Genomic DNA, 259,220 nt, shown 5'->3' on the forward strand with positions numbered 1-259,220 from the left:
GTTGTCTGTGCGCTTTCTTATCTGTCCCCGGGTGCTGCGCAGTTATTTGTTCTGTCAACATCACATTATTAAATGTATAGTTCACTCAAAAATACTCACCCGTCACCCTCATGTCGTTCCAAACCCATAAGACCTTCGTTCATCTTCAGAACACAATGAAGATCTTTTTGATGAAATCTGAGAGCTTTCTGTCCCCCCATACAGCTACGCAACAACTTTGGCGCTTCAAAAAGTTGATAAAGAGATCCTAAAACGAATCCATATGAATTGAGCTGTTAAGTCAAAATTTTCTGAAGAGACATGATCACTTTATATGATGAACAGATTTAATTAAGGCTTTTATTCACATATAAACATTGATCAGTTAACAGTAAACAGTTCTAAGCTCAACGGAGCCTGCTTGACGCGGGAAATCAAACCTCATTGGTTCTGGCAGAAGCTCAAACGTGCTGCATAACACAAGACTTAACCTCACTGGTTATTGCGAAAGCTCAAACATGCTGTGTAACACTAGAATGAACATCATTGGTTCTTGCGGAAGCTCAAATATGCTATGTAACACAAGAATTAACCTCATTGGTTCTTGCAGAAGCTCAAACATACTGCGTAACACAAGACTTAACCTCATTGGTTCTTGCGGAAGCTCAAACATGCTGTGTAACACGAGAATGAACCTCATTGGTTCTTGCGGAAGCTCAAACGTGCAACGTAACACAAGAATGAACTTCTCGGTTACGTATGTAACCCTCGTTCCCTGAAGGAAGGGAACGGAGACGTTACGTCAGTTACTGATGGAATGGGGGTTTTGCTTAAAAGCCAATCGCCTTTGAGATCTACAAAACAAGCCACTGGCATGAATATGCCATGGCTCTGCGGAATTTGCATATCGCAACTCCGACCCACTGCGTGGGTATATAAGGGGGTTACATGCATAACCGAGACGTTCCCTTTCAGTCAGTACACTGCGAGTTACTTATCGTAACAATAGAATTAACCTCATTGGTTCTTGTGGAAGCTCAAACGTGCTGCATAACACGAGAATGAACCTCATTGGTTCTTGTGGAAGCTCAAACATGCTGCGTAACACACAAGAATGAACCTCACTGGTTCTTGCGCAAGCTCAAACATGCTGCGTAACACGAGAATGAACCTCATTGGTTCTTGCGGAAGCTCGAACGTGCTGCATAACATGAGAATGAACCTCACTGGTTCTTGCGGAAGCTCAAACGTGCTGCATAACACGAGAATGAACCTCACTGGTCCTTGCGGAAGCTCAAACGTGCTGCGTAACGTGAGACTGAACATCACTGGTTCTTGCGGAAGCTCAAACGTGCTGCGTAACACAAGAATTAACCTCATTGGTTCTTGCGGAAGCTCAAACGTGTTGCATAACGCGAGAATGAACCTCATTGGTTCTTGCGGAAGCTCAAACGTGCTGCATAACGCGAGAATGAACCTCACTGGTTCTTGCGGAAGCTCAAAAGTGCTGCGTAACACAAGAATTAACCTCATTGGTTCTTGCGGAAGCTCAAACGTGCTGCGTAACACGAGAATTAACCTCATTGGTTCTTGTGGAAGCTCAAACGCGCTGCGTAACACGAGAATGAACCTCATTGGTTCTTGCGGAAGCTCAAACGTGCTACGTAAGACACAAGAATGAACATCACTGGTTCTTGCGGAAGCTCAAACATGCTGCGTAACACGAGAATGAACCTCATTGGTTCTTGCGGAAGCTCAAACGTGCTGCATAACACGAGAATGAACCTCACTGGTTCTTGCGGAAGCTCAAACGTGCTGCATAACACGAGAATGAACCTCACTGGTTCTTGCGGAAGCTCAAACGTGCTGCATAACACGAGAATGAACCTCACTGGTTCTTGCGGAAGCTCAAACGTGCTGCATAACACGAGAATGAACCTCACTGGTTCTTGCGGAAGCTCAAACGTGCTGCATAACACAAGAATTAACCTCATTGGTTCTTCCTGAAGCTCAAACGTGCTGCGTAACACATGAATTAACCTCATTGGTTCTTGCGGAAGCTCAAACGTGCTGCGTAACACGAGAATTAACCTCATTGGTTCTTGCGGAAGCTCAAACGTGCTGCGTAACACGAGAATTAACCTCATTGGTTCTTGCGGAAGCTCAAACGTGCTGCCTAACACGAGAATGAACCTCACTGGTCCTTGCGGAAGCTCAAACGTGCTGCGTAACACGAGAATTAACCTCATTGGTTCTAGCGAAAGCTCAAATGTGCTGCATAACATGCGAATGAACCTCACTGGTTCTTGCGGAAGCTCAAACGTGCTGCGTAACACAAGAAAGAACCTCATTGGTTCTTGCGGAAGCTCAAACGTGCTGCATAACACAAGAATGAACCTCATTGGTTCTTGCTGAAGCTCAAATGTGCTGCATAACACGAGAATGAACCTCACTGGTTCTTGCTGAAGCTCAAACGTGCTGCATAACACGAGAATGAACCTCACTGGTTCTTGCGGAAGCTCAAATGTGCTGCATAACACGAGAATGAACCTCACTGGTTCTTGCGGAAGCTCAAATGTGCTGCATAACACGAGAATGAACCTCATTGGTTCTTGCGGAAGCTCAAATGTGCTGCATAACACGAGAATGAACCTCATTGGTTCTTGCGGAAGCTCAAAAGTGCTGCGTAACACAAGAATTAACCTCATTGGTTCTTGCGGAAGCTCAAATGTGCTGCGTAACACACGAGAAAGAACCTCATTGGTTCTTGCGGAAGCTCAAACGTGCTGCGTAACACAAGAAAGAACCTCATTGGTTCTTGCGGAAGCTCAAATGTGCTGCGTAACACACGAGAAATAACCTCACTGGTTCTTGCGGAAGCTCAAATGTGCAGCGTAACAAGAGAATGAACCCTTTATTGGTTCTCACACGTCAAGCGAATATGCTTGAGCTTCCATTTACCATAACGGATGTGTTGATGAATGTTAAAATGTGAATAAAAGCCTAAATTAAATCTGTTCATCATATAAAGAAAAATTTTCTCTTCAGGAAATTTGGACTAAACAGCTTCATTCATATGTATTAGTTTTACGATCTCTTTATGAACCTTTGAAAGCATCAAAGTTGTAGTTGTGTAGTTGTCAATGGAGGGACAGAAAGCTCTCAGATTTCCTCAAAAAGATCTTCATTTGTGTTCTGAAGATGAATGAAAGTCTTATGGGTTTGGAACAACGTGAGAATGAATAATGACAGAATTTTCATTTTTGGGGTGAATAACCCTTTAGCAGAGGTTTAGAATATTAACCTTAATTTTTGAAATATATAAATCGATTCGAAACGTTAGAGGATAGAATCGCAATTCATATGTGCATAATTTTTTTTGTCCTACTCCTAATTACTATATATATATATATATATATATATATATATATATATATATATATATATATATATATATATATATATATATATATATATATATATATATATATATATATATATATATATATATATATATATAGTCATCTCTTTTACACTTATAAAAAATGTAAGTGTAAATAAATTATGAAATTATGAATAACCTTTTATCATTTGAGACCATATATTCTGGTCATTTGTTGAATTATGTCACGCTGACATCATTGATCATTGTCAAACTAAGATTATCTACCACAATGCCTTCAAACTATTTTTAGAAATACTAATGCCTTTCTTAAGGATTGCTTAAATATGAATTGTATCTCTGGCTTATGGTGTCACAATAGAAGAAGACAATAGAAAAAACTGGAAAAGCAGGGCTGGGAATTAAAAAAGGTCCTGATCAAGCAGTCAAGTTCACATAAAAGAATTTGTACGTTCATTTACTTTACTTAATATGTAATATTTATAAAATATATATATATATATATTTACCTGTCTTTGAGGCGCTTAGTCCAATGTACAGTAATATCCATTGAAGCATCCATATCCTTTTTCTGGTACATCTCTCCATGCTTGCCCTGTGGATTTGTGGATCATCCACAGGTGTTTGAGAATGGAAAGCGCTTGTGTTTTCCATTTTATACCACCCGCTTTTGTGTGAAGGTCTAGGAGGGGCTGAACATAGTTATGTGTCAAAATGTCAATAACCCTCAGAATAAAGGAATGTATGATATGACATTTTAAAGAAAAAGTGTGCTCTTGTGCTCAATTACATATTGTAACAATTTGAAATCAAACTGTACAGTTTAAAACAACAAAGTAGGTTAGTTGGTTATATCATAAAGTAATATTATTGGGATGTGATAGTGGAATATTAATCTCTTGCTAGTAAATATCACAAACAATTGCAAAAAAATGTCAAGTAACGCATTGAATTAGAGTAATAAAAAAAAACTGAAATAGTATTTTCTAGTAAAACATCATCTAAAAATATAGTAATGATTTAAAACTTCTAAAAAACACAATTTACCGGTTTTTTAATGTGTAGTTGAAGTACAATGTAATATAATCAAACTGACATTTGTCTGATTATGATTTTTATGATTTTAATACTTGAAAGTTTTGACATTTTCACGCAGTGTCCTTGATAATTAGGCTCCTTTGAAATGTTTAGGTGTGTTAACTTGATGCGTTTACCTCATTTTGATGGGACATTCTTGAAAATCTCTGCAGATGTGTATTAATAAAAAAAGATAGATTGCCAATAATGCTCCTCGGCTAAACACTTCTGCTTCAATTTTCTATTGCCTTTCTTTCTTATCAACAGCAACCAGTTTAGATCAATTAGAATAGCATTAGAAGTTTGTTAATTACTAAACATGTAACCTAAAATAAATAAATCATACTGAACATAATGGAGGCATAATGGAATAGTTTGGCCAAAAATGAAAATTCTATAATAATTTATCCACCCTCATGTCATTTCAAACCTGCCAAACACAGATGGAGATATGTTGAAGAATGTTTCAGCTGTTTTTTGTTTTGTATTATGAAAGTCAAGTTTTATTATGAGAGTTGAAAGGGGCATGAAGTTAGTGTGAAATGAATCCAAGATATATTTAAATTCTTTTGAAGAAACAAAATATAGATTTGTATTACGCTCTAAAAAATGCTGGGTTGTTTCAACTCAAATTTAGGTAAAAAATGGACAAACCCAGACACTGGGTTAAAATGTTTAATTACATTTTAACCCAATGGGTTTGTCCATATTTTACCTCAATTTGGGTTTGACCATATTTAAATTTATGTTTGAGGGTGACACTGATCCACCCAATCAAAGCTGACTGCCAGAATATAGTGAACGTTTGGAAATAAAACAAACCTGCAAAATAATCATAGCTCATAAACATCATATATGTTATATATGCAGTCTAAAAATGTTGGGTTGTTTCAACCAATTGTTGAGTCAGATATGGACCAACCCAACTGTTAGTTAACATCTTTTAATTACATTTTAAACCCAACTGTTGGAACATGGAAACAACCCAGCATTTTTTAGAGTTTATTGAATCTGAGAGAATATTGATCTGCTTATAAACGGATCTGCTGAGCTAAATAGAGTCACAACAGCTATTCTGTTGTTGCCATCAATGCCATGTGTTGCACCATCCAATGATCAGTACAGATAATTGGTCCACATTGTTTCTTTGTCACATTAATTGAAGATATGAGAAATGGATTTTACCATGGAAAGGTGGTGGGTTTGTCAGCTGTCTGTTCTGTTTTTAATTAACGTTATTCCTTCAAGCTGTGGTTAAAGCGTGTTCCATCATACCCAAAAAGACTTGAGGCCGTAATTGCTGCCAAACTTGCTTCAATTTTATTCAGGGGCCCAAACTGAGCAAAAATATGTAATTTGGTGCAGTTGCTTATATTTATACGCCCAAAAGTAAGATGAAATTCTGATAACTTTATATAAATCAGTGAGATCTTTATGACAGTATTTCAGACTACTTGCATAATGCATATACATATCAGTTGACATTCTGTATCTGCCAATAATATGTCTTGGTAAGATTATATTTAAATGCTTAGTTTTATGATCAAAGCTCTGTAGTTTTAAAACATATAATGCAATGCAATACAATGATGATTGAGAGATGAACAAATTAACGTTCCTCAAAAGCCGGATGGATTATATTTGATACTCATATTTCAAAAAGATTTTTGTAAAAAAAAAAAAAATGATGCATGGATAATCAAGTAAACCTCAAGTACTGTAAAGTTGCTTCAGGTTAGTAAGTGTCCATCTTGAAATATTACTAACAATATAAAAGTTATTCTCACGTTTACACAGTAAAAAGACACGTGAATCACAAGCTGAATGTGGACATTTTTACAATTATACTAAAAGGCCTGAAATAAAAAATGTATGAATTATCAATCAGGCGACGGAAGGCATGTAGTAGATTGTGTGCAACATGTTATTCAAGCAAAATTGCGATAATGTTGATAATTTAGAGGCCTTAAAGGGTTAGTTCACCCAAAAATTAAAATTCTGTGATTACTTACCCTCATGTCGTTCGACACCTGTAAGACCTCCGTTCATCTTCGGAACACAAAAAAAACCTAAATAACGACTATGAATCAGTGAGCTGATTCAGCAGTTTGGATTGCCAAAGTCCCGTGATTTCAGCAGTTTGGCGGTTTGACACGCGATCCGAATCATGATTCGACTCGCTGATTCTTAACGCTTTGAAGCTTCATGATGCAGTGTTTTGAAATCGTCATCACTATGTAAGTCGTTATTTAGGTTTTTTTTGCGCACAAAAACTATTCTCGTCGCTTCATAAAGTTATTGTAGAACCACTGTAGTGAGACTTTGTAACGACGTCTTTAGTACCTTTTGTGGGTCTTGAGAGTGTAAAGTGCATTGTGCCAAAGATGAACGGAGGTCTTACGGGTGTCGAACGGCATGAGGGTAAGTAATTAATGACAGAATTTTCATTTTTGGGTGAACTAACCCTTTAAATATGTGTATCAAATATGATACAGTAAGCTTTATAGAGTTGAAGCATAAACAAGAAAATGGATACATTGTCAAAGATGCAGATAAAAGGGTGATTAAAATGTGTGCAACTTGAACACTCTCTACCACTGGCCAGCCTCTTCTGGTTGTCTGGTTACTGCTGCCACTTTATTAATAAATGTCCTTTCATAAATCACCTTAAATATAGGCTTACAAATAAGCAGAGAAGGTTGGATTGACAGTTGAGATAAATGCACTCAGAATACAGAAGTCTCGGTCCTTCCTAAGGTCTCTTCTTCATCTCTCTCTCACACACACACACACACACACACACACACACACACACACACACACACACACACACACACACACACACACACACACACACACACACACACATATACATACACATGTAATATTATTTGATGTGTTATAGTAACTCCATCAAATATCCCTCGTGGGCCTAAAAAATTATACTAATAGATTAACTATTTCAGAAGCAATTTTCTAGAGTTGTTTTTTTTTTCATTATTTGGTGGTTATTTTTAAATATGAAAATTTAAACACCATACTCAAATCAATAAGAATACAACAATTTAAACACTATACTCAAATCAACAAAATAGTGGCACTATAGTATTATTTACATTGTAAAATTAGGAAGGTACGGCAAATCTGACAGTGGCTATATATATATATATATATATATATATATATATATATATATATATATATATATATATATATATATATATATATATATATATATATATATATATATATATATATATATATATATATATATATATATATATATATATATATATATTGTTAAGTGATCTTACTTTTAGTGACTCTTGTTACTCACTAGACCACAATCTGCTGATTGTTCATTTGAAACATTGTCATTACCATTAGAGATTGTTTTTTTAATATTTTTACTATTTTATGCCCCGATAAATAAACCAATAAGCCTACTAAATGTAAAGATAAATGGATGAATGAAAAAGATAGACAAAATGGTTAAATATCCTTACCTTTTTCATATATACATTTTTAAAATCTTATGTAATTTGATTGTGATTAGTGACATTTTAAATACATAAACACATAAAGGGTAGCTGAACACAATTGAATTTGGAATTAAAATTAATTCACTACATTTTACGGGATATGGGTGGACTCATAGTATTGTAAAACTGACAATGAATTGTCTAGCATGTGCCCTAAAATATTTGCCAACGCAATTAGACGTCAGTATGTCAATATTTATGCAGCCTTTTCTTTAGCAAATATTTGACACGTTGAAAACTCCTAAATGAATTGAGAAGAAACAAAACAGATCTGGTTTTCTCATACTATGTTTTCCTCAGTTTTGGGTTTAAGCCATTTCATATGCTAACATAATCAGAGTTGTTAAAGGAGGATCTACAAGTTATTGAAGTTTTTTTTCTTCAATAAAAAATAAATTACAGTTATTTTTGTGTTATTAACCAGACTGTGTCTATATGTGTGCGTTAAACTGAGATCAATCCACATTTTATGTGCACTCAAAGCAGAAATACAGATATTTTCAAAGGTTTCACAAACTTATTCTTACCAAGGGGACTCCAAATGGGACTGATATAAAATATTATTTTTTGTATTCGTTCATTAATTCAAATATGTAGACATTTCATGGTGATAGAAGCAAAACAATACTTAAGCTTTCCTAATATTCTTTGAAGTGTATTAAAATGAAAGAAGTACACATAAATGAAGTAAACAAATGACTGCAGTTTATTTTGACTTTTATTGGCCTCTGTGTTTTGAACTCCAAGTAAAATCTTTACATGCAAAGTTCAGACATACAGTAAACACTTCCCTGCTGTGCAAGTACATGCACTATATATATTTATATATATACAATTGCATCATGATTGAAAGAAGAAATTTATACCGATAATCATTCACAAACGAAACTGGCAAATGTGGTTTTAAGTATTAGACTGGTGTGCTATATTTTGTTTGTTTTTTGAAAATGTCATTGATACAATCATAGATAGCTCTGTATGTAAAGGTGTCATGAAAAATACAGCATCACTTTCTTTTTTTAAATCTAATTGACTTACTGGATTAAAAAAGGTTCATGTTCAACCCGATCTCACGGAAAAACAACTATTTTACAAGGTGGCAATTTCGTATGAGTTTGTATGAAGTGCATCTTATGAATGAGATCGTATGAAAGCATACGAATGAGATTGTACAAATTTGCCATAAATTCGACAAAATGTAAAATAGTTACAAATTGCCATGAGATTGTGTTGGTCATGTCATGCTTTTTTTTTCTTTCTTTTTTTCTGATATTCCTTGAGGTTCACTTATAATACTTGGTCTAAATGTATTAATATGTGAACATTTTTCGACCAGTCTCTGACCCTACAATCGCTCCATTTTGCGGACCCTTATAAATGACCACTGTTATACTTAAATAATAATCCTAATTTCACAAAGTGGTGATTTTACTTTTTTTGCTGAGTAGTAACAATACATGCTCTTTTTGGAGGATGTTTTGAGTTCTGAAACTTTGAGTTTTTTTTAATAGTACCTTTTATATATCAAAATATCAAGGAAAACATGATTCCACATGACATGACTCTTTCAAATTTTCTGTGATGTCAAACAACAAGCAACCACACTTCTGGGTTCTTCACACGAGCAGCTTTTAGTGATTGACATGAGCAGTGCTGCGGTTCTAATGATCTGTTTTGGCATTACATATTTGGAGCTGTGGCCCATATATAAACAGATGCCATGCTCATGGGGACCTGGGTTTGAGTCTGGCTCAAATCATTTCCTAGTCCCTTTCCTGTATTCTCTCCCTAAAATTGCTTCAACTTGATTCAATATTTCATTTGTTGGATATATAACAGGATGTTCTAAAGCCTGAGGTATGACAAAAAAGTAAGATAAGCAGATAAGCAATGTGTCTTTATTGCTTAAATACACATTTGAAAACTCTCTGGAGCTTAAGTTCAGTATGTGGACATTAGAGGTGTGCGATATACCGGTAGACACGATTATACATTTGTCAGTAGATTTTGGTACTATCGTCTCTAACGTCTGCTGCATCGCCACGAAAGCTTTGCAGAAAGTTTGCATGGATTTTTGAGCATTTCGTTTTAAAAACAAGTGATTTAAAACCCTTGAAATGCAATAAGCAGCCAAAGATAACTCATTTTGCTATAGAGAACATGTGAGTACTAAAATAAGTTATTTTTGCTGCCTAATTGGGAGATTAAATACACACACTTATGTGTCAAAATGGACGTCTTAGCAAGTATCCTCGTAAACACAGTCATATGTCTTAAGTGAATGTAAACAGTTGAGAAAAATATGAAACAGTATATTGGATCAGTGAATTCTGTCTTAAAGTGACAGCAGCCCAATAAGTCTGCTGTCATCTGTGTCATTGATGTTAATCAAACAACAAAAAAGATCAAATCTCTTAATGCTCTTGGCTGAATCACTTTTGTCTCACTTTAATATTAGAATAAATGTATATTTAATTTTCTAGTCCTTGAAGTTTTTCAGGTAGGTCTATTTCTTTGTTCTATTGTAGTTTGTTGTCCTTTTTCTTGTAATTAGTTTCTTTGTTCTTATTTTATCACTGACTGTTTACTTGTCTTCAGCAAGCTTGAGTTTTTTATATTGATTTGATATTGATTTGTCCAGGATCAGTGAATTCTCATAATTTGTGTATAAAACCTGAATTTGTCTTGATCCAGCAATCTTGAAGAAAAACTTCAAAGCTCCAAATTTTTTTTAGTAACACAGTGTTTTAGGTCATCAATTTAGCTTTTTTTAAGATCAAATTGAAACGCAACAGCTCTGTTTCTGGGTTCCTGAACAACCTTGAAGTGTCGCTGCCAAGCGTTTGTTGGTAAACAGTAATTTAATCTACGGGGAGTAAATCAAACAAAGAAAATGAATTGCATTCACTATGATCACAGACACTCTCATGCAGCTGGCTATAATAGCAAAAAAATGGAAATGTTGAGGTCATTCCATTGTAAATGTGCTTTCCTGATGCAATCCTGTGATTAGACTGCAGTCACAAGACAAACAGGCTGCAGGTGACTAATTAATGTGCCTTCACAGCCATTAGACTATTTTTGTCTATTCTTTTATAAAGTAATTTCATTTGTCCGTGGAAGTTACTGTCTTCACACAAGGCATTTGTATTTTCAGCTCATTATAGACCACAAATAAGATGCATGTTTGAAAGGGTTTCGTGGAATAGTGTGCTTACATAGAGGTGTTGTTATAAACCAGACATACCAAGCAATGTGTTACAAAATTGCATTCATTAGAAGATTACCTAACCTAAAGTCTAAATGTATCCTTGTCAAACAGATCGCACAAAATTATTTGTAATGGTTTAAAATTCTTAAACATTCTTTGGATTTAGTCATATCTGTGCTGTGTAAACATCCCTACATGTTGTTTGCCTATCTGTTCGAAATAATTATTTTGATATTTTTGAACAAATTGTGATGTTGAAGGTGTATAAATAAGTCAATAAAGTGTTAGTTTTGTTAAAGTGTTAATGTTAAAGGAAGTAATTTGACCTGACATTCTATATGGCCTGTAAACATTCTTAGACTGGGTAAAACTGTTTAAAATAGGGCTTATATATTCTTTATCTGCCTCTTTTTTTTTTAAGGAGAAAGACATTCATAATTCTTTTTAATAAGAGGTTGCTAAGAGACATGATATTAACGCATTCCCACATCAAGGTAAATATTTGGAGTTTTTCTTTCTACAGTTGTTCTTAGACAATAACTTAAAAAACACAATGCTACTTTGGCCAGATAAGGGAACATGACATGACATAACTGTGCAGTTATTTTACTTTTCAATGCTAACCGATAGTCGTTTGTGTGTAGGTCACAGTGAACAGTAGAGCTCCAGACATCACATTTTGTTCTTTGAAAGCATATCATGTGTCAGCCGGACAAGAACAAGATCAGTTTAGCCCAAGATATGCATTAGTGGAGGGGAATGGAGTTGGCAAATGAGCCAAGTACAACTTAAGGAAGTTAAACCGACAAATGCATGCACAAAGCTTAAAGAGCCTAATCACTTGAGATGTGATTCTCGTTGAAAAGAGTATGCCAACGCTCAATCTTCTTGTCTTTGTTCTTTAGGCATTCATACCAGTGCTTCAAACGCTCACCTTTGGCAGTGATTCCCAGCTGGCAGCCTCCTGATCATGAAATATTAGTGGTATCAAAACATTCAGTGTGCATTACCAAAATGTGATTTTTATTTTCAATAGAAGAATGAAATGAAAGTCAGTGAAGAATTGTCCATATTTGAAGTATAATGACAACCGTTTACACCTAGTATCAACATGTTTTCTGGTTGATCCGATCACAAGTAGACTAAATATTATGTGTAAATGGAATCAAGCCGCTCCTCCATGAACTACCACCTTAACGTGGTGGAGGGGTTTGAGTACCCGAATGACCCTAGGAGCTACGTTGTCCGGGGCTATATGCCCCTGGTAGGGTCTCCCAAGGCAAACAGGTCCTAGGTGACGGGTCAGACTAAGAGCAGTTCAAAAACCCTTATGATGACCAATAAAAGGAGGACCACACTCCTCGAGAGGGGATGGACTCTTCACCACTCTGGAGTTGCCCATGGGGAGAGGCGGCGGGCTGGTGTGGGTTTGCTTATAGCCCCCCAGCTCTGCCGCCATGTGTTGGAGTTTACCTCGGTGAACGAGAGGGTCGTTTCCCTGCGGCTTCGGCTCGGGGATAGGTCTCTCACTGTTGTGTGTGCCTACGGGCCAAACAGCAGTGCAGAGTCCATAAGCTTCTTGGTTTCCCTGGGAGGGGTGCTGGAGAGTGCTCCGACTGGGGACTCCGTCGTTCTACTGGGGGACTTCAACGCCCACGTGGGCAATGACAGTGAAACCTGGAGGGGCGTGATTGGGAGGAACGGCCCCCTGGATCTGAACCCGAGTGGTGTTCAGTTATTCACTTCTGTGCTAGTTACAGTTTGTCCATAACGAACACCATGTTCAAGCATAAGGGTGTCCATCAGTGCACATGGCACCAGGACACCCTAGGTCGTAGGTCAATGATCGACTTTGTGGTCGTTTCATCTGACCTGCGGCCGTATGTCTTGGACACTCGGGTGAAGAGAGGGGCGGAGCTGTCAACTGATCACCACCTGGTGGTGAGTTGGATCCGATGGCGGGGGAGGAAGCTGGATAGACTCGGTTGACCCAAACGTACTGTGAGGGTTTGCTGGGAACGTTTGGCCGAGTCTCCTGTCAGAGAGATCTTCAACTCCTGCCTCCGGCAGAGCTTCGACCAGATCCCGAGGGAGGCTGGAGATATTGAGTCCGAGTGGACCATGTTCTCCACCTCCATTGTCAAAGCGGCTGCTCGGAGCTGTGGACGCAAGGTCTCCGGTGCCTGTCGAGGCGGCAATCCCCGAACCCGGTGGTGGACACCGGAAGTAAGGGATGCCGTCAAGCTGAAGAAGGAGTCCTATCGGGCCTGGCTGGCTTGTGGGACTCCCGAGGCAGCCGACGGGTACCGGCAGGCTAAACGGACTGCAGCCCGGGTGGTTGTGGAGGCAAAAACTCGGGCCTGGGAGGAGTTCGGTGAGGCCATGGAAAAGGACTATCAGCTGGCCTCGAAGAGATTCTGGCAAACCGTCCGGCGCCTCAGGAGGGGGAAGCAGTGCCCTACCAACGCTGTTTACAGTGGCGATGGGCAGCTGTTGACCTCGACTGGGGATGTTGTCGGACGGTGGAAGGAATACTTTGAGGATCTCCTCAATCCCGCCGTCACGTCTTCCATCGAGGAAGCAGAGGCCGGGGGCTCAGAGGAGGACTCGTCCATCACCCAAGCTGAAGTCACCGAGGTGGTCAAGAAACTCCTCGGTGGCAAGGCACCGGGGGTGGATGAGATCCGCCCTGAGTACCTCAAGTCTCTGGATGTTGTGGGGCTGTCTTGGCTGACACGCCTCTGCAGCATCGCGTGGCGGTCGGGGACAGTGCCTCTGGGATGGCAGACCGGGGTGGTGGTCCCTCTTTTTAAGAAGGGGGACCGGAGGGTGTGTTCCAACTATAGGGGGATCACACTTCTCAGCCTCCCCGGGAAAGTCTATGCCAGGGTACTGGAGAGGAGAATTCGGCCGATAGTGGAACCTCGGATTCAGGAGGAACAGTGTGGTTTTCGTCCTGGTCGTGGAACACTGGACCAGCTCTATACCCTCTACAGGGTGCTGGAGGGTTCATGGGAGTTTGCCCAACCAGTCCACATTTGTTTTGTGGATTTGGAGAAGGCATTCGACTGTGTCCCTCGCGGCGTCCTGTGGAGGGTGCTGGGGGAATATGGGGTCCGGGGTCCTTTGCTGAGGGCTGTCCGGTCCCTGTGTGACCGAAGCAGGAGTTTGGTCCGCATTGCCGGCAGTAAGTCAGACTTGTTCCCGGTGCATGTTGGACTCCGGCAGGGCTGCCCTTTGTCGCCGGTTCTGTTCATAATTTTTATGGACAGAATTTCTAGGCGCAGCCAAGGGCCGGAGGGTGTCAGGTTTGGGGACCACACGGTTTCGTCTCTGCTCTTTGCGGATGACGTTGTCATGTTGGCCCCTTCTAACCAGGACCTTCAGCATGCACTGGGATGGTTTGCAGCCGAGTGTGAAGCGGTTGGGATGGGGATCAGCACCTCCAAATCCGAGGCCATGGTCCTCAGTCGGAAAAGGGTGGCTTGCCCACTTCAGGTTGGTGGAGAGTTCCTGCCCCAAGTGGAGGAGTTCAAGTATCTAGGGGTCTTGTTCACGAGTGAGGGGAGGATGGAACGGGAGATTGACAGACGGATCGGTGCAGCTTCTGCAGTAATGCGGTCGATGTACCGGTCTGTTGTGGTGAAGAAAGAGCTAAGCCGTAAGGCGAAGCTCTCGATTTACCGGTCAATCTACGTTCCTACTCTCACCTATGGTCATGAGCTTTGGGTCATGACCGAAAGGACAAGATCCCGGATACAGGTGGCCGAAATGAGCTTTCTCCGTAGGGTGGCTGGGCGCTCCCTTAGAGATAGGGTGAGAAGCTCAGTCACTCGGGGAGGAACTCGGAGTAGAGCCGCTGCTTCTCCACATCGAGAGGGTACAGCTGAGGTGGCTCGGGCATCTGTTCCGGATGCCTCCTGAACGCCTTCCCGGGAAGGTGTTTCGGGCATGTCCAACCGGGAGGAGGCCCCGGGGAAGACCAAGGACACGCTGGAGGGACTATGTCTCCCGGCTGGCCTTGGAACGCCTCGGTGTCCCCCCGGAAGAGCTAGAGGAAGTGTCTAGGGAGAGGGAAGTCTGGGCATCTCTGCTTAGACTGCTGCCCCCGCGACCCGGCCCCGGATAAGCGGAAGAAGATGGATGGATGGATGGATGGAATCAAGATGACGTAGACCAAAACCCGAAAAACGGTTCAGTTTCATTGCCCTGGTAAACACAAGCTCAATATATTTTCATGTTTTATTCTATGATATAAAATACATCAGTAATACCCTATTGTGGTTTTCTAAAAGATTTATTGGTCTTGAAAAAGGTGGTTTCTAACAGGTGTCTAAATGGGACAACAGAGGTTGCCAGGGACATTAAACGTCATCACATCAAACTCAAACTTTCAAATGTTTTTTTTTTTTTAAATAAAGACTGAAAGAGTTAATAGAAACTTAATGTTGGAGATGTTGAAGTTGTATGACCCCGGTGTAGCTTGTTTATAGCCTACGTTAAGCGTTTTACTTCTGATTGTATTTAGGCTTCAAAATACGTAAATTGTGTTAGTTTGTGAAGATTACCATGATGAACAAAATCTTTAAGAACCTTTTGTTGGTAACAGAGTTTCTTTTCTACAGTCATCCAAAAAAAATTTTGTTGAGGGAACCTGAGTGATGCTAACTTCCAGTTTGGCCTTCAAAAATACACTATATTGCAAAAAGTATTGGGACACCCCTCCAAATCATTGAATTCAGGTGTTCCAATCACTTCCATGGCCACAGGTGTATAAAATCAAGCACCTATGCATGCAGACTGCTTCCACAAACATTTGTGAAAGAATGGGTCGCGAAGAGTGGGGTCAGTGCATGCTGAGGCGCACAATGCGCAGAAGTCTCAGACTTTCCGCAGAGTCAATAGCTACAGACCTCCAAACTTTGTGTGGCCTTCAGATTAGCTCAAGAACAGTGCGTAGAGAGCTTCATCGAATGGGTTTCCATGGCCAATCAGTTGCATCCAAGCCTTACATCACCAAGAGCAATGCAAAGTGTCGGATGCAGTGGTGTAAAGCACGCTGCCACTGAACTGAGACATGTTCTCTGGAGTGACGATTCATGCTTTTCTCGCAATCCAATGAATGAGTTTGGGTTTGGTGGTTGCCTAAACCCAGTTGCCCCTTCCTGTTCCAACAGGACTGCGTACCAGTGCACAAAGCAAGGTCCATAAAGACATGGATGAGCGAGTTTGGTATGGAGGAACTTGACTTGCCTGCACAGTGTCCTGACCTCAATCCGATAGAACACCTTTGGGATGAATAAGAGCAGAGACTGCGAGCCAGGCCTACTCGTCCAACATCAGTGCCTGACCTCACAAATCCGCTTCTAGAAGAATGTTAAAAAATTCCCATAAACAAACTCCTGAACCTTGTGGAAAGCCTTCCCAGAAGAGTTGAAGCTGTTATAGCTGCAAAGGGTGGGCCAACTCCATATTAAACCCCTACGGATTAAGAATGGGATTGTCATTAAAGTTCATGTGCATGTAAAGGCAGGCGTCCCAAAGCTTTTGGCAATATAGTGTACATCATCACTGCAGTGCTCTATATCCAATCACCACTGACCACTATAAGGTTAATGACATATGGCTTTAAAAGAAAAAAACATTAGACAGATAATTGGAAAAGTTCACATATAGTGGCCAAAAGTGATGTCTGGCTTTGAAAAATTGTCATCTTCATCCTCTCAAATATTATTAAAGATTTGTTAATAGTTATGTCGACTGACAAATAGGGTCTCACCTGGGAGCCCCAATCACCTCTGAATTTTAGAAAAATGGCCAATGGGCTTGGCGAGTGGAATTTTCATGCAGAGCCACTCCCCCGTACATACAGGTCTATAAGATGGTGGCATGCATCCACTCATTCAAATTTTTGCTTCAGAGCCGAGTGGTTGTAGACAGCGATCACTATTTTCAGTCACCAAGCAAAGATAACAGTGTGCAACGGAGGAGATCTCTCTCGCTGGTGGAGAGGGTGCATTCAGCAGGTTTCGCCATTCATAAAGAGAGCGGTGCACAGTTAAGTGCAGCGAAATTCCCCATGGGGCAACCCAGCATGTTATTCGTTGCTCCTGGTGAGGATCAGATGTTGATAGCTGCATCAGAGAGTGGGATATTGTCCTCTGTAGAGAAAGATGAGGCTGACCTTCCCTGCTTGGGCGTAGTCACTCATGCAGTGTTCAGAGAGATGCAGAGCTGCTTGCCTGTGGGCATCAGACTCGAGTGAAACCTTGTCCTGAGCGATCATGGTTGGATGATTGGATCCTTGGTTCAAAGCCACATTCCTGTGCATGAGGAGGTTCAGAAGTCATGAAAGGCACCTTTTATTGCCTGAACCCTCCGGGCGATGAAAGTTACAGTTTGAAATATGTCATTGTTGAGGACTTTGCCAGCAGTTCTCGGCAGTCCAGAAGTAGACTGAGGCAATAAATCACACCCTACCCCAGCGTGATATCTCTGCTACCAGGCCACCGCGGGCTGCCCCAAAGTCTGCTTGTTACCGAGGGCATCCCCCTTCGGCTTCTACCAGTGGTGGTAGACACTAACACTCAAGCCAGAGCTCCCTCTTCCCGTCAGGAAGACCTCTCGAGATGCCTGATCGGCTCCTGCAATAAGGGTTGGAGCGGAGGCTGGCCCCACTCAACCATTGCGGCACATTACATTGCAGTTGTCGGCAAGTCGCTAGGAAAGCACAGGTTCTTGAGAGGCAAAAGAGGTCAAATCCCCCCAGACTGCAACTCATCTCCTCCTGTGATCTCTCTGTGGTCCTTTCTGGTCTGCAGAGAGCTCCATTTGAGCCACTCGAGCCAGTTGAGCTTAATATCCTGTTCCTAAAGATAACGTTCCTGACTGCGCTCACTTCCATAAAGAGGGTTGGGGGACCTGCAGGCATTTTTGGTCAGCGAATCATGCCTTTTCACTCTTTTCACCTGATCCTGAGACCCCAGCCTGGAAACGTGCCCAATTGTGCGGAAATAATTTTTGGCCAGGCTGTCATACAAAGAAATTATGAACACATGCAAAAACAGGAGAGAACCTTTTTTTGGCCACGACTGTGCATGCAGAAGACATGTTAATACCAGGTGTAAACAGCAGTTTGTCTCACCTGACCAGATCAACCAAGACAAATGTTAACACCAGGTGTAAATATGGATTCGGAAAAACTGGGTACAATGACATATTATAATGTAGATTATAAAATAACAGTAAATACCTATATAATCATTGGATTTGCCAATGTCGTAGTCCCATACTGAGATATCAAGAGTCTTTTTAGCCAGCTCTGCATGCTTAATATCATAGCTGAATTCCTGCAAAAGAACAGTGCACATGACAAAGCAAGGGGAATCTTAGAAACACGGTAAAAAGATCAAAACAGCAGGGAAATATCAGAATTGGAACAGAACACTAACAAGGATTCACATTGCTACAATGTTGAACCAGATTATTTAAACACAACAACTGGAAAGAGATTACAAATGGAAGTAATGGTCAGCATTGCAGTTGTGTTGCAGGCTCATTTACAGCCAAATGCACATTTCAATTAGGGTCATAATATTAATTATAAACATGTATAATTATAATGTTGGTAGATTAAAATATTTAATCATGATTAATCACAATTTAGACTTAAATCGCAGATTTTGAAAATGCTGACTATAAATACTTAATTTTCTGTTAAAATACAATATGTAATTAACATTTTGCATATAAAGACAAAGAAGCATTAAAATAGGCCATTTTTTTTTCTTTTTTCTTTTTTTTCAAATCAAGTAACAAAGTTTTCCAAAGTCAGTGTTTCCAAAAACATTTTTTGTCAGTTGAAACCCTTTGACATAAAATATTAACTAATATTAACTTAAAATATTAAGTAAATATGAATTAGTAATTTTAATTCATATTTATCCTCTTTTTTTTTTGAATGAAAGAGCAATTTCAAATAGGGTCACCATGTTTAACGTGAACATGCTTAAATACTAGGGCAGTCAGTAGATTAAAATATTTAATCATGAGTATTTACACGATTTGTAATCACAATTAATAATAATTTTGCTATGAAGTGCTGAAATTTGTCTATATATACTTATTTTCCTGACAAAATGCATTTAGTTAATTCTGAAGAAAAGAAAAGAAAACTATATGTAATTAACATTTTGCACACAAAGCCTTTCATTTAAAGATAGAAAAGGATTAAAATAGCCAAAATGAAAAAAAATCATAAATACATCATGTTGACATAAAATATTTAAGTACCCCTGTGTTAGCCTGGTCTTACCAGACTCTCGTACATTTCATTTGTACAGAGAGTCTGACCACTCTCCATTGAAAAAGCGTTTACTTCCTTGAAGGTGGGTACTCTGTTGAAGTTTAAAACTAATGGATCTGCCCAGAGCCGCTCTGGATCTGCCATAACCAATCGCTAATGTTTGGTCGTGACGTATGTCATGCGCCGTTCGCCTCTGTTTCTCACATGGAAGTCCGTAAAAATAACTTTTTGCAGATTGTGCACGCCACCTCAGTGATAAAACCTAAAACTTGTGCATTCGGATTGTGATTTATTCACAGTGGAGGGGAGAGTTTTGTGATTGGGAACGCGCTGCTCACGTGGTCCGTAACATGATTGTATGGTGTAAATAAAATGTCATATGCTTGGTATGATAAGAATAAATGATGCCGTAAATAACGGCCCAATTCAAATGTTTACGTGCTTTTCTTCTTTTTTTTTTGAGCAGTGATGAAATTGCTCTTGTAAATACTTGCCAGCATTTAAAGAAATACAAGTAAACAGTGAATTTTGAAGTGATATATTCTTGAAAAGTCAGAGATGTGGATTCGGACAGCAATTAAATGACCACACGACCTTGGTGTTTTTCTAAAACAGTAAGTAATTCGGCCGGGGATTTTTACGCGGGTGGTGGGAGACAGATGGCAATAAAATCACTCACTAGCCCATGTAAATGATGACAAGATCTTCTGACCCCTCCTTCACCACTAAAGGAGCGAGCTAGAAAATCAAACCCCGTGGGGAGGAGGGCCATAACATCATGGCCACCAACGGAACTCAGCAAAGATTGTTCTTGCTCCGGCTTTAACTTCTGGATATTCGGCAGCGGTGCCACAACGGAATGAATGGCTTCGCTCGCATCTTTCTCCGCCACCATTACTGAACTACAACTCAAACTAGCGCACGACATCAACGTCATCATTCTCAGCCACTCCCTCTGTTCGCTGATTGGACCGGTACAAATTTGTTCGGAGAAAACCTAAGAATATACCGCAGTCCCAGACGGAGTACTGAAGGAAAATGAAAATTGAGCGGAAGTACGTAGAAGGCTAACCCTGTGTTGTTTTTATTTTGAAATGTTTGAATATATTGAACATTGAATTTTAGCACAAGAATGCACAGTATTTTAGACAAACGCAATCCAGAGATTTAATCCAAACTGCAAATGCGCTTGAAGACCCAAATTAGCCAGAGATTAATGATCACAATTAGAAGATCTTGGCATATGTCATAATCGCAGATGTGTAATGTCCACATTACAAGTGGACAACATACCTCATTAAACTCTGGGTTGAGTGTCTTCTTCTTGGTCTGCGTCTTGTTTTTTGCTTTCTTCCCCATATCAGGTTTCAGACATCTATTCATAGAAATATGCACATTTTCAAGAATTTGGTTTCATTTTTAATAGTCTTGAGTAAGTGTTTTGTTTTTAAAAACAAAAATCTAATTCTATGAGAAATATACAATGCTTAGTAACTGTACAGTAACTAATTATACTGTACATTATGATTTATAAATGTTAATATTGTTTAATGCCTTAACTTATATGAGTGTTTCCTAAGCATAATAAATACTGTATCATGTATATTAACATTGAGTAGAGAGAGAGAGACACTCACATTTTGACAAAGGGATCAGAGTATCCATTTGCATCCATTGCTGCTAAGTGAACACAGCGTATAACACCTACAATGAGACGACCCAGCTGGGTGTTGTACATGAGGGATATCAGGATACGTCCTCTCTCTTCCAGCTCAGTGCCATCCTTCCCAGTCTACACAGGTACAAAAATAGTAGTGTGGTTAATGATAGCACAGGAGTGTTTATTGCAAATGTACTTATTGTAGAAACACCTCATCCTATGGATGCACATGGGTGTTAATTAATTCTGCTACTGCTGATATTTGCAGTTGATACATATAAGAATGAAGTACAAAATACACAGGATCCACAAAATAATGGAATCGGTACATAAAAAGCTCCAGTGTAAAAAGCCTGGGGTTGGGTTTGTGTGTCATCTGGTCTAATCTGCAAACCTCTGTTAATGATACCCTTGAGAAAAAGAACTGCACTTAATTGTATTGAATGTGTACTTGTGGTGTACTTTAAATTTCAAAAGCATGTTTTTAAAAAGCTGTGCTTGCAGATAATATAATATTAATGACTTAAAGGCAACTTAAAAAGAGTGCATTTTCATGGCAATGTTGCCAAACATAAGTCCACTTTTAAAAAGTATTTTTTAAATTTTAAATATTTTTTAGTACTATTTTGTCATGCTCTAAAGAAGTGCACTTATTTTGATTTGTTGACTAACATACTAAGGCACATGTAAAGTACTTTATCGTAATTCTAACTCTAGAATAGTATTACATATTACATTTAAAAATTAATAGATTTTAAATGTACTAAATTGCAAATTCATAATTACAAACATATGACACAAGTTTCAATAGAAATGCCATTAAGGTGTATTTTACCACACCATAAATGCTTGTCAGTACATTCAGCAGTAACTTATTTCAAAGATAATACTAATAATTATGAAACTACAAATAAAGATGTACTTAAGCCTATCATAATTGGGTCAAAAAAGCACTCTAAATTTCAGCTAATTGCATTTAATATAATTTGACACTATAATGTATTTTTATTTAATTGCAACTAACGTGCAATTAAGTGTCCTTACTTTCAGTTTGCACTTAAGTATATTGTTATAAAGTATTTGTGTAAGTTCCTCTTTTAAAAGGATGTTAAAGTGTGCTTCTTTATATAATTAGCCTGTATAGTAATAATATAACAAAAATTATAACGCATATATTGCAGACAGGTGCCATTCTGTAAGCAAAATGTGACCTTAATCTTAATGCAAATACATTGTTAGGTGTTTTCAGTAATTAAGTATACCTCTATAAATATGAGTATAAATATTTACCTCATCCTCATAGAGGGTGATTCCTCGTGCACCACCTGCAGTTGATGTTCTTTTTGTCTATGCAAAGAGAGGCAAAACATTTTTCATTATGTATTTAAAATGAATATATATTCAGCTAATTCATCAATGGTTGTCAATAATAAGCATGTCTGTGTGGGGTATATGAGTATGAAGCATAAAAGCACTCACTTGGACAACTCTCTCTAGACACACATTAAAGTTTTTCTTCTGATTGAACTTGAGTTTTTTCAGTGCAACTCTGGTTTCTCCGATAAACTCATTGTGGCCAAACTTGTCTTCGTCACAGACAGATATTCTGCACAGACATAAGTAAAATCCTTTAAATAGTTAAAAATATATCTGTGATTACTGGATGTCCAATACATAAAAAATATATCTAATTTTTAACACAAGAATGGTTAAATTTTTAGTCTCTGATAAGCTAATTAACTGTCTGTAACTGAAACTATTAAAAAACGAAACTATAATTTTCAGCAGTTGAAATATAGTTCAAATAAAATATAAATAGTAGATGAACAATTTAAAGTTAAAAAACACCAAAAATGTTGCAGTGGCAGCTAACTAAAATAAAATAAGATTAAGCTGAAGTATTAAAAAAAAAAAAGAAAAAAAAGAAAGCTAGATCGAAATATATAAAAATGACTATTTACTATTTGAGCTAAATCTTTCCACATCATCCACTCATTTAGAAAACATGCCAATTTATTTTGAGTGTGACTAATATAAGAAAGGAAAGAACTTATGGCAAATGTACTATAGCACTGTGTGTGACTGTACAAAAGTAGACTTAAACCTGAGGGTCTTGCGCTGCATATCCTCATCTGTCAGCCCGTGGTACACCAGCGTCTCATTCCAGTTTGGGTTGCGAGTGTTGCGTAGGGTCTTGGTACGTAATTTATTTGACTGTATTGACAAAAAAGATGCTCTGTTTAAACATCAGTGCTTGACCAGAATAAGTATAACTTTTGCATAATTGAGGCCTTTTTTCATAAAGCTAGTTGGTTTTGAGTTGACAAAACTGATAAGGATCAGTGATCTCAAAACGCCACTGTACATGCAATAAAGTTACTCAGAGCATGAATGTGACGTTGTGAATTTACAAGTGAATTTATTTAGTTTAGAATTAGTATACGGACTACAAAGAACATCCACAAAGATCTTAAGAGAAAACATATAAGCTCAGCCATTTTAAAGGGGTGGTAAACCATGATTTCACTATTCTAACTTTAGCTAGCGTGTAATGTTGCTGCTTGAGCATAAACAACATCTGCAAAGTTACATCGTTCAAAGTTTAAAGCAAAGGGAGATATTTGCTTTTAAAGAAATCAATTTCTAAGGACTACAGCAAACGGCCGGTAGGCGACTACAGACATTCCTCCAGGGTTGCTGACATCACCAGCCCCAATATTTACATAAACCCCTCCTCTGAGAATAAGGGGGGCGAGGCCATTTTGTATTGCTGCGTTGTTGTGGTTAGTAGGCTGGAGTGTTGGTGCCGCAATGCCGACGAAACGCTGTTATTTTCATCCGGATTGCGGGTCTGGGGTACTTGCTTTGTTCAGCCTTCCTAGGGACGGGGGTGCGTTGCAGAGCGTTTAACATACAGCATGTTATATGCATGTGTGTATAAGACAGCTAGAGGGGAACAGGTCGCATTTGCAACAGATATATGTTGCCCATCATAAATCAAAGCACGAGACAGACAGGGGTCGGAGGAGAAGACTGGAAAATGTGTCATAATGGACAATATTCGTCTGTATTTGCAATTCATGAGCCGCGGTTCAGCTGCGCGAGACAAACACTGCCAGTGTGTAATGCACAACGGGCGCACGCGGCTCCCGCTGCACATTTCACGGAGGAAAGCTTCCACAATCTTCGCGAGTTCAATTAAGGATTCGCACAACGGCTTGTCCTGAAAGATGGATTTAAAAACAGAAGCTGTTTACGGGCCACAACCTGTCCGCATGATTTATTTTTCGTCAATGTGTTTTCCTGTAATAGTTCGTATTGTTAATTGTACGTTGTAGCAAGGAAGTAAACAGATGACAACACTGTTCTGCAAACCAGTCTGTTAAATGCTCATTCATACTTAACGTTATCCGACAAACACCTAACGTTACAAACACTAACGTTAAAATCTCAACAGCGAACTTGGCATTAGTGTAAATGATTCTTTGATTAGAGCTTTTATGTATTGTTTATCTACAGGCATGCTAAACATGGTTCTGTGTGTGATTTGGCTACTAGTAAAGCCAATGTTTAGAGTCCGTTTTTGGTTAATAGTTCTTGCAACAGATATTTGGCTATAATCATTCTAAAAATACAAAAGTTATGGTGCCATTCAGTAGCGATTAATAGATCCGCAGTCTTTACTCTTGAGGAATGAACAGGTTCTGCTCGATCATCTTCACTAAAATGTTCTGGGTCTGATTCGGGCTCAGATTGGTGTGGTTTTATTGACGCCATCGTTTCTAATACTGACCAAAGCACAGTCTACCGGTAAAGGTAAGGGGCGTGACGTTTCCGACAAACGTGTACTAGGCGGTTAGCGAATCACAACACACTGGGTCAGCTAACCAATCTGTGCCCATTGCGTATTTTTGAGGGACTGGCTTCATACAACCCGGACACCATCAGACCGTTTTTACAAGGAGGGACAGAGCAGTGTAGAATAAAGGTCAAATATATAAAAAATAATGATTTTTTTTAAAAACGAAGCATGAACACACGTTACAGTGCACCCCAAAAACACAATCAAGCCTTCGAAAGAATGTGTTTTACCACCCCTTTAAATGCTAAAAAAGGAATGACGTCATCAAGTATATACTTTACATTTTAAATGTCTGTGGAGGAGCTACATTCTGGAGATATGCATCACTTTGGCATTTGTTTTACACAAAGTAACTTATTTACAATAAATGACTCTGGGACCATTTCCGCCTGGATTTGGCGTACCCAAATTGAAAAGCTTCCCATACAGTGGTCTAAATACACAATTTGGCGTCATTTTACAGGAAACCCTTTGAAGCTCCATAATACACTGCTAAAAGTGATAAACATTTAAGTATGTTGTATGAGCTGTAATACCTTTTTGATGTTTTGGTTATAAATTCATTGTTGAATTTTTGTTTATAATTTCATTTTTGAAAATGTATATCTCAGGCTCTGTGTGCTCTAACACCCTGCAGACACTGCATACATGATACAGACAAAATATTTTTTTCCAGTATTTGCTGCCATCTAGTGTATTGCTGTCTGCAGGGTGCTAAAGCACACAGGGCCTGTATTTATAACCCCCAAATCAATTTTATTACATATTATTAAATGTTTAACACTGTTTGCAGTGTTTTATGTAACGTCAAATGGTTTTCTGTGAAATGACACCAAAATTGTGTATTTAGACCACTATATGTTGGTATGGGAAGCTTTTCAATTTGGGTAGGCCAAACCCAGGCCGGAAATCCCCAAAAATGGTCCCAGAGCTAAGGAGGTTAATTGTACAGCCGTGGCTAAAAGAAGTGTTTCGCAAAGTTTGCTGCTTCAGTATTTGTAGATAATTTTTTGGTATACTGGCAAACAACATTAAGCATTTCAAAAGTTGGAATGGCTTTTATTGGCAAAAACAGCAAAGAGTCAATACAGTGTTGACCCTTCTTCTTCATAACCTCTGCAATTCGCTCTGGGATTCTGGAGCATTGACCACAGGTTCTCTATGGGATTGAGATCCGGGGAGTTGCCTGGCCACATATCCAAAATGTCAATGTCTCTGAGCCACTTCATTATCACTCTTGCCTTGTTACATGGATCATCACCAGATACCTCCTGGATCATTGGGAGAAGGCTCCGTATGATACCATTCTTTATTCCTGGCAGAATTTTGAGAGAGCCCACTCCCTTGGATGAAAAGCAACCCCACACATGGATAGTCTGAAGATGCTTCACTGTTGGCACAACACAGGACTCATGTAAGTGTTCACCTTTTCTTCTATGGGCAGAGACAATAACTTTGCACCAGTCTTCTGCTGTCCAATCCCTGTACTTCCTGCAGAATTTCAGTCTGTTCTTGATGTTTTGGAAAGAAGTGGCTTCTTTGCTGGCCTTCTTGAATCCAGGCTGTTGTCCAAAAGTCTTGGCCTCACTGTGCGTGCAGATGGACTCAAAACCACCTGCTGCCAATACTGAGCAAGCTATGCATTGGTAGTGACACAATTCTGTAGCTGAATCCTAAGGAGGAGACAGTCCTGGTGCTTGCTGGACACTCTGGGACATCCTGAAGCCGTCTTCGCTGCTGGTTAACCTCTCTCATTGAAGTTCTTAATGATCCGGTAAATGGTTCTTTCAGGTGCAATAATCTTTGTAGCAATTTCCTTGCATGTGAGGTAATTTTGATGCAAAGCGATGATGGCTGCATGTCTTTCTTTTGAGGTAACCATTGCTAACAGAAGAACACAATGATTGGAAGCATTTCATCCTTCCTTTTATAGCCACAGTCTGCTCTTATAATCAGAATGTTAGAGTGATTTCATCTGACTACTCGTTCACACTTCCCCATGTGCTGATGGTATGATTAGTGAGATGGTGTTAGCTCATCATTTTGTGCCAAGGCCAAAAACAGTGAAATCTGGGTTAATTGAGTTGGCCAATGAAGCTTTTTGCAATTATTTAAAAATGTATCTGATTCACAAACAATGTGAATCAACACCAAAACAACCGAAGCAGCAACCTTTGCAAAACTGCCAATACTTTTGTCCATGGTTGTAAAGCCTATTTAGGTTACACTTTATTATGATAGTCCACTTAAAGGAGCCATAGAATGCATTGATACAATATTTTAAATTGTTCTCTGATATCTACATACTGTAGAGGTATGTGGCTTAGGTAAAGGCAAAAATACTCCAGATACGGTTATACATGTCCATTGGGTTTGTCCCTTGAATTAAAAAGGGCTGTTATTACCTTATTTGGAAGGGTCATGAATAATAATGTTGAGCTCTGCTCCGATTGGCTGTTTCACAGCCAGGCTCATTTCAGTACTTCACACAAGTGCAGTTCAGCAAACACAATCGCAAATAGTCGAGAGATCCATGCTTGGATTTATTACAGTTCATCACTGAGAAGGTTTGATGGCAGATTTTGTCGCACAAACAGCACAAGCGGCTCGTGAGTCGTGACAGAACACAGACCACCCGAATGACACTAAGCAGAAAATCTTAAATGTAGATTGCTGAAATGCAGCTTATTTGTTTATTATTGGTGTTTTCAGATCATACGCACGCGCGATAGAGAGAGCTTGCATGCACATGGTTGCCAGATTGCAAAGTTTAAGTAGAACACCGGATAGATGTGTTCATTGAACAGAAAAGCTCTGATAGGGGGATTTAAATTGTTGAAATCTGACAACCGCAAGCACAAACGCTTGAACGCTCCAGTCACATGTCAACTAACATTAATTTGCAACTACATGTCAAATAAGTCATTAGTGTATCAGTAGACCGTTAGATTAGGGTTAGGGTTAGTAGAAGTTAACATGTACAGTACTTATAGTCGGAAGAATGTCTGTTGGGGGAGCATCAAAATAGCAGATATTACATAGACAGTCTACTAATAACAGGCTACTTATACTCTAATGACAGATAGTTGACATGTAGTTGCAAAGATACTTAAAGTTAATAGAATTTTGAATGTGGACTATATAAATAAAGTGTTACCCTTATTTTTATTATTCTTCATATTTATATTAATTTAGATATTAAGTTTAATATTATTGTCAAAATATGATTTCTCATGATTAATTCCTTATAGGTTTGTAGACTTAACATGTAACTTGAAAATGAACACAATAATAGACCAGCAATTATTAAAAAAAATTAACAAAAACGACTGGTCAAACTACAATCAAACTTAACCGGGTAGCCACTTAAACCTGATTTGTGAGACTGGCCTCTATAGTATTAGAATGTTTTCAATATAATTTTATTAAAGGGGTGGTAAAACACATTCTTTTGAAGGCTTGATTGTGTTTGTGGGGTGCACTGTAACATGTGTTCATGCTTCGTTTAAAAAAAAATTGCCTTATTTTTCATATATTTGACCTTTATTCTACACTGCTCTGTCCCTCCTTGTAAAACGGTCTGATGCTTTCCGGGTTGTATGAAGCCAGTCCCTCAAAAATACGCGATGGGCTCAGATTGGTTAGCTGGCCCAGTGTGTTGTGATTCGCTAACCGCAGTGCACGTCGGAAACGTCACGCCCCTTACCGGAGGCTGTTCAGTATTAGAAACAACGGCGTCAATAAAACCATATGAGCTCGAATCAGACCCAGAACATTTGAGAGAAGATGATCGAGCAGAACCTGTTCAGTCCTCGAGAGTAAAGACTGCGGATCTATAGTGATCGCTACTGAATGGCACTTTAACTTTTGTATTTTTAGAATGATTATAGCCAAATATCTGTCGCAAGAACTAACCCAAAACAAACACTAAGCACTGGCTTTAACTAGTAAGTTAGCCAAATCACACACAGAACCATGTTTAGCATGCCTGTAGATAAACAATACATAAAAGCTCTAATCAAAGAATCATTTACACTAATGCCAGGTTCACTGTTGAGATTTTAACGTTAGTGTTTGTAACAATAGGTGTTCGTCGGATAACGTTAAGTATGAATGAGCATTTAACAGACTGGTTTGCAGAACAGCGTTGTCATCTGTTTACTTCCTTGCTACAACCTATTACAGGAAAACACATCGATGAAAAATAAATCAGACTTACAGGTTGTGGCCCGTAAACAGCTTCTGTTTGTAAATCCAGCTTTCAGGACAAGCCGTTGTGCATATCCTGTATTGAACTCGCGAAGTTTGTGGAAGATTGTGTTGTCCTCCGTGAAATGTGCAGCGCGCGCGTCGTGCATCCACGCACCGGCAGTGTTTTTTCACGCAGCTGACGTTGTGCAAATCTGGTATTGAAATCGCGAAGACGGTGGATGCAGGGAGCCCTGCGCGCGCCTGATTCCCCGCTGACTCAAACACACGTGCATATAACATGCTGTATGTTAAACGCTCTGCAACGCACCCCCTTCCCAAGGAAGGCTGAACAGAGCAAGTACCCCAGACCTGCAATCCGGATGAAAATAACAGCGTTTCTTCGGCATTGCGGCAAAAACACAGCCTACTAACGCTTCCCCGCGGCGATACAAAATTGCCTCGCCCCCCTTATTTCATATTCCCCGGAGGAGGGGTTTATGTAAATATTGGGCCTGGTGATGTCAGCAAAACCTGGGTGAATGTGTAGTAGTCCCTAGCGGCCGTTTGCTGTAGTCCTTAGAAACCTTTTCTTTAAAAGCAAATATCTCCCTTTGCTTTAAACTTTGAACGTTGTAACTTTGCAGATGTTGTTTATGCTCAAGCAGCAACATTACACGTTAGCTAAAGTTAGAATAGTGAAATCGTGGTTTACCACCCCTTTAATGAATACCAGACAAATTATGTAATATAAGTACTGAAATATTACTTTAATAAACAATACAGACATGATTCAAAATTATTAATATTTGAGAATGGCAGGCATCACATTAAAAAGCACACTATCTCACCTTACTTGCACCTGGTAGTAGATGAAGCTTAATATATGGATCTGCCAGTCCATTTGAATCCATTGGCTTTAAACCCTACAAAAAAATATTAAAATAGCTTAAAATCAAATACATAATCAATACAGTGCAGTATTCCTGATATAACATTTCAAATTTTGACCATGATTGTCATTCTGGCCTATAATGTTTAGACTTGCAAATACAGAAGGGAAAAAAAACAGAGAAAACCCCAGTACAAGACTAAATACAAGCACAACACTGCTCAGGCAATCAGATTCAAGGTCTGGAATTACTGTTGCATGATGATAACTACATAATCACAATAATATTACAACATAATTAGCCCACAACAATAGACACAATTTTTTTGTGCAAGACTTTGACTTTTAATATAATAATGTGAAGGCTGAAGATACCTTTGCTTTAATAATGTTGCAATGGAGGCTGCTGTTCCCTTGGTCATATAGTAAAGTGAACTCCAGTGCTCCCAGAGTTGCTGAAACAAACAAAATATATTGCATTAGGCACAAGCATTTCATTAGGTTTGAATGCATGAGTAGGAAAATCTCACAGGTCTACATTTCAATGTATGCCATAAATAATTGTGTTCCTGTTTTCCTGTTGCATTTCATTTGATTGAAATGCCCGCAAACACACACATATACACACACAAACATGTTTGTTTCACCATATTATTGGGGACATTGCATAGACCTCTACTGAATTTATATCCGGGCAATGATATATGACACAATACAATACTAGATTTAAATAAAAAACATGTTTTGGCTGATTTCTAAGCCTTTTTAACTATAACATGTCCTCTCTAGTTTGTTGTCATATTATTTCACTATATAAGTGAGGACATTTGACCCTCACAAGTATAGCCAAACCTGTACACAGACAGACACACACACACACACGTCTGGTTCACTATTTTTGTGGGGACTCTCCATAGACGTAATGTTTTTTTTAATACTGTACAAACTGTATATTCTTTCCCCTTACATTAACCCAACCCCTAAACTACCCATCACAAAAAACTTTCTGCAGTTTTACTTGTTCAAAAAAACTAATTCTGTATGATTTATACGTTTGTTTCCTCATGGGGACCTCAATTTAGGTCCCCACGGGGACACAAGTTTTCCCAAGAAACATACTTAATGTTTAATGCAACAGTGGCATCTAATGGTGTTAAGACAAGATTTGGAAAATCAGATCCAACAGAAGTATTAGTAAAAAAAAAAATCCTTTCAAGCAAAGAAATGTCAAAACAAAAAACACATTTTCTCAAGTGACTTCCACAGAATTTTATGCCAACAACACAATTTAAAATTACAGTTAGACACAGATTGACGCAATCTGCATTAGTTATAAATGTAATTATTCACCAAGTCAGTAAAAATCTGCTTACTTGCTTCATCTGAGTCATAGCTGTTGGCCTCTTCCTCATCGTCCATTGATGGAGCAGCTTGATGCTGGCTGGGTCGAGGGATGACAGCAGACTTTTGCTCCTCCCTCTCTCCAGGATGAGCTCTTTCCTGCACATTAGATGCATTGCTAATGGATTGGTAGGCTCCTCTCTCGGTCTCCTGAGCAGCTGGTAGGGATAAAATTCCTTTTAGACTCTTTCAAGCATATTACAGTTTTTCTGAATTGCTAAAACACATTTCTCAAAACCATCCCCCCCTTTCTCAAAACCTTAAACACAAAACCAAATCAAACTACATTCCGAGAGCATGACCCTACTGGCAAAATCAAACACTGCCTCACATTTTTTTTTATCTGTGCTCAAAATCAAATAATGCTTTTAGATCTTCATGCAGCCAGTCAAAATATAAACACTACAGATAATTTATCAGACACTACATCAAAAAACAGAGAACACAGCATCCAAAGCATGCAGTTACAGAAATAAACCCAGATGGCGTGTTGACACACAAACCTGTCTCCCCTCACTCGTTTCATTTCCTATGGATGAATATAGTTGGTGTTACAGGGCTTGAATTTCGGTGTGGGATTGCACACATATTGTGCATAATTTTACTCAATCCCGCAGATTTTGTGCCCACATAGCCACCTCTAAGTACTATTGAGTTGTTTTACGCTGCTTATTGCACTTAAACAGTCAAATACACACAAAATAATGACAAGATGCCAGTCTTGGCAAGTATTCACATAAACACAGTCAGTTGTTTTAAGTAGGGCTGTCGATTTAACGCATTAATTAGATTAATTTGTTACGGTAAAAAATAATGCGTTAAAATTATTAAAGCATTTAATGCACTTGCCCCGCCTCAAACCTACTTAGGTCATCTAACATTTCATACAGTTGATTGATGAAGAGTACGATGCAGCAACAACTGACTGAGCGATGAAGCCTACTGAATGCAGTTAGAATGGCCTTAAAATTCAAGATATGGGGCAAAAAGGCCTGTTTTAGTCTCAGGGCGTTTTTACACTATTTGTTGTGGTCCACAGACAACAGAGCACAATTGTTCTCACCAGTGCTATGCGCGAATACACTGCAGGCTCACTCTCGCTCGTATACAAGGTAAATCATCAACACTATCATCCCTTACATGTGTTTCATTGAACTAAATATATCGTCATCTTATAAAACGCGTGCGCAGGTTAGGCTACTTTTCTTGCGCACCCGAGTCCGTGTTGCTTTCACATTCACGTGAATCACGGCACAGTTTGGATCTTAAGTTGCACAACCGAACCACCTCCTTCATGTAGTCTCGAATTCGGTACCCCTGAACTCAGCTCCTCCGGGTCCGCATGACAGCTTTCACATTACCAATTTATCATGTGATCCGTGTCCTGTTTCAAACAAAAATGCCAGTGTACTATATACTTTAGTAGGTAGTCTGTACCATAATGATATATGCCAATATCACATACGAGTTCTGTTTATCTGTCCAGAATAGCAAAAGACATTCTGTCCAGTGCAAAAGCGATACTGATCTTACACAACAGTTTAATAAAATAAATAACTAAGTTAACATTGTGTTGTTTTAGACACAATATTGTCTGTTTTGCCAACGAAAATATAAGGACAAAGCAGAACTGTTCATCTCCGACTCCGAGCAATATACAGTGGCGTTTCGTTTCTGAATCTGCGTTTTGAACGAAGCGGGTGAACCAATGATTCAATGGATCATAAAGAGAAGGAAGAGAAACATTTACTTCACTCCTGAACAGTATAATGGATTCAGGTGTCAGGTCTTAAGTGACATAGTAAAAATTATGAAATAGTATAAAAAAAAATATATAGGGCAGTTTTTCTGTCAAAATTGTCGACAATGAATGGCTAGTAACTTTGAAAAAACACTAGCCAAGCAAAAAAGTTAATGTCAAGCCCTGCTAATAAATGTTTAAACCACACCTGTTGTGCTTTATGCATGTTTGTTGTTACCTGGCTGGAATGTGCTGGATGAGTTTGGTCTGGCAGCATGGACATTCACAGTCTTTTTCATCATCCCTGGAGTATTCTGGGGGCTTCCAGTCTCTCCATCTGCCTCTGAGTAACTTTGAGTTTGAAAGTGAGCAGGTTTTGGAGCCACGGGTGGTTTTTGGGTGGTGGGTGGATCCATTTTTGGTTCTGGAGCATATACAACAAACATACACATTCAGCCGTATACATTTAAGAAGCACTGATGCAGATAAGGCTTATTTAATAGAGTAACATTTCAAAGTCAAATCACATTTCAGGGCTCTAAATTGCAACCATTTCAGTCTCACTGAAAATTACTGTGTGCGACTGTGAAAATATATTTAGGCACACAGATGCAAGTGACCTGATCGAGGCTCATGAATAGTAGCACAATACAATCGGCTGGATTTCATGCTTTCAGAGCAAGAGAGAGTCAACAGAGCAAGCGTGGAAAATGTTGTGTGCGACAGACAACTGTCAGGGTTCTGTTATGGGTTAGGGTTATGGTTTGGTTGTTCTGCTCATTGTGTTTTTTGCCAGTGTGCTTAGTTTCTTTGTGTTTAAAGAAATTGGTCTGTTGCACTTAAATCCACCATTTATTTCATCCTCATTTCTGCAACCCGACTGAGACAACACTTCAGAGATTGACAGAGACAGTTTTTTTGTAATTATGTTAGTGAAGCAGGTTAACATGAGCTTTTGTTGTTTCTTTGCTGATAAATTAACTGAAAATATTACATTTGGATTATCAGAAACGGGATCGGAAAATAAACGAGGGCTTGGGGCAAAAATGCCACCAAAATAATAAAAATGCCAACAAAATTCGAGATATGAAGGCAAAAATGCCCCTGAATGAGTTCCTGTTTTTAATATATATAAAATAGTTAAGCAAAATCACATGAGCAAGACTGCTATTTCCCCAAATATCAGAGCAATTGTTTTATACAAGAAGTTATTATAAATTGATGTACATTTTTTTTTTTTTTGACATTTTTGTCTATGTTTTACTTTATTTCACCAATGAAAATACACTCTCTGGACACACCTTCTAATTCATGAATTCAAGCATTTCAATCAGACCCATTCTCACAGGTGTACAAAATCAAGCACCTAGCCATGCAGTCTGCATTTACAAAAAAATTGTTCTGAAGACCTCAGTGAATTTAAGCATTGTATTGTGATAGGATGCCACCTTAGCAATAAGTCAGTTTATGAAATTGTATCCCTGCTAGATATTCCACGTCATCGGTAAGTGGTATAATTGGAAAGTGGAAACGTTTAGGAACAGCAGCAACTCAGCCCCGAAGCGGAAGACCACATAAAGTTGCAAGAGCAGGGTCACTGAGTGCTGAGGCGCATGGTGTGTAAAAGTTGCCAACTCTCTGCTGATTCTATAGCTAAAGAGTTCTGAACTTCCAAATTAATATCCGCACAAAAACTGTGCAGCAGGACCTTTATTGAATGGGTTCATTCCATGGCTGAGCAGCTGCATGCAAGGCTCACGTCCCATGTACAGTGGAAAGTGTCAGATGCAGTGGTGTACAGCACGCTGCCACTGGACTCAGTTGAAACATGTTCTGTGGAGTGACGAATCTGGGTTTGGAGGATGCCAGGAGAACAATATCTGCCTGAATGCATTGTGCCAACTGTAACATTTGATGGAGGAGGGGTTGGGCTAGACCCCTTGCTTCCAGTGAAGGGAAAGCATCAGCATACCAAGGCATTTTGGACAATGCTATGCTTCCAACTTTGTGGGAACAGTTTGGGGAAGGCCCTTTTCTATTCCAGCATGACTGTGCCCAGTGCACAAAGCAAGGTCCATAAAGACATGGTTGGATGGGTTTGGTGTGGAAGATTTTGACTGGCCCACACAGGGCCCTGGAATGGAGAACTGGAATGGAGATTGCGAGCCAGGCCTTCTTGTCCAACATCAGTACCTGATCTCTCAAATGCTCTACTGGATAAATAGGCAAAAATTCACACAGAAACATTCCAAAATCTTGTGGAAAGCCTTCCCAGAAGAGTGGAAGCTATTATAGCTGTTAAAGGGAGACCAACTCCATATTAATGTCTATGTTTTTAGAATGCAATGTCATTACAGTCCCTTTTGGTGTAACGGTCAAGTGTCCCAATACTTTTGTCCATACATACAAAGTCACCGTTGCACATCACAGAGCAAAAGCAGTGTTTTTTTACTGAATGAATCAGCATTTTTTTTTAAATGAATTGAGCGAGTCAGTGATTAAGTGACTAATTCACTTGCTTTGCTCCGAATTGACTGAATCAATGACTCACTCATTAAGACAGTGACTTGCCACCTGGATAATAATTTTCCCCATAATTTCATATTTTATTTATCCAAAATATTGAATTTAAAACATAAACCTCTTAAAACAAGTTATGCAATTGTAACTGCAGTGTAAATGTATTCAAGTCACCTCTCAGCTGCAATAAAAGTCAGTGTAAATAAATCTAAAGGCCACTTCAGATGCAGATTTTGTGCCACTTCAGCAGTACAAAGATTGATTTTGTTGATACTGAAATCACAGTTTGTCCACCTCACCTGCGGCCGGTGCTTGAGATTGCATAGCAACTTTAGGTGCCGCAGGGGTCTTCTGAGGACTGGGATCTTTGGGGCTGGAAACGGCCATAGGTGAGGGTAAGAACTGCTTAGGGAGACCTTTGAAGAACCAGGCTCCGGATCGTTTCCATACCTTTAATAGAAAAATATGCAAGCAACATTTACAGAAAGTTGCACTTTAGATTACTTTCTTATGGTATTGTTATTCCCCTCACCTCTCTTTGTTCACCGCAGATCTTGCAGAGCCATACAGACCGTGGCCGAGTGTTAGTCTGCACTCCACACTTGGTGCACATGTTCTGAGGGGAATAACAGGACATAGTTTTAGAAAAACAGACTAGAAGTGACATGCAGTTTATTAAAAAACAGTATAACAAACAGTGAACAGAATAGAAGAAAAGAAATAAACTTATACACTACTAACTATTCAAAATGTGATTTAATGTTTTATAATCCTCCTGTATGTAGACAAATTGCATTAAAGTTGACATGAAACAAATGTTTTGAAAGACTTTATATTGTTACATATATTGATTGAAACGTCTTCTCGAATTAGAAAAAATGTACGACAGGACTTGATTTTGTCCATGGGAAATTGATTGGATAGTTGGATGATTGTGGTTTGCTATTGGTCGATCTCATGTGAGTGACAGGTAGTCCCGCCCTTGCATTAGTAAACATCAGAAGAGAAGAGAAGAGAAGAGAAGAGAAGAGAAGAGAAGAGAAGAGAAGAGAAGAGAAGAGAAGAGAAGAGAGAAGAGAAGAGAAGAGAAGAGAAGAGAAGAGAAGAGAGAAGAGAAGAGAAGAGAAGAGAAGAGAAGAGAAGAGAAGAGAAGAGAAGAGAAGAGAAGAGAAGAGAAGAGAAGAGAAGAGAAGAGAAGAGAAGAGAAGAGAAGAGAAGAGAAGAGAAGAGAAGAGAAGAGAAGAGAATTTGCAAATGAGGGGGGAAGTTATTTTAATTAAAGAATGAATAATTTATAATAAATACTGCAATATTCTATTTTTAAAAATGTCCATTTTGATTTTGTGGTGACTTTACAGTAACAAAAATGTTCAAGTCAATTTAATTCATTCAAATGATCTTAATATGAGGATTTATTTAGATACATTTTTGATGAATTTCATTTAGATTAGTTTCTCACCTTTTTACAGTCCTCACAAACCACTGATCTATCAGCTCCACCACCCAGCTGCTCGCCACATAAAAGGCAGCGTGACACTCCATCCCCACAAACAGCTTTTTTCATATTGTCCAGACGATTCACCAGACGTCTATCATAAATAAAACACAGTATTCGCATGTATGTATAGATAGATAGATAGATAGATAGATAGATAGATAGATAGATAGATAGATAGATAGATAGATAGATAGATAGATAGATAGATAGATAGATAGATAGATAGATAGATAGATAGATAGATAGATAGATAGATAGATAGATAGATAGATAGATAGATAGATAGATAGATAGATAGATAGATAGATAGATAGATAGATAGATAGATAGATAGATAGATAGATAGATAGATAGATAGATAGATAGATAGATAGATAGATAGATAGATAGATAGATAGATAGATAGATAGATAGATAGATAGATAGATAGATAGATAGATAGATAGATAGATAGATAGATAGATAGATAGATAGATATTGTGCAACCTCAATTTGTCTTCTTTACACTTCTCTATACACGTCAAATAGTACTTCTAATAGAAAACATTGGTAGGGACCTCCATATTTAATCTCTTCAAGTTTACACAAATTAAAGGTTAGATTTTAGTGAATGAAAGACCAACAGGCTAAACTGTAAAGACAGTTTCACATAACTGTTTCACAGCCTGTTTTAATCATATTAAAGGTGCCAAAATCATTGTAGGGTGCTGCATGTAAACTCACTTATTAAATATATATCACACTTTTGATTTTTCTCAGGCCGTCCACACATGATGAACACTAAACTGTTCAAGTTGAAAATATTCAACTGAAGGCCTTATTGAACCTTAATGTATAAGACACTACAAGGTGGCAGTGACAACCAATGCATCAATGAACTCTTTCTTACCCAATCCTCTCTTGCTCCATTGCCTCCATTTTTTCGGCCCGGGCAATTACACTGTTGATGATCTCCTTCTCTTCATCAGTCAGCTCGGCGCCAAGAGGTCCAGACTGCACATGGACACCTTTCGTGCCCATCACAGCATCTGTCATGGTGAAATCACTGGAAACTGTGACAAAAAAACAAAAAAAAACGTGATAAAGATAATGAAATAATCAAAAAGTTCTGTAAAAAAAATTAATTGGCGACTCAGCAGTTTTAATTGGGAATTGTTGACAATTTAAAGCCGTGCTATGCAACTTTTTTAATTAAATACAACAACTTTTTAGTGTAGTACATTTTAGTAAGTTTTGATCTTTACAAGCACACTTTGATGAGCCAATAATAATGATTAATAATTTATATTTCAAAGCTGTTGGGACATTTTTTGCTGGAAATTGCACAGTGCATACGGCATTCACCATGCCTCACATTTATTTTCATAGTAACATAGTAACAAACACTACAAACACAAACACTTCAGTTTAGGGCCCTCAAATATGACACATTATAGGCTATCATTCAATTTATAATAAATATTTATATAAGGCACATGGATGTATTCTAGCTAGGATGCTTCACTCTTACACAAATGAACATAGTGTCCTGCACCCACTAGTAATAAATAAAATCTGGTGTCTGAATCATTTTTGGTTTGACTGTATATGTATGTAAATGAAAGTATGGTCATTTATGTATTTACATTAGTATATTATATAATCTTAACTCAAACTCCTCTAATATGCGTGCTTCAAGTTTCATCTGTGTGATGACATTGCAGGGTCTTTTGAATGAACACATTTTGTCAAGTGAAGAGAACTTCGCCAAATTTCCCCTGCGCAGTGAGTAGGGAGCAGTGAACACTGCGTACGGACCCTGTGAATCAGAATGCAGCTCAGGTTTTGCAAAGACTCGTCCAACACGACCAATAGAGGGCACTACAACAAAGTCGAATGCGTTTTGGGCTGTAACTTAAGGCCTAATTTATGTAACATACAATATGTAACATGATAGATAGATAGATAGATAGATAGATAGATAGATAGATAGATAGATAGATAGATAGATAGATAGATAGATAGATAGATAGATAGATAGATAGATAGATAGATAGATAGATAGATAGATAGATAGATAGATAGATAGATAGATAGATAGATAGATAGATAGATAGATAGATAGATAGATAGATAGATAGATAGATAGATAGATAGATGTGTGTGTGTGTGTGTGTGTGTGTGTGTGTGTGTGTGTGTGTGTGTGTGTGTGTGTGTGTGTGTGTGTGTGTGTGTGTGTGTGTGTGTGTGTGTGTGTGTGTGTGTGTGTGTGTGTGTGTGTGTGTGTGTGTGTGTGTGTGTGTGTGTGTGTGTGTGTGTGTGTGTGTGTGTGTGTGTGTGTGTGTGTGTGTGTGTTTTGGTCCTCATTGCTGTACCTGACTTTCAATGATATTTTAAATTCTATTCATTTTGCACATTGTTGTGTTTTTGTTTATATATATTTGGTTGCATTAAATAAAGATTTATATATTGGGTATAGGTGACATGAAATTCTATTTTATATTACATTAATCAGGAATAATCACATGTGCTTTTAACAATCAATTTGTCATTTTTTTAAATGCTAAAAGCTGCCAGAAAACATTTAAATAATAGTCACCAGTCATTTATTTACATTTTAACCTTAAAAAACGTAATGTTGAACAAAAAAGTTTAGGATTAAAAGAAGTATTTTTGTAACGGATGCTGAAAAATGTCATCGTGTTTACATGTCGCTAATAAGCCCAGTCCAGACTTTTCACATTTTCATTGTAAAAGAAAAAAAAGTCATTTAATTTTGACAAAATATAATATGACTATAGGAGAAATTAATCCTTGATTTATTACTCAGAGGGCTATATGAATAAGAAAACATGGGGTAATCTGCCTAATATAGTTATTATACATAATAACAGTGTTATTATATAGTATGTAGATTAATAAATCTAAACTTAGATCTCATTAAAACTCAACAAACAGTTTTTGTTCTTTAAAAAAAATCTTCAATTATAACACTATATTACACCTCTTATAATTTTATTTTATTATTATTATATTGCAATGAATCAATCAATCAATCAATCAAATCTGTCTACACATTTTAATAGCCTACTCTTTCTTCACATAGCCTACTCGGTCTTTCCACATCACTGCTCTATGCATCTTATAAATCATTTAACATGCTATTTCCTGATTATATTCCTGGAAATGTACAACATAAAGGTTATTTTGAGAATACGTGAGTACATTACTAAAGACCACTCACATGTATAATTAATAGCAGTCAGATTATGGGCATCTGATCAAACTACAGCACTATTATTAAAATATTTTTGCATAGTCATTTGACTGCAAGAATCCACGCCTTCATCAATGTCCTTCTGTGCACACTGAGTTTTACTGTAAGGAAAATACTTGAATTATCATTCTGAAACATAAAGCAGATTGATTCAGAGGCAATCATTTTAACCCTCCACCCGCAAACGAGCAGAATGACAAAATATATGCGATAAGTGTAACTAGGTCATATCTGCAAAAATCATCCAGAAAACACTTATTTTGAGACCCCTGAAAGCAAGTGACTGGTCATAGCCTACTCCCACTGTAGGGGGGAAAAACATGCTGGTAAAGTGAAGCAGCCTATTAATTTATTTCTCTAAAATGCACGAAGCAAGATTGACTGCTGCCTTGCTGCGCAATAAGAGTCGAACCGCCCGCCGATCATGTCTTTATTATCATTAGAGCGGCTTCGCGTGAAAGCACCTGCATCTCACAACGTAAAACACAAGCAAAACCGCATCGATGACACACCTTACGCTTATATTCTGCCAGAAAAAAGCATGTAGGTTTTGACAGTCATACAGGATAAGAATCCATCGATAGAAAGCTCGTTCCTCACATAAATTCATATTTTTACAGAAAACCATTGTTCAGCCGTCATGTCGATATAATTTCATATAGCCCTTACGGATGACTGTGGGCAGAATAAATTTGTCCAGACCGGCGGTAATAGCTCAATTACCATCTCATCCGTGTAAAATGAAAAGATAGCCTACCATTGCATTTTTTTTCATTCATGATTTTTCTGTATTAAATAAATCGCCAAAAAGTCATCAGGATTTATGTGAGACCCAAATGCACAGAACTCTTCGTGTTTTGTCGATTAGGAAATGCTGTCATTGCTTCATGCGTTTTGTTAATAAACATATCTGAAATAGAGCTAAGTGAGAAAATGTAATTTCGAAAATTTCTTGATATCCTTACCTGATAACAACCGCCCACTCTTGAAGGAAGTCGACTGCAAACAATGCGGACTATAGTGAGGTCAGTATTGAGCGGAATCAGCGGCTGCGCATAGAGAAGAGAGCGGGTCTAAACAGAGGCATTGTGCACATCAAAATCAAATACTCTTTTCCTGATTTTCTTTTTAGCAGACGCCTCTCAAGGTTTCCCATGTAACCCTCTTTACTTATTTCACGCCCGTGATACCTTGCGGTGGAAACCCCAGTACTGCCAAGTGTTAAGAAGAGAAAGATATGCTCCCAGCTAACCAAAAATATGCCCTACGAACGTTTCGTTAACGTTCCCATTAAGTTAAGAAGACATTATTTCTGAATGTTCTCTGAACGTTTTTTTTTCCTTCTTCTTGGTAATGCGAACGTTAGGGCGTAGGGGAGAGCGGGGCACAACATAACGCTTTTTTTACTTTCTCAGTTTGTGTAAATCCACTTGGTTCAGAGTATTTCTTTTCCCCCCACATTAATTGCACAAGTGTCTCGTACAATTATGTGGTTTTGTTTGTATACTTTTTTCTTGATTTACCCTGAAAGAATGGAAGTGAAATGTGACAACATGCCCCATAGGTGGGGTGCATTGTAACGAGGGGCACATTGTAACATGACCAAATGACAGCTTAAAAAGTGACCTGATATAATAAAATAAAAAAATCTAAGACAAGCTAAAATATTTTGTAAATAAAATACAATTATTAACTTTTCAAATAAAATAATGGCATATTTACTAGTTGCCATATCAACATTATTTAGGAAAACATTGTGTCTAAATTTTAACATCTTTGGAAGAGATCACTGAACATTTATTTAACCGTAGCAAAAGTACATTTCTTAAGTAGCCTACATTTTTCATCTGTTTTTTGTGTTTATTTAAAATAAGATAAAGCTGATATTATTTTAATCTTATCTGTCAGTTAACAGTTTATATAGTTCTTTAATGCTGATCTAACCAGCAGAAGACACAAGTAGGGTTTAAATCACAGTTGTGCAGGTGGGGCATGTTGTCACACTGCTACATTGAGCCCCTATTATTATATTCTATACTTTTATGAATTTCTCAAGAAACCATGAGAAAAAGGTGAATAAAGACTATGATTGAATGCTGTATAACTGGGTTTTGAGGTGTGTTTGTTGTCAAACTCAAAAATTAGTTTATGTGTAATGATTAAAAAACTAAAAGTTTCGTCATCCTGGCATGTGTGGAAAGCGTTAAACCGTGTTACAACTAACCCCGCGTTAGGTTGTGCCCTGCTCTCCCCATTCCAATTTTGCAAACATTATGGGAGTGTTTCTTTTGAATGTTCTCTGAGGGTAACACTTTAGTAGCCTACTGGGGAACACATATTCACTATTAACTGCGACTTTTGCCTCAATAAACTCCTAATTTACTGCTTAATAGTTAGCTGGGTAGTTTTTGTAGCGTTTAAGTTTAGATATTGGGTAGGATTAAGTGATGTAGAATAAGGTCATACAGAATAAGGCATTAATATGTGCTTTATACATATAAACAGCCAATGTATATGCATGCTAATAAGCAACTTGATAATAGTGAGAATTGGACACTAAAATAAAGAGTCACCAAAAATAGTAGCTAACATTTAAAAAAGGCTAGATGAATGTTCAACTAAAATGTTTTAGAGTGATAACGTTTTGAGAAATGTATTAAAGACCAGATAACTTTGAACAAATGTTCTATTAATATTACTGGAATAGAACCTTGCCAGAGCTTTAGGGTGGTTCTGGAGAACGTCCCCTGTTAGCTGGGGTTTCGCTTCAGAAGGCCTTTATTAACCCCCCGGGGCCATGTGGATTACTTTAATGAAGGATAGATGCACTTTTATGGACTTCACAACAGAAACAGCCATTCACTGCCATCATTAAGCTTGGAAGAGCCAGGACATTTTTAAATATAACTCAGATTGTATTCGTCTGAAAGAAGAATAAAAAGGGTGTCAAAATTGTACCTTTAGGGGTACAACAGCTTGTCGCTGGGGCAGTACCCTTAAAAGGACATATTTTTACCACAAAAAGGTTCATAGTAGTACCTTATTTATACTCTAAGGTACTAACATGCACATTTTAGGAGTAAAAAAGTTACACACATAAAAAAAAGGTTCTATATGGCACCAAAAATGGTTCTTGGCTCGTAATCATAGGGGAACCTTTTTAAGTGCTATATAGCACCAATTTTGGTGCTTCAGTGGTTCTTCAGCGGTTCTACACCGGTTCTTTGACTAAGGTGCTATATAGCACCTCTGAAGAACCGCTGAAGAACCACTGAAGAACCACTGAAGCACCAAAATTGGTGCTATATAGCACTTAAAAAGGTTCCCCTATGATTACGAGCCAAGAACCATTTTTGGTGCCATATAGAACCTTTTTTCTTTTAAGGGTACTGCCCCAGCGACAAGCTGTTGTACCCCTAAAGGTACAATTTTGACACCCTTTTTCTCTGTGACTTGAGGGTTAGTAAATCATGGGCTAATTTTCATTTTTGGGTGAATTAACCCTTTAAAACATGATACAATAAAAATTAACAATAAAAAAAAATCTACAATAAAAAATTTGCAAAATTCTGCAAGTCTGCCGAGTTGACAGCCAAAAGAGCAGACTGAGTCACTTCTCTCAGCATCTTGCACAATGATGGGGAGAATCTTCAGGCAGATCTTTTGAGTATAGCTTGAAGGCCTGTGGGGAAAAAGCTGTTCTCAGTATTTTCGTCCTTGGATGGATGCTTCTGAGAGCTCCATGTAAAACTAGGAATGGATGTTGTCCTTTACAATGCTTTTTTATTTATTTATTGCACTGGAGAAGATCAACATCATAGACAGTGGCATTTTTAGTTTAAGTGTGCTATAAATGAAATGAAAAGCATGACTTGACCAACATTCTTACACCAGTGAAAGAGTGTGTATGATCAGAAATGAGACCTCAAAAGTTTGTCCTTGACGGAAATTGGCATGAACATCAAATGTAGATGTTTGCTTAAGTCTCCTGCTTCTCAGAATTTTATCCTAAGAAAAATGTGAAAACCACTCTCACATTTGTCTCCTAAAGTTTAAGAGATCTCAACGCCTTTTGTTATAAGCTAAAGACTCTGATGCTCCCACATTTTTTTTCTTAAAGAATTTTCAAAAATGAAAATTCTGTCATCATTTACTCACCTTCATGTCGTTCGAAACCTATATGACTTTCTGGTGTGGAACATAAAAGATGATATTCTGAAAAATGTTGGTAACCAAAAGGTTTCGGTTCCAATTGACTACCATTGTATTTTCTGTCAATACAATGAAAGTCAATGGGACCCAAAACTGTTTGGTTATCAACTTATCTTCTTTTACAGTTTTTCTCCATTGGTTTGGCTCCATTGGTCTTGAAACAGAAATTACATTCTCAAAACAACATGGACAAATCTCCAAACCACTTGGCAATTGTTCACAACAGAATAGCTTTTCTCATTAATTTCATAAAATTGCAAATGTCTTAGTACATGTCTCAATGTCTCAGTACATCTTTGCAAATTATTAAGTACAGGTAGCCTACATTTAGCACAATTTCCAAGTGAATAGATCTTGTTGATCTATATTGATTGTTTGATTCTCAGTCTAATGGTTGTTCGTTTCAAAACGTATCAGCGTCATTTCATTGTATAAGTCATCACAAGCACAATAGTCTGTTCAATTGTCAAAATTAGTCAAGAACATAATACCATGAATACCATATATGAATCCCTTGGAAAATTTGATAAATGTATTACAGCAATTGACAGTCAGGTGAAACTAGAACTTGACTAATGAAGGAGGACTTTCACACATCTCAGATGACCAATCAAACGGTATGTTTAGTTACCTGACAGGTGCTGTCCATGACTGTGAATGCTGCCAAACATATATGTAAAGAGCTTGACCATGCAGGACCAGTACAATTTCTGAACATGGAGGCACCTGGCCAAGTATATGAACAAGGGCAACTGCCTGCTTGAGGAAGAGGAAGAGTGAGGATGAGAGGGGGAGCCTGTGGAGGAAGAGGGGAAGAGAGGGGAAGGGGGGATGAGAGGGGTAGAGAGGGGAAGAGAGGGGAAGGGAGGATGAGAAGGGTAGAGAGGGGAAGAGAGGGGAAGGGGAAGAGGTAGACCTGGAGTAGGATGTGGCCAAAGAAGACTGGGACCAAATTTATCAGATGCAATTCTACTGATTTCTCATGGGTTGACATTGAGAGAGGCTGGACAGAGACTTCAGCCCAACCTCAGCAGAAATAAAAAAAAAAACCTTTGAAAATGCATGAATGAATCGAATGATTTTACAAATGTGGAGAGAAATAAATATTTTAATCAATATGCAGTACTGGTCTTGTGTGTACTGTTTGGTCAATATATTCATATACTTTACTCTAACAATATCTCTGAAAAAAATAAAAACCCAGATTATATCATTAGAAAAGTAGAATTTTTTACAATATTACAAGTGTTTACAGTAAGATTGAGAATAGCAGCGTGTGGATGGCCAGGAGGGTGAGGACGGTAATTTTCATAGTTTTTTTGTTTGTGTGTTATATTACAGTAAATTATGCTGTATACATTTTCTTTTTACTCTGATTTATGGAAGTTACTTTATGTGTGTGAATAATAATGGTTACAATTTCCTTGGCAGTATGAGTGCAATGTGTGATGTCAAACCTTGGAGGCTACTCTTACCCTAAAATCCTATTTCTTTTTTTCAGTTTTATACACAATTGTATTCTGTTAGCTAGACAAAAATGAAGAACTGGGCTAAGACTGAAAGGTGGACATGAGGGATATTTCAATGGTCCTCTGCCATGGTGACAAACATCTAAACATTTTGACTTGCAGTACTTACACAATGCCAAAGGGACGAAGCATTTTGGGGGCACTGACTGTTTAAATGAGAAGGAAATTTAGTTTTGACACGAGTGAACTGTTTTGAGAGGGGTATGAGCGTTTGCAGGTGAACCATGGTGTGTTGCCGAACCATCCACGTTATTTTGGCAAAAGCACCAAGAGTGTTGAGAATGTGCGGTCTGTTTCAAGAAATGAGCCAAAGCAATTGAGAAGGATCTTTGCCATTTTCGTGCCATTTTACTATTTATATGGGAAAGGAATTTAGTTCTGAAGCATGAGTGAACAGTTTTGGGAGAGATGTTAGCTTTTGCAAGTGAGCTATAGTGTTGTGCTGAACTGTAAGACTGTTTTGCCAAATGATCTTTCAATTTTGAGAATGTAATTTCTGTTTCAAGAAATGAGCCAAACCAATGGAGAAAAACGTCTCGGTTACGTATGTAACCCTCGTTCCCTGAGGAGGGAACGGAGACGTACGTTAGTGACTAACGAATGGGGGTTTCGCTTAGAAGCCAATCATCTTCGAGTATTCAACAGCGCCCAATGGCAGTGCCAATGCCATGGGCATGCGGAATTTGCATGCGTAACTCCGCCCCACCTCGTGGGTAAATAAGGAAGTACGCTGGCAACATCGCATTATGTTACTGCTGCAGGAGCCAAGACTGAACTCCGCGTTCCAGGCAGCACAGCTGACGTGGCAAAGGAAACGTACGTCTCCGTTCCCTCCTCAGGGAACGAGGGTTACATACGTAACCGAGACGTTCCCTTTCGTTCAGTCACTACGACGTACGTTAGTGACTAACGAATGGGGGTTCCAATACAACAACGCCACTCAGCTGTCATCCAGTGCCCTGCGTAAGTGTGAGTACCCTGTCGTAAGACTAGTACGGACGAAGGACTCCCACTTATCACAGGATTACCAAGGTACACTGGGAAGCATATCCCAGTGAGGGAATGCCAAGATGCCTACCCGTAGGGAGGACTTAAGAACACACATATGACCCGCTAAGGGCTGCATATGGAAGATCTCTAGGGTACCAGCCGAAGGTGGATTTTTAACCCTAGGGGTGGCAGGGACTTGCCAAGGGAAAGACACCTGCTCGCTGAGGAGGCTTACGGTGGAAATACTCGTGTGGGGGTCGCCGGAGGGGAACCATGCACACGGAGCACCTGGCCGGACATGAGGGTCTGGGCTCGAAAGGGCAGACTGAACTGATGTCGGCGTGAGCAGTGCTGGAGGAGCTCGGGGCTCTCGGGGAGCTCACCTGAGGGAAAATATCGCACGTATCCAGTCCTTGGAGTGGAATGGCGAGCAAGCGAAGACACCTGAGCCTGGCCCATACCGGCCACCCGTAGGGGCGAGTACATAGTCGGACACTGGCTCCACTCTGAGATTGTAGAATCTGGCGAATGTGTTGGGTGTCGCCCAGCCTGCAGCTCTGCAGATGTCTGTTAGCGAGGCGCCATGCGCTAGAGCCCAAGAGGAGGCCACACTCCGGGTGGAGTGTGCCCTCACACCAAGGGGACATGGTCGACCTTGCTGCTGGTAAGCCAAAACAATGGTGTCCACTATCCAGTGAGACAACCTCTGCTTTGAGAGAGCACTTCCCTTCCGCTCTCCACCATAACAGACAAAGAGCTGGTCTGAGGTCCTGAAACATCGCGTACTGTCTACATAGGCGCGGAGAGCGCGTACTGGACAGAGCAATGCCAAGGCTGGGTCTGCCTCCTCCAAAGGCAGCGCTTGCAGGTTCACCACCTGATCTCGGAACGGAGTGGTGGGAACCTTGGGCACATATCCGGGCCGGGGTCTCAGGATCACGTGAGAGTTAGCCGGCCCGAACTCAAGGCACGCTTCGTCAACCGAAAATGCTTGCAGGTCCCCGACCCTCTTAAGCGAGGCCAATGCGGTCAGCAGAGCCGTCTTCATAGACAAGAACTTAATCTCAGCCGACCGCAAAGGCTCAAAGGGAGGCCTCTGCAGAGCACTTAAGACTACTGAGAGGTCCCAAGAGGGAACGAGAGGAAAGCGAGGAGGATTCAGTCTCCTCGCCCCCCTCAGGAACCTGATGATCAGGTCATGCTGCTTACTTACCTTTTTGTCTCCCAGGAGATCGTGGTAGGCAGATATTGCGGCCACATACACTTTAAGGGTGGAAGGAGACAGCCTTCGCTCCACCCCCTCCTGGAGAAACGATAGCACGGACCCGATCTGGCATTTCCAGGGGTCTTCTAGGCGGGAAGAACACCATGTGACGAAGAGGTTCCACTTCAACGCATAGAGACGTCGCGTAGACATAGCTCTAGCGGAAGTGATGGTAGCGACCACCGCAGGTGGAAGACTACTCAAACCTGCCGCGTCCCGTCCAGAAGCCACACGTGGAGCTTCCAGAACGCTGGACGCGGGTGCCAAAAGGTGCCCCGTCTCTGAGTGAGGAGGCTCAGAGGAATAGGCCAGGGAGGGGCTGTCGCAAGGAGGATAAGTTCTGAGAACCAGGCCTGGCCGTGCCAATACGGGGCGACCAACATGACCTGCTCCTTGTCCTCCCTGATCTTGCACAGTACCCGTGCAAGGAGGCTCACTGGGGGAAACGCATGCTTGCGTAGCCCTGGCGGCCAGCTGTGCACCAGTGCATCCGTGCCAAGGGTGCCCTTGGTCAGGGAATAATACAGGGAGCAATGGGAAGAGTCCTGGGAGGCAACAGATCTACCTGTGCGTCGCCGAACCGTTCCCATATCAGCTGGACCGTCTGGGGGTGGAGTCTCCACTCTCCGGGGAGAGGCTGAATCCGTGAGAGCTCGTAGGCTGCACGGTTCAGGTCTCCTGGGATGTGGACAGCACGAAGGGACCTCAGGCGCTTCTGACTCCACAAAACGAGATGGCGGGCGAGTTGAGACATACGGCGGGAGCGTAGACCGCCCTGGTGGTTGATGTACGCTACTACGGCCGTGTTGTCTGTCCTGACTAGTACATGTTGACCCCTCAGCAACGCTCGGAAGCGGTGCAGGGCGAACCGTACTGCCAGCAACTCGAGGCAATTGACATGCAGAAGGCGCTGGGGTCCTATCCAGAAGCCCGCGGCTGCTTGTCCATTGCACATGGCACCCCAGCCCGTGGATGATGCATCTGTTGATACAACAAGATGCCTGGAAACTCGTTCTAAGGACACTCCGGTCCGTAGAAAACTGAGGTTCGACCACGGGGTGAGAGTCTGTAAGCAGGCCCGAGTCACTTGTACCCGGAGCGTGCCAGACCGCCATGCCCATCTCGGGACTCGATCGCGTAGCCCGTGCTGAAGCGGTCTCATATGAAGCAATCCGAGCGGCGTCACCGCGGCTGCAGATGCCATACGCCCCAGGAGCCTCTGAATAGTTTCAGTGGAACCGCACTCTTGCCCTTGATTTGACGAAGGGAAGTCAGCAGAGACTGCGCACGCTCGCTCGAAAGCTGCGCGCACATGGCGACCGAGTCGATATCCATACCGAGAAAAGAGATCCTCTGCGCGGGGCAAAGTTTGCTCTTCTCCCAGTTGACCCGAAGGCCCAGACGGGCTAGGTGATGGAGCACCAAATCTCTGTGTCCGCAAACCTGCTCTCGAGAGTGACCCAGTATGAGCCAGTCGTCGAGGTAGATCAGGATGCGAACCCCGTGCTGCCGAAGGGGCGCAAGGGCTGCCTCGGCAATCTTCGTAAAGACACGAGGGGACAGAGATAGCCCGAATGGTAGAACTGCGTACTGATATGCCCGCCCCTCGAAAGCAAACCGTAGGAACGGTCTGTGTCGAGGTAGAATGGAGACATGGAAGTAGGCGTCCTTCAGGTCGATCGCTGCCAACCAATCGTCTGGACGAACGCATTCGAAAAGGCGTTTCGCTGTCAACATCTTGAACGGAAACCGGTGAAGGTAACGGTTCAAGACGCGCAGGTCCAGGATCGGTCAAAGCCCACCGGTCTTTAGGGGTACAATGAAGTACAGGCTGTAAACCCGGAATTCATCTCGGCTGGAGGGACAGGTTCGATCGCACCCTTCGCCAGTAGGGTGGCAACCTCCGCTCGCATGACGGGGGCATTGGCCCCGATCATAGTGGAACGTACTCCCCGGAAGCAGGGAGGAACCTGCGCGAACTGAATCGCGTAGCCGCAGCTGACTGTCTTCGCGACCCAGTGGGACAGCCCTGGAATCTGAAGCCAGGCTCCCAGGAACTGCACCAGCGGGGTCAATCGGACTACAGGTGTACCCGGTGTGGGGCAGCGATGCAGCGTTACCGACCCGGACAAGGGAGGCTGTTGGGCGTCCCGGTGTGGGGGTGCGGTTAACGGCTGCGTCCTGACAGAGGAGACCAGGGAAGGACGCGCGTTCCACTGGGGTCTGCTCTGCCAGGAGGCTGGCGACAGAGAGGGATGCGAGTGGCGGGACCCGTGGGTGGCGCGCACTGTCATCACCGGTCTCTGGGTCCTCAGAGACAGGGACATGAGTTCTTCCCAAGCGCTGCTAGCCCGGGGGCCAGCAGCGGAAGGATTTTTCCCCCGGCCCTCCACCGGGGGAAGGAGAGGTCCTGCTACCATCCCCTGGGAAGAACTGGAACCCATCTCTGAGTTGTCCACCTCCAGCCTGGCGTTTAACCAGGCTGGGGAGCGGACTGGGCGTCATCCTCAACCACCTCCACGGCGCGGCCCGGGTGAAGGCTGCTGCTGGGGCCGGGCGGGAGGAGGGAGGGCGCCCTCGGCTGCGAGCGGACTGAGGCGACTGAGCCGGCGGCTGGTGCAGCAGCTGGCCGCCGGGGCAGTACGTGTTACAGCCTCAGTCTGCTCTGGGGCGGCCGAGAACCGTTGGGCGCAGTTCTCAGCCGCGCCGCCGAAGAGGCCAGCCTGGGATATGGGTGAGTTGAGGAGGCGGGCCCGCTCAACGTCCTCCACATCACCAGGTAAGGCCAGGTGTTCTCCCGGACCACAGCTGTGGACATCTCCCGACCCAGGGAGCGTGTGGCCACCTTCACCGCCCGGGGGCGGGATCAGTTGCGGCACGCAGCTCAATGAAGAGCCCTGGGTCGGCTCCACCCTTGTGCATGTGCAAAGGGGCGGCGGCCTGCCCGTAGCTCTGCAGGACCACGCCACCGAAGTAGACGAGCCCACAGGCTTTGGGAGGGTGCTTAGGACAGCCACACCACGCCACGTCAAGCCCTCTGTGGACACCGTAGTGCGCAACAGAGAGTTCAACAGTGGGGGTGAGGGGGCCCCAGTGTACCCTAGGCCGCGGCCCCATCAAGGGCAGAGAAGGTGGAGGAGGCCACCAAACGATCGCGGGAAGCACGGGGACTTCCGGGACCGCGTGATCTCCTCATGCACCTCGGGAGCGAAAGGTATTGGGGGCGGGGCCCAACAGCTGTCGGGTGCCGTCCCCAAAAACCAATCGCGCAACCACGAGCACTCGCGACTGGGCGGAGTTCCACACCAGCGCGAGACTCGCGGCTGCCCAAGATAACATGGCTGTCAACTTTAGGTCGTATCAGGCAGCGCTGACACACCCGGAGGCGGAGCACAACTCCTAATCGTCATCCCCAAAGGACTCCAGCCCACCTTGGGATGCGGCGATCGACATCTCACTGCTATCTGGAGCGTGAACGAAACGAACGAGGCATCATAGATGGGGCCGCTGTTTCAGTCCAACACTCGCGGGTTTAAGCAATGTGCGAGAGGGGGCGTGGCCCGAGGAATGATCGTCGGGGTTCTTAATACCACGGCACCGCACTCAGGTCACCCTGGCCACCAGCCAAAGTACCACCTCTCTCGGAGACGGTAGATTGGGGTGTGGCAGAGGGGACTCTCTCTCCTCACGGAGATCACTGAGTCTCGACCGCAACATCGCGATGGTCACGTTCCCGCAGTGGGAACATGACGCATCCACAAACACTGCCCGAACGTGCTGAAGCCCAAACACATCGAGCAGTGAATGTGCCCATAGACAGCAACGGAGATCGATCGCACCCGGAAATGCACGGGCGAACCGTCTTGAAAAAGACGTGCCACGCGCAAGCTCTTTTTGTGAGAGGAAAGCTCTGCAGAGTGCCGAAGCGCCCAGGGAAACACACACACAGCTGTTGCAGATCACTGCACAGATCAGCAGGCAGGCAGCATGAGATCGCTGGAATGCGCTGTAACACCAACACCCTGGAGAACCGCTGGTCTCGAAGACTGAAGAGAAGACTTCAGAATTCAGGCTTGTAGGAGTGAAGAGATCCTCTTGGCTCCAAAGCAGAAACATAATGCGATGTTGCCAGCGTACTTCCTTATATACCCACGAGGTGGGGCGGAGTTACGCATGCAAATTCCGCATGCCCATGGCATTGGCACTGCCATTGGGTGCTGTTGAATACTCGAAGATGATTGGCTTCTAAGCGAAACCCCCATTCGTTAGTCACTAACGTACGTCGTAGTGACTGAACGAAAGGGAACTGTAAGTTCCACAGAAGAAAGAAAGTCATACAGGACATGAAGGTGAGTATATGATGCCAGAATGTTAATTTTTCTTCACTATCCCTTTAAGTATCATAAGGATTTCAACTTTACAAACATCAAGACAAATGTCTCAAGAACACAAACATCTCTTAATACTACCATATAATATTGATAAATAATACAATTATTCAAGGATTGAGTCATAAGTATCATCAGCAAAGAATCCTGGATGACTGAATAAAACTTCTAAAAGTCGCTATGAATAAGGGCACTGACTTCTTGCAAGAACAAATGATGTTCCCTATATGCACATAAACTGTGCAGCTCTATTCTCTTGAAAATGAACAATTAAACGTAATTCGGACAGTATTTCCTCCTCATTTCATTCTTAATATAAACTTAAACTTTGAATTTCATGATCAGTGTTTTTTACTGTACATTTCACATTATCTCATTTTCATTCATCCACTACATTTCATTCACACACATTCCATACATTGTCCTATTTGAAATTGCTCGTTCAGCATACAGTGATTATTTGTTAATGATTTAACAGAGGAAAACATGACTATTTATTTAAATAAAGAAAAAAAGGTTATGCTACTGGCACTGGTACACTAACATTTGTTAAATGAGAAAGTATTCTCATACACTTATTTAATCTCTTTGTAGTGTGTATAGAAAATGTGCTGTATATACAATCCAGAACTGCTTTATAGATAAAATGAACTAATTTAATAATTGATGATCTTTACAACAGAACTGAATCAACACTAAACTGACTTCAGCTGCTGCTGAACAATGACACTATTTTCTTTCAGAGCTGCTGTACAGCCAAAATGAACTCTGTTTGCATCATTGGATCCTTTATCTATTACTGTGAAGCTTGTCTGGTCTCGTGACTTGACTTGACAATACAGGGCTGGATTTCCCGAAACTAGTGCACTCTAAAAAATGCTGTGTTAAAAATAACCCAAGTTGGGTTGAAAATGGACTAACCCAGCAATTGGGTTTTTTAACCCAGCGATTGGGTTGTTTTAACCCAGCAATTGGGTTGTTTTAAGCAAACATTTAACCCAACCGCTGGGTTAAAACAAACCAGTTGCTTGGTTAGTCCATTTTCAACCCAACTTGGGTTATTTTTAACACATAATTTTTTAGAGTGTGGCCACCACTGTTCTTTACATCTATAAAGAATGGCCTTCTTCCTGCGTCTATAGGCCTACGAACATAATTCTGCTAATTGAAGTGTTTTCTTGCAAAGAATACAATTGTCATTACATTGATGGCTGTTAGCTTTTTAATTATATTATCCAAAGGTAGGCTACTACATCAGCTGGCAAACCATTATGGAGTCTATTTAAAGGGAATGATTGTAGAGGGGAGTTTGGTCAAACTATGGCAGCAATACAGCGAATAGTTGTGCTAAATCAAAGACAGTGCCGTCCGTGGAGCCATTTCTATGTGCACTTCATCCGTGAAAACTTTAGTCCCCTGGCTACCATGTCAGAAGCTGCAATTAAAAAAATAAATTCAAATTCAGCAGCTTTTAGATCTTGTTGGTCCGACTTTGTCAAGAGAAACTTGACGTAGCGCCCCGAAATTCAGCTGCTGACGCTCTCCTCTTTCTTTCTTTTTTCTCGGCTATGCTGTTGATTATAAGTTTTGCGTGTTGCGCCTTGATTGAGTAGGTCATCCAATAACAGAAATTAGTGATTTACACCAATAATGTAATGCGGGCAATTAACCCTGCTTGTGGAGTAAATGAAGACTATGGCAAAATATATTATGATATATATATATCGCCATTCTGCCAGTTAGTGTAGTGGGTTGATACATGATACGTTTGGGTATAAGAGGTTGCAGGTTCGCACAATCATTTCAAAATTATATTAAATATCCACGGTTTTGGATTTAGTTCGCAATTTGGATTACATTTATAAGATCTCAAGAGTCCTGATAAATGCAATTTTAACTATTTCTGAGGTGCTTCTATTCTAAAGAACACCGCTTTCTCACATAACCCAATTAAACAGCCCCTGATACACTCTTAAAAATAAAGGTTCTTTATTGGCATCTACAGTTTCATGAAGAACCATTAACATTCATGGAACCTTCCCATTGCACAAAAAGGGTTTTTATAGTTGATTCGTTAGATTATTTAAGTGCTTTTCACACCAACAAAAAATTTTTTTTAGGAGCTCTTCACTCAAAGATTCCTTTGGGACCCTAAAAGGGTTCTTCTATGGCATCACTGCAAAAGCCTCCTTTTGGAACCTTTATTTTTAAGAGTGTAGAGTGAATAATCTATTTTTTAGCAATTGATAAACTAATTCAGCACCGCCGCCACGGACAGCACCTGCTAACGTCGCACTTAGGAAGGTATACCTTAAGCAACCTCCTAAGATCTAGTTCGGGGAACACGCCTAGAAATGGGATACCTTTAGTTAAGTTATACCTTTAGAGTCTTCGTAGTGCGCTAAGAGACAACGTTATCAGGAAATGCAGCCCAGGACATTGAAGATAAATGTAACCCTTGATATTCAGATATGCATAATGAAATTTAAAGAATAGTTTCAGTATTTACAGTATTTCTGTAATTTTGTTATGTTACAGCCTTATTCTAAAATTGATTAAATTATTATTTTTTTCCCTCAATTATACAAACAATACCCCATAATGACAACGTAAAAGTAGTTTGTTTGAAATTTTTGCAAATTTATTAAAAAATAAAAATCATTCTTCTTTGCAAGACCTCTCAAGCTCCATCAGGTTGGATGGGGAGTGTCGGTGCACAGCCATTTTCAGATCTCTCCAGAGATGTTCAATCGGGGTCAAGTCTGGGCTCAAGCTGGGCCACTCATGGACATTCACAGAGTTGTCCCGTAGCCACTCCTTTGTTATCTTGTGTGCTTATGGTGGTTGTCCTTTTGGAAGATGAACCTTCGCCCCAGTCTGAGGTCCAGAGCGCTCTGGAGCAGGTTTTCATCAAGGATGTCTCTGTACATTGCTCCATTGATATTTCCCTTGATCCTGACTACTCTCCCAGTTCCTGTCGCTGAAAAACATCCCCACAGCATGATGCTGCCACCACCATGCTTCACTGTAGGGATGGTATTGGCCAGGTGATGAGCAGGGCCTGGTTTCCTCCAGACATGACGTCTGCCATTCAGGCCAAAGAGTTCAATTTTTGTTTCATCAGACCAGAGAATTTTGTTTCTCATTGTCTTAGAGTCCTTCAGGTGCCTTTTGGCAAACTCCATGAGGGCTGTCATGTGCCGTCTGGCCACCCTACCATACAGACCTGATTGGAGGAGTGCTGCTGAGATGGTTGTTCTTCTGGAAGGTTCTCCTCTCTCCACAGAGAAACACTGGAGCTCTGTCAGAGTGACCATCGGGTTCTTGGTCACCTCCCTGACTAAGGCCCTCTCCTGATCGCTCAGTTTGGCCGGGCGGCCAGCTCAAGGAAGGGTCCAGGCAGTGGCGCCTCCAGAAATTTTTCATAGGGGTGGCCAGATGGGGCCACTTAAAATCTTGGGGTGGCACACCAAAACTAGAAACCATAATTTCAGAATTGTATTCTACTGGTGTAGTAAACCGGCCTGTAGAAAACTATCAGAAAGACTTAAGGAAACTCCTACTGATATACTTTGGTTTATTGTGTTATATTTAATGTTACTAATTATATAATGTGCATAGACTAATAACAGTACAGTTAACATTTTGAGTTGCACAACAATTCTGTTTTATTTTGCAATTATATTTGGCATAAGGTGTACATTTATTGCAAACAAAACAGTTACTGGGGAAAAGCAGATACTGGCAGATACAAATAAAAGCATCCTCCTCCTCATCCTCACTATTAGGCCTACTAAGCCTCTCTTGCTCCCCTGCCATCTCTTTCGCTCCTCCTTCTGTACTTTTCTTCTTAAAATAAGAAGAGATGTCTGTGGACTTTCTCTTCATTGTCTGAAAATTGACATAACATGCACCAGCTAACGATGTTAGCTAGGTAACGTTAACTCTTGTCAAAACGTGTCAAAGACACATCAAAAAGCTGCTGTAACAGTATACTGTAACCATTTGGCACTTAAAAAGCACGTCACGACACATAATTCCCCGTCTTCTTTTACTAAAGAATATTTTTTTGACTTATTTACGGTAGTCTTCTTCGTCTTCTTACTTCTTTTGAAATTGTTGACTGACGGGCACGCGCTGACCTGTACTGTTGCTGTCTGAGCGCGCAACAGCGGCATCGGGGGAGGGGCGGGGCGGGCTGTGTGTGATCCATAGGGTGTGATCGAAGGTCTAGAGCGGCTTGCCTGCCTGGCTGTGCATTAGGGATGAAATGCATGACTGACGCTACTAAAATTTATACTGGCCATGGGGTGGCCAGTGGGGTGGCCAGGAGTCGGCCAGGGGTGGCCACGGCCACCCCTGGCCACCCCCTGGTGGCGCCACTGGGTCCAGGTGGTTCCAAACTTCTTCCATTTACGGATGATGGAGGCCACTGTGCTCATTGGGACCTTCAATGCTGCAGAATTTTTTCTGTGCCCTTCCTCAGATCTGTGCCTCAATACAATCCTGTCTCGGAGATCTACAGACACTTCCTCAGACTTCATGGTTTGGTTTGTGCTCTGACATGCACTGTTAAAGGGTTAGTTCACCCAAAAATGAAAATTCTGTCATTAATTACTCACCCTTATGTCGTTCGAGACCCGTAAGACCTCCGTTCATATTCGGAACACAAATGAAGATATTTTTGTTGAAAGCTGATGGCTGAGAAAGGCTTCAGTTAGGCCTCCATTGGCATTCAGTACACTTATACTCCCAAGACCGATAAAAGGCACTTAAAATGTCGTTACAAAGTCCATCTCACCACAGTGACTCTACAATAATCTTACGATGCGACGACAATAGTTTTTGTGCGCAAAAAACAATCTAAATAACACCTTTATCCAGCTTGTTATTGCCTTCCGCGTGTGCCTCCACACGAATATGACGTAGCGCCGGGGCTCGGGATTCCATGAAATGCACACTCTAACCCCATTTTGAGCACTACGCCGAGACCTAAAGCACGATCAATGTAGAATCCAACAGCTGAGATACGCGCGTCTTCCTCTGATTGTAAACAAATCACTTCTGGGTCATCTGTCCGAACGCCGGATCTGCGTCATATTCTCGCGCATGCGTCGTGGAGGCACACACGGAAGGCAGTAACAAGTTGGAAAAAGGTGTTATTTTGATTTTTTTTTGCGCACAAAAACTATTGTCGTCGCATCGTAAGATTATTGTAGAGTCACTGTGGTGAGATGGACTTTGTAACGATGTTTTAAGTGCCTTTTATCCGTCTTGGGAGTATAAGTGTACTGAATGCCAATGGAGGCCTATATGAAGCCTTTCTCAGCCATCAGCTTTCAACAAAAATATCTTCATTTGTGTTCCGAATATGAACGGAGGTCTTACGGGTCTCGAACGACGTGAGGGTGAGTAATTAATGACAGAATTTTCATTTTTGGGTGAACTAACCCTTTAACTGTGGGACCTAGCTTATATAGACAGGTGTGTGCCTTTCCAAATCATGTCCAAACAACTGAATTTACCCCAGGTGGACTCCAATCAAGCTGTAGAAACATCTCAAGGATGATCAGTGGAAACAGGATGAACCTGAGCTCAATTTTGAGTGTCATGGCAAATGCTGTGAATACTTATGTACGTGATTTTTTTCGTTTTTTATTTTTATTAAATTTGCAAATATTTCAAACAAACTTCTTTCACTTTGTCATTATGGGGTATTGTTTGTAGAATTGAGTTGAAAAAAATAATTTAATCAATTTTGGAATAAGGCTGTAACATAACAAAATGTGGAAAAAGTGATGAAATACTTCATGAAGCGTTGTGAATACTTTCCAGATGCACTCTACGTATAAGAGAATGACCACTTAGTATTTACAAACTAATCTCTGTCAGAGCCATAGTCTTGTGTGTCTTTCTTCAGTTGAAAATAAATTATGTTTTTTGTGGAAAACATTCAAGGATTTTTCTCCACATAATGGACTTTGATGGCAACCAATGGTTGAAGGTCCAAATCAATGCAGTTTCAAAGGGCTTGGGGCTTTAGAAGCTGAGGAATAGGGTCTTATCTAGCGAAAGATGGATTATTTTCAAAAAAAAAGAAACATTTATATACTTTTTATATACCTTTCCGACGTGATTACGTAATCTGTGGCGTGCCGCAGGCAGAGCAGCGCAAGATGAGCAATTTAGGTTCAAAAGTATATACATGTTTAGTTATTTTTGAAAATTACAGATTGTTTGGCTAGATAAGACCCTATTCCTCAGCTGGGATCGTGCAGAGCCTCTGAAGCCCTTGCAAGCCCTTTGAAACTGCATTGATATGGACCTTCAACCGGTTGTTGGTTGCCATCGAAATTGGAGAAAAATCCTGGAATGTTTTCTTCAAAAACAATTATTTTTCAAAATTTATTTTCGACTGAAGAAAGAAAGACATGAACATCTTGGATGAGATGGGGGTGAGTAAAATATCAGGAAATTTTCATCTTGAAGTGAACTAATCCTTTAAATAAACATTACATAAAAAACAGACCAAATACAAGAGAGACCGTCTTCAGCCAGATGGAAGTGGATAAATATTCTGAATGTTCCGATCCAATCTGACTTCTGACCTGCTGTCTGAATCACTCTTCGTTTGTTGGCCAGAGGAGAACTGGCCCCTGACTGAGCCTGATTTCTCCCAAGGTTTTTTTTCTCCATTCTGTCACCTGATGGAGTTTTGGTTCCTTGCCACTGTCACCTTTGGCTTTTGGCTTGCTTAGTTGGGGACACTTAATATTAATGTAGTAAACAGTGCTCCCAGGTTTTAAGTCAGAACGCCGGCTCATTATTGGCCGACGCTGTTCACGTGAGCACCACTACACATGTGTGTGATGCAGATGCAGGAGCTAGCCAATAGTGAGCCGGCGTTCTGATGTAGAATCAAGCGCTGCACTGTGTTTACTACGTGGACAGTGTAGGAAAATGATGTGAAAGAGAAGAGATTGTTGAATAAAGTTGTTGTTTTTTGTGTACAAAAAGTATTTTCATCAACTTTATAGCAGTGATGTTTCTGTGTTTGTTTTAATTTTAGTTAAGTTTTAGTAATTTTGTTTTGTATTTGCCATTTTTATTAGTTTCTTTTTAATATATATATATATATATATATATATATATATATATATATATATATATATATATATATATATATATATATATATATATGTGCGTGTGGTGTGCATGTGTGTGTGTGTGTGTGTATATATATATATATATATATATATATATATATATATATATATATATAGTTAAAGTTTATTTAAATACTGCAATATTACATTTAAAACTGAACTGTCCATTTTGATTACATGGTGAAGTTATTGTAGACAGAACAAGTTTTAATCAAAAAATCAGATTTCTGCAGCGCAATGTAACAGCCAATATGCCTCAATAAAATGTAGGAATATTGCACTTGTTCTGTCGCTTGGATTCAACTCGGCCATTGGACAGCAAATCCTCGGTAAACGAAGTGTGGAAGATTTCGAGTCATGTGACTCGTGTCATTTCAGCTCCACATTAGTTACAAGTTTTAACATGTTGATAACCCAAATTTTAGTTCGACATCTGTGAACACCGGTATAAATTCATTTTCATTTGACAGATCATTCACAGAGCAAATTCCTTCTTCATGCGGCGTCCTTGGACTGAATCAGATGGTGATTATCTGCGTTTATCAGATTTGCATTTTGCATTTTTTTCCTGGTATCAACATCAATTAAACCGGTGGATAAAGTCGGTAGCCTATTTCAGTTCGACTGTTTCTAGCCCTAAACAACGCGTAGAGCTATAGGCTAAATCTTTGCAATAATGTCGTTACATCTGCAAGATGCACGCATTGGAAGTCCATTTCTTGCTATTAAGCTTTTAGTACTGGTTTGCTGTTGCAGTGCTGTAACATTACAGACACGTTCACCATTTTGCCTCCTCGTCAAATCTGAAGACGGGAGTTACCAGGTTAGTTTTCTCACACACTCACTGGACGCTTCAGCATCTCCGCTCTTTTACTGGAGCAAGTGGACATCAGAGAAACGCGTTGAAGATTGTTTCATGAGTAGCGACGGGACGCTGGTTACGCGTTATTTGTCACTCTGCCGTGAAGAGCGCGCTTATGACAATGCCGAAAAATCACCTTTCCGCTTCAACTTAAGTGCGCTATTGGAAGATGCCAGTCTGTGTGAAACGAAGTCATATTTCAATTTCACTTTGCATAAAGAAGACGTAAACCAAGGCCAGCAGATGGATTCAAGAAGAAAGAGTCGCTATAAACGCGCATGGGTTTTCCCGGGAACACTTTGGTGTGGACGAGGCACAAGCGCCAATAACTATGAACAATTGGGTAGGTCTGCATCCATAAGTTGCTATTGTCTTCACCCTAATAAAGGTTAGCCTACTTATTGGCATTGATGGTTCCATTGAGAAAACGTCCATAACCTTTCCATATCCCAAAAGGTTCGTTATAGTGAATTATTAAAATATTATTCACACTAAGAAACTAAGAAAAAAAAGGTTCTTTTAAGAATGTTATACTTTAAGAGTGTTAATCAGTAATGTTTGTGTATTCTATTTAGAAGATGCACGTATATGAACCAGCATATTAGATCTCTCAAACTTTGATAGGCGGTAGCCACATTCTGCCTACAACAAATCACAGTTAATAGCAAATACAAAGAGTTCTGTTGTTACAACCTACCCCACTACTGGGTTGAGTTGTAACACTAGCTGGGGATAGATGTAACAATGACAGGTAATTTGCTGAATAGGATCCATACTATCCAATTCATTTATTGAAGAACAAAGAATAATAATCAGACAAAAACATTGTATTTATTTTAGGACTTTAAATTTAGAACCAAAACAATTGCTGTGCGTGTTTGAGTGTGTGCACTGTATTCCTGTCACATAAGGGTTCAGTAACTAGCTTGCCATCTATTTTTATGTGAATTTTGAAATATCACATAAAAAATGCAGAAATACCAATATACGCATAAATTACGTATGAGCTCAATTGAGGCAGATGATTTTTATTCGAAAAAAAGACATGCACATAAACGGAAACACATTTACCAAATAAATCTCTTGATGCGCAACAAAAAACTCACGTGACTTTGCCTCAACTGAGGACAGGATTGATAACTGGTTGTAACATTTTTAATGAACTGTCCCAATCCCAAGCAGCCATAAAATGTGTTTAACATGTGGATTTGAAGTTAGCATTACATTATACTAGAGAAATTGATACTTTACTTGTAGATGTAAATAAACAATGATAAAACATGTTACTTTCTTTCCTTAAAATCATAATTTGGTCATAAAATCTACAATGTTGCTCACAGTCACACACCACTTCTCCTGTGAGCTCAAAAAGGAGATGGGAGTGTATGATATTTATGACATCACCAGTGTACTGTACGAGGGTCTGTGGCTCTACCATTAATGTTGCAGTCTCATGCAAAAAATAATGAAACTCTTTTAAAATATTAAAAACATTATTTTTTTACAGATATCAACTTTATCGGCGTGGGAAAAAAGCAAGAACGATTAGAAAGAAACTACAAATATCAGGCTCTATTTTCTTTATTTGCTACGTATTAAGTGGTTTTCCTGAGAGCGATAAATCAAAGTGCAGTTTTCCTGGCAGGGTCATGGGTGGGTGTGGCGGACTAACTGTGAATGTATGGCATGTTCTCGAAAAGATGTGGGAGGTCCCGGCAACATAACCTGGTTATTACAGTTAATACTAGCTATGCCGTGTGTCAGTAAATCAATATAATTTCAGAGGGTGCCATAGAGTTATACATGACAGTTAAGAACGGAAGAGTTTACTGTGCAACAAATAACTAAAAACAGAAGTGCACCCTGCACATTACACTTTAGTGAAATGTGACAAGATGTATTACATTACAGATACAATTACAGATTTGTTATTTGATTATATATTGACTACATTTTGTTCTCTTATCTAGGTATGTTTGTGCATGCAGACAGATGCTGCCGAGAACATGATCACTGTGAGCATATCATACGCTCCTTCTCTGTGAACTTTGGTGTCTTCAATCCCACCCTCTTCACGGTCTCCCACTGTGACTGTGACCACAGGTGAGCACATAAGCTCTGGGGTCTTTCACATTCCACAGATGAGAGGCATTTTCAGGTCCTCAGGGGAGACTCTTTAGAGTCATAACTCATCCTTTCTGTCTCATCTTTCACCTCATGTATGCTATCCTTATATAACTTGTATGATATCTGACACTGAGTGTTTTAATAGATAAAGAATATATTTCTGACCACATTTCAGCTGTACAGCATGTCATTTATGTAGAAAGGCCTTTCTTTTGATGTGTAAAACTTTAAATCTTTTTGAGGCATGACAACTTCTAACCAACTACATAGCATAAATAAACATTTTAAGGTAAATACTCAAAATTTCAACATAATTGAGTGGTGACATGGGAACCAAATAATTTAATGCAGTTTAATTTAATAACAGCTTGCATAGCACATGCTTAAAGGGATAGTCCTTGGTGTGTATGACATTGTTCTTCCAGACGAATACTTTCGGAGTTATATTAAAATGTGTCCTGGCTCTTCCAAGCTTTATAATGGCAGTGAATGGAGGACGAAATATTGAAAACCAAAAAAGTGTATCCATGCATTATAAAAGTAATCCATATGGCTGCAGGGGGTTAATAAAGGCCTTCTGAAGCAAATCGATGGTGTTTTTGCAAGAAAAATATCCATATTTAACACGCTATAAAGTAAAACATCTAGCTTCCGGCAGACCGCCTTCCATATTCAACTTACGAAAAAAGCGTAACTGGCACGACGATGATGTTGGACGTAGCGTAGCGTTTTGAACTGCGAGAGGCGTTACACTTTCTTCATAAGTTGAATACGAATACTGTCTGGTGGAAGCCAGATATTTTACTTTATAACGTGTTAAATATGGACATTTTTCTTACAAAAACCCATTGATTCACTTCAGAAGGCCTTTATTAACCCCCCGGAGCTATGTGGATTACTTTTATAATGGATGGATGGACTTTTTTGGTCTTCAAATTTTGGGCAGCCATTCACTGCCACTATAAAGCTTGGCAGAGCCAGGGCATTTTTTAATATAACCGATTGTATTCGTCAAAAAGAAGAATGTCATATACACCTAGGACCATAAATACGGATCAAATTTATGCACTGAAAGTTGCTTTAAATAAAAGTAAAATCCTAAATGCATAAATGTAAATACACAGAGCATGTTTTTAATGAAAGGGTTAGCTGACACTGAGATGCAAAAGAGAGATTTTTGACACTATCATGCAAATCATATTTATTTCTGTCATGTATCTTACTGTCTCTGTTAGATTTAAGCAATGCCTTCTCAATGGGAATGACACCATCTCCAACATGGTGGGCTACAGTTTTTTCAACGTCCTAAAACTCCGCTGCTTTGAGCTGATTCAAAGGAAGCAATGCACACAGTACAACTGGTTTGGAATGTGAGTGCAAGGAATGAAATTATGCATTCCAGAAATTATGCTTAATGCTCCTGTTTATTATTATCCATTCTGCATTTTTGCTTGAACTGTAATTGTATATAATTATATAATTCACACAGCTGAGATTCACATATTTTGTAATTTTTGTGCTGTCTACATTGACATAACCAAATTACTCACATAGAATAATTTGCATGGCATCATTATAGCATGTTCATAGTCAGAGATATACTTATATTTGTTTGGACATTATGATTTTACAATCTAGGATGTGTTTCTCTGTAATAACATTGTGTCAGAGGTGGGAGAAAGTTGCCCACATTGAAGTCATAAGCAAATAAGTAGTTAAGTCATGTCTCAAGTTGCAGTGCACAAAATAAAACAAGACAAGTCAAGGCTATGGCTCACCTCAAGCGAGTCATGTTGAGTCCTGCGAAGAAAGTCACTCTCAAAGTACCATGCAGAGGTTACTTTTCCAAAGCACCTATGAACTCCTTGAATAATATAGCTCTGAGAAAAAATGACTGATGCTTTATTTGAAAAATACTTCTATTAAACAATTTTAGAGCAATTTGCCACGTTTAATGTGTGAAAGCAGCTATTTTGTCTATTATGCCTGCACTAATCGACTGCACTGCTTGAAACCCTGGTTGAAAATCCTGTTCTTGTTTCCTCAGCCATTTTCCATTTACTAACTTGTTAATTGTAATTTTTTTTGAAGTCAATCACTTTTTACAAAAATGTTGACAGCAGTATGTTAAGTTTTGTCTATTGGCCTCTAGCCCAGAGAAACATTATGCTGGTGTAACTGATTTATGAATCTCTCTCTCTGCAGGTGCACAATGGTTCAGCTCGCACATGTGGCGTTATTGAAAGATTCAACACCGTACAATTCCACCAATCTAAGTAATGAGAAAAGTGCCACAATTGACCTTTCATGCAATGAAGTGCCAATCAAATTGTCACATAGTGGCAAAAAAAGAACCTCTAAATCTAAACGAGTTAGACTGACAAAGGACCAAAAAAACTGCGCTCCAGTGGACTATACAAAAGAAGAAACATTTCAGCTAAGTCAAAAATTGGTGAACCCATTTGAAAAACGGAGGAAAACAAATGGACATGGAAAAGGAAGAAAAACTATGCAGCCAAACTCTTTGTTGACATTTACACTCTCTCCCCAAAGGAAGGCATTCAAAGAGAAGCAAATGATAACTCAAAAGTTCAAAATGGAAACTATTCTTCAAAGCATCCACAGGACATCAAAAGCAAGTGTCACTCACACACCTTCAACCTCATCTGAAACGAAATTACTTTTGGTTCAAAAGACAATGGTCACTCAGTCCAAACAAATATCAGCAACTAAATCAGGAGCAAGGAAACTTAAAAAAAAGAGAAAAAGAGGTAAAAACAAAACCCAGAAAAAAAAGAAAAGAGACGGAAGGAAAAACAAATTCAAACCCAAAAACAATGATGCTCAATCATCAGAAATGCAAGGATTCTTATCTTTTAAAAGATAAGAGATCTTCAAACAAAAGCATTAGATTAAATGATGTGTGACATGAGAAGGGCTTTTCACACTGAGATTAACCCTGGGTTGTATAGCGCCTCAGTTAAAGCTGCTCGTGAACCGATTATCTCTTCCTTGTAGTTCATTGATAAGCACGAAATAAACATGAATGAACACTAAAAGAAATGTTATTTCAACCGCGGAAAGACGCCATTACACCGTTTTTCCAAGTTCGAGTCCACCAACGTTAATCTACTAACTCTCCTGACTGCTTTGTCTGACAAAACGGCAGATTCGGCGATGTGATTGGTCAGATCGCCTGTCAACCAAACTTGCGGCGAAGGGTGAATTTCGTGCCTCCTGTTCGCAGTCTTTAGACAGTCATGGAAATCAAAGATATGTAAAGATGCCAGATTTGACTGCTCCAGAAACATTGATGCGTCTGCCATCTTGAAAAGAAAAAATCACTTGCACTAATAAATCAATGAATTTTCATTAAAAATGTCACAGCATTGTGCAGCCTATAACTGCAAAAACCGCTAAGCTACAATTAAAAAAATGCTGGGTTAAAAACAACCCAAGTTGGGTTGAAAATGGACTAACCCAGCAGTTGGGTTGTTTTAAGCAAACTTTAACCACTGGGTTAAAATGACCCATTCACTGGGTTTAAACAACCCAATCGCTGGGTTAAACCAACCCATTCACTGGGTTAGTCCATTTTCAACCCAACTTGAGTTGTTTTTAACTCAGCATTTTTTAGAGTGTATAAGTTCCATATGAAATGGGATAACCTTTCAGGGGTTAGAATGTGCTGATTTGTATTTTTATGTATAACTCAATATGCAATATCCATCTACAGAATTATCAATGATAAATAAAATTCTGTGAAAATCATCTGCTAATATTGCAGATATAGATATTCATACATGTGAATAACTAGGTTGCAGATGCACAGTTAACTTGCTTTTGAGCAGTCACAGACCGGTTTGACCATTCCAATATGGTGGACTTATGGCTTAAGTTTAGCACACCATAGAAACAGGGTTTAAGAATGTGCAGTGTGAAACGGCAGTTTATGAATACCCAGGGCTAATTGTTAACCCTGGGTAAATTATTAGCGATGTGAAACGATAACGTCTTAGGGTTACGTATGTAACCCAGTTCCCTGAGATGTGAACGAGATGTTGCGTCATTGCGTTGGCGCTATGTAAAGGTCTTCAGCGTGTGCCGGTGTCTGAATTACGTGTACACACGCACCATTACCATTGGCCATGGACAAAGTCAGGTGATGCTACATAGTACGTGACTACATCTATAAAATGGTGCCTGAACATTGCGTCACCAGATTAATTTGTCTGAAGAAGCCGAAAGTACTTGAGATCCTGGGGTTGAATTCACATCCACATTGTAAAATCTAATGAATGTGTGCAGAGGACCAGCCTGCCGCAGCACAGATATCTTGCAAAGGCGTGCCTTTTGCCAATGCCTTTGTGGCAGCCACACTCTGAGTAGAATGGGCTCTGACACCTAGAGGAGAAGCGATACTGCGCATCTCGTAGGTGAGAGAAACCGCATCTGAAACCCAATGTCAAATAGTCTGTTTTTTAGTGCCGGAATCTCTGTTGGACCCCCTAAAACAGATAAAGAGTTGATCGGTTTTAGGCCACTGATCTGAGCTATGGACATAAATCCTAAGATTCTTGGACTGGACATAATCTAGTCTCCTGCTCCAAAGAGTCAAACGGTGGAGGGGAGAAGGCTTGAAGAACAACTGGATAAAATGATGATGAAGGCACCCTCTTAAGAGAAGTTATAGCTATTATCAGAGCTAACTTAAGAGTCCTTCTCTGAGGCTGACTCCAAAGGTTCAAAGTGAGCATCTGACAACCCTTCTAATACAATAGAGAGATCCAATGAAATGCGGTCTGCAAATAGGCCTGAGCCATCTGGCACTGTGCAGAAAGCGGGACACCAGGACATGGTGCCCCATTATTTTGAATGTGACAAGCCAAAATAGTGGCCACATACATCTTCAGCAGGGGTTAGTCCTGCTGAGAGATGCTCTTGCAGAAACTCCAGTACTGAACCAACTGAGCTGGATTAAAATGACACTGTTCACACCATAATGAAAAGTGATGCCATTTAGTAAAGTCTCCTAGTAGAGGGAGCCCTAACATTAACCCCTACAGGTCTGCACAGTTTTGGGGGCCATTTAGAAGTTTTGACATGCTCTGACTTTTGTGCTTTTTTCAGTTGCTTATAAGCATATTAATGGCAAAAGTGTCATTACACTGTATTCAGCACAAACTATGCTACCAAAATATGTAAGCACCATATATGTACATGCTTGTATTTTTGAGAGAATACGTTTATGTGTGGTTTTTGAAAGAAAAAAAAAAAACTAAAATTTAAGACCCTGAAATAAGGCCACAAAACACAAAATAGATATGTGTCCACAAGACTTTTGACTAACGGATGTTGTTGCCTAGAGTTTTTGCTTCAAACTGATGTGAGAATCATTGTGCCTACTCATTCACATAAAACAATGTATTGATTTAAATGTTGTAAGACACTTTTCTTTACAAAGCCCATATGCGAAGAGGCGTGAACGATCATGAATAATGCTGTGATTTACACCTGAGAGAACAAAAGAACCACATAATGAGCCGCATAAAGAATGAGCCTTTAAGTCAGGTATGTGACTGAAAGGGGAACTCTTTAAAAAACAGCCTGGTCTCATTGCGAAAATGTACCTCTGGCAACGTTTTTGCAAACCCCAAAATACGTACCAATATGTACATATCACTGCAGTTTCAAAGTGATATGTCCACTGGGTGCCGCCAAAAGCGTCATTTTTTTCCCGGAACAGATGAGCGTCAATCTGACGTTTTGTGACATTGTTTTTTTAACGTACACCTACACTAAACCGATAGTGTTAACAAAAGCAAATGTGACAAAAATACAATAGTAACCATGTCTTGTTAGCAGCCTGGTCTCATTGCGAAAATGTACCTCTGGCAACGTTTTTGCAAACCCCAAAATACGTACCAATATGTACATATCACTGCAGTTTCAATGTACAAAATAAATAAATTTTTTGTAGTTTATTTATAATATAGTTATATATAACCATATAAAATGAGAGCCAAAGGCACATTACAAAGGCCTATAATAATTTAAATTGTCAAAAGATTTGACATTATTATTTCTAATGTTTTTGAAAGAAGTATCATGCTAAAAAAAACTGTAATATTGTAACACTCAACACAATTCAGTATTTAGTAAATTACAAATAACTGAATAATTGGCAATGATGAATGTTATAAGTAAAATATTTGGGGTTTAAAACAACATAATGCATTGTAACTTTGATTTCAAAGAATATATGGTGAATTCAGGTTGATTTCAATGGGAAAAAATTTATGAATCATTTGATTTTGTAAACTATACGATACACACAATACTCAAATATCATGTCTGTGAGGCAAGTAGCCTATACGCTGAGTTTCGGTTCATTTATGAGACACGCTCCAGTTCATGTGCAATGTATGATCGTGCCGGCACCTGTCATGATTATATTGTCTGCTATATTTGCTTCTCATTTATTAAATCCAGGCAATTGGCTGATGAAACATTGAATAAAATGAAGATACAATTCATACAAAATGAAATTCACTTTAAAGAAAGGTTTTTTTTACAAAACAAAACTTAATGAAGTGGTCAAAATCATGTCTGACCCACTCCATGTCTCCCCACATTTTGCTCATCTTATGATGTGTCCTATCTTACTCATGCTGTTCACTTTTCATAATCAAAATTAAATTAAAAAATAACATTAGGTTATAATATATAAACATAAATATGAAACAAAATACATTTTAATGGCTACAACAAGTATTGTACACAAAACGTTTGACTGGTAGGCTACTGTATTTATAGCATCTGAGCAGAAATTTGTGAACAAAAGATTTATTGATGTGACACAAGGCTATTTTACAGTAAACAGTAAATCTGTTTACTGTAATCTGCCAAAGAAATCTTGTCTAAACAGTCTTACTTCTAAGACATTTTATGTAGCCTATTTTTTATGTTATAGAGCCTATAAATGTTAATCTGCAGTTTAATACGTCACACAGACACATGCAGGATTCATATTTAAACAGTCTTTTTGCGGTTTAATATTCACAGACACTAACAGAATAAACTTACCTCACAATCCTCGGCTTGATCCGTTGGTCCTTGAAATTAAACAGCTTCTGAGGTAAATTATTCCAGGATTATTATAATTATTCCTCACCGTGTCTCAAAACAATTTAAAGTACATGCACTAAACTTGATGTGTTTATTCGAGTTGATGTGGGCGGGGATACTCGCATGGATCGCGTCAGTATTTTACTTTCAAAGAACACATCCTCCGTGGGCTTGACATACCCCATCCTGATGGACCCTTGCCAGAACTTCTGGGAAGAGAGTGTACAAACTCAGCCATGGCCACATCTATACACCATGGCATCCAGCCCCAAGATGAGCTGAAGGATTGAGGGCAATCAGAGGGGACAGTGGGTAGACTCCTTGGAGTGAAACAGATCAACTTCCACCCGGCAATTCCTCTTCCATACCAAACCCAATGGTATTACGTTGAAGGCTTCAGCCATTAGACCCAACAGTGCCTGGCATTGATGGACAGAAATCTCCTAGCCTCAAGCTGCCCACCATGGCGAGAATAGACCCTATCTGAGCGGAAGACATCTGTGCCTACATCATAGTCGAGTCCCAAATTATGCAGAGAAATGTGGCCCTCTGTCTCGGAGACAACACGCTTTTCTTGTGGTTTAGACAGAGCCAATATTATCCAGTCATCGATGTAATTGAGTACATGAATTCACAACAAAGTCAGAGCTGCATCCATGCACTTCGTGAAGGTGAGAGGAGACAAGGCTAGGCCAAAGGAAAGTACCATATATTGGTAAACTTTGCCCCTGAAAGCAAACCTCATGAAATACCTGTGCATTCCTGGCAATAGCTCTATATGAAAGTATGCTTCAAGTCTATTATGAAGGACATGGGTGGGGGAGCCTGAAACTTGGTGCCCTGAAACAGCTTGCTGGCAGGAGACAACCAAACTGACTGGGAGATATATGTGAGTGGAGAGTGACAGGGTTGGCAGAACAGTTCCAGGAAAACGTAGAGAGAGAGAGAGGAGGCATGGTCTTGTTTCACCAATCTCCCCCGAAAGGGGCTCGCTTTAATGGCCATAGCATCAGGACTTCTTTTTAGCCCCCTGTGCAGCAATGACAGTCCTGAGATCTGCTCTTGCCCCGGACGGCTGGGACTGTGTGTGGCACCCGGGCTTCAGTCTTTGCCAGGGGGACACAAGCCACCATACTGGCCTTATATTCCTCCCTCCTAGAGCTTGGGATGTGAGGACGAGGCCGTAGGCTGCTGGGCCTGCTTCAGATTGCTTCTTTGGGAGACAGGGGCAACCACCAGAAATGCTTTTTTCTTTCTTTTTGATCCCTGACAAATTTAGCCACAGGTTCCATAGCTACCATTGTCAAAGACAGGCTAATATCGTGGGACGTTTGTTTGGTAGCCAGAAGAGACAAGTCTGTGGCTCTGCAGAGTTCTTTCACAGCGTCACACCACCATGGTGTGCAAGGAACCACCAACCTGACACACTGCTTCATAGGCCTTAACAACTAAAGCAGATGTGATGCAACATGGCCTGGAAGGCAAGGCCGGCTTTTTCAATGAAAATGCAGAGGCGGGAGTGTGTTAGCCCGCGAGCGTCTCCTTAACAAATGGTATTGACTAATATCTATACTCACTCAACTCCACGATAGCCAAGTAATCTGACATTGCGTGGTTGTGAACGCAATACGATGATATCCACAACCTCATGACTGCATTAGGGTTGTCAGGAAAGAAGAGGCGGTTTCATTTCAATGGCGGGGCCTGGCCATTCAGCAATCATCCAGTTTACCACAAGGCACTTCCCTACTCTGATTGGGCCATTTGATGTTTAGTTTGGCCACCACTTGGGTAACAAACTCTAGCAGCTCCTCATACGATTTAGAATACGAGGGCTGCCCACCAGCTGTACCCGAATCAAAACCTCCCTCAACATCTAACTCCTCAAAGCTAGACCCCAGGGAAGGCAGGTCCTTGTCCAGACCGGAAGAAAAGTGGGCTTCCAAATCTGGAACGGGGCCTTCGGAGTCTGTGGAAAGAGTAAGAGAAAGGGCAGTGCCCGTCTCAGGCTCATCCAACAGCTCCATTTGCGAACCTCATGATTTCAATGGCCACGCTGCTTCAGCAGACTCAGGACCCAAACCACAGGGTGCAAAAGCTAAGCCAAGTCATTAAAGAGAGCGAGGTTCCTCGCTGTGAATCTCTCGCAGTGAGGGACAGTCAGCTCCCTCAAGAGCTGAACTAGCAGGCTCCACTCCCATACATACAACACAGAATTCATGCCTGTCATCCCCGGAAACATAGTGGGGACATGGTGGAACACATCTCCTGAACTTGTTTTTTTTTTTTTTTAAATCAAAACGATACAGAAAAGTGACTTCTGAAGACAAAGAAGCTGGTGACGCTGTGTTCAGGCACCATTTTATAGACGTAGTCACATACTAAGTAGCGTCACCAGACTTTGTCCGTGGCCAGTGGTATTGCCGTGTGTACATGTGATTCAGACACCGGCGCTCAATGAAGAACTTCCCATAACTTCGTAACTATTTCAAGTGTGAAAAGCCCTATTGTGAGAAATTAAAGAAGGCATGAAAAGATTGAAAAAAATCTTTAGAAAATTGTGCACAAAGTAATTTTTTTATTTTTTTCAGCTGCCAATTTTAGACATTGCAAAAATTATACTGTGCAATGATATAAACATTTCATTTGTTTTTGAATATATTATTCCGAAAAACTTCAGTATATGCACATACACCTATTTGAATGTTCTAATGCTGTGATTAATAAAAAGCAAATATGAAATTGTGGTAAAGCTATATTTTTACCAAATAAATATAATGTTACATTTAGATTTAAGTTGTATTGTATCTGTACAATTTAAATATTCCTAAAGCAAGAAGAAGTCTATATTGTGGTGGGCTAGATTTGAACCACAGCCTAGATTTGGGTGTCACTGACATTGAGTGTTTTTATATCAGGTGTTTAAGTTGTGCCCAGAAAATACAGTATAACGGGATAGTAATATTTCCGATATTCTTCTAATAATCTAACAGTTGCCACAGTAAAAGGCTTTCAGGTAAACTGTGAATTTACAGAAGACTTTTGAAAATATGAATGTAATGTACTGTACCTCTGTATTTGTGTTGTATATTTAATGAATACACAAACTTGGCATGTGTGATGTACTGTCACCACAGCTAAATTAAGCATTCTGCAATGGACTCAGCAAATGTTCTCTCAGAGTTTAAGATATTAACAATAAATAACACAGCAATTTACAGCTGAGAATACTAATTCGCATAAACTAAAAGCATAATCAGAATGAACTTGGTATACAGTTAATTTATCAGTAAAAAATGGTTTATTAAATGACATAAACTTACAAATAACATGAATACAATGAGGAATGTGAATGGTTTTTAAAAATCAATTAAAATCAACTATGCATTGTTTGTAATAATGAGGAAAACAGTAAAATAAATTAAACAAATGTGATTATATAATTAAATATATTATGTGCAGATGTGTTTAGACTGTGGGTCTGTTATGAACAGATATGGAAGTTTCTTGTAAATGACACAAAACCATATTATGCTATTTTTATGAGAAAAAAGAGGAAGGTCATTGTGCATCATGTCTGAGAACCAAATCTATTGTTGCCACAAAAAAAAGTCTGCATTGGCAGTTTGGGGATTCAACCAGCAGGTGCCAACAAAATACATGTAATTAATCTAGAGTTAAGGTGGAACATTAAAATAATGTTCATTACAATTGCATTTAACGCTGTCCATGATGATTTGCCAGTATCACTATAATTAAGGATTCATTCTACTTAAATTCTCTATAATTTAGCCTACATCCTGTTAGTCCTGAACCGCAGCATTTATATGCGTTATAAGGTTGGAGTTACATAATCGTGTTGTGTATATAGTTAAGTCTGAATTCCAATTCGACATATATGCTTGTTTTCTCAGTGGTTTTGTTTGTCGTTTTCAAACACAGAGGCACATAATCCTAATAATAATGATCCTTGTAAATTTTCAATATCATTATATTTTGTTATTCTTGGATAAATAAGGAAACACAATAAAAGAGTCAATTATATAATGAATGTGAACAGAAACCTTGAATTGTGTTCTTATAAAAAGGTAATTTTTCATAAATGTTAAAACGTGACACGTTTTCCAAAGTAATCCATTAACTACCATTTCTGCAACTAAAAACAATGAATTAGATTTTTGTTGTTAACGTGCCCTTTTTCTGTTTCTGCATGTTGACAATAGCATTAGAAATGTTTTCAGTAGTCTTGTGTGCTTTTCAATTAAATTATGATGCAAATATAAAGTCAAAATGTATACAAATTCTATTAATAGTACACAGGGACACCAATATGAAACATCAAAGACACTCATTTTTGCTATCACTTCTCTGAAAAGTTCTAGTCGAGGTAACATTTAACACCTGTGGAGATTTCCGTCTGCTCTATTTGATACTTTTGATATGCTGTCTGACAGAAACCTGGCCTAAACTAGAACACTATAAGCATAATCCTCGCCTGAAGTGTCAGGAAATAAGTGTTGCTGCAATTTACTGTGGTATGCTTGGTATTACTCATAGAGCAGGATAAACATTTTGTTCCTTTCAAGTGTTTGCCAGACGGATTTTCTCATTGACAGCAGATGATAGCACCACAGTATTAGATTCAATGGTCAGTTTCATTTCTTTACTGCTACTGTGGTGAAAATTCACCTATAATATTAAAGTCAAGGGTAAAAATTAAATAAAATGTATTAGTCTGAAATCACAATCCAGGGTAGTCTCTCTTACAACTGAAACATATCTCAGAGAGCTACAAAATGAGCTCTAAGCAAAACAGAGTATTTATTCAGTAAAATCATACATCCATATTTATAATTGAACAAAGACATTCTAAGTTGATTGGATAAGCAAATGAACAGATTATCATAAGGCCTCCTACTTCCTTTTATCTTATAGTTTCCGGTTCAACTTCATCCACATTGGTGTTCCTCAACATCAAATTTAAGTTCCTCTTTGTGCACTTACGTGACATTTACGTGTTAGTCACATGACCTCGCGCGAGCCCAACGCGTTTCACTGGGAGTAGCCGGACAATTAACGTGAGTATAAAGTGAGCGGTTCTCCGCGGCAGCGGAAGTGGCTGCCCTTGTGTGAAGCCCTCATCGTGTGAAGACCGAGGAGTGTAAAGACCATTCGACTCTACTCTGCGCGACTCCACTCGAGCAAGGACACAACAAGGCACTTGAGTATAGCTTTCCTTCTACTTTGTCCACTTTTGTGTTTTGCTTGTTGTTATCTGTTTTTTTCTCTGACCCGTATTCACTATGTGCTTCCAAATCGCTACTATTACCTCAAACACCCGTAAGTCACGCTCATCACGTTCTAGACACCGTAATCCTAATAATCTGCGTAGTGTACCTATTTCCTCTACTACATTAATGTCCATTCCAATTGGTCTGTGGAATTGCCAGTCTGCTGTAAACAAAGCAGACTTTATTTATTCTTTTTCCACTCATTCACATCTCAGTCTCATGGCTCTAACTGAAACCTGGATCAAACCAGAAGACACTGCCACTCCTGTAGCTCTCTCAAATAATTTCACTTTTTCACACACCCCTCGCCCGATTGGGAGGGGTGGAGGTACTGGTTTGCTCATCTCAAATGATTGGAAATTTGAGCCCATTACATCTCTATCTGGCAACCGCTCATTTGAATCACACTCAATCACTATCACTCATCCTGCTAAAATCCATGTTGTAGTTATTTATCGCCCTCCAGGTCAACTGGGTAACTTCTTAGAAGAATTGGACATTTTACTCTCTCACTTCCCTGAGGATGGCACTCCTCTGGTACTACTTGGTGACTTCAACATCCACCTTGATAAACCCCAGGCTGCAGACTTCACCACTCTTCTGACCTCATTTGACCTTAAGCGAGTATCTACTACAGCTACTCACAAATCAGGTAACCATCTTGACCTTATCTACACACGCTACTGCTCCACATACAACACTTTAGTTACTCCATTGCACACCTCAGATCACTTTCTCATCACTCTTAACCTCATACTGACTCCTGACACAACACACATTCCTCCACAGATCACCTGTCGGCGTAATCTACGCTCGCTCTCTCCCTCCCGTCTATCCACTATGGTTTCATCCTCACTCCCTCCACCTGCTCAGTTCTCAGCACTAGACACTAACAGTGCTACTGACACTCTTTGCTCCACTCTAACATCTTGCTTAGACAACCTCTGTCCCCTTACATCCAGGCCAGCCCGCACCACCCCCTCTGCCCCCTGGCTGTCTGATGTTCTCCGCGAACATTGCTCTGGACTCCGGGCGGCAGAGAGGAAGTGGCGCAAAACTAAAAACGCTACTGACCTAACCCTGTATCAGTCTCTTCTTGCTTCTTTCTCTACTAATGTCTCCACTGCTAACTACATACTACCACAACAAAATCAACAACTGCTCTGACTCTCGTGCACTTTTCAAAACATTCTCTTCGCTCCTTTGCCCCCCCCCCTCCTTCATCAACTCTTACTGCTGATGACTTTGCATCATTTTTCACAAACAAAACCTCCTCCATCAGCAGTCAATTCTCCACACCACAAACTGATACGCACATCTCAACAACCATCACACACACGCTCCCCTCCTTCTCTCTGCTCTCTGAAGCAGATGTCTCCAAACTCATCCTTTCCAATCAGCCCACTACTTGTCCGCTTGATCCTATCCCCACCCACCTCCTTTAGGCCATTTCTTCTTCTGTTACTCCTGCACTCACTCACATTGTCAACACCTCTCTTCACACCGGGACCTTCCCCACAGCATTTAAGCAGGCTCGGGTAACCCCACTGCTTAAGAAACCCTCTCTAAACCCAGCACTTTTAGAAAACTACAGACCGGTATCCCTTCTTCCTTTCATTGCAAAGACACGAGTGGGAGCGAGTGGTGGGAGCGAGTGGTGTTTAACCAGCTGTCTACGTTTCTTGAACAGAACAACCTCCTGGACATCAACCAATCCGGCTTCAAAAGCGGCCACTCAACTGAGACTGCTCTGCTCTCGGTTACGGAGGCACTCAGACAGGCAAGAGCGGCTTCCAAATCCACAGTACTTATCTTACTGGATTTGTCTGCTGTTTTTGACACAGTTAACCACCAGATCCTCCTGTCAACTCTCATGAAGATGGGCATCTCAGGAACTGCTCTCCAGTGGTTCAAGTCTTACCTCTCAGGTAGGTCCTTCAGGGTGTCATGGAGAGGTGAAGTGTCTAAGTCACATCAGCTAGCTACTGGAGTTCCCCAGGGCTCAGTGCTTGGACCACTTCTCTTCTCCATCTACATGTCATCACTGGGATCGGTCATTCAGAAACATGGCTTTTCCTATCACTGCTATGCCGACGACACTCAACTCTACTTCTCATTTTAACCAGATGATCCATCGGTTGGTGTTCGTATCGCTGCCTGCCTAACAGACATTTCTGCCTGGATGAAGGAACATCACCTTCAACTTAACCTTGCAAAGACAGAACTTCTTGTTGTCTCTGCCAACCCAGCACTTCACCACAATCTCTCCATTCAGCTAGGTTCATCAACCATAACTCCGTCCAGGACAGCCAGGAACCTTGGAGTTGTGATTGATGATCAGCTAAAATTCACTGACCACATCACTGCAACAACCCGATCCTGTAGATTTGCATTATACAACATTAGGAAGATTAGACCCTTCCTATCAGAGCACACCACACAACTACTGGTCCAAGCTCTTGTTCTCTCCAGACTGGACTACTGTAATGCTCTTCTAGCGGGCCTTCCGGCATGCACTATCAAACCCTTGCAACTGATCCAGAATGCAGCGGCGAGGGTGGTCTTTAATGAGCCGAAGAGAGCGCATGTCACGCCTCTCTTCATCAGTCTGCACTGGCTGCCAATAGCTGCTTGCATCAAATTCAAGGCACTGGTGCTCACCCTCCAGGAACTTACGTTCTGCTAGTGAACGACGCCTTGTGGTGCCATACCAAAGAGGCATGAAATCGCTCTCACTGACCTTTTCCTGGGCCGTTCCCACCTGGTGGAATGACCTGCCTATCTCAATTTGTGCGGCCGAGTCTGTAGCCATTTTCAAAAAACACCTAAAGACACATCTCTTCCAGCAGCACCTGTCCAATCAAGAATAGCACTTATCATTCTATTCATTTTCTGTCTGTCTAATTTATTTAAAAAAAAAAAAATTAAAAAAAAAAAAACTGTCCTGTGTATTCTGAGCTAGATTAACTGAGACTTGCATACTGTTGCCCTTGACTGCTCTAGTTGCTTCTTTTGCTCTCATTTGTAAGTCGCTTTGGATAAAAGCGTCTGCTAAATGACTAAATGTAAATGTAAAAATGCACTTCCAGTATTGTTTGTGTATTTGTGCTACATGCTGTTACGCTGCCTTCCTGCATTGGATTTACCTAAGTTTGTTTTATTGAAGAACCTTTTGTTTGTAGAAACCTGTTTGAACCTTTTCCCATTATCTTCATCTGAACCCAACCATGACAGAATACCGCACCAAAAAATGGATTTTGTTGAGGAGCAACTCAGATCAAGGAGACCCTGGAGCACTTTAAAACTGCACTTTTGGAGCGGGCAAAACGATGAACTGCCCAAGATCCTCCATTGGACCACTCGCAGTCCAACCCAGTGTTACAATACAGATGTGACATGGAGAACTGATGACAGGGGTAAACTGAGTTTATTAACAGAACCAGGATGTGAGCAGATGAGGTGAGTAACAGAAGAGTAAATCCAGCGGAATGGTCGGAAGTCAATGGTGATACTGTACATCTGGTTGCAGGTGACAAGGATAGCAGGATGATGGGGCGATGGAGACAAGGAGCCAGGAGACAGGATGAGGAGACACTCAGGAGACGACGAGGAGACACTCAGGAGACTGGGAGAACAGGTAGGTAACACAGGTGAGTCCGTAGAAACAAGCATTAGCGTGAGCATGAGCATGAGCAAACAAGACCGGACAGTGACTGAGTGAATGCGTGGGGCTTAAGTGCAGGTGGTGATTGTAGTGATAATGACGTGCAGGTGTGTGTGATCATTATTCGGGTGACAGTGAGCGTTGTGTCTGGGAGAGGGTGGAGCCTGGCGTGTTTGTGACATTACAACACCCCAAAGGTCAGCTGTCATCCTGCGTCTGCGAAGGGCCCGCTGAAGTTGATGATGAGCCGAGTCCCAGACCCTCTCACTCTCCCGGAACCAGTGATCAACCGCAGGGACATCGGAGGGTTCCCCTGACCACGGGAAGAGGGGAGGTTGATAGCCGAGTACGCACTGAAACGGGGTGAGGCCGGTGGTTGGCTGGTGGAGTGAGTTCTGTGCGTACTCGGCCCATCCTAGGAACTAGTTCCAGGAGTCCTGGTAGCCGTGACAGAAGGTACGGAGGAAACGGCCAATCTCCTGGATCTTGCGTTCCGTCTGCCCGTTCGTTTGGGGATGGTATCCAGACGAGAGACTGACGGTCACACCTAGGAGGGAGAAAAAGGTTTTCCATACCTTGGATATGAACTGGGGACCCCTGTCCGATACTAGTTAGATACTAGCAGTTTCCAGGGCAGTGGGTAATCCTCGTAGTGGGAGGAGGCGGCAGGACTTGGAGAAACGGTCTACCACTATGAGGACACAGGTACAATTATCAGAGACTGGGAGATCCGTGATGAAATCCACTCCTAGGTGTGACCAAGGGCGGTTGGGAATGGGCAGAGGATTAAGTTTTCCAGCAGGTAGATGATGTGGACTCTTGGACATGGCACATTCCCTACATCCCTGCACGTACCTTCTGACATCTGATGACATCTGGGGCCACCAGAAGCGTTGTCGTAGCAGTGAGAGGGTTTCATTGACCCCGGGATGACCAATTTCCCTGTGACGTGTGGGAGGAGTGGATGAGAGGAGTGCGTCATGCTCGGGAGATGAACTGCAAGCCTGGGGGACAACCCGGCGGCACGTTGGTGGAGGCATTGGCAGAGGGCAGGGTTTCCTCAGACCAGGAGATGGGACTGACAAATAACTGGGTTGGGATGATGGGCTCAGTCTCCTCTGACTTCTCTTCGGGGCTGTGGATGCGGGAAAGGGCGTCCGCCTTGATGTTCTTGGCGCCAGGTCGATAGGAGATGTTGAAGTGAAACCATGTGAAGAATAGAGCTCATCTAGCTTGGCGTGGCTTAAGACGTTTTGCCTCTCGGAGATAACCCAGGTTCTTGTGGTCGGTGAGTACAAGGAAGGGGTGTTTAGCGCCCTCTAGCCAGTGCCTCCACTCTTCCAGCGCGAGTTTTATGGCGAGGAGTTCGCGGTTCCCGATGTCATAGTTCACCTCCGCCGGGTTGAGCTTGCGGGAGAAGAAGGCACATGGATGGAGACGACTGGAGTTCCCCTGCTGCTGAGAAAGGACCGCTTCCACTCCGGTGGTGGAGGCGTCCACTTCCACGACGAAGGGAAGTTCAGGATCAAACGAGACGGGACAGTCACTGAGTGAATGCGTGGGGCTTATGCTGCGTCCCAGGCAGGTTTTTGAGCCCGTAAATTACAACTTCAAACCACGACTCACGACTTTGTAGTGTTCCAGGCAAAGTCACGCCAAACTGCCTGAGCGCAAGGAATTGTGTGGTAGTTAGATGTAAACAAAGCGTGGCGGACCGTACTGGGTGTATGCTCATTTACAATCATTTCTATCGCCAAAGGTGCTTACTCCTTGCTTGTTTGAGGGAAACGGAGGAGAAAACAAGCGCAGACGGCAAGAAAAGCTGTTATACCTTTTATTTTACGTTATTTGTATATTTGTTTCATAAACACCGCATCCGTAGGGGGCTGCCATTGTTGCTTCGCGGGCTATGTGACGTCAAAACTCGTAACTGGGAGTACATCGATCTAGTACGAGTTCACGGGTGGGAAGTCACGAGTTTGACTGCCGTTCCAGTGCACTTTCACGGGTAGAAGGTTGGAAAAACACGGGTTACGGGTTGCCTGGAACGCGGCATTAAGTGCAGGTGGTGATTGCAGTGATAATGACGTGCAGGTGTGTGTGATCAGTATTCGGGTGACAGTGAGCGTTGTGTCTGGGAGAGGGTGGAGCCTGGCGTGCTTGTGACACCCAGAGCTCAACCCACAACACTGTGTGTTTTGGACCCAGAATTGGTTTTCCGTCTCTTGTCTCTGACCCTGTCCCAAATGGCACCCTAAACACTTGCGGTCTCCACTTTTGTGATGTAATGCTGCTTTGAGTGTGGGGAAGAAGTCTGCTGACAAATGGGACACCCTACGGTGTCGTCCCTACATGGACGAAAGTGCATATGAAGTGTGCCATTTGGGACAGGGCGTCTGTCTCTCCTCGGTCCTGCTCTGCTTCATACTACACAGTAACGTTAATAATTGCTTCCATGAACATGTCCTATCCCGATTCTTTTCCACCGGCTGTGAGGTGAAGACCACATGTCCCAAGATTCTGCACTCAAACTTGGTGTCATCAAACTACGCCTTTGTTTTGAATAGGTGACATCTAGTGGACGGAAAAGTTACATAGTGCAGCTTTATCAAAGTATACTTCGTTTTTATTTAGCATACGTGCAGTCGAACACTGTATGCATACCCTTGCATATGCGTAAAAAACGAACTTTGGGACTCGCACACTGTATGTAAACTCTAGTGTACACAACCAATAGTCTATTCTCTAGGCTTCATGCTCACTGTACGCATCTTTTTTACATGTAAAAAATACAAAAAGTATTCTTTGTTCTTTGATCACTTTACACATACCCTAGACTAGTGTACGTGTAAATAACTATGTTTACTTTGTGCTTCATGCAAACTACGCATGTCTTGTGTGTACGAGTAAAATTATGCATACCCTAGTGTACATGAAAAATCAATGTATAGGCTACTCTGGGCTTCATACGCACTGTATGCAAAAAATTAAGATGTGCATGAATAAATCATTTATAATAAATCCTCAATTGTAACCAGTGGCTTGCGATGCCAAGCGCACCAGTTGTAAAACACTTTATTCTGCATTGTATAGCTTTGAGTTAGACAAGGGAGAGCAGGCGGCAGTTTCGCTGGATCTTTTATTCCCTGACACAAAACACAAATAAACAGCCTCTTTAGAGTCAATCGCCCTTGTTTTCTCTCCCATGCAGTTACAATGCCAAAGGGGAGAAAAGGAGCATGAAACATAAATTAAGTGAAGAAAAATCACATTAAAATCGCATTAAACAAGAAAACAATATTAAACAGAAAACATACCTGATATAAAACACAAATAAGGAGCCTATTCGAGTGAATTGCCTAATGTTCTCTATAAAATAAAGGATGCACACTTGTCATCATATGCTCTCATTTCCACATATTTAGGCAGAAGACAAAAATATAACTCAAAAAGTTATAAAGGCAAATAATCACACAGGTAAAACCCTATGGGTAAAACAACATTATACATGTAAATTGGAGTGAAAATATAGATATAAAACCAATAATTACAATTAAGATTAAATAAGATTATCAAGAAGTCAAAAGAAACCTACCTCTCCCATTCAGTTACATTGCAAAAGGGAAGAGGAGGAGGCAGAACAGGAATTTAAGTTGGCTTGTGACATCATAAACAATTAAAGGGAAAGCACTTATTTCGAACAGGCATACCTTCCTAATATTGTGTTGGTCCCCCTTCCCTTTTGCTGCCAAAACAGCCCTGACCCGTCGAGGCATGGACTCCACTAGATAGATCCCTGAAGGTGGGCTGTGGTATCTGGCACCAAGATGTTAGCAGCAGATCCTTTAAGTCTGTAAGTTGCGAGGTGGGGCATCCATGGATCAGACTTATTTGTTCAGCGTGTCCCACAGAGGCTCAATTGGATTGAGATCTGGGGAATTTGAGGCCAATTCAACACCTCAAACAGGTTGTTGTGCTCCTCAAACCATTCCTGAACCATTTTTGCTTTGTGGCAGGGTGCATTATCCAGCTGAAAAAGGCCACAGCCACCAGGGAATACCGTTTCCATGAAAGGGGGTACATGGCCTGCAACAATGCTTAGGTAGGTGGCACATGTCAAAGTAACATCCAGATGGATGGCAGGACCCAAGGTCTCCCAGCAGAACATTGCCTCTGCCAGCTTGCCTTCTTCCCATAGTGCATCCTGGTGCCATGTGTTCCCCAGGTAAGTGACGTGACTCATCAGACTAGGCCACCTTCTTCCATTGCTCCATGCTTCAGTTCTGATGCTCACGTGCCCACTGTTGGCGCTTTCAGCAGTGGACAGGGGTCAGCATGGACACCTTGACTGGTCTGCGGCTATGCAGCCCCATTTGCAACAAACTGCGATGCGCTGTGTATTCTGACACCTTTCTATTAGAACCAGCATTAACTTCTTGAGCAATTTGAGCTACAGTAGCTCAACTATTTGATTGGACCACATGGGCCAGCCTTCGCTCCCCACGTGCATCAATGAGCCTTGGCTGCCCATGACCCTGTCGCTGGTTCACCACTGTTCCTTCCTTGGACCACTTTTGATAGATACTGACCACTGCAGACCGGGAACACCACTCAAGAGCTGCAGTTTTGGAGATGCTCTGACTCAGTCGTCTAGCCATCACAATTTAGCCCTTGCAAACTCGCTCAAATTCTTACGCTTGCCTATTTTTCCTGCTTCTAACACATCAACTTTGCATGAGGACAAAATGTTCACTTGCTGCCTAATATATCCCACCTACTAACAGTGAGCCGTGATGAAGAGATAATCAGAGTTTTTCACTTCACCTGAATATGCCTGATCAGTGTATTTATATATATATAATTTTGTGTGAATTCTACTAAACAATATATATTTGACAGTAGCCTATACTTTATATACCTGCTACACAATATTCCATAAAAAATTGTCAATTTTGATTTTATGGTAACTTTAAGACGAGAGAGGAACACATTCAAACATCCATGGCAGATCCGGCGTGTTTTAAAAAAATATATATATTTACAATTGAAGGCAGTAAGGCACTAAATGAAATCCAATGTTTCGCTTATACTCAAACTGAACTGGTTTAGTATGGTGTGGTTTCTGACCAACAGCTGGAAAAGATTTATAAATGCGACTGAAGCGTCGTTAATTCAGCTGGAGAATTAGTTAAACGCGAATATCAATGCAGAAGTGTGTTTTTTTAATATATATATATAAACAGCGAAATTTGTGCCTGTGTCACGCCCACCTTTCCGATAACACAGGAGCCTATTGAGCTGGCGAATCGATCTGCAGCGTTCAAGCCAGGCCTCGCATGGGCGTCGTACACCGTGATCGCGCGCTCAGTGATGATGCAGGATATCTGTCGCCGGCTCAAGCTGAATCTGATCCCGTCGTACGTTGAATTTGATGTTTGACCACTTTGCATTTTGCCTCGGAGGAGAAAGAGATGGGATCAGGTGCTGTGGATTCTTCCCAGTGGCTGTCAGTGAAGGAAGAGACTATTTTCCTTCACGATGGACTAATTCGGGTCACGGACCTGGCAGAGCTGCCCAGTGAAATCGGAGTGTCTGAACAAGGGGAATCCGAGCAGGAGGTGTGCATTTATTATATTTGTTTCATTCAGAGGAACCTCTATATTGTTAGATGTCAACTTGATTAGCTTAACACTAAAGTTAACTAACTCGGCTGGGTAATGCTCGGCCAAAACAGGCTTGTCAGATAGCAGCATGCTAATAATAAGATTTTGTTGTTGCATTTCCTCAAGTAAATGAAGCACGCAATGGTTTTAACAAGTGTTAAATCATTTATCGTGGCATTCTATTGATGTTAGTTGGTGTAAACATGCACGGTCTGTTTTCAAGCCCGTTACGTGAGAAGTATCAGATATTATTGCTAAACATAGATGTTAGCGGACACTCGATGTACGTTGATGTTAATGAAGCTTGTTAACCCTGCCTTGAGGTTGTTATTGCACATTTCTGTGCCGTATATAATGACAGGTTCACAGTTCTTGCTTGTCTCCGATGTTTGACGCGTTAGCATAGCTTCGACAGGCTAGTAGGAGGAGTTGAATCTCTCACTGGCGTGTGGCAGGCAGCTATTGACCTGTCCGTAGGATTCATGTTACAATTCTAACGCAGGACGTCAAAATACTTGCAAAATACTTGCATAAAATGCAACCTATATGTATAATAGTAACATTTAGCGCTACGATAGGGCTTTTCCCCTAACATGTAATGTTGCTCACTGTTATAGTAACACAAGTGTTGTCCTGACCAATGTCATTTCCTCCATAAGTCATTTATTAAAGTAATACAACAACAATGCGAATAGCCGTGTTACATTGCGATTATAGGCATATAGTCACGGCTAAAGGGCGTTGTTTCCATTTCGCATACTATCCACCCTAAGTAGTATACGAGATTAGAATTAGTGCGTCCCAAATAGTATGCTGAAAAGGAGACCAGAATGGCTTACTATTTATTGTGGATTTGTGTGGGCAAAGATGATCTTATTAAAGAAAACCTCGGCGTCTGTATCATATCATGTAAATGTATGTATCATATATCGGAGAAGGTGTGTAATTTGAGTCACTAGTTGTGTCTCAAATGACGCACTGTACACTATGCACTTACACCATGCACTTATATGCACTTACACAATGCTCTGTACTGCAGGGGCTTTAAATCTTTTAGATGCCACAGACCCCCAAATATGATCATCCTCATGTGGGACCCTGTAATAATAGCAGCTTTACAGTTATTGGAAAAAGACCCAATTTATACTTTGACAAATTAAAATTGTAAATGTTTAAAATATTATTTGGAAAGTTACATTATTAAAATTTCCCGTAATCATAATCGTACTGTACTTTTAGATGTATTATTTATTCATTTATTTACTCATTAATATGAACTTTTTTTATTTTAAGCAAATCCAAATATTTATTTGTTTCTTAATTTTATTATTGATTTATACATTTTTACACTGTTTTTATCTAAATTCTTAAGAGATCAGAGAAAATGGGTGTAAAAATAAGTTATATAAAATTGCGGTTTTATTCTGATTTCTAATTTTATATATGAATTTTATTTTGTGCCAAATAAAAAAAGCTGCAACAGTTGAGTGCATGAAGTTATTATTATTTGCTTAATTAAGTACATCATTCGTGTATTTGAAGTGCACTTTTTCTTTTTGGAATTTTCATTATGAAGTGAGCACACTACTCACACTTTTTTATACTAGAAAATGGCATAGAATAGAACGCAAACTGGGACGCACCTAGTGTCAGTGTCCCAATACCACAATTTGCAGTCTTTGCAACACTTTGCAAGTGTTCAAGTGGTCCTTCTGATTACCTAATGCCATTCAGAGAACTCATTTTTCCATTCCACTGCGCTACTTTTCCAATGGCAGGGCTTGATGCTTACTTTTTTCCCAATGAGCACCTGTGTTAGGAGCGCATTTAGAAACTTTAGGGGCCCAACTAACTATTTCTGCATATATATATATATATATATATATATATATATATTAGGGCTGTCAATAGTTTACATTTTTTTAAATCGCGATTAATCGCACATTTGTTGTGCAATTAATCGCACACTTATCGTGAATTTAATCATACACCATTTATCTCATTCAACACATTCATTTTGTCATAATTTGCTATATCCAAAGTAAACAATAAGAATGAAGGGTCATTCTCACAATTTTATTTTATGCAAGCTTTAAGGATCATTGGAGACTCCAAAATGACACCAAATAACCAAATATAATGAGTCCATATAATTATATTATATAATAAATGTATACACACTTGAGCACCCATGAAAAAAAAAACATTACATAATAAACTTTACAGAATTTACAACAACAACAAGATTGTTTTCATTTTAGACGTCAAGCTGCAATATCGATCAGGACCACACGGAGATGGCAAAAACTCCTAAATCAACCTACGATTACTAATCACAACACCGTACACATGACAAATCAAACATTATCCTTCCCTGAGTGTGTGTGTGGAAACAACACAAATGTTTGTTGCATCAGACTCTCATGCGCTTACTGTATGACTCCGGTACATCATTAAAATTGCGCTCTTCAGAAACTATCGCAGAATACGTGACGTGGCTTGTGACGTGAAAGCTTGTGACGTGCTTTAAAGCAAAGCGCACACTTTCGATTACTAGGAGGATCACTGAACACTTTCCCAGAGTTTAACAGCTTTAAATGGCCTAATCACAAACAGAGAAGCAGAATCGGGTTAAAGAGTTAGGATGGAAATTTCCTCGTACCAGGGTTACTTGTGCTTATAGATGCTCAGTGTGATTGTGATAAACTCCCGACTTCTAACATCATCTAACTGCGTTACGAAAATAGCAATAGACAAGCCCCAGGGTCTTTTTTGTTACTCCAACAATTGGCATAAATTGCTATCAGATAGTAGGCCTCTCTGGAGGTGTGTTCCGAGTCGCAGTCACTTTGACAGTTAGCATATATATTGCTAGCAGGTAAGTAGGCCTCACCAGGCCTCCCTAGAAGACTTGCTATCAGATAGAAGGCTTCGCGAGGCCTCTTTGAAGGTGAGTTCCCGAGTCTGGGTGCTCGGGCAGCTAGCATGACTTGCTATTTTGCGTTAAATTTATTTTAATGCGTTAAGGGCTTTAAATTAATCGCATGCGTTAACGCTGACAGCACTAATATACATATGCAGTTGTTTAAGTATCATTGATAAATTGATAAAACATTTTTGTTAATATTTTGAATTAAATTTATTTCTGCTTTCATTTTAATTTGTTAAAAGGTTTAGTGATTCGGTTGTTTAAAAAAAAAAAATTTTTTTAGTTGTTTTTAAAAATGTCTTTTTTATTAATTTTTATTTGTTTTAGTTTGGTACATCAGGGGCCTGTACCATGATGGTAGTTTAACAAACTCAGGGTTACAGGATTAGTTTCGAGTTGACAAAACCAAACCAATCTATTCAGGCTTTGTTGGTCCCATGATGCTGATCATCAACTTTCTCTGTCAACTCAGGCTTTGATCCTGAGTTTAGGATTTTAGCTGTGACATCAGCAGTGAACAGCCAATCACATGCTGTGGATCAGTAAAACTGAGATTCACTTCTCACGAGAGAAGCAGTGTGATTCACTTCACTCTTCTGCAGAATATACATGATTGAAAAATATTAAGAATTTAAACAAATTTACACAGAAGAAAAGAGCTGTCGAGGACAACTTTAAGAAAAATCTTATACGTCAATGCAAGTAAAAGTTATGAAGTTAGTTTAGTTGATATATAGAGAGAATTGAACATTTATGCTCACATGTAATTCTTTATAGATTTAGTTATTGAATTTAAAGCTTATTTGTATGACCTTTATATAGGCTATTTAGTTTAATATTAACAAAATGCCTATTAATGATTGATTTACTCAAATTATACATGTGTAATTGATTAAGGGTATAATAATTAGATAAATTATATTTAAATAATTCAAAATTATTATTATTTTAAATAAGCATTGTTAAAAGCCAGAGGCTTAAGTCTTTAATAGCCATTAGCTAGTGACCTTTAATTTGGAGTAGAAACTGGGGAAGTGACTTAATTGCATCAGAGGTGTGTCACTTTGCTCACAGCTGATTGGTCCAATTTCAGTTTGAGATCTCTTATCCAGAACATAACCTGCCCTGGAGCAGGTTAGCTGTGGAGCGTAAGTTACTATGGAGATGAACACTGCTAAAAGCCAAACCACTTTAATGGTACCTAAAACCCAGGATTGGCACAAACTAAGCTTAAACATATCTGGCTAGCTAGCTAAACCGGCTTCATGGTATAGGCCCCAGGTTAATGAAACTAAATAAGTTAATTTCAACTAAATAAAAATAAAAAAAAGTTTAAGTTAAGTTCTACGTCAAGTTAACATTTATTTATTTTTAAGTAAATATTTTTTTATGGTTTTAGTTTTTGTTAACTATAATAACACTGATACTAGTCAAATCTATTAATTTAATAATTTGCATAATGCATCAAATCATATTTTTAGTCTTTACTTTCTGTAATGGGGCATACAGTTTGTGTACCAAATAATAACCCAGGTCGAAATTGGACAAATGACTTTAATGCTAGGCTGGATGCCAGCTGAATTTAGCCCCGCCCACAACATTTGAGTTCGGGAAATTTGGTCTGGACTTGATCCGTTGTGGAGCAACTATGCCCGAACAGGAGCTGTTCGAACCAATCAAATTGTCAGGGTGGGCTTTATACGATGATGGACAGATGATAAACAGTAACGTAAGCATTCACTCACCAAAGATCTAATCCTAAACGGAGAACTTGTTCATATATGCATTCAACTTTACTATTTCTCTAAAAAATGATGATCGTGTTGGTACGTTTTTTACAACACCGGCAAAGATCGTTTACACTCATCTTCTTCTACTTCCAGTGTGCGTGCAGTTGAGTTCTGTTGACAACAATGCGTTGCTGATTGGTTGAAGTAGGTCTATCCAATTGAGGTCTTTCCTGGTTCGGTTGAAACACGCCCCATAATCACAGCCCAATGGAGCAGTATCAGACTCATATTCTGACTTAGAATTGATTAAAGTAGCCACTTTAATGTAATAAACAAGCCCGAAATACACCGGGACTCTTATTTTGAAATGTATATGCTTTATTATTGCAGGATGCTCCTTCAAATTCAGATGAGGGGGATAAGATATGCATTCTTACAACTGTATACAACATATTATATAAACACTGTAAAGTAAACATTGTCATAATTGATCAGCATTAGTTCATAAGCAATCGCTTGGCATGAATGTGCGCTATTCATTGATTGTGAACTGATCTCAAGCAGTCTGAAGCGCTTTTGAACGAGCCTGTAGAACGCACAACATCACTCACATTTACCCTTTTGAAGCTTAATAATCACAATAGGCAGTATCACGATTTATGTTTTTCTATTGTATCCCCAAAATGTAAGACGCCTTAAATGATTATTAAGACACTTAAGACAATACCATTTAAGGTATTGAAGACTTTTTATGATCTTACATTTAAAGCAGCACTAGGTAACTTTTCAACCTTTATAATATATTTTCAAACCTCTTGTGATGATACATCGACTTACAATAGGTTGAATGACACGTCTGCCATAGCCTGACGGGGTCTGTATCGTTTTTAATCGTACTTTTAAACTTCGGGTTTTGGGTAGTAACCCGAGAACAAAAAGAACTACAAAATTCGACTGCTTTACGGCATATACGTCACTTCCACCACCACCCCCACTTTCGGACGTGAGAGCCAAACTATCATTTGTTTGCCGAATGTTATAGTCATGGCCGAAGCAGCACAGAAAAATAAGAAAGCAAAGGTTTTGTCTGAGGAAAGCAAAAAGAGGAAACGAGAAAGTGATCGGATTAAAGGCAGGACGAGGATCAACATTGGGCCAGCGTTTGCTCGTTGCCGTGAGCTGGAGGAGGAGGGGCTACATTCTTGCAAGTAAATACCTATGGTAAATGCATATGATAAGACGTACAAAATCATATTTTAGGATACCTAACATGTCTGTGATATTGGTTGTCTTGCCTCAATCTATAATGCAAATCGATTTTTCAAATTTGCAGATTCATCTAGGGTAGATTGATATTATAATATTGACGATATATGGTTATTACCTACCACTCAAGCATTGAATTGAAGTATTATATAGATTCTGTAAAACGGGAACCAATAGACTAGGCTACTATAATGACGCTGGCTTGTAAACGTGAGCATCGCAATCATTTGGCATTTGAAAAAAATAAAACCCATGAAATTATATTCATATGACATGCTGAAACATATGCCACTGTACCTGGGATGAAGACATTTCACACGCCACGCAAGCAGAACACCTGCATGTGAACTCCATAGACACGTGAACTCCTGCAGTGTTCAGGGCTATCATAGTTGTCATGTCAACAAATGCATGTGCGATGCATCCGCTGATGTAGGATGACAGTTTACGACAGTAGTAGAGGACAATACTGTTTCCCAACTGTAGGGGGACCCCGAGAGCAAAAACTACCTAGTGCTGCTTTAAGAAAACCGATCCGCTGGGATTTTTTTATTCGCACATGTGCTCCAATCTACATTTTGCAGTTCGCACACAACCATTTTTAGTTACAAATGTGAGTGAAATGGTCCAGCTCTATGAAAACATGCTTTAGTCGGATGTTTGACTGTTGGATTTGTGTCTTGTGTCTTTTGCAGCATCTCTAAAAATGCGGCGCTAAAGTTAAAAGTTAAATTCAACTTTTAAAAAACACATCTATAGACCTTGCTCTTTTTTTTTTTTTTTTACGCTAACCTGCGTCTTGCTTTTTTAACGGCAAAAATACTTACACTTTAAAAATAAACTTCTAGATTGCTGTCCAGTACTCCCTATATAACAGACAGCGTAACTTAATCGTTGTGCTTCTAATTAAGTAATAAACCAATACATTTTCATTTCAAAATATTCTTCTTTTTTTTTTACGTATTCAACCATGGTATCACAATGTAAAGCAAACTGTAAACGTTTAGTGATGAATACCATTTGCTACAGCTTTCTGCTCACTAATTATATATTATATGATATTATATAGATCAGTGTTTCTGCAATGTCAAAAATGCCCTTCCACCGTTACAACTCAGCAACTTATGTGTCAACATTTGTAATTTAAAAGGGGAATTTCTGCTTCCCAGGTTATTTTTTTTTATTTGTTTATTTGCTTATTGTGGCACTGAATACTGTAGCAAGACTACAAAGCACTCCAATACAGGCTGTGCCCTTCTGAGAAACATACAGAACCCCATCTATTCCTTTAGATCCATCTGGTTGTTTTGCCATTTGTTAGTTGCCATCTTGTTGTTTCAGTGTTTGCCATATAATTGCCATTGTGCACTTCCAGTCTGTTGTATGCCTTTATTTTGATCATGTCCAGCTTGCTGAATGGCAATTTTAAAGTGTTGGTTGATCAGCTTTTTTCGAAGGCTTGGTTGTGTTTATGGGGAGCACTGTAACATGGGTTTATGCTTCGTTTAAAAAAACATAATTTTTCACATATTTTACCTTATTCTACACCGCTGTGTAGGGCTTGGCGATATGGCCAAAAAGGATCTCGATCAAAATCTTTTCATATCAGTCGATATCGATAATTATCACGATAAATGTGAAATATTTCTTTCTTTCAAATTTAATGGAAGATTTTTGCTCCTAAGTGAAAGTTGTAGAAACCGGACTGTTAATTGTGGTTTTAAGTTACTTTTTAATGTCAGAATTAGGGCTGTGCAATATATATCGAAATTATAGAAATATCCCAAATGTACATATCGTGATATGCATATCGCAACAGCACGCAATATCTAAATGATTTTAATAGGCTACTTCAACATTGTGAAAATGTTTTCGGTCGATGCATATAGCCGAGAATAGACTGGGCATATGACTGTTACTTATGTGACTGGCTTGACATTAAAAAGAGTTACTAAACGCAATGACCTGCGAAAAAACAACTCCTTGCAGTCTCGCGCTGTCTGCTGTCTGACACACACACCGAAACGTGCGTACAAGCCGCCTCTCTGAAAGCGTGCGATCCTTTCATTTCTGTTTCATGCCTTGTTACACACTCGAACTGTCAAATACACACAGTTATGTCAAAATGGCTGTCTTGATGAGTATTCATGTAAATACAGGCGGTTATGCTTTAAGTGAACAATATCCAGTTGGGCTGGGCTCGACATTAACGCTTGTCCGGGACAAGTGGATTTTTTGAAGGGGCAAGTGAAAGAGAATTTTACTTGCCCGACGGACAAGTAGCCTGATAAAACGTCATTAACAAAAATAACTAGGGAATCACCCAAATGCAAGAATGATTCTGCATTCATTACTGTAAGTGGCGATTGACAGTGAATGATAATAATGTATAATGAACTGACGGTAACTAACACACTGTTTACGCTCACGCAGCGCCTCGAGGAGAAATCGAAAATGTGCACCGCTCACACAGAGAAACTCCGTTAACACACTGCCGTAAAAATGTGGAGTTTATTTATATTTATAACATGATGCAGGTGCAATGTCACATTACCAAGAGTGCTGTTTTCCTGAATAACATCACGACTGAAAAGGACACTGATTTCAAATGACAGCTCCAAAAACAATTATTAACATTACGTCACCTACATTTTGATGCAATATTGAGTGTTTTTGTTCTATTTCAGCAGCGAAAATAGTTCCAAAAGATCACAGCAGAACGAGTGTCACAGCAACAACGTGTTAGTGAATGATTCAGCGTTTTGAATGAATCGATAGAATCAAAGATTCAATGAACTATTCGTAAACGACCGCCTCATTCTTGAATGAATCAGCGTTTGAACAAATCGACTCAATGTCTTTAAAAAAATCTTAAATTAATAGCCAGACACAAATGTGGTTCAGACAAGTGTGCATAAATGATTATCACTGTAATAAAATTAAATATAACATAAAACACAACCCAGTCTTTTTGTTAAATGTCAGTTTATGTATGATCAATGATTGCCATTATAAAAGTATAAGTAAGAAATAAAACAAACAATTCAGTCAAACATACAAAGTCCGCACTAATAGGCTACAACGATATAGTTAAATAGGCTAAAAATATAAAGTTATGAAACATCACTTTGCCCTCAGCCAAAACGATTTGCCAGGAAACAAATTATGTATTCATGAGACCAAAGATCGCCCGCTAGATCTACACAAGACAAATTATATCTCATGTTTAACCACTACAGAGACATCAGAGCCAGCAGCAGACATCTAGGACTAGCCGAGGAAAGGCTGTTCTCTGCGGGTTAACCAGCACTGAGCGCCGGCGATCGACTGAATCTCACAACTCCAAAAACGCCAGATATAATTTTCAAATAGGAGCTATCTTTATAAATAAACCACAGATTTTAGCTTTAAACAAGTGCATTCTCGCCTGAAAAAGTCTTAAAACTACATTTTGTGACACATTAACACTTTCTCTAGTGTTTCTTTTCTCTGTTTCTCTGTTGGGTTTTTCATCCGCTATTGACTTGCCATTAGTTTATCACGTCAATTCACCTCGTGACAGCAGCAAGCAGGCTCCTGATTGGTTAACGCGGCGCAAACCGACGCAAAAGTTCCGATTTTTCAACTCGGGCATCAGACGCGAATTCGCTTCAACGCGTGAATGCGCAAAAAGCACAAAATAAAATCACTCGCGCAAGATGCTCAATTCACGTCTATTGCGCCGCAGGACCTCCGGACGGGCGTCAACGTGTCTTTACATTGTCTTAACATGGAAATCACTCGCTCCAGAATCGAGATGCTCTATTCGCGTTCTGTGTGAACACAGCATGAGAAACCCGGAAATGTGAAAAGGGTCTACTTTAAAAGAAAATATCTCCCTTTTCTTTAAACTTTGAGCGTCGTGACTTTGCTTTTCTCAATACCAAGTACACAAACTTCTGACTTGCGAGTCTACGAGATGCATTCTGGGATACCTGGTCTCTAGTCCACACAAGTCACCACTCAATGCATCCTCTATAAAAGGGGTGGATCAAGGACACATCTGGGGATTTTAACTGTACTTGGCTAGATGTGATCTTTGAATTAGGGCTGAACGATATGGACAAAATTTCATATCTCGATTTTCATGCCAGATATATCGATACAATACGAAATGACTACGTGTTCGGTGAAAACCAGAATCTGAATTAAAATGTGTTTGATTTAAGCCTACATTTCAAAAATTTGTGTCAGAAAATTTATTGTTTTTAAGCCTTTCGCACGTATCAAGTGCATCACCTGATCAACAGAGACAGGCGCGCTCAGAGCTGTCATATATCACAACTTTTCAGTGTTTTCAACCACATACTGTTTATTTTAGGTTTCAAACATATAAATTCACATAAGTACTAAAAAAACAATACATTTAGAGTTTGTAAAATACACACTGATGTCTATGGAAGAGGTAATAATAATCCTTTCCATTATAATTCGACACGTTTTATTCATTTCAGATACACATTGTGTAAGTAACTTCAATGTTTACTCTATTCTATTCCCAGTTCACCAGCCACTTACTTTTAAGTATTTCGGGAGAAGTGGATGAATTCACGTGTTGTAAACATAGAGGTTGTAAATCCAACAGATACGATTCTCTGAACTGCGTCAGCGGCACAAACTAACACGGCGGCGCCCATCGCGCATACAGCTCAACTAACGCGATCGTTATAAAGGTGTTTAAACAACAATATACTTCCACTTGCATGTATTTGACAATAGGAATATCAGATATTTCATGCCATAGCTAACACATTTGTGAATATTCTGAATAAAAAAGGAAAAAATGACATAAAAGCAGATCATCATTCATTGAGCGCTGTTGCTGCTGCGGTGTGTCACGTGACAAGCAATGACGCGTCACCATGGAAACGCCGCCCCCCCTCTCACAATATAGTTCCCACGTCCCTGGTAGTGTGTGCGCGCTGGCTTTAGCGGTGCATTCAAGGGCACTCGTAAAACTGATGTTTGTTGTGACTGCCAGAGTTGTATGCAGGGCGAGCGCGGAGAGGGGAAATCTATATCGTTGCTTTTTTCGATAGTAATATCTTGAAAGTTCATATCTAGATATAGATACGATAACGATATATCTTTCAGCCCTACTTTGAATTGGAACAGAACTTGGGCAGCGACTGATGACGTTTCACAAGTCCATGAGAACACAAGTGCAGACAAGAATGCATATTAAGAAACGGCCGTTGTTTAGGCTCAAACAGCAACATTAGACATTAACTAAAGTTAAAAAAGTGAAATCATAATGAACCACCCCTTAAAACGTTTAAAACAAAATCTGTCTTTTAGTTGATTCTACAAGTGAAATAGCCAATCTAATCACCATACAGACAAAAGTTCACTTCAGGAATGGCTATGATTGGCTATGAATGGCTATGAGTTTGAAGTTTGATGTATGAAAACAATCCAAACTACAAGATTAGGAAGGGCGATATGATGTGCAATTTCCCTATATGTAGCTTGAACAAGATGTCAGAACGTACACAAAAAATGTATTACTGAAAAAGGTCTACACAATGTATCAATTATATGTTTAATAAATTGGGAGAAGCAGAAATCGTGATCACTATTAATTATGCAGCTCAGTTTTGTGGTACACATTACTGAAAGTAATGAGTCAGATGTTTATCCAGTAACAGCATACATGTATGACTCATTACTTTCAGTGATGTCCATCTTGAAATGAAGAATGTTAAGTGTACTAAAGGTTCTTGAAACTTAAGCCAGTGTCTTTACTAAATGGTGGAACCACTAAGCATTTTTTTTTTCTACCTGACAACACACTAATATTTTGGAATTATAGTGTAATATCTGGATTAATTACGCATTAATATTCAATTATTACATATAAATTGCCAAAAAGATTTTCAGTATGCCCATGGAAGGCTGTCCATAACCTAAAAATGGCCAGACTGTCTAATGAAGAAGCGTCAGAATAAATATAGATTTTAAATGGGCTTAAAGGGAAAGTTCATCCAAAAAGGAAAATTTTGTCATGATTTACTCAAGTTGTTCCAAACCTGTATACATTTTTTGGTTACCAATATTCTTCAAAATATCTTCTTTTGTGTTCAGCAGAAGAAAGAAATTCATAAAGGTTTGGAACAACTTGGGTGAGTAAATGATGATAGAATGTACATTTTTTTGGGTGAACTGCCCATTTAAGATTTTCCTCAAAATTTACCAAAATGTTGGATACAGTAGTTGGGGTCTGTAGTATCCCTGGGGTCCAATTGACCCTCCGCTAAGCCACGCCCAAAAACCGCCACAGGCCAATCGTGGCTTAGCAACCGTAACTAGGCGTGGAAGGTCTGTCAAGCTTTCGAGCAAGGGAAATATGCAGAAGCGTTGTGCTTATGGATTGTGCAAACCTTATACCCGGTATCCTAAAAGTTTAGACGGGGGGTGGAATTTTTTCCCCTCCCCAAACCTAAAACCCAAGGGGAGAAATTACGGTGTTCTGTCCATTTGTCCTACCTTGTCAGATTTTCCTACCGTAGCGCAAAATTATTGCTAAATCTATCAATCCATCCTACCGCATCGAAAAATCCGTTAACACTTTATTTTGATAGTCCACTTTAGACATTCTACTAACTATAAGTAACTTTGCAACTACATGTCAACTAACTGTCATTAGAGTATTTGTAGACTGTCTGATTAATATTTACTAAAACTTTATTTTGTTGGTCCCCCAACAGACAGTCTACTGACTAGAAGTAACTTGGCAACTACAATTCAACTTATTCTACTAACCCGAACCCTAACACCTAACCATAACCTACCAGTCTACTGACAATCAACTAATACTCTAATGACAGTTAGTTGACATGTAGTTGCAAAGTTACTTATAGTTAGTAGAATGTTTAAAGTCGACTATCGAAATAAAGTGTAACCAAAAATCCTACTACGTGTTAGCGTTTGTGACTAACTTAATAATTCAGTGTAACTTTACAGACGATTCTTATTGGGGAAAATGGTTTTAACAGTGCAAAATACCCCATCAGATTGTCATACCATTATGAAATAAACAGGTACGATAGGATGATCAGATTGTTGTGGATCAAGCTGTATGTATGTATGTATGTGTGTATGTATGTAAGTAAAATAAGCGGGAGAATGTTATCATTGCAAAGTGGTCAGGCTAATGTCTTGTGTTTATTCCATATGACTTTTATGGATAAGCAGTTTGATTTATAATTATTCGATTATTTTCTAATTTCACTTACCCTGCTCTGCAAGGACATAGTTGTTCCTCAATTTGTGTGTTTCCCATTTGAATGGTCAACATATGAGGCGGGTGCTGCTTGCGCTGGGACCTATAGGCTTTAGCTTCAATTTTGATGAAATTATTCTCTAATCGGTTGCATATGTTGTGGATATATCCCTCGAATGCATACTGCAGTCCCTTTTGTCTTGCTCTCTCAGATATTTCACCTGTGCCAAAAATGACTAATTATCTCCTTGGGAATGTCTGACACCGGCGCCTACATACTGTATTAGACGTGCCAGGCGCGAAACTTGTCAGGTGTAGCAACAGTAACTAAGGGGGGCGGGGCTTAGCGAAGGGACAATTGGACAGCAGCAGGGCTTAATGCTTTTCACTGGTCCCAAAAAAAAAAAAAAAAAAAAAAGGCCTAGTTATTGTTTTAGTTGTTTTTTTTTATCCATGTAACCTTATTAAATAAGGTGATGACACCAAAAACTACTAGCCTAACTCTTATCGATTTTAAATATAGTTAAAGACAGTCAGTAATAAAATAGAACACATTATGATCAACTTCCATGACAATGCAGCACTGGCCTGATCAGGCAAGTGACGGTTATTGTCAACTGGCCCAAGTGTCTTTCACGTTGGCCCTGGGCCATTGGACAGTCTTTATTGTCGAGACCTGAGCAGTGAAGCAAGTAACTAATTTTAGATTATATTGGGTCAAAATAAGCTTCAACAACTGGGGCCTATACCATGAATTACCATGGTTTTGCTGGCTAACCAGATATGCTTAAGCTTAGTTTGTGCCAATCCTGGGTTTTAGGTACCATTTAAGGGGTTTGGCTTTTAGCAGTGTTAATCTCCATAGCAATTTACACTCCACGGCTAACCTGCTCCAGGGCAGGTTATGTTCTGGATAAGAGATCTCAAACTGAAATTGGACCTATCAGCTGTGAGCAAAGTGACACACCTCTGATGCAATAAAGTCACTCCCCCAGTTTCTACTCCAAATTAAATGTCACTACATAGCAAATGTTTTTTAAAGGCTAAAGCGTCTGGCTTTTAAGTTTTAACAATGCTTATTTATAATAATAATAATTCTGAATGATTAAGATATAATTTATGTAATTATTATACCCTTAATCAATTACACATGTATCATTTTAGTTAATCAATCATTAATAGGCACTTTAGTTAAAATTAATATAAATAGCCTATATAAAGGTCATACAAATAAGTTTTAAAATAAATAAATAAAGCTACAAAGAATACTACATGTGAGCTTAAATGTTCAATTCTCTCTATATATCAACTAAACTAACTTCATAACTTGTACTTAGTAAGATTCTTCTTTAACCCCTTAAGCCCTGAAGGTATTTTTATTTTTTAGAGGTTTTTTTTGTCTGAGTCAGGGTTTTTCCTAGCCTGACGTCGTCATACTCAATTCTAGTCAGAATATGAGTCTGATACTGCTCCGTTGGGCTGTTTATTATGGGGCGTGTTTCAACCGAACCAGGAAAGACCTCAATTGGATAGACCTACAACCAATCAGAGCAACGACGCAACGCATGACGTTAGTTGTCAAATGTCAACAGAACTCAACTGCACTGTGTTGCCAAGTCCGTGGGTTGAAGCGACCCCAATTATGTGATATACAGACCCAGGAATGCGATTTTTAGCCAGCCCTGCCAAAATAACACATTTTACCCCCCAAATGCCTTTTTTCCCGGAGAACCCCCCCCCCCCCCCCCCCCCCCCGGAAAGCTATTGGGCTTGTTTTTGGCAAGTTTTGAGGAACGTTAGCAATTGTGCGGGTTTTGTTGTAAAAACTTGGCAACCCACTCTGCACGCACGTTGGAATAAGTAGCCTAACGTTAGAAGAAAAAGATGAGTGTAAACGATCTTTGCCGGTGTTGTGAAAAAAGAATTTAAGGATACACAGAGTACTTACCAACACGATCATCATTTCTGAGAGAAATAGTAAAGGTGAATGCATATACGAACAAGTTCTCCGTTTAGGATTAGAACAAACTCAACCCAAGCGCCTTTGATGACGTGGATGATTACGTTACTGTTTATCATCTGTCCATCATCGTCTAAAACCCGCCCTAACAATTTCATTGGTCCGAACAGTTTCTGTTCGGGCATAATTACTTCTCTATGGATCAAGTCCAGACCGAACTGCCCGAGTAAAAATGTTGTGGGCGGGGCTAAGTTCGGCTGGCATCCAGGCTAGGTTTTTCCTGGGTCAAAAATGGTCTTCGGTGGTGGCTGACAGACATGGTCATCCCCACACACACACACACACGCAGTAAAAATTACCCTACCCACGTGATCTGCAAGCGCAATACTGACAATAAATTCAAAGAAACAGTTTGTAATTTTTGCTTATCTTATTTTGATACCTTGATGTTTGTTTTTGTTCCTCATTTTTTACACTATTTACAGATAATTGTTTTGGTATAATCATATCAATATTAAAAAGTAGCATTAAAAAATGAACAAATAGTCACATTTTCCCACATATTCAATTTAGTAAAATGATCAGCTAGCTAACAACAACTTTGTTCTGGTTTTACCTCACTCCAGTCTAAACTAAATTAACATCAACATCAACATAAATAAACTGAAAGACTAAAACTAATTCTTACTAACCACTCTTGCTAAATTGGGTAAGCACACTTGTGTTCTCCTTTCAGAGGTGTTCTGAGTAAATGATTAAACTGATTCGTGAGTTCAGTGTTGGACAGATCAGATGTTTTAACCAGTCGTTAAATGATTCTGTTCAAAGGAGTCATTAGGTCGCGAATCGGACAGTAGCAGACGCGTTGTGTGCGTATTCCGGCTGTTAGAACATCGCAAAAGATGTCAACACACAGAAAACACTTCATAACTGGATAGGATTTTTTTTCCTGTTTATTGAAAGTGGTTTATGTCCGCTGGTCAGAGAAGAGTCAACGTTTTTTGAGCGCAATTCACACCCAACGGTAATTCAAGGAAAAAAATGTCTGAATGCGCCATGTGCAATATGGATTTGGTCTTCCGACCTTTTGATTTTGATTAACGTAATATGTGAAATATTAGAAAGCTAAGGCCAATTGATACTTCTGTGTCGAGTGTACGCCGTAGGCTACGCGTGTAGCCGACGCCGTCGTGAGCATTTATACTTCTGCGCTGTTGTCCGCGTCAATGTGCAATTACACATGCAGACGCTAGTAGGCAGTGTCCTCGGGCATGTTGGTGTAATCAAGACAACCGCTGAAGAAGAAGCAGCTTGTTGTGTAGAATTTGTACATTCATGTCGGAATATTAGCAGCCTTGAGAGAGCGGCTTTTCTTGCAGCTTGTTGTTGTATCTAATACAAATTAAGCATCTCTAGTTGATTAGTAAAGTTAAATAAGGTGATCTGGCGCTGGAATGCGTTTGTGAAATCATGCAGAGTGCTTGTGGCCGCTGTTTTCACTAGCGAGCAATCGATTACTGTTGCGGAGACTTCATTCACGAAATATACCCTAATGTGTCCCTGTTCTTGATATACAATTACTGATTAACATCTTTGGTTTTAATGAGAAAATAAATAAACTATACTCAGCGGATCTATGTATTTATTTACTACCATAAAGAATCGCTGGACTACAAAATATTGTGTTCTAGCAGACATAAGGAACTATCATCCCATTTCTGGACACACACACACACTCCTATCGCAGATTTTTTATTTATTTATTGACCTGAGGTAGGGGTTCTGGCAGTCCAATCACAGCGCTTGCGGTCCGCGTAGAATTGACGCGTTGTTACATTTTTGGAGAGGTGCGCGTCAGGGTACTCGACGCAGAAGTATAAATTGGCCTTTAGACAGTGCTTATTTTGAAGACAGAGAGTGCGCGTGGAGGAGGGCTCTGCTCGTTCTCTCTGTCACAGTTAACATGTGCCCTATCATAAATCGCAATCACTGATCAAATAAGGCTTTGGCGGGACAAAAATTTGTTTTGGCGGCCGCCAACATTTTCAATGCAGGAAAAACCCTGGAATCTGCTGTAAATAAGGATGTGCCACTTTCAACGATCGGAGAATGTTTCATGAAGTTACAAGCATAAACGCGACTTTAGTGCAACAATATAACTTAGAGTATTTGCGCCTGTCAGGTTATAATTCCATGAGTAATAACTTCTGAGTTGAGTGACGGATTTTGTCTCTTTTTAATCGTGGGAATCTGCTGTAAATAAGAATGTGCCACTTTCAACGATCGGAAAATGTTTCATGAAGTTACAAGCATAAACGCTAATTTAGTGCAACAATAGCATGTGCTTCTGTCAGGATACAGAATGGATATGTATATAACTGCACGAGTAATAACTTCTGATCCGAGTGACGGATTATGGCGACCTTGGTCTCTTTTTAATCGTGAGAATCTGCTAGATAATTTTTAACGATCAGAGCTTGTTTCATGAAGTTATCAGCGAAAACGCTCATGTGCGTCTGTGCTGTCATACTTCAACGAGGAATATCTTTAGATCTAAAAGACAGATTATGGTGACTTTGGGCTCTTTTTAATCGTGAGAATCTGCTGTAAATAATGATGTCGTTTTCCACGTTTCATGAAGTTACAAGTGAAAAAACGTCACGTGAATGCTGCATCAGTATTATTTACATATGGGTCTTGTCAGACTTAACTTACAAAAACTCGCTGAAATTTTAGTCAAAGCCCAAAACAATTAGGCTTGTTGTATTCTGCTCCGTGAGACCTTTCAAATGACACATGACTATCTGAGCTGTATGATGTGATTGACACATTGCAGAACATACCCCCTCCTCCATAAATTAAGATTTTTTTTTTTTTCATTTTATCAGCAAATAACTCCTCACTACTTTGTAGATGCTCATAATGGCTACATTCATTGTGAAGTTTAGACTCGACACCTATTTTGTGTTGATCAATGCAGTAGTTTTGAAAAATATGACAATTAATTTTCACAGCTAGGTGGCGCCCGCGGGCAGTACACTCCGTTTTAGATGAATTACTCAGCACTCGTTTAGAGTTTCCCAAAATGGATAGAAAGCTGAGATTCTAAGCTTTAAAATGATACCTATTTTGTGTTATTACATTCAGTGGTTGCTTAGTAAGCCCCCCCCCCTCATTTTTTCCCGCGCGGGGTGTAAGGGGTTCGGGTTTAAGGGGTTCGGGTTTAAGGGTTAAGTTGTCCTTTTTCAAAGACAGCTCTTTTCTTCTTGCTGTGTAAATTTGTTCAAATTCTTAATATTTTTCAATCATATAATATTCTGCAGAAGAGAAAAAAAAATCTCTCTCCTTCTCTCGCGAGAAGTGAATCTCAGTTTCACTGATCCACAGCATGTGATTGGTTGTTCACTACTAATGTCACAGCTAAACTCCTAAACTCAGGATCAAAGTAGAGGTCTGCATGGGCCTTAAACTGAAGCCCGAACCCGGACCGTACCTGAGATCCTTTAACCCGACCCGACCCGACCATTACATTGACATGTTAAGCCCAAACCTGAGGTCCGTTTCTAACAGCAAATACCATTTTTGCAATATGTTGTATTTAAAGATTGCTTGCAACGGTAAACAAATACATGTACAAACACAGGCACAGTTGTAGAAAAAGCACATACTTACCAATTACGTAACTTTGCTGTGGTCGAACCAGTGTAACAGTCACACATTTCTCTGGAACTCAAACTTTAAACTTCAATAAGTTCACACAGTGCTGCTAAACTATTTACACAAATATATCCTTCTCAGTAGCCTACGAGTTAAGAAGGAAGAGAATGGCATCGACAGTTGATCATAATTCTTCCAGAGTGCAGCTTTTCCTGCATCATTTGGAACTGTGATAAGTTTGTAAGTGATAAGACCCAAAACCCGCAAGTTTTTCAGGCCCCGTCGGGCTCGGGTCGGGTAGAAGACCTCTACAACAAAGCCTGAATAGATTGGTTTGGTTTTGTCAACTCGAAACTAATCCTGTAACCCAGAGTTTGTTAAACTAACATCATGGTACAGGCCCCTGGTATGAAAAATCTTTGTTTTTTCAGATCTTGACCTTTGAGACCAAGAACCCAGTGGAGCTGGCCGAGCGCCTGCGAGCAGTCTGTGGAAACCAGAGCAACGCTTACGCAAGACTTTTGGAGTACCGTCTCAATGCACTGCGAGGTCTGTGGGGGGCACAGCGACAGCTGGCCCTGGAGGAGCAGCAGGAGCATGAAGGAGTCATCCCGGGGAGCGGCGGAGGGGCTGACGAGGAGACGCTGGCCCTGCTTAAGCGACAGGGCTTCTTACAACCTCAACATCACCACCATCCTCACCACCCTCCGATGCCCACCGGCACTGATCAGGCACCATTTACCTCACGGGTCGGCCTCCTGTTGGTCTTTCCGCTACTGCAATCACAAACACGGCATGACCCTGCACTCTGTGGCGTCACCGCCGAGGTCTTGCTCGCATGTCTGCGTGACTGCCAGCCGCTGAGCCTAGGCAAGGAGCCTGCAGACTGCCTAAATGGCCTGGAGGGGTTGCTTTGCTCCTGGCTAGAGGAGAAGAGTGAGCCAGAAGTTGTGGCACAGGCGAGGCCACTGCTTACCCAACAGCAGAGACAGAACGCAGCTGCTGCACTAGTGGCTCTATCGTGTGCAAGGTGAGCACAGCCAATGGCTATTATTCAGCCTTTATTATTGTTTATTAAGTTGAATGTAATTGACTACAAGGCTTTGCTGCAAATCAGGTCAAAAGCTGGAGTGAATTAAAGCCAAGGCAAGAATTTTGCTACAGGCAAAACCAATGTTTTTTTCATGCACTTTTTGGACTATTTTGCTTCCATAACATGTCTTATTTCAGCTAGTGGAAAGAAAACATCCGAAATGCATATTTTAGTGTTTATTACACTTCATTTATTTGCGTCTGTAGAGTTACATTACATATCTTTTAAAGACTGTGAATTTTCTCATGCAGTGAGTCTCATGCATTTCCACTTCCACATAAACTTTGCAGTTTTATTCCTATTTATGTTCTGAAGCTTGGTTTGTTTCGTGACATGGTGACATTTTATCTGATATTTTCTGATTTATGGAGTGATAAAAAAGTTTAAATAATCTTTAACTCTAGTAGTATAGGAACAAAATGAACACTGGCTTTATCCAGTGTTCAGATTTCTTTTCCCGAAAATGTTTGCAGTGTCATTTGCATATTGAAACTAGGCTTGCTACGATAGTCGGTGTTGCCGGTGTTACCGGTGTCCAGACTCAACACCGGTTACATCACTTGCCCACCGTGGCACCGCCCACCGTCTTTTTGATTTTTTTATAGTAATAAAATTATTTAGTTCAGTTAGAGAACAGACAATACAAATAAAAACTGAACGTATCTGCTTAATAAAGCAGGATCCGACCGTGAGTCTCGGCAGCGGCAGGAGTCATTCATCAGATTTAAGAGTGAGGAGCTGACTGAGATGATCGCGCAAGATTTGGTTTCAAAGCGAAACGTAAAAGCGCCTATTTAAGGGAGTTTGTCATTTGTTTTGTTGTTGTGTTTTTCATTAAAAATAATAGGCTAATGAACCCACAATTCAAGCAACCCGCAGCCGAATTGGCGCTAATTCAAAACTGAAAGTAAAATGTGCATGGCCGCACAGAGCGCGCATTGTTTACTTTGGCCTGGCTCCGCAGTGCGAGCCTCCACGCTCCGCGCATTTATTTTTTGCCGCGCGCACCCTCGCGCTCGTGCGGGCGCGTCGAGTATAAACAAGGGGACGAACTGTTATTCATTCATGGCGTGCATCTCAATCATAGACTGATCAATGCTTGATCAGTGCCCTGACTACTGAACTAGGGAACTGATTGAGACGCGCCCATGGCCTCACAGAGCACGCATTTACAGACGAGCTGTCATTCACGGTGTGCGCGCACTGGCGCGTTTTGAGTTCAGAGCGGTCGTGTGCATGTTACTTTAGATTTAAAAGCCTCCATCGGTGATACCGGTATTACCGGTGTTGTCACACATCAATTAACCGGTGGGAAAATTTCCTCACCGTCACATCCCTAATTGAAACGTAATATTTCTGAAAACTTGTAATACAAGACAATTGTTTTGATGTACTGTGCTGGGCACATTATGGTGTGTCTCAGCACAATTGCCCCAATTGCTAAGTATGGTACTCTCAATGTATTTTTGGCCCTGTTTCCGAATCAATCACGAGTTGTAAACTGAGACGCATTGCTCTTTACAATTCGTACTAAAGTGTCTCAATGCATCTCCTTCTGCCACTTTTCATCTGATATGTCTAGGGGAGAGTCTCTCTTAATTGCATCACTACATACATCTCTATGTCAGTCAAAAACAAAGACAGAAAGGAAACTCCAAACAATTTCTATTTTGTCTTCTTGCAGGGGCTCTCTGAAAACGTTCATTCATACTGTCCACCTGCTGCAGAAACAGACAGACTTGGGTCAACTTCCAGTGGCTGATGTTCTCTATAGGTAAGATGTGGCATACAATTACTATTTGAAGACATGCAGCATTAAAGGGTTAGTTCACCCCAAAATTAAAATTCTGTCATTAATTACTCACCCTCATGTCGTTCCAAACCTGTAAGACCTTTGTTCATCTTTGGAACACAAGATATTTTTGATGAAACCAGGGAGCTCTCTGACTCGGCGGACAGCGGCGTAATTAACACTTTCACGGTCCAGAAAGGTAGTAAAAATATCATTAAAATAGTCCATGTGACTACAGTGGTTCAACCTTAATTTTATGAAGCGATGAGAATACTTTACTTTTTTTGTTGTTGCAAAAAACAAACAAAAATAACGACTTTATTCAACAACCTCTTCTCATCTGTGTCATTCTCCTAAGCTGTTAACATAGTAAATACAGTGCAGCGCTTCAGAGTTCTACGGCAGAACGGCTGCTCACCTTTGGCTAGCTCCTGTGTCAGCGTCACCTGCATGCGTTGTGGTGCTCAAGTGCACAGCGTCGGCCAATAGTAAGCCGGCATTCTGACCTAGAGCTTTGAAAGCGCTGCACTGTATTTATTATGTTAACAGCTTAGGAGACTGACACAGATGAGAAGAGGTTGCTGAATAAAGTCTTTATTTTGAGGTATTTGTGCACACTAAAAGTATTTTCGTCTCTTCATAAAATTAAATTCATAAAAAAATGTAACCACTGGAGTCACATGAACTGTTTTATTGATGTCTTTACTACCTTTCTGGGCCTTAAATGAATTTCTATGGAGGGGCCTGAGGGCTCTTGTATTTCATCAAAAATGTCTTAATTTGTGTTGCGAAGATGAACAAAGGTTTTACTGGGATGGAATGACATGAGGGGAGTAATTAATGGCAGACTTAATGGTTTTTATTTTTGGGTGAACTAACCCTTTAAACTATTTCTGTTAACTATCACATTTCATATTTAAAGGGTTAGTTCACTCAAAAATTAAAATTAGCCCATGATTTACTCACCTTTTAATCATTCTAGGTGTATATGACATTCTTCTTTCAGACAAATAAAATCTGAGTTATATTAAAACAGTCCTGGCTAATCCAAGCATTATAATGGCAGTGAATTGTTGCCTCGTTTATGAAGTCCATAAAAGTGCATCTATTCATCATATAACTGCTCCACACGGCTCTGGGGGGTTAATAAAGGCCTTCTGAAGCGAAGTGGCACATTTGTGTAAAAAAAAAATCCATATTTAAAACTTTATAGACTTAAATAACTAACTTCCGGCGGCAAGCCATACGCAATTCCACTTACGGCCTGACGCGATGTATAGAAGCATCTTAAGTGTTGACGCCTCTCGCGGACAAACTCAAGCCCCTCTTCTCTTATATTGAAATCCTCCGACAATTCTCTTTAAAATTTTCGTTTTAGGCTCTAATTCATGACCGGTGTTTTGTTTCGCTCTATCCTCTGTGCTTCTGCATGCGTCAAGGGTTCAATCTGCCGGAAGTGAGTTATTTTAGTCTATAAAGTTTTAAATATGGATATTTTTCTTACACAAACGTGCCACTTTGCTTCAGAAGACCTTTATTAACCCCCCGGAGCCGTGTGGAGCAGTTATATGATGGATAGATGCACTTTTATGGACTTCATAAACGAGGCAAAAATTCACTGCCATTATAAAGCTTGGAAGAGCCAGGACATTTTTAATATAACTAATATAATTTTATTCGTCTGTAAGAAGAATGTCATATACACCTAGGATGACTTGAGGGTGAGTAAATCATGGGCTAATTTCATTTTTGGGTGAACTAACCCTTTAACATCTAAACGCGGCACAGAATAACTAGGGTGGGAATTATTACTCGCCAATTTATGCACCAATTCAGCTTATTAGAATGATTCACATGAAATAAATCTGGAATTCGATTTATAGTTGACAACTGTGTCAAATATCAACTCTTTTTAGACCCTTCACAAATGTATATAGGATTTAAAGAGTCTTAAACTTTAAAAAGTTCAATTTAATTCACTCTATTGCAGACTGCTGCTTCTTGAGGGAGGTCCAGGCTCACCCTCCTGTTTGCTAGGGGGGAAACACAGTGTGTCGTGGGGCTTCGAGGACATGTTGCCCACTCCAGATAGCAGTGCCACTGGACCAGAGAGTAAAGGTGAGTCTATGATGGCTGACAAAAAAGACGTCACGCAGCACGCTGTTATATGGACGTAAACACAAAAGATATTAAAGGGTTAGTTCAACCAAAAATTAAATTTAGCCCATGATTTACTCACCCTTAAGTCATCCTAGGTGTATATGACATTCTTATTTCAAACGAATAAAATCAGAGTTATATTAAAAATGTCAAAGCTTTATAATGGCAGTGAATGTCTGTTTCTGTTTTGAAGTCCATTAAAGTGCATCTCTCCATCATATAACTGCTTCACACGGCTTCGGGGGGTTAAAAAAGGCCTTCTGATGTGAAGCGATGCGTTTGTGTAAGAAAAATATCCATATTTAAAACTTTATAGACTAAAATAACTAACTTCCGGTGGTCGGCGGTACGCAAGTTGACTTATGCTAAAAGAGTAACCCCCGACGCTACGTTTGGTTTGCTCTATTCTTTGCACTTATGCCTTCGTCAATACACATGCGTCAAGGGTTCAAGGGTCAAGGGTTACTCTTTTAGCACAAGCGACTCACGTACCGCTGACCGCCGGGAGCTAGTTATTTTAGTCTATAAAATGTTAAATATGGTTATTTTTCTTACACAAATGCACCACTTTGCTTCAGAAGGCTTTTTTTTTAACCCCCCTGAGCCATGTGGAGCAGTTATATGACGGATAGATGTACTTTTATGGAATTCAAAAACGACCCAACAATTCACTGCCATTATAAAGCTTTTTAAGAGCCAGGACATTTTTAATATAACTCCGATTTTATTCGTCTGAAAGAAGAATGTCTTCTACACCTAGGATAACTTGAGGGTGAGTAAATCATGGGCTAATTTTCATTTTTGGGTGAACTAACCCTTTAAAGTAAGTGATAAACGTTTATTTATAGTGTGATCTGCAGCAGAAACCAGCAAATTTATGCGCAGGCAATATAAAAAAAACAAGATGAGGATGCGGAAAAAGGGAGCAGAGTTTTTAAATATTTATGATACAAGCCCTCATGTTTTGCTTGTATATAGAGTCACTGTAATACTTATAGGTTCTGACACACCGTCCTTCACTGACTTCCTTTCACAACTCTTTTGATAACTTCGGGTATGTAAAGTCTTTGAATTGACTCCCATGTGTCATATGGGAGCAAAGATATTTACCTGCAGTAATAATGACACTAATAAAAATTGTTTATTAACTCTTTTTTAAAAAAGAATATCACACGTTTTGTCCACATTTTACTTTCATTTTTGTGCTGCACAATATACTTATGAAAGGAATTGTTCAAATTAAATTTGATTACAATTTAAAAGTTTAATTAAATTGTTAAAGTTACATTGATTTGATTACCACCTTTTCAACTGATTGGACATCCTTTCAATTTTCTCTCAGACACAGACCTGGGACGCAGCCTGGCTACAGATGGTTTATATCTCTACACAACAAACTCTTTTGGGAAGGGCTTAAGCAAGCTGGGCTCAGGGCAGCATGGGACGCTGAGGTAACTCTAAAACTAAACAACTTCCACTTAACCTCCTACCCTGCTTTTCTGTTTGTACCAGTAACCTCCAGGCTACTATTGTGCTCTTTGTCCTGCTGTCTCTCTCATTTCTGCTCTGTGAGCAACTATATTTGTTAGACGTTTAAACCCTTTTTTGCTGTGTCAATGATGAACTTTCAGTTAAATGTTGCACTTCCTCAGTCTCATGAAGAAATGTCTTGGACACATTTCAACCAAAATGTAAAAAAAAAAAAAAGAAAACACATTTTGCATAAAGACCAGGGATGTTTATAAAGGGGTGTTATTTGTAACACCATCACTTTAACCAGTTATTTATAGGGAGGAAATCACTATCATACATGAACACCATCTTTCTGAAGTCACAGTGTAAGTTGTTAGTTTCTGTGTTCAGATAAAATGTATAAGGATTTTCAGGACAATAAGTAATGTATAATGTATCTGAATTATAATTTGATTTGTGATCAAATTAATACATGATAAATGGCAAATTGTGTACCATTTGAAACAACAGAAAAATCGAGTTAACGTTTTCTGAAGGTTCCAATACAAAATCATACTAATACTAGCAGCCATACCTTAAAATCTCTGGTAATAACACCAAATTTGACACACACACACACACACACACACACACACACACACACACACACACACACACACACACACACACACACACACACACACACACACACACACACAGTCTATAGGAAAACAAATTTTAAAACTTTTTTTCCCCATGATACCACAATTGTTCGATTAACATTGAGACAGACAGCCTATATATTAAAACCAACTGTAATGCATGGATCTAATGTAATGTTGCACACCCCCCCCCCCCCCCAACAGTTAATCTAACATTCATTTAAGACATAACAGATAATGTTTGCGTAAATACTGAAATACGGAAATGTCTGCGGCGTCTTTACGCGCGCTTGGGATGTGTCAGTCAGCGTGAGTAAGATCGTTTTGTTTACAGCATGAGTTTGAATATCACATTTCATTGGTTCAGACTCTTGACAATTTGCTATGAATATTCATAAAGTTGTAATGCTGTGCTTTAAATGATACCAAACTTGTGCTGAGGGGAAGCGCCAGTCGTTGAGAAGCGAGCAGAGAAAAACATAATTTTTCATGGACAAAGGAAAGGTACTCCTCTCAGAAAACGTACAAATAAAACTACTTTTAGATGTTTACTTGCTATTTGGAACACTGGGATCACTAATTTTTCGCATTAATCGCATTTTTGTGTGAACCAATTTTTCACTTGTTTTGCCTGTAGCTCGTAATTAGCCTTTCCGACTCGCATGTGCGTGTGTCTCTCCCAGTAGGCAAGGGAGTATGTGGCACTGTAATTCTGCCACAGAAATACACTAAAAACGGAGAACAGGAGTAGTGGCTAGAAGGGGTATAGCAACGGTAGGAACTGAGGCAAAATCTCACGATAAAATACAGTACATTTATTTTAATAAAATTTATTTATTGTTTTTTTAATAACGCCTACACCTACCCCAACCCTAAACCTACCCTTACACTAATACAATAATGCAATAATTAAATGATGCAATATTGATCTGCGCATGCCCAGTGGCCATAGCTGTATCCCTTCTAGTCTTTACCGTGCGGGACGTGGTGTGATGACATCACCGTTTCACAAAATATACGGATTGGCTGTACACACGAAAACGCAAGAGTGTCGGTTTCAGATTTATCCACTCTGGGATCCGGTTTCAAAAAATACCGATTTCATGCTCCTAAAAATGCCAGATCCGTCTGGACGAAACGCTGATATGATACAAATTTTTTACGTATACAGCTAAACGCGTCTCCATGTGGACGGGACCTTAAATACACTTAAATAATACTTATAACGAACTAAAAGACTAACAGTTGTGATGATCAGATGAATTGCCATACTAACTAATGATGGCGGGAAAAATGAACAAAGACAAAAGGAAACAATGAGAAGCAAACTAAAATGTCAATAATAAAGAAATTAAACGAGCAAATGACTGAATATCCCTGACAATAGTCACACTAGACCTAAAGTATGCAACATTTCTAGAGACTGCGCTAGTCAACTCTAATTGTCAACAATCATGGCACAAACTTAAAACCTAAAACTTTTTTTTTTTCTTTGGCCTTCCTCACAGGGGTTTTGTGTATTGTCGGAATGAGGAAATGGAAGCAGGGTGGGTGGCACACAGTAGTGGCTTTTTGCTCCACCGTCCTGCCTCTTTTGACACAAAATCTCATCAGCTGTGCCAGGTCATCGACCCCTTCACACTGCAGGTACAACCTATGCATTGCAAATGATCATCCTGCACGTTGCACTTTCAAATTTACATCGCAAGTGTTACAAGTATTACAAGTAACAGGGCTATGAGTATGTATTCTGATATTTCTGATCAGAATTGCTAGTAGGTGTCTAATTTCTAAGTATTTTGTAAAATCACACAGTTGATTCAACTGTGGACATGGTTGTCATATTATTGAGGCTATATGAATTTTGGAATATGAAAAACTTGATTTCTCACTTGATTTTTCAACATTTTGGCAAAAGAAAATGGGTGCTGAATTTTTGTTTTGTTTGTTCGTACAGTCGAGATTTCTGGAGTTTGACCAACATTTGGCATTCATTCCCAGAATGTTTTAATGTTAAAGGGGTCATATGATGCGATTTCTTGTTTTCCTTTCTCTTTAGTGTGTTATGTAGCTGTTTGTGCATGTATTAGATCTGCAGAGTTACAAAGTCTCAAACCCAATGAGATATTCTTTGTAAAAGTTAAGGCTCAGCCACACAATCCTAAAACACTTCGCTCAAACACCCCTCCACAAATCTATGTCAGTATGTGGGAGGAGAGTTTCATTAGCCTGACAAGCCAGACCCACATCAAGATGTTGGGTCTGGGAACACACCATCGGCAGGGCTCAATCTGAGGGGAAGGATAAACGGTTGTCTTTCAAATTCCCTCTGCACGCAATAGGATAACGCTACGAAGAAGTAGAAGCGGAGTTGATAGATTACATTTTTGCTGTATCCGGTCGGCAAAACTCCGTACACATCTTCCTTTTTTAAGAATGACTTCAGTGCCGTTCTTTTCTCAAAGAAAAGCTCAACTCCAAGTCTTCCAGAGTCGCGGCCAAAGCCGATTCAAAAGACTTAGTTTTCTTTGATCTTTGTTTTCAAGTAGCACTCGGAACCGTCGCAACTCTACCGTCATTATGTTAAGCCCGCCCACCGACTCTATACACGATGTGATTGGCCTGACTAGAGTTTGGTTTTTCAAGCTCGCAAGCCGATGGAGAGTTGCTAGATGACCCTGGCTGTAAATTGCATTTGTTGCTTCTTGGGTGCCTCTAGATTTCTAGGCTAGAGTTTCATAACATGTATACACAAAGAAAGAAGGCGTAACTTTTATACGCTGTAGTATTGTTATTGCCGGCACCGCCATGTCGTGGAGACGCTGTGTTTTTCGTTGCGAAAGCCAAACTACTTTGTTTGGCCTTCCAAAAGAGTGGTGAAGCTTTAGTTACAACACTGTTCCAGAACATTACAACCCAAATATTCGACTGTGTGCTGCACATTTTTCGGAGGACTGTTTCTAGCACCTGGGAGAGTACAGAATGTTTCTACATCTTCGTCGTTTCTACGTTAACAAATGCAAACTTACCAATCTGATACTTTCTGGTCCAGTCACGCTGGCAACGTTGATCAATCAGCTTGGTCCTCTGCATTATCCGGATCAGATTCGGGCTCGAATTGATAAGGTAGAACCGAAATTATCCTCTGTCAATATTGCTTTGCTCAGGGAGCTGATGTTCCAAATATGGGAAGGAGCGTGACATTTCTGTCAGAAGCTTAAGGTAATTGGGCCAATCACAATGCACTGGATCGCTGGCTAATCAGAGCACACTGCACTTTTCAGAACGATGAGCTTTGTAAAAACCGACGCATTTCAGAAAGGAGGGGCATAGAGGAGCAACGATAATGTACAGTATGTGTAAAATAATGACTCTTTTTAACCTAAAACCGCGTACACACAATGCATTAAACCAAATACACTAAATAATGCTCTTTTCAGAACCATCATATGACCCCTTTAATATTGTAAAGTGTAAGTTTGTTAATTTTGGACTTTCACAACATGTCAATTCACTTTTATAAGTTATTCCTGACAATTTCATTGGTGTATATATCTTCAAAACATTTTAACAAATTAAAATTATTTTCATTATGACTTGGACAGAGAGTTCCAAATGGTGGAAATTTATCTTTTGTCCTCTGTGTACCACGTGTTGTAACATTTAGATGTCTATTTTATAAATCTATAAGTCCTTGTATATTAACTAGGCCTTTACAAATGCTTTACTTGTGGAAGCTTCTAATTCTCATTTCTCTGTTGAAGGTTTCTCAAGTAGTCGCAATGCCCCATCATCATTTCCCAGTGGGCAGCTGCCTGACCACCCTGCGTCTGTGTTCTGATGGTACCTACCTCTACTGGGTTTGGTCACCTGTCAGCATCAACGAGAAAACACAGAAAGGCCACTCTGTCTTCATGGATGTCTTCCAGCTAACGGTATTAACTTGAGAATGTGTCAGGTTTTTTCCTGGGTCAAAAATGGTCTTCGGTGGTGGCGGGCAAACACGGTCATCCACACACAGTACAAAGTACCCTACCCTTGTGAACTTCAAGCCCAGTACTGACAATAAATCCAAAATAAATGCAAAGAAACTGTTTGTAATTTTAACTTCTCCTATTTATTCATGAAATAAAAATAATCACTGTCAGAACATAGTATAAAACAAAGTGCTTAAAACCATTTCATATTTTAAATTCTGTAAGTGACTTATTTGAAAAGTTTGTAATAAAATGAATAACAAAGTAACACGTTAAAGGACAACTCCTTTAAAAGTGAAAAATGAACCTAGGGTTAATTAACACATGGTTACTGAGTAGATCGTTCTCTGGGATGCGTTTTCATGATAATCGAATGTAAAGAGTTTTATCTCTAAAACAGATTAGCTTATAACGCTAGTATATGGGGCATATAATAAGTAAAATTAAATTGCTAGTTAATACCACTAACAAGGCTCAAAATAGCCTCACACTTACACGGTAGCATAATGAGGGTCCCTACATGCAAACCGAAGCATTGAGAACTTTGTAAGTGTTAAAACAGTTTAATAAGAAGCTACTTTATAAAGACAGTACATTACGCGTATACAGACAGGAGCCATCTTGGAAAACAGACTAGACGAATCGAGCCACGAACGCTGTGCTTAGTTGAACTTAATTCCTATCGACCAGCTCACTTATGAGAGAGATAGAAAACGACAGAGACGTGTCAATGAATGAACATCCAAGTACTGTCAATTTTTTTGTGTACACAATATGGATAAACTACAACAGATAAACCTGTTGTCTGTGTGGACACAAACTAACCGTTAAAAGTTCTCATTTTTAGCATATGGATTCTTATTCTCAATATATTTTAATCTTTGCTGTTTTCTGTTTCTGCCTGAACTTCACATTATTTGTAGCGCAGCATCCATAATCGCAGTAAGATTTGTATTGTCACCTTTAATGTCACTTTTAATGTCTTTGTTTTAGTAAATAATTAACAAACATTCAAATTCTGTAAATTGTATCACAAAATGCAAGCAATAAATGTTGTTTTGGCAATCTTTAATGTGGCCTGACAGTTCGCTCAATTAGCATTTTGACTTTGGAAAGAGCTTGTATAAAACAGCTTAACAAACATAACAAACGTAAGGTCAAATTTACCTCAGAAAAGCCATTCAATGTTCATAAACTTGTTAGTCAGCTAGAAAAATAACTACAGAAAAGGGCATTTTGCTAAGTATATGCACTGTCACATAATCCTTATATTTTTACTCTACATGGTGAAATTCAACACCACCCATATAATTGCATGTGAAGAGATGCCTTTCACCAAATGTACCTCTCAGATATTACTAATGAAGAAAAATAGATTGGGAGTGTGCCAGACACTCTACTACGTTTATAGGATTCATTAGGGGGAGGCAAATCTGTACTCATTGGCCAAGTGATGCTGACATTATTATGGTCTGTGACACTGGTTCAGATTCTGTGTAAAGAACAAATCTTTGTCACTGTATGTAGTTCTCAAGTTGTAAAAGCAATTCAATTCCCACTTTAAGTGAATCTTAGACCTTGTCCACACGTACACGGGTATTTTTATAAACAGAGTTTTTCATCCGCGTCCATGTGAAAACACAAAAACATTCAATGAAGCACTGTCAAGAGCATGCCAAACCAACAGGTGGCAATATAACCCTTACTGTAAAGCCATGTTGGCCAATCAGAAGCCAGGAAAAAAGGTTATTGGCCTGTCGGTTTTGACCTAACAAGCCAAAATCTCCGGTTTCATTGTCTACACGACAACACTGCAACTTCTAAAAATCTTCACCCTGGCAGGATTTTTTTTTTAAGTTGGGTTTCAGTGACCGAATACTCTGTTTGCGTTTGGATGAACGGCCAAACTGCAGCTTTTTTTAAAATACACGTGTTCGTGTGGACCGGGCCTTAGTTCCCAGGAAATCCTGAAAATGCTGATGCTGTAAAAGGAGGGCAGATGTGACAACACATGACAAAATTAAGACACGTTTATTGTTTTGTGACTTAATTTGGCGCATATTTTTCCCCCCTTTTTTTGAGCCCTGTGTATCAGATGTATTCTGAGATGAATCAGAGTATTCTGTCCATTGCTATGGTTATCACTGTCAATCGGTTTAAATTGTGCATTTAAATATGGTTGTCAACTTGTCAGTCCAGAAACATTGTAATGTGTAGTTAGCAGCATGAAAAAAATATATTATATACAGAAAGCAAGCAAAGGTCGCAGCCAGTATGACCACAAGGTACACAAAGCTGCACTCTAGTGAAAACTCCCGTTATAATCAATAAAGCTGTCTACACTGTGCAATAAATCTCTTATTGACATTGTGTTTATACTTTGTTGATTATAATGATTTGTGAGCATACAGAACTCGCGCTGAACAAATAACTCTTTTTAAGCGGTGTTGAGCAGATTCTAACTTAAAGGCATCCGATTGGCCATTTCATTCACACACTCAACAGATATCTCTGGGATTGGCTACAAAGCTCAATGCTGCAAAAACACGTTGTAAATAGAAACCTTTGACACTTTTCACTGAGCTTCCATGCTTACACAAACACAAGTACTGCAAAATGGCAGGTATCGCCACATTAAATGATCAGATTATTCTTTGGCAGGAAAAATTTATTTTGGGGGCTGCCAAAATATTTTCAATGCAAGATAAACCCTGTGTGTATGTGAAGATTTTTGTAATATCAGAATTGGTAATTTCATTATGTTCTCAGCAGTTTTGTTGTTGCATTTACAATTCAGGTGTTTTTATTGCATGCGATGGCTAGTGGTAACCTTTGTGAAAAAGAAGTACATTTTAGCAGACTTTAAAAAAGTTCTTATTGGAATATTTTATAAAAGAATATACTTAAATGTGAACTGAATGTAATGTTCTTGGACACTTGATTGCATGTTAATTACTATGCATTGGTTTGTATTTATATTTAATGCAATTGGACTTGTATGCCATGTATTTAAATATATTTGTAATTACACATTTGTAATGAAGTTGCATTTCAGTACATATAAAATATATCAACTTTAAATGTAATCTAGATTAACACACTGCAGTTAAAATCAAGTTACTTTACATGTGCTTTAGTGTGTTAGTCATCAAAACATCAAAATAAGTGCACTTCTTTAAAGCACAACAAAATACTATTAAAACCTAATTATTTAAAATGTGCTTTATTGTAAAACTTTTAATTTGCCTTTATTACACATTTTGAAAATGTGTACTTAAGTGTGTTAAATGCAAAGTGTAATCTTTAAAGTACACTTAATTGTCCTTTTAATGTCATCAATATTATATTTTCTGCAAGTACATTTATTTTTATAATTATACTTTTTAAGATTTTAAGTACACTACAAGTGCTCTTCAATACAATTAAGTGCACTTCTTTTTCACAAAGGAATTATACATGTAACAAGTAAAGATGTGTTCACTAAACCTTCTCTTCACAAGCTCCCATTATCTGTTTTTCTTTTTTTGCAGACTGAGTCTGGTCTTTGTGTGGCCAGTCCTATACAAGATCGGGTAATCCTGTCGCGAAAGGAAGGCGAGTCATCTAAGTGTTTGAATGAGCTGCTCCTGAGCCGCATGTCTCGCTTCCGTGCCTCACACTCCTCCACACTGGCTGCCCTCACTGGCTCTGCCATCACCAACCCCGTCAAAGAGGAGCAGTCGGGTAATACTGCCGTATGTTGTTTGTGCCTCGGCTGTTCCCAAGCAACAACTTTTTTGGCTTAGTTTCTGTATTAATGGGCGCCTTTATGAAAAAGAAGTGCACTTAATTGTATTAAGTGTGCACTTGTAGTCCTAAAAGTATACTATTACAAACTACTTGCATTTAATATAATATTAATGTAATAAACGAAGGGAAATAGTTAAAGGGATAGTTCACACAAAAATAACTTATGTCACCCTCATGTCATTCTAAACCGTAAGACTTTCATTCATCTTCAGTATACAAATGAAATCTGAGAGATTTCTGTCCCTCCATTGACAGCCTATGCAACTACCACTTTGATGCTTCAAAAAGTTTATAAAGAGACTGTAAAATCCATATTAATTGAGCGTTTTATATGATGAAAATATTTAATTTAGGCTTTTATTCTCATATAAACATTGATCATTGAACATAAACAGAAGATCGACTGGTCATGCTTGACGAGCGAGAATAAACCTTATTGGTTCTTGCAGAAGCTCAAACATGCTGCGTAACACGAGAATGAACCTTATTGCTTCTCACACGTCAAGCAAGCATACTTTAGCTTCCGTTTACCATAACTGATGTGTGAGTTGGTGAATGTTTATATGTGAATAAAAGCCTAAATTCAATCTGTTCATCATATAAAGTGATGGAGTCTCATCAGAACATTTGGACTGAACCACTGTATTCATATGGTTTCGTTTTACAATCTTTTTATAAACTTTTTGAAGTGTCAAAATGGTAGATGCGTAGCTGTCTATGGAGGGACAGAAAGTTCTTGGATGTCATTCAAATCTTTATTTGTGTTCTGACGATGAACGAAAGGTTTGAAGCGACATGAGGGTGAGTAAATATGACAGAATTGTTTTTGTTTGGGTGAACTAACCCTTTTTAAAAGTGCACTTTGTAATAATGCCAAATGTTAAGTTTTACTAATATTTTGTTGTGCTCCTAAAGAAAAACACATATTTTGATGTGTTGACTAACATACTAAATCACAGTAAAGTAATTGATCATAATTTGAACTACTAGTGTGCTATTCAGTATTACATTTAAGTTCTTTTATTTTAAGGCCAATTGACACCACACAGACAAACGTCAACAAACACCAACAAACAAGTCAGAGTTTGTTGGATCAGTGTGTTACACCTGTTGCCGTTGGTCGGAGTTTGTTTTCACCCGACTGAACATGTTCAATCGGTGTTTGTTGGGTCGTGGAATGTCTGAGCAGTGTGGTGTGATTTTCCAACAAACTCTGACGTAATCTGACCTGGACATGAACCGTTGCCATGACGATGAGGCAAGTCCCTTGCAAAGCGTGTAGGTGCTGGGCCTGCTTAGTAAATTATCCTTTTAGTGAAAATGGCAGGATTCTGGACAAATCAGAAGACAATTCTAGAGAAACAGCAAGGAGATATTCGCTAGAACACACTGGACAAAGTTTGAGCGTGCACGTGTAAAATCTGAGCGAGAGCAAAGCCATATTTGAAAGTGCGTGTCCTGTCCTATAAGTTTTGTGCTAGTGAAAGAAATCTGCCTGCGAGCAGAGAGATTCGTTACATGGATGCACTCTTGCATTACAATAAGGCGCTCTCAACATTTAACGCCATAGAAACAGCCTCAAATGAACTATAAAACAAGAAAGAAGGTTGTGTCTGAAAGTTGCAATCTTTTATTTTTATTGGTCTGTGTTTGTTGGGGCAGTGTGAACATGCCATTTATTTTTCATAAAATTCTAAATCCATCTGCCAACTTGTTTGTTGGCGTTTGTCTGTGCAGTGTGAATTGGTCTTTAATATATGTTCTAAAATGCAACTTCATCATTAATTAATTACAAATATATTTAAATACATGACATGCAAGCATCAATAGAAATCCATACAAAAGTACTGTGGCAACTTTGAAATGTTTGAAAACTAGTGTAAAACCTAATGTGTGTGTGTGTGTGTGGATAATTCCAATAAAAGTAGCCCCTGCAAAAGCGGGAATAATGCTAGGAAAATGTATATTGGATAAACAAATGATAATACTTGGCATAATTCTTCAATATAGTTTAACTCCCAGTTTTGATCTTGGTCTCTTGTTTTTGTTTTTTCTTGTCCCAGTAGTCAATACAAGTTGTGGCTTGTCTATAAAAACACTGAGGAAGACACCGATGTACGTTTGTGGAACGTACCTAGTGATGCTGGCACCAACTCCAGGTGTAGCTGGGAGCTCTGCCACCCGCTCGCTGTTTGGTGGTTCCAGTGGCCTTTCTTCTCTTAAGAGTAAGTCGTCATCTCTTCTTCTGAGGGGAAAGATCTTTATACCCTAAACAAACATTTTAACATTATAATTTAGCATTGTTTTATACTAAACACTATCATGGATAGTGTTTGAATGGTGATTTATCAATTAACGTTATCCATTTTTGGCCTCTTGTATACACCACTGTTACCTAATCAAACATATAACAGTTAAAGGGATAATTCACCCTAAAATGAAAAGTCTCTCATAATTTATTCACCCTCATGTTCCAAAACCATATGACATTCTTGCTTCTGTGGAACAAAAATCAAAAACATTTAGTAAACTTGGTAAAAAGCAACCAAGAGTGTCAGCGAAGAAGTACTTTTATTTGACATCTCAATGTCTTCGTTAAATTTTCAGTACCTCCCTTGTGTTTTTTCCTAGTCTTGGCTTCTAGTTTAGTGTTTAACCTGGCTGATGGTCAGTTTAGCAATCGTGCAGACCTCGTAGATGCTCCAGGAAGTTCTCTGGGTCGTGGGGCTCAGGTTGCGGGACTGGGTAAGAATCAGACATTTCCACACATCAAGCCCCTTTCACACTAAACACAGTGCATAAAGCAAAACCGTGTTCACCAAGAGTGAACTTAATATGTTTTGGGCTTAAAGAATTGTAATACATTGTTGTTGACTGTTTTCTTACTCCTAAAATAAAATGAAACCTAGCATATTTGCACATTTTAAAATGTTTATTCACTTTAGCAAGTAGCAAACCATGTGTCTTCATATTTAAAACTTTATAAAGTAAAATATTTAGCTTCCGCTAAACCGCCTTCCATATTCAGCTTACGAGAAAAGCGTAACTGCCGCAATTTATGGCGTTGGACATAGCGTAAGTGTTTTGAACTGCGAGAGGCGTTACACTTTCTTCTTTGAATAAGGAAGGTGGTCTGGCAGACCGCTAAACGGTTACTATTTAAATTCCTGCACCCAAGAACAAGTCTACACCATTACGACTACAAGTCTACTTAGAAGTATTTCCTAATAAAACAAGGTGGATTTGACTCTGGTCAATGTATCCATAGCAGACTGGTGGGATTGGCTGTTATTTTGGCGTGTTTCTGTGGTTGAAACACTGATTGGGCGATTACATGAGAGGGATTGCAATAACATTTTCGATAGGTTGTACTGTATCTTTCAACATACCTTCTGATGTTCATCCTGTGTTTTTTTTTGTGCTGCAGTTCTGAAGCAGTTTAACACCACATGTAAAAGAAAAAAACAACACTTATATTTAAAAACAATAGAAATTAACAGCAACATTGACATCATTTGAAAGTAGAAATTGTTTTTATCAGAAACAACAGAAAAGTTTACGTTTTTTTAAATGCTCATTTTGACTCATTCTGATGGAACCAGTCAAAATATATGTTGTTATTGTTTACTAAAACTATTAAAATATATTTTTGAGGAAGCTAAATATAACAAAACTAATAAAAAAGCACAACAATTTCAAAAATTTTAATTTGAAATTACAATATAAAAAACTAAGTCAAAATATTAACAAAAAACACTGTCACATATGCCACACACTGTTCTAGGGGCCTGCTATGATGCACTTAACAACTTAATCTGGACGTGCTCCAGTGACTACATGGACCAATGGTGTAACCCTGGGAACCAGGCCTTCCATCATGTGTGCAAACGACTTGGTGTCAGTCACGTCATCAGTCAGCCTAAAGGTATTTGAAATCTTGAGCTCAAACATATGCTTATTAAAACATCAACACAATTTTACTTAAGTGGCCTTTATTTTGTTAATATTATCTTATCTGCAAGGCAAGAACATGTTTTGAAAACTACTTTTAAGATTTGCATTACGTTACAAGTACACATTCATTACAATTAAGCACACTTTTTCACAAAGGGTCACTTTTCAGTGCTATACTGGACACTTACCAGTACTATACAAAGTTGTTTTTTAGATGTGCTCATATATTTGTACAGAAATAATTTCCCCATCATGTATTTGATTCTTTAATCACAGAAGAAATGATAGACACAGCCAAAGTGATAAACCAGCTGCTCCATCATGTTGGTGCGATGTGCATCCACCAGCTCAACCTGCTAGCAGCCAGCAGTAGTTTGCACCTGGGATCCTTCATAGGAAAACAACCCATGGAGGCTTGCCACTTTAGTTCTATATGTGACGTCATGGAGAAGGCCATGGTCAATGGTGACATGTGCATCATCCGATGCATTCTGGTCGTCTTTCAGGTGTGGATATAATTGGTGGGGTTTTGCTAGAATATTTAAGAAAATGTAACTCAACATTATAAACAGTACAGTATGACTTTGTTACAATACAACTTCCTGCAAAGTTGCTTTGAAATAATGTGTATTGTGAAAAGTGCAATACAAATATTGTATGTAATGCATATGTCTTGACTTGGAAAACAGTGTTAGTGATGGCCATTTTACGATTCATTTTATGTTCATCAGCAGTGATTAGAATGACACTTGAAGTTGGAATATTTGTTTTTCCAGGTGGTGTTCCAGTTTTTTAATCCAAATTCCGAGCAGAACCGGGACTGTGTTAAGCGTTCTGGACTGTTGCTGTGGCAGTTACTTATGGCTCCTCCTGATCAGATAGAACCGGAAATACAAAGAGAAGTGTGTCTTGCCATCAGGTGAATCTAAAAAAAAACCTTTAAATGAAGCCACAACCACAAGATATCGTATGCATATTACTTAAAGCCACACGCCACTTAAAAAAAAAAAAGAAATAGGCAAATTTTCCAAGTACCCTAGAGTTAAACAGTTGAGTTTAACCTTTTTCGAATCCATTCAGCCAATATCCATGTCTGGCGGTAGCACTTTTAGCATAGCTTAGCATAGATCATTTGAATCTGATTAGTCCGTTAGCATCTCGCTCAAAAAAATGACCAAAGAGCCATGGAACTTTGCTGCCGTCCCATGGGTGCAGCAGGCGCAATGATATTACGCAACGCCTGAAAATAGGCTAACTTCCGTCAACATAACCAACGTGACAACCTGCTTCCACAGAGAGCGTGCTTGGGACTATTTTCAGGTTCTGCGTAATATCATTGTGCCTGCTGCACCCATGGTATGGCAGCAAAATTCCTTAATTATTACACAGGAATGAGAGAATAGTTCCTAGCCATATCGGCCTTGAAAATTGCAACTTTTTATTTTCCGTCGGTCTTCGTACACGATGTAACTACAGAATAGTCAAGTTTTAAATAGGAAAAATATTGAACCTCTTTGGTTATTTTTTTGAGCGATATGCTAACGGACTAATCAGATTCAATGATCTATGCTAAGCTATGCTAAAAGTTCTACCGCCAGACCCGGAGATCGGCTGAATGAATTCGAAAACGGTCAAACTCAACTGTTTAACTCTATGGGAGTTGGAAAATGAGCCTATTTTCAAAAAAAGTGGTGTGTTCCCTCAAGGGAAAGTTCCCTCAAAAAGGAATCTTGAAAGTATAACTTTTGGCAGGAATGGAGGCTTGAAATTATTTGCATATTCATGCATCCACGTATACTAAATGAAGGGTGTACATTCAAGCTATTTTAAGGCATTAAGAAAACAAGACAAAAACGTTTAAATATGTAATTTTGATTATCAAAGATGGGATTTAAGGGATAATATTGTTGACTGCAGATAGACTTTAATATGTTTTAATATTTTTAATATTGTGAGGAGAATTTAAAAAAAATCTTCATTTGTCTTCCAAAGATGAACAAAGTTCTTGTGGGCTTTAGTCAAAAAACCTTTTTCTTAAGCCTGAATTTATGGAACTGTCCTCGTTATCTGCAATACATATTAACCATTTTTCTATTCTTTCTTTATTCCCATTAGCTCAGGTTTAAACACCTTGTACCAGAGCGAATCTGAGTTGAACAACCTGCTAAAATTTGTTTTCACAGAGGGTAAGAATTGCAAATAGATGCACTGTACAGAAGTCATGTTTAACTATAAGCTATAAGAGTTTTCACTGGCTCACTGCAATTGCACAATTGCATATTGATAAGCAACAGTGCCAGTAATAACATTTTTTTTTCTCTGCAGGGGAGAAGAACAGTGGTTTGTCTCAATTACGTGATGTTATATTAAACAACCTTGCTAACCAGCTACAGAAAAACCGCTTTGGTAGTGAGGATGATGACCACTACAGGTAACAAGTTTCACTGTCCTTCAGGCAGAAAGTTAAAGTCAAAATCAAGTTTACTGTACTAGTCATGCATTACACAAAAATCGATATAAATTTTGACACACAAGTTTCTCCCTTATCTCAACAAAAAGTTGATGATAGATTGTAAATGTCTGTAGATGATGTGTGGTTTTATCTGCTGTATCTGTTTATATCTGTCATGTACTCTCTCCCATCTTCCCCCGCAGACTGAAAGATGAACTGTTGCAGTGTATCTTGAAGACTGTAGTGCGAGAGTCATGTCTCCTCATCACCAAATGTCAAACTGCTTCCAAGGAAGACCTTCAGAAGCTTCTCTCCACTGTACCTGTATGTGACTTCCACATAAGTGAATTTAAGAATTACTTTGTAAAGAAACTTTTTGTTGTGACTGGTTACTCTGTTTTTTTAATGTAGATTTTAAAGGGATAGTTCACCCTTTCTTCTTTCAGACGAATACAATCGGAGTGTATTCTGGCTCTTCCAAGCTTTATAATGGCAGTGAATGGCTGTTTCTGTTTTGAAGTCCATAAAAGTTGGTAACACTTTACAATAAGGTTGTATTAGTTAACATTAGTTAATGCATTAGTTAACATGAACTAATCATGAACAACACCTCTGTTCCGTATTAGTTAATCTTTGTTAAAATTAGTTTATAAAAATCCAGCTGTTCATGGTTTGTTCATGTTTGTTCACATTGCATTAACTAATGTTAGCAGGATTTTATTAATGCATTAGTAAATTTTTAAATTAACATTAACAAAGATAAATAAATTATATAAATTTATAAGTATAGTTCATTATTAGTTCATGTTAATTAATGAACCTTATTGTAAAGTGTTACCTAAAAGTTCATCTATCCATTATACAAGTAATCCATACGACTCCGGGGGGTTAATAAAGGAAAGCGAAGTGATGCGTTTGTGTAATTAGAAATATCCATATGTAAAACTTTACAAACCATAAGCTCTAACTTCCTCTAACTGTCATACGCGTGTTCACGAGAGACTTGCGTTCCAGTGTATGATGCAAGTGTTTTTTGCTAGTTTTAGCCCGACGCAGTTATCATTTTCACGTCCAGCGTCACATTGTTTAAATAGTGGGTTTACGCCATTTGTGCGCCCATGGGTGTGCTGGTCTGAAAACAAGGTGTGTTCAGGCGCATTGTTGGCGCTTTGCTATTTTGAGGCAACTGAAATAGGCAGCGGCACTGACCAACTGAAACCTGTTCTAAAGTCAATAGCGCAGTATTTTTTTTTGTTATTTATTAAAGAGCTTGTTAGTAATATGCACCTATAGGCGGGTCCACAACTTGTACACTTTGCTTATTACACACACAGGGCACACAAACATTTTTTAAAGTAAAGGATTAAAATGTAAAAGATTATTATTGTGTACATAAATATAAAAATGCCTACAGGTCATAATGGATAGTCATTGCATGGATCAGAATTAGCCTACCTATTTGCAGTAATGATGAGCAAGCAGGCGTCATTGGACAAGCAGATCTGTTTCCTCGCTAGAGAAGCTTTTAGTTTTTCCGCTTGCAAATCTGCCATGGTGCGAGCGCAACTGGTTTTTAAAGGGAATGGGAGATGAGACTCTTGATTGGTTTATTGCATGTTATGGCCAAAACACACCCATTACCCATTAAGAGAATAGGGGCAACCCTTTTATGGTGATGATACACAGGGCAACTTTTTGAGCAATGTTACTAGGCAATGTTGCCGTCAACAGGCAACCAGGTAAGAAACGGGGCCGATGACCGATCTAAAGTATCCAGATAGAAATTTGTTGCCCATTCCCAATGGGAAAGTGGCCAAGCAGCATTGCCCAAAAAAGTTGCCCCATGTATCATCACCTTTAGACCATGCGCCGGGCGTGCCGATCATTTTTCCCATTGTTAAACTAGCAAAAGTGGATTCGGACACGACCTAAGTGCACTTGCGCTGTGCGCTTTAGACCATGCGCTTAGATCGTTAAAATAGGGCCCTTGAAGTACAAGTTCACATTCAGTACAATTAAGTGCACTTCTTTTTCACAAGGGAAATTACTAAATGAATGAATGAAAAAATGGGATTGATTATCTGGAATTTGGATTTGTTTTTCTAAAGCATTTTCCAATAACAAACTAATTATTCAACAATTTCTATTCCGTATATATGAGGCCAACAGTGACGTCATCTCTCTCGAACAATTCAAGAACTATTGTTATTTTGCCAATTCACACTGAACTGACAGACGCCGACCAATGGCATCAGACACTTTGTTGGGTTTTGTTGGATCAGTGTGTTCTCCCTGTTATTATCTGTTGGCATTGGTCGGCACTTGTTTTTGAACATGTTGAATCGGCATTTGTCAGGTCATGGAATGTCTGAGAAGTGACGTAATGTAATCTGGTGATTGTTTGCATTGCTGGTGTCTGTTGGTGCAATGTGAATTGGCCTTAAAATGTCCTGTGTTAGTAAAAAACACTGTTGTTCTTACTATTCTATTGTGTGTTTACATTTAAGTTCTTAAAAAAGCCATCTTGCCTTTAACTTACGATTATTTACTTGCAAAAGCCAACTTTACACATGTTTGGCTAGCCAAGTGTTATTTTTGGGCCCTGTTTATATGGTGCATCTAAATGTATACGTTCAAACATCAATTGAAATAATTGTCTGTTGTCTGTATCATTTTATTGGATCACTAATTAACCTACAGCACTTCCACATCAACAGGTAGTGTCACCAAGTTTGTGTTACTTAATGGCTGTGCAGAACCATTTGCTCAGCAACACCATCCTGCTCCACCCTGATGACATTGATGATAGTGACAGCTCCCTACAAGGGGAAACAATGAAGGTACAGGTAAACATCCCCTTTAAAAACCCTATGGTCTCTGGTTAGTGTGGACTATTTGCGGCAGCTGAAAGATGGAACAAACAGGAATTAAAATGGTTCATTATGCTCTGCTCTGTAGCTCAAAGTGTAGGTTTGGCATTGCAGCATCTGCATCTGCTTTTGTGTATGTGTGTTTCCCCAAAAAAGTTTAGTTTCAGTAGTTGTTTTTTTACATAAGTAACTAAATATTTATTGTTCCTTTTATTTATTTTTCTTTCTTTATTTGGTCAATAGCAATGTTTTAAGAATTTAAAATATAGTGTTTCTCTAGAATCTCTAAAAATCAATTCACATTTGAATCGCGATTCTATCTTCTGCCGATTTGCATCGATTCACAAATTTCAAAAATCAATATTCTAAAGTGTTACATTTCGCTGTACTACTTTTAAAGTGCTGCGAAAAGGACTCAATGTGGTGCTTGCTGCTGACGGACACGCATCCAAAGCGTGAGCACAGATGCTGCCTCTCAAGCAGTGTTTATTTTAGTGTTTAGTAGTATAAAAATTTATTTAGAATAAAAACAAGACGAAAATGTTAGGGAGGGAAGAGATCCAGTCAGAACTGATGTCCTGTGTGATATATGTGCACATTTGAATTGTAACGTGCTGATCTAACCGTGGGAAAATCCGGCATTCCCATTTAATTCATAGTCAGGAGGAAAGACTAAGAGCAGTATTTGACACATATTATTCAATATAGTATCAGGGTTATAATAGTTAACAAACCATTAAAAAATATTAATTACGTGAAAATAAATAAATGTTAACTGAAAAAAACTAAACAAAAAAAACGTAAACTTATTTGAAGCTTTAGCTTAACCTGATATACTAACTAAAACAGAAGTACAACATTATAAATACTATATAGATGTTTTTAAAAAACAAACAAAAACGTCTCTGTTATGTAACCCTCGGAATAGGGAATTTAGCTCTCTTTCGTGTATTTTTAATGCAAAAAACAATTAACAAAATGTCAGTTTTGACATGTATTCAATTATCAGTTGGTTATGTAATGCTTAAATGCTCAATTAATGCATTACAATTTAACTAAACTCGTTCAATTTTAGTCGACTAAAACTCAAAACAATTCAGGTGACTAAATTATGACTAAAACTAAATGCCATTTTCGTCAAAAGACTATGACTCTTAAGTGCATGCGATCCCGAATTAATTTCTCTTTCACAGCTTATTGCTCTTGAATGGTCAAACACACACACAATTATGTCAATGCACATCATGTGGAGTTTTCACATAAACACAGTCTGTTATGTCTGCAAATCAGTATATTAGATCCGTGCATTTGTTCTTAAACGGTCACAGCTTAATAAACTTTTACCATCCGTTTCTTTCATGTTAATCAAAATAAACAGGAAATTTCTCTCTTGTATCTTTATTATGAATCAATTTAAATGTTATTCATACAGTGAAGACTGTACAGTGTTTTATTTTTGCATTTGATTTATTCAATTTCTGTAGTATTTCTTAGAACATGGTAAATAAAATTAGGCTACTGTACCTGAAAAACTTTGTTTTTGTATATATTTATTTTCATTTTATTTTATATTTGCGAACGTGTTTTATTTAATTTATTTAATTTTGAATTAACATACAATTACGTGTCTGAAAACATATAATTCAGTTGACACTTGTTCTTTTAAGTATATTATTTTTTGTTATAAGTAAAAGTATTTTTCACAAGGATTCTGTACCAGCTTTTAGATGTTCTCAAAGAAATGTGTGTGTTGAATGTACGTGTTCCCCTCAGGAGTTGCAGACGAGCATTCTTTCACTTGCCTCTAAGATCCTGGTTGGATGTGATGAGGTTCTGGAGACCCTTCAGCAAGTCACCAGCTCCCTTATCAACAGCAGCATCAGTGATCGAGAGGCCAGGTGCATTAGAATATTATATTTTTATGATGATATATTTCTATGTTGTACGTGTAATTAGGCACTTTCTTTTACTTATGATCTTTTCTACACTCTTTATTTTTAAATATGAAGGCTGAGAGGACTGGAACAGGTAACAAAGGCCACAATGTTGGGTCACTTGCTGCCGGTTCTGTTGACCTCACTGATGCACCCAAACCTTCAAACCCTCACTCTAGCTGATGCGCTCATGCCACAGCTAGTCCAACTGGTCCTCTATACTAGTCAGGTGTGTATGCGTGACTGATAATATGCAAACGTTTAGTGATTGTTGGATGGTACAGCAAGGTTATGTAGTGCAGTAATTTATCATAATTTGGACAATTTTTGAAAGCATCTCAATATTTATGTATTTGCCCTCAAATAGCATAGAAGTCTAAACTCTCAAAATATCTTAGCATTCTCATACAGGCTTTAAGAAATATATTGGCCAAATAAAAAAAGAGAATTGACAGTGCTGGTTAATGTTATATATCACCAGCTAAATAATAGTGAAGATATTATAAATATTAAACATATTAACCAGCTCTAATCGATGCACAAAAGTGCACAATGTCAATATTTTACACTACCACCAAGGTTGCATTTATTTGATCAAAATACAGTAAAAACAGTAATATCGTGAAATCGTTTTCTATTGTAATATATTTTAAATATAATTTGTTCCTGTGTTGCAAAGCTGACTTTTCGTCATCATTACTCCAGTTTTCAGAGTCACATGATCCTTCAAATCTTTCTAATATGCTGATTTGCTGCTCAAGAAACATCTCTTATTATTATCAATGTTGAAAACACATTTGAAGTACAGTATAAAGTGCTACTTCATATTTTTGTGGAAACATTCAGGATTCTTTATTTGAAATTATTGTAACATTATAAATCTATTGACTGTCACTTTTGATCCATTTAATGCATCCTTGTTGAATAAAAGTAAACATTTCTTTCTTTAAAAAAAATCGCACTGAACCCAAACTGTAGTGTACATTAAGATTTTTTTTTAATTAAAATATAATGAAAAATCTCTGTTTCTCCATTAATGTTTGTGTTATGTACATTAAAATAATTAATAATAAACCATTGGTATTGTTAACATTGACTGCTCTGTATCTGTCTATCCAACAGACCGCTTTGCTGCTAAAAACACATTCACCATTATTTGTTGAGGATTCTCCGCTAAATCAAGGTTCCAATCCACCCTCATTAAGTGACGGGTAAAAAAGCTTATTTCTATCCATCCTTGAACCTATTGGACAAAAACATTTAGATTGTTCTTACACAAAATTATGTTGTATTTAATTCAGTTTCCAGATTCTGGAAGAGAGAGAGGAGCCAGGCTTTTTGACTGGCCTGAAGATCCCTGCCCCATGGGCCGCTGGGAAAACAGTGGAAACTGTTCACCCAGTGCGGGACAACTACAAATTTAAAGATACAGTGCACATACCTGGTGCTCGCTGTCTCTACCTCCGTTTTGACCCTCGCTGCTCCTCCCAATATGACTATGACAAGGTTTGAACTTTCGACTCTGTGAAACTTCTGTTCTCATTCGTAGTGGAATGACAGTGAATATGCATGCTCATAAACTCTCGTTATTCAGCTGGTGATTTATGCCGGGCCCAACACAAATAGTCGTAAAGTGAGTGAGTATGGAGGCAACACCATGGGTTATGGGAGCCGTAGTGTCCTAGGAACCGGGTGGCCCAAAGATCTGGTCAAGGTGAGGAAAAGCACACTCCATAACATCGGATGGCATACTTACAGTGTTCAAGAATAAAGATTATTTAAAAGTAGCATATTTTAAAATAATTTTACCCTTGATACATGGCTTTCTATGGAAAAACCTGTATACAATCTACTTCATGTGTGATTATCTGTGCTCTTGATGAACTAAAAGGACTTTTAATGTCATAAATTTAGCCTCTCCATACATTTAGAATTTGTTTTTGTTTTTTATAAAATAAAAAACACATTTAATTAAGATGTTTAAGATTTGAATAAATAGAAATTATTCAACTATGGTTAAAGTTTTTTCTGTAAAATATCCAGAAACCACTAGGCCAGTGTTATATATTTTGTTCAGTTGAGTACTTAGAATATCCCAAATGTTTCCAACTATTTGTAAATCGTGAGAAATTGCTATTTTAACCGAGGAACCGGGACGTGTGAGCTATGCGTGTGAGGGAGTCGCCTGTCGATTGCGTCATATCTGCATCACCCTCGGTTTCCGGTTTTATTCAGTGAAACACTTTACTCTCACTGCAGTGTGAACAAGTGTCATAGCAGCCGCCGAGCGAACGTCATAACTTCCTTTTCAACACACTTAAGATATATCTAATACGATAAACAGAGTTGCGTTACCTCACTCATGCCTGGAAAAGAGGAAGTGGCGCCGGCAACCGTGTCATAATAAAAGTCCCGCCGGCGACTATGCCATAATAACAGTCCCGCTCTTCAATCGCTCCTGCGGCCTTGCTCAGCTCCACAACACTCTGTCCTGCTCTGCTTCAGACTACAGTAATGTTAATAATCGCATCCATGAACATGATTTCTGCCCGAGTCCTATCCTGACTGTTTTCCACCGGCTGTGAGGTGAAGACCACATGCCCCAAGATTCTGCGCTCAAACGTGGCGTCATCAAACTACGCCTTTGTTTTGAACAGGCAACCTCTAGTGGACGGAAAAGTTACATAGTGTAGCTTTAATGCAATGAAAATAAATATTTGTGTTTCAGATTTTTTTTTTTAAATCTACAACCCCAAATCAGAAAAAGTTGGGACAGTATGGAAAACGCAAATAAATAAAAAAAGAAGTGATTTCTAAATTTACTTTGACTTGCATTTCATTGCAGACAATATTTTCAAATATTTCATGTTTTGTCTGGTCAACTTCATGTCATTTGTAAATATGCATCCTTTCCTGTCATTCAGACCTGCAACAAATGTAAAAAAAAAAGTTGGGACAGTAAAGCATTTACCACTTTGTAATGTTGCCATTCCTTTTCACAACACTTAAAAGACGTTTAGGGACTGAAGACACCAAGTGATGAAGTGTTTCAGGTGTAATTTTGTCCCATTCTTCCTGCAAACAAGTCTTAAGGTGGGCAACAGTACGGGGTCTTCGTTGTCGCACATTCTCTATTGGAGACAGGTCGGGACTGCAGGCAGGCCAGTCAAGTACCCGTACCCTCTTCCTCCGCAGCCAGGACTTTGTAATGTGTGCAGAATGTGGTTTTGCATTGTCTTGTTGAAATATGCATGGACGTCCCTGAAAAAGATGTCTTCTTGAAGGCAGCATATTATGCTCCAAAATCTCTATGTACTTTTCAGCATTAATGGTGCCTTCACAGAAGTGCAAGTTACCTTTGCCAAGGGCACTGACACAACCCCATACCATGACAGACCCTGGCTTTTGGACTTGTTGCTGGTAACAGTCTGGATGATACTTTTCTTCTTTGGTCTGGAGCACACGGCGTCCATTCCTCCCAAAAAATACCTGTAATACTGATTCATCTGACCACAGTACACATTTCCACTGTCTGATGGTCCATCCCAGATGCCTCCGAGCCCAGAGAAGTCAACGGCGCTTCTGGACACTGTTAACATAGGGCTTTCTTTTGGCACAGTACAGTTTTAACTGGCATTTGTGGATGTAACTACGTATTGTGGTACTTGACAAAGGTTTGCCAAAGTAGTCCTGAGCCCATGTGATGATATCGCTTATAGATGATTGACGATTCTTGATGCAGTGCCGCCTGAGGGATCAGAGATCACGGTTGTTCAGCTTAGGCTTGCGCCCTTGTCCTTTACGCACTGAAATTCCTCCAGATTCCTTGAATCTTTTAATTATGTTATGCACTGTTGAATGTGAAATATCCAAATCTCTTCCTATCTTTCTTTGAGGAACATTGTTTTTAAACATTTCAATAATTTTCTCACGTATTTGTTGGCAAACTGGCGATCCTCGGCCCATCTTTGCTCCTAAAGGATTAGACCTTTCTTGGATGCTGCTTTTGTACCAAATCATAATTACAATCACCTGTTGACATCAACGGTTTCATATCATATCATTATTTAACAATTTTTCCTCATTACTAGCCCTAAATTGCTCCTGTCCCAACTTTTTTTGAAATGTGTTGCAGGTCTGAATGACAGGAAAGGATGCATATTTACAAATGACATGAAGTTGACCAGACAAAACATGAAATATTTTGTGTTCATATTGTCTGCAATGAAATACAAGTCAAAGTAAATATAGAAAGCACTTCTTTTTTTTTTTTTTTTTTTTTCGTTTTCCATACTGTCCAAACTTTTTCTGATTTGGGGTTGTATATGACTATAAAAGCCTGACGCATCAAATGTGGTACATAAAATTATTTTGTCTAAAGGTCCAATAGACAGATACAAAAATTTGTCTTAAAATATTTTAGGACACCAGAGTGCACATTCAATATTTTAGGACACCAGAGTGCACATTCAATAATTGCAAACAATCTACAGATATTAAATAAGACTTTTAATCAAATGTTTATTCAGGTGGAAGGAGATACTGTGACGTTTTCTTTTGAGATGAGAAGTGGACGTGAGCACAATACCCCAGATAAAGCCATGTGGGGCTTCTCATGCACTGTCCGAGCACAGGTACTAACTCATGACTTAACATTCACAGAGAAAATGTTAAATACTCTTTAGATGTTCATTGACTTTGTAGGAAAACACATATGATTGATGTCTTGGTTGCAGGATTATATACAAAAATGTAGATTCAAACTATTTACTTTATTTCAAACACCGGTCCATATAAATAAAAACAACAACATACAAACATGTATTTCACCATTTGACGTGTATGATTACACTGGTGTGATAAGGGCATCACATGATAGACTTCTACATTCAAATGTGCTTTAGTGCGTTGGCTGGCGATGAGCCAGAGACAGACGCACTCAGCGCTTGTCATATATCACAATTATTCAGTGATTTCAGACATTTAAATACACATAAGTACTAGCAAAACAATACATTTATAGTTTGTAAAATACACACTAAAGTCTATAGAAGTGGAACGAACATTGTTAAATCGCACATTGCATGTTATAAGTCAACTAACATGATCATTATAAAAGTTTTTAATTGACAAAACACATTAACTTGCACGTATTTCGTATTTAAGAAACAGAATATCAGGTAGTTGATGTCATAGCTAACACGCTTGTGAGTATTTGGAGTAGAAAAAGGACTAATTAAATAAAAGCGATACATCTGTAATACAGCACTATTGCAACTGCGGTGTGTCACATGATACATCGCCAAAGAAATAATAAGGTATATGTTCTAAAATAATGGTCGCCTTCACTCACGCTGACTGGTCAGACTGGTCAAACACTGAAATGGCAAAATTTTAATTACCTTGCTTGGCTGTTCTTACGTTCATTTTAGGAGTCATCTGAGGACGTGTCCGGCGGGCTGCCCTTCCTGGCTGATCTAGCTCTGGGTTTATCGGTGCTGGCCTGCGCAATGCTACGCATCCTCTATAATGGCCCTGAAATCACTCGAGAGGAGGAGGCCTGCCATGACCTTCTCTGCTCCAAACTACTGCAGAGGTGTGCTGATTATATTATGTTTGGTGCTGGAAGTGAGGACCTAAACACAGAGATGCACTTCAGAAATCTTTACTTGGATAGAAAATAAGACAAAAACCAAACCAAAACTACACATAGAGCAGGCACTCGACAAAAACACATGAGTCAAGAGAGCGTGGTGAGTGAATGAACACTCAACCCGTGGGCTCACGAGACAAAACATGGAGGATGAATGCCTGAACACAGACAGTGAAATGAAACCAAACTAGACAGAAGTGTCAGGATTTAAACACCATGCTTTGCACATTCAATGTATCACGCAGACAAGAGCACATAGCCTGTGTGAACTCAGAGCCGCACACTCACAAAAAGACGAGACAATACCATCTGACACAAAACCAAGAATAAATCAGACTGTGGCAGAACCCTGACAGATTAAAGGGTTAGTTCACCCAAAAATGAAAATTCTGTCATTAATTACTCACCTTCATGTCGTTCAACACCCGTAAGACCTCCGTTCATCTTCGGAACACAAATGAAGATATTTTTGTTGAAAGCTGATGGTTGAGAAAGGCTTCAGATAGGCCTCCATTGGCATTCAGTACATTTACACTCCCAGGACCCATAAAAGGCACTTAAAACGTTGTTACAAAGTCCATCTCACCACAGTGACTCTACAATAATTTTACGATGCGACGACTAGTTTTTGTGCGCAAAAAAAATCAAAATAACACCTTTATCCAACTTGTTCTTGTCTTCCGTGTGTGCCTCCACGACGCATGCGCAAGAATATGACGCAGATCCGGCGTACGGACAGATGACCCAGAAGCGATTTGTTTACAAGCAGAGGAAGACGCACGTATCTAAGCTGTTGAATTCTACATTGATCGTGCTTTAGGTCTCGGCGTAGTTCTCAAAATGGGGCTTAAGTGTGTATTTCATGGATTCCCGAACCCCGGCGCTACGTCATATTCTCGCGCATGCGTCGTGGAGGCACACACGGAAGACAAGAACAAGTTGGATAAAGGTGTTATTTTGATTTTTTTTTGCGCACAAAAACTATTGTCGTCGCATCGTAAAATTGTTGTAGAGCCACTGTGGTGAGATGGACTTTGTAACAACGTTTTAAGTGCCTTTTATGGGTCCTGGGAGTGTAAATGTACTGAATGCCAATGGAGGCCTATCTGAAGCCTTTCTCAGCCATCAGCTTTCAACAAAAATATCTTCATTTGTGTTCCGAATATGAACGGAGGTCTTACGGGTGTCGAACGACATGAGGGTGAGTAATTAATGACAGAATTTTCATTTTTGGGTGAACTAACCCTTTAACCTACTGTACATAAACATTCTAATATAAGGTTGTTCTCTATGCAACATTTCATTAGTACTTGTGACACCCTTTTGGAATATCCAGCAAATATAAGCTTCAGGTAGCAGCTGGTTTTAGTTGATTTACTAGCGGGTCCAAGCCAGGCATTTAGGGAGTTTTATATTCTTTTCCACCCCTTTCCTCAGCTCCTGCATGACTCTTTTCCCAGATCACTGTTTTCAAACCGGTACTTCGATGCACTTGGTCAGATTTCGGATAACCGCTTTCATTCCAGCTAAAAAATGCTTTCATGCCCACTAATAAACATAATTCTGATATCAAACAAACTCCATGCCAAAAGCTTTGGTCTGAAAGCACCCTTTCAAGAGTCGTAAAACCTTAAATATACTTTCTGAGATATAACTTTCTGTGGTGTGCGTGTAACAGAGTCATGCACATTCAAACTGCCAGTCAGATTTTTGAACACAACTTTCAAAAAACTAAAATAAATATTTGTATCCTTGATAATAAATTCTGATTAGTGTAAGTTACATCCGTAATAATATCAGTCTTTTGGCAGAATTCATTATTTTGAACAAATGCAATTTACACAACCTTTCAAAGGTTATTTGTAATGTTTTTGAACAAAGTCTGTTATGTTCAACAAGGCTGCATTTATTTGATCAAACATACAGCAAAAACAGTAATTTTGTTAAATATTATTAGTCTAAAATTTGTAACTTTCCTATTTGAAAAAAACTTTTTAAAATTGTTTAACTTTTTTTTCAGGATTCTTTGAATAGAAAGTTCAAAAGAACAGCATTTATTTGAAATATAAATCTTCTGTAACATTACAAATTATTTAGTTTTGAACTAAGTGACTAAGGCCCCATACACACTGAGACGCGTTTAGCTGTATACATAAAAATGTTGTATCGTATCGCCGTTTCGTCCAGACGGATCTGCCGTTTTTGGAGGCTGAAACTGCTATTTTTTTAAACCAGGACCCAGAGTGCATAAATCTGAAAACGTCAACCGTTGCGTTTTCATGTGTACAGCCAATCCGTATATTTTGTGAAACGATTATGTCATCACCCCACATCTCAACCCTAGTCAGACACTAGATGACACTTGCTTGCTCCAAGTCTTCTGTTCTGGCATGTATACCACATTGTTTTGAGTCAGAATATTTTTCCATTAAAAAAAAAAAAAAAAACACGGATAGTGGAAGCTCTGGCTTTGTGTGGATGTGGCCTAAGTGATGTACTTAATTTTTTTTATCAATTTAATGTGTTCTTGCTGAATAAAAGTATTCATTTCTTTGAAAAAGCCCTGCTAATATTTGGTTCTTATCTTTTTTGCTGCTTGTTCCTGTTCTCTGTAAGGTGTCAGTGGCAGGTGGAGGCTAATGGCGCGATATCTCCTGCTCTCACGCCGTCTCCGTCTCCCCTGCCTTTAACCATTGATGAGGAGAGAGAGTTCACCTATCCTTCAGACATCCTCGCCCCCCCTCCAGGCCCAATGCCAGGGGCTTGCTGTGAGCTTCCCCGCATCCACTTACCTCCAGGCATTATGGGCCGACTGAGGGAGCTGTCTGGAAGAGCCCGGCCTCAGTTTCGACCCAGCATCAAGTAAGCACATGATAGGGAGTCTACCTATTAGTGGGAAGCAATTTAACGATAGCAGAACATTTAACCTTAAGCATAAATGCATCTTGAAATGTATGGAGGACTAGAAGTGCCACATACAAAAGTAGTTTTTAATTAGTTTATTCATTAAAAAAGAAAGTAGTATTTAATTTAATTGATTTACACTTCCATAAAGGTTTGACTTCTTGACAGCAAACCACAACATTATAGCTTCTACATCAGAAGTATAGAATAATAATTAATCTTACATTTATTCTCTTCTCAGAGAGGTCATCCGTCCTGATGTCATGGAGGAAGTGATCGTGTCGTGTGTAATAAAGCACTTGGGTCTGGTGGATGCGCTGCAGTCACTGGTGAACTTCCAGTACAGAGAAGTGCACAGAGAGGAACACAATCTGCTCTGCAAAATCATGGCCGAGACCTACAAGAAGATCAATGCGATGGAAAGACAGTTACAAGTGCGTGTTACAAGTAGCCACAGATGCAGAGCTCTTCATATACATATTGTGTGATGCTGTTGAAGAGTTACACACTATTCTGTGTCTGTGTTTGTTTCAGAGTGTAGCTGAACTGGAGCAGAAGTGGCAGAGTGAAGTAGATGAAGCTCAACAGGGCAAACTTGAGAATAACTCGCCCTTCTTCCACGACTATCACTTCTTTGAGGTAAGTAATGATGAACTTATGAAAATAATATACTTTAAGGAATTTACTTAATTGCAATTTTAATAGTTTATATTAAATTAACTTTAGAATGTTTTTTTACCTACTTAAGTAGGACTTAAGTACTTCTTTATATGTAATTTCATAATTACTCATAATTATTTGTCTAAAATATGGTTGTGCATGATAATACAAATGTTATATTTGTAATGTGCATATAAATGCACAATTTGTACCTTACCATACATAAAAGTGAAAGTGTGGTCAAGAGATCCACTGGCCATAAATGGGTTTATAGTTTTATTTTGGCCGATCTCTATTTGGGATTTGCGCACAAACTGCATTGCAATCATTTCCCAAAATGTCATTTGTGTGGAAATATTACGAAGTCTGTAAAGAGGACATTAACGCAGGACGGACGCAAAGAAGAGAACCGAGAATACTGTACCAGGAACAACAAGCTCACTTTTTACAATGCTTGAAATATTGGAAGAAAAATATGAATATTGCATTGGGGGAGGGGGTTTATATGAATGTATCTTTGAAGGGAACTGACTGTCTTCAGAAAGTTTCAATGAATTCAATTAAGTATTTTCTTTTCCTCTTACACCATGGTACTTCAGAGAATGCCATGGTATTTCCACAAATGTTAAATTGGCATAATTAGCTTAAAATTCACCGTTACAAGAGCCACCTTGCTAGAGGAACATTTCCAAAATGAAATGTGTTCTTTGCATGATAAAAGAGAAAGCTTTGGTTATAATGTGTCCTTAAAGGTGCCAGAGAATGGAAAACTGTGTTTACCTTGGCATAGTTGAATAATAAGAGTTCTGTACATGGAACTGACATACCATGAGCCGCAAACACCACAGTTTCCTCCTTCATATGTAAATCTTGTGCGTGCAGAAGACCACTGATAAACGGCTGAATCTCAATATAACACCGACTGTGACGTAACAGTCGGGATCATTCATTTTTACGCGCCCCCCCCCTGCACAGCCAAATCATCGGAAGTTCTAAAGGTATTATGAAGATGACGTGAAAATTATTGTGAAAATGGAAGATCATGGATATAAATGTTATGTTCTAGGCTGTGCAGGGGATGTGAGCACATTTCACACCCCTCCCACAGAACAGAACTGTTAACAGGCATGTTTGATGTTCATCTATAACAGGGTACCGCACCAATTTAATTCAAAGTTGTTAATTAGTTTCCTCTGACTAGTGTCAATTTCATTAACGAAAATATGACGAAAAATGTTCGTTGACGAGACGACACAAACGTCATTAAACGATAACTGTGACTATATAAACATGCAATATCATTAACAGAAAAAGATGAGACTAAAATGTAGTAAAAAAAATAAAAACGATAAAAAATCAGGAGCGTTCGATCGGTCATGCTTGCGGTTGCCAGATCTCAATCATTTAAATTCCCCAATCAGAGCTTTTCTGTTAAAAGAACACGTATTCTATCCGGTGTTTTACTTAAAATTTGCAATCTGGCTACCATGTGCATGCGAGCTCTCTCTCGCGGGTGTGGATGATCTGAAAACACCAAAGTAAGAAAAAACAAGTAAACTACATTTCAGCAATCTCCATCTGAGATTTTCAGCTTAAAGTGTCATTCAGGTGGTCTGTGTTCTGTCACGACTCACAAGCTGCTTGTGCTGTTTGCGATTGTGTTTTCTGAATAACTGCACTTGTGTGAGCAACTTAACATTATTATTCATGACCGTTCCAAATAAGGTAATAACAGCCCATTTCATTCTAGGAAAAAGTCCAAGGGTTGTAAATGGACATGTAAAACTGTATCTGGAGTATTTTTGCCCTTACCTAAGCCACATACCTTCTATGTAGATATCAGAGAACAATTTAAAATATTGTATCAATGCATTCTATGGCACCTTTTAAAGTTCTTAGTTCCACTGCATTTTGTTTTTATTTTATCTGATCATCACCAATAATTATTAAAGGGTTAGTTCACCCAAAAAGCTCTCTGAACCGTAAATAGGCAGCAACGTCATTGCATTGCTGTGCATCATTAAAACAGTCCGTGTGACTACTGTGGTTCAACCTTAATGTTAAAAAGTATTTAGTCATCCAGAATCGCCTGTTTCTTTAAAGAATAATACAATCGTTTGTACTTGAACAGCTGTGGGACAAGCATTGACAAGCATTATGCAGTGGTTTGTTTCTGCCTTGTATTGTAGACAGGTTTAAGTCAAAGATTGATTAATTTAGTGTGTCTTGTGGCCCATAGAACAAAATGAAGGAGCTGGAACTTCTGTGTTCACTCAAGGAGGTTCCTCTGGACTGCACAGATCCAGAAAATGCTGTGATGGCTTTGAGGTATGACATGAAACTAATTCTGACTCCTTGTAGTGAATTTAAAATGGTTCTCAAAGCTGTCCGGTTACACCTATTCATCATAGATTAGTTTCCACAAAAATATGAAGCAGCATAACTGTTTTTAACATTGACACTGTTTCTTAGAGTGATTTCTGAAGGATCATATGACACTGAAGACTAGAGTAATGAGCTGAAAATTCAGCTTTGGTCACAGGAATAATTTTTTTTTTTTTTTATATTTATAAAATGTGTATTTGTAACCAACAAATTAATCCAACTTACCAACCCCAAACTTTTGAACAATACTGTACTTATGAAACTATTCCCTGTGTTTTTTTTTTTTTTGGACAGAGAGAAGTTCTTCCATGAGGTTAATGCCACGCAGCAGCAAAGAAGCTCCGTTCCACTGGCTAAAACCAAAGCTCTTGTGAAGAGCTTGATAAACCGTTCTGAACTGCTGCTACATGTTACAATAGCACCACAATGCAAGAGTCTGTCTACAACACCAACATGCACACCAGGTTATTTGAACAGACATTTACACATGCACACACTTGCATAAATGTACAAATGTGCTTAATGGCCCTTTAACATGTCTTGCTTACAGCCTGCAAGTCAGTATCGGATGCTAAATCGATGGTTCCTATAGTGAAGCAGCCTGTGTTCCTGCGCAGTATGTCTGCTCCCTCAGATTTGGAAATGATTGCCAACAGTGATGTGGAGTTCACACATGGAGTGCAAAGGTACCTCTGTGACAGCAGAAGCATCAAATAACAGTTATAGAATGAATACGTAGGTTCAACTCTAATTTCTGATTTGTAAAATAGCCAATATGTGCACATTATAATAAGCACATATCAGTTGGATTTTATATGAATATTTGAATGCTTGACAACCAAAGACGGCCTATATTTAGAATAATAAACTACATTATTGTTATTATTGAAGCTGAATTTATTTATTTTTGCATGCATTTATTCATTTAAGCATTCATTCATTAATCAATCCATACATATATTTCTTTATTTATCTGCATGCATTTATTAATTATTTAATTTCCAAATATTTATTTATGCATTTCTTTTTTTTATGTTAAAATACTTTCTCTTGTGCCAGCTTAATTTGTCATTCAAAATTTTGATTTCTCAAAAAGTTTAAAAAGATGGCTCTTTTGTTCAGATAAAGGGGTGTTCAGCAAATCAATAATTTGGTGACGTTTGTTGCTCAGAAATATATATTTCAAATTGGCTTATTGGTTTAAGCTTTAAATTGCTTTAACCTATTTACCTAAATGGGTTCAGGTAAAAAGCTAAATGTTGAATTTTTTTTTACAAATTGTATAAACTAATTGTCTGATTGTCTAGGAGGCGCCTCCACCCATCCAGTCACCGGAGCAGCTCTTTTACACTACTACAGTCATTGGTCATCGAAGACAGCAAGGACAAGCCCACGTATAGCGTGCTCCTGGGACAGCTGTTTGCCTTCATAGGAACTACGCCTGATCAGACTGTAAGATCAGACACATGCAGCAGGACACTTGTCAAGTTAATTACTCACTTGCAGTGTTTCTAAATTGGGTCTTATGCCTGCAGGTGTCCAGCACCAGCTTCCTGTCAGCAGCTCAGACGCGTTGGAGGAGAGGTCGCACGAGGAAGCAGGCTCTGGTTCACATGCGAGAGCTGCTCACTGCTGCTGTCCGGGTGGGAGGGGTCACACATCTGGTCGGCCCAGTTACCATGGTGCTGCAGGGTGGACCAAGGTACATTTTAAACTGGTTTAACCTCAGGTTGCTGCTAAACTACTGTTCAAACTTTGGGGTCAGTAAGATTTTTTTCAGCAAGGATGCATTGAATTGTAAAGACTGTTATAAGCAATTTCTAGTTTAAATAATGAAATAATTGAAAATGAAATGATTGCATCACAGTTTCCACAAAAGTATGAAGGATATAATAATGAAATAATAAATACAGTAACATCAGTAATATTTTGAAAAATAAAAAATCAAACATTTTCTATTGTAATATACACTATATTGCCAAAAGTATTGGGACACCCCTCCAAATCATTGAATTCAGGCGTTCCAATCACTTCCATTGCCACAGGTGTATAAAATCAAGCACCTAGGCATGCAGACTGCTTCTACAAACATTTGTGAACGAATGGGTCACTCTCAGGAGCTCACTGAATTCAAGTGTGGTACCGTGATAGGTTGCCACCTGTGCAATAAGTCTATTTGTGAAATTTCCTCACTACTAAAATATTCCACAGTCAACTGTTAGTGGTATTATAACAAAGTGGAAGCAATTGGGAACAACAGCAACTCCGCCACGAAGTGTTAGGCCAGTGTATGGTGAGGCACACAGTGCTCAGAAGTCGCCAACTTTCTGCAGAGTCAATAGCTACAGACCTCCAAACTTTGTGTGGTCTTCAAATTAGCTCAAGAACAGTGTGGAGAGAGCTTCGTAAAATAGGTTTCCATAGCCGATCAGCTGCATTCAAGCCTTGCATCACCAAGTGCAATGCAAAGCGTCAGATGCAGTGGTGTAAAGCACGCTGCCACTGGACTCTAGAGCAGTGGAGACGTGTTCTCTGGAGTGACGAATCACGCTTCTCTGTCTGGCAATCTGATGGACGAGTCTGGGTTTGGTGGTTGCCAGGAGAACAGTACTTGCCTGATTGCATTGTGCCAAGTGTAAAGTTTAGTGGAGGTGGGGGATTATGGTGTGGGGTTGTTTTTCAGGGCTTGGGCTTGGCCCCTTAGTTCCAGTGAAAGGAGCTCTTAATGCTTGAGCATACCAAGACATTTTGGACTATTTCATGCTCCCAACTTTGTGGGAACAGTTTGGGGATGGCCCCTTTCTGTTCCAACATGACCGCCCACCAGTGCACAAAGCAAAATCCATAAAGACATGGATGAGACCCCAACCCGATCAAGACCTTACTTGACCATGAACATATTTGGAATGAATTAGAGCAGACAATGCGAGCCAGGCCTTCTCGTCCAACATCAGTGCCTGACCTCACAAATATATTTCTAGAAGAATGGTCAAAAATTCCCATAAACAAACTCCTAAACCTTCTGGAAAGCCTTCACAGAAGAGTTGAAGCTGTTATAGCTGCAAAGGGTGGGCCAACTCTATATTAAACCCTACGGATTAAGAATGGGATGTCATTTAAAGTTCATATGCTTGTAAAGGCAGGCGTCCCAAAACTTTTGACAATATAGTGTATGTTAAAATGTAATTTATTCCTGTGATGCAAAGCTGAAAGATTCACCATCATTATTCCAGTCTTCAGTGTCACATTTCAGAAAGCATTCTAACATGCTGATTTGCTGCTCAGATGCAATACATTTTCATCATTAACAATGGTTCTTATTATTATCAATGATGGAAACAGTTTATGTTGCTTATAATTGTTTTCAGGATTCTAGTGTATCTCAGTTGTGCTGCTTCATATTTTTGTGTAAACTGTTTTCAACATTGATAATAACAAGAAATGTTTCAGCATGCAAAAAAAGTTTCATGCAAATCTGCATGTTAGAAAGATTTCTGAACAATCATGTGACACTGAAAACTGGAGGAATGATTCTGAAAATACAGCTTTGCATCACAGGAATACATTACATTACAATTTAAAAGGTAATATATCAATATTACTGTTTTACTGTATTAATGATCAAATAAATGCAGTCTTGGTGAGCGTAAGAGAGTTTAATATTGCTAGATGGATTGCATATCTACAATGAAGCTTAAGTTGTCCGTGTGTGTGTGTGTGTGTGTATAGAGTCGAGGAACTGACCTGTGGTGGCATGATGGAGCAGGTCCAGGAGGCATTTGGAGAGACTATGACATCAGTGGTGTCTCTATGTGCCCGTTACCCCATAGCCTGTTCCAACAGCATTGGTCTGCTATGCACCATCCCTTACACCAGGCAAGCATCTTCAGCCTCATGAAATCTAATATTTTTTGTGGTTTAGAGACCATGTAATTTCACCTAAGTGGCAGCAAAAAGAGTTGTTTCAGAGTTTTTTTTTCTTTTTTTTTTCTTCACATTAGTGACACAGGACATTTTAGTCACATTAGTGAAATTTTGAGGGTAAAAAAGGTCTATTGTCAGTAGTGTTGTGATGTTTGACCTGCTTGAACCCGATACAAAATCTAAGAGTGGAAATCTTTCGCCCTCACGCTAAACTCCCAGTAGTGGAAGTTCCATTAGTTAAATTTTACCAATAACATAACATTTTATAGGTAACCATACATTAATATTCAGATGACTTGGTTACATCTGAAGTCAATCTAAAATAAGAAACCTTCATCTAATGTGCTGTCTGATGGTGTCCACAGGAGTGAGGAGCAGTGTCTCGTCCGCAGTGGTTTGGTTCAGCTTATGGACAGGCTTTGTAGTCTGAGCAGTCAGAGGGACTGCAGCTCGAATGAGAAACAAACCAAAAAACAGAAAGTAGCTACGATGGCCTGGGCTGCTTTTCAGGTGCTGGCCAACCGCTGCATTGAGTGGGAAAAAGTCGAAGGTGAGGAAAGTTTACCATTCAAGAAGTACCACTACAAACATGTTTAACCATAACTTAACGCTAACACTCTGTTGTCAAATAGGAGGCTCCACAGATGCTGTGCATTCTGGACTGGCACGACAGGTGTCTAGCTTACTAACCAATCACCTGGCCCGGGCGACAGACTGCTGCGGTAACCAAGCGGCAGGGAATGATGCCCTGCAGGATGTGCTCAGTTTGCTCAACGATCTGTCCAGGTAATTCTGCTTTCACTTATTTAACTTCACTTATTTCGCTGCAGGATGTGCTCAGTTTGCTCAACGATCTGTCCAGGTAATTCTGCTTTGACGTATTTAACGTCGCTTATTTCGTTCTTTACAATGATATAACGCCAAATGTATTTGAATTATGGTTAAAGTGTACCGGTGAATGTACTGTCGAGATGTTTTGGTAAACTAAAGTATAGTTGATTTTAACTGATTTCAACTGTTTCTCCTCTTCCAAGGAGCCACATAGGCAAGACAATCCTGAGCCAGCCTGCCTGTGTGTCCAAGCTTCTGTCATTGCTCCTGGACCAGCGGCCCTCGCCCAAACTGGTGCTGATCATCCTGCAGTTATGCCGTGCTGCGCTGCCACTTATGAGTGTGGAGGACTGTGGGAATGTAGCACTTCCTTCCTGGAGCTACTCTACAAATGCACTGGATGCAGAGCAGCAAGACGCCAATGATCCTGCCTTCCGCATCGCATCACTGCTGCTGGCCAAGCTGGCAGACTATGTGGTGCCAGGTATGAGAGAATGTTGTTTGGCATAAATCAAAATAATATAACTAACAGGTGCTGGTCATATAATTAGAATATCATCAAAAAGTTGATTTATTTCACTAATTCCATTCAAAAAGTGAAACTTGTATATTATATTCATTCATTACACACAGACTGATATATTTCAAATGTTTATTTCTTTTAATTTTGATGATTATAACTGACAATTAAGGAAAATCCCAAATTCAGTATCTCAGAAAATTAGAATATTGTGAAAAGGTTCAATATTGAAGACACCTGGTGCCACACTCTAATCAGCTAATTAACTCAAAACACCTGCAAAGGCCTTTAAATGGTCTCTCAGTGTCTAGTTCTGTAGGCTACACAATCATGAGGAAGACTGCTGACTTGACAGTTGTCCAAAAGGCTACCATTGACACCTTGCACAAGGAGGGCAAGACACAAAAGGTCATTGCAAAAGAGGCTGGCTGTTCACAGAGCTCTGTGTCCAAGCACATTAATAGAGAGGTGAAGGCAAGGAAAAGATGTGGTAGAAAAAATGTGTACAAGCAATAGGGATAACCGCACCCTGGAGAGGATTGTGAAACCAAACCCATTCAAAAATGTGGGGGAGATCCACAAAGAGTGGACTGCAGCTGGAATCAGTGCTTCAAGAACCACTACGCACAGACGTATGCAAGACATGGGTTTCAGCTGTCGCATTCCTTGTGTCAAGCCACTCTTGAACAATAGACAGCATCAGAAGCGTCCCGCCTGGGCTAAAGACGAAAAGGACTGGACTGCTTTTCCTTTGGAAATCAGGGTCCCAGAGTCTGGAGGAGAGGCACACAATCCACGTTGCTTGAGGTCCAGTGTAAAGTTTCCACAGTCAGTGATGGTTTGGGGTGCCATGTCATCTGCTGGTGTTGGTCCACTGTGTTTTCTGAGGTCCAAGGTCAACGCAGCCGTATACCACAACGTTTTAGAGCACTTCATGCTTCCTGCTGCTCACCAACTTTATGGAGATGCAGATTTCATTTTCCAACAGGACTTGGCACCTGCACACTGTGCCAAAGCAACCAGTACCTGGTTTAAGGAGCATGGTATCCCTGTTCTTAATTGGCCAGCAAACTCGCCTGACCTTAACCCCATAGAAAATCTATGGGGTATTGTGAAGAGGAAGATGCGATATGCCAGACCCAACAATGCAGAAGAGCTGAAGGCCACTATCAGAGCAACCTGGGCTCTCATAACACCTGAGCAGTGCCACAGACTGATCGACTCCATGCCACGCCGCATTGCTGCAGTAATTCAGGCAAAAGGAGCCCCAACTAAATATTGAGTGCTGTACATGCTCATACTTTTCACGTTCATACTTTTCAGTTGGCCAAGATTTCTAAAAATCCTTTCTTTGTATTGATCTTAAGTATTATTCTAATTTTCTGAGATACGGAATTTGGGATTTTCCTTAGTTGTCAGTTATAATTATCAAAATGAAAAGAAATAAACATTTGAAATATACCAGTCTGTGTGTAATGAATGAATATAATATACAAGTTTCACTTTTTGAATGGAATTAGTGAAATAAATCAACTTTTTGATGATATTCTAATTATATGACCAGCACCTGGATATATATTCCTAATGCAAAGCTGAGTTTTCAGTATCATTACTCCAGTCTGCAGTGTCACGTGATCCTTCAGAAATCATTATAACATGCTAATTTGCTGCTCAACATACACAAATTCAGAACTAAATTGTGCATTATCTGTTTCTTTCTTTCCTGCTTTATCAGCAAGTTTAATTTTGTTTAATCTCCTCACTTAAGGTTGCCAGACTTTGCTCTCCCCAAGCGCCTCTGAGCCTGACACAAGTCTGACACGGGCCTGTCCTAAGAGCAGTACTAAGACTGACAAAGATGCTAGTGAGGAGGGTGAAGCAGTGGATGGCAAGCTGTCCATTTTCATCCATAAGAGAGAAGACCAGTCATCACATGAGGTGCTTCAGCCATTACTCAGGTAATAACACTGGACAGCCACACTACAAAACACATCAACCTCATTGTATTCTTCTGGGGGGAAAAAAAGAAACCCATTTTAAAAAGGTATTTGTGTAACACCTTGCAGCAGCTCAGAGGGTCGTCCTTTCCGTCTCGGCACTGGAGCGAACATGGAGAAGGTGGTAAAGATGGATCGAGATATGACAAAGGTCAGCTCTGGTTAAGTGTTCACTCTGTTTTTTTACTCTCTAAAAGTCATGCTGAATGTGTAAAATCTGTTCTCCTTTTTGCAGAGTGGCTGCTGTGAGGTGATCACAGAAGAGGCATCATCTGCTTTGCGGAAAGCCAATAAGTGGGCTCAATCTGGGCTTATTGTTAGTGTGGGTCCACCAATAGAGAGCACTGGCCAGGAGAACTCTGGGGTATCCAATACAGGTGACAAGAAGAAAACTGCCCAGTCTACAGTCTGTCGAGAGAGGAACGCTGAATTGGCTCAGTAAGAAAAATATACTTCGCTACTTCTTGAATGTATATCTAAAAGGGAACTGACTGTCTTCAGGAGATCAATTCATCCTACCTCCATAGGATGCCTAATAAAGTAGTGTTTATAAGCGCAGCTGCTTTGTATACAGGGGTAACCGCTGTATTTATGCTTTTCCATAAGCACCACCTACTGTGAGGTTGTGAATTTGTGCTTTTGATCAGACCAATTACATATAACCTGCATAATCAGGCAGAAATGGGAGCTTTATCATTTTATAAAACTTTTTGCTTTTTGCATTTATTATTTAAATCATAGCTTTTACAGTCATTTTACTGTACATTGCAGTAACAGTAACAGATACTGATGTTGTTTAAAAAAATGTTGCTACCTAAACACTAAATATTGTAATATAAATATGAAATAATTGATTGGTTTCTTTTTTGTCTTTTTAAAAACATCTCTTCTGCTCACCAAAGCTGCATTTATTTGTTTAAAAATACAGTAAAACAGTTATATTGTGAAACGTTATTAAAATTTCAAATAAATAGATTAAAATAGTGATGAAAGCTGCATTTCAGCATCCTTACTCCAGTCTTCAGTGTCACATGATCCTTCAGAAATCATTCTAATATGCTGATTTGCTCCAAAAGTTTGGGGTTAGTTAGACTTAAAAACAAATAATTTATTGCTTTTATCTAGCAAGGATACATTAAATTGATCAACTGACTGTAAAAGTTATAATGTTACAAAAGATTTATATTTCAAATAAATCCTAAACTTTTGAACTTTTTATTTATCAAAGAATCCTGAAAAACAACAACAACAACAACAACAAATCAGCATATTCGAATGATTTCTGAAGGATCATGTGACACTGAAGACTGGATTAATGATGCTGAAAATTCAGTTTTGCCTTCACAGGAATAAATTACATTTTAAAATATTTTACAATAGAAAACGATCAAATAAATGCAGCCTTTGGTGAGCATAAGGGACTTCTTTCAAAAACTATAAAACTTCTTATTTTTTCCAAATGTTTGACTATTGCAGTAGTTTTTTTCTAATATCAGAATTTTCTGAAACGCAGATCAGATCCAGTGCGGCCCTTCATCAGTGGTCATGTGGCTAACAGCATGGCTGCTGAGGTTATCGCTCTGCTTCACAGTCTTCTGACTGCACCTGAATCCAACACTGCTCAAATATGGACCAGCACGGCAGAAAAGGTGACCTGCCCTTCTTGATTCTTGTCCTAACCTGGTCTAACAAGGGTGCAATTACAGCTGGCCTATTAAAATTATACTTTTATAATGCTCAATGAACAAACACAACAGTGTTTAAAAACTTCCGTCCTCTCCTCAGGTATTGTCTAGGGCCTTGATGTACATCCCTCAGTTAGGCAAGTATGCTGAGAGTATTCTGGAGAGCGGTAACAGCAGCGGCAGAAAGTTAGCCAAGCTGCAGGCGATTGGTCGACAGGCTGTGGCGGCTCTCTGTGCATTAGGTGGATTCAAGGAGACCATCAAGATTGGTTCTGAAGTCCAGGTGACCGATTTATTTAATCTGAAAACTGTCCCCCCCATCCCCCGATTTTTAGCATAGACCTGAAAATGTATTATCTGAACTTCAATAGTTGTAATTCATAAATGCCTTGGAATGGTTTCAGATTATTGCTGAATTGAAAGCACTTTATGTTAAAACGTTATAGAAGTTTAAGTTTACTGTAAAGCAAATTAACTGTACTAAACATATTTTATATCATACCAAAGACCAGATTTACTAACAGCTTGCGCCAGCGCAAACCCTCTTTTGGCTTTAAAAAACTACTATCAGGATTTACTAACCTGAAATTTTTGCATATGCATTTGTAGGAGATTCACTTTCAGTCACAACATTTATGGGAGGAGAGTATTTAAGGGAATCACACAACGTGATTTACTAAGGTTTGCGCTGGTCAATTTACTGGTATTTGTGGCATTATTTAACACCCAAAAAAGCATGTCTTACACCAGATGCTAATTTATGCTGCTTTTGGTAGATTGCATTGGTCATTATGAAAATGATGCGGCTGCGCCTGTGTTCTTTAATTTGCGCATCGACAGTAGATCACGTGCAGAACTTTCTACTCCCATCTGCGCTTTTTTTGGAATTGCCTTATGTATTTTTTGGTCCCAAGTACGTATTTTACATATGCTAGAAAATGGGAGCCTTATGTCTAACCAAGTTGTGTTCCAAATTTGAAGTTGATATCACAAAAAATGAGGTTCCTGTGAGATTGTGTAGGCGCTATACCAAAAATAGGCCTACATTTTTAGATACATTTGAGAAATTGAGAAAATCGCCTTTAAAATTGTCCAAATTAAGTCCTTAGCAATGCATATTACTAATAATTATTTTTTTTTTTATAAATTTGCGGTAGGAAATGTACAAAATATCTTCATGGATCATGATCTTTACTTAATATCCTAATGATTTTTGGCGTAAAATAAATTTTGACCCATACAATGTATTGTTGGCTATTGCCACAAATATACCCGTGCAACTTATGACTGGTTTTGTGGTCCAGGGTTCCATACAGTGCAGTACATTTTGTAAAATATGAAACATGTCCAATTTTCAAAACATTTTTCACAGGATGAATTTTGAGTGTTTTCAAGCTTTCAAATGATACATCATTTATGATGATTACTAAAATATGTGATGGGGGGGGGCATGCCAAGTGTCCTGCTACCATATATACATTATACTGACAGTTAACAGGAACGCACACAATTTAGTAGCTGAATTATATCAATGCTTATATTGCAAGTATCTCTCTGAAATATTTTCCTCTGTCCATGTCTGTTGTCTATGGCAGGTGGTGGGTAAAGGTGTATTGGATAGTGTTGGTGTCGTCATATCCATTAATGAGCAGGAGGGCATTGCCACCGTCAAGTTTCCTTCCTGCGATTACCGCCGCACAAGCAAGGCGTCTGATATCCTCACTGTACCCATATCCCGCCTCTGCACCCCCCGCTCTGAGGTAATCACCTCTTAGATAAGTGCACAATTGTTATTTTGATGTCATATAGTTAGCAATGATCTTACATTTTGCATTAAACATTGAAAATATTTTCAGCTCACAGTATTGATATCAATTCATAGCCCTTTATTATCTACCCATTTAATTTTATTTCAGTTAACAATAACCTTTTTTAATAGTTACTCTTATTAATGATGTGGAATAATCTTAGAACTTTTCCACAGTGATTTTATGCATCTACAGTAGTTAACAAACATGCCTCAATTTGTAAGTATAGAGTAACAACCCACTGTTTGCTTACCAAGGAGCTGACTAACATACTGCAAGAAAGAAATGATGGGACAAAGCCAGAAAAAAAGACGCTTTGAAATACCATGTTGATATATGATTAAACTTTCCTTGCCATGTCTTGCCTTTGCCTCAGGACTCTTCAAGCTTGCTCGTTTCTAAAGGAGCTCAGATATCTGATGTCATGTCTTAATCTTGTCTCATGGAGCTCTGTGTGTTTGTTGTAAGGCTCTGCCGCTGCATAAGCTGTCCATCACAGAGAAGGTTGTTCAGGCTGTGCAGTCCATGTTACTGCCACAGGAGGGCAGTCTGTCCATCCACACGTCCCTCCCTGCGTCTGGAGACGGATCCAGTCCTGTGATGGCTGTGGTGCGTCTTCTGGCCGAGATCAGAACTAGGTCAGACCCTCAATGAATCTTATATCGAGACATAGCACAACCAAGACTAGAATGTGTAAGAATGTGTCATTGTACGGTACTGCTATGAACCCATATGGGATATTTATCGAGCGTGTCTGTCTTTGACTCTGTCAGAGCGTGTTTGGTGATGGCGCAGCTGCTTGAGGACAGCTCATTTTGTGAAGAGTTTATTCAGCAGTGTCCAGCAGCAGTGGAGGTGCTCAACCTGATTGCTCAGGAGTGCAGTCCTGGTGAGTGCCGACAACAATAGAGCTGATATAGATGCAACACCCTTTTTTTATGGTACGTTTTTTTTATTGATAAAAGCTATTTTTTTTACATATACAGTTGCAAGAAAAATAACGTAAACCCCTTGCAGAATCTGTAAAAATGTGAATAATTTTAACAAAATTAGAGAGCTCGTACAAAATGCATCTTTACTTTTTATTTAGTACTGTCTTGAATTAGCCTGGATGCCAGCCGAATTTAGCCCTGCCCACAACATTTGAGCTCGGGAAGTTCGGTCTGGACTTGATCCGTTGTGGAGCAACTATGCTCAAACCAGAGCTGTTCGGACCAATCAAATTGTCAGGGCAGGCTTTATACGATGATGGACAGATGATCAATAGTAACGTAATCATCCATGTCACCAAAGAGCGCTTGGGTTTCATTCGTTCTAATCCTAAAAGGAGAACTTGTTTGTATATGCATTCCCCTTTTATATTTCTCTCAAAAATTAGGATTGTGTTGGTAAGTACTCTGTGTATCCTTATAATCACAGCCCAATGGAGCAGTATCAGACTCATATTCTGACTAGAAGCTGAGTATGACGATGTCAGGCTAGTCCTGAATAAGATATTTTACTTTTTTTTTTTTTTTTTTTTACAAATAGTCCACAAACAAATAGCTGAATTTATAAAAAATGTAACCCCATTCAAAAGTTTGTGAACCATTGATTCTTAATACTGTGTGTAATTCCCTGGATGATCCACGGCTGTTTTTTTGGTTTGTGATGGTTGTTCTTAAGTCCCTTGTTTGTCCAGAGCAGTTACAATGCCCAACGTTCTTCAGAAAAATCCTCCAGGTCCTGCACATTCTTCAGTTTTCTAGCATCTTTTGCATGTTTGAACCCTTTCCAGCAGTGACTGTATGATTTTGAGATCCATCTTTTCACACTGAATGTTTGAACCTTGAGTCCCTCAATTGTCCTCAGTGATGCTCCAGAAGGAAACACGATGCATTAAGAGTCGGGGGTGAAAACTATTTCAAGGTAAATAAACAAAGATGCTGGAAAACAGAAGAATTTTCAGGACCTGGAGGATTTTTCTGAAGAACATCGGGCAGTTTAACTTCTCAGGACAAATAAGAGACTCACAAACAACCATCACAAAACAAAAACACTGTCATGGATCATCCAGGTAACGACACAGTAAGAATCAATGATTCATAAACTTTTGAACGGGGTCATTTTTATAAATTCAGCTTTTTTTTTTGTCTTGTGGACAATATGTAAACATCTTTTATGTAAAATATCTTATTCAGGAAAGTACTAAATACAAAAATAACATGCTTTTTGTGTGATCTCTTATTTTGTTAAAATTATTCACAGATTCTGCAAAGGGTTCACATACTTTTTCTTGCAACTCTATTTGTGCGCCTTTTTGTGTGCTTTATCTTGTTCCTCGGGTGTTAGAAAGGTTGTTAAACAAGTCAAAAGTGACAGTATTCAGTTATGAAATGTAATTATGTGCTGAATTATAATTATATTTATATTGTTGTTATAGGAAAAGACCTAAATTTGCCATTTACGGCATACAACTTGGATGCTAGATGGTGCTATGTAGTTATTTTCGTTTGTAAAATAGCCTGCCCTACACAAAAACATGAGACAGTTTGATTTCAAAATAGTATATAACCAGTTTCACCACTAACTGTATGTAACGGTAATGTAACAGGTGAGCTCTCGGGAAATGATGATGCAGGCTGTTCTTCACCCTCTCATAGCTTTTACTGGGTTTTTTACTGCTGCTGCTGTCTTTTTTGTCAGTCTGAAGACGTATGATATATTCTTGTAAGTAAAACACCATTTATTGGCATGGCTGCTTCTGTGTGTGTTTGTAGGAGAGCGTTTAGTGATGGTTGAGGTGCAGTGTGAGAGGGTTAGGATGCTTTATCGAGATTGTGCTCGTCCTCCTCCACCTCCAGTACAAACTGATCAACGGCAGGTGAGTTGAGCCTCATTAGTGCTGATTTAACATGGACAAGAGAAGCCTTTTGAGTTTTTTTTAAAGACTTATTAGATGAATGATAATATCACACTTTAATTAATGTCATTCTCTCAGCTTCCTGCATGCCATAAATGGGCTGCGTTGTTAACACAAAACGATTGGCAGACATAAATCCCTTCAAAGACTTCTGATTGGATGAATATTCTGACACTTGTGATATGTGAATACCTTGCTTAGCCCTTTTTTTCTCTCTTTGCAGCCTAAAGAAATCACATGGTGTCCATCACGCGTCTTCCCTCCAGTTCGGGCCTGCATGTTCTCTTCACACTTGACCTCTGTGACCTTTCTGGCGGATCCAAGTGCAGGTGGAGGCCTTCCCAGAGGAACTTTCATCTACGCCACTTCACCTGTGCCTGTTCAGGTAACTACAGCCTTGTTACCTGATACCTGATACATTTGGCAATATTCTAAACAAATAGAATCCAAACAAGATGCAAAAAGATTGAACTGTCATGGATTCATTCATTTGCACATTAACAGCAAAATTTGTTTAAGAAATTACAAATAGCTGTTGCAGAGTATACTTATTTCTCTGATGTAAACTACACCAATTATCATATATCATACTTCATCAATTTCATACTTATTCAGTTTAAGGTTTCCAAACATAGTTATCAATGAATTTGGATAGACCATTGTGATCGCTCTGTTTCACCCACTGTTGCTGAGATTCTGTGGAATTTTTATGGCAGTCACAGGCCAACCATAGGAATTAGTCTCTAGATGGGTTAAGGGCAGAAACTGCATGTAGACCAATCAGAAGTCCTGTCCTTCCTGGGCTTGGTACCATAGGTCTTCTTCTTACCCTCTAAGAGGTGTCTGGCTATTGTCCTAGCATCTTTATCTGATGGCGTTGGACAGCTTGTTTAACCCACCAAGATCCAATCAAAATGAGGGGCCCAGCCATAAACTAGGCCCTGGAATGTGCTGTACACTACAACAGTAAAGGCACTGATAATGTTACAAAAGACTTCTATTTCAAATAAATGCTGTTCTTTTGAAATTTATATTCATCCTGGGGAAAAAAACGTGTCACGGTTTCCACAAAAATTTCCAACATTGTTAATAGTAATAAATGTTTATTGAGCAGCAAAGCAGCATATTAGAATGATTTCTGAAGGATCATGTGACACTGAAGAGTAATGATGCTGAAAATTCAACTTTACATTACAGGAATAAATTACATTTTAACATGTATTGCAATAGAAAACAAATACAGAAAACCGTTTTTACTGTATTTTTGATCAAGTAAATTCTGCTTTGGTGAACATAACAGACTTTCAAAAACATGAAACCAAAACTTTTGAACAATAGTGTGAGGCCAATAAGAGTTGTCTGTGTCTCACTCTCGTATTTTCTCTCTTTTTCTGGTTTCCAGGCTCCTTCTTTTTACTGGGAGATAGAGATTGTTTCTTTTGGAGATTCAGAGGATGATAGTGGTCCTATAGTGTCGTTTGGTTTTTCCCCGGAGGCTGAGAAGAGAGATGGTGCCTGGACGAATCCTGTCGGCACCTGTCTATTCCACAAGTACTGACCCACTCGGTTTAACCTTTCACTCAATTAGCTTTCACTTGTACTGACTATCAACCTGTTCTTTCTGTTCCTCTCTGCTTCCCATCCTAACTCCTTTCTTTTTACATGTCGTCCTTGTTGTTTCTCTCCCGCTCAGTAATGGGAGGGCAGTACACTATAATGGCTCCAGTTTGCTGCAGTGGAAGAGTGTGAGACTAGACGTGGCTCTACTTCCTGGTGAGACAGGACATTGTTCCAACAGGCCTTTATTCATTTGAGTATTCAGACATTAACCACAAGTACATTGTTGTTCAAGCCGACTGCCTTTATGGGCCAACAGTGTTGGGGAAGCTACTTTGGAAACTGCAGCTTCCCAAGCTACAACCTCAGTTAATTAACTGACAAAGGAAAATTCTGTCATTTACTCATGTCATACCTAATTCTTTCATATGTTTTGTGAAACACAAGACTCGACAATAGGGACTGCTCGATGGCCCAGGGTTAGAATTTGGGGATGAGTCACGAAAGTATGTAATTTGCCCATTTTTTTTAAGCCATGCCAATTTAAATATTTAAGCACAAGAAGACATAAAAGAGTTTATTTGACGCTCGCATGCTGTATGCAAAATTTTGTGCGCACAACACGCATCCGAAGTGCGCCCATAGAAAACCGCCTCTTAGACAGTGCGCAAATTCTGAATTGGTTTCTCTTTCGCATCATCTTGTGCTTGAATGGATAGTCACACAAAATTGTCAAAAAGCCATATTGTAGAGTATCCTACATATTCAATCATGTCGAAATAAAACATATGTGTCCCAGTATGTTGGATCCGTGCAGCTCTTAAAGTGACAGCAGTCTTAGTGCTGGGTGGTATACCGGTTCATACCGAATACCGGTATTATTTTTTATAATGATATTAGTTTTTTTTATACCGCAATACCGGTATATGTCGCTTAAACAACGGAACGCGGCACAGCGCATCACTGTTTGAGAGGGGTCCCGTTTAACTGTTGCACTGTAGTGAGCAGCGCCGCTGCTCCCACCACGTGCTGCGCATAGGGCTTCAAGTGCTGAGGGGGCACCACAAGAAGACCCATCCCCCACCGCGGGCACCATAAAGTAATTACGCTTAGGGCACCAAGACGGCCAGCAGCAGGACTGGTAGTGAGGAGCTGAGATCGCATTACAGCCTATGGCTTAATCCGAAATCGCCCCCTAAAGCCTCATTCACTAGTCCCTACGTTATCCACTAATATAGTTCACTTGAAGGAGTGAATCAAAACGAGTGAGTGAATTCGGACAGGCATTGTGTGTACATCGGCTGTACACTTGATATTACGGTGCAATGTGGGATTGAATGAGTGCCCTTAATAACGTCCTCTATGGTTTCGGACACTACTGCAAATGGCTGTCCCCTCAAATAATGCCCTATTTGACGGTATAGGGGGCGATTTCGGATTCAGCCCTTGATTATAGCAGAGAATTCAAACAACACGCGGTGCACGCAAGAGATCGATTTCTGCACGGAGTGCCGTTATGAGATTAACAACGTTCTCCACATGGATCATATAGCACAGATATAGACCGGAGCGAGCACGTTTAAGTTTTTTATGGACCTATTTCATATACTCTAGTGCTCTAAACATGAACCAGCAGCGTGTATGCGCACATATTTCATCACGTCGTCTTCAAATGAAATATATATGCAAACAAGGACACTTATACTACAGCCGTACGTCTGATCAAGACCGCAATGAATCAGTGCATCACGCGCTGCGCGTAGGGCACCAAGTGCTCAGGGGGGCACCACAAGAAAATGCTCTTTCTGTTTTAAACTGATGCGTGTCATTTGTTCAGAGACTATAGTGCTCTTAAATGTATTGAAAATATCCTTAGACCTTTTAAATGTTCTTCTGTGTTTCTCCCTCGTTTTGGCAGTTTGTTGTTATATAGAGTTAGATTTTTTAAATGCTTAAGGTGCCCTCAACTTTTTTTCTCTCCGTGGTCATATTTTAATATTCATCTGTCTGTAATGAGTGTGTTGCAGGTCTATGTTTTATTGGTTGTTGTCTCCCCACAGCATCATTTTGTGGGGCTTTGCATTAATTAACTTGTATAATTCTAGTGTGGAATTTTTATAATATTTTAGCAATTTTACAATATTCACTCATCATGACAGTAAAATTGGGCATTCGAGTCAATCTACTGCAGTATTTCCTCTCTCAATTATTAGAAAATGTGGTTAACACCTGGTCATGCATAGGGGGAAAAAAATCATATACCGCGAAACCGATATAATTTAGAAAAATACTGTGATATAAATTTTTGGTCATACCGCCCAGCACTAAGCAGTCTACATGCTGTTTTTGGAGCTTGTTTCAATAAATGCTTTGTTCATAATGAGGAAGACATTTTAAGCTATGGAGCTTGTTTTAATGGTTCAAAGACCTCTTAAAATTGATTTCTCACGTCATGACCTCGTCATAACAACACATAAATTTACACTACATATTGCCGGATCTTGGGATGCGCTGCCTCCGCACACATCAGATGCATGCTTCATATTCATGCCAGTTTCATGCGATTGCACTCACTCTTCATTCTGCTCACCTCTCTCATTAACAATTTATTTAGACGTAATGGGTTATTTTTTCCTGGCAGGAAGTTTTCTATGCTTTACTTTACCACCCTCTCTCACTTCGGCTGCTCTCTGTCTGCACCATAGAAATAGGATAAAATCCACACCATGATCCACTCACGAGTCCTATTCCTCACTGTACAGATATGTACCTTTTGGTATTCATAGTTATTCTCCATGTAAGTTGCCAGTACCAGATTTTATATTCTCTGATGGTATGTTTACATGCACATACAAATTTTAATTGCAATCACCAAAAACAATGGTTTGTCATTTGTCATGTTAAAGCTGTAGTCCTGCTGAAATCATACAGTCCGATTTTGGTATATATGTACATGTTTTAATATTTAGACCACTTCTATTATTGATTGCTATCAGCCTACCTTACCTTTTAAGCATACTCAAAATATTCCTTATTATTGAAATAATATACTTAACTGAGTGGGAAATTAATGTAATGTTTTCGGATACTTAATTGCATGTTAATTGCAATTAAAAAAAAATGTATTATAGTTCAAAATTGAATTGTATAGTGCTTTTTTGAACTTAAGTAGGACTTTAGTAAGTACAGCTTTTATATGTAATTTCATTATTAAATAAAGTGTAAATAGTGTACTACTGTAACCTAAAATATACTTTAATGTAATTTCCTTTGAAACTTGTATGTCATGTATTCATATGAAATAATGAAGTTGCTATTTAGTACATTTTAAAATATATGAACTAAAATGTTTTACTGTGATATAACAAATTGCACACAGACAAAAAGTCTTAGGTTGTAAAATTTATTTAATTATAATGATATTTCACAATCAAGTTTTTTTCCCCACGACTGTGAGTTTGCCATTCTATTCCCTAACTCCTATAACTGATGCTTTCTGTTTGCTCTTATTGCGCTCCCTAATTACTCTTTATTTCACTTTTATTTTCCCATTGTCATTTTATTTTCCTGACCTTGGGTGATTTATTATTGAACCCATTCAAACTTAAAACGAAGTTGTGTGCACAATAAAATATCACAAACTGTACAAAAAAAATGATCCTCACTCCGTATTTTTATCTTGTTTTCTAGTGCAGATATCTAAACATTCTTAAAACAAGATAAATTTACATGAGCAGCAAAATGACATTGTTTTCATTAAAAAATTTAATGGTTTTATGCTTAAATTAGGAAAGACGTTTTTTTGCACAGTAAAAACAAAAAATGTAGTGTTTTGTCAACACGCCAATGCTTGTTGGAAAAATGACCTTGTTACTGAAAAAGCTATGCTGGTTCTCTGTTTTTCTGTAGTACAGTATATGTAAAGTTATTAGGGTTGATATGTTTAGTTACTCCCCAACGCTGGTAGGCAACCATTTTAAACTATTATAAATGTCACCATTTGTCATCACTCACAAAGTTTAATGTTTTGTTTAGTTTTTTTGGTTCAATTAACATTTCTCAAGCTTCCCCAGTAATGATTTGTCTCGTTTGTTTTGACACAGGTGATGTTGCAGGAATAGGTTGGGAGCGTTTGGAAGGCACTCCGCCTCCACCCGGTCAGCCTCCTAAAGGGAGGGTTTATTTCACTTACTGTGGTCAACGTCTCGCCCCTTATCTGGAGGACGTGGCTGGAGGGATGTGGCCCGTTGTTCACATTCAGAAGAAGGTTTGCAAACAAATGATAAATAAGCATACCAGTGGTGCACATAAAGTTAAGTTTGTAAGGGGAATAAAAAGTCCCGGCAAGAGGTGTTGCAGAAAACTAATAATTTGCTCATTTAAAAAAAGGAAAATCCTGTTATTCTAGTATTATTTAAAGGGGACATATCATGAAAATCACTGACTTTTCTCTGCATTGAAGTGCTATAATTGGGTCCCCGGTGCATCTACCGACCCAGAAAACGTGAGAATTTGTAATATTTTAATAAAAATTCTAAACTTTAATATTTTATTTGTTTTATTTCAATTAACGAAAACAATTTTGCGTAACATTTTACAATAAGGTCTCATTCGTTAACATTAGTTAATGTTTACTTTACATGAACTAACAGTGAGCAATATATTTTTTCATAACATTTAATAATCTTTGCCAGTGTTAATATAAATACAGCGATGTTAATACATACATTTTTTTGTTTTAAATATGTATTAGTACATGTTAAAATGAACATTAACTATGATTAATAAATGCTGTAGCTTTATTGTTTATTGTTAGTTCATGTTAATTTATGTAGTGGAATGAAACCTTATTGTAAAGTGTTAACCCGATTTTTAATAGTTTTAATTAACAAAAAAGTAACTGGCTATTATACCCAAAACAACTAATTAATAATAAAAAGAGATTATAAATTAGATGGAAAATTTAAGATGGAACAAAAAACGGCAAATAATTTCCAGATTTCAGAGTGTAAATAAAGAAATAACCAATTGGTAAGATAAAAAGGATCATAATTATCATGCATTCATCACTATCAACATTTTTTTTGGTATGTTTTAAGCATCCAAAAGCATCTTTGAGGATATTGTTGCTTATGTAATCGTGGAGATGTTCTTGTTACTTATAAATGTCTTTTTATTGTACACTGGTTTCCTTATTTGCCCTCTAGCCCTGTTTTATAAATGTTTTAATTGTTTAATAATTATTCCCCATTCTGTATTTTCAGAATACAAAGATCCACGCAAACTTTGGCTGCCGGTTGTTTGCGTACGCAGAGGGACAGGCTCACCGGAATGCTGCCGATCTCTGCATGGACCTCTCAGAGGAGATCAGTGCCAACTTTGAGGCTCTGCCCTTTGCCATGGCCTCCGACAGCGACAATGATGCCGGCACTAGTGTGGCGTCTGACTCTGGTTCTCATGGTCCTCCGTGCCGCATTGCTGCGGTCGTCACAGCACAGCAACGTGAGTGTCAACTCAAATAATAACTCATATGAATACTTTCAGCTCCAAAAAGTTGAATGCGTGTACTGTACTTGAGGTTGGATTGGGTTTGAATGATGTCCCTCCCTCTTCTAAATAAAACTGGCTATCTTACTGAATCAGTAACAAAGCTTCATGTGGGTTAAACTTTTTGTATTGTCTTATTTTATTTACAGAATACAATAGTGATGCCTCTTGTCACTACAAGGTAGAACTGAGCTATGAGAATCTGGTCGTCTCAGGGCCAAGCGCCCACCCGCCACTGATTGCTGACGATGAGAGTGATGATGAAGATGACGAAGACATTCCTAGGGTATGGAGAGTTCACAACTAGGCATTTAATTTTCTCTAAAGCAATTTGCAAGTTACACCCCTAACATAGTGTCAGCGAAATCAAAGAAATCATGTTTGTTTTTCTCTTGCTGTCTCTTTGTGAAGGAGGATCATTACGCCTTGCTAGTGAAAGCATGGGAAACCAAAGTTTTTCCAACCATTCGCCGTCGTTTCAGGAATGAAGCAGAAAGGAAGTCTGGTCTGGATCAGATCAAAGGAGCCCTTCAGCTAGGTGAATGTTTCTTTTTTTATTTGCAGTGGCTAAAAGAGTCCTTCCCAGCTCATTCATTAATTTAATCATAATCAGTGGTCAGTATGTCCAGCTTGGTAGAGATTTCCTCATGAAAAAGTACACTTGCTGTACATACTTAAAAAAAATAGTACTTATGGAAATCATATACTTTTTAAAGACTACTTGTGTGAAATTAATGTAATGTTTTTGGACTCTTAATTTCATATTAACTGCAATTGAATGAATATATATTATATTTTAAATGCAGTTGGCTACACTTTTTTTGACCCACTTAATTAGGACTTATGTACATCTTAATACCCCGGTTTCACAAACAAAGGCTTAAGCTAGTTCCAGACTAAAATGCATGTTTGAGGTGTTTTAACTGAAAGCAACTTGCTCTGAAATATCTTAAAATATGTCAGTGCCATTGTTTTGTCTCAAGATGCACACCAGGAATGTTTTTACCAAAGCATGTTTATAAAAGCTGCTTAAATGCCCTAATTTAACTAAGTCCTAATCCTGGTTTAATGTAAACCCTGTCTGTGAAACCGGGCCTATATGTAATTTCATAATTACTGAAATACCCAAATCCCAAAAGTGTACTGCTGAATTTACTGACAAGCATTCATTTAACTAAAACATTATTTGATATTTGAATTTCTTTTGAAACTTGTATTTCATTTACTTTAATATATTTGTAATTACACATTTTTTAATGATGAAGTTGCAATTTACATTTAAAATACAACCCCAAATCAGAAAAAGTTGGGACAGTATGGAAAACACACACACAAAAAAAAGAAAGAAGTTATTTCTAAATTTACTTTGACTTGTATTTCATTGCAGACAATATGAACACAAAATATTTCATGTTTTGTCTGGTCAACTTCATGTCATTTGTAAATATGCATCCTTTCCTGTCATTCAGACCTGCAACAAATTAAAAAAAAAGTTGGGACAGTAAAGCATTTACCACTTTGTAATGTTGCCATTCCTTTTCACAACACTTAAAAGACGTTTAGGGACTGAAGACACCAAGTGATGAAGTGTTTCAGGTGTAATTTTGTCCCATTCTTCCTGCAAACAAGTCTTAAGTTGGGCAACAGTACGGGGTCTTCGTTGTCGCATTTTGCGCTTCAAAATGCGCCACACATTCTCTTTTGGAGACAGGTCGGGACTGCAGGCAGGCCAGTCAAGTACCCGTACCCTCTTCCTCCGCAGACAGGACTTTATAATGTGTGCAGAATGTGGTTTTGCATTGTCTTGTTGAAATATGCATGGACATCCCTAGAAAAGATGTCTTGTTGAAGGCAGCATATTATGCTCCAAAATCTCTATGTACTTTTCAGCATTAATGGTGCCTTCACAAAAGTGCAAGTTACCTTTGCCAAGGGCACTGACACAACCCGACTTGCTGGTAACCGTCTGGATGATCCTTTTCTTCTTTGGTCCGGAGCACACGGTGTCCATTCCTCCCAAAAAATACCTGGAATACTGATTCATCTGACCACAGTACACGTTTCCACTGTGTGATGGTCCATCCCAGATGCCTCCGAGCCCAGAGAAGTCGACGGCGCTTCTGGACACTGTTAACATAGGGCTTCCTTTTGGCACAGTACAGTTTTAACTGGCATTTGTGGATGTAACTACGTATTGTGGTACTTGACAAAGGTTTGCCAAAGTAGTCCTGAGCCCATGTGGTGATATCGCTTATAGATGAATGACGATTCTTGATGCAGTGCCGCCTGAGGGATCGGAGATCACGGTTGTTCAGCTTAGGCTTGTGCCCTTGTCCTTTACGCACTGAAATTCCTCCAGATTCCTTGAATCTTTTAATTATGTTATGCACTGTTGAATGTGAAATATCCAAATCTCTTCCTATCTTTCTTTGAGGAACATTGTTTTTAAACATTTCAATAATTTTCTCACGTATTTGTTGGCAAACTGGCGATCCTCTGCCCATCTTTGCTCCTAAAGGATTAGACCTTTCTTGGATGCTGCTTTTGTACCAAATCATAATTACAATCACCTGTTGACATCACCTGTTTCAAAACACATCATTATTTAACCATTTTACCTCATTACTAGCCCTAAATTGCTCCTGTCCCAACTTTTTTTGAAATGTGTTGCAGGTCTGAATGACAGGAAAGGATGCATATTTACAAATGACATGAAGTTGACCAGACAAAACATGAAATATTTTGTGTTCATATTGTCTGCAATGAAATACAAGTCAAAGTAAATTTAGAAATCACTTCTTTTTTTTTTTTGTTGCGTTTTCCATACTGTCCCAACTTTTTCTGTGTAAATTTTAAATGTAATATCAATCTAACACATGGTTACAGTTGTACTGTTACATTGCACTTACTCAAATAAGTACTGAGTAATATTAACTGCATGTACTTACTAAAGAGTTACGTTTATGGTTAGGGTTTGGTTTAGGGTTAATTATTTGTAATTATGCATAATTTACTGTTACTACTATACATGTTATAACTTGTAACTACATTATCTTAAAATAAAGTGTTATCTAACACTCTAGAGTTAAAACTATAATCAAGTACTTTGCATGTGCTTTAGTATGTTAGTCAACACATCAAAATAAGTGTACTATTTTAAAGCACAACAAAAGATTACTAAAACATGATTTAAAATGTACTTTAAAGTAAAACCATATCATCTTACATTTTATACAAAGCACACTTTTTAAAATTAAGTGCATTAAGAAACAGTCATGAAAGTGTGCTCTCTTTAAGTACACTTAAATGGCCTTTTATTTCATTTATATTATATTATCTGCAAGTATAGTTCAATTATTTAGCATGTTGTTAGAATATGGCAGTGTTATTATATTTGGTCTTGGTGGATTAGATCTGCTATGCTGCTGCTGCTACAGAGAAAGTACGGACGTGCTACTGCTAATAGACACAGACATGCTGCTGCATAAATAGACACACATAAATCCCATAGCAGATCTAGGCATGTGGAGCTGGGGGAGGTGGACAATTTCAGAGGAGCTCTCCAGGTGTGAATCGCCACTGGTCACGATTCAATTCGATTACGATTTTCATGTCAATGATTCGATTTGATGTCATGATGCATCACAATTCGTTGCATCCTCCATTTTCACTATTACTGCACATGGCTACGTTTTCGTCAATGAATACAAGCTGTCAGATATATGAACTCCCTTTTTATTTTATCTGCTTTAAGAAAGTACACTTTTTGAATATAGCAAACATCAAACACAACTTAAGACTGAACGCAGTAGACGAACTGAGTAATTAGAACTAATAAAAACTAGAAATGCTCATGAAACTAACAAATAGTGTGCTTCAGTGTACTTGTTACAATAACGCTCCCGCTCGCAAGCACACACACATACTCGCATGTGCTCGCAAGCATGCGCATACACACACTCGAGAGCTCTCGCAAGCACACACGCTCGCATGTGCACGCCCACATAGACACACACTCACTTGCACGCACATGATCATGCATGCTGTAGTGGGAGCCTTTTTTTATTACTCACATTTGTGTTTCGCCACCCTCCGCCAACGCTAGCGCGAGAAGCGCGTATGTGACGAATGATGTCAGAGAAACGTCAGTAGTCTATAATCGATTATGATTTATTACTGCATCGATGCAGAATCGTCCACGTCCGCATCGCAATGCCGTGATTAATTTCAACACCCCTACTGCCCACAGCTTTCTAGTAATCCTGAAGACATTGTTCAGGTGTATTTGATTAGGGTTAGAGCTAAACTCAGGATGAAGTTGTCCATCCCTGATTTAAATGTTGCAGGATAAGCAGAGGCCTATCAGCTTGTGCCATGCGGTGATGATGCAGATTGCATGTAAAGGACCTATCAGACTGCGCCCTCTAGATGACTGAACTAGATTTTTTTTTAAAAATACGCTTATAAAATTTGAAGGACACTGCAAGTGCATATTCAATACAATTATGTGCACTTCTTTTCCACAAGGTTTTCTCCATGTGTTTAATTTAAATAATGCTGTTATTCCTGGCAGGAATGGTGGACATTGCACGTCAGACTGTTGAGTTCCTGTATGAAGAGAATGGAGGTATTCCTCGGGACCTCTACCTTCCAACCATCGAGGATATCAAAGATGAAGCTAATAAGTTCACCATTGACAAAGTCCGCAAAGGTCTGTGTGAAAGCAAACCTTAATATGAATATTTGTCTGCGGATCTATGCACTTACCTTTGTTTGGTCTATTGTGGAGTCTCTGTACATATACATGCATAAATACTGTATTTTATTGTACCGGTGGGATTTGCATTGTTGAGATGAAATGCACCGATAAGTCCCATTTTATCATTACAATAACAGGTTCAAAATGTAACCATTTTCCCCACAGGCTTAACAGTGGGCATCCGCTGCCCAGAGGGAAACAACACCTGTAGCAGCACGGGTGGCACAGCCTTACCAAAGTTTGCCATCCGGGGCATGCTGAAGACTTTTGGCTTGCATGGTGTCGTGCTCGATGTCGACTCTGTGAGTATCTTCATTAATCAAATTGCAGTTTCCAAAACAGACTGTTTAACAGGTGGGCAAAACGCAAAAAAGGCCAAATGTCATGAAAAAAAGAAGAAATGTTATTTTGCATAAAGAAAATGAATTTTCATGTTCATGACAATTGACTCCTTGATGTTTTGCACCTTGATGTATTCATCTTAATTTTTTTATTCATATATTTAATTTTTTTATTATTTTGCCCATTTTCATTTTGACATAATGAGAATCATCCGGATCCAACACATTTTGTTACCCTATGAAAACAGCACAATACTCTCATGATTGAGGGATAATAATTTGAAATACTTCACATTTTAAACAATATAAACATAATTGTAAATATTTGTCCTGCATTGCATTATTTTTTTCATATTCATTGTTATACACCAGCATTTGAACCTCTTCTAAAAGCAATTGTTTCACAATGCCACAAATCCGAAACTTCACTGAAATGTAATTTGTATGAATTCAGGCTAATGAACTGGTCCAGGTGGAGACGTATCTCCGTAGTGAGGGTGTGTTAGTCCGGTACTGGTACCCCATTGAGATGCTAGAGAGGCCGCCAGCAGGGTCCCGCAGGGCTGCAGCTAATGGCCTGGTGTCCCTGGACAGCAGCAACATCCAAATTCATCGGTAATGCATTTTTAGAGACAGTTTTCCTATTGTAAATTCAAAAATGTCCGAATTTTATTGAAAGAGTTCACCTTTTATGCATCATATTTCAAAGGCAAAATTAAAGCCTAACGTTCAGTACTGTGTTTGTGTGTTTCAGGGAGCTGCTGCGTTGTGAAAGTGCACTCGCACGTCTGTACTGCCGCATGGCATTGCTCAACATCTTTGCTCCCAAGAGCCCTCACACGTTCACACGTCTCTTTCACATTCCCGCTGTGCGAGACATCACACTTGAGCACCTACAACTCTTGTCCAATCAGCTGCTTGCTCCACCTTTGCCAGGTGATGAATATTTTGAGGGACAGGTTTTGATATAAACTTGCATAAGTAACAATTTACAGTGAGTGTTGGGGGTAATGCATTACAAGTAACATGTATTATGTAATCAGATTACTTTTTTATTTAATGGGTTAAGTAGCACATCACTTTATTAAAGGCACAATATGTACGATTTTTGGATCAAAATATCCAAAAACCACTCGAACAATGTTATATATTTTGTTGACTTGCCTAATTACATTATCCCAAATATTTCCAAAAATGTTTTTTAAAGTTTACTTCTTTTTTTTTTACACTACTGAATTAAAATTCTCTCTCTGCTCCATAATGTAGTTGTGAAAACAGACAAAAAGTACAAAAGCACAAATTACTTAAAATAACATTATTTAACATAATGTTATTTTAAGTAATTTGTGCTTTTGTACTTTTTGTCTGTTTTCACAACTACAGAATTAGTTCACTTTAAAATGAAAATTGTCCTGATAATTTACTCACCCCCATCTCATCAAAGATGTTTGTGTCTTTCTTTTTTTGAGGAAAACATTCCAGGGTTTTTCTTCACACAATGGACCTAAATGGCAAACAAAATGTTGAAGGTCCAAATCAATGCAGTTTCAAAGCGCTTCAGAGGGCTCTGCACGATCCCAGCTGAGGAATAGGGTCTTACCTAGCAAAACCATTTTTGTTGCCATTGAAGTCCATTGTGTGGAGAACAATCCTGAAATGTTTTCCTCAAAAAACGTATTTTCTTTTCCACTGAAGAAAGAAAGACTTGAACATCTTGGTTGGCATGGGGGTGAGTAAATTTGGAAAAAAAAAAAAATCATTTTGAAGTGAACTAATCCTTTAAACTCTTAATAAACACCTGCAAGGCCTGGAAGAGATCAAGTCTCAGATGAGGGAAAAAGTAACACAAACGTAATGTAGCTCATTACTTTACATATAAAGTAACTCAGTCATTTAATTGACTTTTTAGGCAATATTGTAATGCATTACTTTTTAATTAACTTTCCCCAACACTGACAACTTATGTGCCAACTTGTTTGGTCCAAATTCCAATTTTATATTTTAATACATGGTAACATTTTACAATAAGCTCCCATTTGTTATACATTAACTAACAATGAACAATACATTTGGTATTGTGTTAATCTTTAACAAAAGTGAATAAAAATACAACTGTTCATTGATAGTTCATGTAAGCTCAGGTCCATTAAATAATAATAACAAATACAATTTTTGATTTTGATAATGTATTAGTAAATATTGAAATTAACATGAACTAAGATTAAAAAATGCTTTAGACGTATTTTTATTGTTAGTTCATGTTCGATAATACAACCTTATTTGTAAAGTGTTACCTTATACATACTAGGAAAACAATTTTCATTAAACTCTTCTGTATTTGTTCATTTCCCCTTGTCTTCTGTAGATGGCAGAATCAGTTCTAACTCTATTCTGCTGGCTCAGTCTGTTCTCCACGAGCTGCAGGGGAAGAGCTGCTCCCCGACTGAGCTCTTCTATCAGGGAAACGCACAGAACATTCGTGAATGGCTAACGGTGGCCATCAGCAGAGCTCTGCACCAGGGCGAAGACAGCCTTCTCGAACTCACTAAACAGATCTGTTGTTTCCTTCAGGTACTAATGTCTCAACTTATTTTTTCTAGAGGATATAGTATATTATTCTGAAAACCATGATTTGTATAAGATAAAAGTAATAGGCTGAAAGAAAGTAGAGATAAATAAGAAAACAACATTTTGTGCAAATAAGGGCTTTCTCAAACAAGTAAAACTATTTTTCTCTTCATATTATTTTCTCTTTTTGTGTTCAGAAAGACATCTATAATTTAGATATTTACAATTATTTGAACATTACTGAATGCACTTAAAATCAGGCAGATCACTGCATTATTCACTGCAAATCAACCGTTATGTTCTGTGATATTTAAATGTATTCAATGTTCAAATGTATTATTAGTTATTTGACCATTATTAAAACATAATTATTTTAAAGAACACCTTAAAATAAAGTGTAACACTTAATTTTACATTTTTACAAAGTTGACTTAGAAGTGTACTTTAAGTTTGTTAAGAAACAGTCATGAAATTGCACTCTCTTAAATTATTATTACAATTGTAGTTATTCTTTTATGTTTGCTGAAAATTCAGAGTGCACCTGAACAGTTTACACTGGAAGAGTTTCCCATCACTGAGTCCAAGGTCAGCATGGACGTGAACTTCCCCGGTGCTGCCTTTGTGCTCGTCTCTTGCAAAGAGAGCCAAATCAGCTGCCGCAAAGAGTGAGTTCATATTGATTAATAATATCAGTTATAATATTATGTCTGAATGATCTGTTTTTGCATCTTCCTTTCATTAGTCTGGTTGCACTAAGCAGGGAGCTTTGCATTGTGAAAGTGTAAAATCTCAGTTTTCTGTTGAAATATTCTATATGCTCATGTGTGGATTTTTTTCTTAGTTCCTCTCTATACAAGGCCCCTTGGACTCGTGTAATGGTGTACGGACTTGGTCACAAGGTGCGACGAAACGGCCAGCTGAATCTGATGGAAGCAGTGTGCTACCCGCTGAACGCCTCCCCGTCTAACACAGGACTCACCCCTCCACCCACAGCCAACCAGTATCCCAGCATCATCATCCCCACTGACAAAGTGCATGTCAAACTAGGCATGTCAAAAACATGTTACATTGTTACATACATTTTCGGATTTCAGCTGCTCATAAGGTTGTACTCAGTACGTTCAATAACGATAAAAATGTCTTTTTTTTTTATCCCTTGTGAAAAAAAATGTGCTTAATTGTATTAAAGTGCACTTGTAGACTTCTAGACCACTTTTACTCTAAGTGCACATTGTAATGTAAAATTAAAAGTTTTTCTTTTAAAGTACATTGAAATCATTATTTTTATAACATTGTGTCATCCTTTAAAGAAGTGCACTTATTTTGATGTGTTCGCCAACATACTGAAGCACATATAGAGTACTTGATTATAATTTTAACTGTAGTGTTATTCTAGATTACATTTAACGTAAATATATTTTAAATTTAGTAAATTGCAACTTCATATATTTAAATATATAACAAGTTTCAACAGAAATTACATTAAAGTATATTTTAGTTTACCATTAATGCTTGTCAGTAAATTCAGCAGTATATTTTAACCATAGAATTATGAAATTACATATAAAGAAGTACTTTAGTCCTAGTGGGTCAAAAAAAGCACTCTAAAGATGAATATAAATGTTAAATTATACATTTTCATTTTATTACAGTTAACATGCAGTTATGTGTCTGAAAACATTACATGTTGTGCACACTTAAATATATAAGGATATTGGTTCCATAATAAGTATTCTTTTTGAGTGTATTTTATTTTTCACAAGGGGAAAAAAAAAGCTCTACACCACATACCTGAAAAACACATTATAATAAATTATATATACGGTATTTATATGATCTTTGCAATTGGTTTGAGAAGTCTGACGTTTCACCGGAAGGTCGAGTTATGATATTTTGATTAAAAATGACTAGCTTTTTTGAAAACTGAAACATACACAAAGTAATCTTTCACATTAAAGAGCGGTCACACTATACTTTTCATTCCATTTACTTGACTTCCTTTAATATGCATGCAAATGCAAGCTCATGCAAATTTCGCTAAGCTTGGTGAACTCTGACTTGAGTGACCTCTTAGCTGAATTAAAAGAAAACAAGCTTTAAATCTGCAGGATTGCGATGTTTCAGTAAAGTGGTGTAGATATCTTGACATCATACTAGATAAAAAGTCATACTTTATACTAATCATACCTTTACACTCTTCAGAGTGTGATGTCATATTATGACCATTGCAGTTTCCGTAGAAATCTTATCTATAAAAGTCTTGTGACCGCAGCATGAGATCCATCAGATATATTTAAAAAATAGAGGGTGAATTTGCGCTTCATGCCGACTTTAATTCATATTCTGGTCCTGTCAGCAGGTGTATCTCCCCCTCCTGGTGCAGTGCTGGTATTGCACTCGTTGCCTCTTGAGTTTCCCTTGGCTATGGCCTTTGCTGAACAGCTGCTAACCTACACCATTGGGGAAACGAATGACCGCTCTGAGGATGAGCTGGACACTGTGCCCTCTTCTGTGCTTATGCAGGTTGTAGAGCTGCTAGGTGAGAAATATTCATTTATTTTGCTCCAAGGATCCCAGCCAGGAAACATACTATTATAGTTTTTTTTACAATCGTTAAAAGCCCGTTCACACCAAGGACAATAACTATAATGATAAAGATATAGTTGTAAAAATCTTTCTAAATATAAACGAATAGCAGAGTCCACACTACAACTGTAACGATAAAGGCACAGATAAATGATATCATTGGAATCACTTTTTTTCCAGCTGATAAATGATAAAAACGTTGACCTCCTATCAGAATCCATTCTGTTTTAAAGAGCTTGAGCATTTAAAGCAGCAGACAACAAACCTACAGCACACTGTTATCTTTTGTTGGTGTGGATGCTAATACAGTTATCATTATGGTTATGGTTAGGTCACTTTTTCAAAAGTCTTCACAGTCAGCTCAAAAGCAGTCTATGTGGGTTCAACTGTGGATCATTTATCATTGCTTTGTCAAAAAAAATGCATTCAGTGACAAATTACTGTATATTAATTATTTTCTCACTTAGACACAGCCACTGTCAAATCTCTATACATGCAGGACAATTTTGCATGTACACACTCTTTTCGAAACTCTTCAACTTAAGTTCAAAGCGTTACCTAATACAAAACAGAATACGACAGCATTATTTTAGAAATATAGCAAATTGCAATATTGAAATATTTTCCAAATCTTAAAAAATGTAAGACTATCAAAACAATTTAGATGTAGCTGAAGACCTTCACAATTGTTAGTCTTTCAATTTCACTACTATCTATACAAAAGGGGACATCTTTGGAATGTTTTTTTAAATCCTAGTATAAACATGGACCATGTAACACATACTGAAGGGAATTCTAAACAGTAGAGTGCTTTTCTTGTTTTGTAAAATAAAATGAAAACAGTGAAATGCTACCTGTTAGAGTTTTTAAGATCATTGTTTTATGAGTGACAAAGTGTGTTTGTTGAGTTACAACCTTTGTTAGTGTTATGGAAGAATGATTTGATTTGAGGCAGATTAAGTGTTTTTGTAGTTTTTGTTAATTTTAAAGGTAAAATTTAGTTGGTTAGGAGTGCTGTGCGAATAAAAAGTTCTTTTCAACAACAAAAAAGTTTAAAGCTTAAGTATTGAGTAATGGGTCCTTATATATTTATTTATTTATTTATATATATTTAATATGGAAAACTGCTAAAGCAATTCCTTGTGTGTCACACTTGCTTTATCTTTGTTTAGGTGGCCTTTTGTGGACCACTGATCTTGCTCCATGCATCAAGGAGCTGATCTTCCACCTACTTGCAGAGCTTCTCCGCAAAATCCACGCATTTGAGCGGCGCAAGACTCCTTCGGGCCTGTCCAGCCACATTACACTGCTTCTCAACCCCTGCCTAACAGTCCTCATGGTTCTTCAAACTGAATTACGAAAGCTTTATGACCACGAGACCCAAAGTTGGGGGTTAGTTAGCGGCGGTTCTTGCACTTCCGCGACGGGTAGCGGTGGAGCGATCGCGCTCTCTGCCGAGCGGAGCCGCTTCTCTACGTATTTCCATGCCCTGATGGAAGTGTGCCTGGCAGTCGCTGAAGTGACTCTGCCACTCAGTACAGGAGCAGGGATGTCGGTAGTAGGCGCCCCTTCGTCTACGAGCACCGCCAACTGTAGTGATTCCTCGTCGTCTTCGTCGTCATCCCCAGGCCAGACGCCACAAAGTCCGAGTTTGCTTTCGAAGCGCAAAAAAGTGAAGCTAAAGCGAGAACGGGCAGCAGTCACTGTTACCTCTGCAACTGCTGTCTCAGGAAAACATGGTTCCGGAAGTGGCACGAGACCATCAGAATGTGATAATGCTTTACTAAACATGGCTGGAGGGAAGCCAGAAGACATGTTGTGGTTTCACCGTGGGTTGACATTACTCTTGATTTTACGGCACCTTGCTAACAAAGACCCACAAGGTCTGGGCGTCACTGGAGATGCCGTTGCAGATGCTTGCCAAGCCTTGGTAGGCTCCACTGCTCACAGCCGCTTGCTCGTGCTCTCAGGAATCCCATCTCACTTGGAGGAATCAGTGGTTCGCAATGCAATCCGAAGGGCTTGCAATGCGCATGGTGGTCTCTTCAAGGATGAGATCTTTATTCCAGTTCAGGAGGAAGACCCTAAAAAAGCCAAAGCTGAAACTCCAAGTATTCCCCATGATGCAAAAAGAGATTGCACTGCAGGAAGCCCAAATAGCAACAGTACAACGCCAGCCATGAGCATGAGTTCCTCTGCTTCAGCGAGCCAGACGCCTTTACAGGGAGCCTCCAGGTCTGCTGTGGATCTGCTGGTAAACCAAGAGTTGGCGACCTCTCAAACTGCACCTTCCCAGCCACAAGCACCCCTGGATCCCCACACGGTGTCCAGTCAGGAGAGTCTGGATGTGTCTCTTTGTAGCACAGGTAGTCAAGGTAGTCTCGGCAGCCTTGGGGAGCAGCTGGATAGTGGTGCAACATCAGTCTCCGATGGAAGCTCCATGTACACGGTTGCCTCGCCAGACATCCATGCCAGTGTGACACGACCAATCAAAGGCTATGCTGTCATAGAGGTGGGTGGGACATTTGCTTTTTATAAAACACCAGCAATGATAATAAGAGTGTTGCTTGCATGCATCATTATTACTATTGTTCATAGTTAGGGTTAAATAAGAGTTTATTAGTATGGTAAACCATGTCATGTTTCAAATTCATTTATTTAATGGACTGTTCCTGTGCATTTGCGCAGTGTACTGTGTGTGCTCTTACTATTCTGAGGCCAATGTTAAAGGGATAGTTCACCCAAAAAAAAAAATTACCCCATGATTTACTCACCCTCAAGCCATTCTAGGTGTATACGACTTTCTTATTTCAGACGTATACAATCGGAGTTAAAAAATGTCCTGGCTCTTCTTTATAATGGCAGTGAATGAAGGATGACATTTTGAAGCCAAATATCCATGTTTTAAACTTTAAAAATTAAAATAACTAGCTTCTGGCAGGCGGCCTACGCAAGTTGACTTACGCCAAAAGAGTTACCCCTGATGCAATGTAGGAGTAGCATAAACTTTGATGCCTCTCGCAGTTCAAACAAATAGGGCTGGGCAACAAACTCAAGCTCCTCTTCTCTTATATCGAAATCCTCCGGCATTTCTCGTAAAAAAATTCTCGTTTTAGACTTCAAATTCGTGACCGTTGTTTTGTTTTGCTCTATCCTCAGCGCTTCCGCGTTCGCCAATATGTCATGCATCAGGTCAGGGTTCTTTTTTTTCTTAAACAAACTTCACTTCAGAAGGCCTTTATTAACCCCCCGGAGCCATGTGGATTACGTTTATGATGGATGGATGCACTTTTATGGGCTTCAATATTTCATCCTCCATTCACTGCCATTGTAATGCTTGGAAGAGCCAGGATATTTTTGAATAACTCCAAATGTATTCGTCTGAAAGAGAAAGTCATATACACCTAGGATGGGTTCAGGGTGAGTAAATCATGGGCTAATTTTCATTTTTGGGGCTAATTAAAATTTTTGGGTGAACTATCCTTTTAAGACAGAGATTTGCTTCATTTCCCTTGTTCTGCTCCATCTTGCTCACAGCCTTTCAAAAATAAATAAAATATACAATAATGTTACTGTTTTTGCTTTTGCTGTACAGGTAAGGGCGCGGGCTCAAGTAGAGAAAATTCGGGCCAGTCTTTTCAACAGCAGTGATCTCATTGGCCTTTCCAATCTCGAAAGGGAGGAGGAGCTAATGGAAATGACCAATGAGGAGATCCTCACCGCCTCAAGTGTAAATCAGAGTTTATTTGACACTCAAGGGAGTTCTGCTCTTGAAGAGTACTTCCTTGATAAATCTATCAGAGGTTGGTTGCTTTTTTATCATAGAATGAAAGTCTAAAATAACACACAATTCTGTGATTCTTTTTGCAAGGGTTTGCTTTAATTTTATATCAAGTTTGTTAGATGCATTATTAGTTTTTGTGCTTATAGGAGACAAACTGGTTCCTGGGGCACGTGATGTGCTAACAGACATCTTTAAGAGCTGCATATATGCAGAGCAAGTGCTGAGCCCCATACCAACAAAACCTGTGAAAGTATCGGACATTTATCTCAGCAAAGAGCAGATCAACTCTCAGACACCAGGAAACCTGCTCCATGTGTTTTTTACACACGTACGGCCTCACAAGAAGGTGCTTGACGACCAGCTCACACAGGTAATGTCCTCAGAATAGTAATTAATTTAATAATATTAAATGTATTAATTGATCATGAAACCTGTTTATTATTTTGTATTATAATTATAAAGTCCGCTACATGCATATGGTTAGTCTTCTACATGCATTTTGCTAAATTCTAATGATAATTGATAACTGTCATTAGCCTGACATCGTCATACTCAGATTCTAGTCAGAATGTGAGTCTGATACTGCTCCATTGGGCTGTGATTATGGGGCGAAAATGCCTCTGCACTCAATTGAATAGACCTACAACCAATCAGAGCGAAGCATAGTTGTCAACAGAACTCAACTGTGCGTATGCTGGAAGAAGTAGAAGAAGAAGATGAGTGTAAACGATCTTTGCTGGTGTTTTAAGAATTTAAGGATACACCGAGTACTTACCAACACAATCATAATTTTTTAGAGAAATAGAAAAGGTGAATGCATATACAAACAAGTTCTCCGTTTAGGATTAGAACGAAGGAAACACAATCGCTCTTTGGTGACGTGAATGATTACGTTACTGTTTATCATCTGTCCATCATCGTCTAAAGCCCGCCCTGACAATTTGATTGGTCCGAACAGCTCTGGTTCAGGGATAGTTTCTCCACAACGGATCAAGTCCAGAACGAACTTCCCAAGCTCAAATGTTGTGGGTGGGGCTAAGTTCGGCTGGCATCCAGGCTAAACTGTCATTACAATTACTGAAAATGTATATACAGTGCCCTCCACAATTATTGGCACCCCTTTTTAAGATGTGGTCGTGGACTTCTAAAAATTCTCCCTTTTTTTTAATAATATAGAACCCAAATGCAAAAAAAAGAGAAAAATCCAGCCTTTCATTTAAGTACATTACTTTGGTGGTAAAAAAAATCACACATTTAGAAAAAAAAAAAACTTGCACTCTTGTGTCCCACAATTATTGGCACCCCTGATGTTAATACTTTGTACAACCCCCTTTTGCCAACAAGACAGCACTTAATCTCCTCCTATAACATTTCACAAGATTGGAGAACACAGAGAGAGGGATCGTTGACCATTCTTCTTTGCACAATCTTTCTAGATCATCCAGTGTCCTGGGTCCTCTCTTATGCACTCTCCTCTTTAGCTCGCCCCACAGGTTTTCGATTGGGGTGAGGTCTGGGGACTGAGATGGCCATGGGAGGACCTTGAGTTTGTGACTGCTGAACCATTTTTGTGTAGATTTTGCCACATGTTTTGGATCATTATCCTGATGAAAGACCCAATGACGACCCATCTTCAGCTTTCTGGCAGAGGCCATCAGATTTTTATTTAAAATGTCCTGGTAGTTCAAAGCGTTCATAATGCCATGCACCCTAACAAGGTTCCCTGGGCCTTTGGAAGAGAAACAGGCCCACAGCATCACAGATCATCCACCATACTTCACGTGGGCATGAGGTGCTTTTCGGCATACTCATCTTTTGTTTTACGCCAGACCCACTTAGAGTGTTTGTTGCCAAAAAGATCAATCTTAGTTTCATCTGACCAAAGCACACGATCCCAGTTGAAGTCCCAGTACCGCTTAGCAAACTCCAGACGTTTACGTTTGTGAGTGTTAGTGAGAAAAGGCTTTTTCCTTGCATGCCTCCCAAACAGCTTGTTGGCATGTAGAGAGCGTCTGATGGTTGTTTTGGAGACTTTGTGACCCCATGATACCTCTTTGATGCAATTCTGTGACAGTGAGCTTAGGAAATTTTTACTTTTACTTCACTGTGCATTGTGGCGAGACCAGCCTTGTTTTTTTCACTGTTCCAGTTGTTTTAAACTTCTTAATGATTCCTCTGACTGTAGATACGGGCAAGTTACGGCGAGTGACTATTTTCTTGTAGCCGTTGCCTGACTTATGAAGGTCGACACATATCTGCCTTACTTGAATGGTGTGTTTTCTTGTCTTTGCCATGTTGACAAATGGGTAGGAGAATTAGGCCTCTGTGTCACTCATATTTATACCCCAGGGAAACAGGAAGTCATGAATTACTAATTAAAAGTTTCAGATACCCTGACCAACTTTAGCAACGACAGAAAAATATATTTAAAAAAAAAAAAAATGTAATTCAGAGGAATTGTTAGGGGTGCCAATAATTGTGGGACACGTTTTTTTTTTTTTTTTTACCAACAAATTAATGTACTTAAATGAAAGGTTGGATTTTTCTCTTTTTTTGCATTTGGGTTCTATGTTGTTTAAAAAAAAGGAGAATTTTTAGAAGTCCACGACCATATCTTAAACAGGGGTGCCAATAATTGTGGAGGGCACTGTATCTAGATGTAATCTACACATATATGATACTATATATATTTATTTATTTCATTACAATTAAATGGTCTGTTACATCCACACCTTTGTGTTACTATACTATTACATCATTTTTAGGAAACAGTTGAACAGACAAAATTCTTGACTGGGCCAAAGTAGAAATTATTAAAATCTTGGTAATTATGTATGCAGATTCTCCGTAAATATGGCACAGCAAAGCCCAACAAGAACAAGCACAGCAAGGCTGGCAAAGAGCAGCACCAGGGCAAAGTGGTCAGCACAAAAAGACCCATCACCAAACCCCAGACCAAAGAGAAGTCCATGCTAAACAGTGTTAGGTGAGTACTAACATTAGGCTCATTCCGGTCATTTTTTTAGTCCTTCAACTTGGTTAACCACCAAAAACTAAACAGTTTTTATAGTGAATTTATTTAACATTTTAAATCACATTTTATCTAATGCAAGCATCCCTTACCTTAAATACATAATAAAGTTACGATCATGTTTAAATGTTTACATTCTCCCAACATGGTAAATGGTGTTTCTCCAGAACTGTGCTAAGTGAGAAAAAAACAGTCCTCAAGCCAAAATCTCCAGAGAAGACCAAGCCTGATGAAAAAGACCCTGAAAAGTCTCCTGCCAAAAAGCTTGAAGGTTACTACTATAACATTCTTGATTTTCTGATTTGTTTCTGTACAAATTAGCATAGTACCCTAGTACATGGTTACCTTATGAAAAAGTGCATTGAATTAATTTGAATGTGTACTTTAAAACCTTAAAAGTATACTTTTAATAAACTGTACTTTCAGATTATATAATATTAATGAAATAAAAGGCCACTTAAGTGCACTTTTAAATCATGTTTTATTAATCTTTTGTCATGCTTTAAATAAGTACGCTTATTTTGAACCTATTAAAGAACATGTAAAGCACATGTACGGTCCATGATAATAAACTGTTTTGTTATTCAATATTACATCAACTGAATATATTTTAAATGTGCTAAATTGCAACTTCACCATTTGTAATTACAAATAAATGTAAATTCATGAACTACAAGCTTCAATAGAAATAACATTAAAGCATATTTTAGTTTACCATAAATGCTTGCCAGTACATTTTCCAGTACACTTTAACTATAATTCAAAGACCACAGAGGTAATTATGAAATTACTTGTGCTGGGGAAAAAAATTATTGTGATCACATCCAAAAAATACTGTATATATAATTGATCATGTATGTATGTATGTATGTATGTGTGTGTGTGTGTGTGTGTGTGTGTGTGTGTGTGTGTGTGTGTGTGTGTGTGTGTATATATATATATATATATATATATATATATATATATATATATATATATATATATATATATATATATATATATATATATATATATATATATATATATATATATATATATATATATATATATATATATATATATATATATATATATATATATATATATATATATATATATATATATATATATATATATATATACACACACACAGTACACACACATGTATAACGTAAACACTTTTATTTTGGATGCGATTTAATCACAATTAATTTTTCCCCAGCACTAGAAATTACATATAAAGATGTACTTTTGTCTTACAGAAGTAGGTCAAAAAGGTTCAGCTATTTTCATTTAATGTAAATTTATTTGATATTTTATTTATTGCTCTTTGATTTGTTTCTCCTATATCTTAACATTTTAACTTTCCTCTGTTCCAGTAGTACCAGAAGAGAAATTTTTGACCCTGGAAGGTTTCCACAAGTTTACTCTAGACAGAGCCAAGCAGGATATTCGCAGTGTTTGGCGTGCAATCCTAGCATGCGGTTATGACCTGCACTTTGAAAGGTTTGTACCTTCACAGGGCTGCTTTTATAGAATGGGAGAGATTCACAAAAATCTTCTTAGGAAATAAATTAAGTAATTTCTTAAGATAAGCAAACTCCCATTACCATATCTGAATTTCAGCTCTAGAGCTCCCTTAGCACTTGTATAGACAGTGACACAAGTCGTAACGATGGTGTCTGTTTTACCGAATCAATGCGAGCCCGAATCCTCAGTCCTCATCTTTTTTGGAAGTGCATGCAAAGAGCGCTAAAACCTGCATCTTGTGTTGACATGTCGACAACACAAACCAAACTCTTCCAGTCCTCAGCTACAACTACAGTGTTTGAGGGTGTGTCAAAGTAGACATTGTTCGCTGGCAGCCGATGAAGACCATAGGCTGGCATTAATGCAAATTTGTTGCAAACCTGCATAGGTTCATGGATGAAGTAAGACTCTAGCTACTGATCACTCGTTTCAAGCAGTTCAGAATTGGTTAATTCTTTTGGGAGGCAATGACTCCATTCATCATGCACTTTGATCTTAGATACTTTGCTGACCTTTGACGTTCACCAACAGCTATAGTACATACTATATGAAAAAGCATAATGCCATGTTTTTGTGAATCCCATCTCAAAACTCCATACTGCTACGTACATGTTTTTGCAGGTCTCTTGTTCTAGTTTCTGAATAAACTAACAATGGAGTTTTGGAATAGTCTTTTTTAATGACTAGAATAATGAATGTAACTCTGAAGATCTCAGTGGTGTCATTATAAAGGACTTGTTCTTGTTTTAGATGTACATGCATCGACTCCCGTCATGCTCAAAAAGCCAGTAGAAAATGGACCTTCGAGATGGACTTTGCATTGGTCCAGTTTGTGAATCGCCTCTGCCGACATCTGGCCATCACACCTGCCCGGCTACATCCACATGAAGTTTACGTCGACGCCAAGGATGCCATTGATCCCCAAGTCGGATGCTTATTAGGCAAGTCCATCTCCATATTGCGTTATGCTTTTAGATTTGGATTGTGAGATGTTTTCATGCAAATTGCAGATTGTACAGTCGCCAAGTTTTTAATCCGGATATACATTGAATGTAATTCTGATCACACAGGTGTTCCAGTTGAGAGTTTGCGACTGAGGTTTGCTTTACTGCAGTCACTCAACAGCACATTGGAGAGCTTCTTCCTGCCATTAGTAGAGCTAAGGCTGACGCAAACCTATCAAAACAGCATAGCGACCCTTCTGTGCGAGGCCAAAGGTCAGTCATCCAAAAAAGGCACACTAGACTTTTTGTACAGGATTGTTTCGTTAGTTCCTAAATAGAAAAGTACAAAAAGGTTAGTTAAAGTGAACTGCCGAATGTGCTGACAAGCATTTATGGTAAACTAAAATATACTTTAATGTCAAACTTGTAGGTCATGTTTTTGAATATATTTGTAAATATAGCTGCAAGCAGCAATACACAGGCCCAGCGCAAATAAGATGACAAGACATGCCAACGTGGCTGAGAGTGTCAGACCAACTGCAACAATGAGCAATTATACAGTTTAAGATGATTTTAGGCAAAATGGCTGAAATATCATATATAGAGTCACTAATAATATGATTTAGTGGTTTATCAATTTTGACCAATAGGTGGCAGATTTACGAAATTGATGTGGTGTGGTCAGAATAAGGGAACAATGACACATGCAAAGTTTGGTGTCAATATGTCAAAGCATTGCTGAGATACAGCCTCAAGAGTCATTTTGGCATCATGCCTCAACTTCGTTGCTGCAGTATACAAAAACGGTTTAATCTATCGACGCAAAATCCATAACTTTTTGTCGGCACGGTCTGAAGATGATACGATTAGATTTTGGTGAAAATCGGACAAACGGTCTAGGAAGAGTTTGAAAAAGTAGGTTTTTAGCAAATAACAAGATGAATATGGCAAAATTGGTTTTTATGTTCTCGGCATGACCCAAGTTTGGTCTGAATACGATAAAGCGTTGTGGAGATACAGTCTTATGTCTATTTTCGCAAGCGATACGTAAAATTTGTTTGTGGGTTTTTCGAAAACGGTTTGAGAAATCGATTTGAATTCCTTCACTTTTTGTCAGCATGGTCTGAAGATGTTCTGGTTCAATTTTTGGGAAAATCGAAACAACGGCCTAGGAGGAGTTAGAAAAAGTTGATTTTTTTGGAAAATTCAAAATGGCGGGAAATTTTCATGACGGAAAATGACGTCATTGGGTGCAATCGAATCGAAAAAAAAATTGTTTCTAGCCCTTAGGGTTCAAAATGTATTAGCATAAACATGAGTGCAACTTTGGACAGGTGGTGGCGCTAGAGGGATTGAGTTAGAAACTCCAAATTTGCTGTAGTTACAGTTGGGACTATCATCTATTTGTGTGCCAAATTTCATAACTTTCCCGCAAGCGGTTCTATGGGCTGCCATAGACTCCAAACACATCAACATTTCTTTAAAGCACAGCAAAAGATTATTAATACTTGATTTTAAATTATTTAAAATGTACTTTTAAGTACAACTTTTAATTGTACATTATTAAAAAGTGTACTTAAATGTGTTAAGAAGGTCATGAAAGTGTACTCTTAAGTAAGCCTTTTTTCATTAATATTATATTATCTGCAAGTACAGTTTTTAAAAATATGCTTTTAAGATTTGAAGTACTCTACAAGTGCACATTCAAAACTATTAAGCGCACTTTTTTTTTAACAAGGCTCAGTAAATCGTTTTTCCACTTTATTTCATTTTTTTAGGCCTGATTTTTTACGACACCAAAGTGACTGTTATGAACAGGGTGCTGAACGCAACAGTACAGCGGACTGCGGACCACGCTGCCCCTGAGATCACACTCGATCCGCTGGAGATAGTGGGAGGTAAAGCGAATGAAGCATCACTCACTCAGAAGATGGGTTTGTACTATCAGTTCTTCACACTTACACCCGTCTATTACAGGTGAGATGCGTGCAGCAGAGAACACGTACTTCTGCCAGGCTGCACGCCAGCTGTCATGTGTCCCGTCGTCTCAGCTGTGTGTGCGGATAGCCAGTGGAGGAGACCCCACCTATGCTTTCAACATCCGCTTCACCGGGGAGGAGGTCCATGGAACCAGTCAGTGTTACACACCGCTTTCACGCAAACACTAAATCAGAATCACTGTTCCAACATAACAACTGTTCCTATTGTGTGATATACAGTTTTTTTTTCTTATAATGGCATGACTAGTGTTGGGTGAAGTATTTTTGTATTATTTATATACTATTATTAATATTTTGAATTACCTTTTTTATTGTATTATGATTTTTTGGTCATATTTATGGCTTTTTTAAATATTTTGATTTGCCTTTATTTTAATTCAGTTGTAGTTTTAGTAATTTTAGTACTTTAACTTATTTTATTTCAGTTAGTTGCAAAGGCAACTTTTCAAAATTGTATGTTAAGTTGTTTAAGCTGAAATATTGAATCTAATATTTCTATTTTATTACAGATTTATTTCAATTATTGTTTTAGTTTTCATAATCTGAGTACTTAAACTTATTGAATTTCAGTTTGTTCTGTTGAAAAGGCAACTTTTTTTTTATTTTATTTTAATATTTCTATTTTATTTCAGTTTAGTTTTAGTAATTTGAATACTACTTCAACTCAAACTTAATTCATTTCAACTTTTCATCTAATATTTATATTTTGTTCTATTCCAGCTTTATTTCCATTTACGAAAACTAAAGTTTTGGTTAATAGCAACACTGACTTGACTCCAGTTTATGTTTCTTACGTCATATTTGCTCAGGTGGATCATTCAGGCATTTCTTGTGGCAAGTCTGTAAGGAGCTGCAAAGTTCGGCGCTCTCACTGCTCCTCCCTTGCCCCAGTGCTGCAGCAAATCGCAATAAGGTTTGATCTGTTCATTTTTCCACCTTTCTTTGTGCTAAAGTCAGTGTTGGGCACGTTACTTTAAAAAAGTAATTAGTTATAGTTACTAGTTACTTCTTACAAATAGTAACTGAGTTACATCATTATAAAAGTAACTAATTACAAGGGAAAGTAACTACTGAGTTACTATTTTTTTTTTTTTCTTCAAAACTTGGATGCCCCCAATATTAAATATGTTAAATGAATGAATTGGACACTAAATAGAATACATTATTATTATAAAACTTTGTACATTAATGTACACTATTGTAATGTTGTTGTGGGACAATGTGAGAGACACCTATCAAATTCAATACATTTATTGTAAATATTATCAGTAGACCTACTATAGTGTAAATATTGTGTAAATATTATCAGTACTATACAACTCCTTTGGTAGTGGAGCTCACGTTATCACCTGGGTTTTTAGCCACTAATTTTGGTACGGCATGTGATGATGTGAGGCTTCATTAGATTAGAATTACTTGCCACCGACGTGGAGAGACTCTTTCTTCCTGGGCATAAGTTGCACATTTCATAAACATTCTTACCTTTCACCTCAACGAGGGAAAAGTAGCGCTTATACTTCCAGTTTGCGAAAGCTACCTTTTGAAATCGTTGGACTTGGTGTGTGTGACTGTGCATATGCGTGTGTCATAGGTGTGTGTGTGTGTGTACGTGTGTGTGTGTGTGTGTGTGTGTGTGTGTGTGTGTGTGTGTGTGTGTGTGTGTGTGTGTGTGTGTGTGTGTGTGTGTGTGTGTGTGTGTGTGTGTGTGTGTGTGTGTGTGTGTGTGTGTGTGTGTGACCTCAACCTATCAACCTTGTCTCCCACTCACCAATCATCATCAGTTATATGTACCAACCCAACCCACCCCCCAACACGTATGGCATGCACGCCCGCACGCACACACACACCAACCAGAAAAACGTTGCAGGTCCGACTGACTGAGAGCCAGTTTGGATGAAAAGCTCTTCAGTGAGCTCAATTATAGTAACTCCGCGTTTTTTTCTCAGGAACGCTAACGGCGTTGTAACGGGAGAAACAGTAATTCGTTTGATTACTCGTTACTGAAAAAAAGAGTTCTGTTAGTAACGCCATTTATCTATAACGCCGTTATTCCCATCACTGGCTAAAGTATGCTGGCACATGTGAACACAGATTGACTTTTGTTGTGGGTGTGTTGCAGGGGAAGTACATTCTGACACCGTGCCCCATTACTTATGCTGAAGAGCAGCTACTGAATTTCTTTGGCCAAATGCTTGGTATTGCTATCCGGGCAGATGTACCTCTGCCTTTGGATCTGCTCAGCTCCTTCTGGAAAGGTCTGGTCGGCGAGGCACTGGACCCAGAATCTGACTTTCGAGAAGCGGACCTGCTCACATACAGCCACATTAAGAAGTTTGAGAATGTAAGTTATAATTAATATTATACAATGAATAGCCTTTCTTTAAGTGAAATGTGATTTCTTTATTTTTTCATCTCTGGAGTGAGTTTGACATTGACCACAATTATGTCATTGGTTTTACTATCCCAGGATTATGTTTCTGCATTTATCACTTCTATACCCTTGTAAAAAACAGTGTGCTTGATTGTATTCAGTGTACATTTTAGTTTTAAAAAACTATTTTTAGATAATATATTAACGAAATAAGAGGCAGCTTAAAGGGTTAGTTCACCCAAAAATGAAAGTTCTGTCATTACTTACTCACCCTCATGTTGTTCCAAACCTGTAACTGTATGTTCACACCAGACGCGACTTGCGCTTATTCGCAAAAATGAAAGTAAAATGAATTCGCAAAAATGAAAGTAGTTGGACGTTTGAACATTTTGACGTTTGACGTTTCGCGCATCAAGCGGCCGAAACGCTCAATTCCCGCCACCTAATTCGCGCAAATCGAGCAAGTTGAAAAATCTGAACTTTGGCCGATATTCGTGCCACATTAACCAATCAGGAGCTTGCTCTAGTAGTGACAACAATGAGGACAAAATCATATGTGGATACCAGGAGCTGTACGATACATCTGAGCGCACCATAAGACCTTCGTTCATCTTCGGAACACAAATTTACTTATTTTTAATGAAATCGGAGAGCTCTCTGACCCCTCCATAGACAGCAATGTAATTAAAACTTTCAGGTAAAGGTAGGAAAAATATCATTAAAATAGTCCATGTGACTCCAGTGTTTCAACCTTAATTTTATGAAGCAATGAGAATACTTTTTGTGCTTAAAATCAAACAAAAATAGCGTATTTTAAACAATTTCGTTCTAGCCTGTGCCAGTCTCGTACGCAGTTTACGTTGTAAAAACAGTGCAGCTCCCGCATCATCATCCCACACATGCGTCGTGGTGCTCAGAACTCGAAAGCACTGCACTGTTTACAACGTAGGAGAACTGACACAGGCTTGAACGAAATTGTTGAATAAAGTTGTTTTTGCGCACAAAAAGTATTATTGACGCTTCATAAAATTAAGGTTGAACCACTGTGTCTTTCTTACCTTTCTGGGCATTGAAAGTGTTAATTAAATTGCTGTCTATGGAGGGGTCAGAGAGCTATTGGATTTCATCAATAATATCTACCTTCAGCTGTTTGCATTAAATATAAATGTAAACTATAATACATTTTAATTTAATTGAACTTAACATGCAGTTAATTGTCTGAAAACGTTACATTCAGTTTTCACCTTACTATATTCTTTTAAAAACGATTATTTCCATAATAAGTACTTCTTTACTTCATTTTTTGCAGAACAGCTTTATAGGTGAAATGAACTAATTGAATTATTGATGATCTTTACAACAGAACTGAATCAACACTGAACTGACTTCAGCTGAACTGTAATCTGTTATTACTGTAAAGATGCTTTGAAACAATCTGTATTGTATAAAGCGCTATACAAATAAAGGTGACGACTTATTTTTCACCTTCCGCTTTAACCCTGAACCATTTGCCTTGTTCTATTGTCTTCTCAGTTGGCCGATGAAGCGGAGCTGGAAGCGCTATGTGCTGATGTATCGTCGCAGAGCCACTTGGGCGAGAGTCCTGATTCACCAAGTCGTCCCTGCTGCACATTCACCTACATCACTATGACTGGAGAGGAGGTGGAGCTGTGTCATGGTGGTCGTGACATCGCTGTCAGGTAGGACCCATTCACCAATTTATATAATACTGTTCATGAAGCTTACATTTTATTTCATATTAGACCCAAAAACTGAATGTTTTATTGTAGGCATTGCCGAATCAATAAACGTTAAACGCTTCTTGAATGTGTTGTAAAGTTAACAGATAGATCAAATGATCTAATGCAGGGGTTCTCAACCCTGGTCCTCGAGGCCCACTGTCCTACAGAGTTTAGCTCCAACCTTGATCAAACTCTCCTGCCTTTAGCTTTCTAGTAATACTGAAGAGCTTAATTAGCCGTTTCAGGTGTGTTTGATCAAGGTTGGAGCTAAACTCTGCAGGACAGTGGGCCTCGAGGACCAGGGTTGAGAATGCCTGATCTAATACATATAGTATATGTGTGTTTGTTCAGCTGGGAGAATAAAGAAATGTACGTGCGAGCGGTGCGTGATTTACGCCTGCGAGAGCTGCAGAATGTGGAGTGCATGTCGGCTGTGCGTGCTGGTCTGGGCTCCATCATACCACTGCAGCTACTGACCTTACTGAGCCCTGCAGAGATGGAGCTGCGCACATGCGGCCTGCCGGACATCAACCTGGAGTTCCTCAAGGTGAAATCACTGTGAACCGCTGAACTCATGCTCAGAACAATCTCCTCTACTTCTGTCTTTTATTTAAAGGTGCACTGTGTAAATTTTAGTGGCATCTAGTGGTGAGGTCACAACCGCCCACCGCTCAACCCTCCCTTTCGAAGCACATGGAGAAGCTACGGTGGCTGACACAGGTCAAAAATGTAATCTGAGACAGCAGAGAGTAGCTAGTGCGATGTCGAGAAGTTTGTCCGTTTAGGGCTACTGTAGAAACATGGCGGCGCAAAATGATGACTTCACTGTAAGGGGGATCGCAGTGTATTTAGATAGAAATGGCTCATTCTAAGGTAATAAAAACATAACGATTCATTTTGTAAGGTCTTTATACACCACTGAAAACAGTTATATTTATTATATTGCATTTCTGTCAATAGATCCTTATAAATATTACACATGGCACCTTTAAAAAAAAAATCTTGCCTTTATCTTAGACTTGAAAAGTGTGCTTAATTGTACTGAATGTGCACTTGTAGTGTACATCAAATGTATTTATTTTTTTATTTTTTTACTATTCTTGCTGATAATATTATAATAATGAATTAAAAGGCCACTTAAAGAGAGTACACTTTAATACTGTTTCTTAACACACTTAAATATACCTTTAAAAAGTGCACTTTATAATTGTAATTAAAGTCAAACTTTTAGTTGGACATTTAAAGCATTATATTTTATCATTCTTTTGTAATACTTTAAAGAAGTCCACTTAATTTGATGTGTTGACTAACATTCCAAAGCACGTGTTAAGTGTAACATTAGTCCACTGTAGGCAAGTAGTGAATCCATGTGCAGTTTATTTGCATAAAAAAAGGGAACAAACTAAAATAGACTTAGAACAGAACATAAACTAACTCTTCAACAGCAAAATACACAAACAACAATACTTGACAAAGAACCCGGCAAACATGAGGGCTTAAATACATGGACAAGGGGAAACACAAGACAACAACAACCAATGACGAGTTGGAACTAAAGAACATGAACCAATGAAAAGACAGGACTGATAACAAGACAATAAACCAATGAGAACATGACGCATGTACTAAGGAACCAAATGGTAAAATCACATGAGAGGAACAGGGAAACATGAAAACGACCGTGAAATCAAATCAAAACAGTTGTGACATAAAGTACTTGATTATAATTTTAACTGTAGTGTGTTTTTTTAATATATTTTATTATTTAATATATTTTACATTTTCTAAATTGCAGCTTCATCATTACAAATATATTTAAATACAAGTTTCAATAGAAAGGACTTTTCTAATGTCAATAGAAAATACAAAAGAGTATATTTTATCATAAATTATTGTCTGTACATTCGGCAGTATGTTTTAACTATATTTCAGAGAAAATATAAATAATTATGAAATTACATTTAAAGATGTACTTAAGTCCTAGATAAGTGCATAAATTCCGCTAATTGCATTTAATATTCATTTAAACCATGTGAGATGGTGGTCCAGTGGGTTAAACCATGGAACTGATACGCAGAAGGTTGCTGGTTTGATCCCAGTGGTCACCACCAGTGTGTCCTTGAGCAAGGCACTTTACTCCATGTTGCTCCAGGGGGATTGTCCCTGTAATAAGGGCACTGTAAGTCGCTTTGGATAAAAGCGTCTGCCAAAAAAATGCATAAAAAATGCATAAACCATAATACATTTTCATTAAATTGCAATGAATTGTCCAAAAACATTACATTCAATTTACACTTAAATTATTTTTAAGTATAGTATGCTAAAGTTTATTTCTCTTTCAGAAAAGAGCCTTTAAAGACTTTAAAGCATTTTAACTATGATCAGTTTCCCTTTTTTGACCATTCAGTGGTCATTATCATGACATTAACCTAGACAGGAAGTCTTTTGTCACCCTGAAGGGGTTTATTTTGCGATCAATTCACTGCATTAACCCACAAATTACATATGGTTGCTCACCAAATAAACATTTAGGCATGAAATATTGATTTGTGCATAAATTGTTTTAGAAGAGAGAGTGTGCAGAGACAGAACTGACCATCCCAAATTATTTTCTATATATAGATTGGTTAGTTACACTCATTACACTGAAATATTTGACTGTGAAACTCCAGTTTGTATACTACCAACAACTGTGGAATTTGTACTATTTTACTCTATTACTTTACTCACCAAACCCATTCTCCTCATCACGTTCATCTAGGCTCACACTATGTACCAGGTAGGACTGATGGAGACCGACCAGCACATTGAGTTCTTCTGGGCCGCACTCGAGATGTTCACGCAGGAGGAGCTCAGCAAGTTCATCAAGTTTGCTTGCAACCAGGAGCGTATTCCATTCACATGCCCCTGTAAAGACGGCGGTCCGGACACCGCTCATGTGCCCCCCTATCCTATGAAGATCGCCCCTCCAGATGGGGCTGTGGGTAAGTGTCCCAAAAAGGGATTAAAGTTCTCCATCGCTACAACATATGTCCATCAATTGGATTGCAGAGAGGCCATGTGTGCGATATGAACAAAGGCTTGGGGCAATGGCATCATAATGGGAGGAAAAATGTTTCCTCCAATTTCAAAATACAGGGGCAATGCCTCTGAATAATTAAACTAAGGGATTAAAATTCTTCGTCGCTACGACCATGTATGAGTTTAGTGCAGATCAGGGTCAGAAATTAATGCTCCCCAAATTCAAGATACGGGTACACAAATAATCCCCATGCACACAAAAAAAACAATGACTGTTGGTATTAAAGGGAAATGTGAAAATGAATGAAAAGATTGCAGCTACATGGTGAATTCAGGTTGATTGGGACACTTTTTTTAAGTCCGCTCAATGGCTTTTTACACCGTTTTTTATAGTGTTTACAACATTATAACCAAGCACACTTTTCGGTTGAGAATGCAATGGCCAATCAGAGGCATTTACATTAGTCACCAGTGAAGAATTAATATTGCACTCTCACAAATTCTATCATAAACAACAAAGTGTAGATTTGCAGCACTCATGCACTTCAGATAAGGGGGAATGTTCTATGCTCTATTTTTGTATATAATTTATTCACAGCTTGATTAACCAGTTTGTTTTTCATGCTTTTGAGATGGCCAATGTGAAGTATTAGAATATGTACTATTAGTACTAGAATATGGTGCCTTTTCCACAGAAACAAACCTTTTTTAAAAATGTATTCTATTAATCAACATTAATAGTGATTGTTAATTGAAATGGGCATAAGGTGTAGCCAAGCTTCAGGTATGTGGGTTCACTCCCAAAAAGCACTCTAGAAACTTTTGCACAATACTTTCTTTTTATTTAAAATTTAAAATAAAATTTCTTGAATATTACCTTTTATGTATTTTGTAATATAGCTGTTTGTGAATGTAAAAGTAGAGTAGACCAATCGCAACTGACTGGGCCGTCTGACCAATCAGAGCAGAGTAGAACAATCACAACTGACTGGGCAATCTGACCAATCAGAGCAGAGTAGAACAATCACAACTGACTGGGCAATCTGACCAATCAGAGCAGAGTAGACAAATTAGATTAGATTAGATTAGATTAGATTCAACTTTATTGTCATTACACAAGTACAAGTACAAGGCAACGAAATGCAGTTTAGGTCTAACCAGAAGTGCAATAGCAGCAAGTGCAGGATATATACAATGGTTGCGTAAGTGCAGGACATAAAAATGTTCTGAATATATATAAATATGTATAAGTAGAGAGATGGTTATTACTATAAGTAGAACTGAATTTACAGATGAATATATACAGTGAATAAATATACAGATGGCTATTACTATAAACAGAATTTACAGGTGAATATGTACTATGAATAAATATACAGATGGCTATTACTATAAACAGAATTTACAGGTGACTATGTACTATGAATAAATATACAGACGGTTATTACTTGAACAGAATTTTACAGTTAGAGGTATACAATAATATGTTAGGCTAATATGAGGAATATAGCAGTGGATTAAGTTAGTACAATAAATTATGGACAGAGCTATCCGAAAGAAAGTGTAAAAGTGCAGTGGAAAGTGGTTGCATATTCCAGTTAGAAGTACGGTGCAAAATGCAAATGTAAACATTGTTACTGTAAATACAGTCGGCAGTGCAGAAGAGCATAATCCAGTTACGGTATGGTGGTGCAGAATGCATAAGTAAACAGTTGTTACTGTAATAAACAGTCAGTAGTGCAAATAACAAAGTGAAGGCAGATGTGAGGTAGGAGAGTTATCAGTTTATGAGGGAAGTGGATCAACGGGGGTTTGAGTTCAATAAAGAGACAGCTCTGGGGAAAAAACTGTTCTTAAGTCTGCTGGTCCTGGTCCGGTGGATCCTGAAACGCCTGCCGGAGGGCAGGAGAGAAAACAGTCTGTGTGCTGGGTGAGAGGAGTCCTTGAGGATGCTGCGAGCTCGATGCAGACAGCGTTTCCTCTGGATGTGTTCGATGGCAGGCAGTGGAGTCCCTGTGATGCGCTGGGCAGTTTTCACCACCCGCTGCAGTGCCTTGCGCTCCGCAACAGAGCAGCTCCCATACCACACTGCCACACAGTTGGTCAGGATGCTTTCTATTGCGCAGCGGTAGAAGTTCACCAGGATAGCCGAGGAGAGCTGATTCTTCCTCAGTGTCCTCAGGAAGAAGAGGCGCTGGTGAGCCTTCTTGACCAGGCTGGAGGTGTTGGTCGTCCACGACATGTCCGCCGAGATGTGGGTCCCCAGGAACTTGAAACTGGAGACACGCTCAACAGCCATTCCATTGATGTGGATGGTGTCGTGTGTGCCTCTTGACTCCTTCCTGAAGTCCACAATGAGCTCCTTCGTTTTGGTGGTGTTGAGGAGCAGGTTATTATCAGCGCACCATGTGGCCAGGTGCTGGATCTCTTCCCTGTAGGCAGTCTCATCGTTGTTGCTGATGAGACCAATCACCGTAGTGTCGTCCGCAAACTTGACGATGGAATTAGTTCCATACACAGGCTTGCAGTCGGAGGTGAAGAGGGAGTAGAGAAACGGACTTAGCACACAGCCCTGTGGTACACCAGTGTTAAGAGTGATGGATGTGGAGCAGGTGGATCCTGATCGAACATTCTGGGGTCTGTCAGTTAGGAAGTCCAAAATCCAGTTACACATTGAAGTGTTGATGCCCAGGTCTCCAAGTTTGGCAATTAACTTGGATGGGATGACAGTGTTGAATGCTGAGCTGAAGTCAACAAACAGCATGCGTGCATAAGTGTTTTTACTGTCCAGATGGGTGAGCACAGAGTGCAGTGCCATGGAAACGGCATCCTCTGTGCTCCTATTGCTGCGGTAGGCAAACTGGTGTGAGTCCAATGTGGATGGTATAGAGTCTTTTAGGTGTTCCAGGACCAGCCGCTCAAAGCACTTCATAATGATGGGTGTGAGTGCTACAGGGCGGTAGTCATTAGGGCACCTCGGGCTGGAGTGTTTCGGCACTGGCACAATGGAAGTGCGTTTAAAGCATGATGGTACAGCTGCTTGGGCGAGAGACAGGTTGAAAATGTCTGTAAAAACCCCAGCGAGCTGCTCCGCACATGCCCTGAGCACACGTCCAGGGATGTTGTCTGGTCCAGCAGCCTTGTGCGCGCTGATCCGGCTCAGTGCCTTGCAGACATCTGTGGTGGAGAGTGTGATTGGTGGGTGGTCAGCTGAGGGTTTGAGCTTGGTGGCAGTTTCTCTGTTGTCTCTTTCAAAACGAGCATAAAAGTAATTTAGCTCATTCAGGAAGTTGACATCAGTGGCTGCGGGGGTGGAGTGGGGGGGTTTGTAGTCACTGATGGCCTGGATGCCCTGCCACATGCGTCGAGGGTCAGAGTTGGAAAAGTGACCCTCAATCTTAAGCTTGTAGCAGTGCTTGGCCTTTTTGATGCCCCTCTTCAGGTTTGCCCTGGATGCGCTGTAGGCTTGTGCATCTCCTGATCTGAAGGCAGTATTGCGTGACTTCAGCAGGAGTCGTACTTCCCTGTTCATCCAAGGCTTCTGATTTGGGTATGTGGTGATCTGTTTCTGGGTTGTAACACTGTCGATGGTGGTATTGATATGATCCAATACTGAGGAGGTGTAGGAGTCAATGTCCGTGTGAGCGCCACTGGTGGCTTGAGAAGCAAACATACTCCAGTCTGTGTTTAGAAACCTTTCCTGGAGTGTGGAGTCTGCCCCCGCAGGCCACACCTTGATGGTTTTCATTGATGGCTTCACGCGGTTGATGAGGGGTGAATATTTGGGTCTGAGAAACAAAGAGAGGTGGTCTGACTGTCCCAGGTGGGGGAGGGGTGTCGCAACGTAAGCTCCGGCCATGTTTGTGTAAACATGGTCTAAGGTTTTGTTTCCTCTGGTGTGGCAGGAAACATGCTGGTGAAACTTGGGTAGCACTGACTTTAAGTTTGAGTGATTAAAGTCACCTGCAACAATAAACGCAGCTTCCGGGTGATCAGTCTGTTGTTTACTGATGGCTGCGTGAAGTTCTTTCATAGCAAGCTTGGCATCAGCATCGGGTGGAATATAGGCTGCTGTGATAATAGTGGAGGTGAACTCCCGCGGTAGATAAAACGGTCTACATTTAACCATGAGAAACTCCAGGTTAGCTGAACAATGACTCCCAACAATAGCAGAGTTTGTGCACCAAGCTTTGTTAATATAAATGCACAATCCACCCCCTCTGCTCTTCCCAGAGCCATCTAATGTTCTATCCGCCCGGAGTGTGTGGCGTCCCGCTAGCTCGATAGCGGTGTCCGGTATTCCGCTGTTTAACCAGGTTTCCGTGAATATTAGGACGTTACAGTTTAAAAGTTTCTTACTGTGTGTGATGCTGAGTCGAATCTCCTCCATTTTGTTCACTAGCGACCGTACATTGGCAAGGAAAATGCTGGGTAAAGAGAGCCGATGAGGAGTAAGCGTTAGCTTAGCACGCGTTCCTCCACGTCTCCCTCGCCTTTGTTTACGATCACGCCGCCGTCTGCGTGCACTTCCGCCCGGCCGGGTAGAGTGCAGAGTCACCGGTGTCTTAGCGATCTCAGGAAGGAGTTGTAGATTGTCCATAAAACTGTCGGAAATTCGCAAACCAATATCCAAAAGCTCAGCGCGGGTGTACGATGTAAAGGCACAACTGTTCTGTGCGAACAGACCCGAGAAGAACAGGAAAAATACCGCAAAATTGCAGAATCTGGAGAGACTCGCGCCGCCATCTCACAACTGACTGGGCAATCTGACCAATCAGAGCAGAGTAGATCAAACACAACTGACTGGGCAATCTGACCAATCAGAGCAGAGTAGACCAAACTCAACTGACTGGGCAATCTGACCAATAAGAGCAGAGTAGACCAATCACAACTGACTGGGCAATCTGACCAATCAGAGCAGAGTAGATCAAACACAACTGACTGGGCAATCTGACCAATCAGAGCAGAGTAGACCAAACTCAACTGACTGGGCAATCTGACCAGTCGCAACTGACTGGGCAATCTGACCAATAAGAGCAGAGTAGACCAAATGCAACTGACTGGGCTATCTGACCAGTCGCAACTGACTGGGCAATCTGACCAATAAGAGCAGAGTAGACCAAATGCAACTGACTGGGCTATCTGACCAGTCGCAACTGACTGGGCAATCTGACCAATAAGAGCAGAGTCGACCAAACGCAACTGACTGGGCTATCTGACCAATCAGAGCAGAGTCGACCAAATGCAACTGACTGGGCAATCTGACCAATAAGAGCAGAGTAGACCAAATGCAGCTGACTGGGCTATCTGACCAGTCGCAACTGACTGGGCAATCTGACCAATAAGAGCAGAGTAGACCAAATGCAACTGACTGGGCTATCTGACCAGTCGCAACTGACTGGGCAATCTGACCAATAAGAGCAGAGTAGACCAAATGCAGCTGACTGGGCTATCTGACCAGTCGCAACTGACTGGGCAATCTGACCAATAAGAGCAGAGTAGACCAAATGCAACTGACTGGGCTATCTGACCAGTCGCAACTGACTGGGCAATCTGACCAATAAGAGCAGAGTAGACCAAATGCAACTGACTGGGCTATCTGACCAGTCGCAACTGACTGGGCAATCTGACCAATAAGAGCAGAGTAGACCAAATGCAACTGACTGGGCTATCTGACCAGTCGCAACTGACTGGGCAATCTGACCAATAAGAGCAGAGTAGACCAAATGCAACTGACTGGGCTATCTGACCAGTCGCAACTGACTGGGCAATCTGACCAATAAGAGCAGAGTAGACCAAATGCAGCTGACTGGGCTATCTGACCAGTCGCAACTGACTGGGCAATCTGACCAATAAGAGCAGAGTAGACCAAATGCAGCTGACTGGGCTATCTGACCAGTCGCAACTGACTGGGCAATCTGACCAATAAGAGCAGAGTAGACCAAATGCAGCTGACTGGGCTATCTGACCAGTCGCAACTGATTGGGCAATCTGACCAATAAGAGCAGAGTAGACCAAATGCAACTGACTGGGCAATCTGACCAGTCGCAACTGACTGGGCAATCTGACCAATAAGAGCAGAGTAGACCAAATGCAACTGACTGGGCTATCTGACCAGTCGCAACTGACTGGGCAATCTGACCAATAAGAGCAGAGTAGACCAAATGCAACTGACTGGGCTATCTGACCAGTCGCAACTGACTGGGCAATCTGACCAATAAGAGCAGAGTCGACCAAACGCAACTGACTGGGCTATCTGACCAATCAGAGCAGAGTCGACCAAATGCAACTGACTGGGCAATCTGACCAATAAGAGCAGAGTAGACCAAATGCAGCTGACTGGGCTATCTGACCAGTCGCAACTGACTGGGCAATCTGACCAATAAGAGCAGAGTAGACCAAATGCAACTGACTGGGCTATCTGACCAGTCGCAACTGACTGGGCAATCTGACCAATAAGAGCAGAGTAGACCAAATGCAGCTGACTGGGCTATCTGACCAGTCGCAACTGACTGGGCAATCTGACCAATAAGAGCAGAGTAGACCAAATGCAACTGACTGGGCTATCTGACCAGTCGCAACTGACTGGGCAATCTGACCAATAAGAGCAGAGTAGACCAAATGCAACTGACTGGGCTATCTGACCAGTCGCAACTGACTGGGCAATCTGACCAATAAGAGCAGAGTAGACCAAATGCAACTGACTGGGCTATCTGACCAGTCGCAACTGACTGGGCAATCTGACCAATAAGAGCAGAGTAGACCAAATGCAACTGACTGGGCTATCTGACCAGTCGCAACTGACTGGGCAATCTGACCAATAAGAGCAGAGTAGACCAAATGCAGCTGACTGGGCTATCTGACCAGTCGCAACTGACTGGGCAATCTGACCAATAAGAGCAGAGTAGACCAAATGCAGCTGACTGGGCTATCTGACCAGTCGCAACTGACTGGGCAATCTGACCAATAAGAGCAGAGTAGACCAAATGCAGCTGACTGGGCTATCTGACCAGTCGCAACTGATTGGGCAATCTGACCAATAAGAGCAGAGTAGACCAAATGCAACTGACTGGGCTATCTGACCAGTCGCAACTGACTGGGCAATCTGACCAATAAGAGCAGAGTAGACCAAATGCAACTGACTGGGCTATCTGACCAGTCGCAACTGACTGGGCAATCTGACCAATAAGAGCAGAGTAGACCAAATGCAACTGACTGGGCTATCTGACCAGTCGCAACTAGGGGTGTAACGATTCGTTTTAACAACGATTCGATTCGTATCACGATTTGAGGTTGTCGATACGATTCAAGGACGATATTGGTTCATTTTGAACGATACGATCCGAAACGATTCAGTGACTTGAAATCGTTTCAGTAACTTTTTAGCCAAAAATTGTGTGACTGAAATAAATATCTGGATACTGGTCAGTGCAGGTGAAGTTTCCTAGATTCCTGTTGTTTCTTGTAAGGGAATCAGGTATCAATTAATTATGGATATAAACAAACAAGTAAACAACAAGTAATGGCAAATGCATTCAATTTTTATTTGAATAAAGTGCAACCAACAGTTTAGGTTGAATTAACAGGAAGTTAACCTTTTCTGCTCTCATTTTCAATATTCAATACATTTTCAATAAAAGCACACTAAGTGCAACCAACATTTCAACAGTAGGTTAACCTGCTACTTCTGCTTTTGTTTTCCAACATAAAAATATTACAATATTAATATCAAAAATAAAGTGCAACTAACTTCTCTTCAGGTTTAATTAATAGTAGGTTTACCTGCTACTTGTGCTGTTGTTTTTCAACATTAAAATAATACAAATACAATATTAATATCAAAAATAAAGTGCAACCAACATTTCTTCAGGTTGAATAAACTGGCTGAACCTGCTACTACTCTCAGTTTAATAAACAAACAATATTTAACAAAAGATAAAATGTAACCAACTACTCTTCAATGACTCTACAGATTTCTTTTTCAAAAATATCAACATGATCTGACCGCAGAACACTTCTCTGTGAGTTCACGCCAGCAGTACTAAAACTCGCTCTGCTGGCACACTGGTGCCAGGAATGCACAGGTAACATTTAGCCAGGGTTGAAAGTACAGGTAGCTCTTTCTCCTGGTGGCTTGATAATTTCTCGCTCATTGGCTTCTCCTCTGCCATCCGCCATGCTGTTTTGTTTTCTTAGCGCTGCTGCTGGTGCGTTACGATGATGTCACAGATAGGCAGACTGAATCGAGTAACGTTTAACGCCTTTATCATTAAAAGTGCTAAGAAAAAACATCCATATAAAGTCTGACGTGTTAAAATCCAATGCGTTATTTCCTAATATCGATACAATCGATTGATTACCTTTTAAAACGATGTTAGATCGATATATGTCGTCCGGAAGGCCAACTTGCCGAGCACAGATCGATGTAGTTAGATCATAGGAAAATAAATCGATACATCGATGTAGTAGATGAATCGTTACACCCCTAGTCGCAACTGACTGGGCAATCTGACCAATCAGAGTAGAGTAGACCAAACGCAACTGACTGGGCTATCTGACCAATCAGAGCAGAGTAGACCAATCACAACTGACTGGGCTATCTGACCAATCAGAGCAGAGTAGACCAAACGCAACTGACTGGGCAATCTGACCAATCAGAGCAGAGTAGACCAAACACAACTAACTGGGCTATCTGACCAATCAGAGCAGAGTACATGCACTGAAAATGTATGTAGATAGTTGACTCTTTGTATGATTAAAAAGTGTCAAGCATTGCAAAAAGTATCAGTTTAATTTCATAAATTGAAAAGCTTTGAAATGACACAAACTGGCAATAGAAAAGCTGCTCTAAAAAAACATCTTCCCTTAAAGCGCTATGGGTCTCGAGTATTTAAATAAAGAAATAGTTAGAGGAATACGCCACTTTTTTTGAAGGATTCGCAGTGATCCCAAATGAAGTGTTTGCTCAAGCCATTGGTCCTCAACCTGATTAATATCGTGTAATGAAGTTTTTTAACTGTTTGTGTTTCCATCTGTCATAGGCTCACCGGATTTGCGCTACATTCGCGTAGAGACCTGCATGTTCATGGTCAAGCTGCCCCAGTACTCTTCCCTTGACGTGATGCTGGAGAAGTTGCGCTATGCTATCCACTATCGCGAGGACCCTCTCAGCGGTTAAACTTCACCTGCTAGTCATCCCACCTGTGATTTCTCGGAATCCCCGTCGGCCACGTCTGAGACTGTCACCACGCAACCTTAAGTGATTACATCAGTCCTCATTCTTTTTCAAGAAAGGAAAAACGAACATTAAGGAACTTGAACAGCCCAGACCAATTTGCCTTTTACAAAGACTAGCGCGTTAGCGTGTTTCAGTGGAGGGCAGTGAGTTTGACAGCAGCTCGTGGTGGCAGAGAGTAAGCCACGCTTTTATAAAACGATGTACATATGCTGTTCATCAACAAATTTGAAAGGAGTGGCACTGCGACCGCTTTTCTCCCTTTTTAAACATTTAATCTCTTTCTTCCTCTCATTTAACCAGTCTTTCATCTTTGCATTCCCTGTGTGCCTCAACCACTGCCTTCTCTCAGTTAGTGACAGTGATTGTTGACACACATTCATTTAGAGAGATGCTGATTTTAGCTTTGCTAAGGACTTAAACATGCGGCTCAAAGTTAGACTTGCATCTTTCGATAATAACATTTTGGGTGCGTCCCACGAAACCGGTCAAGAACGTGTCCAGGTCATAATTCATGGAATTATATTTTGCATTTGTCCCCCCGCCTTTCTCATTAGCCTAATGCACCTGAGATTTAGTTTTTTCCTTCTTTTTTTTCTCGCATTGTCTTCCCTATTCCCACTAACCTACTGCACATGGGAATTTTTCCCTTTTTTTTCATTGTCCCCCCATTCTTAATAACTAAGATTGACGTTTATTCTTTGCTTTTACTTTCAATTTTCATTACCTTTATTTATGTATTGTCCCTCAATTGTCATTACCCTGATGTGCCTTATAATTTTTTCCCTTTTCCCCAATTCCCATTACCCTGGGCATTTTTTACTTTTGAGGGTTTTGTAAATTAATTTATTTAATTGTTTCCTGAAGCAAATAAGTTTCTTGTTGTCGTTTTGTTTTAAATTAAAAGCATTGACCAGGCAATGCAGCCAGACACTTGCCGTTGCAATCAATCAATCGTCATGAATGTAATGCCAAAAAAAACCAATGGTATTCAATTATGCTTCATTTTCTTTATGCCAGAATATGTTCTTGACAGATTTTGTGCGATTTACCCATTTAGAGGCTTGAAAGGGTTTATGCCCTCAAAGATTCAAATATTTCATGGACATATTGAAGCTACAGGCTCTGTCCAGGAACTAAAAGTACGCATGTGGTCAAGCATATTTAAGAATCTGAACTATAAATGGCAAGATTGCTTTACGACACAAATATCTGCCTATATTATTAAAGGTGCATATGCTGTTCAGGTCTGTATCTGAGGTAAGTCACGTTCAGAAACGAGCTATATAGTAATATAAAGAGCAGTGAATCGTATCCATTTTCATTTTGGAGTGATTTCCGATGCGGAAAACGTTTGCTGTAAACTGAATGCAAGATCCTACCTGCCATGCTCTTAGGTTTGGAGTGGTGCTAAGTTTATGGTCTTGTTTGCCAAAACGACATTCATTCCTTAAATACTTTTAGGTTGCCAACTGCATTACCCAATGGCACTGTTGCAGTCTCTACCTAGTTTTATTGCTTTTGAGGGATGATTTTGCACCCAATACTCTAGTGCATGAAAATGTCTATTGGAGATACCCAACATTTACGGTCGACTCGCTTTAGTTTGGCGGGTGGGGGGGGGGTCTTTTTTTTTTCATTTTTTTTTTTTTTTTTTTTGAAGGTCTATATTTCACCCCGTCCCCTCCCAAAGAGAAAGTGTTTTGTTTTTTAAACAAAAAGCTGTTTTAATTTTTTCTAAAAATCTCTTTTCTTTGACTTTAAAGATAACACTGTTTGGAAATTGAAATATAAATTGATGTTCTTTATAGGATTTTCTTGGAAATCACTTGTAACATTTCTAGTGAACCATTTAATTGCGTTATGAGTTCTGTAATATATAGCCATCATTACAAACACACTTGATGCTACTATAGATGTACTTCATTGAAAATATCAGCATTTCTGCACTATAATAGGGTTTTGTGGGTGTGCGTGTGTATTATTATTTTTATTTTTTTTAATATGGTCAACTGCTGCTATCAAAGGTAGTCTCTTCATTTTTCTTGCTGTTTTTTGGAGAGGAGTAGGAGAAGTCTATGAAAAGACATCCGCACAAAAAGCTGAATGCAGTGAAATATGTGTTGTACATTTAATTGATATTTATTACAATTATTTATGACTGCATTAACTTTATCCAGTCTTACCTCTGCGCATATGGAACGTAACACTGATGTGTGAATGAATCTACAGAGGTGTTGAAGTTCAGGAGTTTCTGTGTCACAAAAATAAAATATTGATGTATTACAGAACAGTGGTTTCCTCTGTCTTGTGTCAAACTGTGCTGTTTTCCAGTTTATCACCTATACAAGGTGAAACACATTTACCTTCCACTTTGGTTTGAATACATTTTTAATATGGAAGTTTGTTTCCGCCACAGAATAAAGAGTTGTGGTATAAAAAGTCTCAATTACCTTTTTTATTTTTTCAGTCAGTGGCGGAAACAAGCTTCCATGGTGTTTTGATTATCTTTGTTCAAGGATTCATTCAACCCATTTGCTACATCGGCCTATCTGCCTATCTCTTACAAGTTTTCAGCAAATGTACTTAATAAATAAATAAAAAGTCTTAGGCTATTATGAATTTTAAATGTAGCAATAGCTTTAAAATAAAATCTTAATTCCGCTCTGTAGGTTTAAGTTTAAACCATTAGGTGCACATACTTTAAACGGATATCCAGAAACAATATTTAGCCTATGGTAAAACTGTTTTCATATGAAAAGGGAAATATTTCAATTAATACAGATCATTTGAAATCAATTTCCTCACTTTTTAAACATTATTTTCCCCCATGACAACACAAAATCAAAGTATGTTAATGAATTAGGCCTATTTGAAAGCGCAATTGTTTCTTCAAGCGCTTCACACTCCAGTCCTGAAGGTGGCGGAAATGCTCCTCTTTGGATTGTCAAGCGCCATTAAAACGCCAAAATAACACAATAATAACCAAGAAAGTTCAGCTAGGAACCATAAACTAGGAACCTTTGCATTCTGTTTGTGTTTGGGGGAAGGTATTTTCATCCCTCACATTGTGCTTCCGGTACTTTCTCACCATGGCGATGACTTTGAATCGAGGGAATATCGCCGGGATGTTGCGGCTTCTCCGGACAGCTGGAGCGCATTTATCACGAGCCACGACGAAACGTCTGTATGCTTTTATTTATACAGATAAACTGTTAGCACACAACTTTTTTTGTCGTTATGTCCATGCAATGTGCCATGTGAAGGGTTGTTTCTTCAGTTCGTTTTCAGTTTCACCTTTTTTGTGTAATAACACTACATGGTACCAATATTTAATGTGTAATTTTAGGAGATTTAAGCTTGGTACCCTGCAGTGTTATTATCAGATACAATTCATACTGTTGTACTGAAATATTACATTTGTTGTCATTTTGTCCATAATATTGTGTTTATGTACACTATATTGCCAAATGTATTGGGACACCCCTCCAAATCATTGAATTCAGGTTTTCCAATCGCTTCCATGGACACGGGTGTATAAAATCAAGCACCTAGGCATGCAGACACTTCCACAAACATTTGTGAAAGAATGGGTTGCTCTCAGTGAAGTCAAGTGTGGTAACGTTACCGTGATAGGTTTCCACCTGTGCAATAATTCCATTTGTGAAATGTCCTCACTACTTAATATTTTACGGTCAACTGTTGGTATTATAACAAAGTGGAAGTAATTGGGAACAACAGCAACTCAGCCACAAAGCGGTAGGCCAATTAAAATCACAGTTGGGTCAGCGCATGCTGACGCGCACAGTGCGAAGAAGTCGCCAACTTTCTGCCGAGTCAATAGATACAGACCTCCTAACTTTGTGTGGCCTTCAGATTAGCTCAAGAACATTGTGGAGAGAGCTTCATGGAATGGGTTTCCATGACCGAACAGCTGCATCCAAGCCTTACATCACCAAGTGCAATTCAAAGCGTCAGATGCAGGGGTGTAAAGCATGCTGCCACTAGACTCTAGAGCAGTGGAGACGTGTTCTCTGGAGTGACAAATTACGCTTCTCTGTCTGGCAATCCGATGGACGAGTGGTTTTGGTGGTTGCCAGGAGAATGGTACTTGCCTGACTGCATTGTGCCACATGTAAAGTTTGGTGGAGGGGGATTATGGTGTGCTGTTGTTTTTCAGGGATTGGGTTTAGCCCCTTAGTTCCAGTGAAAGGAACTCTTAATGCTTCAGCATACCAAGACATTTTGAACAATTTCATGCTCCCAACTTTGTGGGAAAATTGTTTGGATGGCCCCTACCTGTTCCAACATGACTGCACACCAGTGCACAAAGCAAGGTCCATAAAGACAGGGATGAGTGAGTTTGGTGTGGAGGAACTTGACTGGCCTGCACAGAGTTCTGACCTCAACCAGATAGAACACCTATGTGGTGAATTAGAGCGGAGACTGTGAGCCAGGCCTTCTCGTCCAACATCAGTGCCTGACCTCACAAATGCACTTCTAGAAGAATAGTCAAAAATTCCCATAAACACACTCCTAAACCTTGTGGAAAGCCTTCCCAGAAGAGTTGAAGCTGTTATAGCTCCATATTAAACCCTACGGATTAAGAATGGGATGTCATTAAAGTAAATGTGCATGTAAAGGCAGGCGCCCCAAAACCTTTGGCAATAGTGTGTGTGTGTGTATCCCATTTTAAGAGATTTAAGCTTGCAACCATACATGCAGTGTTATAAGATGCAATTCATACTGTTTTGTGTATAAAGAGTATCAATATCACTTATGGTATCATAAAAGAATACAGGAGAAGTTTCTAGTTTAAAAAAAAATGCACATGTATAGATGTGTGTATAGCATATGAGGTTAAAATGAGTATCTACATCCTGTGTCAATGTTTTCAAGCTGTATAACTGCCTAAATATAGTCATGGTAACTTACAGGTGGTTCGGTTCCTGCACTGACCTGCTTTCAAAGCTCATCAAGCAACATTTATCCTGCAAGGTAAACTGTGTAGTGTGTCTTTTTTTAAGTCCCTAAATATAAAACACAGGCCTATTCAACTGGGAGTAAAATAATGCATTGGTAAAATATGGATCAAATGGAAATCAGTACCCACTAGGGGTGTAATAGTATATTGCAACGATATGTGACTATATTGTGTATAGTTCACCCAAAATGAAAATTACTACATGAGAAAAAAGTCAAGTTTACAGAGTTTTAGTACTACATATCTACTATAATGTTGAATATAATGTATACTAATGCAATGGGGGAATATTTATATTTAGTCCTGATAATGTCGAATGTCTTGCTGCTAGTAAAATATGGCCTACATTATATCTAGTCAGTGACAGTGCAAGCATTTTTGTCTAAAATAATTATTTATTTTCAGCTTGAGAATCATGAATATTTTTATTCTGGTGTCACCATTGTGTTGACAGCACAGAAGCCCAAGTCTATTCATTTCCACCCCCAATGTAATACCAAATTGAGCATTTAAATCAACAGTAAAAAAAAAGTGTTAACCTTTTACCATATGTCTTTGAGTATTGCAATAATATTGTATCGTGAGTTCAGTATTGTATCATGATATGAGGGTATCGTTACACCCCTAGTACCCACTTGTAGCCTATTTCTGCCAAATTATATATATATATTTGACTTCTGTTTGCTCTAAGATTATATATATATATATCATCCTAAATTATACTGTTATCTGTTAATGGCAGCTTTTCATTGACAGAATATTCTGGTTTGGTCTGATCTGTTTTTGAATGATGCTGTACAGTATGTGCACTACAGTGACATCAGGAGGCCTAACCTAGTTTGTGCTTTCAGTTATGTACCACCGACATCACTATCCAGACCGCCGTGGCCTGAACTATCAGTGTTTGATCCTGAAGAAGAGGGAAAGAAGCATCAAGGCAAGTGGGCTGGACTGAGCTTAAAGGGATTGTTCACCCTAAAATTCTGTCCTCAAATACTCTCCCTCAGCCTGTTCCAAACCTGTATGAGTTTCTTTCTTCTGCTGAACACAAAAGATGATATTTTAAAGAATGTCGGTAACCAAAGAGTTGATGGGTCCCCATTGACTTCCATAGTACTTTTTTTTTCCTACTAAAATTTCTTCTTTGGTAACCACATGATGGCACAAAGAGCACAGTTTTTTAATTAGCATTTATGAAAAGTTTTCAAATGCTGTCCATTTCCTAATACAGCAATGTATTCAACACTTACAAAGGACTTTAGTAAAGGTCTAGAATTGGTTTGTTTTTGATATGTTAAGTATTAAAACATTATATTATTATATTGTATTCATTCTTATTTCATTAAAGGTGCAGTGTGTGAATTTTAGCGACATCTAGTGGTGAGGTTGTGAATTGACACTGGGACAAAAATGTCGTCGGAGAGAGCACAGAGTGACTAGGGCCCTGTCCCAAATAGCACACTTCATGTGCACTTTCGGTCTTGTGGACTTACAATTGCGTGCACGTGTCAGTTAAGTCCACGAGACCGCAGGGTGTCTCATTTGTCATTTTAGGTCTCGGAAGGGTGCTTGCGAGCGCCCCCTTTGAGGTCAATATCCGCCCTCGATGCGCACTTCTGCCGAGCCTGCACTGGTGCCATTTGGGACAGTTTAAGGTGCCATTTGGGTTTAAGGTGCCATTTGAGACCGGGCCTAGCACTCTGTAGAGAAGTTTGTCCGTTTAGGGCTACTGTAGAAACATGGCAGCTCAAATGGAGATTGTGGTCCAGTGGGTTAAACTACTGAACTGATATGCAGAAGGTTGCTGGTTCGAACTCAGTGGTCACCACCAGTGTGTCCTTGAGCAAGGCACTTTACTCCATGTTGCTCCAGGGGGATTGTCCCTGTAATAACTGCACTGTAAATCGCTTTGGATAAAAGCGTCTGCCAAATGCATAAAATGTAAAATGGCGACTTCACTGTAAGGGGACATGCGGTGTATGTAGATAGAAATGGCTCATTCTAAGGTAATAAAAACATAACGGTTCATTATGTAAGGTCTTTATACACCACTTAAAACATAGTTATGTATATTATATTGCATTTCTGTCAATAGATCCTCATAAATACTACACACTGCACCTTTAAGCATTAGAAGGTCTTAATCAGGTTATCTACAGATTTGACTGAATTAAATTTAAGGCAGAATTTATTTGCAAAGATATATCTACCGTTCAAAGGTTTGGGCTCAGCTTTTTCTTTATGTTTTTGAAAGGTTTCTTATGTTCAGAAAGGCTACTTTTATTTGATTATAAATACAGTAAAAAAAAATTATATTGTGAAATATTATTTAAAATAACTGTTTTCTACTGTAATATATTTTAAAATGTAATTTATTCCTGTGCTGCAAAGCTGCATTTTCAGCATCATTACTCCAGTCTTCAGTGTCACATGATCCTTCAGAAATCATTCTGATATGCTGATTTGCTGCTCAAGAAACATTTCTGATTATTATCAATGTTGAACACAGTTGTGCTGCTTTATATTTGTGTCAAGACCATGATACATTTTTCCAGGAGTTTATTAGAAATCTTATTATAGAAATCTTTTGTAAACCATAAATGTCTTTACTGTCACCTTTTGATTCATTTAATGCATCCTTTAATGAATAAACTATTAATTTCAGATACCCTGATTAAGGTGGAATGGGATAATTTTTGTGATTTCCATTTATTTTCTCATGAATGTCTCTCTTCCGCCTTATTTTCACAGTGGTTGTAGAAAAGGTAAAGGGCCTGATTGAGAAGGGCGAGTACGGACGCTTGTTTGCTGTAGTTCATTTTGCTGGCCGTCAATGGAAGGTGACCAATGAAGACCTGATCCTCATTGAAAACCACATTGATGCAGCATGCGGCGACAGGATAAGAATGGAAAAGGTTCGACCTCGGCTTCACGTTTTCTCATCCACTCTCACAGTCATACACTGCGTTCAGATATTCATACAGATTTATATGGATTTCTGTACAGCTTATTTTACTAGAGGTGCTAAGATTATTCCAGATTGTTATTAGTCTTCCATTGGACATTTGTTATTATTTGGATGAAAACCTATTCTAGTAGGCCCTAAAACTTTGTAATGGGGCATAATAAGTCCTTTTTAAATTAAAGTAGCCTAGCTGTAAAATCCACTTTGATAATTCTTTTACTTGCATTTCTCTGTTGAAACCCACATATTTTATGTTAATATAAATGCCATTTGACCTTAACTTATTTATTATCTTGATTATTTGTTAACTTTCACTTGCATGCAACACAGAATATGTTATCTATAGTAATCGCCACTGGATGTTTTCATAGTGCTAATGCTTCTTTTTTTCAGGTGTTATTAGTTGGAGGAAGTGATTTTACTCTTATTGGAAAGCCGCTTCTTGGGTAAGATATATAATTTTAAAAAAATCTAGTTTGAAACAAATATGAAGTTTATACAATCAATCATCTTCAGGTATCAGGAAAAAAATTTTTTATAAACCATATAGAAGTAAATGATTAGCACATGTATACTTGTTTTGACCTCAATTTTTAAGAAAACAAATAAAATGTGTGCAGAAATACGCTTATGATCCTTGATAGCACACGTGCATAACAGAGCCATCTATTTAATGTCTGCATTTGGATCTGCCAGATGTACTCTTTAGTGTTCTGTTTGCTCATCTGCAATATGTCTCTTAAAACGTTTCCTGTCAGATGTTAAAGGATTAGTTCACTTTTAAATAAACTTTTGCTGATAATTTACTCACCCCCATGTCATCCAATATGTCCATGTCGAAAAGAAATTAAGGTTTTTGATGAAAACATTCCAGGATTTTTCTCCATGTAATGGACTTCAATGGGCTCCAAACGGTTCAAGGTCCAAATGATAGTTTCAGTGCAACTTCAAAGGGCTTTAAACGATACCAGACGATGAACAAGGGTCTTATCTAGCGAAACGATTGGTCATTTAAAAAAAAAAAAAAAAGTGAAGTGACCAAATGCAAAGCACAAACGCTCGCCTTGCTTTGTTCTGTGATGCACGTTTGCGACGTCACGTAATGCGCAATTACGTTGAAAAGGTCACGCTTGACGTAGGCGGAAGTACAGAGTCAGTGTTTACAAATGTGCGGAAGGAGGACCTTATACACGTATTTAAATGTCTTTGTGTCAGTTTATCCTGGGTGTTTTAATATTAGAAAGCCTAAAAGAAAATTTTCGTCAGGACAGAAATTTGTGACTTTTCATAGATTTCCTATACACAATCCTGAGCGATTGAAACTGTGGTTGCTCACGCTGCACTTGGATGACGTCACGAACGCATATCACAGAACAGAGCAAGGCGAGCATTTGTGCTTCTAAAACGTAAACTTTAAAGAAAAAAAAATTATGACCAATCAATTCGCTAGACAGGAGCGCTGCAGGCTTGGTCGGCATCTGTTGGTGCAGTGTGAATTGGCCTTAAGGAATAAAGTGAAAGGAATAGTTCTCACAAAAATGAAGATGATATTTTGAAGAATGTTGGTAACCAAACCATTGACCATAACTATGGAGGTCAATGGGGCTCATCAGCTCTTTGGTTACCCATATTCTTCAAAATATCGTCTTCTGTGTTAAGCAGAAGAAAGAAATTCATACAGGTTTGTAACAACTTGAGGGTGAGTAAATGATAGAATTTAAATTTTTGGGAGAACTATCCCTTTTCTCTTTATTCCTTAAAGGGGTGGTTGATTATGATTTCACTTTTTAAACTTAAGTTAGTGTAATGTTGCTGTTTGAGCATAAACATCTGCAAAGTTACGACGCTCAAAGTTCAAAGCAAAGGGAGACATTTTCTTTTAAAGAAATTGCTTTTTAAGGACAAGCTTTCTCCTGGGTCAGTGACATCACTAACCCTGAAATGTATATAAACCCCGTCCCCGGGAATACGCAACAAAAGGGGTTAGATTACCATGACAGAATATGCTAATCAATGACTTGAAGATAGTTAACTCCACATCAGCTGCATTAAATTCATCAACTAACCATTTAGAAACATCTTGTTGCATTTTACATGTTGTCACTTCTCATTGAGTCTCTCCATCATTGTCCGACTCTGGTTTTAATATAAAAGTTTCTAAAAACAGTTTCTAACGTGAGGTAATCAGAGCTCCTAACTGGAGCCCCTTGAGCAGCAGCTCATTTGCATTTAAAAGGACACACAAACGGCACATTTTTTGCTCCCCCTCAAAACAATTTTAACATGCTATAAAAATCTGTGGGGTATTTTGAGCTAAAATTTCACACACACACACACACACACTGGGGACATCAGATACTTATTTAACATCTTGTAAAAAGGGGCAATCAACCACCCTTTTGAGGCCAACACTGCACCACAGATGCCAACCACCACGTACAATCACCAGATTACAGTGTGATCACTCAGACATTCCACAACCCAAGCCGCTGATTCAACATGTTCAGTTCAATCTGCGAAAACAAGCTCAGACAGGGGGAACACTGATCTGACAAAACCTGACGAAGTGTCCGTTGCCATCTATCGCCGTCTGTCTGTGCGGTGCGAAGTGGCCTTTAGACATTTACTTGGTCTTAAAAAGGACTTTAAAAGCTCTTAAATCTACCTCCTATCAAACCCTGTGGAATATTGAAGTAATAACCACTTTGACCACATCAGATGTCTACACTTGTCACAGTCTACGTCTGTTCTTTTGGTCCTCAGCTGTGATTTAGTACAAGTTCACGCTACGGTCATTGAGAAAACTGACTCCTGGCCGATGGTTCACATGAGATTCTGGAAGAGGCATCGATTCCAAAAAAAGAGAAGTATGTGGAATTTTAAAAGCAAAATATTCACTCAAAAAGATTTTGTTTTATTGTTTGATATTTTTCGCCAGTGCATTAATTTAACTTTTCTCTTTTTTTTTACAGTAATTATTCAACCCCAGACCATACTACGGATCAACACCATTGATGTTTTACCAAGACTGTCTTAACCCGTTGCATGTTGCAAGTAAAAACATGCCACTTCTGTGAATCAGGAATGATTGTTCAGGTTTCACGTTTATATCATGTAAATAAAGTTTTCAAATTGTCTTCTTCAGAAATTGACAATTTCGGCTTGAGCAGCGTGTTGCTGCCTATGATTGTATATATCTATTGTATGTCACAATAAATGTTTCCGTGTTAGTCATGGAATTGGTCCTCCAGTCTGTTATATTATACATTCTTATCCTGCTGAAAGAGGCCACAGGCACCAGAGAATACAGTTTCCATGAAAGGGTGTACTTGGTCTGCAAATGCTTAGGTAGGTGGTACGTGTTAAAGTAACATCCATATGGATGGCAGGACCCTAGTTTTCCTAGCAGGACATTGCCCTAAGCATCACACTGCCTGTGCCAGCTTGACTTCTTCCCAAAGTGCATCCTGATGCCATGTGTTCCCCAGGTACGCGACGCACATGAACCCGGGCATCCACGTGATGTAAAAGAAAATGTGATTCATCAGACCAGGCCACCTTCTTCCATTGCGCCGTGTGGTCCAGTTCTGATGCTCACTGTTGGCCCTTTTGGTGGTGGACGGGTCAGCATGGGCACCCTGACTGGTCTATGGCTATGCTGCCCCATATGCAATGCACTGTGTTGTCTCACACGGGCCAGCCATTGCTCCCCACGTGCATCAATGAGCCATGGCCGCCCATGACCCTGTCGCTGGTTTACCACTTTTGATAGATACTGACCACTGCAGACCGGGAACACCCCACAAGAGCTGCAGATTTGGAGATGCTCTGACTCAGTCGTCTATTTCAAACTGGGGTCCAGAGACCCCCAGGGGTCCTCCAGAAGGTTTCAGAGAATAAAAAAAGACAAAGCAAAAATGGATAAAGTCTACTGAATATTCAAACTGTTTCATGTTTCTCCTTTCTTGCCGTATACACTCACCTAAAGGATTATTAGGAACACCTGTTCAATTTCTCATTAATGCAATTATCTAATCAACCAATCGCATGGCAGTTGCTTCAATGCATTTAGGGGTGTGGTCCTGGTCAAAACAATCTCCTGAACTCCAAACTGAATGTCAGAATGGGAAAGAAAGGTGATTTAAGCAATTTTGAGCGTGGCATGGTTGTTGGTGCCAGACGGGCCGGTCTGAGTATTTCACAATCTGCTCAGTTACTGGGATTTTCACGCACAACCATTTCTAGGGTTTACAAAGAATGGTGTGAAAAGGGAAAAACATCCAGTATGCGGCAGTCCTGTGGGCGAAAATGCCTTGTTGATGCTAGAGGTCAGAGGAGAATGGGCCGACTGATTCAAGCTGATAGTAGAGCAAGTTTGACTGAAATAACCACTCGTTACAACCGAGGTATGCAGCAAAGCATTTGTGAAGCCACAACACGCACAACCTTGAGGCGGATGGGCTACAACAGCAGAAGACCCCACCGGGTACCACTCATCTCCACTACAAATGGGAAAAAGAGGCTACAATTTGCACGAGCTCACCAAAATTGGACAGTTGAAGACTGGAAAAATGTTGCCTGGTCTGATGAGTCTCGATTTCTGTTGAGACATTCAGATGGTAGAGTCAGAATTTGGCGTAAACAGAATGAGAACATGGATCCATCATGCCTTGTTACCACTGTGCAGGCTGGTGGTGGTGGTGTAATGGTGTGGGGGATGTTTTCTTGGCACACTTTAGGCCCCTTAGTGCCAATTGGGCATCGTTTAAATGCCACAGCCTACCTGAGCATTGTTTCTGACCATGTCCATCCCTTTATGACCACCATGTACCCATCCTCTGATGGCTACTTCCAGCAGGATAATGCACCATGTCACAAAGCTTGAATCATTTCAAATTGGTTTCTTGAACATGACAATGAGTTCACTGTACTTAAATGGCCCCCACAGTCACCAGATCTCAACCCAATAGAGCATCTTTGGGATGTGGTGGAACTAGAGCTTCGTGCCCTGGATGTGCATCCCACAAAACTCCATCAACTGCAAGATGCTATCCTATCAATATGGGCCAACATTTCTAAAGAATGCTTTCAGCACCTTGTTGAATCAATGCCACGTAGAATTAAGGCAGTTCTGAAGGCGAAAGGGGGTCAAACACAGTATTATTATGGTGTTCCTAATAATCCTTTAGTTGAGTGTACATTGCAGAACTGTATGTTTGCTTTGTATCTTTAGTGAGTATTTCTCACTATAGTCCCCTTTATCTTGCTCAGCGGGGTTGTAAGGCAGTTTTCTTAACCCAGTACGTACGCTGCTGGCATACATTTATTGTAAAAGTTGCTTATACAAATTATTTTTTATTGAAAATGTTCTTCTTCAGGATTATACATATAACATCAATAGTTAATTTAAGTTGGGAAACAAAATGTTGCATTTATAATGTCACTATTTATCTAACAGTTTAAAGGTTTTTTTGTACATAAAAATAGATAGATTTTAGGAAGGGGGTCCCTTATAGAGGTTCATCATATTTGGGGATCCTTGGCATCATTAAGTTTGAAAACCCCTGGTCTAGCCATCACAATTTGGCCTTTGTCAAACTTGCTCAAATCCTTACGCTTGCCCATTTTTCCTGCTTCTAACACATCGACTTTGAGGACAAAATGTTCACTTGCTGCCTAATATATCCCACCCACTAACAGGTGCCGTGATGATAAGATAATCATTGTTATTAATTTCACCTGTCAGTGGTTACAATGTTATGCCTGATCGGTGTATATATGATCAATTAAAGTTTTTGTTGCTTTAAAATAAAAAATAAATTAAGCACATACAATGTTAGAGGCAGTCAGGCTTGCACAGAAAGAATATACAGAAATAAGGAATAATATTAACAAACATATATTTATAATTGTATTATTTTCATTAAATATATTTAGAAATAATCTGTATTTAAATAAAACCAGTGATATACAAGTGTGTCTTGTTGAACAAGCCTTTAATGAGCACGTCATTTGTACATAATTTCTTCATATTGATGTAATAAGGTCTTGCTTTTACAAGAAATACCTCAGGAGTTTTTTTCAAATAAAGGGCACGTGTCGACCTCAAACAGAAGGCAAGCAAAAATATCTCTTCAATAACCTTCATAGTCACTCAAGCTTTAACAGGAACTCCATGGCGCTGAAGTTTTTTTATTATTATTACTATTTTGTTTTTGAATTTACCATTTTCATTGAATTTATGAATGGATGATCCCAAAAGATAAATACTGAAACTCCTAAAACATTTTTTTAAAACTGTTAAGACTTCTATTAATATGATCAAATTGCCTGTATATATATATACTGTTCTTTGATTTGGTGACTAACTAGGTAACAAATGTATAAGGAGCCCTATTTTGCCATTTCAAATGATAAAACACTTTACAGGCAGATTTTAGGAATGAATTATGCTGGTATACCTGTAAAACGCAGCAGACATCAAGACATCACAAACAGCTGAAATGGCAGATTTGTTAATAAGTTTTACTTTGAATGAATGGTCCGTGTATTTTATGCTATGAAAAAATATTCTCTATTAAGCCTGAAGCAAACACAGAACCACAGCGCAGCAGCAAGAACAGAGCAACGGATGAAACCCAGCTAACAAAAATATGTTCCAAGAACCTTTTGCTAATGTTCGCATTAAGCTATGAAAACGTTATTTCTGAATGTTCTCTGAGCATTCAAAACATCCAGTTTTTTTAATGTTTAAAAAAAAAATTCTCGGTTATGCTAACGTTAAGGGAACATTCCATTTTGCAGATATTATGGGAACGTTACTTTTGAATGTTCTCTGAACAGTAGTAATTAAAAAAAAAAAAAAAGTTAGACGAACTTCCAACTAAAATGATTGTTTCATGAGTAACTATGTTATAAATAACAAAATAACAAATATTTTACTTGGCAACCCTGTCTGCACGCACGCTGGAATAAGTAACGTTAGAAGAAAAAGATGAGTGTAAACGATCTTTGCCGGTGTTGTAAAAAAAGAATTTAAGGATACACGGAGTACTTACCAACACGATCATCATTTCTGAGAGAAATAGTAAAGGTGAATGCATCTACGAACAAGTTCTCCGTTTAGGATTAGAACAAATTCAACCCAAGCGTCTTTGATGACGTGGATGATTGCGTTACTGTTTATCATCTGTCCATCATCGTCTAATGCCCGCCCTGACAATTTCATTGGTCCGAACAGTTTCTGTTCGGGCATAGTTACTCCTCCACGGATCAAGTCCAGACCGAACTGCCCGAGCTCAAATGTTGTGGGCGGGGCAAAGTTCGGCTGGCATCCAGGCTACAAAAGTGTAACAGAAGCAGTAGAAATGAATGTCCAGGTTTCCAGACTGAGCTGCAGGGCGAAATCAAATCGCCGGCAGATCAGGCTGGGTTTACCCAGTCTAGTAGCCTGACAAGCCAGACCCACATCAAGATGCTGGGTCTGGGAACTCACCATTGGCAGAGCTCAATCCGAGGGGCGGGGGTAAAAGGTTGTCTTTCAAATTCCCTCTGCACGCAATAGGATAACGCTACAACCAACCAGAGCAGCGAAGAAGGTTAAGCGGAGCTAGTTGACAGATTAAACTTTCGCCGTCTCCGGTCTGCAAAACTCAAACCACATCTTCCTTTCTTAAGAATGACTTCAGTGTCGTTCTTTGTTCTTTTCTCAAAGAAAAGCTTAACAACAAATCTTCCAGAGTCGCGGCCAAAACCAATTCGGAAGACCGCTGTTCGCCAGCTTCTTTGTTTACAAGTAGCACACGGAACCGCCACAACTCTGCCGTCATTATGTTAAGCCCGCCCACCGACTCTATACACAATGTGATAGGCCTGACCAGAGTTTGGTTTTTCCAGCTCGGAAGCCAACGGAGAGTTGCTAGACTACCCTGGCTGCAAATTAGATTTGCTGCCTCTAGGGTGCGTCTAGATTTCTAGGCTACCAGTCTCGGATATTGCATCAAAAAATGCTGAATGGAAACGCCAAGGCGCATAAATTCTAAAAATGCACATAAAAAAGTCGGATACATTTTCAATGTAAATTTCTAAATTTCTATGTGTTTTCAATGTAACAGCATAACTGTACTAACCAGCGGGAAAATCTTGTTTGCAAAGCATCTGAAATGCTGTTTTGGTCATTCAGAAGTCTGTTGTCAAAGATACATGACTGCGTTCCCTGCCTCTGAAAGCAAGACAAGTTTATTGAGACGCACAAGTTTCTCTGAGACGCAAATAATTTATTATATGGTGGCTTCTCCTATGTTTCTTGTATGTGCGGTAGTTTATCAGGAAGTTCTCTTCTACTCACTGGATGGAAACAGTGCTTTATTCGCAAATGTTTTATGCGATATTGCAATTTTGCGCATAAGTTACATTCGCAACTTTGGATGGAAACGATGTATAGCTAATATTTTTATGTTGCCACTTTGAGAACATTATTAAAGTCCAGATAACTTCGAACGAACATTCTATTGATGTTACTGAAACAACGTTTGTTCATAACTTTGAGAGAACCTTGCCAGAACGTTAGCCAAAGTTCTGAGAACGTTCCCTGTTAGCCGGGGAACACTCATCCAAAGCATCCAAAATCCTCAATATCCTGGAAAATAATTTCAGCCTTTTATACTATACAATTTTTCATTCGGTTCTTCTCTTGTGCGTCAGTCTGACGAATTCCAACACAAAATCAAGTCGTGTGCATCACGTTACAACCGTCAGTCTCTTCATCTTGTTTGGTCCTTTTTGTCAGATATATTAGCCTTTGATTATATACACATTATTATTTCTCATATATTCATTTAGTATAGCTGTTATATACATCGCTGGGCAGCTCATTGCAATCAGAGATTATTCCAAGTAAATGTCTTCTGTTGGACATGAGACCTCCACAAACTCTTTATAGTATAAGTGGAATGCTTTCCTGTGAATGAAGACAGAATATACTATGACTATTAAACATATCGAGTAGAAGGAGGCAATACATTACATTCTAGGAAAATAAAACTGACCTCACAGACTCTGCCAGGGGTTTAGTGGAGTTCTCAGACACAAAGACGTGACAGGCGAATCTCTCATCAGCGGGATGTTTTGTAATAAAGCCAAAATACCTGTGGAGATTTCAAACCATATGACAAACTGACTGGTAAATGAAACACACAGAACAAATGCATTAACTACTGGTCAAAAGTTTGAAGTCGTGAGATTTTTTATAGTTTTTTTTTTAATTATTATTATGATAGGAGAGTAGGTAGACAGGAAGCGAAGTGGGAGAGAGAGAGAGAGAGAGGGGGACGGGATCGGGAAAGGTCCACGAGCCGGGACTCGAACTCGGGTCGCCCGAAGCGCAACAACGCTATATGTCAGCGCACTGCCCACGAGGCTATTGGTGCCGACAAGTCGTGAGATTTTTTAAATGTTTTTAAAGTCTCTTAAGCTCACCAAGGCTGCATTTATTTGATCAAAAATACAGTAAAATTGTGAAATATTATTACAATTTATAAGAACTGTTTTCTATTTGAAAATGTTGTAAAATGTAATTTATTCCTGTGATGTAAAACTGAATTTCCAGCTGATATTCTGATATTCAGTGTCACATGATCCTTCAGAAATCATTCATGCTGATTTGCTGTTTGAGAAACATTTCTTATTATTATCAATGTTGAAAACAGTTGTGCTGCTTCATATTTTTTGTGGAAACTTTGATACATATTCAGGATTCTTTGATGAATAGAAAGGTCAAAAGAAAAGAATTTATTTGAAATATAAATCTTTTGTAACATTATAAATGGTTTTACTGTTGCTTTGAATCAATAGAATGTTTTTTTTCCTTGAATAAAAGTATCATTTTCTTTTAAAGAGAGAGAAAAAAAACGTGCTAACCCCAAACTTTTGAACGGTAGTGTAGTATATGCCATATAATAAAGAAAATCATCATTGTCAGTGAAAAGTCGAAGGATGCAGATAAAATGATTGACTTACTTCTTGTTCCTGGGATGGTAGCCACAGAATGAGACATTTTTCAAATGGAAAAAGTGACTATATTGGCTACTCTGTGGAAACACATTTATAAAACCATTATATTGCATGTCCACAAACAAAACTATAACACACATGCTGAAACACATTTAGTTCTCTATATGGTTCCACACCTTTTACCAACGTATTTCCATGTCTTTTCTAGTTATTCGTAATTACGGGATATATATTTTTAAAAGTAATTTCAGTCTGTTTGGTTCGGCATTCCTTGTCAATGGGTAATGTCACTGTGCATTTCATTAAATACTGTGCATTCACCCTGAAATGAAAATAAAGCCATCTTTTACTCACCATACTCCTCCATATAATGTTAGTAGATAGCGACCAGACTAAAACATTACAAAATGATACACTGAGACGTGCTTCAGTTCGTGTTCAGGAGGCATACTATAAGGTTTTCGCGAGAAAGAAACATTATTCAGTCAAAAGACTGAGCTCGGCCGTTATGTTCCTGTGAGTGCGTGCGAGCCACACACACTCACCAAAAGATGGCTTTATTTTCATTTCAGGGTGAACTATTCCTTTAACTAAACAGACAACAAATAAACAGCACTATTCTTTCTTGGAAAGTCTTGACATTTAAAAAGCAGAATGTAAAGGAGATGTTCACAAAAACATCATAAAACAAATGATCTTGCTTGTGGTTTTACCATGTCGAAATCATCCTGCACTGTGAGCTTCAGTCCCTTCACGTTTATCTCCAGGATGCAGGATGACGGTGGATTGTAATGTACAGTCAGTCTCCTGTTCATCGCAATCTGGAATCAATAATGAATGAAGAAGCATTATCAGTCTAAGGGTATGTTTACACAACAACAGTGGACTAAAAACCGAAGTGTTCCTTTTGCATTTTTTGTATACAAAAACGATCCCCGTTCGCACGGATCTACAGAAACGACTACAAACGCTGTATTGAGCTGCCAGGCCAGTAGTTGGCGATATCACTTTGAAAAGAATAGGGTTGCAAAGTTTCCAGAAACTTTCCAGAATTTTTTTTTAACTTTCCAGGATTTTTTGATCATATGAAAGAACACTACGTGCCTATAGTCTGAACACGTAATATGCATGCGCATGACGGCACCGTTTTCACATAGACAGTAAAAGAAATGGACACAGCAACCCCATAGACTTCAACGCAGAAAAATGAAGTCAATTAGAAAAACTCACTTCCTGATGGCTGAGCGTACTGCGCAGCCGCAGACTGAGCTTGTCGACGTAGATGTGACGTGAGCAACCAATCTGAAAGTTGTAAGTCTTCTAGTAGTTGTGCTAAGTGAAATCTGAATCACCGAATCTTGCAGAGACGGAGAGCGTGAGCAGGGGCAACTTTTGGTAAGTATTATGATTAATTATTTTGTCATTTTGCATAGTATTTATTTATTTTAAAATGTAACGCCAGTACGACAGAGTCGCGTGGTTATGACGCAATCCTTAGCCTATTTTTAACAAAAATGGCTTCTACAGGGCGAATAGTGTAAAATACAAGGTAATGGAGCCTTTTATACATTGTGGTGTTTCTTTAGAAATAAACAATGGACAAATGGAGTCTTTAAACGCCTCAGGTGTAAAGATATTCACTGTCAAAGTGACGGCAAAATGAATGGGAGTCAATGGAATGCTAACAGCAGGTGATGGCTTGGTTAGCAATGGCTGCCCCTATGGAAGGTACGCTTTCCGGGTGTAGGATTACCCCCTTGAGCCCTATTCGCACGGGATTAGTATTATGTGGGGACCTCTGGTGATTTGTAATAATTGCAGAGAATGTCTGTGATCTTAATCCCGTGCGAATCGGCCATATCTGTAATTTGTAAAGTAAAAATTCCCCCGCAAATTACCTACCATATTTCGCCAAACACAGAGTCCTGTGATAATATTAGTCCCGTGCGAATCAGCATCTCTGTGATTTGGCCAGGATTAGGCGGATCGTACATAATTTTTGCAAGGTTTTTGTGTCCTGTGCGCATTTCTATCTTTATCTTTCACGAAGAATGGAGCTAGGCTGCATATAATGCGCACCGTTATGAATTCCCGTGCGGCCGCGCGGATTATACTTTCACTTTAGAATGAGCACCAATTTGGGAGTAAATTGCTTGAATGGTGTGTTTAATATTATTCTTAATGAAAAACACAAAAACAGAACAGTCCAATGACAAACTCGCTTAAATGGGCGCTTTTACATTTAGCTTTGAAACTGAATCTTCCGCCGTATATAGTTATTATACTGCTCAGTTCAGTTTTTAATTGTAGCGTCTGTTCTCTAACTGAACAAAATTATTTGTATTACTATAAAACAATCAAAATGATATCGATACGACTGTTTATAATTTCATACAGCTATATCTATAACGAAAAAACATTTACAAGTCTTGACATCATATCCGGGAGATAAGTCAGTAAATTCGAGTAAAATCACAGGCTTGCTTATCCCGTGCGAATGCGCCACGCAAAATTCAGAATGGGGGAGTCACTTCTAAATCACACAAGGTCCCCAGATAATACTTATATCGTGCGAATAGGGCTTTGGTTTACACAAAGACAATATCGATATCGTTTTAAAAAACTTGCACCTTGAAGGTTAGCATTTTCAGGCCGCCAAAACGCATACAAAGTTTTTAGTCGAAAACGGTGTCGAGTAAACGGCCCCTACATTATGGTGTTCAAATCTTCTTTCTTAGGGGCCATTTACACGACACGATTTTCAACTAAAAACAACATTCAACATTCTAATTGGGAGCCTGAAAAGGCAAACTTTTGAAAACGGGTTTCAAAGTGCACATTTTTGAAAGTGATACTGTTGTCATCTCCGTTTATAGTACATCATGTGTTCAGTCTATAGGCCCGTATTGTTTCTTTACAAAGTGACATTGTTTTGACAACGTTGTCGTCTGTACACGAAAAACCCAAAGTGAAAATCGTTGTTGTGTAAATGTGCCCTGCAGAGGTGTCCAACCCTGCTCCTGGAGGACACTGTCCTGCAGAGTTTATCTCCAACCCCAATTAAACACACCTGAACCAGTTAATCAAGGTCTTAAGCCCAATTTATACTTCTGCGTCGAGTGTACGCCGTAGCTAGGTCGTAGGCTGTGTGTTGCACGCGTAGCCTACAACGTACTCTGAAGTGTACCTCCCTAAAAACATAACAATGCGTCAATTCTACGCAGACCGCAAGCACTGTGATTGGTCTGCCCGAACCACTCCCTCGGTGGTACACATGCCCCCCCTGCATGTGTAACTGCACGTCAACGCGGACAAGGATTCAGAAGTATAAATGAAAATCGGCGCATAGCCCACGGCGTAGGTCCGACGCAGAAGTGTAAATTAGCCCTTTACTAGGCATACTAGAAACATCCAGGCAGGTGTATTGAGGCGAGTTGGAGCTAAACTCTGCAGGACAGTGGCCCTCCAGGACCGACTTTGGACACCCCTGCCTTAGAGGATGTTTATCATATCCTCAACCCAACTAATTCCACCACTACATTTGTTTTCACATAATCAATGTTGAATGTGAGTTGCAAGTTTTGCGTAAAACATAATTTCTTCAAGTAATGCAGTTTTTTTTCTTCTTAATTTAAAACATTCAGTGAGTGAAATTTAATGTAAATCTTCTACAAACCTTTTGCATAGCTGCACATAGAACATCATTGCCTTTATGATTCATTACTTGAACCGAGCCAAGGAATTTCATTGTATATTTCTCCATCCATTCAGTACTTTTTGCTAATGAGAACAAGACAGAGATATAAAGACCATTTAAATAGTTAGTCTTGTTAAGTATTTAAAACACATTGCAATCATCTGAAAACACTACCAGTCAAAAGTGTGTCATTTTTGTTTTTAAAAGTAGTCTCCCCTGCTCACCAAGGCTGCATTAATTTGATAAAAATGCAGTAAAAACAATAATATTGTGAAATATTATTACAATTCAAAATAACTGTTTTCTATTGTAATACATTTTAAAATGTAATTTATTCCTGTGATGCAAAGCTGAATTTTCAGCATCATTACTCCAGCCTTCAGTGTCACATGATCCTTGAGAAATCATTCTAATATGCTGATTTACTGCTCAAGAAACATTTCTGATTATTATTATTATTATTATTATTATTATTATTATTATTATTATTATCATCAAAGTTGTGCTGCCTAATATTTTTGTGGAAACTGTGATACACTACTATTCAAAAGTTAAGGGTAAGTAATTTGTTTTTCAAAAGTGACATTAAAGATATTTATTATGTTACAAAAGATTTCTGAACTTTCTATTCATGAAAGAATCCTGAGAAAATGATCCCAGTTTCCACAAAAATTTGTTAATATTATTAATAACTGAGCAGTAAATCAGCATATTAGAATGATTTCTGAAGGATCGTGTGGCACTGAAGACTGGAGTAATGATGCTGATGATGAGGTGCTGAGCATTGCATCACAGGGAAATTGTAATGTGTTAAAAGTAACAGTTCTTTTAAATTATAATATTTCACAATATAACAATTGTACTGTATTTTTGATCAAATAAATGCAGCCTTAGTGAGCAGAAGAGACTTCAAAAACATTTTTTTTTTTTAAACTTGATTATTCCAAACGTTTGACTGATATTGTACTCTTAACTCCAGCCCTTTTATGAAGTGAAATCTTTTCATAGATGGGGAATGGAATCAGGTCATCTTAATCTCCAACTCTTACCATTTAAAGTAAGTTCCTGCTCCTTAAAGACCTCGGTGGCGTAATAGGCAGGGAAGATCCCCCGTGCTCCCGTTCTCATGTTGTATCCCTCATACCAATAATCCTCATCCTGCACCTCCACCAGAAGAGGGTCATTGACCTCCAGCTCCAGCTCATCGTCGTGACGAGGGACAAATCTGGCAAAAACACACCCGTGAGGTGAGGAATCTTTGGTTGGTTGTTCTCAAATGGTGAGATGTGCGTCTTGTTTGTGTCACGTTGAATTACTACTGATATAATTAGATACTAAACTTGTGTGCATATTTTTTATATTTGTTTTGTCATATCAACCAATCTGCAATGCCCCACTAATCACTGATATATTTGGGTTGTAAAGAAGCATTATTAAATCATTTTCCATTTACATATTTAAAAAACATAATAGTTTTATCTTTTGAAAATCTTACAAATGCATTTAACAAATACACGTGCAATGCTCTTTAATAGTGGTCTGTTTCACCTGTAGACGGCTCTGTGTGTCTGCTCCCTCTCCTCTCCGTTAATTATGCAGGAAATCAAGCCAAACGATTCTGTACCTAAAGACATCAGCAAAAAGTCAGTTTCAGCCTATGATACAAACCCTTTCACAAAATCAATACTGTACTTTCTTATGGTCATACCGGTCTATTCTTAAACACCAACTTTACATTATTATCAGCACTTACTAATTGAAGATTCAATCCAATTGCAAATGAAACCTGACAGGGTAGCAATCTACAGATGAAATAACAGAGTAAAGCCAATCCCTAAAAGCTCTAATAGATTATTAAGGTTCTTTTGGAATAATCAAACTGTGTTGAATCTAAATTGCACAAGAGCAGTGGGGACGGAAGTTGTAGAACTTTATAATAGGAGTTGTGTGCTCTTCATAGATGTTAAAATATATACATATAAACATAAACATTAGGCCTATATTATATTACATCATATAAAAGTTAAGACATAAATTGTGTTTTTGTGAAGAGACTTGGATCAAAAAGACTTGGATCAAAAAGACTAAACCATATGAACTGAGCGATTTAGTCCAAATTTTCTGATGAGACTCCATCGCTTTATATGATGAACAGATTGAATTTTACTCATACATAAACATTCATCAACACACATTCGTTATGGTAAATGGAAGCTCAAGAATGTTTGCTTGATGTGAGAGAATTAATGAGGTTCATTCTCGTGTAACACAGCACGTTTGAGCTTCCACAAGAATCAATGAGGTCAGAGGTGTTAAGTCCTTGAGTAATTTTACTTGATTACTGTACTTAATTATTGTTTTGGGAAATTTTTACTTTACTTGTACAATTAAAAATCAATACTTTTACTTTTAAAAATACATTTTTAAAGAAAAAAAAAGTACTTTTCACTCAAGCACTTCTTTTTTGGAGATCACTTCATTCTGTTTTCCCTTACCAAACCAATTGAATTGCGCTGATGTCCAGTTTAATTTAAATATTATTTATTCTGCCAATGAGATTCGTTTTCACATTCCATGAAATTGGTCAGACATGTTCATTGGTCCTTTGGAAGTGACGTCATGTCGCATCAATTACCACAATCCACAACACCTTGACCTGGAAATTAGAGTGAGAGGCTTTTCAGCCCTGCAAGATTGCTTTTCAGCCCCAAAAGAGCTATAGGCTTGACACTCACAATTTTGAAAATTAGCTTCTGCTTAAAGCCGGGTGTACACTGTGTGATTTTGGCCCCGATTTGGCAGTCTGAGACAAATTTTGCAAATCCTAAAAGATTCCTCTGAACTTAGGCTAAAATCTGAAGTCTTTTATCGTTACTTTGACATGCTCACCGACAGCCGATTAATGACCGCTGCGATCAAATTTGACCTCAGATGAAATTCTGGCAGTGTCAGAAGTTTTTTTGCGTAAATCCGTTTTTTACACTCCTTGACTATCGTACAGTCTGAGATCTTACAGTGTGACATGACTTACAGCGGGGATCATGTTCGTACAGCCTGACAAGGAACTAATGTATTATATATATAAATCGCACAGTGTGCACCCGGCTTAAGTTAAATCCGAGGTTTTACAACTTTGAGTAGCATGTTGCATACTGGCATTAGGTAGTAGCCTTATAGTTTGATTAAATACAAACAGTTCTAAAGCAGGATAAAACCTTGTATGTGGTTCATTCACGTTGTAGGCACTTGCTGTTACTTTTTTAATACTCAAGTACAATTTTAATGTGGTACTTTGTTACTTTTACTCAAGTATGATTCTGGCCAGATACTTTTACTTTTAATTGAGTACAATTTTCACTCAGTACTTTTTACACCTCTGAATGAGGTTCATTCTCGTGTTACGCAGCACGTTTGAGCTTCAGCAGGAACCAATGAAGTTCATTCTCATGTTACGCAGCACGTTTGAGCTTCAGCAGGAACCAATGAAGTTCATTCTCATGTTACGCAGCACGTTTGAGCTTCAGCAGGAACCAATGAAGTTCATTCTCGTGTTACGCAGCACGTTTGAGCTTCAGCAGGAACCAATGAAGTTCATTCTCGTGTTACGCAGCACGTTTGAGCTTCAGCAGGAACCAATGAAGTTCATTCTCGTGTTACGCAGCACGTTTGAGCTTCAGCAAGAACCAATGAGGTTCATTCTCGTGTTACGCAGCACGCTTGAGCTTCAGCAAGAACCAATGAGGTTCATTCTCATGTTACGCAGCACGTTTGAGCTTCAGCAAGAACCAATGAGGTTCATTCTCATGTTACGCAGCACGTTTGAGCTTCAGCAAGAACCAATGAAGTTCATTCTCATGTTACGCAGCACGTTTGAGCTTCAGCAGGAACCAATGAAGTTCATTCTCGTGTTACGCAGCACGTTTGAGCTTCAGCAAGAACCAATGAAGTTCATTCTCATGTTACGCAGCATGTTTGAGCTTCAGCAGGAACCAATGAAGTTAATTCTCGTGTTACACAGCATGTTTGAGCTTCAGCAGGAACCAATGAAGTTCATTCTCGTGTTGCACAGCACGTTTGAGCTTCAGCAGGAACCAATGAGGTTCATTCTCATGTTACGCAGCACGTTTGAGCTTCAGCAAGAACCAATGAAGTTCATTCTCATGTTACGCAGCACGTTTGAGCTTCAGCAAGAACCAATGAGGTTTGTTCTCGTGCGTCAAGCAGGCTTGGTTGAGCTTCTGTTTATGTCCGCTGATCAATGTTTATATGTGAATAAAAGCATAAATTCAATCTGTTCATCATATAAAGTGATCGAGTCTCTTCAGAAAATTAGGACTAAACCGCTCGATTCATATGTATACGTTTTAAGATCTCTTTATGAACTTTTTGAAGCGCCTAAGTTGAAGTTTTGTAGCTGTCTATGGGGGGACAGAAAGCTCTCAGATTTCATCAAACAGATCTGTGTTACGAAGATAAACGAAAGTCTTATGGGTTTGGAACGACATGTGGGTGAGTAATTAATGACAGAATTTTCATTTTTGGGTGAACTAACCCTTTAATTAATGTGTAGACTAACTCACTAGTGTAATTTGCATAAAACTGATGATCCACGCTGATAGATGGGTTTTCAGATAGATCGTAATTATGAATTAAGTTCAGATGCAAAAGCCTCTAAAAGCCACTTCGGTCAAAAATTAGATGACGATACTGAGTAAATGCTCTCTGCAAATAGTATACGTTCATAAAATACTTTCACTTCAAACCCACTAAATCCCAGCCTCAGCCCATTCAGAAGTACCGGTACTTAGGTAGAAACCTATACATAGAAGCCTGACAAAAATGCTTATTTTAAAGAAAAACGTCATACAGACTTTAGAGGCTTTGGCTTCTGAAGTCTTCAAACTTGGTCTATACTTTTAAGTTCTAAGTGCTAAGTTCCCGAGTTCCTAAAACAAGCTCTCCAGCAAGATCACTTAACCAGGAATAGTTTACTTTGTAACCAATCCATCTATCTCCACCAGGAAACCCTGACATTTCGCCTGTATTTCATATTACCTTCCTTACATTAACGCCTCACTTGACCTCGATAAGAATCACAATGAGCTCAAAGATGGCATCAGAAACTCTAAAAACTCTTCATTTGAAAATCTGCCATTGTTGGACAGCGTGACTTGAGCGAAAAGAGTGATTTGCTCTATTTTGATCTCACAATTTATAATATTTTTTTTCTTTTTGTACTGTACATTATTTTCTCATCCAAAGCTTTTCGAGAAGGCATGATTCTATCTGCAAAATGCTCCTGACATCCAGTAATACAAGGGCTGCATAAATAAACTGTGAACTGATGAAACCATGGTGTGGCATGTCACATCGTGACTGACAAAAACAACTGCGACCAGAATAGCCTACTGTTCATTTGTTACAAACATGCACGCTCATCATCATTCGATCAGCAAAACATGCAGAAAACCTTTGAAATGTAGAAAAGAAAATAGCTTTTGTATCTAGAGATTTGATTGAAACAGAAATATATACACTACTGGTCAAAAGTTTGGAATAATTCAGATTTTTTTTATGTTTTTGAAAAAGTCTCAAACTCAGAGGCTGCATTTATTTGATCAAAAATACAGTAAAAACAGTAATATTGTGGAATATTATTACCATTTAAAAATAACTGTTTTCTATTTGAATATATTTTAAAATGTAATTCATTCCTGTGATGCAAAGTTGAATTTTCTGCAATTACTCTACTCCTATTAGTACTCCTATTATTAGTGCTCCGGTATTAATAATGGTTCTTATTATTATCAACATTGAAAATCGTTTTTTTGCGTAATATGATTTGTGGAAGCTCTGATGAAAAGAATAGCATTTATTTGACAGAAATCTTTTGTAACATTTTAATGTGATCATCTTAATTATTCTACAATTTTGACCAATAGTGTTCATGATAAAAACAATATAAAACCATACCACTTACTGGAGGAGCGTGAGCAGCCATTCATGAAAACATTAACAAATTTCCGAGAAAATGGTATGTCGGCCTCAGGGGTAGAGTCCTCTGACAGACACGTTGGAGCTTTGATCCCAATTTGTTTTGTTCCTTTGTCTTCATTCTCATTCTCATTCTCATCTTCCTCATACTCTTTCTCAAGAGCTGACTCATATGGAGAGGAAACCCAGTTATCATAAATGGTGGCCGAATCACTATCATCGCTGTAGCCACGATAACACTCTTTTAAACTGACAAGTTCCAGCTGATCATGCTCATCCACGACCAATGTGTATTTGACCGAATCATAGGAAAGTCCACTTGCGTCCGAGTTGCTCATGGAAGTTTTTAGCATTCCTGACAAGCTCTCGTGATGGGCATGAGCCTCGCCAGCACCGCAGTCTCTGTAACACAGATCTTCTGCTCCAGTTACTTCTTCAGCGCTACAATCAGCGGCCAAAGCATCCACACAAGACAAATAGGAAGGGGGTTGCAGATCCTGTTCATGGTATGGAGGGGGGGCTTCATTGTCAGAGCTGACTACGATTACCTGGGAAAGCGCTGGCGCTTTCTCATTCTGCAGAGCCTCAGTGCACCGCTGTATTGGCGTCAGATAGATCTCCTCTGTAGGCTCAAGCCGAACGTCCGTATGATAACGGATCCGCTCGCAATGCCCCAGTTCTCTGTGTACATCTCTGGCTTTACATGGGACAGATAGTACAGCAGAAGGAGCAGGAGCTTGAGTAAGTTTGGGTTTGTCAGTAGAGGTGCCACAGTCTTTCATTTGAGCCCGACTCCGACCGCTGCCCGGTTGGTGCTTCTCCTCATCGCTTAGACATGTGTGCTCGCGAGATGGCGTCAGTTCACCTGGTTGCAGAAGCACAGAAAAGTGAATTGATAGATTACCAATCAAGTCAATGCAATGGAAGCTTGTTTACACTTCAGAATAAAAAAATAAAAAGGTAGTTGTGACTTTTTATATCACAATTCAGACTTGTTTCTTGGAATTCGGAATTGCCAGCTATAAATTCATATAAACTTGCAATTCTGAGAAGTCTGAATGGTAAGATAAAACAAAAACAACAACTCAGAATTCCAATTACAAACCATATTTTCTATCCCCTACACCTTACCCCTAAACCTACCCATCATAGAAAACGTTCTGCATTTTAATTTTTTTTATAAAAAGTTGTTTAGTATGTTTATTTTATGCTTTGAATTACAAGGACATCGGCATGCCCTCATAATGTAGGGGGCATGGCCTGAAACCTGAATACACACCACAATGTAAGGACACACACACACAAACACACATATGGCAGTGCACTTTAATTAGTAAAAATATTTTTTGAGGTCAGTGATAAAAGTATGTAACATTCTGATGGATGGCATGTTTTGTTCTTGAAACCGACAGATGAACCAACAAGTTAGGTATGCCTGTGTGACCCATTGTTAGGCTAGACTGCACATGCAAACATGTTTTTATAGATGACTAGACTAAATCAAATTCACATGACCATAGTTGGCAGAAAACATTGCTGCCCTTTTGTCATTGAGACAACAGAGCGAGGGACGTTTTGGCATACAGTGAGTTAGCTCATAATCTGTCAAATTACTTACAAAATTGACTTGTTACTGAAATGATATACTTTAAAATAAAATACTTAAGTGTGAACTGAATCTAATGTGACACTTATTTGCATACCAACTAAATTAAAATGTATTATAGTTTAAATTTATACTACATGCAGCTAGCTGAACCTTAGAGGTTTTTTGACCCACTTAAGTAGGACTAAAGTACATTTTTATATGTAATTTCATAATTGACATTCCTATTTAAACTTGTATTTCATGTATTTAAATATATGTGTACATATTTGTAATAATGTAGGGTAACACTTTATTCTAATGTGTCCGTTTTACACGTTACATATATTTACTATAGTAATAACTATAAATTAGGCATAATTACATGCAACTAGCCCTAAACCTACCCTACCCCTATAGTAAGTACATTTATATTACTCAGTACTTAATAATTACACTGTAACCGTGACAGATTAAAATAAAGTGTAACCCAATTTAGTATATTTAAAATATATTAACTTGTGATGTAAAATAGTGTCAAATCAAATGATACACTACAAATTATAATCAAGTACTTACATGTGCTTTAGTGTGTTAGTCAACACATCAAAATAAGTGCACTTTAAATCACAATACAGGATGATTAAAACGTGATTTTAAAATGTAGGTTAAATTAAAAATGTGACATTATTACAAAGTGCACTTGTACTAAAGTGCGTTAAACAGTAATAAAAGTGCACTTTAAGTACAATTAAGTGCGCTCCGTAAAAAAATAATAATAAAAACTTGTTTTAAGTGGAGAGCACTGTTGTCGCTATCATGATGCCATGCCAACTTCCCAACTAAGAATCAATAAGTGCTTAAACCGTAAACAAAGATCTCTATACTCACCTTTTTTCAGGGGTGGCAAGGCCTGAGAGATTTTCTGCTGCCAGCTGTACTTCTTCGCAAATGAGTTGTTGTTCAAAGTGTCCTGTTGATGAGATGCAACAAACAAACTTAATTATCCTTTCATAGTGGTCTTGCAAAATATTATATGTAAACTGCAATTTTGAAAGCATGGAATAACCAACTAATCAGTAAACCACAGTATAATCCATATACCCTAATAACCAACTGTTTCAGTATACCAGAATGCAATGTACTCAACTTGGCCTTTTATTTCCTGTATGAAGGATTAACTGAAAATAACTGAAATAATTATTAATCTTTTCTTTTGTCATTTGATCATTTCACTCAGTGGCCATCTTTGAAACGCCTCTCAGGCATGCAAGTGGAGCTCCTATCTCTTTGAATGGGGAAACGTCAAATTCTCCAAAACTGTTCGCCAAACTTACTATTAACTTTCATATTTGAAATCACTGATGAAATCTGTCAACAAGGGTCTTATAAATTTTGTTTCTAAATGCTCTAATCATGATAAAAAACTGCATTTTTCAGCCTTGATGAAGCTAAAGTAAATGCATCTTTTAAGCATACGTCTCAGATCGCTTGACTGTTTATATAGAAACCAGAGCTCCTAACAGCAGCTGCAGTGACATGATGACTTTACTAATCAACGATTGGCTCTTTCATTTAGAAGGTTATTCGCCATATTGGGCGTTGCACTTTCTCCCATTCATAAGTAATCAGAGTGCGCAGTCGTCTTCCTATAAATAAAGTCTTTGGTATCATGGCCAGTTTTAGTACTATAAGCAGACAAATAAGCCCAACTTTGACCTGCTGGTGGTGCTTTAAATTTGAGACCACTGAACTCTATTTTCACAGGGTTGAAGTTATTGGTGCTACCATGAACACTTGAAGCTAAATAAAACATTCTCTGCCACACAAACCTGAGCACTCAATGAAGTTGAATAATACAAGAGCGTTCTGTAAATGTGTTGCATTTAAAATCAAGTCTTTTCGGTGGACTCCAAAAGACCTCCCTCTCTTTCTCAGATTCTTTCTCACTCTCAATACCTCTTACAATTCTTACAATAATGCCCACTCTCTTCCATACAGACCAATATTAACATTCCCCACACGTCATGAGCTTTAAATAACTCCCCCACCATAAGTAAAAGAAGAGGTGTAAAGTAACTGATTACATATTCGTTACAATATAGGTTTCAAAAGTTTTTTTTAGCAGTGATGCCATAGAAGAGCCATTTTTGATTCCTCACAGAACCATTTTTTTCTTACTGTAAAGAAAATCTAAGAATCTAAATAACTTTTTTCCACTATAAAGAACATTTTGTGCGTTGAAAAGGTTCTATGGATGTTAAAGGTTCTTCATGGAACCTTCAATGCCAATTAGGAACCTTTATTTTTAAAAGTGTAATTAATAGCTTTTCTCAGGACTTGTACTTTGTTTAGTATTTTGCTGTACATTTACTCTGTACATGTACTGTATTTACTTCTTATCTTCCTAAAAAAAATAACCAACTGGTTCTAACAAAACTAAAAAAAACTGTCATAGCCAAATGCGGTTTCTCTTTCAGCATTTCTGCTTGTGTTCTGGGGAGAGCGCTCACTCACGGTGTTTATTCAAACAGATAATAACAAAGGAACGTCATCAACTCCTCTAAATAACAATGAAGTGGTCATGCTTTGTTCAACTGGGGCCAAGCACTAACAAGCCCAAACACATGACTGTATTCTAAAAAAAAAAGAGAGATTTATGGAAAAACAAGCCCAAAGTCAATTAATTTAATTACATTTTCTTAGTTTTTTATTTATTTATCAAAGCCATAAAAGGGAACATGAGTTACAGTTTTTATATTGTATTATGCAATGTTATAAATATATTATTTGGGAAGTAATATTACTTTTACTTGAGTGTGATTTTTTTATATACTTTTCCACTCCATGACAGAGCGGGTTTGTTAAATTCAATCAATTTACTCAAGTTTGACCGAATTACTCAAATTTGGGCCATTGTACTGACCTGTTAGCCTGACAAACCAGACCCACATCAAGATGTTGGGTCTGGGAACACACCATTGGCAGAGTTCAATCCGAGGGGATAAAAGGTTGTCTTATAAATTCCCTCTGCAAGCAATAGGATAGCGCTACAACCAACCAGAACAACGAAGAAGGTAAAGCAGAGCTAGTTGATAGATTAAATGTTCGCCGTATCTGGTCGGCAAAACTCCAAATACATCTTCCTTTTTTAAGAATGACTTCAGTACCCTTCTTTGTTTTTTTCTCAAAGAAAAGCTTAACTCCAAGTCTTCCAGAGTCGCGGCCAAAGCCGATTCGAAAGACCACTGTTCGCCAGCTTCTTTGTTTACAAGTAGCACTCGGAACAGCCACAACTCTGCCGTATGTTAAGCCCGCCCACCGACTCTATACACGATGTGATTGGCCTGACCAGAGTTTGGTTTTTCCAGCTCGCAAGCCAACGGAGAGTTGCTAGATGACCCTGGCTGCAAATTACATTTGCAGCAGCTAGGGTGCGTCTAGATTTCTAGGCTACTGACCTGTTGCAAGATTGATAGGCGAGCGTTATTGCATTGAGAAGGTAATGAGTAGGGCTGGGTAAAAAATACAGATTTCTCGATTTTAATAATTTCTTATTTTTATGATTCTTAAATCCCAAGAATCTATTACTATCCTGTTTTCAGCTGATGAATGTACGGAACATTGTAGCGCGCCTCCCATCCAATAAACCGCAATACGCTCTGTCCTGTACGTGCTGTCAGATTTCAAATTCTGTCCATTTTATTACGAAATTAAAAAAATAAACCATTTGGTGCTCTTTAATGTGGTGTGACAGATCGCTGTACGCTGATCATCTGAAGATATGGCAAAAGATACAGTACAACTTACCAAAATCTGTCTCATGTCTTATGTAATTGCTCAATCGCAATTTCAACAGCAGAAAGACGTCAATAAAACCGCTTGTAAACAATGTCACATAAAATTACATTTATCTCAGAAAAACTATATTCAGAGACCATAAACTAGTTAGTCAGCTAGAAAAAGTAGCATTTTGCTAAATATGTCCACCATATTAGTGTGTCGATTCACACCATGTGCAAATAGCGTGCCTTGTTGGCAAGTGCTATACGCACTAGCTCCGTCTAACAATGCCTGGTTGAGCCAAACAAGATAAAAAATGCTCATATTCCAACATCTTCATTGGCGCAATCAGTAAAGCATTAGGCTTAAGGATCTTGGTTTTGATGCGATCGACCCGGGTTCTAATCCGCCTTTTGCAGCGCTCACCCTTATCCCTTTTCTCGTCACAAATCACACTGGAAAGGCATTTACTTTCAATAAAAATTAAGAACATATTATAAATGTGGAAATAAAGTGCCTAACGAAATGTTTAATAATAATAAAAGCATTTATTGGGTAGGGGTAGGTGTAGGGAGGGCTTTTATTGTCCCATTAAGGCAGCATCCATTTAATAATTTTAATAAATATAATAATTTACACTCTGTTATTATTGCATACTATAGGTGCAAATAGTATGTATCTGTCAAACTAAAGTATAAATTGCATCTAATTACTATTTACACATATTGCAAAGAACTGCTACTTTTATATGGTGTCAATAGAATATATCACTATTTCACTTAGTAAATAGCTTATACAGATATTTTCACTTAGTGTAAATATCATCTATCGCTAAGAAAATTTTATTTTCACTTAATGTAAATAGAATGCAGTTGCTATTTACACTTGGTGTAAATAGCATCTATTGCTATTTGCACTTAGTGCAAATAGCCACTGCCTAATTTTGAACCTTTCATATTTAATGCACGTTTGAATAAATCTGTCACGTTTTTGTCACCATTTAAATGTTTATATTTCAAAAAACTAATTGGAGTAGAAATATAGTTACGTAATTGTAAAGTTAGTACTTATTTTTTATTATTATAAAAACTTCCTTGAGTGTAATTTAAAGGGTTAGTTCACCCAAAAATGAAAATTCTGTCATTAATTACTTACCCTCATGTCGTTCGACACCCGTAAGACCTCCGTTCATCTTCGGAACAGAAGTGAAGATATTTTAGTTGAAATCTGATGGCTCTGAAAGGCCTCCATTGGCACAATGGCACGGTTCACTCTCAAGACCCTTAAAAGGTACTAAAGACATCGTTACAAAGTCCATCTCACTACAGTGGTTCTAAAATAACTTTATGAATCGGCGAGAATAGTTTTTGTGCGCAAAAAAACCCTAAATAACGACTTATATAGTGATGACGATTTCAAAACAAGGCATCATGAAGCTTCGAATCGTTATGAATCAGTGAGTCGAATCATGATTCGGATCACGTGTCAAACCGCCAAACTGCTGAAATTTGGCAATCCAAACTGCTGATTCGACTCACTGATTCATAACGCTTCGAAGCTTCATGATGCCTTGTTTTGAAATCGTCAATCGTTGAACCGTGCATTGCGCCAATGGAGGCCTTTCAGAGCCATCAGATTTCAACTAAAATATCTTCATTTCTGTTCCGAAGATGAACGGAGGTCTTACGGGTGTCGAATGACATCAGGGTAAGTAATTAATGACAGAATTTTCATTTTTGGGTGAACTAACCCTTTAAGTGTTTTTATACAAATAAGTAAATTTTAACCATCAATTTTATTGTAATGTTGTACCAACTGACTTCCATGTATAGTTTACTGCATTAGTTGAGATATTATTTTTTCCTTGAGAAAAGTTGCCATGTACTGTACCTGATTTATGTCCAAAATAATCCCAGCCCAAGTAATGAGCCAATCATATCACAATGCACTCAGGCATTACCTCCTCTCACTTGACTTTTTGGAAGTGGATTTTCACCTATCCTACTCTATTAGCTCAATTTGCTGTAGTAGAACACAATGAGCTCAAAAGAGACATTGCCTCCCTCTGAAACTTTACTGATTGCTTTTGGATGCTATCACTGTCAATCTTTTAGGAGGCACTGCATCCCTTGCAGTAAGAGAAAACACACCTGCAGTATATCTACTGTCATATCTTTACCCATCTGTTTATTACCTGAGTCCTGGGCACCTGTGGGAATAAGTTGAGAGTGGTCGGTCTTTTTGGACGGTAGGCATCCATGGTGAAAGGAACAGCAGAATCCATAGATGCTTTGCTGTCGTATTGACAAGCCACTCTTTGGCCCCTATCGACAGCATCAGTAAGATGTAAAGGATGTGTCTCTGCCTGGATCTGACCCACTGCGCCTGCCTCCACCTTGTCCAAGCCACTATTGGGTGCTTGAATCACATGATCCTGCAGGGATTGAAAAGAGTGGCTGTCAATCAGAGAAGAGAGTGAATGAAAAAGCAAGAGAGGAGATGAGGGCCACTGACCCAACCATTAGAGCAAGCAATGACATCAGACTTTGGCATTTTCGGTGCCGGCTAAGCCACGAGAACAAGAGACAGGGGGAGGGGTTTCGGACAAAGACTATTCATGTTGGTGTTTACTCACTGCATTACAATGAGACACATGCTTTCAGCTCCAGTTATATGCAAAAGAGCATAAACCACAAACAACTTTACGTGTGACACAAACAAGGCTTTATTAAGTAAAACTAAATGGTAACACTTTACAATAAGTTTCCAGTTAATATTTTCTTGTCTTTTATTTTGAAATTTGTCATAGTCATACTTTCTGTTTTTGTCATGTGATTCCCTGGTTCCCTCATGTGATCTTGTCATGTGGTTCCTTGTTGCATGTGTCATCTTCTGATTGGTTCCTTAGTACGTGTTATTTTCATTGGTTCATTGTCTTGTAACCTTGTTTTCAGTTCTGTCTTTTCATTGGTTCTTGTTTGATTAGTTAAACTTTGTCATTGGTTGTTGTTGTCAAGTGTTTCCATATGTATTTAAGCACATGTTTGCCATGTTGCCTTCTTGTGTATTGAATGGAAGCCCATTTCCGCCACTAAATAAAAAAATAAAAAGAGTAATTGTGACTTTTTATCTCAGAATTCTGACTTTTTTTCTCACAATTGCGAGTTATAAAGTCAGAGTTATGAGATATAAACGCTAGCGATGGGCAGACCGAGGCTTCGTGAAGCACTGAAACAGAAAACTATACAGGTGCTGGTCATATAATTAGAATATCATCAAAAAGTTGATTTATTTCACTAATTCCATTCAAAAAGTGAAACTTGTATATTATATTCATTCATTACACACAGACTGATATATTTCAAATGTTTATTTCTTTTAATTTTGATGATTATAACTGACAACTAAGAAAAATCCCAAATTCAGTATCTCAGAAAATTAGAATATTATGAAAAGGTTAAATATTGAAGACACCTGGTGCCACACTCTAATCAGCTAATTAACTCCAAACACCTGCAAAGGCCTTTAAAGGGTCTCTCAGTCTAGTTCTGTAGGCTACACAATCATGAGGAAGACTGCTGACTTGACAGTTGTCCAAAAGACGACCATTGATACCTTGCACAAGGAGGGCAAGACACAAAAGGTCATTGCAAAAGAGGCTGGCTGTTCACAGAGCTCTGTGTCCAAGCACATTAATAGAGAGACGAAGGGAAGGAAAATATGTGGAAGAAAAAAGTGTACAAGCAATAGGGATAACTGCACCCTGAAGAGGATTGTGAAACAAAACCCATTCAAAAATGTGGGGGAGATTCACACAGAGTGGACTGCAGCTGGAGTCAGTGCTTCAAGAACCAAGACGCACAGACGTATGCAAGACATGTGTTTCAGCTGTCGCATTCCTTGTGTCAAGCCATTTTGAACAACAGACAGCATCATAAGCATCTTGCCTGGGCTAAAGACGAAAAGGACTGGAATGCTGCTGAGTGGTCCAAAGTTATGTTCTCTGATGAAAGTCAATTTTGCATTTCCTTTGGAAATCAGGGTCCCAGAGTCTGGAGGAAGAGAGGAGAGGCACACAATCCACGTTGCTTGAGGTCCAGTGTAAAGTTTCCACAGTCAGTGATGGTTTGGGGTGCCATGTCATCTGCTGGTGTTGGTCCACTGTGTTTTCTGAGGTCCAAGGTCAACGCAGCCGTATACCACAACGTTTTAGAGCACTTCATGCTTCCTGCTGCTGACCAACTTTATGGAGATGCAGATTTCATTTTCCAACAGGACTTGGCACCTGCACACTGTGCCAAAGCAACCAGTACCTGGTTTAAGGACCATGGTATCCCTGTTCTTAATTGGCCAGCAAACTCGCCTGATCTTAACCCCATAGAAAATCTAAGGGGTATTGTGAAGAGGAAAATGCGATATGCCAGACCCAACAATGCAGAAGAGCTGAAGGCCACTATCAGAGCAATTTGGGCTCTCATAACATCTTCTTAGCCCCAACTAAGTATTGAGTGCTGTACATGCTCATACTTTTCATGTTCATACTTTTCAGTTGGCCAAGATTTCTAAAAATCCTTTTTTTGTATTGGTCTTAAGTAATATTCTAATTTTCTGAGATACTGAATTTGGGATTTTCCTTAGTTGTCAGTTATAATCATCAAAATTAAAAGAAATAAACATTTGAAATATATCAGTCTGTGTGTAATGAATGAAAATAATATACAAGTTTCCCTTTTTGAATGGAATTAGTGAAATAAATCAACTTTCTGATGATATTCTAATTATAAGACCTGCACCTGAAGTATTATATTAATTAACCAAAGCGCACTATAAATCTCACTTATATCACAAAATCACTGCTATCACAAAATCTCTCTCCTCTCACAAAAACCCACGAGGTGAAGATGGATTAACTCACTTTTAAACTGGGGAATTAGGTTCATAAAGATGTGACTGTGTGGTTTGTTCCCACCCCTTTCGATCAAATGCAGTTTCAACAAGCGCCACCTGATGAAACACTTTGAAGCTTCATTAAGCCGTAGTCACGTGACATGGGTGTTTCGAATCACAGTTCGGAGCAGTGTTTTGAAACATCTGTGCTTTGGGATCTCGACAAAGTGCCGAAACGTCAGCCATTTCTAATAAATGTGCAATTGCGTGATATAAAGTCAGAATTCTGACTTTATAACTCGCAATTGTGAGAAAAAAAGTCAGAATTCGGAGATAAAAAGTCGCAATTACTCTTTTTATTTTTTTATTTAGTGGCGGAAATGGGCTTCCATAGTATTGTTCCCTGCAACTGCTGTTGGTAATTTTCATGTTTCTTAGTCTTAGTCAGGTCAAGGTTTATGTTTGGTTAAATAAAACTGCACTAGGGTCAATTAAACTCACCTTCAGTGAATAAATCGTTACAGAATTCTAGAACTCATCAATGAACCCAGCAGTTGCCATTCTGTGTTTACGCCAGGGGAATCGTCACTAGGAGGATTATGTTTTGGAGTTTTGTGAACTTTACCGCCAGGTGGAATTCAATGATGTGGCACTTAAGGACATTTTTCATATGGGTTTAGATGAGCATCTTGCTTACGTTGGCCATTTCGAATTTTGTGGGAAAAAAATATTATTTTATGAACACATTGGTGTATGGTTACAAAACTCAAAAGTTATTTGTCTTTGGCACCATGTCCTGACAGTATTCCAAATGTTTCGGGGCAAAAGTTATGATGAAATTTCCAAAAATGCTAATAACTTTTGATTAAATTTGCCTATATTGTAATGAAACTTAATAGATTCCTTGGGACATGCCAAGAACATGGATACCAATAGATATCATAGTAAGCCAAACTTCCTGTCCGCCTTTTTGCATTTCTTTATAAACCTACTTTTTCAAACTCCTCCAACACCGTTTGTCCGATTTTCACCAAATTTGAGTCGGATCATCTTCGGACTGTGTCGACAAAAGGTTATGGATTTTGTGTCGTTTTTTGACGGTTTTGTATACCACAGCAACAAAGTCGAGGCATGATGCCAAAATGAATCTGTATCTCTGCAATGCTTTGGCAGATTTTGGTTCGAAAAGTGATAAACCATTAAATAATTTTACCAGTGACTATATTTATGATTTTTCAGCCATTTTGCCTAAAATCATCTTAAAATGCCTTTAAAAATGCTCATTGTTGCAGTTGGTCTGATGCTCCCAGCCATGTTGGCATGACTTGTTGTGTTCTTTTTGCTTGGCCCCGATAATTGCTGTTTGCAACTATATTTACAGCTGTATTCAATTTCTGTAAATACATTAATTACACTGCTGATAATTCCCTTAAACCTAACCATACCAATAAACCTGTCTCTAACTTTACCTGTTTCCCACATCAATAGCAGCACAAGTGTTTTGCAAAATGCAATACAACATAAACACAATAAGTACACTGTACCTAACATTTTTAAGTAAGTACAGTAGTCAAAGACACCTAATATTAAGTGTGATCTTCTGTATGTGATGTGTGACAACTTCTTGCTTTCCTGTATTCTGCTTCAGCTCTCTTTCCATTGCTAAACTGTATGAATGTATGTGTGCATGTTTGATTAGTCTATTTAGTCTGTATTTTTATTAACTAACGTTAACAAAGATTAATGACTAATGCTGAACAGAGGTGTTGTCCATGGTTAGTTAATGTTAACTAATGCATTAACTAATGTTAACTAATACAACCTTAATGTAAAGTGTTACCATTTAGTCTAGTTAATAAAGCCTTGTTTGTGTCACACATAGAGTTGTTTGTGGTTTATGCTCATGTACTGTAGTCCCTAATCATGCCGATTTTGGCTACATGCTCTGTACAAGAAAGTTATTTCCCATACGAAATTAACATTTCTTAGAATTAATAAACAATTAACATAGTAATAAACTGCAGCACGCAAACAGTCTGCTCCGGTCCAGAGACATGATAGCACAGAGAGGATCATATGTGTGAGTCTGCGCAGACCACAAAACGCATCTGACCCATTTGAATTCTGCATAGAATGCTATATTTTAAAGCGATATAGAGGAGATTACGAGGATAAACGGTTAGAGATTAGGAGGAAACTGGGCTGCGTTGAGCTCCGACAAAATGTTGCAAACCGTTTTTTTAAACGGAAACGGTGGTGCGTTGAACACCCTGTTCTGATTACGCAAGAGTTTCAACTATGGCAGCTGAGAAGGCCATTCTTTGTGTTCTTTTTGAAGAATTTTCGGATCATGATGAAATCGGTATAAATACGTGTTTAATACTGCAAAATAAGCTCAATGTTACAGTCACTGCCCTTGCTGTCCAGAATAAAAGAGAACATCCCAATCGAGTGAAGGGATTTGGGGAAACTGTGGTTCCCTATTGTGATCCAACATTTGCCTCGCATTTTAGGATGAAAAGACAAACATGTCTTCTAATATCTTCAATTGTTGCATATACCGAGCTGCAGCGGACACATTTGTAAACTACTTTACTTGGACCCATTGTGCGAACTGTCTCTTTAATACCGCGTGAATTATATACATGTTGCTGCTGATTGGACTGACATTTTTGACACACTCACCAAACAAGAGAAAACGTATCTCAAACACTGTTACACAAAGTTTCCAGGAAACATGTCATTCAACCCAGAAACCGCAACAAAACATTGTGCACCCGTTTCAGCTTGAACGTGCCCCTGGCTTTACCGAGCTCAACGGCTACACTATTAGCTACTTTTAAAAAGAGGAGGAGCTTTCAGTTTCAGTGAAAATTATGTGAACACATTAGGCTTGCTCGACTTAAAGCTGAGCTGTACAGACATAACAGACCACAGACTTAAATTACTCCCACCGCACACAACTCTAGTGTATGATATTGGAGTTATTTTGACATTTAACCGCATTTAAAATGTTTAATAAGCAGTTATAGTTTATATAGTTATAGTTTATTGTAATACATTTTTATATTTAATATAAATATATTCATATTTTATTTTTTATTTTTTAACAGTATAGGACTATAGAATGGTGCATAAAACTAATTCATAAGGGAATTTTTTTAAATAAATCAACTATATAGCAGATCATTAGAGAGGATCATTTGTGGAATGTGGAATAATATTCATTTTATATATTTATATTTAAATACAGGCTTGCCTTCTCTCTGGTGCCTGAATCTGAAACATATACATATTTTACAGTTGTCAGCAAGTACAAGCGAAGCAATTTTCTAACAGACATAAACCTGGTGATCACTGTCACCAGGCTATCTTCATATTTGCCACTAAGTCTAACGATGTAGTCCACATAACAACTTGAAAAACACAAAATAACAAGACATATCAAATTCAGGATATACACAAAGGCTAGCTGCATTGTAATTCCCAATGGTTGTTCGAAATTGATTTGTAATATTTCACACGTTAAGCAAGACCTTTTCTCACCTTGATGTCAGAGTTGTTGCGTCTGGCCCTGAATTCAAATTCATCAGTGATTTCTGTGATTTCAGACAGGTCTGCATCTTCAAATTCCTCCAAGCCTATGTCATGGGTCAGCCTATAGAAAGAAACACCAAAATTATTGGTCAGGGGGACTAATGGGCTGTTTGTTTCTTTGTTTTTAAATGTACTACAGTATTGTGAAAGAGAAGTTGGATTAATTATATTGAATAGCACTTGTAGTGTACTTCAAATCTTTAAAAAATACTTGCAGATAATACAATATTAATTAAATAAAAGGGATAAAGTGGTTAACTTAAAGGGATAGTTCACAAAAAAACGAAAATTCTGTCATCATTTACATTTGTTCTACAGTTGTTCTTAACCTATATGAATTTCTTTCGTCTGCTGAACATAAAAGAAGATATTTTGAAGAATGTTGGTAACCAATTGACTGTAACAAATTCCATAGTATGAAAAAAAAAACAATGGAAGACAATAAAAGTTAAAATTTTAAATCATTATGTTAATATCTTTTAAATGTAATTTTTTTTTTAAAGGTATGCTAAAGTGTACTTTTTCACAAGGGTTATAATATAGGTTTATGTTTAACCTTATTCTTGTTTGGAGGCGCTGTATTAAGCAGATACATGTAGAATAAAGCGCTTTGTTGCTACATGTAAACATCTATTTATTTGACAAACATTGCATCTAATCCACATTATCTGCAATAAACAAATGGGAAGCGAAAGTGTCCGCACCTTTTGATTAGCTGGTTCATGTGTTTAATTGGGGTTAGAGCTAAATTCTGCAGGAAAAAGGTCCCTCAAGCACAGGACCTGATGCGTTTGCACCGCTTGCACCAGACTAAAGATGACCCATCATACCCCAAAACATGTAATCATGTAAAAGTACTGCGTTAACGGTGTGAACACTTATGCCAATGTGTTTAAATTTGCAATGGTATTACAAATCAGTTTTTTCTTTGTCATTATAGGGTTTGTAGATGGTGCAAAAATTATTTAAAGCATTTTAGCATAAGGGTGAAACAAAATATGAAAAAAGGGGAGTGAATATTTTCTCAATGCACTGTGTGGCAGGGAACAGTGAAGGTCACATGACAATTTCACCATGATGGATGTAGTTCGCTTGCACTTTATTTATACCACAAACATTCATACTTTATTAACAACTCTTCATCAAACAGAGTACCTACAGAATTTCAGAAGCAGCTGTCTCTATGTGAGATGAAAGAGTTCATGTTGTGCACACGCACATTTCTCAGTCCCTTTCAAAATAAAAGTATTTTGTCTGTGACACTGCAATGAATAAAAACATATTGTAAAGTAGTCTATTTAAAAAGACAGCAGGTGACGACAATAGTATTATACCCTTACAGATTTATATTACTTTCAATCTATGAATAAACAAATGGCAAATGTCAAAAATTCCACTGCAATACTGGAAATAATATTGTAGGAGATCCCTGACATAACAGAATGTTGCTATGCAACAAAAATAACATTCTGCTATGCGTTTTGCATATGCTGCTCATCAAAACACATGTACTAACACAGCAGTATGTGTTCCTAGCACAACACATTTTTGTTTATTATAGAGAAAAATAGCCTCATACCATGTCTCCCATTGCTCCTCCGTCCATTCTTCTTTGCCATCACCGTTCGAGTCCATTCTGTGAGCAGTGCAGCATGGGATTGTGTTGACATCTGGTCGAAGCTCTCTTCATATTTCTGTGCCTGCCATTCGAGCCGCTGTATTTGAAGTCAGTTTAGACTGAATTCAATGACAGCAGCACATGCAGCTCCACTGTTATGCCCAGTGTGTTATGATGACGTCTTGATGGATGCTGCATTTTTCTCACTGTATCTCTCGGCCTTTGTTCATGTGTTTACCTGCATCCTCGCTGTACGATATACAACGTGAGACAAAAAAAATAAATAAGGCAGAAATGGCAAAATAAAAGCTTTGCCGAGTCAGCGCTGATAGAGATGCTGCATGACAGTGTCCTTCTGCTTATACATAATCATGCAGACGATCCAATAGCAGGAGTGCATTTCACAACATCTCCCTCCTCTCTGCCTCTTGTCTCCAAAGTCACCCATCCCCCACATCTCCACATCCCTCTCTCTCAGTGTTCAAGAGAAATATGGTGTATGTAAATGAGTAGGTAAGTGAAGCCAATTCAATACCTCTTCAGTAACCTGTATTGGGGAGTAGCCTAACTAGTTACATGTAATTAGATTAGGTAATTTAATTACAAAGTAAATGTTACTGTAATCTGTTACAGGCTACTGAGAAAAAAATCTATTTCAGTAATTTATGAAAATGTTAATGATTACAAAGGAGGTTAGGGAGACCGGGGATGGTCGAAACATTTTTGACCTTTCTGTCTATATCGTACTTTTAAGCCAGTGTGTTCAAAATGGGTGTCAAACTAGTTACAAGTGTCTGCTATTAAATGGCATAGCTATTATCTTTGCAACACAAACACAAGGAGAGAAATGTTACAATTCGCCCCATGTCTGGGTTAGTTGTAACATACCCTGGGGTGAGATGTAACATTATGATATCCACAGAGGTGATAATGAAATAAGGATTATGACAACAACAAAAAAAAGGGATTTTGAAAGCTTTTTATTCAACACTGACTTTTCAATATAACTGATGTCCCTCTCTCAGTGTGTTTGTCACTCTCAGCCATAGTAAATGTATCTTGAACAATTGAGGATGTTTTTCTTGTTCCTTGGTGAAGACCCTCTTTCCACTGTGATACTCTTGGAAGTTTACCTGATCCCTTCTCTTCTAACATCTTCCAAGACCTAGGCATACTGAAATTCAAATAAAACATAAATTCAACAAATATTTCTTGGGGTAGGTTGTTAGTTGTTGTTAGATGAGTCGTGTAGCCATGAACTAGCTCACCTTAAAGCTAACAGCTAAAACATTAGCACTAACAACTTGCATGAAAAATATCTACACTGACACACAATAAACATACTTTAAATTTGATGAGTTTAACCACAAAGCAGAAATTCCCCTAACAAAAATAAACAAAGTAAAAAAAAGTTACTTTCTTACCTCAAAATTGTTGTTTTTTTCCACTAACATCTGCTGTGTCTTTATCACATGTGGGAAAAGGACTAAATTGAGCATGTGTGAAGTGAATCAGGTGATTTGTAAGTAGTTCCTGATTGGCCAGATTGGAATTGTTACAACTGACCCGTGTTACAACCATCCCCGGTCTCCTGCTACATCTGAATACATTGTAAAAAGTTAGGATATGTTGAATAATGTTAATTTTCTTGTTTTGCCTGTTTTTGATGTGCACGATGCCTCCTGCCATTTAAAGGCCGTTTAGTAAAGCAATGGTATTCTGATGCTTTTGATTGGACCTCTTGTTTGAATTTGCAGTGCACCCACATCTGCCAATTATATCAATCCAAGTCGCTAAAAGCTTTAGGCTACAACCTGTCTGAGAGTTGCCATCGTGGCGAGAGACTAAATTTTGTTCCAGTGCTGGAAAATTGAAAAGTAATCAAATATAATCAGTTACATTACATTAATAAAGCAATTTAAATAGTTACACAATGTATCACATTTTAATAGGGTAACTTGTAATCTGTGGACCATATAGTGAAACAAAAATAAAGGTTCCAAAAGGTTTTGTTTTTGTTGTTGTTGTTGTTGTTGCATTTATGCAGTTACGAATGTTAGACTCAGACAGATGGTTAGTGGAAATATAGATAGAATTTATTGCAGAAGATGAGCAGATGGTAAAAACAGGTAAGCAATTCAGAATTATAGCAGTTTGTGAAGATAACTTGAGGGGCGGCAGTGGCTCATGTAGGTTGTCTACAAACCGGAAGGTTGGTGGTTCGATCCCCGGTTCCACCTGACCAAGTGTCGAGGTGTCCATGAGCAAGATGTATGAATGAGTGTGTGAATGGGTGAATGTGAGGCAAAATGTAAAGCGCTTTGGATGGCCGTAGGTCTGTTAAAAGCGCTATATAAATGCAGTCCATTTACCATTTACCATAACTGGATGGGAAGAGTTTACTGTGTTGCAGGTGATGGTTGAGATTGTGGAAGAGACTGATGAAGCACACACCTCGTCTTGATGGCGGCAAGTATTGGTAATCTATTGACTCACACAGGCAGACAATGAGGTCCAGATCATGAGGGTAGGCGAGGTGTGCTTATGGCTGTGTCCAAAGACTGGAAAATGCTGCCTTCGGAGGCCACATTTTGAGGTAGGAAGGCATCACGTCCAAGTTAGCTTCACTTCCTTTCTCCTGAGAGACCTTCACCTGATCGATTTTTGATGGCAGCATAGATGTATCCTTCACTGCCTTTGATATCCCTCAACAGTTGAGCTAGAAAAAGAAAGATGACGGCTGAAAGTTGCGGTTGCTGGTAAGTTTGTGTGTAAATGTTTTTGACCAACGTTTTCCACTTCTGATGTCACTTCCAGCGAGAAATTACCACTGTAATTAAATATTTGTTTAGTTCTTACAAAAGCTTGATCTATTTTGCTGTAGATCATTAAACTATTACGCTGCCTCAGAAGTCTGTCCGAAATCAGTTTCATGAGGAGCCTTTGTGTGAAAACGCTGTCTGCAGAGTTATTATCTATAAGGCAGCGAAGCAACAAGTCAGTTGCCCAAGTTTTTCGGATGCAGCCTATGTGTGTCTTGAGGTGATGATCAATGGCAGGTATGGGTGATGGCTGAATGAGTGCAGGTGAGAACCAGGAGAGATGCTCGGAAGTGTAGTCCAGAGTGTGAGTGAGGGAGTGTAACAGTGAAGGAGGACTGGCTCACTCGTGACAGAACCCCCTCCAGTACTGAATTCCAGATGCTCCAAAACATTATATTCCATGGTGGAGTGGAAGGAGGAAGAAGACAGGGTGAAGAAGCAGGCAGGAGGAGCCAGGGTGGAGCCCCCAGCAGACGGTCCAGGATGCAGACGCAACTGACCTGGTGCCAGCTGATTGGTAGATATCTGGTCTGGCAGACTTGCTGACGTCTGGAGGGCCGATTGAGAAATGGCCAGAGAGAACATATATAGAGAGCATAAGAGCAGCTGTTGTGGCTGAAACAAGGGAGTTATATTCGGCCTCTGCACCCGTGACGAGGGAGCTATGATCAATTATGGGCAGACTCGGCGCTGAGCTCTGGGGCTGGTGCGGACTCTGGTGCGGACCCTGGAGGGTGGGGCTGGAGAGTGGAGAGGTGTTCTAAAGGTTAAGCAACTTATCAGGAGTGTTCCAAAGAGCAGTTATAAACATCCCAAGGTATCCTTGAATACAAATGGCTCGTTTCCACCGAGCGGTTTACAATACAGTACAGTACGATTCGGGACAGTAAACCCTGATCCAGCTTGCATTTCCACTGCCAACAGTACCTTTAATTGGACCTTTACCAATCAGCATACTGCAGTGCAATTGTGACAGGACCATTTTGGAACCATTAGAACCTTTCAGTGAACAGTTCTCAAAAGAAAAAATGTTGCATTCATTTTTGAAGAACATTGTTATAATCTGAAGGACATTTTTCCACTATAAAGAACCTTTTTGTGGAATGGAAAGATTAAATGGATGTTAAAGGTTCTTCATGGAGCCATTGATGCCAATAAAGAACCTTTGTGTTCAGTATATGAATATACTGTATATATACACACCAATATATTTTGCACACACATGCTGTGAATTTCAGAGAGGGATATTTAGTGAAGCAGGTGTTTACTGGTGCAAGGGTGGGACGACCTGTAACATGAGATCAACTAATAGCAAACCACAACGTTCCAACCGTTCAATCAATTCCCAATGGACAAAATCTGACTTGAAACAGTGCATGACGGTTAGACATTTTGTCCGATTTGAGACGGCACTGACGCCATGTCACTGTAATGTATGCCTCAGGAGTCATATGAGATCAACCAATAGCAAACCACATCCTTCCAACCATCCAATCAATTCCCCATGGACTAAATCAAATCCTGCTCTACAAACTAGGTGTGTTCGACTTGAGATGGTGCTCTGTACTTTGACGTATGCCATCAAAGTACTGAGAATGTCTTCGTTTTTTTCTCAGACAGACTCAATGGTAGTGAAATCAGATCTCTGTGTTGACTATGGAGTAGAGTGACTAGACATCCCTGTTTTCTAGGGACAGTCCTGGTTTATGTTGTTCGGTCCGCAACTAGAGCTGTCTCTGAAAATGTCCCAGTTTTACGCAGAGGTGGACAGTAACTAAGTACATTTACTTGAGTACTGTACTTAAGTACACTTTTTGAGTATCTGTACTTTACTGGAGTATTATTTTTTAGGGATACTTTTACTTTAACTTCACTACATTTGAAAGACAAGTATCATACTTTTTACTCCACTACATTTCTATCAAAGTCCTCGAAGTCGAAAGTCGTTTCTGTAGCGGCTTTGAAAGTAAGTGGATGATTTTTTTCTTCTTTAAAAAGGTTTTTATTTATTTATGTAGGGTCATGTGAAGTTTCCTAACAATTTTTTGAACACTGATCAGTTTATAGCAAAATGGAAAAAGACGGTTCCTTGGCACAGTGTGTGCACCATGGCCATACTAAAAGTGTGTTTCAGTTTTCTCAAAAGATTAAAGATTAGTTTAGTTGGCATATACTTGACACATGTCTCATAAAATGTAAAAAAATGTAAATGTCTGGGAGAAAGAGAAGAGTAAACAGTTGGGAGAATATCGGATGCAGTATCAGAGTATAGGGTCCATGCATTCTGCCTTAAAGTGACAGCAGCTTTGTAAAGAGCGTTGTTACTTTTATACAAGTATTGAAATTAGTTTAAGGTATGCTAGCATGTCGGATGAAGCATCACTGACTGGCTTAAACCACCATGATGGCAGAGTGCATTTATACAACAATGCAACTAATAAAATAATGCATTGACATACAAAAGGAAATGTACTTTTGATACTTAAGTACTTTTAAAAACAAATACTTCTGTACTTTTACTTAAGTAAAAATCTGTTTTTAGAACTTTCACTTGTAACGGAGTAATATTTGACCAGTAGTACTTTTACTTTTACTCAAGTAATAGAGTTGTGTACTTTGTCCACCTCTGGTTTTACATTATGCAAATACTGCACAAAGGCCAGACCAAAAGGGTGCAGCAACTACAGGACAGTACATGAAGAACTTAACCTTGGGTGCGTTTCCCAAACAACAACGAAACTCGCTGCTTAACTACCAATGTACGATGCAGGTGAATTAATGCTATATTTTTTTGCTATAAATTATGGACATTGGCAGTTATTTTGATTTCCAGATTCAACCATATGCTCATTCTTACATACTTGCAGTTCTTTTAACAGCTTTTAAAGGTCCCGTTCTTCGTGTTTTTTTGAAGCTTTGATTGTGTTTACAGTGTGCAATATAACATGTGTTCATGTTTCGCGTGTAAAAAAAACTGTATTTTTAACACAATTTACTCATCTGTACACCGCTGTTTTCACTGTCCTACAAACGACTGAAGACTTCCTTTATTCTATGAAGTCCCTCCTTCAGAAATACGTAACGAGTTCTGATTGTGTCAGCGGTTACCGTGTTGCGATTTGACAGCAGCTTAGCAAACGTAGCACGGTCCTGTGTTGTGATTCGACAGCAGCTTAGCGCACGTGGAAAGGTCACGCCTCTTAACGGGAGATATATACGCGCTTAATAATCTCTACAGCATCCCTGGGAAAGACAAACAAAGGTGATTTGACTCCGGGATGAAAATAACAGCGTCTCGACGACATGGCGACAAACACACTGAAACGCAGCACTTCCTTTTCTCCATGCGACGTCCTCTTCTTCTCCACGTGGGACAGCAACAAGACCACGCCCCCTTTTTTCGCGTTTTCTTGTGGGCGGAGGTTAGTCTGTTCTACTGCTCTACTGACGTAGTTAAAGAAGGAAGAACCAGGATGTAGTCCAAGCCAGCCGTTCGCTGTAGGCTTTGAAAGGGAACTTCTGTTAAATAAAATATCTCGCTTGGCATTGAACTTTGAGCTTTATCATTTTACAGGTATTATTTATGCTCTAGCAGCAACATTACACACTAACTAAAGTTTGAACAATGGGATCACGAAGAATGGGACCTTTAATGCTTTAAATTTCTCAACAAACTAAAAAATGTAAATTACATTTTCTTTGCTTAATTTTTGGTGAATTGTATTAAACCAGTTTGTGTTTTAATAGTGGGGTAATAATTGTAATAATAGAATAATAATTAATATTACATTTATTTATTTAAATAATAAATTTGTTATAAAAATGTATTGTCCCTGTATTTAAATTAATGGAGATATATATATATATTCAAAGAGATGAATTTCCCGGATCAATTACTCTTGAGCTAAACATTGTTACTACACAAATGCCTCTACTGACGACGAGCCTGAAAGAGATCCAAGAAGTGGTGAAAGCAGCCAGAGCCATTTCAGCTCCTGGACCGAGCGTACACAAATCTTTAGCAGTTCAGATCCTTCGTTTTGCTCAGTGTCGAAGACAAGATTTTCTTCAGCATCTTGTCTTGACGACTGAAAGAATTCCTGCTAAAGAACAACTATATAAACTAGGGATGCAACAATACAGTTACTTCCACGGTTCAATACATACCTCGGTTTTTAACCACGGTTTTCGGTTTGGTTCGTTTTTTTGCTATTCTATTCTTAGGCGACAGGAACAGCAAGAGGTTAAGGAGAAAAAAGACTATTTTTATTGCAATACTCTTTCTTTATTTTACTTAAAAGAATTGAAAAACCTTACTTAAACTTAGAACTTTACTTTAAAAAAAACGTGTACACATTCCTAGTGTATTGTATAATATAAAATAAATGTATATAAAGATTTACACTGGGGCTCAGAGCTGTACAGCAGCATTTAAGTATGAAATGTAATGAATAAATGTAAAAATAAAACACTACAAACACTACACTACATAAAATAACATTGATTCTTATTAAAGCTACTGTATTAGTTTTTCAGTCAAGAGCAGTGAGTGATTTTCTCTTTGTCTTTTGTTGTTGTATTAACATTAAAGGGATAGTTCGTTCAAAAATGAAAATTCTGTCATCGAGAAATGAATACAGGTTTGGAACAATATTAGAGTGAGTAAATAATGACAATTTTAGAGGTAAACTGTCCCTTTAAGGACAGCATGTTCACTAGGCTGCCTGCTGTCAATGTAAGACCTCTAATGCATCTAATATACAGTATACAGTATATACTAATATACAGACACACGCGATTTTACTTTCACTTTAGACATATCCAACTGTGCTTATGTTAACCTTGTGTGTATTTGACAGTATTAGCGCAGTAAGACGACTACTTAGTTCAGTAATCACGTGTTTGACAGGCGTTTAGTGCGAGCGCTCTGACAAGCGCATGTTAAAACCGTGCACGCGAATGAAACTGGCAAGGCTTTAAAACGCATGCAAATAATGAACTTTCGTGATTATGAATAACTATAGTGTTCCGTGAGTATAACTCCACCACTAACGTGTGATGTGAATGTATGTCGCGTTGTTCAGAGATTGGGATGGAGGAAAATGATAGAATTTGCAGAAAAATAATTAATTCAATGCAAAACCGAAAAACCGCAATTCACAAGCGCGTATTGAACCGTGAATGTCGTACCGAACGGTTCAATATTATATTGAGAATTGCGGCATCCCTAATATCAGCACATCAGTGCAGAAGGGAGGGACTCCAGCGATGCCAGGCTGCCTGGAACACACAGGAGCAGTCAAACAGTTGATCAGAGAGGCACAAGGCAGTGGTGGGCATAGTGGCGAAGGAAAGAGCAGGCTTTGGGAGCTTTCCATCACCTAAGTAGAGCAAGGCCCACGGCAAGAAGAGAAGGTGGCTTGTTCAGGAGAAAGTAAGAGCAGCTGTGGGAGAAACGGGAACAAGCAGAATGGCAGGCATGAGACAGCAGGGGGTTTGGATGAGATGGGAGAGTGTGATGGAGTGAAAGTTTGCCTGGACTGACATCTGGCGAGCAGAGCCCCAGCGCATAAAATCCCTGATGTGTATGATACCCTTCCCAGCCCGGCAAACCTCCAACTCTGGGGCAAGGCTGACACACCGTCCTGTCCTCTCTGCTCTGGGAGAGGAACTCTCGAGCACATCCTGAGCAGATGCCCAAAGGCCCTGGGTGATGGTCAATATCGCTGGCTACACGACCAGGTGCTGAAGGTAAAGTGCAGGCACCACAACCCCCCAAGAAAGTACATGTCAGTCATAAAGGCAGGAGAGAAGCCCAAACAACAGCCCAGAGCTGCTGAAGGTCTGCTCACCACAGCACAGGACTGGCAGCTGATGGTCGATCTAGGTAGACTACTCAAGTTCCCGGCACACATCGCAGTGATATCTTTGCGACCAAGAACCAGGAACTTGTGGAAGAATGCCGGAGGCAGGGGCATGAGCGGGCCGTTGAAGAAGACAGCCATCCGGGATGCAACAGAAGCAGCAGCAGCAGCGAGAGCTTCTAGATGGCTGTGGATAAAGAGGGGAGATCCGTAGGCTAATGCTGCTGGGACGGGCTTGATCAAACCCGGCTGGGTCGCCTGGGCTAGGGTGTATGATGTTGTGAGACCCGAAACACCTGATGAATCCAGGATACATCACTGATGATATGTCCCAGCGCATCCATAGGATATACCATTCACCAACACTTATTTTGGGAAAATGTGTTTTTTCATAATTTTATTGATTTTTTATTATGAAAATATAACTTCACTGTAACACATTCAGTGTCACCAAATACATGTCACACATCACTGCTGTCCTGCTGGTTTTACTACAACACTTATTTTGAAAAAATTTGCTTTTGCATAATTTTTACAATGTTTTATTTTGAAAACTATTCAATAACTTCTATGTTACGCACTGTAGTGTCATCACCAAATACAGTTCACACAACACTGCTGTCCTGCTGGTTATACTACAACACTTATTTTGGGGAAAAAAATGCTTTTGCATCATTTTTATGATGTTTTATTTTGAAAACTATTCAATAACTTCTATGTTACGCACTGTAGTGTCACCTTCTGAGGACGTCGGAATCATCCGCCTTCAGACACCGTCGTTCCAGCTGTGCTATCCGGCGTTATCATATCCTTTGGTAACACTTTAGAATAATGGTCATTAGTTAACATTAGTTAATGTATTAACTAACATGAACTAACCATGAGCAGTACATACTGTATTTGTTCATCTTTGTTAACGTTAGTTAATATAAATACAGCTGTTCATGGTTTGTTCATGTTAGTTCACAGTGCATTAAGTAATGTAAACAAGATTTTAATAAGGTATTAGTAAATGTTGAAATGAACATTAACAAAGATTAATAAATGCTTTATAAGTGCAGTTCATTATTAGTTAATGTTAACTAATGTAGTTAACTAATGTTAACTAATGACCATTATTCTAAAGTGTTACCTATCCTTTTTATCCACTACGAGCGTTGATACAAATGCCTCGTTCCTCGTGCGCATCGTGCAGAAAACCGATTCTCTGTGGGGATCGGCACATCATCTGCGTGGTGTGTCTCGGCCGAGAACACACCCTCGCTTCACTCTCCCAGGGCGGCTGCCCGGAGTGTGACGAGATGGCATTGCAGACCCTGTGGGCTCGGCTTGCCATCCTCAGCAATGATCCCTCTCCGGCTGCTCTCTCGTCTGGACCGCGCAGGAAAAAGCGGCGCGACCAGAGACAGCCAGAACAGCCTAGCGGGCATACGCCGGGTCAGTCCCCACTTGTCTTGCCGCCTCCTGTTACGTTCACGCAGGAGGAACAGTGCCCCTCCCTCGCTGCGGCCTGTTCAGTCTCCTTTGGCGGACTGCAACGGGAAGAGGAAGAAGAGGGCGATCTCCTCAGATCTCGGAGAGCCCTCAGCTTCGACACAGCCCACCACGAGCGTCAGGGCTAGCGTGGACGCGGAACTGGACCGCATGCTCACGAGAGCGGTGGCAGACCTCGGGCTCGAGTGGTCCCAGGCTCAGGAGCCTGCGCGGAGCAGACTGAACGAATGGTTTCTCCAAGGTCATCGCCATTCTTCTCCTCAAAAGCCCGCCCCCTTTTTCCCGGAAGTTCACAACGAACTAACGAAGACTTGGAAGGCACCTTTTTCTGCTTGCGCCAAGTCCTCCTTTTCCCCAGCGCTCTCCTCAGTGGACGGCGCGAAGGAAAGATGCTACGAGGGTGTTCCCCCGCTCAAAGAGGCCGTTGCCGCCCACCTTTGCCCACTCTCCTCCAGAGGATGGCAGGCAAAGGCACCGCATCCATCTAAGCCTTCCCGCACTACGTCTGCCTTCGCCAGTCGAGCATACGCCTCCGCTGGCCAGGCGGCCTCGGCGCTACACACCATGGCAGTATTCCAGGTTTTCCAGGCTAAACTCCTCCGCTCGCTGGACGACTCTATCCCGGACCCGGAAGCTTTGAGGAATCTTCGCAGCACCACGGATCTAGCCCTGCAAGCGATTGCAAAGCTATTGCCCAGGAGATCGGAAAGTCCATGGCCAGCCTGACCGTGCTTGAGTGCCATCTCTGGCTGAACTTAAACGACATGAAAGACGTTGACAGAACCGCCTTCCTGGATGCCCCCATCACAGCTTCCGGCCTTTTTCGGTCCCGCTGTTACGGGATTCACAGAGGCACAAAAGGCTTCACAAGCCATGAAGCACTTCCTCCCGAAGAGGTCAAAGTCAGCTTCAAACCGCCAGACAAAGACTCCACCTGCCCAGCAGTCTAAGGCGGCGCCGGCGAATGCCGGCGAATGCCGTCCCCGCTCAGCCTCCAGAAACAGACAGCGCTCTCGCTCAGCTAGCCGCAACAGACGGCTAGAACAACGAGGTCCTCGGCCCAAGACTGTGCCGACCCCCGAATCACCAAAAGCCATCCTAACTGTCATGAGAAAGAGAGGCTGGCTAAGTCCCGCCGCGGCCAGACCGCCACCACTCTCTCCCAACATCTGCCTCTCAGTCCCCCGCGACCAGGTGACTGGAGTCAAAGTATACGCAGCCAACGAGCCCGTTACAAAGAGCGCTCGCCTGCACACAAACGCTGTTCTCACGGTGACCCAAATAAAGCACGAAAAGAGCTTTTTCTATGTAGGCAATGTGCCAACTACACAGTATGCACTCCTACACACACAGCCCCCACTCCCCCACGCAACGAGCGCTATGAATGTCATGCACACGCCCACCACACAGTGTGCGCAGCAAAACATTACCTATGTCCCCAGTGTGTCCCGTGCTTCGAGCGCTATGAATGTAATGCGTACGCCCACCACACAGTGCACGCCACAAAGCATTTCCAATATCACCAGTGGGTTACAGACACAACACAGTCAGGTCTCCGGCCCCCTTTTACAAAGCGGCCCGTCCCTGAACATAATTCAACCCCTATCTACTCGCCTACAGGCATGGCAGGCCATCCCGGGCATATCAGTATGGGTGTTAAACGTCATAAAACGAGGCTACTCGTTGCAGTTCGCTCGCAGACCCCCGCGCTTTCGCGCTATGGAAGAGATGTTGGTGAGAAGCAGCGTGAGTCACATGCTTCACGCCGAGATTATGAGGCTGCTGCAGAAGCGAGCGAAAGAAGCCATGCATTCGCCGCAAATCTAATCAGGCTTCTACAGCCGCTACTTCCTGATCCCAAAAAGGGATAGCGGACTCAGACCCATATTGGATCTCAGACAGCTGAACAGAGCACTAATGAAGCGCACACTTATATAGTGATGACCAATTTCAAAACGCTGCATCATGAAGCTTCGAAGCGTTATGAATCAGCGAGTCGAATCATGATTCGGATCGCGTGGCAAACCGTCAAACTGCTGAAATCATGTGACTTTGGCGATCCAAACCGCTGAATCGGCTCACTGATTCATTTACATTTACATTTACATTTAGTCATTTAGCAGACGCTTTTATCCAAAGCGACTTACAAATGAGAGCAATAGAAGCAACTACAACAGTCAGAGGCTACAGTATGCAAGTGCTGTAACAAGTCTCAGTTAATCTAACACAGAACACACAGGATTTTTTTTTTTTTTTTTTTTTTTTTTTTTTTAATAAATTAGACAGACAGAAAAATGAATAGAATGTTAAGTGCTATTCTTGATTGGTCAGGTGCTGCTGGAAGAGATGCGTCTTTAGATGTTTTTTGAAAATGGCTACAGACTCGGCTGCTCGAATTGAGATAGGCAGGTCATTCCACCAGGTGGGGGCAGTCCAGGAAAAGGTCCGTGACAGTGATTTCATGCCTCTCTGGTATGGCACCACAAGGCGTCGTTCACTGGTAGAACGCAAACTCCTGGAGGGTGTGTATGTCTGAACAAGCGAGTTAAGGTAAATTGGTGCAGAGCCAGTGGTTGCTTTGAAGGCGAGTACCAGTGCCTTGAATTTGATGCGAGCGGCTATTGGTAGCCAGTGGAGTCTGATGAAGAGAGGCGTGACGTGCGCTCTCTTCGGCTCGTTAAAGATCACCCTCGCCGCTGCATTCTGGATCAGTTGCAAGGGTTTGATAGTGCATGCCGGAAGGCCTGCTAGAAGAGCATTACAGTAGTCCAGTCTGGAGAGAACAAGAGCTTGGACCAAGAGTTGTGTGGTCTGCTCTGATAGGAAGGCTCTAATCTTCCTAATGTTGTATAATGCAAATCTGCAGGACCGGGTTGTTGCAGTAATGTGGTCAGTGAATTTTAGCTGATCATCGATCACAACTCCAAGATTCCTGGCTGTCCTGGACGGAGTTATGGTTGATGATCCTAGCTGAATGGAGAGATTGTGATGAAGTGCTGGGTTGGCTGAGACCACAAGCAGTTCAGTCTTTGCAAGGTTGAGTTGCAGGTGATGCTCCTTCATCCAGGTAGAAATGTCTGTTAGGCAGGCAGCAATACGAACACCAACCGTGGGATCATCTGGTTGAAATGAGAAGTAGAGTTGAGTGTCGTCTGCATAGCAGTGATAGGAAAAGCCATGTTTCTGAATGACCGATCCCAGTGATGACATGTAGATGGAGAAGAGAAGTGGTCCAAGCACCGAGCCCTGTGGAACTCCAGTGGCTAGATGATGTGACTTAGACACTTCACCTCTCCATGACACCCTGAAGGACCTACCTGAGAGGTAAGGAGGAGGTGGAGGAGGTTTTTTGTGTGAAAAATGATGCAAAGTCATCAGCTGTAAGAGTTGATGAAGGAGGGGGGGGAGGAGGACAGAGGAGCGAAGAGAATGTTCTGAAGAGTGCACGAGAGTCAGAGCAGTTGTGTATTTTGTTGTTCATAACGCTTTACGTTCATACGCATAACGTTCATAACGCGTATTTTGTGATTCATAACGCTTCGAAGCTTCATGATGCAGTGTTTTGAAATCGGTCATCACTATATAAGTCGTTATTTAGGTTTTTTTTGCGCACAAAACTATTCTCGTCGCTTCATAAAGTTATTGTAGAACCACTGTAGTGAGATGGAGTTTGTAACGACGTCTTTAGTACCTTTTATGGGTCTTGAGAGTGTAAAGTACATTGTGCCAATGGAGGCCTTTCTGAGCCATCGGATTTCAACTAAAATATCTTAATTTGTGTTCCGAAGATGAACGGAGGTCTTACGGGTGTCGAACGAAATGAGGGTAAGTAATTAATGACAGAATTTTCATTTTTGGGTGAACTAACCCTTTAAAGGGACACCATGTTCAGGTCCGTACGGACAACATGGCAGTGGTGTCTTACATAAACTGCCAAGGTGGCCTGAGATCATACAGTCTGCATTCCATGGCAGTAAACCTTCTCTTATGGGCAAGGTGCAACCTGAGCTCGCTAAGAGTGGCTCATGTGCCAGGTATCCTGAATCAGGGGCCGGATATAATATCCAGGGACAACGTTCCCTCAGGGGAATGGTCACTTCACCCTCAAACGATTCAGCTAATATGGAGTATATTCGGCGTGGCGAAAATAGACCTGTTCGCCTCAGAAGACAATACTCAGTGCCCAATATACTTCTCCAAACACAGGGATGCACTGGCCCACTACTGGCCCAGACATGCCCTGTATGCGTTTCCCCCAGTCTTTCTGATACCGCGTAATCAAGAGATTTAGTAATCAAGATAGAGTAATCAAGAGCTGGTACCCCCACTATGGAGGAGTCAGACTTGGTATCCAAACCTGACTCAGATGCTGGAAATACCGCTGAGGAAGGATCTCCTCACGCAAGCGAAGGGGAGGATATGGCATCCCAGACCCGACCTATGGGCCCTTCATGTCTGGCCCATAAACGGCTACCCGGGAACCTCCCAGAAAGAGTGCTAAATACCATATCACAGACTAGAGCCCCCACAACCAGGCAGCTTTACACTTTAAAATGGTCAGTCTTCTCGGACTGGTGCAATGCACGGAACACGAACCCACAATCATGTGAGGTGGCAGAAGTGCGCCTTTTCTTACAAGAGCTCTTGGACGCGGGTCGTTCCCCCTCCATGCTCAAAGTATATGTGGCTGCGATAGCGGCGCATCACATCCAGGTGACAGGTCAGTCCCTGGGGAAATGAGAGCTCATTACGCGTTTCCTTAAAGGGGCTAGAAGGCTCAACCAGCCTCGCCCCCCCCTCAGTGCCGATATGGGATCTTTCCACAGGCTATGAAAGAAGCACCATTCGAACCGCTGCAGTCAGTAAGCTTAAAGCACCTTTCTCTTAAAGTTGCTTTTTTACTGGCTTTAGCGTCCGTAAAGAGAGTAGGTGACCTACACGCACTATCTATGACTGCGTCCTGTCTAGAGTTTGGGCCTAACGACTCCCGGGTCATCCTCAAACCGAGACACGGCTATATGCCTAAAGTGCTTTCCACTCCATTCAAAGCACAGATCATTACGCTGTCAGCGCTACCTCCTTTGGAAGGCGAAAAAGACGTAAGCTTGCTCTGCCCAGTTAGAGCCCTTAGATTATACATAGAGCGTTCTGCCACTTTCAGGCAGTCAGAACAGCTCTTCGTTTGTTTCGGTGGCCGCACTAAAGGTAGTCCGGTCACGAAACAGAGATTATCACGATGGATAGTAGACGCCATCTCGTTGGCTTATCAGTCTAAGGGTCTCATCTGCCCTATAGGCATCAGAGCTCACTCCACGAGAAGCATGGCCTCTTCATGGGCCTGGTCTAGTGGCATATCACTGGAGGATATTTGTGCGGCGGCAGGCTGGGCCTCTCCGTCCACTCTTATCAGATTCTATAATCTGGAGGTTCCTGCTTTGCAATCAGGCATTCTCTCCATATAATATACGGTGAAACACACCCATGTACTCACACAACATGATAATTTTCAATAAGCCCGACTCAGTCTGGTTTTATTAAACATTCATATAAGGGCCCGATCACATCCGGCCTACATATATATTTATGATTACCCTCTTCGAAGCCCACTAAGGTTGGTTTCAAGGGTTTTTCATTCTTGCTATATGGGCTGTAGTGCCTTCACACGCTCTAATGTGTCGAGATCCAGCACGCACAGCGTTTTAAATATGTCCCCCTGCGTATGCTACGCAATACGAATGATTCTCTCGAAAGGGAACGATTCTGTTATTAACATAACCTCGGTTCCCTGAGAGAAGGGAACGAGTATTGCGTAGCCGGCCGTGCTTGTGCTCGCTCAGTGCGTCGCTTCAGTTGATTTGTAAACTGAGTACCTATGGCGTGACAGGGCCTTTTATAGAC

The 259,220-nt window shown here is 39.3% G+C and overlaps 5 protein-coding genes across 6 annotated transcripts; 3 read left to right on the forward strand and 2 right to left on the reverse strand.

Annotated features, from left to right (window-relative positions):
• Window positions 1-8,703: 8,703 nt before the first annotated feature.
• On the reverse strand, window positions 8,704-38,314 carry rph3ab (rabphilin 3A homolog (mouse), b; the record flags this gene model as incomplete). Its single annotated transcript, XM_079803364.1, has 15 exons — window positions 8,704-12,176; window positions 18,465-18,561; window positions 20,811-20,892; window positions 21,155-21,309; window positions 22,468-22,524; window positions 22,657-22,783; window positions 23,282-23,391; window positions 30,079-30,153; window positions 30,495-30,574; window positions 31,493-31,678; window positions 33,500-33,685; window positions 36,081-36,231; window positions 36,314-36,397; window positions 37,241-37,370; window positions 38,169-38,314. The coding sequence occupies 15 exons, from the start codon at window positions 38,312-38,314 to the stop codon at window positions 12,046-12,048; spliced, it is 1,797 nt and encodes a 598-aa protein (XP_079659490.1). The 3' UTR covers window positions 8,704-12,045.
• Window positions 38,315-60,466: 22,152 nt separating this feature from the next.
• LOC307118044 (group 3 secretory phospholipase A2) lies at window positions 60,467-67,458 on the forward strand (the record flags this gene model as incomplete). The annotated part of the gene is made up of 5 exons (XM_079803374.1): window positions 60,467-61,289; window positions 62,917-63,049; window positions 64,309-64,443; window positions 65,279-65,844; window positions 67,382-67,458. Exons 1-5 carry the CDS (start codon window positions 60,761-60,763, stop codon window positions 67,456-67,458), a joined length of 1,440 nt encoding a protein of 479 aa, XP_079659500.1. The 5' UTR covers window positions 60,467-60,760.
• A 16,993-nt stretch (window positions 67,459-84,451) lies between these two features.
• Window positions 84,452-202,310, forward strand: hectd4 (HECT domain E3 ubiquitin protein ligase 4). Of its 2 annotated transcripts, none has more exons than XM_079809909.1 (76): window positions 84,452-84,774; window positions 104,054-104,652; window positions 106,400-106,489; window positions 108,498-108,625; window positions 110,010-110,118; window positions 112,290-112,428; window positions 114,546-114,716; window positions 118,289-118,481; window positions 120,611-120,772; window positions 121,179-121,292; window positions 122,332-122,472; window positions 122,778-123,007; window positions 123,278-123,420; window positions 124,617-124,687; window positions 124,827-124,932; window positions 125,157-125,277; window positions 127,671-127,799; window positions 129,597-129,721; window positions 129,833-129,986; window positions 130,880-130,968; window positions 131,059-131,263; window positions 131,352-131,471; window positions 134,287-134,391; window positions 135,190-135,353; window positions 138,027-138,272; window positions 138,556-138,748; window positions 138,849-138,953; window positions 141,214-141,302; window positions 141,654-141,823; window positions 141,910-142,045; window positions 142,667-142,811; window positions 142,895-143,061; window positions 145,089-145,235; window positions 145,649-145,833; window positions 145,916-146,069; window positions 146,318-146,598; window positions 148,403-148,592; window positions 148,701-148,782; window positions 148,867-149,069; window positions 150,145-150,280; window positions 150,417-150,599; window positions 151,912-152,076; window positions 152,593-152,762; window positions 152,898-153,013; window positions 154,884-154,987; window positions 155,250-155,411; window positions 156,429-156,577; window positions 156,720-156,799; window positions 160,687-160,850; window positions 161,848-162,085; window positions 162,280-162,416; window positions 162,542-162,668; window positions 166,704-166,841; window positions 167,055-167,191; window positions 167,685-167,845; window positions 167,985-168,166; window positions 169,596-169,801; window positions 170,333-170,463; window positions 170,640-170,845; window positions 172,158-172,337; window positions 173,557-174,896; window positions 175,980-176,187; window positions 176,315-176,538; window positions 179,009-179,154; window positions 179,367-179,470; window positions 180,558-180,684; window positions 181,459-181,649; window positions 181,779-181,925; window positions 183,431-183,550; window positions 183,630-183,785; window positions 184,462-184,565; window positions 185,772-185,993; window positions 187,557-187,723; window positions 188,117-188,312; window positions 190,527-190,749; window positions 199,828-202,310. In XM_079809909.1, the coding sequence occupies exons 1-76, from the start codon at window positions 84,628-84,630 to the stop codon at window positions 199,962-199,964; spliced, it is 13,332 nt and encodes a 4,443-aa protein (XP_079666035.1). In that variant the 5' UTR covers window positions 84,452-84,627; the 3' UTR covers window positions 199,965-202,310. The 2 variants fall into 2 exon arrangements, with proteins under 2 accessions (XP_079666035.1, XP_079666036.1); XM_079809910.1 differs by having other exon boundaries at window positions 180,561-180,684.
• A 693-nt stretch (window positions 202,311-203,003) lies between these two features.
• mrpl21 (mitochondrial ribosomal protein L21) lies at window positions 203,004-211,219 on the forward strand. Its single transcript, XM_079809930.1, has 7 exons — window positions 203,004-203,204; window positions 204,959-205,019; window positions 205,857-205,942; window positions 207,757-207,920; window positions 208,364-208,416; window positions 210,734-210,837; window positions 210,943-211,219. Exons 1-7 carry the CDS (start codon window positions 203,114-203,116, stop codon window positions 211,005-211,007), a joined length of 624 nt encoding a protein of 207 aa, XP_079666056.1. The 5' UTR covers window positions 203,004-203,113; the 3' UTR covers window positions 211,008-211,219.
• A 2,737-nt stretch (window positions 211,220-213,956) lies between these two features.
• mapk8ip1b (mitogen-activated protein kinase 8 interacting protein 1b) lies at window positions 213,957-243,565 on the reverse strand. Its single transcript, XM_079837130.1, has 12 exons — window positions 243,104-243,565; window positions 241,474-241,585; window positions 235,235-235,474; window positions 230,149-230,230; window positions 227,659-228,537; window positions 223,227-223,302; window positions 222,728-222,903; window positions 221,658-221,761; window positions 218,695-218,802; window positions 217,988-218,058; window positions 217,018-217,116; window positions 213,957-216,929 (listed from the first exon to the last, which is right to left on the reverse strand). The coding sequence occupies exons 1-12, from the start codon at window positions 243,157-243,159 to the stop codon at window positions 216,857-216,859; spliced, it is 2,076 nt and encodes a 691-aa protein (XP_079693256.1). The 5' UTR covers window positions 243,160-243,565; the 3' UTR covers window positions 213,957-216,856.
• Window positions 243,566-259,220: the final 15,655 nt, after the last annotated feature.

Source organism: Gobio gobio (assembly GCF_949357685.1).
Source record: "Gobio gobio genome assembly, chromosome: 2".
Classification (NCBI taxonomy): Eukaryota; Metazoa; Chordata; class Actinopteri; order Cypriniformes; family Gobionidae; genus Gobio; species Gobio gobio.

Coding starts and splice junctions, on each gene's coding strand:
- mrpl21 (XM_079809930.1), top strand. CDS start 203,114: ATGGCGATGACTTTGAATCGAGGGAATATCGCCGGGATGTTGCGGCTT. Junction 205,020..205,856: donor AGCAACATTTATCCTGCAAG/GTAAACTGTGTA, acceptor TTGTGCTTTCAG/TTATGTACCACCGACATCAC. Junction 207,921..208,363: donor ACAGGATAAGAATGGAAAAG/GTTCGACCTCGG, acceptor TCTTTTTTTCAG/GTGTTATTAGTTGGAGGAAG.
- hectd4 (XM_079809909.1), top strand. CDS start 84,628: ATGGGATCAGGTGCTGTGGATTCTTCCCAGTGGCTGTCAGTGAAGGAA. Junction 150,600..151,911: donor AGATTGGTTCTGAAGTCCAG/GTGACCGATTTA, acceptor TGTCTATGGCAG/GTGGTGGGTAAAGGTGTATT. Junction 181,926..183,430: donor CCTTCTGTGCGAGGCCAAAG/GTCAGTCATCCA, acceptor TCATTTTTTTAG/GCCTGATTTTTTACGACACC.
- mapk8ip1b (XM_079837130.1), bottom strand. CDS start 243,159: ATGGACTCGAACGGTGATGGCAAAGAAGAATGGACGGAGGAGCAATGG. Junction 230,231..235,234: donor CACAGGTGCCCAGGACTCAG/GTAATAAACAGA, acceptor TCTCATCAACAG/GACACTTTGAACAACAACTC. Junction 228,538..230,148: donor CTTGCCACCCCTGAAAAAAG/GTGAGTATAGAG, acceptor TTCTGCAACCAG/GTGAACTGACGCCATCTCGC.